This window comes from Heterodontus francisci, chromosome 40, assembly GCF_036365525.1.
Source record: "Heterodontus francisci isolate sHetFra1 chromosome 40, sHetFra1.hap1, whole genome shotgun sequence".
NCBI lineage: Eukaryota > Metazoa > Chordata > Chondrichthyes > Heterodontiformes > Heterodontidae > Heterodontus > Heterodontus francisci.
The window spans coordinates 3,766,910-4,009,380 of NC_090410.1; the positions used below are offsets into that span (position 1 = coordinate 3,766,910).

Below are 242,471 nucleotides of genomic sequence, written 5' to 3' on the forward strand. Positions count from 1 at the left end.
GTTCTGTATAACTCTATGGACTCGATGGCTCTGTGGAGCAACAGTTCCCTCTGCTGGTACATACACTACTGCAGAGCAAGAAAACCTCTCAATCATAGATTCACATAGCATAGAAGGAGGCCATCCAGTTTATTGTACCTGGCCCAACTCTTTGAAAGAACTAGACAATTAATCTCACTTCCCTTTCCCCAAAACTCTGCAACATCCTCCTTTTCAATTATTCAGTTCCCCTTTTGAAAGTAACTTTTGAATCTGCTTCAACCAGTTCAGGCAGCACGTTCTAGATCAACACCTTGCCGCATAATTTCTTTCCCTCGTCTCGTTCTTTTGCCAATCAGCCGACATCAGTGGTCTCTGGTTACCGGCCCACCTGCTACTTTTATCAAAATCCTGCATGATTTTGAACACCTCTATTACATCAACCCTTTGTCTTCTCTGCTGTAAGGAGAACCATCCCAACTTCTCCAGTCTCTCCACATAACTGAAGTAAAGCCTGGCTCGGGTATAAAATTAAAACTCCACCCAGGGCCCCGAGTCCTTTAATTTTTTTAAATGCCCAACCCGACCCGAGAAAAACAGACCTATTAATGAAAGAGAAAAAAATTGTAGATTGAAATGAAAAGAATATAAAACAAAACAGTACATTCCAGCCTGACCCGACCCAAGCAAGAATGCTGGACGCAGAATACAGACCCGACCCGACCCCGACACGTTTGGTCAGGTTCGGGTCAGGAAGCCAGACTTTAAACTGAAGTCCCTCATCCCTGAAACCATTCTAGTAAATCACTGCCCCCTCTCTAAGGCTTTGAAATCCTTCCTAAAGTCTGGTGCTCAGAAATGGACGCAATACTCCATCTGGGGCCAAACCGGTGTTTTTTGACTGTTTAGCATAACTTCCTTGCTTTTGTGCTCAATGCCTGTACTTACAAAGCCAAAGATCCCCTATGCCTTTTTAACACCTTTCTCAACTTGTCCTGTCATCTTGAAAGATTTGTGCACGTACATGCCTTTTAGAAAGACGAAGATTAATCAAAGACAGTCAGCGTGGATTTGTTGAGGGAAGGTTATGTCTGATTGACATGATTGAATTTTTTGAGGTGGTAATGAAGGTCACTGAGGGTAGTGCATTTCATGTAGTCTACATGGAGTTTAGCAAGGCTTTTAATAAGGTCCCACGTGGCTGACTAGTCACAAAAGTAAAAGCCCAAGGCAAAGTGGCAAGTTGGATCCTAAATTGGTTCAGACACAGGAAGCAAAAGGTAATGGTCGATGGATGTTTTTGTGTCTGTAAGACTGTTTGCAGTATTCTGCAGGGCTTGGTACTAAGTCCCCTTGCTTTTGATATATATCAATATTTGGGCTTGAGTTTAGTGGGGGGTGGTGATTAAGAAGTTTGCAGATGATATAAATTGACCCTGTGGTTGATAAAGAAGAAGAAAGCCGTAGACTGCAGGAAGATATCTGCGGACTAGTCAGGTGGGTGGAACAGTGGCAAATGGAGTTCAATCCAGTGTGAGGTAATGCATTTGGGGAAGGCTAACTAAGCAAGGGAATACACAATAAATGATAGAATACTGAAAGGTGTAGAGGAACCTTGGAGTGCACGTCCACAGATCCCTGAAGGCGGCATAGGTAGATAAGGTGGTCAAGAAGGCATACAGGACACCTGCCTTTATTAGCTGAGGCACAGAATATAAGAGTTGGGAGGTTAGTCTGGAACTGTATAAAACACTGGTTCAACCATAGCCAGAATACTGCGTGCAGTTCTGGTAGCCGTACTATATGAAAGATGTGATCGCACTAGAGCGGGTACAGAGGAGATTGATGATGATTTTGCCTGGACTGGAGAATTTTACACATGAGGAAAGATTGGAGAGACTCGAGTTGTTTGCTTTGGAACAGAGGAGGTTGAGGGGAGACCTAGTTGTATAAAATTATGAGGGTCTAGATAGAGTGGATAGGTAGGCCCTATTCCCCTTGGTTGAGGGATCCATAACCAGAGGGCATAGATTTAAGGTAGGAGGTTTAGAGAGGATTAGAGGGAAACATTTTTCACCCAGAGAGTGGTGAGGATTTGGAACTCAATGCCTGAAAGGGTGGTAGAGGCAGAAACCCTCATAACATTTAAAAAGTACTTGGATATGCACTTGAAGTGCCATAATCTACAATGCTACGGATCAAGAGCTGGAAAGTGGGATAGGGCTGGATGCCTACTTGTCGGCTGTCGTGAACACAATGAACTGAATGGCCTCCTTCGTGCTGTAAATTTCTGTGATTCTGATTCTCTGTTCCTGCACGCCTTTAAAATTGTACCATTTAGTTATATTGCCTCTCTTGATTCTTCCTACCATAATGAATCAGTTTGCACTTCTCTGTTGAATTTCATCTGCCTGCCCATTTCACCAATATATGTCCTCCTGCAGAGTGTTACTATTCTTATCACTTTTTGCAAATAATGTGAAACTTGGAAATGTGCTGAACAATGAAATTATGCCCTGTACACCCAATTCTAGATCATTAAATATACCAAAAAGAGCTGTTAGCCTAACACCAATCCCTGGGATTATCACTGCATAATTCCCTGCACTCTGTGTAAAAAAAAAAAACAACCTTTCCCCCACACACTCTGCTTTCTGTCTCTCAGCCAATTCTGTATCCGTGCAGTCACTGCCCCTTTAATCCCGTGAGTCTCAATTTTGCTAACCAGACTCTTATTTTGTATTTTGTCAACTGCCTTTTGAAAGTCCATACACACATCAACCATTACCATCCTCATCAACCCTCTCCATTACTTCATCCAAGAACTGTCATATTTGACTTCTCAATTTGTGTTTACACTTGAGTGAGACATCGAGGCGAGTGTTTTTTCACAGCATCTGTGCTTTCATTAGTTTAAACCTGAATTCCAAAACAAATGCTGTTTACATAGAGATTTCATTTTACACTTGTATCAGTTATTTTACAAAACCACACCCCTTCCCAATGGATACAAGTCCCATAAGTGCCCCCCCCCCCCCTCCCCGCCTGTCCCCACCCATGAACATGGTAGCATCATCTCCACTCCTCTTATCAAACAGCAATAATTTGTATTTATATAGCACCTTTAATATAAAACTTGCCAAGGTGCTTCACAGGAGCATTATCAAACAAAATGTGACACCGAGCCATATAAAGAAATATTAGGACAGCAACCCAAAAGCTTGGTCAAAGAGATACATTTTAAGGAACGTCTTAAAGGCAGCTGAGGCACAACTGCCAATGGTGGAGTGATGGAACTGAGGGGAGGGAGGGGGGGGGGGGTGGTGGGGGTGTGTGCAAGAGACCAGAATTAAAGGAGCACAGCGATCTCGGAGGGTTGTGGGGCTGGAGGGGGTTGCAGAGATGGGGAGAGACGAGGCCATGGAAGAATTTGAAAACCTCAACATGTTACAAGAGTGACTCCATTTCAGTATTTCATTGGCTATAAAGTGCTTTGGGATATCCCAGGATGTGAAAGGCCCTAAATTCTTTATATTTTGCCCCCAATAACATATCCTTCAACCTACATAAGCCTTGACCTGGGAAGCGTGTGTATCTACTTAAAAGAGAATGAAAGGCTGTAATTTCATGTGGCCTTCTGAATCAAAGCCAGGAACAGTATATCAATTAGCCTCTGATTTACTTTAGGATTAGCAGCAATTAAATGTTATAGTGTTAATGGGGCAAATTAAATGCGGCTGGAATTTACAGAAGTGACATAGTGATGTGCACCTATTATAAACCATCAATCCCTCTGATTTAGCATAAGCAGCACCACAGAGGTTCTGAGAATCTGCTACTTTGCTTATTCGAGATTTGAGCAGGAAGACTGCATTGAGTGAAGGTTGCTGGATGATTCAATCCAATTGTAAAACTGTTTCTGTTTCCTGGTGATGCCTTTGATGAGGCAAAAATGTGTTGGAGGAAACAAAATCAAAATATATCAGTAATGCAGAGAAATTTTACAAAACAGGCTATTTGGCCAACCTAATTGGTGGTTGCAGGAACACAGTCGCTGTCTCTGTTTCAGATACTGAAATTTATTTCATTCCAGGCCCTCACACCCCTTTGGAAAAAACAAATTCTTCTCTGCCCTAAATCTCTTGCATTTAATCTCATTTCCTTCTGCCTTTGGTCTGGACTCCTTGATCACTGAAAACAGTCTGTATCTATCCGTGCTCCAACATCCCTTTGTTATTTTCAACAGCTCTATTACCAGTAATATTGATTCACTGCCGATTCAATAGTAACACTTAAAAAGGGAATTGGATAAATATTTGAAGGGGAGAAATTTTGCATGTCTGAAGGAGAAAGTGCAGTGGAGAGTGGACTAATTCGATAGCTCTTTCAAAGAGCCAGCACAGGCATGATGGGCTGAATGGCCTCATTTTGTGCTGTATCATTTTATGAAATCAAGGTAACACGAGGGCCCAGGAGCCTGAATCAGTCTGAGATCCTGAATTTCAGATGAGATTTTAAACCAGTTCGTCTGTTCCAGGGATCCAGGTGAACTTTAACAGTCACATGGCAGTATTTGAGGAAGAGCAAGGAATTTCATCCTTCGAACAACACCAGTTGGATGGTTATTAATCTTATTACTGGTCGTGGGATTTTGCTGCTTGGAAAATGTCTGTCAGGTCAGTCTACAAGATAGCACTATTTATCAAGAAAGACTTGCATTTATATGGCACTTTCATGACCTTAGAACATCCCAAAGCACTTTACAGCCAATGAAGTACTTTTTGAAGTGTAGTCACTATTGTAGGAAACACAGCAGCCAATTTGTACACAGCAAGATCCCACAAACAATAATAAGAGAATGATCAGATAATCTGATTTTAGTGATTTTGGTTGAGGGATAAATATTGGCCAGGGCACCGCCGAGAACTCCCCTGCTCTTCTTTGAAATAATGCCATGGGATCTTTTACATCCGCCCGAGAGAGCAGTTGGGGCCTTGGTTTAACGTTTCATCAGAAAGACGGCACCTCCAGCAGTGCAGCACTTCCTCAATACCGCACTGTGCCCAAGTCTCTGGAGTGGGATGTGAACCCACAACTATCTGACTCAGAGGTGAGAGTGCCCGAAGCCCTGTATCAATCCCAAACGAATCACACTGCCCTGCTCTCCCCATAGCCCTGAATCAATCCCCAAACTAAACCCACTGCCCTGCTCTCCCCATAGCCCTGAATCAATCCCCAAACTAAACCCACTGCCCCACTCTCTCCCCATAGCCCTGTATCAATCCCAAACTAATCTCACTGTCCCACTCTCTCCCCATAGCCCTGAATCAATCCCCAAACTAAACCCACTGCCCTGCTCTCCCCATAGCCCTGTATCAATCCCAAACTAATCTCACTGTCCCACTCTCTCCCCATAGCCCTGAATCAATCCCCAAACTAAACCCACTGCCCTGCTCTCCCCATAGCCCTGAATCAATCCCCAAACTAAACCCACTGCCCCACTCTCTCCCCATAGCCCTGTATCAATCCCAAACTAATCTCACTGTCCCACTCTCTCCCCATAGCCCTGAATCAATCCCCAAACTAAACCCACTGCCCTGCTCTCCCCATAGCCCTGTATCAATCCCAAACTAATCTCACTGTCCCACTCTCTCCCCATAGCCCTGAATCAATCCCCAAACTAAACCCACTGCCCTGCTCTCCCCATAGCCCTGAATCAATCCCCAAACTAAACCCACTGCCCTGCTCTCCCCATAGCCCTGTATCAATCCCAAACGAATCACACTGCCCTGCTCTCCCCATAGCCCTGAATCAATCCCCAAACTAAACCCACTGCCCTGCTCTCCCCATAGCCCTGAATCAATCCCCAAACTAAACCCACTGCCCCACTCTCTCCCCATAGCCCTGTATCAATCCCAAACTAATCTCACTGTCCCACTCTCTCCCCATAGCCCTGAATCAATCCCCAAACTAAACCCACTGCCCTGCTCTCCCCATAGCCCTGTATCAATCCCAAACGAATCACACTGCCCTGCTCTCCCCATAGCCCTGAATCAATCCCCAAACTAAACCCACTGCCCTGCTCTCCCCATAGCCCTGTATCAATCCCAAACGAATCACACTGCCCTGCTCTCCCCATAGCCCTGAATCAATCCCCAAACTAAACCCACTGCCCCACTCTCTCCCCATAGCCCTGTATCAATCCCAAACTAATCTCACTGCCCCACTCTCTCCCCATAGCCCTGAATCAATCCCCAAACTAATCCCACTGCCCTGCTCTCTCCCCATAGCCCTGTATCAATCCCAAACTAATCCCACTGCCCCACTCTCTCCCCATAGCCCTGTATCAATCCCAAACTAACCCCACTGCCCCACTCTCTCCCCATAGCCCTGTATCAATCCCAAACTAATCTCACTGCCCCACTCTCTCCCCATAGCCCTGTATCAATCCCAAACTAAACCCACTGCCCTGCTCTCCCCATAGCCTTGAATCAATCCCCAAACTAATCTCACTGTCCCATTCTCTCCTCATAGCCTTGTATGTTCAGCTGCTCCAATATTTATCACACTCTTCCTGGTAACAGTGCCTGCTCCCAACAGTCCTCTGCAGAAGCAAATTTCTCTTAGTGACAATTTTAAATGGATGAATTCCTCAGTCACTCTATCAAAACCCTTCATAGTTTAAAAATATCAATTTTCTCGTCACTTTCCCCACTCTAGTCAAAATATCTCAGTTTCTCACCTGGAAAGTTAGCGCCTGTGATACTTTATAATGTTCGGCTGTGGGCGTTTAATTTCACGTTCCCTGGAGTTTTTACTCCATGAATACATGTAGTTTTTAAAAATGTTGGGAAAAAATGTAATTGTAGTCTTATCTTTCCTTCAGTAAATTAGATCACTTCATAAACAATGAGTTGTTGTGATCTGGAACGCGCTGTCTGAAAGGGCGGTGGAAGCAGATTCAATAGTAACTTTCAAAAGGGAATTGGATAAATACTGGAAAAGGAAAAAAAAATGCAGATCGGGAGAGGAAAGGGGGGGCGGAGGTGAGGGGCTGATTGGATGCTCTTTCAAAGAGCTGGCATGGGAAGGACGGGCCGAATAGCCTTCTCCTGTTGTGTATCGTTTTCCATAATTCTGTAAAGAGGGTTAAATATGAAGAAATATTGGGCGCCAGATGGCGCCAAGCTAGGTATTCCATTCGTTATTTGAGAATATTTGTTGGATATTTTGTGTGGGAATGGGAGGGAGGGGGTTTATTATAATAATTAGGGAGTGTTTTCTGCACAAGTTTGATTGTGTGCTGCAGCACCAGGCAGGGTTACCACTGACCTGATCCCAGGTTTCCCCCCAAACTCCAAGAAATTGTTTTGGAGAACTTCTGAAAAACTTTTTTTTTTAAAAAGGACAAAAGTTACAGGGCAACTTTTAAAACCGTTTGGATCGAGAGAGGGAGAGAGAAAGAAAAACCCGTGAACGAAAAGATTTTTGTCTGAATTTTCAAGAAAGATTTTTCTCCCCACGGGAAAATATATTTTAAAAGGAGAAAAAAATGTTTAGCTGGATGAAAAAACAAGCCAAGAAGAACCCCGAGGTGATTCACACAGTGACAGAGGGCTTGAAAAGTTTGTACAAAGACAAACTTTTGCCTTTGGAAGAGTTTTACAGGTTTCACGATTTCCACTCGCCTTCCCTGGAAGATGCTGATTTCGATAACAAGCCGATGATCCTGGTGGTCGGACAATATTCCACTGGCAAAACCACTTTTATCCAGTACCTTTTGGAAGAGGATTTCCCCGGGAGCAGAGTGGGACCCGAACCCACCACCGATTCCTTCATCGCTGTGATGCATGGAGATGTGGAAAGTGTCATCCCAGGAAACGCCTTAATTGTCGATCCCAACAAACCTTTCCGAAAACTGAACCCCTTTGGGAATTCCTTCCTCAACAGGTAAATTGATCCGCCTTTTAAGAGTTTCATTTTAGTTCAACCGTAACTTCCAAAAGGGAATCGATCACACACTTGAAAAGGGGAAACAAAATGTGCAGGGCTGTGGGGTTAATTCCCTAGCTCTTCCAACTGAGCCAGCACAACACAATGGACCGAATGGCCTCCCTCTGTGCTGTGATTCCAGTTCACCAGGATACAGTACCTGGTTAGACCTGGTCTGTCCCGAATCAACTTATCTTGCTTAGAGTCTGTTAGCCTCAGTACCTCCTTCTGGGAGGAGGGAAGCCAGAGTTGTCAATCCTGGACCTGTGACACTGCAGGAAAATGCATCCATGTGGAATATGGGGCATAGACATCACTTGGCAGTGCCATGATTCCTCCCAAGGTCAAATAGCCTAACCCCCCCACCATTCGCTGCCCAGTCACACACTTGGAAAATGACCCTTTGGCCGAGATACTGAAGGAAGCCGAGAGTACAGTATCCCAGTCTTGAAACCTGACTGATAATTCTCTCCTCTGGCTGGGACCAATACTTCACAGAGACTCAAACCAGCATTTCAATTGGGTTTTAGTCAACCATTTACAGTATAGCATGAAACAGCACAGAAGGAGGCCATTCGGCCCAGCCTGTGTGCTGCCTCTTTGAAAGAACTTTCTAATTATTCCCACTCCCCTGCTCTTTCCCCGCAGCACTGCAAATTTTTCCTCGTCAGGTATTTATCCAATTCCCTTTTGAAAGTTACTATTGGATCTGCTTCCACCGCCCTTTCAGGCAGCGCGTTCCAGATCACAACAACTCACTGCCTAAGAAAACTTCTCTTCATCTCCCCCTCTGGTTCTTTTGCAAACTAACCTTAAATCTGTGTCCTCTGGTTACCGATCCTGCTGCCAGAGGGAACAGTTTCTCCCTTTCTACTCAATCAAAACCCCTAATAATTTTGAAGACCTCTAATAAATCTCTCCAAGCCTACTGTGCGGGCAAACTCCCTCACAGGTATACATTTGGTTAGTTGTAGAAGTAATGATGTTGACTGTGGCAGCCTCAGGCTATAGATTGTGTGACCAGGTAAGGAATTATTCCATTGAAAGCAGGACTAGGAGGAGAGCAGGAATGGAAAACTGAGAATGATTCAATTTCTAGCCAATTAAGGAGCGTCATTGCAGATCATGAGTTTGAGGTCACTGTCCATATGGTCAATAATTTCCAGAATCCAACAGATGTTTCTTTGTTCACCTCTCCCTGTACCTCAGTCTAGCTCTGAAACACTACCACAGAGTGTGAGCTGATTCTAACTTCCAACTTAAACTCTGTGCACACGAACCAGACCAGAAATCCCCCAAAAAAGGGCTTTCAACATTTCGATTTCCTTTATACTTTTCCTGTGCTTGCTCCACTGTACATGGAAACCTCTCGATGATGTTAATGTTGAAATAGATAGTCTGTAATAGCATTAATTTTGTGTTTTCGCCCTATGATCTGTTCCTTCACCAAAACCACCTACTTACAGGGCTTGACAGGGGGGATGCAGGAAGGATGTTTCCCCTGGGGAGTCTAGAACCAGGATCAGAATAAGGAGCAAGCCAATTAGGACTGAAGTGAGGAGGAATTTCTTCACTCAGAGGGTGATGAATCTTTGGAATTCTCTACTCCAGAGGGCTGTGGAGGCTCAGTCAATATGTTCAAGACTGAGATCGATAGATTTCTAGATCTTAAAGGCATCAAGCGATATGGGGACAGCGTGGGAAAATGGTGTTGAGTTAGAAGATCAGCCGTGATCTAGTTGAATGGGGGAGCAAATTTGAGGGGCCGAATGGCCTACTCCTGCTCCTATTTCCTATGTTCCATTTCTGTAATATTGACCATCGTTGTCCCTGCCTCAGCTCAGCCAATAACTGAATATCCTTCCCTTTACCATTTTTTAAACAGAGAGACCAAACTAGTTCTTCCAGATGGGTCTCACCAGAGCTCTGAGGACAATTATGGTGCCTGTGTTTCTCTTGTGGCTTATGTTTGGCACCAGGGTATCAGACCTGGCATGTGTCTGATCTGTATAGCTCAGTTTCACATGGCACAGTTCACAACTGATTGATGGACTGAAGCTCTGAATTGTTGTCACCTTACCCGCCTTGAATCCTGTTGGGGGAGATAGCTTCTCACGGGAATGCAGCAGGAGCCAAGTCTGTGGCACCACAGGTGGCTCAGCTGCACAGGAGGGGAGTAAAAAGAGTGGGAGAGCTATAGTGATAGGGGATTCTATCATTAGGGGTACAGATAGGTGTTTCTGTGGCTGCAAACATGACTCCAGGATGGTATGTTGCCTCCCTGGTGCTAGGGTCAAGGATGTCACGGAGCGGCTGCAGGACATTCTGAAGGGGGAGGATGAACAGTCAGACGTCGTGGTACACATTGGTACCAACGACAGAGGTAGAAAGAGGGATGAGGTCCTGAAACAAGAATTTAGGGAGCTATGTAGCAGATTAAAAAGCAGGACCTCAAAGGTTGTAATCTCTGGATTACTCCCGGTCCCACGTGCTAGTGAGTAGAGGAATAGGAGGATAGAGCAGATGAATGCGTGGCTGAGGAGATGGTGCAGGAGGGAGGGCTTTAGTTTCCTGGATCACTGGGTCTGTTTCTGGCGAAGATGGGACCTGTACAAGTCGGATGGGTTGCACCTGAACCGGAATGGGACCAACATCCTTGCTAGGAGGTTTGCTCGTGCTGTTGGGGGGGGGGGGGTTTAAACTAATTTGGCAAGGGGATGGGATACAGAGTGGAGGTACAGTAGGGGGTGATGCACAGCCAAATATAGAAGAGAAACTCAGTCAGTCTGGAAGGCAGAGCAAATATAGACCTGTTAAGGCACAAGTGAATAATGCAAGGCTGGATTGCATCTATTTTAACGCAAGGAGTCTTACAAGTAAGGCAGATGAATTGAGGGAGTTGATTAACACCTGGGAATATGATATTATTGCTATAACAGAGACATGGTTGAGGGAGGGAAGGGCAGGACTGGCAACCCAATATCCCAGGATATAGAATCTTCAGACGTGATAGGGGAAGGTGTAAAAGAGGAGGTGGCATTGCACTGTTGATCAAGGTGTCAATTACTGCAGTAAGGAGGGATGATATCTTAGAAGGTTCCTCAAATGAGGCCATATGGGTAGAACTTAAAAACAAAAAGAGGGCAATCACTTGGCTGGGAGTGTACTACAGGCCTCCAAATAGTCAGGGAGACTTAGAGGAGCAGATATGTAGGCAAATCTCAGAGAGGTGTAAAAATAATAGGGTACTAATAGTAGGGGATTTCAACTTCCCCGATATTAACTGGGATAGTCTTAGTGCAAAAGGCTTAAAGGGAACGGAATTCTTAAAGTGCATCCAGGAGAGCTTTTTGAGCCAGAACATAGAAAGTCCTACAAGAGAAGGGGCAGTACTGGACCTAATCTTAGGGACTGAAGCTGGACAAGTGGTGGAAGTGACAGTGGGGGAGCATTTCAGGGATAGTGACCATAACTCTGTAAGATTTAAGGTAGTTATGGAAAAGGACAAAGATGGACGGGAAATAAAGGTACTGAATTGGGGGAAGGCCAATTTCAATATGATAAAACAGGATCTGGCCAAAGTGGACTGGGAACAGCTACTTGTAGGAAAGTCTACATCAGACCAGTGGGAGTCATTCAAAAAGGAAATAGTGAGAGTTCAGGACCAACATGTTCCTGTAAAGGTGAAGGGTAGGACCAACAAGTCCAGGAAACCCTGGATGTCAAGGGATATAGAGGATTGGATAAGGAAGGCTTATGCAGATTCAGAAGGCTGAAAACAGCAGAGGCTCTAGAGGAGTATAGAAAGTGTAGGGGGTACTTAAGAAAAAGTAATTAGGAAAGTGAAGAGGGGGCATGAAAAAACACTGGTGGGCAAGATAAAGGAAAATCCCAAGGCATTTTATAAGTATATTAAGGACAAGAGGATAACCAGGGAAAGAGTAGGGCCCATTAAGGTCAAAAGTGGCAATCTGTGTGTTGAGCCGGAGGACGTAGGTGAGGTTTTAAATGATTACTTTTCATCTGTGTTCACTATGGAGAAGGACGATGTAGGTGTAGAGATCAGGGAGGGGGATTGTGATATACTTGAACAAATCAGCATTGAAAGGGAAGCGATATTAGCTGTTTTAGCGGGCTTAAAAGGGGATAAATCCCCAGGCCCAGATGAGATGTATCCCAGGCTGTTATGTGAGTCAAGGGAGGAGATTGCAGGGGCTCTGACACAAATTTTCAAATCCTCTCTGGCCACAGGAGAGGTACCAGAGGACTGGAGGACAGCGAATGTGGTGCCATTATTCAAGAAGGGTAGCAGGGATAAACCAGGTAATTACAGGCCAGTGAGTCTAACATCAGTGGTAGGGAAACTATTGGAAAAAATTCTGTGGGACAGGATTAATCTCCACTTGGGAGGCAGGGATTAATCAGGGATAGTCAGCATGGCTTTATCAGGGGGAGATCATGTCTAACAAATTTGATTGAATTTTTCAAGGAGGTGACTAGATGTGTAGATGAGGGTAAAGCAGTTGATGTAGTCTACATGGACTGCAGTAAGGCTTTTGATAAGGTCCCGCATGGGAGATTGGTTAAGAAGTTAAGAGCCCATGGGATCCAGGGCAATTTGGCAAATTGGATCCAAAATTGGCTTAGTGACAGGAGGTAGAGGGTGATGGTCAAGGGTTGTTTTTACGATTAGAAACCTGTGACCAGTGGGGTACCACAGGGATCGGTGCTGGGACCCTTGCTGTTGTTGTGTGCATTAATGATTTAGACGTGAATATCGGAGGTACGATCAGTAAGTTCACAAATGACACGCAAATTGGTGGTGTCGTAAGTAGTGAGGAGGAAAGCCTTAGATTACAGGACAATATAGATGGACTGGTAAGATGAGCAGAGCAGTGGCAAATGGAATTTAATCCTGAGAAGTGTGAGGTGATGCATTTTGGAAGGACTAACAAGGCAAGGGTATATACAATGGATGGTAGGACCCTAGGAGGTACAGAGGGTCAGAGGGACTTTGGTGTACTTGTCCATAGATCACTGAAGGCAGCAGCACAGGTAGATAAGGTGGTTAGGAAAGCATATGGGATACTTGCCTTTATTAGCCGAGGGATAGAATATAAGAGCAGGGAGGTTATGATGGAGCTGTATAAAACGCTAGTTTAGGCCACAGCTGGAGTACTGTGTACAGTTCTGGGCACCACACTATAGGAAGGATGTGATTGCACTGGAGAGGGTGCAGAGGAGATTCACTAGGATGTTGCCTGGGCTGGAGCATTTCAGCTATGAAGAGAGACTGAAAAGGTAGGGTTGTTTTCCTTGGAGCAGAGAAGGCTAAGGGGGACCTGATTGAGGTATATAAAATTATGAGGAGTGTAGATAGAGTAGATAGGAAGAAACCTTTTCCCTTAGCGGAGGTGTCAATAACCAGGGGGCATAGATTTAAGGTAAGGGGCTGGAGGTTTAGAGGGGAGTTGAGGGGGAAAAAAATCACCTAGAGGGTGGTTGGAATCTGGAACACACTGCCCGAAGAGGTGGTAGAGACAGGAACCCTCACAACATTTAAGAAGTATTTAGATGAGCACTTGAAACACCATAGCATACAAGGCTACGGGCCAAGTGCTGGAAAAGGGGATTAGAATAGTTAGTGCTTGATGTCCAGCACAGACACAGTGGGCTGAAGGGCCTGTTACTGTGCTGTATAACTCTATAACTACCCCGGCTGCCATTTGCATTTCCTTGAACCATGTAAATTCCAAAGCTGAAAGGCTGAATGCCACTGGCCAAGCCTGATTGGTGACATCTTTCCAGATATTGCCCCTTTTTCCTTGTGGAGAATTGCCAGCCTCTGACTGACATTCCCTCATGCTCCACCATTGGCAGCCTGCTTTTAGCTGTCTGGGCTCTCAGCTTTGGAATTCCCTCCCTAAACCTCTCCGTCTCTCTCTCTCTCTCACTGTCCTCCTTTAAGACACTCCTTAAAACCTACCTCTTTGACTAAGATTTTGGTCACCTATCTTAATAACGCCTCGAGTGGTTCCTTCCCACTCCTGTGAAGTGCCTTTGGGACGTTTTATTACACTGAAGGCACTTTATAAATGCAAGTATTTGTTGTTGGTATGGTTGAGACTGGGGTCTTGACTGTGTTGGGCAACTGTCGCCAGCAGCCATCTCAATGGTTATGGTAGTAACCAGAAATCCAGAGAACATGGGGTCATTTCCCGTCATGGCAGTTTGAGAATTTGATTTTTAAATTAATAATCTGGAAATAAATTAATAGTTGTTGTGAGTAAAAGTGACCCACGAAGCTGTCGGACTGTTGTAAAAACCCAACTGGTTCACTAATGTCCTTTTAGGGAAGGAAACCTGCTGTCCTTACCCGGTTTGGGCCTATAGGTGACTCCAGTCCCAAATCAACGTGGTTGACTTTTAACCGACCTCTGAAGTGGCCAAGAGAACCACTCAGTTTCAGGGCAACTAGTGATGGACAATAAATGTCAGCATCACCCACATCTCTAGAATGAACTAGCTGAAAATTAACTGTAGGCATTTGTTAAAAGCTTCTGAGACTCCTTGACTTGCCAGTTATAAGTCTACGAGTAAAGCAAAGAATGTTGAAAGAAAATGGAGCCAGGAAATCTGTCAATCCCCTGTTAGGGAAAGAGATTACCTTATTTGTCGAGAATCCAGAATGAGTCTAGTATCAAAACATTTGCAGTCTCTGCTATGCCAAGTATGTTCTCCTGGCAAGTGTTGCAATCGGAGTTCGAGTTCACTGGGTCTGAGAGATAGTAATTGTGGGAATCGTAGTCACAAAGCTCCAACATTACACACAGATGGTGAAGGAATATTGTCATCCAGGGACTGAGGCAGTTCAGATTCAGGGGGGTGAGGGCCTTCCCTCTTCGCCACTTCTCCGAACACAGTGACCCACCCTCCACCCTCCCGGTAACTCACCCAGGCCATATGCTTCATCTGCGAACCCGGGCAGAAGAGTCAGATCGCAGCTGACCCATCTGCACACCTCGAATAATATAAAGACTTGCATTTCTATAGCGCCTCTCACAACCTCAGGATATCCCAACATGCTTTATAGCCGATGAAGTACTTTTCGAAGTGCGGTCCCTGTTGAAAGGTGGCAACCAATTTGCACACAGCAAGATCCCACAGCAATGTGACCATGATCAGGTAATCTGTTCCTGTGATGTTGGTTAAGGGCTAAATATTGTCAGGACACCAGAGAGAACTCCCCTCTGCTTTCCTTTCAAATGATGGCTGTGGGATCTTTAAGGTGTAGCTGAGAGGGCAGACAGCACCTCCAACATTGCAGCACTCCCTCAGTACTACACTGGGAATGTCAGTGTCTGGAGTGAGACTTGAACCCAGAACCTTCTGACTGTGAGGCGTGAGTGCTGAACAGGACTGACTCTGTGTGCTCTGTTGCAGTGAGACATGACACTGATGATGTGAACCATGGATCCCTAATCTACTGTAAATGTGCATCAATTCCTTTGTTACCTCTGGACCTGACTATTCCAATGCACTCCTGGCCAGCCTCTCACATTCTACTCTCCGTAAACTTGAGGTCACCCCATGTTCATACTCACACCAGATCATGTTCACCCATCACCCCTGTGCTCGCTGACCTACACAGGTTCTCAGTCAAGCAAAGCCTCGATTTTAAAATTCTCATCCATGTTTTAAAATTCCTCCATGGCCTCACCCCTCCCTTTCTCTGTAATCTCCTCCAGCCCCACAACATTCCAAGATCCTGCAGTCCTCTAACATTCCCAATTTTAATTGCTCCACCACTGGCGGCCGTGCCTTCGGCTGCCTGGGCCCTGGAATTCCCTACCTAATCTCTCTCTCTCTCTCTCTCTCTCTCTCTCTCTCTCTCTCTCCTTTAAGACACTCCTTAAAACCGACCTCTTTGACCAAGCTTTTGGTCACCTGTCCTAATATCTCCTTATGTGGCGACAGGTCAATTTTATTTTATAACGTTCTTGTGAAGCACCTTGGGATGTATTACTGCATTATAGAACATAGAACATACAGCACAGAACAGGCCCTTCGGCCCACAATGTTGTGCCGATCCTTTGTCCTCTGTCAAGGACAATTTAATCTATACCCCATCATTCTCCTTTATCCATATACCTATCCAAAAGCCTTTTGAAAGTCCCTAAAGTTTCTGACTCAACAACTTCCCCGGGCAAGGCATTCCATGCCTCGACCACTCTCTGGGTAAAGAACCTTCCCCTGACATCCCCCTTATATCTCCCACCCTTCACCTTAAATTTATGACCCCTTGTAACGCTTTGCTCCACCCGGGGAAAAAGTTTCTGACTGTCTACCCTATCTATTCCCCTGATCATCTTATAAACCTCTATCATGTCACCCCTCATCCTTCTCCTTTCTAATGAGAAGAGGCCTAGAATGTTCAGCCTTTCCTCGTAAGACTTATTCTCCATTCCAGGCAACATCCTGGTAAATCTCCTCTGCACCCTCTCCAAGGCTTCCACATCCTTCCTAAAATGAGGCGACCAGAACTGCACACAGTACTCCAAATGAGGCCTTACCAAGGTCCTGTACAGCTGCATCATCACCTCACGGCTCTTAAATTCAATCCCTCTGCTAATGAACGCTAACACCCCATATGCCTTCTTCACAGCCCTATCCACTTGAGTTGCAACTTTCAATGATCTATGCACATAGACCCCAAGGTCTCTCTGCTCCTCCACATGCCCAAGAACCCTACCGTTAACCCAGTATTTTGCATTCATGTTTGTCCTTCCAAAATGGACGACCTCACACTTTTCAGGGTTAAACTCCATCTGCCACTTTTCAGCCCAGCACTGCAACCTATCCAAGTCCCTTTGCAGACGACAATAGCCCTCCTCGGTATCCACAACTCCACCAACCTTTGTATCATCTGCAAATTTACTGACCCACCCTTCGACTTCCTCATCCAAGTCGTTAATAAAAATCACAAACAGGAGAGGACCCAGAACTGATCCCTGCGGCACGCCACTGGTAACTGGGCTCCAGGCTGAGTATTTACCATCTAAGACCACTCTCTGCCTTCTATCAGTTAGCCAATTCTTAATCCAACTGGCCACATTCCCCACTATCCCATGCCTCCTGACTTTCTCCATAAGTCTACCATGGGGGACCTTATCAAATGCCTTACTAAAATCCATGTACACCACATCCACTGGTTTACCCTCATCCACTTGCTTGGTCACCTGCTCAAAGAATTCAATCAGGCTTGTGAGGCAAGACCTACCCCTCACAAAACCGTGCTGACTGTCCCGAATCAAGCAGTGTCTTTCCAGATGCTCAGAAATCCTATCCCTCAGCACCTTTTCCATCAACTTGCCTACCACCGAAGTAAGACTAACTGGCCTGTAATTCCCAGGGTTGTTCCTATTCCCTTTCTTGAACAGGGGCACAACATTTGCCACCCTCCAATCACCTGGTACCACCCCCGTCAGCAGAGAAGATGAAAAGATCATTGCCAGCGGCTCTGCAATTTCATCCCTTGCTTCCCATAACATCCTTGGATATACCCCGTCAGGCCCGGGAGACTTGTCTATCTTCAAGTTATTCAAAAACCCCAACACATCTTCCCTCCTAACGAGCACTTCCTCGAGCTTACCAGTCTGCTTCCCACCGTCCTCTTCAGTAATACACCCCTTCTCATTCGTAAATACCGAAGAGAAGTACTCATTCAAAACCTCACTTATCTCTTCCGGCTCAACACACAGTCTCCCGCTATTGTCCTTGACCGGACCTATGGTCCCCCTAGTCATCCTCATATTTCTGACATACGCGTAAAAGGCCTTGGGGTTTTCTTTTATCCTACCCGCCAAGCATTTTTCATGCCCTCTCTTAGCTCTCCTAATCCCTTTCTTCAGATCCTTCCTGGCCATCTTGTATCCCTCCAGAGCTATGCCTGTGCCCTTTTTCCTCAACTTTATATACGCATCCTTCTTCTTCCTAACAAGACTCTCAACCTCTCTTGTCAACCACGGTTCCCTCACATGACCATCCCTTCCCTGTCTGACAGGGACATGCTTATCAATGGCCCCTACTATCTGCTCCTTGAAAAAGTTCCACATTTCGACCGTGCCCTTCCCTGCCAGCATATGCTCCCAACTTATGCTCCTCAGTTCCTGCCTGACAGCATCATATCTACCCTTCCCCCAATTGTAAACCTTGCCCTGTTGCACATACCTATCCTTCTCCATTACCACAGTGAATGCTACAGAATTGTGATCACTATCTCCAAAGTGCTCGCCCACCAACAGCTCTATCACTTGCCCTGGTTCATTACCTAGTACCAAATCCAATATTGCCTCCCCTCTGGTCGGGCAGTCTACATACTGAGTCAGAAAAGCTTCCTGGACATACTGCACAAACACTACCCCATCCAAACTATTCGATCTAAAGAGTTGCCAATCAATATTTGGGAAGTTGAAATCCCCCATAATTACTACCCTGTGACTTCTGCTCCTTTCCAAAATCTGTTTCCCAATCTGCTCTTCCACCTCCCTGCTGCTATTGGGGGGCCTATAGAAAACTCCCATCAAGGTGACTGCTCCTTTCCTGTTCCTGACCTCAACCCACAGTGCCTCAGTCGGCAGATCCTCCTCGAAAATTCTTTCAGCAGTTGTTACACTATTTCTAACTAACAATGCCACCCCCCCACCTCTTTTACCACCATTCCTAATCTTATGAAAACATCTATAACCAGGTACCTCCAAAAACCATTCCTCCCCCTCACCTATCCACGTTTCAGTGATGGCCACAACATCGTAGTCCCAAGTGCCCATCCACGCCTTCAATTCACTCACCTTATTCCTGATGCTTCTTGCGTTGAAGTATACGCACTTTAACCCTTCTCCGTGCCCATCTGTCCTCTGTGACAGTGCTACCTTCCCCAATACCTCACTACACTCTTTGTCTTTCTGAGTGGACCCACTGGTCCCTGGATTACAAGTCCGGTTCCCATCCCCCTCCCAAACTAGTTTAAACCCTCCCGAACAGTACTAGCAAACCTCCCTCCCAGGATATTGGTGCCCCTCTGGTTCAGATGCAGCCCGTCCTGTTTGAACAGGTCCCATCTTCCCCAGAATGCAGTCCAATTATCCAAGAACTGGAAGCCCTCCCTCCTACACCATTCCTGCAGCCACGTGTTCAGCTGTGCTCTCTCCCTATTCCTAGCCTCACTATCACGTGGCGCCGGCAACAAACCAGAGATAACAACTCTGTCCGTCCGAGCTTTCAGCTTCCAGCCTAACTCCCTAAACTCACTTCTAACATCTGTGCCACCCTTCCTTCCTACGTCGTTGGTGCCAATGTGCACCACGACCTCTGGCTGCTCCCCCTCCCCTTTAAGGATCCTGAAGACGCGATCACAAACATCACGGACCCTGGCACCAGGGAGGCAACAAACCATCCGTGCGTCTCGCCTGCGCCCACAGAACCGCCTGTCCGTACTCCTCACCATCGAGTCCCCGATGACTAGTGCTCTCCCATTCTCTCTCCTTCCCTTCTGAGCCACAGTGCAGGACCCCGTGCCAGAGGCCCGGTCACTGCAGCCTGCCCCCGATAGGCCGTCCCCCCCAACAGTATCTAAAACTGTATACTTGTTGTTGAGGGGAACGACCACAGGAGATCCCTGCACTGACCTCTTCCCACCTCTAACTGTTACCCAGCTGCCTTTGATTTGTGGAGTAACGACCTCCGTGTAGCTTCTATCTATCAACCCCTCAGCTTCCCGAATGATCCTCAGTTCATCCAGCTCCAGCTCCAATTCCCTAACACGGTCTGATAGGAGCTGGAGACGGATGCACTTCCAGCAGGTGAAGTCGGCAGGGTCACCGGAGGTTTCCCCCACCTCGAACATTCTGCAGGAGGAGCAATACACTACACTGGCTGCCATTTCTTTTATTCAATTACCCCTTAGTTAAGTACAACTCTAGATATTAACAAAAATAGTAAATAGCTTACCTGCTCAGTCCTTTTTGGTTAGAGGAGGAGGGTAAAAAGGGTCTTATTATTAGGTTAGAGGAGGAGGATGGGTGGGAGACACTACATGCGTAGGGGCTCGGGTTTACTCAGCTCCGCACCTTTAAGGAAAATACCTACCCAGGAGTCCTCGCTGCCGACCAGCTTCCGGTTCCTCCGGCGCCAAAGACAAGGAAAACAGTAAGTAAAACAGTAAGTACTTACTTTTAAAACACAGCTCCTGATGCCTTCACTCACCCACCGAAGAGTCGCTACCTTCTCCTGCTGCTCCGCCGGGAAATGAGGCCGAGTCCACGGAGCTCCGCACCTTTAAGGAAAATACCTACCCAGGAGTCCTCGCTGCCGACCAGCTTCCGGTTCCTCCGGCGCCAAAGACAAGGAAAACAGTAAGTAAAACAGTAAGTATAGGTGCTATATAAATGCAAGTTGTTATTACTAATCAACTCCTGACACTGGGCAGCATATTGCTTGTGAGGAATAATTCCTGCTGTCACTATAAGTTGTACCACTGCTTCCAGACATCATCCCCATACACCTCCTTCCTCACTAAGACGTCTGACTGGCCCAGTGTTGTAGGGATTGTGTTGTTTTTACGATGCATTAAGATTGCGCTTTTCTCCTGCAGGTTAACATGTGCCCAGTTGCCAAACAAAGTACTGGGAAGCCTCAGCATTATTGACACCCCAGGGATTCTGTCAGGAGCCAAGCAAAGAGTGACCAGAGGTAAGAAAGTTTAAAATTCCAGATCCTGCAAACTCTTAGCTCTGCTCAATCTGCTCCACCAGCACCTTCTTATCAGCTTGTACAGACTGGAATTTTTGTGACTTGAAATGTTTTTTCTTGTGTTGATCCAGACGAGGGGAGTTAATGCCAGGGACTAGTGCTTATCGTCAGTGTTAGCACAGTAAACGTAGAGTAAAGCTCCTTCCACACTAATGATAACATACCTTAGTTTCAACCTCAAAGAGGGACCTCTACTGCCCCAATGTGAGTTTTCTTTCCCTAATATGGCCCCAATAATTGAGCTGCTAAGTTGGTGTTATTTCAATGCAGTGTGTGGAGGGGATTCCCACATTCATTTCATGTAGGGAAGAAAAGAAAGACTTGCATTTCTATAGCGCCCTTTACTTTAGGGGAGGCAGTGGTGTACTGGTATTATCACTGGACTAGTAACCCAGAGACCCGGGTATTGATCTGGGGACATGGGTTCGAATCCCACCACAGCAGAAGGTGGAATTTGAATGTAATTAATAAATCTGGAATTAAAAAGCTAGTCTAATTATGGCCATGAAACCATTGTCGATTGTTGTAAAAACCCATCTGGTTCACTAATGTCCTTTAGGGAAGGAAATCTACTGTCCTTACCTGGTCTGGCCTACATGTGACTCCAGACCCACAGCAATGTGGTTAACTCTTACATGCCCTCTGAAATGGCCTAGCAAGCCACTCAGTTGTACCTAACCGCTACGAAGTCAATAAAAAGGAATGAAACTGGACGGACCACCCAGCATCGACCTAGGCACCGGAAACGACAACGGCAAACCCAGCCCTGTCGATTGCCGTTCCTTCACTGTCGCTGGGTCAAAATCCTGGAATTCCCTTCCTAACAGCACTGGGGGTGTACCTACCTCACATGGACTGCAGCGGTTCAAGAAGGCAGCTCACCACCACCTTCTCAAGGGCAATTAGGGATGGGCAATAAATGCTGTCCTAGCCAGTGACGCCCACATCCCATGAATGAATTTTAAAAAACGGCCTCGGGATATCCCAAAGCGCTTTTAGTCAATGAAGTACTTTTGGAGTATAGTCACTGTCGTAATGTCGGGAGCCAAAAATAGTTCATAGAATAGCAAGCTAGCCAAGAATCTATAGAAGAGCTGTTCCTATGCATTGAACTGAATGATCAGCCATATTGAATGGCGGGGCAGGTTTGATGGGCTGAATGGCCTACTCTTGCTCCTATGTTCCGATGCATTCCTAATAGCAAGCTATCCAAGAATTTATAGATTAGAAAAATTGATACTACAGAGAGAAGGCCAAGAATCTTGAGAATGAAAGCTAATTCGAAATGAAGAGTCAGAGCTTGTCAAGAATCAGGAGACAGATATGGAGCAAGCTCAGAAACAACAGACAGAGAGTTGGCTGGATTCACTGTGCAGTTTAAATGAGAACACTGTGGGCAGTTCTGGACATGTTGGAAAATATTATAATCTGTCTGAGCTCAGATTGGTTGCTCGGTTTCATCTCTGTCAGGAGTTGTAGATTTTCACTGAACCGCACAGTTTCACACAGCAGTGAATTGTGTTTTTCATCCAGCTGTTTGCAAAGTGCTGTACGTTATTTATCACACACTGCTCAGACCACACAAGGAAAACTCAGGCCAATTCAGGGCATCCAGCTGCAACAAGCATACTCACTCACACTCACACATTCGCATCAAACATCAACATCCTAGGGGCTACCATTGACCAGAAACTGAACTGGAGTAGCCATATAAATACCATGGCTACAAGAGCAGGTCAGAGGCTAAGTATCCTACGGCGAGTAACTCACCTCCTGACTCCCCAAAGCCTGTCCACCATCTACAAGGCACAAGTCAGGAGTGTGATGGAATACTCTCCACTTGCCTGGAAGGGTGCAGCTCCAACAACACTCAAGAAGCTCGACACCATCCAGGACAAAGCAGCCCGCTTGATTGGCACCCCATCTACAAACATTCACTCCCTCCACCACCAACGCACAGTGGCAGCAGTGTGTACCATCTACAAGATGCACTGCAGCAATGCACCAAGAATCCTTAGACAGCACCTTCCAAACCCGTGACCTCTACCACCTCGAAGGACAAGAGCAGCAAATGCATGGGAACATCACCACCTGCAAGTTCCCGTTCAAGTCACACACCATCCTGACTTGGAACTATATCGCCGTTCCTTCACTGTCACTGGGTCAAAATCCTGGAACTCCCTTCCTAACAGCACTGTGGGTCTACCTAACCCAAATGGACTGCAGCGGTTCAAGAAGGCAGCTCACCACCACCTTCTCAAGGGCAATTAGGGATGGGCAATAAATGCTGGCCTGGCCAGTGATGCCCACATCCCATAAATGAATAAAAAAAAAAATTTTTTAAATACAGTTACAGCACAGGGTTAGATACAGTGTAAAGCACCCTCTACACTGTCCCCATCAAACACTCCCAGGACAGGTACAGCATGGGGTTAGATACAGTGTAAAGCTCCCTCTACACTGTCCCCATCAAACACTCCCAGGACAGGTACAGCATGGGGTTAGATACAGTGTAAAGCTCCCTCTACACTGTCCCCATCAAACACTCCCAGGACAGGTACAGCATGGCGGTTAAATACAGAGTAAAGCTCCCTCTACACTGTCCCCAGCAAAAACTCCCAGGACAGATACAGCACGGGGGTTAGATACAGAGTAAAGCTCTCTCTACACTGTCCCCATCAAACACTCCCAGGACAGATACAGCACGGGGGTTAGATACAGAGTAAAGCCCCCTCTACACTGTCCCTTCAAAAAGAAAAAAAAAGTTACTCAGCACAGAGTGAAACTCCTTCTACAGTATCCCATTAAACACACAACAGCCAATATTGAGCAGGGCTCAGGGGCTTTGGTTACTAGGAACTGCATTGATGTCATAAAGCAGTGTCATTCTGACCAGCTGGTCCACTCCTTGTCCCTTTTAAAGGGGGTGAGTTTGTGTCATGCACACATTTTGAAATTGTGTGCTGTACACCAAAGTCAAGGGGAAAAAACGGGGTTAGATACAGAGTAAAGCTCCTTCTACACTGTGTCATCAAACACTCCCAGGACAGATACAGCATAGGGTTAGATACAGAGTAAAGCTCCCTCGACACTGTCCCCATCAATCACTCCCAGGACAGGTACAGCATGGGGTTAGATACAGAGTAAAGCTCCCTCTACACTGTCCCCAGCAAAAACTCCCAGGACAGATACAGCACGGGGGTTAGATACAGAGTAAAGCCCCCTCTACACTGTCCCTTCAAAAAGAAAAAAAAAGTTACTCAGCACAGAGTGAAACTCCTTCTACAGTATCCCATTAAACACACAACAGCCAATATTGAGCAGGGCTCAGGGGCTTTGGTTACTAGGAACTGCATTGATGTCATAAAGCAGTGTCATTTTGACCAGCTGGTCCACTCCTTGTCCCTTTTAAAGGGGGTGAGTTTGTGCCATGCACACATTTTGAAATTGTGTGCTGTACACCAAAGTCAAGGGGAAAAAACGGGGTTAGATACAGAGTAAAGCTCCTTCTACACTGTGCCATCAAACACTCCCAGGACAGGTACAGCATAGGGTTAGATACAGAGTAAAGCTCCCTCGACACTGTCCCCATCAATCACTCCCAGGACAGGTACAGCACAGGGGGTTAGATATAGAGTAAAGCTCCCTCTACGCTGTCCCCATCAATCACTCCCAGGACAGGTACAGCACAGGGTTAGATACAGAGTAAAGCTCCCTCTACACTGTCCCCATCAATCACTCCCAAGACAGGTACAGCACGGGGGTTAGATACAGAGTAAAGCTCCCTCTACACTGTCCCCATCAATCACTCCCAAGACAGGTACAGCACGGGGGTTAGATACAGAGTAAAGCTCCCTCGACACCTTCCCCATTAAACACTCCCAGGACAGGTACAGCACGGGAGTTATATACAAAGTAAAGCTTTAAGTACACTAGCTGTCTGTGACCTGGGAGTATTTGATGCTGACCCACAAAGCAAAGAGTGAAAAATGCTAAGTTTTCCATTCGTCACTGAGTGGGGTGATGGGCTTAGTCCAAAGTTCTTTTCATCAGCTTTTGAGTTACCAAACTCTCACTGGATGGGACCCAACAGTTGAAATTATAAACCTCAAAGAGCAACATTGCAAATCTGGCCATCTCTGTTTTGGATCAAGTGAGTGAAAGTGAGTCGTTGATCCCAGTGGAAGGTTGGAAGTATTTCTTGGATAATTCGATTGGTGAAATAACCTTCAGTACAACCAACTCCTCTCAGGACACAAAATAACAGTGCACATTTCTGAACACTGAGGGAAATATCAACGGAATTGGAGAATTAATGGGCAAGAGGTGCTCCATCTATAAGGACACCGCTGTGAGGAAGGAAGATCCCACACTCAATGTCTGGACACTGCTGAGTTACTTGATCTCAGAACTAGAAGCCATCGATATAAGATAGTCACTAATTAAATCCAGTAGGGAATTCAGGAGAAATTCTTTCCCCAGAGAGTGGTGAGAATGGGAAGCTGGATGAACACATTTTGGAGAAAAGAATAGAAGGTTATGCTGATAGAGCGAAATAAGGAAGAATGGGAGGAGGCTCGTGTGGAGCATAAACACCAACCATGACTGGTTGGGCCGAATGGCCTGCTTCTATATTCTATGTAATCTCAGCTGGGCTGATGGTGGGGAAACTGCAGTTGAACCCTGGGCTAAGGAGGGGAAAGTAAAGAGGAAGGATTCTCGTTTGAGGGTTCTGCCTGCAAATTGAGGATAGGATGGGTCTGGATGTGATAACTCCTGTGGTCAAATAGCCACCCGAGGCCAGCCTCCATTTGTAATCTTTCAGTGCTCGAACACAAGGACCTCCAGGGCTACCCTTCCAATTCCTGATGACTTTCCTCATCCAAATCTGATTGACTGCAGGAATCGCAAAGAATACTGAGTGCAGAACACGTGTGTACACACAGAATGAGTTTAGAAAATTTGTGTTTGCGCAGAACACGTGTAGAAAAAGTATGTACATGCAGAACACGTGCATTTATATATAGAACGTGCTATATGCAGAACACATGTATTTGGCAGAAAAAGTTTGTGCACTTGTGTATTTGTACACAGCAGGAAAAGTTGATGCATTTTACGATTATATTTCTTCCAGCAAGTCGCTTTGTCAGGACCAGACAACTGGGGGAGAGAACAGGCTGGGGATGTGAGCTGTGTGTGCTTTATTAATGGTTTAATTAAATTACAACCTTGCAACAACTCAACTATTACTCTGTACTTTCCTCTTGTTTTCCACTCGCTGCACCCTGCCTCCATCAGCTTTAGTACAGGATATTTGAATAAGCCTAAAATCTGCTGATCTGAGGTCTATTCCAATTAAACTGAGGCCCTGACCTCCCCCCTCCCCCCCCCCTCAGCCCTTTCCATCCCCCCAGAAACACTGCTGAGTTGATGGGTTAGAAAAGTAGTTGAAATCTGCCTGATGAAGCAGCCATTGCTGGAACCACAAGCAACGTGTCAGAGCACAAGATGTTGCTTCGAGTCTGCAAATAATCAAGACTTCGAGCTGATTCACTGAATTTTCCATATTAGCAGCTGGGGTGGAATCTGCAGCCAGTGAGTTGGAGAGGCAACCTTTACAAAGTGATACAACCAGGAGGGTACAACAGAGTGCATGTCACAGAGTACAGCAGAGGCTGCGGCTCACTCGCACACACTTTCACACACTTCCACGCTCCCACACTCCCATACTCGCACAGTCCCGCACACTCCCACACTCATACATTCACATACACACTCGCACACTCACATGCACACAAATACTCTCACACATGCACACACACACGCACACATACTTGCACACTCGCGCACACACATACTCTCGCACGTGCACACATACTTGCACACTCACACTCTTGCACATGCACACTCACAAATGTACATCCACACACACAGTCACACTTGCACATTCCCACACTAATGCAGTCACACACACACACACTCGCGCGCACACACACAAACTCGCACATATGCACACAAACACACACACGTACACACAGCAGTGTCCTTGGAAAGGATGTGTAGTGGTCGAGAGGCCACAATACAACAAAAGGGAAATAGGTGAGCGGGAAGGAAGACATCTTGCCTTGGGCCACAGTCAGTGCTCCCATCCTGTCCCTTTTAGTATCCCACCCAGACTGATCCCACCATCCTGCTCACTCCCCACTTACATATTTCTCATTTTCAAGAATTTTAAAAGAGTTGATGAATTCACTTCAACGTCGGTTTCCCAAAGTGATGTGTTTCTAAATGGCAATTTACTCAAATTGCTTCAGTTCAAGCAATTTATACAATTAACAGATTCCTCTTCAAAAAAGGGAAAACAAAGTGATGTTTGAAATCTCAGTGGAGTCACAAAACTCTTTCTTACCCAGAGTTTTCTCAGCAGTGACTGTCCCTATTGAACCCCCACTCACAGGGACAGACAGCCTCCTCCCACACTCTTTCACAGACACATCCCTCTGCGATCAATGTACCACTCTCCTTCTGCTCCATAACAGCATAAGAAGTAGGAGCAGGAGCAGGCCATTCAGCCCCTTGAGCCTGCTCCACCATTCAATAAGATCACGGTTGATCCTCGACCTCAACTCCTCCTTCCTGCCTGATCTGTGAGCTGGTTAAGCTGGGTTCCTTTGGGCTCAGATTGTAAATGGGTTGCCAGTGCTCGTTACACAGAATCAAACCCCTCTTTATGGCCGTAGTTGGATGATCAGCCATGATCATAATGAATGGCGGAGCAGGCTCGAAAGGCCAAATGGCCTACTCCTGCTCCTATTTTCTATGTTTCATAGGTTTGTAGAGCCACAGACGGTGGGCCTCTGGTTTTAAGCTAATCCATTACACAATAGAGTGTGTTCCCATCCTAAAGCATCGCAGAGCCCTTGGGCACTGTAATGGGGAATCATAGGGGAGGGGGTGGTGCTGGTGTGGGGGGCATGGGTTTTACTGGTCAGACAGGCTACGATGGGTTGAATGACCTCCCTCATTCTGTATTCACCTTACGTAACATTGTGACAGAAATCTGATGATGTCAAATGTAGAGCTCGTTAGATTCTAGATGAGGGGATAATTTTGGAGGAGCCAATTTGAAGATCCGACCAGTCCTTTGATTCACTTCTTGGCTGAAAGTGAGAGATAATTTCATAAATAGAATCACAAGGTTCAATCCACTGCCAAAAAACACAAATGAAATTAAAATTGCCAAAGCCAACTGCAGTCATTCGCCTTTAATTATTAGTAGTGTAAAATGTCAATCTTTTCTCTCCAATTTTCCTCCATCCTCCTCGGCCACTGAACTAGACCAATTATACATCAGAATCACATCAAACAATGAGGAAATTCACCTCCAGATGTTTTGCATGATGAACATGGCTGCAGTGAGACGCTGCGCCGTGCGATGAGACGCTGCGCCGTGCGGTGAAATGCTGTGCCACGTGGTGAGACGCTGCACCACATGGTGAGACTTCACCGTGCGGTGAGACACTGTGCCACATGGTGAGACGCTGTGCTGTGCGGTAAGACACTGTGCCACGTGGTGAGACTTCGTGCGGTGAGACACTGTGCCACGTGGTGAGACTTCACCGTGCGGTGAGACGCTGTGCCATGCGGTGAGACGCTGCTCCACATGGTGAGATGCTGTGCCGTGCGGTGAGACACTGCGCCACATGGTGAGACTTCACCATGCGGTGAGACACTGCGCCGTGCGGTGAGATGCTGTGCCACATGGTGAGACGCTGTGCTGTGCAGTAAGACACTGTGCCACATGGTGAGACTTCACCGTGCGGTGAGACACTGTGCCACATGGTGAGATGCTGTGCCATGCGGTGAGACACTGCGCCACATGGTGAGACTTCACCGTGCGGTGAGACACTGTGCCACATGGTGAGACGCTGTGCTGTGCAGTAAGACACTGTGCCACATGGTGAGACTTCACCGTGCGGTGAGACGCTGTGCCACGTGGTGAGACACTGTGCCATGTGGTGAGACGCTGCACCACATGGTGAGACTTCACCGTGCGGTGAGACACTGCACTATGTGGTGAGATGCTGCACCACATGGTGAGACTTCACCATGCGGTGAGACACTGCGCCGTGCAGTGAGTGGGTCCCAGCTTCATTGCCTGCTCTGTCCAGTGTTAGCCGATCTCGGTTGGGAAGCTACAATTGATATGAGAATTCAGGTTAAGGAGGTGGAAAATCAGACACATTTTCCAGCTCCTGCTTGATCTCCAGTCACCTTGGTCGGAGTTTGAGTGTGGACAGGGTGAGGTCTGGTTTGTCTGTGGTATCCGCCACTGGTTGAATAGCTTGTTGATTCCCAATGACTGGGATAGCATAGGGAGAGTGGCCTCTTGGGCAAAGGTCAATCTTTGACACACGGATAAATCTTAGGAAAGAAGTCAAGCTTTGATGTTAGCCAATCACAACTTCTGGAAAGGGTAAGAAGCTGCACCTTGAACCTTCTTAGTGAAGAACACGTTCTTTCGAGACTATTGACTGTAAGACCTTTGTCTACTGTCTACAGATGGTATTTTGATAAACGTTTGCTGGGAGCCAGGTGATGGGAGGAGTACGTGAAACCCTGAGGCTGTCTCAAACTTGGAAGTTTGCTTTCGGAATTGTTAACTGAGAGCTTTGTTAAGTGTATCCTGTAAACAGCGGAAAGGCTTTTTGGAGCGAGTGGAATAATGTCACTGGAAGGTTCTAATCTCATGTTGAGTGCTTGTGTTTTCCACTGCTTTGTGTTTCTGTGTCTGGCTGCTCTTTAATGATATGATTCATCTTTCAATGTTCAATGTGGTTGGCTTTTCCCCCATCATCCCTTTTCACCACTACACCCTGACGGGTGTTAATTGATACCCAGTGTCTAGAACTTTGATCTTAAAAGCAGCACAGCACACAGTTAGTGAGAGAGAGAGAGAGAGAGACATTGTTGAGACTTGTACTGAGGAATTTGAGGAGAGTTGGTGCTTTGTGAGAACAGAACTGAACTTGAGCTGAGGCAGAGGTGGATGTTCTGCTGCAACTTTGAGAGGCTGGACTGAGAGCTTGTGGATTTGTTCCAGAGATTTCCCAAGTTCACAACCCTACCTGTGACCTTTAACCGTCTGTCATGAGCAGAGCTCAAATTCATGCACAAAGGAAGGGCAGAGTGTTGGAAAGGGAGTTACCTGTATATTTGAATCTTTGGCCATTTGGCTTTCGTGATGACACTGATGATAATATATGTGTCAAAGCATACCCAGAGTGAGAAGGGCAGCACTGGGGTCAGAGGACATCACATGAGTCACTGGGTATAAATGGATAGAGAATGGATAAGGAGGGAAGAATAGAGTCAAGAAATGAAGATACTAGTTCAGTGTGGCAGGTCCAGGCTCTCAGGATGGGGTATTTTGGGAGGAGGTGGAAGTGAGTCGTACAGGTTTGGTGAACTGTGAGGCTGAATCTGGGGATACGATGCTACGTTGTTCAGTAATGAGATCAGAGAAAGAGGAACCAGATCATCAATGATCAGGAACAGCGATGCAGCAGTGCATCCATTATCACCAATTAATACGATGTCAGGATTGGGAGAGAGAGAAGGGATGGCTGCAATGTAAGAGGGAAATGGAAATGAGTGGGTAAAGGGAAGGGTCAGAGAGATGGATGACTGGGAAATGGCCGAGAGCCCAATTACTGTCCCACCTGACAGTTTGTGAGTAAGTGACCACGCACCATAAAGGTTAGTTTAGGAATTGCCAACGCTGCAGGATTGCCCTGGAGTCTCGGTGGGCCGAAGGGTCTGTTTCAGTGCTGTATCACTCTATGACTCTAAGTTCATTTCCAGGATGCTGCGAGAAGCAAAACCCAGGAGAAAAATCACAGGAACATTAAACAAATTACATGCTTTTAATCTCTAAAAACACTTTCGTTTAACTGCTGCTTTTAACGGACAGTCAAGAATCATCCAATCGGGTAGAAAAAGATCTGTTAGCGGGAAGGCAGGGAGATTGACATGTCGGCTGACCAATAGCTGGGTAGTGGAGGCGGGGTAGTTGGAGGCAGGAGGCCATGTGACAAAGCCTCCAGGAATCCATCCAATCACCTTTGGCACCCCAGGGTTAGTTGCGTGGTGGACATTGCATTGGGCTGTGAGTCTGACAATTAGTTAACAGGAGTTCCAGTTTGAATTAGCAGCGACAAAGTACTGCACCCTGGGGGTGTAGTTTAGACTCGGGAAGGACAGAGCATTTAGTATGTAGGCTGAGTCAGAGGGCACCTGTTAATGTGTGCAGACATAGAGAAGGTGTTTCCACTAGTGGAACTAGGGGGCATAAATGTAAGACAGTCACTAATAAATCCAACAGGGAATTCAGGAGAAACTTCTTTACCCGGTGAGTGGTGAGAATGTGGGACTCACTACCACAGGGAGTGGTTGAGGTGAATAGTATCGAGACATTTAAGGGGAAGCTGGATAAACACATGAGGGAGAAAGGAATAGAAGGAGATGGTGATAGTGTGAATAGGGTGGGAAAGGTTTGTGTGAGGCATAAACACTAACATGGACCAGTTGGGCCAACTGGCCTATTTCTGAGCTGTAAATTCTATGTAATGCTCGGTATATTTTGCCCATCTGCTTGATATATTACCACGCTGGCTAACCTCCACCTTGGCTGACACTTCCCTGGCTTGTTACACTTCTTCCTTATCTGCTTCCAGCTTGTTTGAAGTTTTGAAGGATGTATTCACCCTCTCCTCCTGCCAAGCAGCCAACAAACCTCTCCCGTGTCGATTCGCACAGGACCAACCTCCTTTGCTGCATTTATTGGATCAGGAGAATGAAGCAACTCATTTGTCTCCTGATGACAACTTAAGAAATAGGAGCAGGAGTAGGCCATTTGGCCCCTTGAGCCTGCTCCAATATTCAGTAAGATCATGGCTGATCGTCCACATCAACTCCACTTCCCTGCCCTGTCCCCATATCCCTTGATTCCCTTAGAATCCAAAAATCTATCGATCTCTGTCTTGAATATACACAAAGAATGAACATCCACAGCCCCCTGGACGGAGAAATTTCTCCTCATCTCAGTCCTAAATGGCTGAGCCCAGATTCTCGATTCTCCAGGTAGGGGAACCGGCCTCTGCACAGCAACGGTTAATCAACTCCATTAACTGGTGACCTCGGCTATTCAGAAGCCACAGTGAGTTGGGGAGGCGAGGTTGGTGGGATCTTTCTCTGCCGATCTGAAAATTCCTTGAGGTTATCGAAGTTAGGTTTCAGCAAGTGTGGTATTGGCCATTGTTTTGTCATGGCGCCTGACTCCGCCCTTGCCTCTGCCCATCTGCTGCTGAAACCCTCGTCCAAGCCTTTGTCCACTCCAGATTCCGACTATTCCAAAACTCTCCTGGCTGAGCTCCCATTTTCCACCCATTGTAAACTTCAGACGATCCAAAACTTTGTTCCCATAGCCTAACTCACACCAAGTCCTGTTCTCCCATTACCCATGACTTACATTGACTCCCAGTCCAGCAACACCTCAATTTTAAAATCCTCATCTTGCTTTCAAATCCCTCCATGGCCACTCCCCTCCCTATCTCTGTAACCTCCTCCAGCCCCACTCCCCTCCCTATCTCTGTAACCTCCTCCAGCCCCACTCCCCTCCCTATCTCTGTAACCTCCTCCAGCCCCACTCCCCTCCCTATCTCTGTAACCTCCTCCAGCCCCACTCCCCTCCCTATCTCTGTAACCTCCTCCAGCCCCACTCCCCTCCCTATCTCTGTAACCTCCTCCAGCCCCACTCCCCTCCCTATCTCTGTAACCTCCTCCAGCCCCACTCCCCTCCCTATCTCTGTAACCTCCTCCGGCCCCACTCCCCTCGCTATCTCTGTAACTTCCTCCGGCCCCACTCCCCTCCCTATCTCTGTAACCTCCTCCGGCCTCACTCCCCTCCCTATCTCTGTAACCTCCTCCAGCCCCACAACCCTCCGAGATCTCTGCACACCTGCTCCAATCCAACTCCCCTCGCTATCTCTGTAACCTCCTCCAGCCCCACTCCCCTCCCTATCTCTGTAACCTCCTCCGGCCCCACTCCCTTCCCTATCTCTGTAACCTCCTCCAGCCCCACTCCCCTCCGAGATCTCTGCACACCTCCAATTCTGGCCTCTTGCACATCCCCAATGTTAATCACTCCACCATTGGCGGCCGTGCCCTCAGCTGCCTGGGCCTTAAGCTCTGGAATTCTCTCCCTCTCTGCCTCTATCTCCTCCTTTAAGACATTCCTTAAAACCAACTCTTTGACCAAGCTTTTAGTCACCTGCCCTAATATCTCCTTATGCGTTCAGTGTCAAATTCTGTTCGATAACGCTCCTCTGAAGCATCTGGGAGTGTCCTACTACATTAAAGGCAAATTGTTGTTGTTGTATTGTGGTGCTGTTTTTTTTGGCCCAAAGCAGAGGATTCTGACTAATGGAGAATTGCAGTTGATCTATTGTCCGCCCTGAATTCCTTAGACTGTTAACTCGCTGCAAATTAGTTGCAGCTCCTACATTCAGTAACTGTAGAAACTGCAACCATTAAGCAGCTTTTCTTTGGCCGAGTTGCAAACTTTTCTTGATTAAAGCTGCTGAAGATGTTTGAAAGTGTTTCTCCTGTGCTGTGCATTCTGTGGCTGTGGCTCCGCAGGGCCAGCTGAACACAGAACAGGGCTCACATCTCTTAACCAGTCATTTCCCATTGAGCTTGCAGCTGCCTTTTATGGAATTTCTTTGCTGCCAGGAATATGACTGGCTGCCAAGGGGCAGGGTAGTTTTCCTGGATACAGCTTAGTTCAGTTTACTGGGACTGAGATTCCGTGTGTACTGAAGCTCAGCGATCCCGTCGGGTAATGAGATGCATTTTTGCTGCTTTGGAGTCCAAACTGGATCAAGCTTCATGAAAGACTTGCATTTTAGTAGCGCCTTTCACAACCTCAGGGCACCCCAAATCGCCAAAGCAGTACTTTTTTGGAGTGTAGTCACTGTGGTAATGTAGGAGACACAGCAGCCAATTTGAGCACAGCAAGATCCCACAAACAGCAGTAAGATAATTTGTTAAGATGTTGGTTGAAGGGCAAATATTAGTGAGGCCACTGGGGAGAACTCCCCTGCTCTTCTTCAAAATGGTGCCATGGGATCTTCTACATCCACACGAGAGGGTCGATGGGGCCTCAGGTTAGCACCTCATCTGAAAGGCAGCACCTCTGCCAGTGTAGCACTCCCCCAGTACTGCACTGGGAGGGTCAGCCTGGATTTTGTGCTTAAGTTGCTATTGTGGGACTTGAACTCACAACCAGTTGCCAACAAAGTGAGAGTGTTACCCACTGAGACACAGATAACACCTAAATCTACCCCCCCAAAAAATCTCAGTTGGTGCTGCAATCCAATATGAGAGGGGCTGCATCAATGTCAGGTGAATGAAGGTGAGAAACTGCTCACTACCACTAGTGTCTGGGCCCTAAGTTCTGGAATTTGCTCCGTAAACTTCTCCGTCTCTCCACCTCTCTTGCTGTTTCTCGCTCTCTCTCTCCTCCTTTAAGATGCTGATTAAAACCTCGCTCTTTGGCCAAGCTTTTAGTCACCTGTCCTAATATCGCCTAATGTGATTCAGTGTCAAATTTTATTTGCTAACGCTCCTGTAAAGCACCTTGGGACGTTTCTACTAGGAACACGTACTATATAAATGCAAGCTGTTGGAGTGAGTGAATATGTTATGGAGCTTAGGGTTTAAACCGTCCTAGCGAGTTAGCCCAGGGTAATGCAGATTTAGTCAGACTCCCTGAACTCTGACACACAATACAATCCACAGTATAAACCTCAAAGCAGTGACCCTGTCTAAAAGCTCTCTAAGGAAGAGCAGCTCCTCAGCTAGGGCCATTCAGAGAGGCTGCTGTACAGGCTAATATTGGAGAGTTTTAATGAGCTCAGAAAGGAACCTTCCTTCTAAAGAATGTTGTACAATTTACAGCACAGAAACAGGCCATTCAGCCCAACTAGTACGTGCTGGTGTTTATGCTCCACATGAGCCTCCTCCCTCTTCTTCTCACCCGATCAGTTATTTCCTTCTATCTCTTTTTCCCTCATGTGTTTATCCAGCTTCCCCTTAAATGTATTGATACTATTCACCTCAACCATTCCCTGTGGGAAAAGAAGTTTTTCCTGAATTCCTGATTGGATTTATTAGTCACCATCTTATGTTGTTGGCCCCAGTTCTGGTCTCCCCCCCCCCCCCCCCCCCACCCACCACAAGTAAAAACATCTTCGCTATACTGATCCTATCAAGCCCCTTCATAATTGTAAAGACCTCTATCAGGTCACCCCTCAGTCTGTTTAAATCTTTCCTGACTCCTTCTAAAGACTTGTTCTGCCTTTCAGGTTATGACTTTGCTGCCGTACTGCAGTGGTTTGCTGAGCGAGTGGACCGAATCATTCTCCTGTTCGACGCTCACAAGCTGGAGATTTCGGATGAGTTCTCGGAAGCTATCAGGGCTCTGAAGGGCAATGAAGACAAGATCCGAGTGGTGCTAAACAAGGCGGATCAGGTGGACACTCAGCAGCTGATGAGAGTCTATGGGGCCCTGATGTGGTCTCTCGGCAAAGTCATCAACACCCCCGAGGTCATGCGCGTCTACATCGGCTCCTTCTGGTCTGAGCCACTGCTGATCTCGGATAACCGGAAGCTGTTTGAGTTGGAGGAGCAGGATCTATTCCAGGATCTTCAGAACTTGCCCAGGAATGCTGCCTTGAGGAAGCTCAATGACCTTGTAAAAAGAGCAAGGCTTGTGAGGGTGAGAGGACATGACATTGCTTACTGTGATACTGGGGGGAGCAGAGTCGAAATTAACCTAACTCGCCAGTCAGGGAACTGGAGGGATTGGTGCAATGCTGGATTTACACTCCACTCAATTCTAATCTTCATTGAAGTCAGCGAGGAGCAATATTGGGCAGGGTATAAATCCAGCATTCAATCCTGAACTATTCTCCGTCGGTGAGACAGGTTAAAATTATCCTCCATTGGAGACAGTTTTAGATTTCGGAGTTCTGGAAACTAGCCTGGTCTTCCAATTCCAGAGCAGTGCCCCATTAGAATGGGCAAACTAAGGGATGCCCGTGTCTGAAGGCTTGACCTTTCAATGTGGAAAATGTGTTTGTTTATAATTTGTGACTCAAGATTGTTTAAAAGTCTTGAAGAATTTCTGCACTGAAAATGAATTGGTACCGAGGACAATGTTACAAGCACCCGCCAACGCAATGTGATAATGACCCGATCATCTGTTTCAGTGATGTTGATTGAAAGATAAATATTGGCCAGAACACGGAGGACTATTCCCCTGCTCTTTGTCAGGGTATTTTACATCCCACCTGGGATGTGGAGTGTGTAAACTGCAGGGTGGGGATAGGAACAGGCTTCACTCTGAAGCCCACGCTAGTTGAATAGCCAGCTGGCGTTGGCAGGTTACCCCCCAGCACCTTCAGAAAAAAGGCCCCTGGAGGGACCCTTGAAAACAATACTGCTTTTAAAACTAATGCTTGACTTTTTGACCCATGATATTTGTGTTTCTACGTGACGTGCATCCTTTCTCATCTCACATTGAGTGGCACCATCAAGGCTCAGGTCAGGCATGGGTCAGATGAGAATCAGTCAGTCTCCCAGTGTCAGCCTCTGTGTCTCCCTCCCAGCAACAGAAAACCAGCCTCAGTCCTCTGTCCTTCATGACATTTCTATTTCCACTGGGCAGGGCTCCCAGTCCAGTTTCCCAAAGGTTTCCCAAAAACTACCACCTTTTAACCATCGGTGTATCCAACGGAAGCTGCCACCGAATCACTGCATTCTGATTCCATCCCCCTCCTCCCTCAACCCTTTAACACTCCAATCCCCCTCCTCCCTCAACCCTTTAACACTCCAATCCCCCTCCTCCCTCAACCCTTTAACACTCCAATCCCCCTCCTCCCTCAACCCTTTAACACTCCAATCCCCCTCCTCCCTCAACCCTTTAACACTCCAATCCCCCTCCTCCCTCAACCCTTTAACACTCCAATCCCCCTCCTCCCTCGGCCCTTTAACACTCCAATCTCCCTCCTCCCTCGGCTCTTTAACACTCCAATCCCCCTCCTCGCTCGGCCCTTTAACACTCCAATCTCCCTCCTCCCTCGGCTCTTTAACACTCCAATCCCCCTCCTCCCTCGGCCCTTTAACACTCCAATCTCCCTCCTCGCTCGGCTCTTTAACACTCCAATCCCCCTCCTCGCTCGGCCCTTTAACACTCCAATCTCCCTCCTCCCTCGGCCCTTTAACACTCCAATCCCCCTCCTCCCTCGACCCTTTAACACTCCAATCCCCCTCCTCCCTCGGCCCTTTAACACTCCAATCCCCCTCGGCCCTTTAACACTCCAATCCCCCTCCTCCCTCGGCTCTTTAACACTCCAATCCCCCTCCTCCCTCGGCCCTTTAACACTCCAATCTCCCTCCTCCCTCAGCCCTTTAACACTCCAATCCCCCTCCTTTTTCAACCCTTTAACACTCCAATCCCCCTCCTCCCTCGGCCCTTTAACACTCCAATCCCCCTCCTCCCTCAGCCCTCTAACACTCTGATCCCTGGAAGTTCCTCTTCCAGGTTTCTCCATGTTTTTAAAAAGCAGGAAGAGTAAAGTTAAGGAATGGTGAGATTTTGCTGCTATGGGAGTTCAAAATGAACAAATCTAATAGCTGCCCTGTCCGATAACGGGGGTATCTCATTCACTAAACACAGGACCCTGGGCTGGGGAATGCTGTCCAGATACATCTAACAAGCAATGTCCAAATCTGCCTGAACCGTTTTGCATCACTTTCTCACTCTGTTCAAGCTCTTCATGGGAATATGGGAAGATTCCGGCCGGAAAAAGCCATTGATTTCCATCCAACGGGTCTAGGAAATGACATGACCGATGACACCTCTCACACCCCTCCAGGAACTGATCCAGACGTTTTAAATTGCCGATACAATTATCTGCCACGTTCTCCCCCTGCCCATAACATTCACCACCCTCTCTCTCTCTAAAGCAGTTAAATTTAGTTTTTTTAATCTCTCTCTACAAACACTCACTCTCCCCTCTGCAGTTGAGATTAGATGCTTCATTCTGCAGGTTCAGACTGATGTCCAGAATGACTGTGAACAATGGAATCCCTGGGGCTTGTGCCTTCAAATATCTGAGTGGTGTTTGAGATGCTATTATCCGCTGTGGACACACACCCACTGTCCTGAAGTGCCGAGGCCTGATAAACCTCAGCCATGCATTGTTTGCAGTTGCCGGGTACGCGCCGTGCTTGTGTTACTGCCGGTGTCGGTGCTGTGGTGCTTACTGTGCTGACAGCAGCCGTGGCAAAATCTGGCAGCTCCAGCAGCCACAGAGACCCAGATCAAAAACAATAACAACTTGTATTGATATAGCACCTTTAACATAGGGGGAGATGGTGGCACAGTGATAGTTATCTAGGGCCCCAGGCTAATGCCCTGGAGACACGGGTTCAAACCCCACCACGGCAGCTGGTGGAATTTAAAATTCAATTAATTAAAACATTTGAAATTGAAAGCTAGTCTCTGGTTCACTGATGTCCTTTAGGGAAGGAAATCTGCTGTCCTTACCTGGTCTGGCCTACATGTGACTCCAGACCCACAGCAATGTGGTTGACTCTTAACTGCCCTCTGAAATGTTCCTAGCAAGGCCACTTGGTTCAAGGACAATTAGGGAATGGGCAACAACTGCTGGCCTTGCCAGTGACGCCCACATCCCATGAAAGAATTTTTTTAAAATCCCAAGGCGCTTCACAGGAGCATTATAAAACAAAATTACATTCGAAGATATTAGGGCAGGTGACCAAAAACTTAGTCAAAGAGGTAGGTTTTAAGGAGCATCTTAAAGGAGGAGAGAGAGGTGGAGAGGTTCAGGGAGGGAATTCCAGATCTTGGGGCCCAGGCAGCTGAAGGCACGGCCGCCAATGATGGAGCGATGGGAATCGGGGGATGCTCAAGATGCCAGAATTAGAGGAGGACAGAGAATCTCAGAGGGTTCTGGAGCTGGAGGAGATTACAGAGATAGGGAGAGGCGAGAGGCTTGGAGGAGATTACAGAGATAGGGAGAGGCGAGAGGCTGGAGGAGATTACAGAGATAGGGAGAGGCGAGAGGCTGGAGGAGATTACAGAGATAGGGAGAGGCGAGAGGCTGGAGGAGATTACAGAGATAGGGAGAGGCGAGGAGCTGGAGGAGATTACAGAGATAGGGAGAGGCGAGAGGCTGGAGGAGATTACAGAGATAGGGAGAGGCGAGGAGCTGGAGGAGATTACAGAGATAGGGAGAGGCGAGAGGCTGGAGGAGATTACAGAGATAGGGAGAGGCGAGAGGCTGGAGGAGATTACAGAGATAGGGAGAGGCGAGGAGCTGGAGGAGATTACAGAGATAGGGAGAGGCGAGAGGCTGGAGGAGATTACAGAGATAGGGAGAGGCGAGGCGCTGGAGGAGATTACAGAGATAGGGAGAGGCGAGAAGCTGGAGGGGATTACAGAGATAGAGAGAGACAGGGACCTGGAGGAGATTACAGAGATAGGGAGAGGCAGGGAGCGAGAGGAGATTACAGAGATAGGGAGAGGCGAGGAGCTGGAGGAGATTACAGAGATAGGGAGAGGCGAGGAGCTGGAGGAGATTACAGAGATAGGGAGAGGCGAGAGGCTGGAGGAGATTACAGAGATAGGGAGAGGCGAGAGGCTGGAGGAGATTACAGAGATAGGGAGAGGCGAGGAGCTGGAGGAGATTACAGAGATAGGGAGGGGCGAGGAGCTGGAGGAGATTACAGAGATAGGGAGGGGCATTGCCATGGAGCAATTTGCAAATACAAGGATGAGAATTTTAGAATCGAGGCTTTGCTTAACTGGGAGCCAATGTAGGTTGTCGAGTCATTATCACATTACTCTTTGTGGGAGCTTGCTGTGCACAAAGTGGCTGCCCTGTTCCTTACATAACAACAATGACTGCACTTCCAAAAGTGCTTCTTTGGCTGTGAAGTGCTTTGGGACATCCCGAGGACATGAAAGGCGCTATAGAAATGCAAGTTCTTTCTTTTCTTTCAGTTGACTGTCATCAGTCAGCAACCTTCCTCCCTTAACGGCCCCAAGCCTCCCTCCCTCGGTTTGCTGCTCACGTGTATTCTCACTCATCAAGCTCCTGGCCACAGCAGGACCCAGAAGGAGACTGACTTTCCCTCCAATTGCTTCGAATCAGCTGTTTATTAAAGACAGATGGAAAGACCTGCATTTATATAGCGCAGCTCATGACTCAGGATGTCCCAAAGCGCTTTCCAGCCAATTAGATGCTCCTTTTGAAGTGTAGTCACCGTTGTAATATAGGAAATGCAGGAGCCAATTTGTGCCACAAACAGAAATCACAATCAAGATAACCTATTGGTTGAGGGGTAAATATTGGCGAGGACACTGGGGAGAACCCCCTACTCCTTGACATTGTGCTTTGGGATCTTTTGCGTTCACACAGTCTTGGTTTAATGTCTCATCTGGCAGACGGCACCTCCAACAGTACAGCACTCCCTCAGTACTGGCAGCCTCGATTTAAATGCTGCCAATAAGAAGCCTCCATTATTTACAGAAGCCCGAGCCTGCTTCTCGAGGGACACAGCACATTCATTCAACAAACCAGTTCACCTCTGTCAGACCCTTAAATGGCCTTTGTCTTATCTGTGACCCACAGACTTTTGTATACACTGTCTGTAAATAGCATAGATCCTGCTTACAGTCAGAATCTCCTCTGCGCAAGTGAGAAGCCAACACAAACATATCTTTATCCTGATTAACCTCAGTCCTGTTTATTTGTGTTAAACACTGAGATCTGTCCCCTCATGTTTTAGTTAGCTACTGCACAATATTATTTTAATCCTCAGGAACTCTGTCTGTCCAGGAACTGCAGTTAATGAGGTTTCTTTCTAACAGACGGTGTACATTGTAATTCAGCAACAAATACTGTTGCCTCGATAAGATCAAGAATTGCTTGTGAACAAATCCAACTGAGATCCTGTTTATCCAAGTTGAACTCAAGCTGTATGGGTTTAAAGAGGGAGTCGCACTATCAGGGCTCCTTTTAAAAAAAAAATGTTTTCAAGGATGACATTTAAGATCCTTTTGTTTTTCCATTTTCATCCCTCTGAATCCTGCAAACAATGACTCCCTTTGGGAGTAACGCAGTCCCGGCCCACCTGTCACCCACTCCCCCGGTACCTCACCTGAGGGCACGACCATGGGGGGAGTGCGTTGCACAGCCCAGCTTGATCCTGTCCACATGCACAGACACACGTGCACACACACACTCCTACCAATGGCCACTGCACAGCAATGGACAGAATGAATCTTAGCTGATAATTCCTAGGGTATAACAAGGTCAGCTTGCAGTCTGTTATGTCCATTTACACTGCTCTTTCCAATCAGACATGGGGTGCTGGATGTGTCGGCATTTCCAGAGAGAGCAGGGAGCAGGGCAGTACTTACAGGGTCCTGGAGTTGGGTCGATATTTGTAGGGTCCCTAGAGCTCTGTCACTATTCACAGGAATCCCGGAGAGTGCGTCAATATATTCAGGGGGGTTCCAGAGAGTTTGTCAGCATTTATGGAGGGGCGGGGGCCAACTGGGAATGTATCAGTATTTGCAGCGGGACTTGGGAGTGTGTCAGTATTTACAGGGGGTCCTGGGGAGTGTGTCAGTATTTACAGGGGGTCCTGGAAAGTGTGTCAGTATTTACAGGGGGTCCTGGGGAGTGTGTCAGTATTTACAGGGGGTCCTGGAAAGTGTGTCAGTATTTACAGGGGGTCCTGGAAAGTGTGTCAGTATTTACAGGGGGTCCTGGGGAGTGTGTCAGTATTTACAGGGGGTCCTGGAAAGTGTGTGAGTATTTACAGGGGGTCCTGGGGAGTGTGTCAGTATTTACAGGGGGTCCCCGGTGAGTGTGTCAGTATTTACAGGGGGTCCCTGGGAGTGTGTCAGTATTTACAGAGGGTCCCTGGGAGTGTGTCAGTATTTACAGGGGGTCCCTGGGAGTGTGTCAGTATTTACAGGGGTCTCCGGGAGTGTGTCAGTATTTACAGTGGGTCCCTGGGGAGTGTTTCACTATTTACAGGGGGGTCCCCTGGACTGTATCAGTATTTACAGGGGGTCCCTGGGGAGTGTGTCAGTATTTACAGGGGGCCCCTGGGAGTGTGTCAGTATTTACAGAGGGTCCCTGGGAGTTTGTCAGTATTTACAGGGGGTCCCTGGGAGTATGTCAGTATTTACAGGGGGTCCCCGGGGAGTGTGTCAGTATTTACAGGAGGTCCTCGGGGAGTGTTTCACTATTTACCGGGGGGGTCCCTTGGAGTGTGTCACTATTTACAGGGGGTCCCTGGGACTGTGTCAGTATTTACAGGGGGTCCCTGGGGAGTGTTTCACTATTTACAGGGGGTCCCTGGGACAGTGTCAGTACTAACAGGGGGGGTCCCAGAATGTGTGTCAGTATTTACAGGGGGTCCCCGGGGAGTGTGTCAGTATTTACAGGGAGTCCCTGGGATTGTGTCAGTATTTACAGGGGGTCCCTGGGAGTGTGTCCGTATTTACAGGGGGTCCGGGAGTGTGTCAGTGTTTACAGGGGGTCCCTGGAAGTGAGTCAGTATTTGCAGGTGGTCCCGGGGAGTGTGTCAGTATTTACAGGGGGGTCCCCGGGGAGTGTGTCAGTTTTTACAGGGGATCACTGGTGAGTGTGTCAGTATTTACAGGGGGTCCCCGGGGAGCATGTAGGTATTTACAGGGGGTCCCCGGGGAGTGTGTCAGTATTTACAGGGGGTCCTGGGGAGTATGTCAGTATTTACAGGGGGCCCTGGGGGAGTGTTTCAGCATTTACAGGGGTTCCTGGGGAGTATGTCAGTATTTACAGGGGGCCCTGGGGAGTGTGTCAGTATTTACAGGGGGTCCTGGGGAGTATGTCAGTATTTACAGGGGGTCCCTGGGGAGTGTGTCAGCATTTACAGAGGGTCCCCGGGGAGTGTGTCTGTATTTACAGGGAATCCCTGGGGAATGTGTCAGTATTTACAGGAGGTCCCCAGGGAGTGTATTAGTATTTACAGGGGATCACTGGTGAGTGTGTCAGTATTTACAGGGGGTCCCCGGGGAGCGCGTTGGTATTTACAGGGTGTCCCCGGGGAGTGTGTCAGCATTTACAGAGGGTCCCCGGGGAGTGTGTCTGTATTTACAGGGAATCCCTGGGGAATGTGTCAGTATTTACAGGGGGGTCCCTGGTGAGTGTGTCAGTATTTACAGAGGGTCCCCGGGGAGTGTGTCTGTATTTACAGGGAATCCCTGGGGAATGTGTCAGTATTTACAGGGGGTCCCTGGTGAGTGTGTCAGTATTTACAGGAGGTCCCCGGGGAGTGTATTAGTATTTACAGGGGACCCCTGGTGAGTGTGGATGTATTTACAGGGGGTCCCGGGGAGTGTGTCCATATTTACTGGGGGCCCTGGGGAGTGTTTCAGCATTTACAGGGGGTCCTGGGGAGTATGTCAGTATTTACAGGGGGCCCTGGGGAGTGTGTCAGTATTTACAGGGGGTCCTGGGGAGTATGTCAGTATTTACAGGGGGTCCTGGGGAGTGTGTCAGTATCTTCAGGGGGTCATGGGGAGTATTTCAGCATTTACAGGGGGTCCTGGGGAGTATGTCAGTATTTACAGGGGGCCCTGGGGAGTGTGTCAGTATTTACAGGGGACCCCTGGTGAGTGTGGATGTATTTACAGGGGGTCCCCGGGGAATGTATCAGTATTTACAGGGGGTCCTGGGGAGTGTGTCAGTATCTTCAGGGGGTCATGGGGAGTATTTCAGCATTTACAGGGGGCCCTGGGGAGTGTATCAGTATTTACAGGGGGTCCTGGGGAGTATGTCAGTATTTACAGGGGGTCCTGGGGAGTGTGTCAGTATCTTCAGGGGGTCATGGGGAGTATTTCAGCATTTACAGGGGGTCCCCGGGGAATGTATCAGTATTTACAGGGGGGTCCCCGGGGAGTGTGTCAGTATTTACAGGGGGTCCCCGGGGAGTGTGTCAGTATTTACAGGGGGGTCCCCGGGGAATGTGTCAGTATTTACAGGGGGGTCCCCGGGGAATGTGTCTGTATTTACAGGGTCAGTTTTTACAGGGGTGGTCCCCGGGAGTGTGTCAGTATTTACAGGGGCTCCCTGAGAGCATGTCAGTATTTACAGGAGGTCGCTGGGATTGTGTCAGTATTTACAGAGGGTCCCCGGGCAGTGTGTCAGTATTTACAGGGGGTACCTGGGAGTGTGTCCGTATTTACAGGGCGTCCCTGGAAGTGTGTCAGTATTTACAGGGGGTCCCTGGAAGTGTGTCAGTATTTACAGGGGGTCCCCGGGGAGTGTGTCAGTATTTACAGGGGGGTCCCCGGGGAATGTGTCTGTATTTACAGGGTCAGTTTTTACAGGGGGGGTCCCCGGGAGTGTGTCAGTATTTACAGGGGGTCCCTGAGAGCATATCAGTATTTACAGGAGGTCGCTGGGATTGTGTCAGTATTTACAGAGGGTCCCCGGGCAGTGTGTCAGTATTTACAGGGGGTCCCCGGGGAGTGTGTCAGTATTTACAGGGGGTCAACGGGGAGTGTGTCAGTATTTACAGGGGGTTCCTGGGAGCGTGTCAGTATTTCCAGGGGGTCAACGGGGAGTGTGTCCGTATTTACAGGGCGTCCCTGGAAGTGTGTCAGTATTTACAGGGGGTCCCCGGGGAGTGTGTCAGTATTTACAGGGGGTTCCTGGGAGTGTGTCAGTATTTACAGGGGGTCAATGGGGAGTGTGTCAGTATTTACAGGGGGTCAACGGATAGTGTGTCAGTATTTACAGGGGGGTCCCTGGGTGTGTGTTAGTATTTACAAGGGGTCCCCGGGGAATGTTTCAGTATTTACATGGGGTCGCTGGGAAATGTGTCAGTATTTACAGGGGCTCTTGGGGAGCAGGTCAATATTTACAGGGGGTCCCCGGGTAATGTTGTCTGTATTTACAGGGTCAGTTTTTACAGGGGGCGTCCCCCGGGAGCGTGTCAGTATTTACAGGAGGTCGCTGGGATTGTGTCAGTACTAACAGGGGGGGTCCCAGAATGTGTGTCAGTATTTACAGGGGGTCCCTGGGAGTGTTTCAGTATTTACAGGGGGTCCCTGGGAGTGTGTCCGTATTTACAGGGGGTCCGGGAGTGTGTCAGTATTTACAGGGGGTCCCTGGAAGTGAGTCAGTATTTGCAGGTGGTCCCGGGGAGTGTGTCAGTATTTACAGGGGGGTCCCCGGGGAGTGTGTCAGTATTTACAGGGGGTCCCTGGAAGTGAGTCAGTATTTGCAGGTGGTCCCGGGGAGTGTGTCAGTATTTACAGGGGGGTCCCCGGGGAGTGTGTCAGTTTTTACAGGGGATCACTGGTGAGTGTGTCAGTATTTACAGGGGTCCACGGGGAGTGTGTCAGTATTTACAGGGGGCCCTGGGGAGTGTGTCAGTATTTACAGGGGGGTCCCCGGGGAGTGTGTCAGTATTTACAGGGGGTCCCTGGAAGTGAGTCAGTATTTGCAGGTGGTCCCGGGGAGTGTGTCAGTATTTACAGGGGGGTCCCCGGGGAGTGTGTCAGTTTTTACAGGGGGTCCCTGGTGAGTGTGTCAGTATTTACAGGGGTCCACGGGGAGTGTGTCAGTATTTACATGGAGTCCCTGGGGAATGTGTCAGCATTTACAGGGGATACCCGGGGAGTGTGTCAGTATTTACAGGGGATCACTGGTGAGTGTGTCAGTATTTACAGGGGGCCCTGGGGAGTGTATCAGTATTTACAGGAGGTCCTGGGGAGTGTGTCAGTATTTACAGGGGGCCCTGGGGAGTGTGTCAGTATTTACAGGGGGCCCTGGAGAGTGTGTCATTATTTACAGGGGGGGGGGGGGTTCCCTGTGAGTGTGTCAGTATTTACAGGGGGCCCTGGGGAGTGTGTCAGCATTTACAGGGGGTCCCCGGGGAGTGTGTCAGTATTTACAGGGGGTCCCCGGGGAGTGTGTCAGTATTTACAGGGGGGTCCCCGGGGAGTGTGTCAGTATTTACAGGGGGTCCCTGGGAGTGTGTCATTATTTACAGGGGGGGGGGGGTTCCCTGTGAGTGTGTCAGTATTTACAGGGGGCCCTGGGGAGTGTGTCAGCATTTACAGGGGGGTCCCCGGGGAGTGTGTCAGTATTTACAGGGGGTCCCTGGGAGTGTGTCCGTATTTACAGGGGGTCCGGGAGTGTGTCAGTATTTACAGGGGCTACTGGGAGTGTGTCATTATTTACAGGGGATCCTGGGGAGTATGTCAGTATTTACAGGGGCTACTGGGAGTGTGTCATTATTTACAGGGGGGGGGGGGTCCCTGTGAGTGTGTCAGTATTTACAGGGGGTCCCTGGGAGTGTGTCCGTATTTACAGGGGGTCCGGGAGTGTGTCAGTATTTACAGGGGTCCACGGGGAATGTGTCAGCATTTACAGGGGATACCCGGGGAGTGTGTCAGTATTTACAGGGGATCACTGGTGAGTGTGTCAGTATTTACAGGGGGTCCCCGGGGAGCATGTCAGTATTTACAGGGGGTCCCCGGGGAGCATGTCAGTATTTACAGGGGGTACCTGGGAGTGTGTCCGTATTTACAGGGCGTCCCTGGAAGTGTGTCAGTATTTACAGGGGGTCCCTGGAAGTGTGTCAGTATTTACAGGGGGTCCCCGGGGAGTGTGTCAGTATTTACAGGGGGTCCCCGGGGAGTGTGTCAGTATTTACAGGGGGGTCCCGGGGAGCGTGTCAGTATTTACAGGGGGTCCCTGGGAGTGTGTCAGTATGTACAGGGGGTTCCTGGGAGTGTGTCAGTATTTCCAGGGGGTCAACGGGGAGTGTGTCCGTATTTACAGGGCGTCCCTGGAAGTGTGTCAGTATTTACAGGTGGTCCCCGGGGAGTGTGTCAGTATTTACAGGGGGTTCCTGGGAGTGTGTCAGTATTTCCAGGGGGTCAACGGGGAGTGTGTCAGTATTTACAGGGGGTCAACGGATAGTGTGTCAGTATTTACAGGGGGGTACCTGGGAGTGTTTCAGTATTTACAGGAGGTCCCTGGGTGTGTGTTAGTATTTACAGGGCGTCCCCGGGGAATGTTTCAGTATTTACATGGGGTCGCTGGGAAATGTGTCAGTATTTACAGGGGCTCTTGGGGAGCAGGTCAATATTTACAGGGGGTCCCCGGGGAATGTTGTCTGTATTTACAGGGTCAGTTTTTACAGGGGGCGTCCCCCGGGAGCGTGTCAGTATTTACAGGAGGTCGCTGGGATTGTGTCAGTACTAACAGGGGGGGTCCCAGAATGTGTGTCAGTATTTACAGGGGGTCCCCGGGGAGTGTGTCAGTATTTACAGGGGGTCCCTGGGAGTGTTTCAGTATTTACAGGGGGTCCCTGGGAGTGTGTCCGTATTTACAGGGGGTCCGGGAGTGTGTCAGTATTTACAGGGGGTCCCTGGAAGTGAGTCAGTATTTGCTGGTGGTCCCGTGGAGTGTGTCAGTATTTACAGGGGGGTCCCCGGGGAGTGTGTCAGTTTTTACAGGGGATCACTGGTGAGTGTGTCAGTATTTACAGGGGGTCCCCGGGGAGCATGTCGGTATTTACAGGGGGGTCCCCGGGGAGTGTGTCAGTATTTACAGGAGGTCCTGGGGAGTATGTCAGTATTTACAGGGGGGTCCCCGGGGAGTGTGTCAGTATTTACAGGGGGCCCTGGGGGAGTGTTTCAGCATTTACAGGGGGTCCTGGGGAGTATGTCAGTATTTACAGGGGGCCCTGGGGAGTGTGTCAGTATTTACAGGGGGTCCTGGGGAGTATGTCAGTATTTACAGGGGCTACTGGGAGTGTGTCATTATTTACAGGAGGGGGGGGGGTTCCCTGTGAGTGTGTCAGTATTTACAGGGGGTCCTGGGGAGTATGTCAGTATTTACAGGGGGCCCTGGGGAGTGTGTCAGTATTTACAGGGGGGTCCCCGGGGAGTGTGTCAGTATTTACAGGAGGCCCTGGGGAGTGTTTCAGCATTTACAGGGGGTCCTGGGGAGTATGTCAGTATTTACAGGGGTCCCCGGGGAGTGTGTCAGTATTTACAGGGGGCCCTGGAGAGTGTTTCAGCATTTACAGGGGGTCCCCGGGGAGTGTGTCAGTATTTACAGGGGGTCCCCGGGGAGCGTGTCAGTATTTACAGGGGGGTCCCGGGGAGCATGTCAGTATTTACAGGGGGTCCCTGGGAGTGTGTCAGTATTTCCAGGGGGTCAACGGGGAGTGTGTCAGTATTTACAGGGGGTCCTGGGGAGTATGTCAGTATTTACAGGGGGTCCCCGGGGAGCGTGTCAGTATTTACAGGGGGGTCCCGGGGAGCATGTCAGTATTTACAGGGGGTCCCTGGGAGTGTGTCAGTATTTACAGGGGGTTCCTGGGAGTGTGTCAGTATTTACAGGGGGTTCCTGGGAGTGTGTCAGTATTTCCAGGGGGTCCCCGGGGAGTGTGTCAGTATTTCCAGGGGGTCAACGGGGAGTGTGTCAGTATTTACAGGGGGTCCTGGGGAGTATGTCAGTATTTACAGGGGTCCCCGGGGAGTGTGTCAGTATTTACAGGGGGTCCTGGGGAGTATGTCAGTATTTACAGGGGGTCCCCGGGGAGTGTGTCAGTATTTACAGGGGGGTCCCGGGGAGCGTGTCAGTATTTACAGGGGGTTCCTGGGAGTGTGTCAGTATTTACAGGGGGTCAACGGGGAGTGTGTCAGTATTTACAGGGGGTTCCTGGGAGTGTGTCAGTATTTCCAGGGGGTCAACGGGGAGTGTGTCCGTATTTACAGGGCGTCCCTGGAAGTGTGTCAGTATTTACAGGTGGTCCCCGGGGAGTGTGTCAGTATTTACAGGGGGGTCCCGGGGAGTGTGTCAGTATTTACAGGGGGTTCCTGGGAGTGTGTCAGTATTTCCAGGGGGTCAACGGGGAGTGTGTCAGTATTTACAGGGGGTCAACGGATAGTGTGTCAGTATTTACAGGGGGGTCCCTGGGAGTGTTTCAGTATTTACAGGAGGTCCCTGGGTGTGTGTTAGTATTTACAGGGGGTCCTCGGGGAATGTTTCAGTATTTACATGGGGTCGCTGGGAAATGTGTCAGTATTTACAGGGGCTCTTGGGGAGCAGGTCAATATTTACAGGGGGTCCCCGGTGAATGTTGTCTGTACTTACAGGGTCAGTTTTTACAGGGGGCGTCCCCCGGGAGCGTGTCAGTATTTACAGCAGGTCGCAGGGATTGTGTCAGTACTAACAGGGGGGGTCCCAGAATGTGTGTCAGTATTTACAGGGGGTCCCCGGGGTGTGTGTCAGTATTTACAGGGGGTCCCTGGGAGTGTTTCAGTATTTACAGGGGGTCCCTGGGAGTGTGTCCGTATTTACAGGGGGTCCGGGAGTGTGTCAGTATTTACAGGGGGTCCCTGGAAGTGAGTCAGTATTTGCAGGTGGTCCCGGGGAGTGTGTCAGTATTTACAGGGGGGGTCCCCGGGGAGTGTGTCAGTTTTTACAGGGGATCACTGGTGAGTGTGTCAGTATTTACAGGGGTCCACGGGGAGTGTGTCAGTATTTACAGGGGTCCACGGGGAGTGTGTCAGTATTTACATGGAGTCCCTGGGGAGTATGTCAGTATTTACAGGGGGGTCCCGGGGAGCGTGTCAGTATTTACAGGGGGTCCCTGGGAGTGTGTCAGTATTTACAGGGGGTTCCTGGGAGTGTGTCAGTATTTCCAGGGGGTCAACGGGGAGTGTGTCAGTATTTACAGGGGGTCCTGGGGAGTATGTCAGTATTTACAGGGGGGTCCCCGGGGAGTGTGTCGGTATTTACAGGGGGCCCTGGGGGAGTGTTTCAGCATTTGCAGGGGTCCCCGGGGAGTGTGTCAGTATTTACAGGGGGCCCTGGAGAGTGTTTCAGCATTTACAGGGGGTCCCCGGGGAGTGTGTCAGTATTTACAGGGGGTCCCCGGGGAGTGTGTCAGTATTTACAGGGGGGTCCCGGGGAGCGTGTCAGTATTTACAGGGGGTCCCTGGGAGTGTGTCAGTATTTACAGGGGGTTCCTGGGAGTGTGTCAGTATTTCCAGGGGGTCAACGGATAGTGTGTCAGTATTTACAGGGGGGTCCCTGGGAGTGTTTCAGTATTTACAGGAGGTCCCTGGGTGTGTGTTAGTATTTACAGGGGGTCCCCGGGGAATGTTTCAGTATTTACATGGGGTCGCTGGGAAATGTGTCAGTATTTACAGGGGGTCCCTGGGAGTGTGTCCGTATTTACAGGGGGTCCGGGAGTGTGTCAGTATTTACAGGGGGTCCCTGGAAGTGAGTCAGTATTTGCAGGTGGTCCCGGGGAGTGTTTCAGCATTTACAGGGGGTCCTGGGGAGTATGTCAGTATTTACAGGGGTCCCCGGGGAGTGTGTCAGTATTTACAGGGGGCCCTGGGGAGTGTTTCAGCATTTACAGGGGATACCCGGGGAGTGTGTCAGTATTTACAGGGGATCACTGGTGAGTGTGTCAGTATTTACAGGGGTCCACGGGGAGTGTGTCAGTATTTACATGGAGTCCCTGGGGAATGTGTCAGCATTTACAGGGGATACCCGGGGAGTGTGTCAGTATTTACAGGGGATCACTGGTGAGTGTGTCAGTATTTACAGGGGTCCACGGGGAGTGTGTCAGCATTTACAGGGGATCACTGGTGAGTGTGTCAGTATTTACAGGAGGTCCTGGGGAGTATGTCAGTATTTACAGGGGGGTCCCGGGGAGCGTGTCAGTATTTACAGGGGGGTCCCGGGGAGCGTGTCAGTATTTACAGGGGGTCCCTGGGAGTGTGTCAGTATTTACAGGGGGTTCCTGGGAGTGTGTCAGTATTTACAGGGGGGTCCCGGGGAGCGTGTCAGTATTTACAGGGGGGTCCCCGGGGAGTGTGTCAGTATTTACAGGGGGGTCCCGGGGAGCGTGTCAGTATTTACAGGGGGTCCCTGGGAGTGTGTCAGTATTTACAGGGGGTTCCTGGGAGTGTGTCAGTATTTCCAGGGGGTCAACGGGGAGTGTGTCAGTATTTACAGGGGGTCCTGGGGAGTATGTCAGTATTTACAGGGGGGTCCCCGGGGAGTGTGTCGGTATTTACAGGGGGCCCTGGGGGAGTGTTTCAGCATTTGCAGGGGTCCCCGGGGAGTGTGTCAGTATTTACAGGGGGCCCTGGAGAGTGTTTCAGCATTTACAGGGGGTCCCCGGGGAGTGTGTCAGTATTTACAGGGGGTCCCCGGGGAGTGTGTCAGTATTTACAGGGGGGTCCCGGGGAGCGTGTCAGTATTTACAGGGGGTCCCTGGGAGTGTGTCAGTATTTACAGGGGGTTCCTGGGAGTGTGTCAGTATTTCCAGGGGGTCAACGGATAGTGTGTCAGTATTTACAGGGGGTCCCTGGGAGTGTGTCAGTATTTACAGGGGGTTCCTGGGAGTGTGTCAGTATTTCCAGGGGGTCAACGGATAGTGTGTCAGTATTTACAGGGGGGTCCCTGGGAGTGTTTCAGTATTTACAGGAGGTCCCTGGGTGTGTGTTAGTATTTACAGGGGGTCCCCGGGGAATGTTTCAGTATTTACATGGGGTCGCTGGGAAATGTGTCAGTATTTACAGGGGGTCCCTGGGAGTGTGTCCGTATTTACAGGGGGTCCGGGAGTGTGTCAGTATTTACAGGGGGTCCCTGGAAGTGAGTCAGTATTTGCAGGTGGTCCCGGGGAGTGTTTCAGCATTTACAGGGGGTCCTGGGGAGTATGTCAGTATTTACAGGGGTCCCCGGGGAGTGTGTCAGTATTTACAGGGGGCCCTGGGGAGTGTTTCAGCATTTACAGGGGGTCCTGGGGAGTATGTTAGTATTTACAGGGGGCCCTGGGGAGTGTGTCAGTATTTACAGGGGGTCCTGGGGAGTATGTCAGTATTTACAGGGGCTACTGGGAGTGTGTCATTATTTACAGGGGGGGGGTCCCTGTGAGTGTGTCAGTATTTACAGGGGGCCCTGGGGAGTGTTTCAGCATTTACAGGGGGTCCTGGGGAGTATGTTAGTATTTACAGGGGGCCCTGGGGAGTGTGTCAGTATTTACAGGGGGTCCTGGGGAGTATGTCAGTATTTACAGGGGCTACTGGGAGTGTGTCATTATTTACAGGGGGGGGTCCCTGTGAGTGTGTCAGTATTTACAGGGGGTCCCTGGGAGTGTGTCCGTATTTACAGGGGGTCCGGGAGTGTGTCAGTATTTACAGGGGGTCCCTGGAAGTGAGTCAGTATTTGCAGGTGGTCCCGGGGAGTGTGTCAGTATTTACAGGGGGGTCCCCGGGGAGTGTGTCAGTTTTTACAGGGGATCACTGGTGAGTGTGTCAGTATTTACATGGAGTCCCTGGGGAATGTGTCAGCATTTACAGGGGATACCCGGGGAGTGTGTCAGTATTTACAGGGGATCACTGGTGAGTGTGTCAGTATTTACAGGAGGTCCTGGGGAGTATGTCAGTATTTACAGGGGGGTCCCCGGGGAGTGTGTCAGTATTTACAGGGGGGTCCCGGGGAGCGTGTCAGTATTTACAGGGGATCACTGGTGAGTGTGTCAGTATTTACAGGAGGTCCTGGGGAGTATGTCAGTATTTACAGGGGGGTCCCCGGGGAGTGTGTCAGTATTTACAGGGGGGTCCCCGGGGAGTGTGTCAGTATTTACAGGGGTCCACGGGGAGTGTGTCAGTATTTACATGGAGTCCCTGGGGAATGTGTCAGCATTTACAGGGGATACCCGGGGAGTGTGTCAGTATTTACAGGGGATCACTGGTGAGTGTGTCAGTATTTACAGGAGGTCCTGGGGAGTATGTCAGTATTTACAGGGGGGTCCCCGGGGAGTGTGTCAGTATTTACAGGGGGGTCCCGGGGAGCGTGTCAGTATTTACAGGGGGTCCCTGGGAGTGTGTCAGTATTTACAGGGGGTTCCTGGGAGTGTGTCAGTATTTCCAGGGGGTCAACGGGGAGTGTGTCAGTATTTACAGGGGGTCCTGGGGAGTATGTCAGTATTTACAGGGGGGTCCCCGGGGAGTGTGTCGGTATTTACAGGGGGCCCTGGGGGAGTGTTTCAGCATTTACAGGGGGTCCTGGGGAGTATGTCAGTATTTACAGGGGTCCCCGGGGAGTGTGTCAGTATTTACAGGGGGCCCTGGAGAGTGTTTCAGCATTTACAGGGGGTCCCCGGGGAGTGTGTCAGTATTTACAGGGGGTCCCCGGGGAGTGTGTCAGTATTTACAGGGGGGTCCCGGGGAGCGTGTCAGTATTTACAGGGGGTCCCGGGGAGCGTGTCAGTATTTACAGGGGGTCCCTGGGAGTGTTTCAGTATTTACAGGGGGTCCCTGGGAGTGTGTCAGTATTTACAGGGGGTCCCGGGGAGCGTGTCAGTATTTACAGGGGGTCCCTGGGAGTGTGTCCGTATTTACAGGGGGTCCAGGAGTGTGTCAGTATTTACATGGGGTCCCTGGAAGTGAGTCAGTATTTGCAGGTGGTCCCAGGGAGTGTGTCAGTATTTACAGGGGGGTCCCCGGGGAGTGTGTCAGTTTTTACAGGGGATCACTGGTGAGTGTGTCAGTATTTACAGGGGTCCACGGGGAGCATGTCAGTATTTACATGGAGTCCATGGGGAATGTGTCAGCATTTACAGGGGATACCCGGGGAGTGTGTCAGTATTTACAGGGGATCACTGGTGAGTGTGTCAGTATTTACAGGGGGTCCCCGCGGAGCATGTCGGTATTTACAGGGGGTCCCCGGGGAGTGTTTCAGTATTTACAGGGGGCCCTGGGGAGTGTATCAGTATTTACAGGAGGTCCTGGGGAGTATGTCAGTATTTACAGGTGGGTCCCCGGGGAGTGTGTCAGTATTTACAGGGGGCCCTGGGGGAGTGTTTCAGCATTTACAGGGGGTCCTGGGGAGTATGTCAGTATTTACAGGGGCTACTGGGAGTGTGTCATTATTTACAGGGGGGGGTCCCTGTGAGTGTGTCAGTATTTACAGGGGGTCCCTGGGAGTGTGTCCGTATTTACAGGGGGTCCGGGAGTGTGTCAGTATTTACAGGGGGTCCCTGGAAGTGAGTCAGTATTTGCAGGTGGTCCCGGGGAGTGTGTCAGTATTTACAGGGGGGTCCCCGGGGAGTGTGTCAGTTTTTACAGGGGATCACTGGTGAGTGTGTCAGTATTTACAGGGGTCCACGGGGAGTGTGTCAGTATTTACAGGGGTCCACGGGGAGTGTGTCAGTATTTACATGGAGTCCCTGGGGAGTGTGTCAGTATTTACAGGGGGGTCCCCGGGGAGTGTGTCAGTATTTACAGGGGGCCCTGGGGAGTGTTTCAGCATTTACAGGGGGTCCTGGGGAGTATGTCAGTATTTACAGGGGCTACTGGGAGTGTGTCAGTATTTACAGGGGAACGGATAGTGTGTCAGTATTTACAGGGGTTCCCTGGGAGTGTTTCAGTATTTACAGGAGGTCCCTGGGTGTGTGTTAGTATTTACAGGGGGTCCCCGGGGAATGTTTCAGTATTTACATGGGGTCGCTGGGAAATGTGTCAGTATTTACAGGGTCAGTTTTTACAGGGGGCGTCCCCGGGAGCATGTCAGTATTTACAGGGGGTCCCTGGGAGTGTGTCACTATTTACAGGAGGTCGCTGGGATTGTGTCAGTACTAACAGGGGGGGTCCCAGAATTTGTGTCAGTGTTTACAGGGGGTCCCCGGGGAGTGTGTCAGTATTTACAGGGGGTCCCTGGGAGTGTGTCCGTATTTACAGGGGGTCCGGGAGTGTGTCAGTATTTACAGGGGGTCCCTGGAAGTGAGTCAGTATTTGCAGGTGGTCCCGGGGAGTGTGTCAGTATTTACAGGGGGGTCCCCGGGGAGTGTGTCAGTTTTTACAGGGGATCACTGGTGAGTGTGTCAGTATTTACAGGGGTCCACGGGGAGTGTGTCAGTATTTACATGGTGTCCCTGGGGAGTGTGTCAGTATTTACAGGGGATACCCGGGGAGTGTGTCAGTATTTACAGGGGATCACTGGTGAGTGTGTCAGTATTTACAGGGGGTCCCCGGGGAGTGTGTCAGTATTTACAGGGGGCCCTGGGGAGTGTGTCAGTATTTGCAGGGGGTCCTGGGGAGTATGTCAGTATTTACAGGGGGTCCCCGGGGAGTGTGTCAGTATTTACAGGGGGCCCTGGGGAGTGTTTCAGCATTTACAGGGGGTCCTGGGGAGTATGTCAGTATTTACAGGGGCTACTGGGAGTGTGTCAGTATTGACAGGGGGGGGGGTTCCCTGTGAGTGTGTCAGTGTTTACAGGGGGCCCTGGGGAGTGTGTCAGCATTTACAGGGGGTCCTGGGGAGTGTTTCAGCATTTACAGGGGGTCCTGGGGAGTATGTCAGTATTTACAGGGGGCCCTGGGGAGTGTGTCAGTATTTACAGTGGGTCCTGGGGCGTATGTCAGTATTTACAGGGGCTACTGGGAGTGTCAGTATTTACAGGGGGGGGGGGTTCCCTGTGAGTGTGTCAGTATTTACTGGGGGCCCTGGGGAGTATGTCAGTATTTACAGGGGGTCCTGGGGAGTGTGTCAGTATTTTCAGGGGGTCATGGGGAGTGTGTCAATTTTTACAGGGGCTCACCGGGGAGTGTGTCAGTTTTTACAGGGGGTCCCCGGGGAGCGTGTTGGTATTTACAGGGTGTCCCCGGGGAGTGTGTCAGTATTTACAGGGGGTCCTGGGGAGTATGTCAGTATTTACAGGGGGTCCTGGGGAGTGTGTCAGCATTTACAGGGGGTCCTGGGGAGTATGTCAGTATTTACAGGGGGTCCTGGGGAGTGTGTCAGTATCTTCAGGGGGTCATGGGGAGTGTTTCAGCATTTACAGGGGGTCCTGGGGAGTATGTCAGTATTTACAGGGGGCCCTGGGGAGTGTGTCAGTGTTTACAGGGGGCCCTGGGGAGTGTGTCAGCATTTACAGGGGGTCCTGGGGAGTATGTCAGTATTTACAGGGGGTCCTGGGGAGTGTGTCAGTATCTTCAGGGGGTCATGGGGAGTGTTTCAGCATTTACAGGGGGTCCTGGGGAGTATGTCAGTATTTACAGGGGGCCCTGGGGAGTGTGTCAGTGTTTACAGGGGGCCCTGGGGAGTGTGTCAGCATTTACAGGGGGTCCTGGGGAGTATGTCAGTATTTACAGGGGGTCCTGGGGAGTGTGTCAGTATCTTCAGGGGGTCATGGGGAGTGTTTCAGCATTTACAGGGGGTCCTGGGGAGTATGTCAGTATTTACAGGGGGCCCTGGGGAGTGTGTCAGTATTTACTGGGGGCCCTGGGGAGTATGTCAGTATTTACAGGGGGTCCTGGGGAGTGTGTCAGTATTTTCAGGGGGTCATGGGGAGTGTGTCAATTTTTACAGGGGCTCACCGGGGAGTGTGTCAGTTTTTACAGGGGGTCCCCGGGGAGCGTGTTGGTATTTACAGGGTGTCCCCGGGGAGTGTGTCAGTATTTACAGAGGGTCCCCGGGGAATGTGTCAGTACTTACAGGGGGTCCCTGGTGAGTGTGTCAGTATTTCCAGGGGGTCCCCGGGGAGTGTGTCTGTATTTGCAGGGAGTCCCTGGGGAATGTGTCAGTATTTACAGGGGGTCCCTGGTGAGTGTGTCAGTATTTACTGGAGGTCCCCGGGGAGTGTATCAGTATTTACAGGGGGTTCCTGGGAGTGTGTCAGTATTTACAGGGGGTCCATGAGGAGTGCGTCAGTATTTACAGGGGGTCCATGGGGAGTGTATTAGTATTTACAGGAGGTCCCTGGGTGTGTGTCAGTATTGACAGGGGGTTCCCGGGGACATGGTCAGTATTTACAGGGGGTCCATGAGGACTGTGTCAGTATTTACAGGGGATCAACGGGTAGTGTGTCAGTATTTACAGGTGGTCCCCGGTGAGTGTGTCAGTATTTACAGGGGGTTCCTGGGAGTGTGTCAGTATTTACAGGTGGTCCCCGGTGAGTGTGTCAGTATTTACAGGGGGTTCCTGGGAGTGTGTCAGTATTTACAGGGGGTCCATGAGGAGTGTGTCAGTATTTACAGGGGGTTCCTGGGAGTGTGTCAGTATTTACAGGGGGTCCATGAGGAGTGTGTCAGTATTTACAGGAGGTCCATGAGGAGTGTGTCAGTATTTATAGGGGGTCCACGGTGAGTGTGTCAGTATTTACAGGGGGTTTCTGGGAAGGTGTTAGTATTTACAGGGGGTTTCTGGGAAGGTGTTAGTATTTACAGGGGGTCCCTGGGAGTGTGTCAGTATTTACAGGGGGTTTCTGGGAAGGTGTTAGTATTTACAGGGGGTTTCTGGGAAGGTGTTAGTATTTACAGGGGGTCCCTGGGAGTGTGTCAGTATTTACAGGGAGTTAACGGGCAGTGTGTCAGTATTTACTGGTGGTCCCTGGTGAGTGTGTCAGTATTTACAGGGGGTTTCTGGGAAGGGGTTAGTATTTACAGGGGGTCCCTGGGAGTGTGTCAGTATTTACAGGGGGTCCATGGGGAGTGTGTCAGTATTTACAGGAGGTCCCTGGTGTGTGTCAGTATTGACAGGGGGTTCCCGGGGACCGTGTCAGTATTTACAGCGGGTCCCCGGTGAGTGTGTCAGTATTTACAGGGGGTTCCTGGGAGTGTGTCAGTATTTACAGGGGGTCCCAGGGGAGTGTGTCAGTATTGAGAGGGGTTTCCTGGGGAGCGTGTCAGTATTTACAGCGGGTCCCCGGTGAGTGTGTCAGTATTTACAGGGGGTTCCTGGGAGTGTGTCAGTATTTACAGGGGGTCCATGAGGAGTGTGTCAGTATTTACAGGGGGTCAACGGGTAGTGTGTCAGTATTTACAGGTGGTCCCTGGGGAGTGTGTCAGTATTTACAGGAGGTCCCTGGGTGCGTGTCAGTATTGACAGGGGGTTCCCGGGGAGCGTGTCAGTATTTTCAGCGGGTCCCCGGTGAGTGTGTCAGTATTTACAAGGGCTTCCTGGGAGTGTGTCAGTATTTACAGTGGGTCCATGGGGAGTGTGTCAGTATTTACAGGAGGTCCCTGGGTGTGTCAGTATTGACAGGGGGTTCCCGGGGAGCGTGTCAGTATTGACAGGGGGTCCATGGGGAGTGTGTCAGTATTTACAGGAGGTCCCTGGGTGTGTGTCAGTATTTACAGGGGGTTCCTGGGAGTGTGTCAGTATTTACAGGAGGTCCCTGGGTGTGTGTCAGTATTTACAGGGGGTTCCTGGGAGTGTGTCAGTATTTACAGGTGGTCCCCGGTGAGTGTGTCAGTATTTACAGGGGGTTCTTGGGAGTGTGTCAGTATTTACGGGGGGTCCATGAGGAGTGTGTCAGTATTTACAGGGGGTCAACGGGGTAGTGTGTCAGTATTTACAGGTGGTCCCCGGTGAGTGTGTCAGTATTTACAGGGGGTTCCTGGGAGTGTGTCAGTATTTACAGGGGGTCCCCGGGGAATGTGTCTGTATTTACAGTGTCTGTTTTTACAGGGGGTGTCCCCGGGAGCATGTCAGTATTTACAGCGGGACCCTGGGAGTGTCTCAGTATTTACAGGGGGTGCATGGGGAGTGTGTCAGTATTTACAGGGGGTCAGCGGGTAGTGTGTCAGTATTTACAGGGGGCTCCCGGGGAGCGTGTCAGTATTTACAGGTGGTCCCGGGGAGCGTGTCAGTATTTACAGGTGGTCCCGGGGAGTGTGTCGGTATTTACAGGGGGGTCCCGGGGAGTGTCAGTATTTACAGGGGGTCCCGTGGTGTGTGTCAGTATTTACAGGGGGATCCCGGGGAGCTTGTCAGTATTTACAGGGGGGTCCCGGGGAGTGTGTCAGTATTGACAGGGGGTCCACGGGGACTGTGTCAGTATTTACAGGGGGTCAACGGGGAGTGGGTCAGTATTTACAGGGGGTCCACGTGGAGTGTGTCAGTATTTACAGGGGGTCCACGGGGACTGTGTCAGTATTTACAGGGGGTCAACGGGGAGTGGGTCAGTATTTACAGGGGGTTCACGTGGAGTGTGTCAGTATTTACAGGGGGTCCACGGGGACTGTGTCAGTATTTACAGGGGGTCCCCGGGGACTGTGTCAGTATTTACAGGGGGTCCACGGGGACTGTGTCAGTATTTACAGGGGGTCCACGGGGACTGTGTCAGTATTTACAGGGGGTCAACGGGGAGTGTGTCAGTATTTACAGGGGGTCCCGTGGTGTGTGTCAGTATTTACAGTGGGGTCACGGGGGGCGTGTCAGTATTTACAGCGGGTCCCCGGTGAGTGTGTCATTATTTACAGGGGGGCCCTGGGAGTGTGTCAGTATTTACAGGAGGTCCCTGGGTATGTGTCAGTATTTACAGGACGTCCCTGGGGAATGTATCAGTGTTTACATGAGGTCCCTGGGAAATGTGTCAGTATTTACAGGGGCTCCTGGGGAGCAGGTCAATATTTACAGGGGGTCCCCAGGGAATGTGTCTGTATTTGCAGGGTCAGTATTTACAGGGGGTCCCTGGGAGTGTGTCAGTATTTACAGGGGGTCCCTGGAAGTGAGTCAGTATTTGCAGGTGGTCCCGGGGAGCGTGTCAGTATTTACAGGTGGTCCCGGGGAGTGTGTCGGTATTTACAGGGGGGTCCCGGGGAGTGTCAGTATTTACAGGGGGTCCCGTGGTGTGTGTCAGTATTTACAGGGGGATCCCGGGGAGCTTGTCAGTATTTACAGGGGGGTCCCGGGGAGTGTGTCAGTATTGACAGGGGGTCCACGGGGACTGTGTCAGTATTTACAGGGGGTCAACGGGGAGTGGGTCAGTATTTACAGGGGGTCCACGTGGAGTGTGTCAGTATTTACAGGGGGTCCACGGGGACTGTGTCAGTATGTACAGGGGGTCAACGGGGAGTGGGTCAGTATTTACAGGGGGTCCACGTGGAGTGTGTCAGTATTTACAGGGGGTCCACGGGGACTGTGTCAGTATTTACAGGGGGTCCCCGGGGACTGTGTCAGTATTTACAGGGGGTCCACGGGGACTGTGTCAGTATTTACAGGGGGTCCCCGGGGACTGTGTCAGTATTTACAGGGGGTCCCGGGGACTGTGTCAGTATTTACAGGGGGTCCACGGGGACTGTGTCAGTATTTACAGGGGGTCAACGGGGAGTGTGTCAGTATTTACAGGGGGTCCCGTGGTGTGTGTCAGTATTTACAGTGGGGTCACGGGGGGCGTGTCAGTATTTACAGCGGGTCCCCGGTGAGTGTGTCATTATTTACAGGGGGTCCCTGGGAGTGTGTCAGTATTTACAGGAGGTCCCTGGGTATGTGTCAGTATTTACAGGACGTCCCTGGGGAATGTATCAGTGTTTACATGAGGTCCCTGGGAAATGTGTCAGTATTTACAGGGGCTCCTGGGGAGCAGGTCAATATTTACAGGGGGTCCCCAGGGAATGTGTCTGTATTTGCAGGGTCAGTATTTACAGGGGGTCCCTGGGAGTGTGTCAGTATTTACAGGGGGTCCCTGGAAGTGAGTCAGTATTTGCAGGTGGTCCCGGGGAGTGTGTCAGTATTTGCAGGGGGTCCCAAGGGAGTGTATCAGTATTTACATGGATTCCCGGGGAATGTGTCAGTATTGACAGGGGGTCCCAGGGGAGTGTGTCAGTATTTACAGGAGATCGCTGGGATTGTGTCAGTACTAACAGGCGGGGTCCCAGGGTGTGTGTCAGTATTTTCAGGGGGTCTCCGGGGAGTGTGTTAATATTTACAAGGGGTCCCTGGGAGTGTGTCAGTATTTACAGGGGGTCCCTGGGGAGTGTGTCAGTATTTACGGGGGGGTCCCGGGGAGTGTGTCAGTATTTACAGGGGGTCCCTGGGAGTGTGTCAGTCTTTACAGGGCGTCCCTGGAAGTGTGTCAGTATTTACAGGGGGTCCCCGGGGAGCGTGTCAGTATTTACAGGGGGTCAACGGGTAGTGTGTCAGTATTTACAGGTGGTCCCGGGGAGTGTGTCGGTATTTACAGGGGGGTCCCGGGGAGTGGGTCAGTATTTACAGGGGGTCCACGGGGACTGTGTCAGTATTTACAGGGGGTCAACGGGGAGTGTGTCACTATTTACAGGGGGTCCCGTGGTGTGTGTCAGTATTTACAGGGGGATCCCGGGGAGCTTGTCAGTATTTACAGGGGGGTCCCGGGGAGCGTGTCAGTATTTACAGGTGGTCCCGGGGAGTGTGTCGGTATTTACAGGGGGGTCCCGGGGAGTGGGTCAGTATTTACAGGGGGTCCACGGGGACTGTGTCAGCATTTACAGGGGGTCAACGGGGAGTGTGTCACTATTTACAGGGGGTCCCGTGGTGTGTGTCAGTATTTACAGGGGGATCCCGGGGAGCTTGTCTGTATTTACAGGGGGTCCACGTGGAATGTGTCAGTATTTACAGGGGGTCCACGGGGACTGTGTCGGTATTTACAGGGGGTCCCGTGGTGTGTGTCTGTATTTACAGGGGGTCCACGGGGAGTGTGTCTGTATTTACAGGGGGTCCACGGGGAGTGTGTCAGTATTTACAGGGGGTCCACGGGGACTGTGTCAGTATTTACAGGGGGTCCACGGGGACTGTGTCGGTATTTACAGGGGGTCCCGTGGTGTGTGTCAGTATTTACAAGGGGGTCACGGGGGGCGTGTCAATATTTACAGGGGGGTCCCGTGGTGTGTGTCAGTATTTACAAGGGGGTCCCGTGGTGTGTGTCACTATTTACAGGGGGTCCCGTGGTGTGTGTCAGTATTTACAAGGGGGTCACGGGGGGCGTGTCAGTATTTACAGCGGGTCCCCGGTGAGTGTGTCATTATTTACAGGGGGTCCCTGGGAGTGTGTCAGTATTTACATGAGGTCCCTGGGAAATGTGTCAGTATTTACAGGGGCTCCTGGGGAGCAGGTCAATATTTACAGGGGGTCCCCAGGGAATGTGTCTGTATTTGCAGGGTCAGTATTTACAGGGGGTCCCTGGGTATGTGTCAGTATTTACAGGACGTCCCTGGGAAATGTATCAGTGTTTACATGAGGTCCCTGGGAAATGTGTCAGTATTTACAGGGGCTCCTGGGGAGCAGGTCAATATTTACAGGGGGTCCCCAGGGAATGTGTCTGTATTTGCAGGGTCAGTATTTACAGGGGGTCCCTGGGTATGTGTTAGTATTTACAGGACGTCCCTGGGGAATGTATCAGTGTTTACATGAGGTCCCTGGGAAATGTGTCAGTATTTACAGGGGCTCCTGGGGAGCAGGTCAATATTTACAGGGGGTCCCCAGGGAATGTGTCTGTATTTGCAGGGTCAGTATTTACAGGGGGTCCCTGGGTATGTGTCAGTATTTACAGGACGTCCCTGGGAAATGTGTCAGTATTTACAGGGGCTCCTGGGGAGCAGGTCAATATTTACAGGGGGTCCCCAGGGAATGTGTCTGTATTTGCAGGGTCAGTATTTACAGGGGGTCCCTGGGAGTGTGTCAGTATTTACAGGGGGTCCCTGGAAGTGAGTCAGTATTTGCAGGTGGTCCCGGGGAGTGTGTCAGTATTTGCAGGGGGTCCCAAGGGAGTGTATCAGTATTTACATGGATTCCCGGGGAATGTGTCAGTATTGACAGGGGGTCCCAGGGGAGTGTGTCAGTATTTACAGGAGATCGCTGGGATTGTGTCAGTACTAACAGGCGGGGTCCCAGGGTGTGTGTCAGTATTTTCAGGGGGTCTCCGGGGAGTGTGTTAATATTTACAAGGGGTCCCTGGGAGTGTGTCAGTATTTACAGGGGGTCCCTGGGGAGTGTGTCAGTATTTACGGGGGGGTCCCGGGGAGTGTGTCAGTATTTACAGGGTGTCCCTGGGAGTGTGTCCGTATTTACAGGGTGTCCCTGGGTGTGTGTCAGTATTTACAGGGGGTCCCCGGGGAGTGTGTCAGTATTTACAGGGGGTCAACGGGTAGTGTGTCAGTATTTACAGGGGGTCCCAGGGGAGTGTGTCAGTATTGACAGGGTGTTCCCGGGGAGCGTGTCAGTATTTACAGCGTGTCACCGGTGAGTGTGTCAGTATTTACAGGGGGTCCCTGGGAGTGTGTCAGTCTTTACAGGGCGTCCCTGGAAGTGTGTCAGTATTTACAGGGGGTCCCCGGGGAGCGTGTCAGTATTTACAGGGGGTCAACGGGTAGTGTGTCAGTATTTACAGGTGGTCCCGGGGAGTGTGTCGGTATTTACAGGGGGGTCCCGGGGAGTGGGTCAGTATTTACAGGGGGTCCACGGGGACTGTGTCAGTATTTACAGGGGGTCAACGGGGAGTGTGTCACTATTTACAGGGGGTCCCGTGGTGTGTGTCAGTATTTACAGGGGGATCCCGGGGAGCTTGTCAGTATTTACAGGGGGGTCCCGGGGAGCGTGTCAGTATTTACAGGTGGTCCCGGGGAGTGTGTCGGTATTTACAGGGGCTACTGGGAGTGTGTCAGTATTGACAGGGGGGGGGGTTCCCTGTGAGTGTGTCAGTGTTTACAGGGGGCCCTGGGGAGTGTGTCAGTATTTACAGGGGGTCCTGGGGAGTATGTCAGTATTTACAGGGGGTCCTGGGGAGTGTGTCAGTATCTTCAGGGGGTCATGGGGAGTATTTCAGCATTTACAGGGGGTCCTGGGGAGTATGTCAGTATTTACAGGGGGCCCTGGGGAGTGTTTCAGCATTTACAGGGGGTCCTGGGGAGTATGTCAGTATTTACAGGGGGCCCTGGGGAGTGTGTCAGTATTTACAGGGGGTCCTGGGGAGTATGTCAGTATTTACAGGGGCTACTGGGAGTGTGTCAGTATTGACAGGGGGGGGGTTCCCTGTGAGTGTGTCAGTGTTTACAGGGGGCCCTGGGGAGTGTGTCAGCATTTACAGGGGGTCCCCGGGGAGTGTGTCAGTATTTACAGGGGCTACTGGGAGTGTCAGTATTTACAGGGGGGCGGGGTTCCCTGTGAGTGTGTCAGTATTTACTGGGGGCCCTGGGGAGTGTGTCAGTATTTTCAGGGGGTCATGGGGAGTGTGTCAATTTTTACAGGGGCTCACCGGGGAGTGTGTCAGTTTTTACAGGGGGTCCCCGGGGAGCGTGTTGGTATTTACAGGGTGTCCCCGGGGAGTGTGTCAGTATTTACAGAGGGTCCCCGGGGAATGTGTCAGTATTTACAGAGGGTCCCCGGGGAATGTGTCTGTATTTACAGGGGTGTCCCCGGGGAGTGTGTCAGTATTTACAGGGGGTCCCTGGTGAGTGTGTCAGTATTTCCAGGGGGTCCCCGGGGAGTGTGTCTGTATTTGCAGGGAGTCCCTGGGGAATGTGTCAGTATTTACAGGGGGTCCCTGGTGAGTGTGTCAGTATTTACTGGAGGTCCCCGGGGAGTGTATCAGTATTTACAGGGGGTTCCTGGGAGTGTGTCAGTATTTACAGGGGGTCCATGAGGAGTGCGTCAGTATTTACAGGGGGTCCATGGGGAGTGTGTTAGTATTTACAGGAGGTCCCTGGGTGTGTGTCAGTATTGACAGGGGGTTCCCGGGGAGTGTGTCAGTATTTACAGGGTGTCCCTGGGACTGTGTCAGTATTTACAGGGGATCAACGGGTAGTGTGTCAGTATTTACAGGTGGTCCCCGGTGAGTGTGTCAGTATTTACAGGGGGTTCCTGGGGACATGGTCAGTATTTACAGGGGGTCCATGAGGAGTGTGTCAGTATTTACAGGGGATCAACGGGTAGTGTGTCAGTATTTACAGGTGGTCCCCGGTGAGTGTGTCAGTATTTACAGGGGGTTCCTGGGAGTGTGTCAGTATTTACAGGTGGTCCCCGGTGAGTGTGTCAGTATTTACAGGGGGTTCCTGGGAGTGTGTCAGTATTTACAGGTGGTCCCCGGTGAGTGTGTCAGTATTTACAGGGGGTTCCTGGGAGTGTGTCAGTATTTACAGGGGGTCCATGAGGAGTGTGTCAGTATTTACAGGGGGTTCCTGGGAGTGTGTCAGTATTTACAGGGGGTCCATGAGGAGTGTGTCAGTATTTACAGGAGGTCCATGAGGAGTGTGTCAGTATTTATAGGGGGTCCACGGTGAGTGTGTCAGTATTTACAGGTGGTCCACGGTGAGTGTGTCAGTATTTACAGGGGGTTTCTGGGAAGGTGTTAGTATTTAGAGGGAGTTAACGGGCAGTGTGTCAGTATTTACTGGTGGTCCCTGGTGAGTGTGTCAGTATTTACAGGGGGTTTCTGGGAAGGGGTTAGTATTTACAGGGGGTCCCTGGGAGTGTGTCAGTATTTACAGGGGGTCCATGGGGAGTGTGTCAGTATTTACAGGGGGTCCCTGGGAGTGTGTCAGTATTTACAGGGGGTCCATGGGGTGTGTGTCAGTATTGACAGGGGGTTCCCGGGGACCGTGTCAGTATTTACAGCGGGTCCCCGGTGAGTGTGTCAGTATTTACAGGGGGTTCCTGGGAGTGTGTCAGTATTTACAGGGGGTCCCAGGGGAGTGTGTCAGTATTGAGAGGGGTTTCCTGGGGAGCGTGTCAGTATTTACAGCGGGTCCCCGGTGAGTGTGTCAGTATTTACAGGGGGTTCCTGGGAGTGTGTCAGTATTTACAGGGGGTCCATGAGGAGTGTGTCAGTATTTACAGGGGGTCAACGGGTAGTGTGTCAGTATTTACAGGTGGTCCCTGGGGAGTGTGTCAGTATTTACAGGAGGTCCCTGGGTGCGTGTCAGTATTGACAGGGGGTTCCCGGGGAGCGTGTCAGTATTTTCAGCGGGTCCCCGGTGAGTGTGTCAGTATTTACAGGAGGTCCCTGGGTGTGTCAGTATTGACAGGGGGTTCCCGGGGAGCGTGTCAGTATTGACAGGGGGTCCATGGGGAGTGTGTCAGTATTTACAGGAGGTCCCTGGGTGTGTGTCAGTATTTACAGGGGGTTCCTGGGAGTGTGTCAGTATTTACAGTGGGTCCATGGGGAGTGTGTCAGTATTTACAGGAGGTCCCTGGGTGTGTCAGTATTGACAGGGGGTTCCCGGGGAGCGTGTCAGTATTGACAGGGGGTCCATGGGGAGTGTGTCAGTATTTACAGGAGGTCCCTGGGTGTGTGTCAGTATTTACAGGGGGTTCCTGGGAGTGTGTCAGTATTTACAGGAGGTCAACGGGTAGTGTGTCAGTATTTACAGGTGGTCCCCGGTGAGTGTGTCAGTATTTACAGGGGGTTCTTGGGAGTGTGTCAGTATTTACGGGGGGTCCATGAGGAGTGTGTCAGTATTTACAGGGGGTCAACGGGGTAGTGTGTCAGTATTTACAGGTGGTCCCCGGTGAGTGTGTCAGTATTTACAGGGGGTTCCTGGGAGTGTGTCAGTATTTACAGGGGGTCCCCGGGGAATGTGTCTGTATTTACAGTGTCTGTTTTTACAGGGGGTGTCCCCGGGAGCATGTCAGTATTTACAGCGGGACCCTGGGAGTGTCTCAGTATTTACAGGGGGTGCATGGGGAGTGTGTCAGTATTTACAGGGGGTCAGCGGGTAGTGTGTCAGTATTTACAAGGGGCTCCCGGGGAGCGTGTCAGTATTTACAGGTGGTCCCGGGGAGCGTGTCAGTATTTACAGGTGGTCCCGGGGAGTGTGTCGGTATTTACAGGGGGGTCCCGGGGAGTGTCAGTATTTACAGGGGGTCCCGTGGTGTGTGTCAGTATTTACAGGACGTCCCTGGGGAATGTATCAGTGTTTACATGAGGTCCCTGGGAAATGTGTCAGTATTTACAGGGGCTCCTGGGGAGCAGGTCAATATTTACAGGGGGTCCCCAGGGAATGTGTCTGTATTTGCAGGGTCAGTATTTACAGGGGGTCCCTGGGAGTGTGTCAGTATTTACAGGGGGTCCCTGGAAGTGAGTCAGTATTTGCAGGTGGTCCCGGGGAGCGTGTCAGTATTTACAGGTGGTCCCGGGGAGTGTGTCGGTATTTACAGGGGGGTCCCGGGGAGTGTCAGTATTTACAGGGGGTCCCGTGGTGTGTGTCAGTATTTACAGGGGGATCCCGGGGAGCTTGTCAGTATTTACAGGGGGGTCCCGGGGAGTGTGTCAGTATTGACAGGGGGTCCACGGGGACTGTGTCAGTATTTACAGGGGGTCAACGGGGAGTGGGTCAGTATTTACAGGGGGTCCACGTGGAGTGTGTCAGTATTTACAGGGGGTCCACGGGGACTGTGTCAGTATTTACAGGGGGTCAACGGGGAGTGGGTCAGTATTTACAGGGGGTCCACGTGGAGTGTGTCAGTATTTACAGGGGGTCCACGGGGACTGTGTCAGTATTTACAGGGGGTCCCCGGGGACTGTGTCAGTATTTACAGGGGGTCCACGGGGACTGTGTCAGTATTTACAGGGGGTCCACGGGGACTGTGTCAGTATTTACAGGGGGTCAACGGGGAGTGTGTCAGTATTTACAGGGGGTCCCGTGGTGTGTGTCAGTATTTACAGTGGGGTCACGGGGGGCGTGTCAGTATTTACAGCGGGTCCCCGGTGAGTGTGTCATTATTTACAGGGGGTCCCTGGGAGTGTGTCAGTATTTACAGGAGGTCCCTGGGTATGTGTCAGTATTTACAGGACGTCCCTGGGGAATGTATCAGTGTTTACATGAGGTCCCTGGGAAATGTGTCAGTATTTACAGGGGCTCCTGGGGAGCAGGTCAATATTTACAGGGGGTCCCCAGGGAATGTGTCTGTATTTGCAGGGTCAGTATTTACAGGGGGTCCCTGGGAGTGTGTCAGTATTTACAGGGGGTCCCTGGAAGTGAGTCAGTATTTGCAGGTGGTCCCGGGGAGTGTGTCAGTATTTGCAGGGGGTCCCAAGGGAGTGTATCAGTATTTACATGGATTCCCGGGGAATGTGTCAGTATTGACAGGGGGTCCCAGGGGAGTGTGTCAGTATTTACAGGAGATCGCTGGGATTGTGTCAGTACTAACAGGCGGGGTCCCAGGGTGTGTGTCAGTATTTTCAGGGGGTCTCCGGGGAGTGTGTTAATATTTACAAGGGGTCCCTGGGAGTGTGTCAGTATTTACAGGGGGTCCCTGGGGAGTGTGTCAGTATTTACGGGGGGGTCCCGGGGAGTGTGTCAGTATTTACAGGGTGTCCCTGGGAGTGTGTCCGTATTTACAGGGTGTCCCTGGGTGTGTGTCAGTATTTACAGGGGGTCCCCGGGGAGTGTGTCAGTATTTACAGGGGGTCAACGGGTAGTGTGTCAGTATTTACAGGGGGTCAACGGGTAGTGTGTCAGTATTTACAGGGGGTCCCAGGGGAGTGTGTCAGTATTGACAGGGTGTTCCCGGGGAGCGTGTCAGTATTTACAGCGTGTCACCGGTGAGTGTGTCAGTATTTACAGGGGGTCCCTGGGAGTGTGTCAGTCTTTACAGGGCGTCCCTGGAAGTGTGTCAGTATTTACAGGGGGTCCCCGGGGAGCGTGTCAGTATTTACAGGGGGTCAACGGGTAGTGTGTCAGTATTTACAGGTGGTCCCGGGGAGTGTGTCGGTATTTACAGGGGGGTCCCGGGGAGTGGGTCAGTATTTACAGGGGGTCCACGGGGACTGTGTCAGTATTTACAGGGGGTCAACGGGGAGTGTGTCACTATTTACAGGGGGTCCCGTGGTGTGTGTCAGTATTTACAGGGGGATCCCGGGGAGCTTGTCAGTATTTACAGGGGGGTCCCGGGGAGCGTGTCAGTATTTACAGGTGGTCCCGGGGAGTGTGTCGGTATTTACAGGGGGGTCCCGGGGAGTGGGTCAGTATTTACAGGGGGTCCACGGGGACTGTGTCAGTATTTACAGGGGGTCAACGGGGAGTGTGTCACTATTTACAGGGGGTCCCGTGGTGTGTGTCAGTATTTACAGGGGGATCCCGGGGAGCTTGTCTGTATTTACAGGGGGTCCACGTGGAATGTGTCAGTATTTACAGGGGGTCCACGGGGACTGTGTCGGTATTTACAGGGGGTCCCGTGGTGTGTGTCTGTATTTACAGGGGGTCCACGGGGAGTGTGTCTGTATTTACAGGGGGTCCACGGGGAGTGTGTCAGTATTTACAGGGGGTCCACGGGGACTGTGTCAGTATTTACAGGGGGTCCACGGGGACTGTGTCGGTATTTACAGGGGGTCCCGTGGTGTGTGTCAGTATTTACAAGGGGGTCACGGGGGGCGTGTCAGTATTTACAGGGGGGTCCCGTGGTGTGTGTCAGTATTTACAAGGGGGTCCCGTGGTGTGTGTCACTATTTACAGGGGGTCCCGTGGTGTGTGTCAGTATTTACAAGGGGGTCACGGGGGGCGTGTCAGTATTTACAGCGGGTCCCCGGTGAGTGTGTCATTATTTACAGGGGGTCCCTGGGAGTGTGTCAGTATTTACATGAGGTCCCTGGGAAATGTGTCAGTATTTACAGGGGCTCCTGGGGAGCAGGTCAATATTTACAGGGGGTCCCCAGGGAATGTGTCTGTATTTGCAGGGTCAGTATTTACAGGGGGTCCCTGGGTATGTGTCAGTATTTACAGGACGTCCTTGGGAAATGTATCAGTGTTTACATGAGGTCCCTGGGAAATGTGTCAGTATTTACAGGGGCTCCTGGGGAGCAGGTCAATATTTACAGGGGGTCCCCAGGGAATGTGTCTGTATTTGCAGGGTCAGTATTTACAGGGGGTCCCTGGGTATGTGTCAGTATTTACAGGACGTCCCTGGGAAATGTGTCAGTATTTACAGGGGCTCCTGGGGAGCAGGTCAATATTTACAGGGGGTCCCCAGGGAATGTGTCTGTATTTGCAGGGTCAGTATTTACAGGGGGTCCCTGGGAGTGTGTCAGTATTTACAGGGGGTCCCTGGAAGTGAGTCAGTATTTGCAGGTGGTCCCGGGGAGTGTGTCAGTATTTGCAGGGGGTCCCAAGGGAGTGTATCAGTATTTACATGGATTCCCGGGGAATGTGTCAGTATTGACAGGGGGTCCCAGGGGAGTGTGTCAGTATTTACAGGAGATCGCTGGGATTGTGTCAGTACTAACAGGCGGGGTCCCAGGGTGTGTGTCAGTATTTTCAGGGGGTCTCCGGGGAGTGTGTTAATATTTACAAGGGGTCCCTGGGAGTGTGTCAGTATTTACAGGGGGTCCCTGGGGAGTGTGTCAGTATTTACGGGGGGGTCCCGGGGAGTGTGTCAGTATTTACAGGGTGTCCCTGGGAGTGTGTCCGTATTTACAGGGTGTCCCTGGGTGTGTGTCAGTATTTACAGGGGGTCCCCGGGGAGTGTGTCAGTATTTACAGGGGGTCAACGGGTAGTGTGTCAGTATTTACAGGGGGTCCCAGGGGAGTGTGTCAGTATTGACAGGGTGTTCCCGGGGAGCGTGTCAGTATTTACAGCGTGTCACCGGTGAGTGTGTCAGTATTTACAGGGGGTCCCTGGGAGTGTGTCAGTCTTTACAGGGCGTCCCTGGAAGTGTGTCAGTATTTACAGGGGGTCCCCGGGGAGCGTGTCAGTATTTACAGGGGGTCAACGGGTAGTGTGTCAGTATTTACAGGTGGTCCCGGGGAGTGTGTCGGTATTTACAGGGGGGTCCCGGGGAGTGGGTCAGTATTTACAGGGGGTCCACGGGGACTGTGTCAGTATTTACAGGGGGTCAACGGGGAGTGTGTCACTATTTACAGGGGGTCCCGTGGTGTGTGTCAGTATTTACAGGGGGATCCCGGGGAGCTTGTCAGTATTTACAGGGGGGTCCCGGGGAGCGTGTCAGTATTTACAGGTGGTCCCGGGGAGTGTGTCGGTATTTACAGGGGGGTCCCGGGGAGCGTGTCAGTATTTACAGGTGGTCCCGGGGAGTGTGTCGGTATTTACAGGGGGGTCCCGGGGAGTGGGTCAGTATTTACAGGGGGTCCACGGGGACTGTGTCAGTATTTACAGGGGGTCAACGGGGAGTGTGTCACTATTTACAGGGGGTCCCGTGGTGTGTGTCAGTATTTACAGGGGGATCCCGGGGAGCTTGTCTGTATTTACAGGGGGTCCACGTGGAATGTGTCAGTATTTACAGGGGGTCCACGGGGACTGTGTCGGTATTTACAGGGGGTCCCGTGGTGTGTGTCTGTATTTACAGGGGGTCCACGGGGAGTGTGTCTGTATTTACAGGGGGTCCACGGGGAGTGTGTCAGTATTTACAGGGGGTCCACGGGGACTGTGTCAGTATTTACAGGGGGTCCACGGGGACTGTGTCGGTATTTACAGGGGGTCCCGTGGTGTGTGTCAGTATTTACAAGGGGGTCACGGGGGGCGTGTCAGTATTTACAGGGGGGTCCCGTGGTGTGTGTCAGTATTTACAAGGGGGTCCCGTGGTGTGTGTCACTATTTACAGGGGGTCCCGTGGTGTGTGTCAGTATTTACAAGGGGGTCACGGGGGGCGTGTCAGTATTTACAGCGGGTCCCCGGTGAGTGTGTCATTATTTACAGGGGGTCCCTGGGAGTGTGTCAGTATTTACATGAGGTCCCTGGGAAATGTGTCAGTATTTACAGGGGCTCCTGGGGAGCAGGTCAATATTTACAGGGGGTCCCCAGGGAATGTGTCTGTATTTGCAGGGTCAGTATTTACAGGGGGTCCCTGGGTATGTGTCAGTATTTACAGGACGTCCCTGGGAAATGTATCAGTGTTTACATGAGGTCCCTGGGAAATGTGTCAGTATTTACAGGGGCTCCTGGGGAGCAGGTCAATATTTACAGGGGGTCCCCAGGGAATGTGTCTGTATTTGCAGGGTCAGTATTTACAGGGGGTCCCTGGGTATGTGTTAGTATTTACAGGACGTCCCTGGGGAATGTATCAGTGTTTACATGAGGTCCCTGGGAAATGTGTCAGTATTTACAGGGGCTCCTGGGGAGCAGGTCAATATTTACAGGGGGTCCCCAGGGAATGTGTCTGTATTTGCAGGGTCAGTATTTACAGGGGGTCCCTGGGTATGTGTCAGTATTTACAGGACGTCCCTGGGAAATGTGTCAGTATTTACAGGGGCTCCTGGGGAGCAGGTCAATATTTACAGGGGGTCCCCAGGGAATGTGTCTGTATTTGCAGGGTCAGTATTTACAGGGGGTCCCTGGGAGTGTGTCAGTATTTACAGGGGGTCCCTGGAAGTGAGTCAGTATTTGCAGGTGGTCCCGGGGAGTGTGTCAGTATTTGCAGGGGGTCCCAAGGGAGTGTATCAGTATTTACATGAATTCCCGGGGAATGTGTCAGTATTGACAGGGGGTCCCAGGGGAGTGTGTCAGTATTTACAGGAGATCGCTGGGATTGTGTCAGTATTAACAGGCGGGGTCCCAGGGTGTGTGTCAGTATTTTCAGGGGGTCTCCGGGGAGTGTGTTAATATTTACAGGGGGTCCCTGGGAGTGTGTCAGTATTTACAGGGGGTCCCCGGGGAGTGTGTCAGTATTTACGGGGGGGTCCCAGGGAGTGTGTCATTATTTACAGGGTGTCCCTGGGAGTGTGTCCGTATTTACAGGGTGTCCCTGGGTGTGTGTCAGTATTTACAGGGGGTCCCCGGGGAGTGTGTCAGTATTTACAGGGGGTCAACGGGTAGTGTGTCAGTATTTACAGGGGGTCCCAGGGGAGTGTGTCAGTATTGACAGGGTGTTCCCGGGGAGCGTGTCAGTATTTACAGCGGGTCCCCGGTGAGTGTGTCAGTATTTACAGGGGGTCCCTGGGAGTGTGTCAGTATTTACAGGGCGTCCCTGGAAGTGTGTCAGTATTTACAGGGGGTCCCCGGGGAGCGTGTCAGTATTTACAGGGGGGTCCCGGGGAGTGGGTCAGTATTTACAGGGGGGTCCACGGGGAGTGTGTCACTATTTACAGGGCGTCCCTGGAAGTGTGTCAGTATTTACAGGGGGTCCCCGGGGAGTGTGTCAGTATTTACAGGGGGTCCCCGGGGAGTGTGTCAGTATTTACAGGGGGTCAACGGGTAGTGTGTCAGTATTTACAGGGGGTCCCAGGGGAGTGTGTCAGTATTGACAGGGTGTTCCCGGGGAGCGTGTCAGTATTTACAGCGGGTCCCCGGTGAGTGTGTCAGTATTTACAGGGGGTCCCTGGGAGTGTGTCAGTATTTACAGGGCGTCCCTGGAAGTGTGTCAGTATTTACAGGGGGATCCCGGGGAGCTTGTCAGTATTTACAGGGGGGTCCCGGGGAGTGTGTCAGTATTTACAGGGTGTCCCTGGGAGTGTGTCCGTATTTACAGGGGGTCCCCGGGGAGTGTGTCAGTATTTACAGGGGGTCAACGGGTAGTGTGTCAGTATTTACAGGGGGTCCCAGGGGAGTGTGTCAGTATTGACAGGGGGTCCCCGGGGAGCGTGTCAGTATTTACAGGTGGTCCCGGGGAGTGTGTCGGTATTTACAGGGGGTCCACGGGGAGTGGGTCAGTATTTACAGGGGGTCAACGGGGAATGTGTCAGTATTTACAGGGGCTCCTGGAAGTGAGTCAGTATTTGCAGGTGGTCCCGGGGAGTGTGTCAGTATTTGCAGGGGGTCCCGAGGGAGTGTATCAGTATTTACAGGAGATCGCTGGGATTGTGTCAGTACTAACAGGGGGGGTCCCCGGGGTGTGTGTCAGTATTTACAGGGGGTTCCTGGGAGTGTGTCAGTATTTACAGGGGGTCCATGAGGAGTGTGTCAGTATTTACAGGGGGTCCCCGGGGAGCGTGTTGGTATTTACAGGGTGTCCCCGGGGAGTGTGTCTGTATTTACAGGGGGTCCCTGGTGAGTGTGTCAGTATTTCCAGGGGGTCCCCGGGGAGTGTGTCTGTATTTACAGGGAGTCCCTGGGGAATGTGTCAGTATTTACAGGGGGTCCCTGGTGAGTGTGTCAGTATTTACAGGAGGTCCCCGGGGAGTGTATTAGTATTTACAGGGGGTTCCTGGGAGTGTGTCAGTATTTACAGGGGGTCCATGGGGAGTGTGTCAGTATTTACAGGAGGTCCCTGGGTGTGTGTCAGTATTGACAGGGGGTCCATGAGGAGTATGTCAGTATTTACAGGGGGTTCCCGGGGAGTGTGTCAGTATTTACAGCGGGTCCCCGGTGAGTGTGTCAGTATTTACAGGGGGTTCCTGGGAGTGTGTCAGTATTTACAGGGGGTCCATGAGGAGTATGTCAGTATTTACAGGGGGTTCCCGGGGAGTGTGTCAGTATTTACAGCGGGTCCCCGGTGAGTGTGTCAGTATTTACAGGAGGTCCCTGGGTGTGTGTCAGTATTGACAGGGTGTTCCCGGGGAGCGTGTCAGTATTTACAGCGGGTCCCCGGTGAGTGTGTCAGTATTTACAGGGGGTCCCTGGGAGTGTGTCAGTATTTACAGGGGGTCCCTGGGAGTGTGTCAGTATTTACAGGGGGTCCCTGGGAGTGTGTCAGTATTTACAGGGGGTCCATGGGGAGTGTGTCAGTATTTACAGGGGGTCAACGGGTCGTGTGTCAGTATTTGCAGGAGGTCCCTGGGGTGTGTGTCAGTATTCACAGGGGGTCCCAGGGGTGTGTGTCAGTATTTACAGCGGGTCCCCGGTGAGTGTTTCAATATTTACAGGAGGTTCCTGGGAGTGTGTCAGTATTTACAGGGGGTCCATGGGGAGTGTGTCAGTATTTACAGGAGGTCCCTGGGTGTGTGTCAGTATTTACAGCGGGTTCCCGGGGACCGTGTCAGTATTTACAGCGGGTCCCCGGTGAGTGTGTCAGTATTTACAGGGGGTTCCTGGGAGTGTGTCAGTATTTACAAGGGGTCCATGAGGAGTGTGTCAGTATTTACAGGGGGTCAACGGGGTAGTGTGTCAGTATTTACAGGGGGTCCACGTGGAGTGTGTCTGTATTTACAGGGGGGTCCACGTGGAGTGTGTCTGTATTTACAGGGGGGTCCCGGGGAGTGTGTCAGTATTTACAGGGGGTCCCACCAAGTGGTTTGTATTTTTGAACATTCTGTGAACTGCTTTTGTTACATTATCTGTTTTCTGGCTGATACATTTAGGATCAGCTCAGTCTGGCCCAGACCCTCAGCTGGTAATAAATATTCTACCGATTGACAGTCTGACACTGATCTCCACGCCAACGACCTGTAGCCTCATCATGATTGAGAAATACTGTCTGCTTTGTCAACCACACAGAATTTATCTTTTGAGGAAATAAAAGGGAATCTCGGCCGATGCCCAATTGGTTCAAGTCCATCACCTTCGCAGCCACCAGCAGCACGGTGTAAGGAGAGAGACTGCAAACGAGCAGGAGATAAAGAGAGGAAAAGACAGTGGGAGGAGTAGAAAGAGTGACAGCAGTGGGCGTGTGGCAGGGCTTGCTAGATGGGATTTATGATAAAGAGGGAAGAGCAGGGATAGAGAGATAATGATAAGGGAGGGGGGACAAAGAACAATGGGGAAGATTGGGGTGAGAGACAGAGGATTAACTAATTTGTAGTTTGATGCATGAAGACTTGGGAAGGGAGCGGAAGGATATTGTACTGGTAACGTTGCCCATTCCAGCACGAAGCTGAGCCTGGAGTTGAGGAAAACCAAAGCACAAATTGCCAATAAGCTTCCAGAAGTTGTTAAACTCACCTGAGATGTTCCTGCTTTCAATATTCAGTGATACCTTTGCTGAGACACAGCAGCTGTGAGAATAACTCAAGTGATTGTTTTTTCTAATATAACAGGGACCCCTCTCTCTCTCCCTCTCTCCCTCCATAGACACCAGTGTGGGGGAGGTTGGAGGGAGCATCTGTTGTGCAGTTTACATCAGGCCAGTTCTCCCGCCTCGCTAATGCACACATTCATTTATGGAAACAATTGTGATTTAAGTTCCCTTTGTTTACTTTCCCACTTGTATCCTGTGTGAATAGGAGACTGGGTGTGACTGTTTAAATCATTATCCCAATCCGGAAGACCTCTCCTTGATAGCTGCAATTACCTTCATTTTCCAGATTGCCTTCTGTTGCTGTGCCTCTAAGTTCTTGATTCTAATTTACTCCCCACAGTTTTTTTAAAAAAGAACTTGCATTTCGATAGTGCCTTTCACAACCTCAGGACGTCCCAAAGTGCTTTACAGCCAATGAGGTTCTTTATTGAAGTGCAGTTCTTGCTGCAATATAGGGAATATGGCAGCCAATTTGCGCACAGCAAGCTCCCAGAAACAGCAATGAGATAACAAGTTTTAATAATGTTGGTTGAGGGATAAATATTGTTCAGGACACTGGGACAAACTCCCCGCCTTTCTTCACATAGCAGCCGTAGGATCTTTTACGTCCACCAGAGAGGGTAGGCAGTGCCTCATTTAATGATTCATCTAAAAAACGGCACCTCTGACAGTGCAGCTCTCCCTCAGTACTGCACTAGGAGGGTCAGTCTAGATTTTGTGCTCAAACCTCTGGAGTGGGACCTGAATCTGTGACCTTCTGATTTGAGGCAAGAGTGCTACACTGAGCTCCAGCTGATGCTTTGGAGAGGAACATTATTTCATTGTGGCACACCATGTATTATTCTGCTGCTAAAGTATAGGTGTGTATCGTGTTAAAGCTCCAAAGCCTAATTGCTGTTAAGTAAACACTAGCTGAATTGGTTAAGCGACTGCAGTATTTGCTGCTATTTTGCACTCCTGGAAAGTCTTTCTGTTGTTCTAAAGAAGTGTGACACAAAATTGGAGTGACAGGGAAATGTGACAGACAGGAAATTCTAGCCGTGTCCTTTGTATAATTTATAGATACAGACAGATAAATGCTGCGGGCACGTCTCTTTGCAAAACATTTTTGGTCACTTGTCAATGGAGCACAGGTGAGTTGTGTGAAAAATCCTGTCTGGAAAGAGCCTCCTTATATTTCACCTCTGGAACATTTCACGGGAGTGAAAGCTTTGTCAACTCCCTGACAATTCTCTCTCTATAGAAACAAAGACAACTTTGCTGTTTTGAGATGCGGGTCTCAGACCCTTGGCTCTGCCATGCTTCCTGACCAGGTGTGTGAGAGAGAGGCATTAGAAAGGGCCGTCCACACAGATACGGAAACCGGATTCAAGTCGGGGATGGACTTGGGATATATTGGGAGTCACGGAAGGAGGAGTACTTGGCACGAGACAGGAAGCTGAGCTGCTGACGATAGCATTAGTGAGGGAGGAGATTGGAATCTCACTCGGGATCAGAGGAGATATTTATAGGTACCAACGTTGAGGAATGACAGGGAGAAGGACAGGAGAATGTCACTGCCCATAGCCTGCGGAATCCCTCAGTGCATCTGTGCAAACACCCAGTTACAAAACAGACAATTACTGATCCCTTTGGTAAGAAGCTGGAGTGAGAATTAATCTTTGACCCTCCTGAGCTGACATGAAATGGAAACTGTAGAAGTTTATTTGTACAATAAATAAATGCGTTTCCTCACAACCTGCAACATCTAGCATATAAAAGGAAAAATGTTATCAATGAATGCTCGGCAAAACTTTTTTCTTTCCTTGTCAAACACATAAATATTTAACGTATGTTAAGAGTATCACATCGCTATTGTGGGGAAGGCTCCTGTTTTTGTTTCCTCCTGTTTAAAGACAAAGGCACTGCCCCTTTTAACAATTTATTTTTCACTGCTGCAGTTCCTTCCCCTGTTTTAGTGTAGGTTGCCCTTCCTCTCTCGAAAGAGTGATCTGAAGAGGAAGCTGTTCAGCTCATCTTGCCCATGCCAGTCTTGTGCCAAGGTTCAATTCCGTGGGTACGAGCTGCCTATGGTACCTGACCAAAGTGACCATGCATTGTACCTGTGAAAAGCTCCACTAATTTTAAAATACCCATCCTTGTTTTCAAATTCCTGCACGGCCTGGCACCTCACTGTCTCCAGCCCCTCGCATCTCACTGTCTCCAGCCCCTCGCACCTCACTGTCTCCAGCCCCTCGCACCTCACTGTCTCCAGCCCCTCGCACCTCACTGTCTCCAGCCCCTCGCACCTCACTGTCTCCAGCCCCTCGCACCTCACGGTCTCCAGCCCCTCGCACCTCACGGTCTCCAGCCCCTCGCACCTCACTGTCTCCAGCCCCTCGCACCTCACTGTCTCCAGCCCTACAACCCTCTGAGATCTTTGCGTTCCTGCAATTCTGGCTTCTTGCCCATCCCCGATTTTAATTGCTGCACCATTGGCGGCCTCACCTTCAGCTGCCTAAACCTCTCCGGCTCTCTCTCCTCCTTTAAGATGCTCCTTAAAACCTACCCCTTTGACCGAGCTTTGGGTTGCCTGCCCTAATATCTCCTTATGTAGCTCGGTGTCAAATTGTGTCTGATAACATTTCAGTGGAGCACCTTGAGAAGTTTTGCTCCATTAATGCGCGATATAAATACAGGTTTTTGTTGTAGTTTTGGTTATACCACACAAGCTCCATAGATAGGGTGAAGCATCGAACAAATGTCAACAACATTGCAGCTTTAACAGAAAGAGTCTCTCCTCTCTCCCACCAATTACCATGGCAGCAGCTATAAAGAGCAGTTTACAGTTTCTTAGAACTCCCACATGTTTGTTCACTTGCCAAGTATATTCTCCAAGGCATGTTTGGACTTCTCTTCGAGTGGGTCTACTTTAACTGACAGATCACAAACAAGTTAGGGCTTTGCTAACAGAAACCTGGTAAACAGTGATTAGTCAAAGGTGGGGGTGGGTGCGGCAGCTGTGACTCAGAGGGTATCACTCACTTCTCACTCAAAAGCTCATGGGTTCAAGCCCCACAAAGGCAGGAACCATATATCTAGTCTGACATTCCACTGCAGTACTGAGGGAGTGCTGCACTGTCAGAGGGTCAGTACTGAGGGAGTGCTGCACTGTCGGAGGGTCAGTACTGAGGGAGTGCTGCACTGTCGGAGGGTCAGTACTGAGGGAGTGCTGCACTGTCGGAGGGTCAGTACTGAGGGAGTGCTGCACTGTCGGAGGGTCAGTACTGAGGGAGTGCTGCACTGTCGGAGGGTCAGTACTGAGGGAGTGCTGCACTGTCGGAGGGTCAGTACTGAGGGAATGCTGCACTGTCGGAGGGTCAGTACTGAGGGAGTGCTGCACTGTCGGAGGGTCAGTACTGAGGGAGTGCTGCAGTGTCGGAGGGTCAGTACTGAGGGAGTGCTACACTGTCGGAGGGTCAGTACTGAGGGAGTGCTGCACTGTCGGAGGGTCAGTACTGAGGGAGTGCTGCAGTGTCGGAGGGTCAATGCTGAGGGAGTGCTGCACTGTCAGAGGGAGTGCTCTTTAGGTGAGATGTTATAGCAAATTTCTGGAGCATGTTAAAGCGCACAGATATATAAACAGTCATACACACAATTTCTCATATTTTCCTTTCTACACCCCTAGAGGCACTGGGGCCACTCCTGGTCAGTAGGGTGTGAGCTGCTGGTCAGTAGGTTTTGAGCTGCTGGTCATTAAGGGTGTGGGCTGCTGGTCAGTAGGGGTGTGAGCTGCTGGTTAGTAGGTTTTGAGCTCCTGGCCAGTAGGGGTGTGAGCTGCTGGTCAGAAGGTTTTGAGCTGCTGGTCATTAGGGGTGTGGGCTGCTGGTCAGTAGGTTTTGAGCTGCTGGTCAGTAGGGGTGTGGGCTGCTGGTCAGTAGGGGTGTGAGCTGCTGGTCAGTAGGTTTTGAGCTCCTGGCCAGTAGGGGTGTGAGCTGCTGGTCAGTAGGTTTTGAGCTGCTGGTCATTAGGGGTGTGGGCTGCTGGTCAGTAGGTTTTGAGCTGCTGGTCAGTAGGGGTGTGGGCTGCTGGTCAGTAGGGGTGTGAGCTACTGGTCAGTAGGTTTTGAGCTGCTGGTCAGTAGGGGTGTGGGCTGCTGGTCAGTAGGTTTTGAGCTGCTGGTCAGTAGGGGTGTGGGCTGCTGGTCAGTAGGGGTGTGAGCTACTGGTCAATAGGTTTTGAGCTGCTGGTCAGTAGGGGTGTGGGCTGCTGGTCAGTAGGGGTGTGAGCTGCTGGTCAGTAGGTTTTGAGCTGCTGGTCAGTAGGGCTGTGGGCTGCTGGTCAGTAGGGGTGTGAGCTGCTGGTCAGTAGGGGTGTGAGCTGCTGGTCAGTAGATTTTGTGCTGCTGGTCAGTAGGGGTGTGGGCTGCTGGTCAGTAGATTTTGAGCTGCTGGTCAGTAGGGGTGTGAGTTGCTGGTCAGTAGGTTTTGAGCTGCTGGTCAGTAGGGGTGTGAGCTGCTGGTCAGTAGATTTTGAGCTGCTGGTCAGTAGGGGTGTGAGTTGCTGGTCAGTAGGTTTTGAGCTGCTGGTCAGTAGGGGTGTGAGCTGCTGGTCAGTAGATTTTGAGCTGCTGGTCAGTAGGGGTGTGAGTTGCTGGTCAGTAGGTTTTGAGCTGCTGGTCATTAAGGGTGTGGGCTGCTGGTCAGTAGGGGTGTGGGCTGCTGGTCAGTAGGGGTGTGAGCTGCTAGTCAGTAGGTTTTGAGCTCCTGGTCAGTAGGGGTGTGAGCTGCTGGTCAGTAGGTTTTGAGCTGCTGGTCATTAAGGGTGTGGGCTGCTGGTCAGTAGGGGTGTGAGCTGCTGGTTAGTAGGTTTTGAGCTCCTGGTCAGTAGGGGTGTGGGCTGCTGGTCAGTAGGGGTGTGAGCTGCTGGTCAGTAGGTTTTGAGCTGCTGGTCATTAGGGGTGTGAGCTGCTGGTCAGTAGGTTTTGAGCTGCTGGTCAGTAGGGGTGTGGGCTGCTGGTCAGTAGGGGTGTGAGCTGCTGGTCAGTAGGTTTTGAGCTGCTGGTCAGTAGGGCTGTGGGCTGCTGGTCAGTAGGGGTGTGAGCTGCTGGTCAGTAGGGGTGTGAGCTGCTGGTCAGTAGATTTTGTGCTGCTGGTCAGTAGGGGTGTGGGCTGCTGGTCAGTAGATTTTGAGCTGCTGGTCAGTAGGGGTGTGAGCTGCTGGTCAGTAGATTTTGAGCTGCTGGTCAGTAGGGGTGTGAGTTGCTGGTCAGTAGGGGTGTGGGCTGCTGGTCAGTAGGGGTGTGGGCTGCTGGTCAGTAGGGGTGTGAGCTGCTGGTCAGTAGGTTTTGAGCTGCTGGTCAGTAGGGCTGTGGGCTGCTGGTCAGTAGGGGTGTGAGCTGCTGGTCAGTAGGGGTGTGAGCTGCTGGTCAGTAGATTTTGAGCTGCTGGTCAGTAGGGGTGTGAGTTGCTGGTCAGTAGGGGTGTGGGCTGCTGGTCAGTAGGGGTGTGGGCTGCTGGTCAGTAGATTTTGAGCTGCTGGTCAGTAGGGGTGTGAGCTGCTGGTCAGTAGATTTTGAGCTGCTGGTCAGTAGGGGTGTGAGTTGCTGGTCAGTAGGGGTGTGAGCTGCTGGTCAGTAGGGGTGTGGGCTGCTGGTCAGTAGATTTTGAGCTGCTGGTCAGTAGGGGTGTGAGCTGCTGGTCAGTAGATTTTGAGCTGCTGGTCAGTAGGGGTGTGAGTTGCTGGTCAGTAGGGGTGTGGGCTGCTGGTCAGTAGGGGTGTGGGCTGCTGGTCAGTAGATTTTGAGCTGCTGGTCAGTAGGGGTGTGAGCTGCTGGTCAGTAGATTTTGAGTTGCTGGTCAGTAGGGGTGTGGGCTGCTGGTCAGTAGGGGTGTGGGCTGCTGGTCAGTAGGGGTGTGAGCTGCTGGTCAGTAGATTTTGTGCTGCTGGTCAGTAGGGGTGTGGGCTGCTGGTCAGTAGATTTTGAGCTGCTGGTCAGTAGATTTTGAGCTGCTGGTCAGTAGGGGTGTGAGTTGCTGGTCAGTAGGGGTGTGGGCTGCTGGTCAGTAGGGGTGTGAGCTGCTGGTCAGTAGATTTTGAGCTGCTGGTCAGTAGGGGTGTGAGTTGCTGGCCAGTAGGGGTGTGGGCTGCTGGCCAGTAGGGGTGTGAGCTGCTGGTCAGTAGATTTTGAGCTGCTGGTCAGTAGGGGTGTGAGTTGCTGGTCAGTAGGGGTGTGAGTTGCTGGTCAGTAGGGGTGTGGGCTGCTGGTCAGTAGGGGTGTGGGCTGCTGGTCAGTAGGGGTGTGGGCTGCTGGTCAGTAGGGGTGTGAGTTGCTGGTCAGTAGGGGTGTGGGCTGCTGGTCAGTAGGGGTGTGAGCTGCTGGTCAGTAGATTTTGAGCTGCTGGTCAGTAGGGGTGTGAGTTGCTGGTCAGTAGGGGTGTGGGCTGCTGGTCAGTAGGGGTGTGAGTTGCTGGTCAGTAGGGGTGTGAGTTGCTGGTCAGTAGGGGTGTGGGCTGCTGGTCAGTAGGGGTGTGGAGGAAGGGGGACAGACACTGTGTGATGTTACTTGTCATTGTTTCTCTGATGCTATTTCAGAAGTGGCCCAAGGGAGCGGCATTATTAAATGATCATTGTGAAGTGTTTCAAAAACAAATGGCCAGAGGAGGGTGTTTCCTTATTATGGACCTGGATGTTTTGAAGAAAGCAGCATAAATATATTTGGGATCTCTCTCGAGCCCTGATTTACATCACTGCACTGCCTGTGACGTCCTGACCTCTGAGAAAGCTCCTGATATGTCGATGCCTTGCTGCCAACATCCTGAAGCGATTAGTGTTCACCATCTCTGCTGCGATTGATTTTATTTGACTTTCACACTTCACGTGTTAGTCCTTCAACAAACTCTTGGACTCCTGGATTCTGGACCTTTTTTGTGCTAGGTTTCTATGCTGTGTTATGACTAAACCTCAATATTAGTACAATCACACAGCACAGAAACAGGCCATTCAGCCCATCTGGTCCATGCTGGTGTTTATGCTCCACACGAGCCTCCTCCCACCCCTCTTCACCTCACCCTATCCTTCTATTCCTTTCTCCCTCCTGTTTATCCAGCTTCCCCTTAAATGTATATACACTATTCACCTCAACCACTTCCTGTGGTAGTGAGTTCCACATTCCCGCCACCCTCTGGGTAAAGAGGTTTCTCCTGAATTCCCCATTGGATTTATTAGTGACTGTCTTATATTGATGGTCCCCAGTTCCGGTCTCGTTTGCAAGTGGAAACATTTTCCTATTGAACCCATTCTTAATGTTAAAGACCTCTATCAGGTCACCCCTCAGTCTTCTCATTTCTAGAGAAAAGCATCCCAGCTGGTTTAGTCTTTCCAGATAGGTATGAACTCTCAGTTATGATTTCTGTCTGATTGGCTCAATTCCAAATGATCTTCTCCGCTATATATTGCCTGGAGTTGTTGCTGTGATGAGTTGGGACGAGTGCATTGCCCTGTTAAGTTTTATATACAGCCGAGCTTTACACTGGGAACAGCAGCATCAAGATTCATATCAAAACCAATGCACAGGAAAAGATCCACTAGTTCATTCAACCTGTCCCACACAAATGTGATGCCTTGTGCGTCATTCTACACATACTCCCCATCCCACTTGGAGCTCCGGGAGTGTCTTAAAGGAGGAGAGAGAGGTTTAGGGAGGGAATTGCGGAGCTTTGGCCCCAGGCAGCTGAAGGCACGGCCACCAGTGGCAGAGTGAAGGAAACTGGGGATCACAATGTCAAAGGATATGGAGCTAAGGCAGGTACAGGCTCAGTGCAGATCAGCCATGATCCAGGATCTCATTGAATGGTGGAGCAGGCTTCAGGGGCCAAATGGCCCCCTCGTGTTCCCAGGTTCCTTCTCTAATTAAGTCTAGAACGTGTCCGCTCCGCACTCTGTCATCTGGAATGAAATGACAACAACATTGTCACCATGACGATGCTGGTATTGTGACCTGGGGAGAATGGAATAGTCAGCTCAGATACCTAGTGAATGATCTCCTTAGGGGCATTGAGGCACTGTGTAAATTACCAGCAGCTGAAACACAGACAGCTTCCAAGCTGGAAACGTGCAGGGGAAAGTTCCAGATGACGACAGGAATAAGCCAGGAACAAATCAGTTCCTTAGGTGGAGGTGTAGCTGTTTGTTCAATCTCCTCATCTCAGATCTGAGTGGGTAGTGATTTAATGTTTTACAAATGTGAGAGTCATAGGAGATCACAGAAAAACCAGGTTCCCTCTGTCAATTCCACACTGGCACAACCCCCTATCCGATTGGTTCAATTTCACACTGCTGATCCCACTGTCTGGCTTATTTGCAGTCTGATTGGCTCAAATTAACACTGGGATCCCTCTGATTGGCTCAATTCTATATGTAACCACTATCTGATTGGCTCAATTCCACACTGATGATCCTAATGTCTATTGGCTCAATTTAACACTGATGATCCCTCTGGTTGGCTCAATTCCAGATAGGTGGATTCTGCTGTCTGATTGGCGCAAATTAATGCTGGGATCCCTCCGATTGGCTCAGTTCCAGATGGGTGGATCCTGTTGGCTGATTGACTCATTTCCACAGACTCTATCACTCCGTCTGTCTGTCTCAGTCTCATCGTGCACAGCAGGAGTTGCTGGTCAGCCTTTATTTGAATGTGATATTGTTGTCTTTCACTCTAGGTCCATGCGTACATCATGAGCTACTTGAAGAAAGAAATGCCTTCAGTGTTCGGGAAGGAAAATAAGAAGAGGCAGCTGATTTCAAAACTAGGAGAAATATTCACCAAGATCCAACTGGAGCATCACATTTCTCCCGGAGACTTCCCAGAGTGCAGTAAGATGCAGGTCAGCCCTGCTTTACTTCACACATGAGGAGGGTCAAAGGTCACACACATCGTTCATGAAAATAACCTCAACATTCCTTTGCCCCTCATATATCCATAATCCTGAATCTCCTCTGCAATGACAAAACTCCCGTTCTGTCCGATTGTGTTCAGTTTTGGTGATGATTTCTTTTTGCCTTCTGCAGGTAGTGTGTCATGTTGGGGAACAATTGCACAGGTGCTGCTCCTTCATTTGGTACCTAGCCCAGGGCAAGTGGCCATCACATTCTCAGGATTATTAGTCCAGCAATGTAATCACTGTACTACCATATCTAACCCTGGCGCAGCCCAACAATCTGGGGCTTGGACCTATATCTGGGTTTGTCAAAAAATAACAATAAAACAACTTTTATCCCCTTACGCACCCACCTCAATGAATTTCGCACTCGGCATGGTGTTCAGCTCTTCTTCCTTCACCTCCGGGCTCACTTCTTTGACCAGGAGTCCTCCCCCCGACCAGCAGACCCATTCATCCGCCTCCAGCATTCTTCCTCCACCTGGACCCCTCCCTCTGGCCTCTTACTGGTCTTGATATTTTCATTGAAAACTGTAGGCGATACATCAGCCGTCTCAATTTCTCTGCCCCCCTCACTCACTCTAACCTGTCTCCCTCTGAACTTGCCGCACTCCATTCTCTCAGGTCTAACCCCGACATTATCATCAAATCTGCAGACAATTGTTGTCTGGCGTACTGACCTCTACCTTGCAGAGGCTGAGCACCAACTCTCAGACACTTCTTCCTACCTCCCCCTGGACCATGATCCCACCACCGAACATCAAACGACTGTCCACGGGACTGTCACTGACCTCATCTCCTCTGGAGATCTTCCCTCTACAGCTTCCAACCTCATAGTCCCGCAACCCCGGACAGCCCGCTTCTACCTTCTTCCTAAAATCCACAAACAGGACTGTCCCGGCAGACCCATTGTGTCAGCCTGTTCCTGCCCCACTGAACTTAATTCTTCCAATCTTGACTCTATCTTTTCTCCACTGGTCCAGTCTCTTCACACCAACGTCCGTGACTCTTCTGACGCCCTACGTCATTTTGACAATTTCCAGTTTCCTGGCTCTAACCGCCTCCTCTTCACTATGCATGTCCAAACTCTCTACACCTCCATCCCCCACCAGGACGGTTTGAGGGCTCTCCGCTTCTTCCTTGAACAGAGGCCCAACCAGTCCCCATCCACCACCACCCTCCTCCGCCTGGCTGAACTTGTTCTCACATTGAACAACTTCTCCGTCAACTCTAAAATAAAATCAAAATACTACAGATGTCACGGAGAGAACGATCCCTTCGGAATGCTGACAGGGGAAGGGAGGGGAAGATTTTATTTCATCTTAGTTTGTTCAGTTTGCTTACCCACTTTTTTTTCATGTTTGTATTTGCTGCTGTTCAATATTCAGTCCGTTAACACCCTATCTGTACTAATGCTTTGTCTTTCAACACGCCATTAACATATTGTTTTCCTTTGCTCCATGACCTTCTGGTCAGCTATTCTGTGACCTTGTCCTATCTGCACCTTCTCCTTTGTTATCTCTTGCCACACCCCCGCTTTACTTGCTTATAACCTTTCACATTTCTAATATTTGCCAGTTCTGAAGAAGGGTCACTGACCTGAAACGTTAACTCTGCTTCTCTCTCCACAGATGCTGCCAGACCTGCTGAGTATTTCCAGCATTTCTTGTTTTTATTTCTCCTTCAACTCCACTCACTTCCTTCAAATAAAAGGTGTTGCTATGGGTACCCACATGGGTCCTAGTTATGCCTGTCTTTTTGTGGGATATGTCAAACATTCCTTGTTCCAGTCCTACACAGGCCCCCTCCCCCAACTCTTTTTCTGGTACATTGATGACTATATCGGTGCCGTTTCCTGCTCCCACCCCGAACTGGAAAACTTTATCAACTTTGCTTCCAATTTCTCTCACCTTTACATGGTCCATCTCCAACACTTCCCTTCCTTTCCTCGATTTCTCTGTCTCCATCTCTGGGGATAGGCTGTCTACTAATATTCATTATAAGCTCACCGACTCCCACAGCTACCTCGACTACACTTCTTCCCACCCTGCCTCCTGTAAGGACTCCATTCCATTCTCCCAGTTTCTCCGTCTCTGATGCATCTGCTCTGATGATGCTACCTTCCATGACAGTGTTTCTGATATGTCTTCCTTTTTCCTCAACTGAGGATTCCCCCTCACTGTGGTTGCCAGGGCCTTCAACCATGTCTGGCCCATTTCCCACAACTCTACCCTCACCCCTTCCCCTCCCTCCCAGAGGCACGACAGTGTTCCCCCTGTTCTCACTTTCCACCCCACTAGCCTTCACATCCAAAGGATCATCCTCCACCATTTCTGTCACCTCCAGTGTGATGCCACGACCAAACACATCTTCCCCTTCCCTGTCAGTATTCCGAAGGGATCATTCCCTCTGCGACACCCTAGTCCACTCCTCCATCACCCCCCCCAACATCTCGTCCCCTTCCCACGGCACCTTCCCCTGCAATCACAGGAGGTGTAATACCTGCCCCTTTACCTCCTCTCTCCTCACTATGCAAGGCCCCAAACACTCCTTTCAGATTTACTTGTACTTCTTTCAATGTAGTATACTGTATTCGCTGCTCACAGTGTGGTCTCCTCTACACTGGGGAGACCAAACGCAGACTGGGTGAATGCTTTGCAGAACACCTCTGCTCAGTCCGAAAGCATGACCCTGAGCTTCCGGTTGCTTGTCATTTCAACACCACCACGCCCCCCCCCCCCCACCCCCCCTGCTTTCATGCTCACATCTCTGTCCTGGGATTGCTGCAGTGTTCCAGTGAACATCAACGCAAGCTCGAGGAACAGCATCTCATCTACCGATTAGGCACACTACAGCCTGCCGGACTGAACATTGAATTCAATAATTTCAGAGCATGACTGCCCCCCCACTTTTATTTTTAGTTATTTTTTTCTTTTTTATTATTTATTATTTTGTAATTGTTTATTTCAGTTTGTTTCATCATTCATTTTTTTACCATGTGCCTATCCACTTTTTTTTCATGTTTGTGCTTTGGGCCAGGGCTGTTCATTTTTCTATCAATTATCACCCTCCCTGCACTAACGCGTTGTCTTTCAGCGCACCATTAACTTACCGTCTGTCTTTGCTCCATGACCTTCTGGTCAGTTATTCTCTTTGACCCTCTGTCCTATCAACACCTTCTCTTTTGTTATTTCTTGCCCCACCCCTGCTTTATTTGCCTTTTACATTTCTAACCTTTGCCAGTTCTGATGAAAGGGTCACTGACCTGAAACGTTAACTCTGCTTCTCTCTCCACAGATCCTGCCAGACCTGCTGAGTATTTTCCAGCATTTCTTGTTTTTATTTCAGACTTCCAGCATCTGCAGTATTTTGCTTTTATGATAAAACAACTTATATTTATATAGCACCTTTAAAGTAGTAAAATACCACAAAGTGCTTCAGAGGGGCATTATAAAACAAAATCAGACACTGAGCCACATAAGGCGATATTAGGGAAGATGGCTACAAGCTTTGTCAAAGGAGTAGCTTTTAATGATCGTCTTTAAGAAAGAGAGGTAGAGATTTGGAGAGGTTTAGGGAGGGAATTCCAGAGCTTAGGACCCAGGCAGCTGAAGGTACGTCTGCCAATGGCAGAGCGATTAAAAGCAGGTTGCTTAAAAGTCCAGAACTGGAGGAGCGCCGATATCTCAGAGGGGAGTGGGGCCGGAGGAGGTTACAGAGATAGGGAGGGGAGTGGGGCCGGAGGAGGTTACAGAGATAGGGAGGGGAGTGGGGCCGGAGGAGGTTACAGAGATAGGGAGGGGAGTGGGGCCGGAGGAGGTTACAGGGATGGGGAGGGGAGTGGGGCCGGAGGAGGTTACAGAGATAGGGAGGGGAGTGGGGCCGGAGGAGGTTACAGAGATGGGGAGGGGAGTGGGGCCGGAGGAGGTTACAGAGATGGGGAGGGGAGTGGGGCCGGAGGAGGTTACAGAGATGGGGAGGGGAGTGGGGCCGGAGGAGGTTACAGAGATGGGGAGGGGAGTGGGGCCGGAGGAGGTTACAGAGATGGGGAGGGGAGTGGGGCCGGAGGAGGTTACAGAGATGGGGAGGGGAGTGGGGCCGGAGGAGGTTACAGAGATGGGGAGGGGAGTGGGGCCGGAGGAGGTTACAGAGATGGGGAGGGGAGTGGGGCCGGAGGAGGTTACAGAGATGGGGAGGGGAGTGGGGCCGGAGGAGGTTACAGAGATGGGGAGGGGAGTGGGGCCGGAGGAGGTTACAGAGATGGGGAGGGGAGTGGGGCCGGAGGAGGTTACAGAGATGGGGAGGGGAGTGGGGCCGGAAGAGGTTACAGAGATGGGGAGGGGAGTGGGGCCGGAGGAGGTTACAGAGATGGGGAGGGGAGTGGGGCCGGAGGAGGTTACAGAGTTGGGGAGGGGAGTGGGGCCGGAGGAGGTTACAGAGATGGGGAGGGGAGTGGGGCCGGAGGAGGTTACAGAGATGGGGAGGGGAGTGGGGCCGGAGGAGGTTACAGAGATGGGGAGGGGAGTGGGCCCGGAGGAGGTTACAGAGATAGGGAGGAGTCAGGCCATGAAGGGATTTGAAAACAAGGATGAGAATTTTAAAATCGAAATGTTACTTGACTGGAGCCAGTGTAGCTCACCGCGCACAGGGATGATGGGAGAACAGGACTTGTTGCAAGTTAAGACATTGGCAGCAGAATTTTGAATGACGTTAAGTTTACACAGGGTTGAATGTGGGAGAGCAGCCAGGAGTTGCATTGGAATAGTCAAGTCTGGAGGTAACAAAGACATGGATGTGGGTTTCAGTAGCAGATGAGCTGAGACAGGGGCGAAGTCGGGTGAATGTAACATCTCATTGCATGCTGCAGTGTGGTAAAAGTCATATTTAAGTGATATTACTTTGGGGGAGGGATGTTGAGTGAGGCTGACACTAACCCAAATGAATCTGTGCCTTCTGTACAGAAACAACTCATGGTCCATGACTTCACAAAGTTCCCCAGTCTCAAACCCAAGATGATGGAGGCATTGGATGATATGCTTACGTTTGATATCGCTAAGCTGATGCCTTTGGTGAGACAGGAGGAGATGGAGATGCCAGAACAGATGGTCCATGGTGGTGCATTTGATGGGACCTCCAATGGGCCATTCATTGAAGGCATCAGCGACGGAACCTATGAGGCAGCGGATGGTGATGAATGGGTTGTCACAAAGGACAAGCCAAAGTACGATGAAATTTTCTACAACCTGTCACCAACAGATGGGAAGATCAACGGGGTCAAGGCCAAGAACTGGATGATCACAACCAAGCTACCAAACTCCGTCCTCGGGAAGATCTGGAAACTCTCAGATGTTGATAAGGATGGAATGCTGGATGATGAGGAATTTGCCTTGGCAAGTCACCTCATTGAGGTTAAGCTGGATGGCCATGGGCTTCCCAGTGAGTTACCAGGTTACCTTGTCCCTCCTTCGAAGAGGAGGCAGGTGGGGTCTGCTGAGTAATGGGCTGGAGCGAAGCACAGAGTTCGTCCTTGGGGCCAATAACTTCAATTCTGAGTTTGACAATCCTATTGATTGCAGCAGACTGTGTTCTGGAGACAGGAGGGAGCGGTGGGGGGAGGGGGGGGGGGGGGTTGTGGGGGGAAGAGATAGAGGGGCAATGCCTGGTAATTGCTAAGCCAAACTGTTAGGGGAACTATGGCTGCAGAAACAGTTAATTTGGCTTTGATTTATTCAGAATTGATGCTGATCCCACTGTCTCCAGGGTCATAGACTCAGCATCTTCTTTTGCAAAGTTATACACTGTTGTTGCTTAAACCCCTTCACCAGTTGGATTGAAATGTAAAGCTTTTATAATGCAAGGCCAGTGTTCCAGGGAGTGAAACTGCCCTTTCCCCCGCAACACAATTTTCCATAGTTTCACCCGCCCATTCTTCCTGCTGTCCATTTTAACTGTAATAAACAGGTATTGTGCTAAGAGCATCCGTGACACCAAACATCTGTCACACTTTTCCAAATGCCTCAGAATTCCTAGGAAATAATCAGAAAGCACTTTAATGGATATCAGTTCCGGAACCTCTAAAACCTTCCCTTCTGCAAAGGATAGGTCCACGCTAAGTGTATCCCCCATTGCAGCATCTAATGGGCCCCAAGCAAACCTAAAGACTTTACCTTTGGAACCCAATGAAAGACCATTCCAAATATCGATCATCTTTGTGACATGAACCCTAATAATTCCTTCCCTGTGGCCTTGTTCCAATATCTTGACTTTGCCTTGAAGTAGCGACCAAGATTAGCTGTTTAATAACTTGCTGACTCCTATAACTTAGATACTTCTGTCATTCGCCTCCTCCCAAAGCTGAGGAACCTGGTTTCTCGAACTCAGTCCTCTATTGCCAAGGATCGGTCTCTTCAGTCTTCTCAACACTGTCTGCCCACTTTGAATATCTTCCTCGTGTAGATGGTGCAAAGTATGTTTCTTCCAGGCAACTAGCTTTAAAGAGGCAGAAGATGTTGATGTATATAAAGCGTATTATGGAAATGTTATGCAGTTAAACTTTTTATATATATATATATATATATTATATATATGTGTGTGTGCGTAGATTTTATGAATTCACACTGCTGCCTCTGGGGGGTGGGGTCAGGAGCACAGATTGTGATTCTGGGTGTGACATTCACCCTCAATGTTAACGCAGCAATTCCTGCAGGACTTCTGTCATCTTACACCTCAACTCCAAAAGTGCAAATTCATAAAATCTGCCCCTCTTGCGTGTGGGTAAAAATGACGTTTGCAGCTCATGCTTGAACGAACTGATGGTCTGAGTGTATCTGCTCACTGCCTTTACCTACCCAGAGCTTTAATTCTGCTCTTTGTTTTGAGGGGGGTGGTGGGTTCTGCCTTCCCTCCTCTCCCCGTGCCCCCCCCCCCCAGTTTAACCCCTTCCCTCCCCCTGCTTGAACCTCTTCCCCACCTCCCCCCCCCACTTTAACTCCTTCCCTCCCCCCACTTTAACCCCTTCCCCACCTCCCTTCCACCTCCGCTTTAACCCCTTCCCCACCTCCCCCCCCCCCCAACCCCCGCTTTAACCCCTAACCCCTTCACCACCTGCTTCCCAACCTTATGATTGCCTGGGAATGCCTGTTTTCAGGAAGTTGTCTACGGGAACACCCTACAACCATGGATTAGGGTTACTGACTCTGGTTGGATGCACTCCTGGAGGTTTCACTACATGATGTCCCTCCCCCATCCCCCGGCATTGGTCACCTGACACGTCTATCCCAGCAGCATCCTGACTTCCCAATTGGAAAGTGAACGGGCTCTTCATAAACCAGATTACATGAGTCTTGTTTTTGCTGTTTCCTTTCTCCTTGGCCTCCAATATTTTTATAATTAATAAGAAAAAGTATTCAAAGAAAATAGAAGAAAGTCAAGTCGGAGAGCACTGCAGATTACTGAAGATCTGTAACAGACCAGAGGGATGAGAAGTAAAGACTTCTTTGGAATAAGAATGCCTGTTAGACCCCAGCAAACCCATCCCTGTCCGATTGTTTCAATCGCAGACTCCTGCCATCTCACCACATCCTTCAGTCCCTCACTCTCCAGCAATGGATGTAATTTGGCCAAAAACCTCTCAGTAATTTTACCTCGAGGGTTAAATGTACTGCACGGAGCAATAATAACTAAATTGTCTGAAGATAATTGAGGTGAAGAGGAACATCCCTCTAATTTTTTTCGGAGCCGGTGGGTGATTTGTTTAAGTGCGCAGCCCCTTTAATTAGTTTTTGCGCAACTGTGCATGCAGAGTAACTTAAAGGGGCCGACTTGGACACAGCCTGCCTGGGGACTTTCAGGCTGTTGTGTGAATGTGCAGCTTGTAAAGAAGCAATATCTTCTATCACAATAGAGTCTTTGCTCTGTCTACATTCAGAGGGTGCAAGATAATTGTACTTCTGACTCCTGAGAGACTCATACAGGACAGAATATTGACCGTCTGGGATACTGTGAAGGAATATTGATCCTTTAGGAAGTGAATTCTGTCATTTCTATAACGAATAAATAAAGCGTTGAAAGAAATTTTTGAAAAATGCTTCAGTGATTTTTCTCCGGAGTTTGCTTCGAGCAGTATCCTGGAGATTTATCTCAATTCACGGAGACTCCCTGACAATCCTTCTGTAGGGAAGGACGGAAGGATAGAAAGAAACACAGGTGCAGTTTCAAGTGATTTTATTTAATCTATAACTTGCAGGATGACCACCCAGGCAATCTGTTGGGGAGCCCAGGTGGGTTTACCTTATACTCTGTTCATTAAAATACATTATCAGCAATATAATGGTTCATGTTTCAGTCACTGTACACAGACTAACAAACACTGTAGATCTGTCATTATTTTATGTGATTTTATTCACCATTTGCCCTGTCTGATCAGATGTCTCGTTTTATTTCAGTATATGAGATCTCATGTGTAACTGTGATTCTTAATTAAAGCAAGCAGTAAATCAGCCACTCCTGTCTTACATTAATTTATTTGTTCTCCTCTGAAACCTTCTCTTTTGTCTCTTCTGGGTTTTTCTCCTGAAGGTCCTGAGCTCCAGTTTCCGGCAGCATCCTGTTCTACTGTGGGAGCATCACAGCTCCCGTGGCTGTCCTCAGTTGACACCTGCATTTTCCATCAGGGGTCACTGCGTAGTCATCAGGAGCAGGAACAGCGGCTGATTTCCCCCCTCCTTAACTCGGGGGACCCTGAGGCCCATTGCAGTGGCCCAGCGGGTATCCCAGTTGAGAAGCTGAACCCAGCAGAGACAGGGGAGAGGAGCTAATGCCTGCCTGATCTGTGTGGGTCAGTCCCAAAGCCGGACTGTTCTGTTGGAGGTGCGATCTTTTAGAAGAGACATTAAAATGAGGGCCTCTCAGGTGAACGTTTCCATGGCACTATTTCAAAGAAGAGCTGTGGCCAATATTTATCCCTCAGCAACACTGTTAAAAGACCAGATTATCTGGTTATTATTCCGATTCTAGCCTCTTGTGCATCCCTGATTTTAATCGATCTGTCATTGGCAGCCGTGCCTTCAAGTGCTTGGGCCCTAAGCTCTGACTGTGGCTCAGTGGGTAGCACCCTCACCTCTGAGTCAGAAGGTTGTGGGTTCAATCCCCACTCCAGAGAAGGGAGCATAAAAATCCAGTCTGGTACTCCCAATGCAGTACTCCGGCAGGTGCTGTCTTTCGGATGAGACGTTAAACCGAGGATCTGCCTGCTCCATAAAAGATCCCACAGCCACCATTCAAAGAAGAGCAGAGGAGTCCTTCCTGGGGACAATATTTATCCCTCAATTAACATCTGTTTAAAAAAAAAACGATCTGGTCATTATCACATTGCTGTTTGTGGGATCTTGCTGTGCACAAATGGTTGCTGCGTTTCCTACATTACAACAGTGACTACGCTTCAAAAGTACTTCATTGGCTGTAAAGTCCTTTGGAACATCCGGAGGTTGTGAAAGGTGCTATATAAAGGCAAGTCTTTCTTTCGAATCTTTACTAAAGTAAGTGTGAAGGATCAGTTTGTGATGTTTTTAGTTCGAGCATGAGCAGCAGCAGATTATATCACAGCAGAAAACAGTAAGTGAATTAATCCATTAGTCCAGTTTCCTCCCATTGTTCCTCACATTCCTTTCCAATCACAACATGGGCTTTATTCTCAGTGATAAGGATTCCAGCTTTAAAGGGGCATTGTCACCGTAAGTAGGAGCTCTGTTGGAACAGGTCAGAAACAGCCTGGAAAAACACAGCCTACAAACTCTGGCATTCCGACTGTTGAATACACTGATCAGCAGAGAGAATGTAAACTTTTCCCCTTACAATTTACTAGCCTTTAAATACCCCAAATGTTAGAACCACCTCATTCACTAATTTACCTCACCTTTTAGGAACATTGGAACAGGAGGAGGCCATTCAGCCCCTCGAGCCTGTCCTGCCATTTAATGAAGTCGTGGTTGATCTGTATCTTAACGCCATCTACCTACCTTGGTTCTGTGACCCATAATCCCATTACCCAACAAAAATCTATCAATCTCACTTTAAAATGATTAATTGACCCCCAGCCTCAACAGATTTTTAGCGGGGAGAGTTCTAGATTTCCACTCCCCTTTGTGTGAAGAAGTGCTTCCTGACATCACCCCTGAACGGCCTGGCTTGAATTTTAAGGCTTTTAAAACCCTGCAGTGATAGAGGCAGAAATTGAACATTAATTGTCCCTCATTATCATCCTTTTATGGGGTTTAAACCAAGTCTCAGCATCAAGTTCTAAAGGGGGTGCAGGAGCAGAGGGACCTGGGGGTATTTGTGCACAAACTGCTGAAGGTGACGGGGCAGGTTGAGAAAGTGATTAATAAAGCATACTGGGTTTTATAATTAGGGCCAGAGTACAAAAGCAAGGAAGTTCTGATGAGCCTGTATAAAACACTGGTTCAGCCTCTACTGGAGTATTGTGTCCAATTCTTGGCACCACGCTTTGGGAAGGATGTGAAGGCTTTGGAGAGGGTGCAGAAAAGATTCATGAGAATGGTTCCAGGGATGAGGAACTTCAGTTTAGGTTGGAGAAGCTGAAGCTGTTCTCCTTGGAGAAGAGGAGATTTGATAAAGGTTTTCAAAATTATGAGGGGTCTGGACAGAGTAGAGAGAAGGGTTGAGAACCAGAAGACACCGATTTAAGGTGATTGGCAAGAGAAGCAATGGTGACAGGAGGAATAACATTTTTTTACGCAGCGAGTGGTTAGAATCCGAATGCACTGCCTGAGAGTGTGGTCGAGGCAGATTCAATCAAGGCTTTCAAAAGAGAATTGGATAATTATCTGAACCCAAAAAAATTGCAGGGCTGTGAAGCAAAGGCGGGAGAGTGGGACTAGATGAGTTGTTCTTGCAGAGAGCCAGCACAGACATGACGGGCCGAATGGTCTCCTTCTGTGCTGAACCATTCTATGATTCTAAGTAAGGGAAAGGCTATGAGACTATGAGAGGAGGCTGGAGGACCCATTTTATCAATTACCTTAGCCTGAGAAAAGCAAAGATTCTTGTACCAAATGTCACAGAACCCAGGTGTTATTAGCGTTTAAAGTCTAAGGTTTAATCCCCTCTGAATGGGGTTTGGTTCCCTCAGTCTGGAGACTCTCCTCATCCACAGAACTAATCTTCACACTGGTCAGATAATGGGCATCTGACATGAGGGGAATGGAGATTATTCCTGCTCAGACTCTCCGTCACCGTGAGTGCCAACTCACATCCAGGGATGTCAGGGATTATTGTTCTTTAGGAAGTTCAGCGACAAGGTTGGGAGAGAAGTCAAAACCAAACAGGAGATGGTGACACCAAGCTTGAAAGTGCAGCTGGAAAGGAAGTACTGAGGTGGGGGTGGCACGCGGGGGGTGCTGAGGATTCCCATCGTCTGTGATCCTGGGAAAGGTTTAGAGAAGGAGGAGAGGATCAGTCTCGATTTCAATGCAGCGAGGATCCAGGATGGAGTGAGAAGTTGTCAGCCAATGAAATCCAGGAGGAACATGAGGGAAGCATTGCAGAAATACAGAGAAAATAGAGAGACAAATACCGGGTGTGAGACAGTGAGAAAGGATGGGGTTTGGAGATGAGAGAGAAATCAGCAGCAGCGGCACAGTGGCGCAGTGGTTAGCACCGCAGCCTCACAGCTCCAGGGACCCGGGTTCGATTCTGGGTACTGCCTGTGTGGAGTTTGCAAGTTCTCCCTGTGTCTGCGTGGGTTTTCTCCTGGTGCTCCGGTTTCCTCCCACAAGCCAAAAGACTTGCAGGTTGGTAGGTAAATTGGCCATTATAAATTGCCCCTAGTATAGGTAGGTGGTAGGGAAATATAGGGACAGGTGGGGATGTGGTAGGAATATGGGATTAGCGTAGGATTAGTAAAAATGGGTGGTTGATGGTCGGCACAGACTCGGTGGGCTGAAGGGCCTGTTTCAGTGCTGTATCTCTAAAAAAAAAGTATTTGTTTAAATACATTGGTTTTAACTCCCACAGCTTTGATTGAGAGACAAAGTGAGATAAAGGCTGGCTTTACCCACTCCCTCCCATTGCACACATTTTCCTAATAACATTCCTGAGAATGGGACTGACAGCAGTTTGGAACATGCACTCAAATGGATGAACTGACTCAGAGACTGACTCACAGCAGCTAATGTCCAGACGGTCCCTTGCTTCTCGCCAGAATCCGAGATCTTCAGTTGTTACATTACAGAGCTCAATGACTAAAGCCTCCCACACCCCACACCCCCCACCCCCTCTCCCACCCGCTTCCTCCCCCAACCCCCCACCCCCCACACACAACACGGCCCGTGCCTCCAAGGCCCTGCTCCCTGCTTTAATTAACAGCAGGCAGTTGCTGTACACGTAGCAGTCAGAAAGGGGATTGTTCTTTGGCACAAAGTGAAGCTGCTGTTGCCAACCATCAAACACCGGGACAAATTGCTGTTACATCTGGCAAGACACCAGCGTGGAATTCCATCCCACTGAAAGCAGGAGTGGCTGTGAGACGCAAAAACTGTTAATGTTTCATGTCCTGAGCTTCTGTTGTACTAGAAACAGGGTGAGTTTCTCATAAAGCTCTGATATACCCCACACCCCTCACTGTCACACTCTGATATACCCCACACCTCTCACTGTAACACTCTGATATACCCCACACCCCTCACTGTCACACTCTGATATACCCCACACCTCTCACTGTAACACTCTGATATACCCCACACCCCTCACTGTAACACTCTGATATACCCCACACCTCTCACTGTAACACTCTGATATACCCCACACCCCTCACTGTCACACTCTGATATATCCCACACCCCTCACTGTAACACTCTGATATACCCCACACCCCTCACTGTCACACTCTGATATATCCCACACCCCTCACTGTAACACTCTGATATACCCCACACCTCTCACTGTAACACTCTGATATACCCCACACCCCTCACTGTAACACTCTGATATACCCCACACCCCTCACTGTCACACTCTGATATACCCCACACCCCTCACTGTAACACTCTGATATACCCCACACCTCTCACTGTAACACTCTGATATACCCCACACCCCTCACTGTCACACTCTGATATATCCCACACCCCTCACTGTAACACTCTGATATACCCCACACCTCTCACTGTAACACTCTGATATACCCCACACCCCTCACTGTAACACTCTGATATACCCCACACCCCTCACTGTCACACTCTGATATACCCCACACCTCTCACTGTAACACTCTGATATACCCCACACCCCTCACTGTCACACTCTGATATACCCCACACCTCTCACTGTAACACTCTGATATACCCCACACCCCTCACTGTAACACTCTGATATACCCCACACCTCTCACTGTAACACTCTGATATACCCCACACCCCTCACTGTAACACTCTGATATACCCCACACCCCTCACTGTAACACTCTGATATATCCCACACCCCTCACTGTAACACTCTGATATACCCCACACCCCTCACTGTAACACTCTGATATACCCCACACCTCTCACCCTCACTGTAACACTCTGATATACCCCACACCCCTCACTGTAACACTCTGATATATCCCACACCCCTCACTGTAACACTCTGATATACCCCACACCTCTCACTGTAACACTCTGATATACCCCACACCCCTCACTGTAACACTCTGATATATCCCACACCCCTCACTGTAACACTCTGATATATCCCACACCCCTCACTGTAACACTCTGATATACCCCACACCTCTCACTGTAACACTCTGATATACCCCACACCCCTCACTGTAACACTCTGATATACCCCACACCCCTCACTGTAACACTCTGATATATCCCACACCCCTCACTGTAACACGCCGATATACCCCACACCCCTCACTGTAACACTCTGATATATCCCACACCCCTCACTGTAACACTCTGATATACCCCACACCCCTCACTGTAACACTCTGATATATCCCACACCCCTCACTGTAACACTGTGATATATCCCACACCCCTCACTGTAACACTCTGATATACCCCACACCCCTCACTGTAACACTCTGATATACCCCACACCCCTCACTGTAACACTCTGATATATCCCACACCCCTCACTGTAACACTCTGATACACCCCACACCCCTCACTGTAACACTCTGATATACCCCACACCCCTCACTGTAACACTCTGATATATCCCACACCCCTCACTGTAACACTCTGATATACCCCACACCCCTCACTGTTACACTCTGATATACCCCACACCCCTCACTGTAACACTCTGATATATCCCACACCCCTCACTGTAACACTCTGATATACCCCACACCCCTCACTGTAACACTCTGATATATCCCACACCCCTCACTGTAACACTCTGATATACCCCACACCCCTCACTGTAACATTCTGATATATCCCACACCCCTCACTGTAACACTCTGATATATCCCACACTCCTCACTGTAACACACTGATATACCCCACACCCCTCACTGTAACACACTGATATACCCCACACCCCTCACTGTAACACACTGATATATCCCACACTCCTCACTGTAACACACTGATATACCCCACACCCCTCACTGTAACACTCTGATATACCCCACACCCCTCACCGTAACACTCTGATATACCCCACACCCCTCACCGTAACACTCTGATATATCCCACACCCCTCACTGTAACACTCTGATATACCCCACACCTCTCACTGTAACACTCTGATATACCCCACACCCCTCACTGTAACACTCTGATATACCCCACACCCCTCACTGTAACACTCTGATGTACCCCACACCCCTCACTGTAACACTCTGATATACCCCACACCCCTCACTGTAACACTCTGATATACCCCACACCCCTCACTGTAACACTCTGATATACCCCACACCCCTCACTGTAACACACTGATATACCCCACACCCCTCACTGTAACACTCTGATATACCCCACACCCCTCACTGTAACACTCTGATATACCCCACACCCCTCACTGTAACACTCTGATATACCCCACACCCCTCACTGTAACACTCTGATGTACCCCACACCCCTCACTGTAACACTCTGATATACCCCACACCCCTCACTGTAACACTCTGATATACCCCACACCCCTCACTGTAACACTCTGATATACCCCACACCCCTCACTGTAACACACTGATATACCCCACACCCCTCACTGTAACTCTGATATATCCCCCACCCCTCACTGTTACACTCTGATATACCCCACACCCCTCACTGTAACACTCTGATATATCCCACACCCCTCACTGTAACACTCTGATATACCCCACACCTCTCACTGTAACACTCTGATATACCCCACACCCCTCACTGTAACACTCTGATATACCCCACACTCATTCTGTAATATCGAAGTGAGTGCTGCGGCAGAGCGCGGAGCAGTGGGATTAGTTTGTATTTGTTCTGGTGAAAACAGACACGATGGGCCATATAGCCACTTTCCATATTGTTTGATGTAATGCTTCGTTACCTCTGCACTTATTCTGTGGGTTGAGGAGTAGGATTGGAATGTGAGAATGTAGTTCAGTTGCCCTGACAAGCTCAGTAAAACAGCTATCACAGACCCTCCCTTTTGGACTTTCCTCCCCCTCCCCCTCCCCCTCCCCCTGCCTCTGGTCAAAATTTGGTTGATCTCCCACTTTTTGCCATTTCGAATACAAGTTCACCGCCCTGGATCGTTCATTGTATTCCTCCCTCTCCTGAGCTGAGTGGCTCCAGCCAGGGCTGCGGCTGCGGCTGCGGGAGGACCGAGCGGCCGCCCTACAGGCGGCGCTGGTTTGGGAGGCTGGGTCCGCCAGTCGAAAGTGCTGTTATTAATATTAAACTGTGCTGTCTGTGACGAGCTGCCTGGTGCTTTAAATATAAAGAATTATTTTATTGAGAAAGCTGCTGGGTTCTACCCCCGGGAAGAGTATTGTTGTTGTTGGTGATGAATGTGCGGCCGCTGGCCACACGCGTTCTCTCTCTCTCGCTGTCATGGCGGCGGCAGCGGAGGCTTCGGCTTTCCTCACCCTCAACCCGGCCTCAGGCTCGGCGTTGCCCCGCCACAAGCAGCGCCGCACGCGGCTCAACAAGAACAAGAAGAAGAACTGGAGCAAACACAGCGACGTAACTGAGGTGGAGGCGTTTCTGGAGGATGTGCGGCTGCAGGAGCGGACGGTCGGGTCAGTGCGGGATGGGGGAGAGGGAGACTCCCCTCAGCACAGAAACTCCCCCCCCTCTTCTCCCCCCCTCTCTCCCATCTCCCCCCCCCCCCCGTCCATCTCCCCCCCCGTCCCCCATCCATCTCCCCCCCCATGTCCCCCATCCATCTCCCCCCCCGTCCCCCATCCATCTCCCCCCCCGTCCCCCATCCATCTCCCCCCCCGTCCCCCATCCATCTCCCCCCCCGTCCCCCATCCATCTCCCCCCCCGTCCCCCATCCATCTCCCCCCCCGTCCCCCATCCATCTCCCCCCCGTCCCCCATCCATCTCCCCCCCCGTCCCCCATCCATCTCCCCCCCCCCATCCATCTCCCCCCCCCCCGTCCCCCATCCATCTCTCTCCCCCCCCCCCCGTCCCCCATCCATCTCTCTCCCCCCCCCCCCCGTCCCCCATCCATCTCCCCCCCCCGTCCCCCATCCATCTCCCCCCCCCGTCCCCCATCCATCTCCCCCCCCCGTCCCCCATCCATCTCCCCCCCCCCCCCGTCCCCCATCCATCTCCCCCCCCGTCCCCCATCCATCTCCCCCCCCGTCCCCCATCCATCTCCCCCCCCGTCCCCCATCCATCTCCCCCCCCCCATCCATCTCCCCCCCCCCCCCCGTCCCCCATCCATCTCTCTCCCCCCCCCCGTCCCCCATCCATCTCTCTCCCCCCCCCCCGTCCCCCATCCATCTCCCCCACCCCCGTCCCCCATCCATCTCCCCCCCCCGTCCCCCATTCATCTCCCCCCCCCCCCCGTCCCCCGTCCCCCATCCATCTCCCCCCCCGTCCCCCATCCATCTCCCCGTCCCCCATCCATCTCCCCCCCCCCCCCGTCCCCCATCCATCTCCCCCCCCCCCCGTCCCCCATCCATCTCCCCCCCCCCCCGTCCCCCATCCATCTCCCCCCCCCCCCGTCCCCCATCCATCTCCCCCCCCCCCGTCCCCCATCCATCTCCCCCCCCCCCCCGTCCCCCATCCATCTCCCCCCCCCCCGTCCCCCATCCATCTCCCCCCCCCCCCGTCCCCCATCCATCTCCCCCCCCCCCGTCCCCCATCCATCTCCCCCCCCCCCCCGTCCCCCATCCATCTCCCCCCCCGTCCCCCATCCATCTCCCCCCCCGTCCCCCATCCATCTCCCCCCCCGTCCCCCATCCATCTCCCCCCCCCGTCCCCCATCCATCTCCCCCCCCCGTCCCCCATCCATCTCCCCCCCCCGTCCCCCATCCATCTCCCCCCCCCGTCCCCCATCCATCTCCCCCCCCGTCCCCCATCCATCTCCCCCCCCGTCCCCCATCCATCTCCCCCCCGTCCCCCATCCATCTCCCCCCCCGTCCCCCATCCATCTCCCCCCCCATCCCCCATCCATCTCCCCCCCCCCCCCCGTCCCCCATCCATCTCCCCCCCCCGGTCCCCCATCCATCTCCCCCCCCCCGTCCCCCATCCATCTCCCCCCCCCCCGTCCCCCATCCATCTCCCCCCCCCCGTCCCCCATCCATCTCCCCCCCCCCGTCCCCCATCCATCTCCCCCCCCCATCCCCCATCCATCTCCCCCCCCGTCCCCCATCCATCTCCCCCCCCCGTCCCCCATCCATCTCCCCCCCCATCCATCTCCCTCATATCCCCCGTCTCCCATCCATCTCCCTCATATCCCCCCTCCCCCATCCATCTCCCTCATATCCCCCCTCCCCCATCCATCTCCCTCATATCCCCCCTCCCCCATCCATCTCCCTCATATCCCCCCTCCCCCATCTCCCCCCCCCCCCCCCCTATCCCCTCCCCCCTCCGTCTCTGTGTAACACTGGGGTACAGGTCTGTCCCTGTAAAACACACTGGGGTACAGTACTGGTCGGTACAGCCAATTACTAAATATATTGACTGTGATGCATAAGTTGAAGTTATTCTATTAAAGCTGGGAACTGGCATTCTTTGGGTGGAATGAGGAGGACTTGACTGTGGCGTTCTGTGAGGTATGACTTGAGTCCATTGTTGGGATTGTGGCCCTCAGCAAATGGTTGGTAACACTGCAGGAGGATAGTTAAATGGAGAATTTTTTGGCTCTAGGGTGTTAAATGTTTCTGTGCTGGTCTAAATGTGAATTGTCTCATAAATCTGTTCTTATTTTCAGTGGTCTTGTGTGTGAAAAGACCGACGACAGCCTGTTCTTCGTTGACACAGGAGACGAAAAGAAAGGTGAGAAACTGTTCTGTCTGATGGAAGTTTCCCAGATATCTTCACGGATTCTCACAGCTGCGATTACATAGACTCATTACCATTGACTCTGTGGCTCAGTGGGAGGCATTCTTGCCTCCTGAGTCCGAAGATGGTGGGTTTAAGTCCCACTCCAGACACTTGAGCACATAATCTAGGCTGGTATTCCTGGTGCAGGACTGAGGAAGAGCTGCACCGTCAGAAAATGCTGTTAAAACAAACTCTATCTGCCCTCTCAGATTGATATAAAAAATCCTGCAGTTAGTATTTGAGGAAGAGCAGGGGAACTCTTCCCAGTGTCCTGGGCCAGTGTTCATCCCTCAACCAGCATCACTAAATCAAATGGTGTGCTCATTATCACGTTGCTGTTTGTGGGATCTTGCTGTGTGTAAATTAGCTGCCGTGTTTCCTGCACTTCAAAAGTACTTAATTGGCTGTGAAGTGCTTTGGGATGTCCTGAGGTTGTGAAAGGCACTATAGAAATGCAATTCTTTGGGGTGGGATTTGAACCCACAACTTTTTGGCAAAGTGGGAGTGCTACCTACAGGATCCTAGGACTCAGTTTATGAATGAGTTGTGAAGGCAAAGCGAATTCCAAAAGCTTTTTTAATCATCAGTGTAAGGTGCCAGGGAAAGTCAATCAGATGGAATAGTGTAATGTTTATGCTACTGGACTTGGAATCTAGACAATTTAACCTCAAACTCCATCATGGCAGTTCAAGAATTTGAATTCAGTTTTCCAAAAGCTGGTATCAATAGATGTGACCATGAAGTTATTGGGATTATTGTACGAACCTAAAATGGAACCTCCTGTTCTTACAAAGTCTGGCCTATTTGTAACTCCAGCCCCTCTTGAATGTTAACTACCCTCTGAAGTGGCCTAGTGAGCTACTCAGTTGTATCAAATCACCGCCACCTTCTCAGGGCATCTGGGTAAATGACAGCTTTGCTTCTTTATCCTGAAAATGACGAAAACTAGAAAATGCAGGAAATACATCAGGGAGTGTGTCCCTTCTCCAGATTTTTAAATTCTTTCCTGGTGAATGGAGATAATTTTTTTTTTCCGTAGATCTGATCCAAAATAAAGGAAAATTGAAGCCTCTGCGAATCGACCTAATTCTACAGTCAGACTCCAAGGTGGCAGCTCCCAAAGAGTGAGTGTCTGACAGCATTTGTATTGGATTTCACTTTGTGAATAACTGAGAGATTTTCTTTATTGCAGATATGATATAAAAAACCCTCACAGAGCTGGAGGTTTTCAATATATATATGTTTGTATATAACTCTGGGGTATAGTAGTGGTGGGTACAGGTCTGACCCTAAATAACATTGGGGTACAATAGTGGTGGGGACAGGTCTGTCACTGTATAAAACTAGGGTACATACTGGTGGGTGCAGGTCTGTCACTGTATAACACTGAGAAACACTACTGGGAGGGGGGGGTTCAGGTCTGTCACTGTATAACACTGAGGTATAGTACTTGTGGGTACAGGTCTGTCACTGTATAACACTAGTACAGTACCAGTGGGGAGAGGTCTGTCACTATATAACACGGTTACAGAACTGGTGGGGAGAGGTCTGTCACTGTATAACACTGGGGTACAGTACTGGTAGACACAGGTCTGTCACTGTGTAACACTGGGGTACAGTACTGGGAAGTTCAGGTTTGTCCCTGTATAACACTGGAGTACAGTACTGGTGGGGACAAGTCTGTCCCTAAGTAACATTGGGGTACAATGGTGGTGGGGACAGGTCTGTCACTGTATAACACTGGGGTACAGTACTGGTGGGTACAGGTCTGTCACTGTATAACACTGGGGTACAGTACTGGTGGGTACAGGTCTGTCACTGTATAACACGGGTACAGTACTGGTGGGGACAAGTCTGTCACTGATTAACGCTGGGGTACAGTGCTGATGGGGACAGGTCTGTCACTGTATAACACGGGTACAGTACTGGTGGGGACAAGTCTGTCACTGATTAACGCTGGGGTACAGTGCTGATGGGGACAGGTCTGTCACTGTATAACACTGGGTACGGTACTGGTGGGGACAGGTCTGTCACTTCATAACACGTGGGTACAGTACTGGTGGGTACAGGTCTGTCACTGTATAACACGGGTACAGTACTGGTGGGGACAAGTCTGTCACTGATTAACGCTGGGGTACAGTGCTGATGGGGGCAGGTCTGTCACTGTATAACACTGGGTACGGTACTGGTGGGGACAGGTCTGTCACTTCATAACACGTGGGTACAGTGCTGATGGGGACAGGTCTGTCACTGTATAACACGGGTACAGTACTGGTGGGGACAAGTCTGTCACTGATTAACGCTGGGGTACAGTGCTGATGGGGACAGGTCTGTCACTGTATAACACTGGGTACGGTACTGGTGGGGACAGGTCTGTCACTTCATAACACGTGGGTACAGTACTGGTGGGTACAGGTCTGTCACTGTATAACACGGGTACAGTACTGGTGGGGACAAGTCTGTCACTGATTAACGCTGGGGTACAGTGCTGATGGGGGCAGGTCTGTCACTGTATAACACTGGGTACGGTACTGGTGGGGACAGGTCTGTCACTTCATAACACGTGGGTACAGTACTGGTGGGGACAAGTCTGTCACTGTATAACTGGGCTACGGTACTGGTAACTGGAGCAATATCTGTGGTGGCTTTTGAGCATCCCTAAGGAAGGGTTATATATAATCTTTTTCTGTGGACTGTTGGTATCTGTGGGTTATGTACATTTAGTGCTAACAGAGGTTGTACCAGTACTTAAAAGTTTAGAAACAGGAAAAGTAATGACCTAGCACACATCCCTGTTTTTCTCAGCTAATTACTGGGCTTCTACACCATTTGAACGTATATGAATAGAATTAGCAGCTTTGGAGAGATGGAATGGGAAGGTGCCCTGTGCCAAATTTTTTTTAGGCCTGAGGGTGTGTTTGTACATTCTAATTGAACAGTTGAACCTGTGGACCATTTACTGTCCTGAGAATTTATCAGGAACTGGGAGGTGCTTTTCACCTCTGACCCCTCACTTTAAATCCAAATCAGAAAGCTGGGATAAACGACTTTTCCAACTTGTTACTTTTGCAAGGATCAAGATTTTTTTTTGGAAACTAGTATTTTATCATAATCTTCTACCTAGATTTCTTTTAAAAGTAAGAGATTTTTTTTTTAATAACTCTATTTTCTCCAGTATTTTAGCACATCAAATTCCCAACAGCCGGAAGCTGAGAAGGAAAGCAGAAAGGGAGAAGCGTTTCGGAATTGTCCCCCGGAAACAGCGGCTGCTCTACGCTAGGCTTCAGAAACCCGTGGTGAAGACCAAACCCATTCCTAACAACAATCCCGACAGAGACTTCTACAATCTGTGGTCAAACACAAGTAAGATTGGAGCCCAGCGTCTTTATACCATGCACCTGGACTGTGCTTCGCCTCGAATGCCTGTGTTGCAATTTCCCTCTTATCATCGGGAGGTGCGGCCTCGCAACGGGGTCAGTTCCACCCACACAGGCCACTGATACTTTCGCCAAATGGACTCTCTTCAGGTGCGAGCTCGGCAGGGAATGTTGGCAAGCTGTTTTCCAATGGGGGGGGAACTGTCCCAACCTAATCCCAATGCTGCCCTGGTTTTCTAGAATGAGATCAGGAAACGGAAAATGTGGAAAACACTCCAGGTCAGGCAACACTTGCAGAGAGAGAAACCGTGTTCATGTTTCAGGTCAATGAACTTTCATCAGAGCTGAAAAGAATCGGGTCATTGACCTGAAACATTAACTGTGTTTCTGTCACCACAGTTATTGCTTGTCCTGCTAAGTGTTTCCAGTATTTTTTTTTTTATTCTTTCATGTGATGTGAGTGTTGCTGGCTAGGCCACCATTTGTTGCCCATCCTTAATTGCCTTTGAGAAGGTGTTGGTGAGCTGCCTTCTTGAACCACTGCGGTCTTTATGGTGTTGGCTTACCCACAGTGCTGTTAGGAAGGGAGTTCCAGGATTTTGACCCAGTGACAGTGAAGGAACGGCGATATAGTTCCAAGTCAGGATGGTGTGTGACTTGGGGAACTTGCAGGTGGTGGGGTTCCCATGCTTCTGCTGCCCTTGTCCTTCTAGGTGGTAGAGGCCATGGGTTTGGAAGGTGCTGTTGAAGAAGCTTTGGCGAATTGCTGCAGAGCATCTTGTATGTGGTACACACTGCTGCCACTGTGCGCGGTGGTAGATGGTGTGCCAATCATGCGGGCTGTTTTGTCCTGGATGGTGTTGAGTTTCTTGAGTGTTGTTGGAGCCTCACTCATCCAGACAAGTGGAGAGTATTCCATCACACTCCTGACGTGCATTGTAGATGTTGGATAGGCTTTGGGGAGTCAGGAGGTGCGTTGCTCGCTGCAGAATTCCCAGCCTCTGATCTGCTCTTGTAGTCACAATACTTATATGGCTGGTCCAGTTCAGTTTCTGGTTAATGGTAATCCCCAGGATGTTGATGGTGGGGGAATTCAGCGATGGTAATACCATTGAATGTCAAGGGGAGGTGGTTAGATTCTCTCTGATTGGAGATCATCAGTGCCTGACACTTGTGTGGCACAAATGCTACTTGCTGCTTATCAGCCCAAGCCTGAATGTTGCCCAGGTCTTGCTGCTTGTGGACAGTATCTGAGGAGTTTTATTTCAGATTTCCAGTATCTTTAGTATTTTGCTGTAAAGGCCTGCTCAGGTTGCGAAAAAGAACACGACCCAAACCTGACCGATCCAAAGCAGACCCGAGCCTGACCCCGGCCCGTGTCCCTCCAATTTTGCCCCGCACCCGACCCGAGCTTGACCCCGACTCAACCAACCCGACCATCCCTTTACTTACCTTCAGACTTGGAACCTCCAGGAAGCTGCAGCGCATGCGTGAGACATCACTTGCTCACTGCGCAGACTCAGTTTCGTCCCTGACTCCCAGCTCAGGTAAGTTTTTTTATTTTTAATACTTACTGGCAGAACACTTACCGTGTGTGTCCGGCCCCACACAGACCTGACCCGGTCCGACCTGAACCCAAAAGCCGGACTCAGAAGCGGGGCTCGACCCGACCCGAACCCGACACATGTCGTCGGGTCCTGTCGGGTTCGGGTCAGGCAGCAGGCCTTTATTTTGCTCTTGGCAGAAAGAGATTGGGCACAGATTTCTTTTCCAGTTGCCCAGCCCAGAAACCTCTAGGGTTCACTGCAGCATTCCTTGTTGCTCCTCTGGTTGCTGAGAAATCAGACCAAAGTGCTTACAGTCAGTGTGGCTCACATTCGCACTGATGATTGTCCTTGCTCAGTGACCTTTGGAATACCAAGTGAGGGATGTATAGTGGGAATTGCAATGTTATCAGGAAGCTGTTTAAGCTTCACTCTATATTATGCACATTCTCTACTCATCCATGTTTGTCTGTCGTTGCTGAACCTTTTAGTGCTGATCAGCTGTTTCTTTTGAGGTCCCCTAGACAAGGAGCTAGAAGGCAAAGACACATGGTTCCTGGAACAGACCAAGAAGAAAAGGATTAAGGTTAGTGTCTGAGAGTTGCAAACCTGCTGTAATTAGGTAAGGTTTTTCAGCAGTGACTGAGTGAGGTATACCTACAGTGATAGGAGTAAGTCAGCACAGCAACACATCATTCACTCCCTCTATCACTGCAGGATTGAGACACTACGTGAACAGAAGGAGGCCATTTAGCACCTTTTCCTCCTTTCAGTTAGATCATGGCTGATCTGTTCCCTCACCTCCAATTGTCCGCCTTTGACCTTGTCTATGTGCACTTGCTGCTGTGTAACAGAATAGCGCCTGCACACTTTTATTGCTGCATACATTGCTGCACAGAGAGGCACTTCTGCTGGGACAGTTTTCTGCAGGACTGCAATCGTGGAACCATCTGAGAAGCTGTTTTTGTTCAGAAAGGTTCCTGTTGTCACAGTGGCAGCCTCTGTGTGTCTGCAAAAATAGAGACAGAAACTCGTGGTTCTGTTTGGAGTTGTGGCACAGTGTCCCCGGGGGTTGGGATTGAGAGGAGAAAACAAATCAGTAAGGAGCTGCCTCTCTTTCTGAGACTATCACATCTTCAGCTGCCTGGGCCCTAAGCTCTCTAGCCTCTCCACCTGTCCTCCATTAAGGCCCTCCTTAAAATATGTCCGTTTAACCAATCTTCCCATCACATGTCCTACTATCTCCTTATATGTCTCGGTGTCGAATTATGTCTGATAAAGCTCCGTGAACTGTTTTGGGACATTTCGCTATGTTAAAGGTGTTATATAAAGGCAAGTTGTTGTTAGAGACTTTAAACTAAGAATATTGCACATGCAATGTCTTAGGACAACAATTAGAGTGCAGTGGCTTGGTGCAGTTTCAATATTAAACAAGCTGGTGCCCACACAGTGAGCAAGGGGGAGATTTCTTCAGCTTTAGTAAAATATGAAATGTGCTTTCAATTTCGTTACGACTCCCCCACAAAGGAAACCGATTTTTTTTTTTGTACTTAGGGATGAAGGGTGCTGTTACCTTCAAACTGTGTTTATTTTAAATAGCGCCCACAGAAGCTGAACCAAAAACCATCCCAGGTATCGGCGATAGAAGTGATTGCACCGGGCGGCTCGTATAATCCCACGTTTGAATCTCATCAGGTACGTGGCTTATTCCAACATTTATTTCCTTCCTGGTTGCAAATGTATCGTCTCAGATGGCGACAGAATTACAACTGCACAAAGCTAGAAATAGAAAACAGAGGTTGCTGGAAACAAATCTTAGAGCACAGAGGAGGCCATTCAGCCCTTCGTATCTGTGCCAGCTCTTTCAAACAAACTTTGTCAGACTGTATATTTGTAGCAGTTAGAGTCATAGATTGCTGCTTCATGCCTCATATATCTCAATGAGAAGAGGCTTCTCGGTCAGTTTAAGGGCTTAGGAGTTTAATTAAAGTAAAGGTGGGGCTTTTATTATAAAGGATCCTCCTGGTGAAAGATGATTATTGCTTTAACACTTCGGATAAATATACTTTTATCAGATGTAAATACATTCGCATAATTTTCACTTGAGAACTAAATTTACTGGTTTTACAGCCAATGAGAGTGATTTGCTATTGAATTATTGTTGCACATTTATATATTTGTAAAACTTGTCACCACAGGCCCTGCTACGTGAAGCTCATGAAGTTGAAGTTAAGAAGCTAAGAACTGAGGAGAAGATTAATCGACAAGTGGCCTTTCCATCCCCAGATGAGCTCCCAACAGAGGTAGGAGTTTTTTTCTACCTTCTCCTTTCCGGGACACGGTTCCACGGGAATTTGAAAAACTAGTTCAGATGAGTTCCTGCTTTTTTTCTTCTTTTATTCCTCACCAAAATCTGTTGTGGTTCTGGCTGGTTGTTGGTGACTCAGTGCTGGTGCAGGAATCTGGTCCAATTCTGACTGGCTGCTCCTCTTGTGCTTGCAGGAAACGGTATTCCAGGAACTGTGCCAAGGTCTATTGGTGGATTCGGATGGTGAAGAGCAAGGAGAACGTCCCAAACCTGACGTGGAGGCTGAAGGCGGACCAGTGTGGAATGCCGTTAGTTGCGAGAAGAAAACTGAAAAGGAACGGAAAAAAGAAAAAAGAATCAAAAAACTGGTGGGTGTGGAACATAGAAACAGGAGGAGTTAATTCAACCCCTCGAGCCTGTTCCACCATTCAATGAGATCATGGCTGATCTGTGTCTTAACTCAATCCACCTGCCTTGATTCAGTAACCCTTAATACCTTTACATTAATCTCAGCTTTGAAAGTTTCAACTGACTCCCAGCCTTAACAGCTTTTTGTGGGAGAGAGGTTCCAGAAATGCTTCCTGACATCACCCCTGAATGGCCTAGCTCGAATTTTAAGGTTATGCTCCCTGTTTCTGGGCTACCTGTCCCTCCCCCCTCCCCCCCCCCCCCCCACCCGAGGAAATAGTTACTCTCTCTCTCTCTCTATATCAAATCCTTTTTAATTATCCTAAAAAGAAAAATCTGTCTGCATTTAAGGTAAGGGGCAGGAGGTTTAGAGGGGATTTGAGGTAAAAAGAAATTCACTCAGAGGGTGGTTGGAATCTGGAACGCACCACCTGAAGAGGTGGTAGAGGCAGGAACCCTCGCAACATCTAAAAAGTATTTAGATGAGCACTTGAAACGCCATAGAATACTAGGCTACAGGCCAAGTGCTGGAAAATGGGATTAGAATAGTTAGGTGCTTGATGGCCGGCACAGACACGATGGGCTAAAGGGCCTGTTTCTGTGCTGTATAACTCTATGACTCTATCCTTTGAGCAGCCATCAGAGAACATCTTTTACTGACATGGATAAGCATGGTAAAGATAAGTGTAGCGTAGAGCGCTCTCTCTTTGCCCGTTCAATGTGCCACACTTATAACCTCAGAAGACTCCAGCCTGCTGCTGCAGTCTGACATTTCCAGGTTCTACTCCGCAGCCTCTGGGAAATGCTGCTAGCTGGATGCTGATATGCCACCATTAACTCTGACCCAACAATGTTAATATAGGGGCAATGTTTTAACTGCTTCTTCACCCCTTTTTACTCATCTCTCTCCCCCTTCCCCAAATTAATACTCTTTCATTATATATCATTATAATTTTATATAAATTGCCATTTTCGAGAAGTGATGTGCATACAGCATGTAACTGGAGGACCTGCAATCGGTGAAGATCTGAAAGTTTTCTTTTACTTATGTTTGGTGCCCGAAATGTAAAATGTTTCCCAGCGCTAACATGCCTCATCTTGGTTAGGGCAAAATGCATTAAAAAAAAAGCGTATTATTTTCCTGCCTGATGATGAGAGACATCCTTGCGCAGAAAGAATTCCTGGGATCGTCTGTCTGGGAATGTGAGGATAATATAGAGATTCCTAGGCTCTGCCAAGTGGGCTGGCATGGGAACTGAAGGCAGAGGAAATAATCGGATTTAGTTTAATGTCGTAATGAGCGTTGGGCAGCACTTTAGTTTTCTTTTTATTCTTTCATGTGATGTGGGCATGGCTGGCAAGGCCAGCATTGTTGTCCATCCTTAATTGCCCTTGACAACTAAGTGGCTTGTTAGACCATTTCAGAGGGCAGTTAAAAGGCAACCACATTGCTGTGGGTCTGGAGTCACATGTAGGCCAGACCAGGTAAGGACAGCAGATTTCCTTCCCTAAAGGACATTCGTGAACCAGATGGGTTTTTATGCCAATTGATAGTCTCAGTAATGGTGCCATGAAACTAACTTTCAATTCCAAGTTTTTTAAATTAATTAATTGAATTTAAATTCCACCAGCTGCTGTGGTGGGATTTGAACCTGTGAGCCAGGTCATTAGCCTGGGTCTCTGGATTACTAATGAAAACAGAGGGTGCTAGAATTAGTCAGCAGGTCTGGCAGCATCTGTGGAGAAACACAGGTAACGTTTCAGGTCTGTGAATTTTGAGAGAAGGGTGGGAGTGAGCTTATGTGTTTAATGCTGTCTCATTCGGATGTGCTGTAAGGAATCTTGGAGATTAGATGCATTGTCTAGGAGAACGAGCAAGGGGAGATGGATGAGAATGGAGAGGATATTGTACCATCGTTGAAAGACCATCAAATACTTTGGTTAGCCTTAGAGGTGGTGCTAGTAACTGCTTTCAGATTTACACTGCCAATGTTGTGTACCTGTCCATGCTGTGTGAGGCTGATTCTCTCAAAGTGCCTTCCGTACCTTTAGGAGCACAGACTAAAGGAGCAAAAGGAGGCTCGGCAGAAACAGCAGGATCTGTTCCGACTTCGATCCATCAAGGGTGAAGTGAAGGAGCTGGAGCTTAAGCTGGCAGAGAAGAAAGTCAAGCGTGCAGAGAAGCGGAAAGCAGAGGCCAACAAGCCTCGACGCCTGGGCCGGTTAAAGTAAGCGTTCTCAAAATGTTGTTTGGGGTGGAAAGGAATCTGGTTATCGCCTGCCTCACAGGCTGCTGGTGGGCGTGCGGATGGGCTGGGTGGAGCAAACTGCAACTATTCTGCCTGTTCCGCGGAATACACTCACACTGACCACTCTGTCCAGCTCCAGTGTCGCTTGGGCTGCTAACTTGCTTTGGAAACCAGACATGAAACTTAGTTCTCTTTTTGGACAGCACTTTAGGAAAACAGTCATTGATGTCTGTGTTGGTAATTCACTCTGTGCCGGTGGATGTGCTGGCGGGAGGGGACCATATGATGCATTGGCTTTGGGTGGGGGTGGTCATATAATGTGCCTGCTGGGGGAGAGGGTGTTGCGTTCTAGCGGGAAGGGTCACATGGCCATGAGCTAGAAACTATTGCGGGAAAATAGATGCCATGTAATAAATGGAGCTATTCTTGTTTGAATGAAAAGCGTAACACTGATTTAGAGAGAGCAGGGGAAATTTGACTCCGTGCCCAGTCCTGTCCCCTGTCTGATTTTGTACTGCTTCAGATGGGCATGACAGCCTGGGTCAGTAAGGCTCAGTGTTAGATGCTGTTACCCCCAGCTGATTCAGGGAAGAGGCGACTGGTGCAGAGGTCGATCCCGTAGCATTTCAACAGTTTTGAAGGTATATTAAACTAACCTAGAAAATAGAGTTTTATCTTGAGATGAATCCGGGTGCAGGTTCACTCTGGCAGCTGTTAGATTGTGCGAAGCAGTATTTTTAAATGTCTGTGTGCTGTTGGTGGAGGATTGTGCTGACTGAGTGTGTTTGTTTCCCTTGTTAGATATGAAGACCCTGACCTCGAAGTAAAGCTGAGTGATGAACTTGCTGGTACACTGCGGGCTCTAAAGGTTGGTGTTGCTGCGATGTTTATTTTAATCTGTCTGGAAGTTGGTGATTTGCACCCCCATAAATTCCCTCCCTCCCTCCTCTCCGCCCTCTCTCCCCCTTTGCTTTCTTTCCTTCCTCTGTGCTCTTTTTCCTGTAGGTGGTGATTATGAACCTCTCTGGGCTACAGGCTGAACGTGACAAGTTAGGGAACCGGAGGGGAAGGTTGAGATCTGTCTGGCCAGCCCCAATGTCTGCAGATTCCCTACACATTACTCTACCACTCTCGTAATCTCAGTTTTTTTCTGTGCCAAGTACCTATGCATTTCCCTCCAGAATCTGCCTCCTCCTGAAAGCTGCAGTATATTTCAAGCTACAGATTAACCTTGTCCACCCTGCCCAGTGACGAGAGCCATCCTTGCGCACAAAGTATTCCTGTTCATGGATGGGAATGTGAAGATAGCTCAGGGTTTCCCAGGCACTGCCGAGTGGGCTTTGCACTGGGAGCTGAGGGCAGAGGTGATTATCCGTAACTTTCTCTTCCATTAGCCACTCTCAACCTTCTGATCTGCACAAATTTAGAGAACATTGGCCCAGCTTTCAAGCTGAGTTCAGCATAGTCATTACATTTCGGTCTATGCGAAGCCAGGTATATCACATGCCATGAACATAGTGTTTCAGATTCTCTATCCGTTGTCTTACTAGTCTTTTAATCCTCCCTGCTGCCACAAGTAAGTGTTTTGCTTTGCGTACCTGATGCTGTCTGATGGAAGTTGGACAGGGAGTCCCTGGGAGTGGGTCAGCGTTTGGCGGAGAGATTTGCTGAGAGTGATGTATTTTGGGAGGGTTTGTGGGGAGTGTGATGGTATTTTGGGAGGGTTTGTGGGGAGTGTGATGGTATTTTGGGAGGGTTTGTGGGGAATGTGATGGTATTTTGGGAGGGTTTGTGGGGAATGTGATGGTATTTTGGGAGGGTTTGTGGGGAGTGTGATGGTATTTTGGGAGGGTTTGTGGGGAGTGTGATGGTATTTTGGGAGGGTTTGTAGGGAGTGTGATGGTATTTTGGGAGGGTTTGTGGGGAGTGTGATGGTATTTTGGGAGGGTTTGTGGGGAGTGTGTTGGTATTTTGGGAGGGTTTGTGGGGAGTGTGATGGTATTTTGGAAATTTATGGGAGTGTGTTGGTATTTTGGGAGGGGTTTGTGGGGAGTGTGTTGGTATCTTGAGGGCGGTTGCTGGGAGTATGTTGGTATTTCAGCAGGTTTGCTGGGAGTATGTTGGTATTTCAGCGGGTTTGCTGGGAGTCTGTTGGTATTTCAGCGGGTTTGCTGGGAGTCTGTTGGTATTTCAGCGGGTTTGCTGGGGGTCTGTTGGTATTTCAGCGGGTTTGCTGGGGGTCTGTTGGTATTTCAGCGGGTTTGCTGGGAGTATGTTGGTATTTCAGCGGGTTTGCTGGGAGTCTGTTGGTATTTCAGCGGGTTTGCTGGGAGTCTGTTGGTATTTCAGCGGGTTTGCTGGGAGTCTGTTGGTATTTCAGCGGGTTTGCTGGGAGTCTGTTGGTATTTCAGCGGGTTTGCTGGGAGTCTGTTGGTATTTCCGCGGGTTTGCTGGGAGTCTGTTGGTATTTCAGCGGGTTTGCTGGGAGTCTGTTGGTATTTCAGCGGGTTTGCTGGGCGTCTGTTGGTAATTCAGCGGGTTTGCTGGGAGTCTGTTGGTAATTCAGCGGGTTTGCTGGGAGTCTGTTGGTATTTCAGCGGGTTTGCTGGGAGTCTGTTGGTATTCCTTGAGGATCTCAGAGGTTTGCTGTATCTGCTGGGATCCTAGAAGCATCAGCAAGGGGATCGACCCAAAGCAAAGCTTGGAAGCTAAGAGCTGAGGTGATTTAAGTAGATGTGCAGCCAGGCTTTTCACACACGTTACTTGGACTCGACGCTAGGGAGCTGTCTCCCTGGGTGCTAACTGTCTCTTCCTTTTCCCAAAATGGCAGATTCTGACCAGAGCAAGATCACTGTCATTGCCACCAAAAGATTGTTTATCTAAACTGGCTGTAATTTTGAAATTGGAGTGGGGTTTAATGAGTTTTGACTGCTAAAGGTCGTCGGATTAATATTCATAACTTGTGTTAACAGTGGTGGTCGTGCCCCTGTGCCCGTGGTTTCTTTGTAACATCTTATGTAATTTTTGTTTTGCTCTGCTCAGCCTGAGGGCAGTATCCTCGCTGACCGATTTAAGAGCTTACAGAAGAGAAACCTGATCGAACCAAGACTGAGAGCGAAGTAAGTGGATGTGACTCGTGTAAAATTGTTGTTTTTTTTTTAAAAAGCTGCATGTTGTTAGGCAGGACAGAACCGCCCAGCCCTGGTCCCCGTCTGTCCACGTTTAACACATCTTGGGTGGAGCAGTAATGGGGCTTTTACCAATTAGACTTGGTGCCTTGGGCTCGGCAATAGAGTAAAATTAACCAGCACCTGATTGCTGTCCAGTGATTTCCATTGGAAAATGCCCGTTTCTGTGAGGAAAAGATGGAATTAATTCTAGCAGTGATGCCTTCTGTTGTTAAATAGCTTGCTAACGTTCATTGCCTGGACCCTTGTATGTAGAAAGAACTTGCATTCATATAATGCCTTTCACAGGTTCAGGATGTCCCAATGCACTGTGCAGCCAATGAAATGCTTTTGAAGTGTAGTCACTATTGTATTGTAGGAAACGTGGCAGCAAATTTACACGCAGTAAGATCCCACAAACAGCAGTGATAAATGACCAGATGATCTTTTTGTGTGATGATGGATAAAAATGGGCCAGGACACTGGGGAGAAAGCCCCTGCTCCTCTTCGAATAGTACCATGGGATCTTTTATGTCTATCTGAGAGGACAGACGGGGCCTTGGTTTTGCGAGAAGATTCTGTGTGGTTTTTTTTTAGTAAATAGTTTTGGCAATAGTCTCAGTTCATTGTTTTCCTTTCTTAGGTTCAAGAGGAAGCACAAGCTAAAATACGTTGAGAAGAGAGCATTCAGAGAAATAACGTAAGTCTCCAACCTCTACTCTCAGGCCAGCTTCCAAGCTAGTTATTTACTAATCCCGCAGTGTCTAACTGAGGCTGCTGTCAAATTTCTGTATCCCAAGATATGAAGTCTCATGCTATTGCACTGTATGAGATTTTAAAGACTAGCATTGGCCTGAGTTCACTTTACTGATGGCCTTGTCACATCCAGGTCTACAAAATTCCCACTGATCCACAACAGTCTGCCTAGCTCTATGTCAGACTCAGGACGTGACTGTAACCACAGACCTTGTCAAACATTACTCATTTATACAGTTATGTGTTCCTGTTGGGCCCTGTGCTGAAACAAACCTGAATGTTTGTCCACATCTGGTTATTGTATGTCTCTGAGTTAGCTGCTGCACACTTACGCCAGGTAAAATTGCTTGTGTCCAGCAAACTGTTCTTGGCCAGTTCCTGTACATTACAACATCCAGACGCCCAGGCTAATGCCCTGGGGACACGGGTTCAAACCCCACCATGGCAGCTGGTGGAATTTAAATTCAATTAATTAAAAAATCTGGAATTGGAAGTTAGTCTCAGTAATGGTACCATGAAACCATTGTCGATTGTTGTAAAAACTTATTTGGTTCACTAATTTCCTTTAGGGAAGGAAATCTGCTGTCCTTACCTGGTCTGGCCTACATGTGACTCCAGACCCACAGCAATGTGGTTGACTCTTAACTGCCCTCTGAAATGGCCTAGCAAGTCACTCTGTTGTCAAGGGCAATTAGGGATGGGCAACAAATGCTGGCCTTGCCAGCGACGCCCACATCCCATGAAAGAAATAAAACACGGCTAAAAGGCTTTGTGAATATCACATATTGTTTGTGGCTCCACAAAACTCACCTTTTTGGCAATTCAGTGCCCACACCTGTCTTGGGCTCTCTCTTCTTGTTTCTGGAATGTTTTCTATGAAAGGAGCTATGTAAATATCATACTGAGTATGTACTCTATCTCCTTACCCTGTGACATGGCACCAGTCTGCACTGATTAGATTGCGAGGTGAGAAATACTGAAGTACACACTGGTTCAGGCTGCACTCACTCTGTCACATTAATCTGTCCGTGAGCCTTGGCATGTACGGAATCTCACCACTTTGCAAAAGAAAAAACAAGACTTGCATTTATATAGCACCTTTCATGACTGCAGGTCATCCCAAAGCACTTTACAGCCAATTAAGTACCTTTTGAAATGCAGTCACTGTTGTAATGTAGCAGCCAATTTGCGCACAGCAAGCTCCCACAAACAGCAATGTGATCATGACAAGATAATCTGTTTTAGTGCTGTTGATTGAGGGATAAATATTAGCGCCAGACATCGGGGAGAACTCCCCTGCACTTTGAAATGGTGCTAAGGAATCTTTTATGTCCATCTTGGAAAGCAGCCGGGGCCTCGGTTTAATGCCTCATCCGGAAAATGGCATTTCGGACAGTGTAGGACTCCATCAGTGCTGCACTGCGAGGGTCAGCCTAGATTTTATGCTCAAATCGCTGGAGTGGGACTTGAACCCACAACCATGTGACTTAGGCAAGTGTGACACCCACTGAGCCACAGCTGACTCAGACATCACAGATCGTTGCACTCACTGAGGCAGCACTGCACATGAATAATATTGAGCTCTCTCCTTGGCTGATGTTTACAGATATCAAACTCCCCGTGGGCATGTCTCACACCAGTTTAGTAGCAAAGCTACAGCTCCAAATGAGCTGCGTTGAGCCTCTCCCAAACTTCACAAATCTTTTGTCGAAGTGTGTGGTAAAACTGATTTTTGTAGAACTTTGAATTTTCCAGCTAAATGTGCAGTGTTGGTCTGTACTGATTTATTGTTTCAAAATCTGTTGTAATCAATCATTTTTAAAACTCAATCCTGCGAGGCGTCTAGAGGTGAAGAGCAGGGTCTGGGAGTAACGTCATTAAAAATACTGCACTGTAAACGTGGAACAGCTGTTCAGGCTTCTGTTGCAGACCCTCCAGTTTGTTGATAACAGTTTTATCCAAACTTTTGGCTTTTGTTTTATTTGATTATAAATCTGCCCTCTTCAGTTTCTGTACTGAAAGCAGGGGGATGTGAGCTGCCCTCCTTCCTTGCTGGCTCTTAGTTATGTACACCAAAAGTCCTGCAGCAACGTGGCAAAACCAATTCGTTCCCTCAGCAAGGTCCCAACATCTGGAAGAAATTAGGATCATTTCTTTCCACTCGCTCCATAAATTCTGGAAATAACTATTTCACTGGTAGGAGGTTCTTTTCACATCCCAGCCTCCTCTCTGTGTTTCCGATTCGAACCTCCCACCCACAACACCCCTTATCCTTTTGTGATCTTTCCCCTTGCTTTCAGCTTCTTTCCTCCTTCCCCCCCCCCCCCCCCCCCGTCATTTATTTACTATTACGTAATGCTACTTTGAATGAACCTCTTGTTTTCCCCCTACCTTTCAGATCTCACTCCCTGCTCTCATTGAGTCCAAACAGGATCTTCAATACATTCAGGACCTCAAGTGCAAAACATTTCACAGTGTTTCCTCCCTCTTAGAATCTAGCCCTTATAAACCCTGCATGGTCCCTCTGAACCACCGCTGCTTTGTTTACCTTGCAATCTCTCCCATTCTCATCAATCTTGCTGTTCTGGTCCTTTGCCAAAGGGTCTTAAGTTAAATAAATTGGGAGGGTATTTGGCTGAATTTGCAGATCTGTATGTGATTCCAGTACTTGCCATGAGGTGGCAGTGTGATGTTGGGCACCTGAACTGCACTGGAAATAGTCACAAACCTGGAATTTATCTGAAATTGGAACACGGCCTGTTTTGGATTTGTGTTTGAAGTTAGGAAGGTTTGCACTTCTTTACATTTAAATAAATTTCAGTGCTGCTTAACATGGGTTTCTGCAACAAGACTACAGAGCTTCCAGCTTAAGCTACAGACTCAAAGGGATCCCATTTATTTATCTGATGTGTTGAGGGAAAGTTTGAGATTGAAGACTTGTCCAAATGCCAGTGCTAGTCTCTGCTAATTGGTACTGTCATGTTAACTGCCCTCTTTGGAGGGCAGGATCTGTCCGAGGAGTGAAAGCACCTTGAGTATTGTCACTAGGTCTTTGAGCACATCGGTTTGAATGCTTCAGGATAACCTGCCGTTTAGCTCACACATTTTTATATGTGATGCACTGCTTCCACCATGCTCCTAAATCATCTTTTCAAGTTTATCCCCTTTGCTGCCATCAGTACTGCATTGTACAATGATGCACCCACACCGTAATCCCCATACAGCATCATAACTCTCTTTAAAAACCCTGTTACTCCTGTCCTGCCATAATTTTCTTGGGTGTTTCCCAGATTTTGATATTAAAATACCTTTTTAAAACTTTATTTTTCAGGTTGTAGCCTCTGTGCTTGGAAGAAGAGGAGAATCTCATGGCTGAAATTGATGTTTAAAATATTTTTCTTGGTGTACCAATAAAATGTCTGAAGCATTTAATGTACAGATGGCGTTTTTGATAACTCGCTGTTTCTGTAATCATCTTTGGCTGGTTCATGAAGGTTCTTTGTTTTCTGTTAGGGTGTGTGTAAAACACAAACTGCAGTCTCAGAAAATTTATCCTATGGGATTGTTTGTCAAACCCATCCATCCATCCAAACTTTTACGACGTATCTCCAGTTTTGTAATGAAGGTGCTGAATGCAGACTCTACAGACACCCCTCACCCGCTGGGACCTTGATCAGTGGGAGCACAGCAAGGCCCCACAGACAGCAATGTGATAATGATCAGTTAATTTTTCTTTTTGTGATGTTAATTGAGGGATAAATATTGGCCCGGGACACCAGGGAAAACTCCCCTGCTCTTCTGAGAGATCTTTTACATCCACCTGAACAAAGTGCTGGAAATACTCAGCATGGGTCTGACAGTGTCTGTGGAGAGAGAAACAGAGTTAACGTTTCAGGTCTGTGACCTTTCATTTCCCCCACCACCCTCCAGGGGGACTATTATGTTGTTTCCATAAAACCAGTTCCAGCGATAGATCCTTGCTCTGTCTGTGGCTAACCCTTGCAGATTGAGCAAAAGTTAGTCCTGGTGCAGCGGATTTCTGAGATCCTGTTCCTTACTGCTTCCAGCCTGTTGTGAGGTCATTCAGAGTCGTGTTTGAATGGCAGACCCTCGCCTGATGGTTACTAGAATAAAGATCAGAAGCTGGGCTGTGTAACCACCAGTTGCAGGCTCCAGTCCTAAAATCCAGACCATATCGGTCCTCTCATTACATTTAACTAGCACCTTAGTCTCGAGTAGTATAAAAATCAGTGAATTACTTTGCAAATGTAGTAACAATTTACAGAAATGCAACAGCCCTCAAACACTAGTGAGGCAAATGATTAATCTCAGTGTTGTTTTTGGTGTCGTATTTGACCCTGAGATGATCTGACTGTATCCGTGCCATTGCTAAGACCGCCCACTTGCACCTCCAGAACATCACCCAATTCCACCCCTCCCTCAGCTCATTTGCTGCTGAAATCCTCATCTTTGTTACCTCCAAACTTGATTATTCCAATGTACGCCTGGCTGGCCTCCCACGTTCGACCCTCCGCAGGGCAAGAATTATAGCTGGGGGAAAGGAAATTATGATGCGATTAGGCAAGATTTGGGATGCGTAGGATGGGGAAGGAAACTGCAGGGGATGGGCACAATCGAAATGTGGAGCTTATTCAAGGAGCAGCTACTGCGTGTCCTTGATAAGTATGTACCTGTCAGGCAGGGAGGAAGTTGTCGAGCGAGGGAGCCGTGGTTTACTAAAGAAGTTGAAGCGCCTGTCAAGAGGAAGAAGAAGGCTTATGTTAGGATGAGACGTGAAGGCTCAGTTAGGGCACTTGAGAGTTACAAGCTAGCCAGGAAGGATCTAAAGGGAGAGCTAAGAAGAGCAAGGAGAGGACACGAGAAGTCATTGGCGGATAGGATCAAGGAAAACCCTAAGGCTTTCTATAGGTATATCAGGAATAAAAGAATGACTAGAGTTAGATTAGGGCCAATCAAGGATAGTAGTGGGAAGTTGTGTGTGGAATCAGAGGAGATAGGGGAAGCGTTAAATGAATATTTTTCGTCAGTATTTACAGTAGACAAAGAAAATGTTGTCGAGGAGAATACTGAGATTCAGACTACTAGGCTAGATGGGATTGAGGTTCACAAGGAGGAGGTGTTAGCAATTTTGGAAAGTGTGAAAATAGATAAGTCCCCTGGGCCAGATGGGATTTATCCTAGGATTCTCTGGGAAGCTAGGGAGGAGATTGCAGAGCCTTTGTCCTTGATCTTTATGTCGTCATTGTCGACAGGAATAGTGCCGGAAGACTGGAGGATAGCAAATGTTGTCCCCTTGTTCAAGAAGGGGAGTAGAGACAGCCCTGGTAATTATAGACCTGTGAGCCTTACTTCGGTTGTGGGTAAAATGTTGGAAAAGGTTATAAGAGACAGGATTTATAATCATCTTGAAAAGAATAAGTTCATTAGCGATAGTCAGCACGGTTTTGTGAAGGGTAAGTCGTGCCTCACAAACCTTATTGAGTTTTTCAAGAAGGTGACCAAACAGGTGGATGAGGGTAAAGCAGTGGATGTGGTGTATATGGATTTCAGTAAGGGGTTTGATAAGGTTCCCCACGGTAGGCTATTGCAGAAAATACGGAAGTATGGGGTTGAAGGTGATTTAGAGCTTTGGATCAGAAATTGGCTAGCTGAAAGAAGACAGAGGGTGGTGGTTGATGGCAAATGTTCATCCTGGAGTTTAGTTACTAGTGGTGTACCGCAAGGATCGTTTTGGGGCCACTGCTGTTTGTCATTTTTATAAATGAGCTGGAAGAGGGTGTAGAAGGGTGGGTTAGTAAATTTGCGGATGACACGAAGGTCGGTGGAGTTGTGGATAGTGCCGAAGGATGTTGTAGGGTACAGAGGGACATAGGCTGCAGAGCTGGGCTGAGAAATGGCAAATGGAGTTTAATGCGGGAAAGTGTGAGGTGATTCACTTTGGAAGGAGTAACAGGAATGCAGAGTACTGGGCTAATGGGAAGATTCTTGGTAGTGTAGATGAACAGAGAGATCTTGGTGTCCAGATACATAAATCCCTGAAAGTTGCTACCCAGGTTAATAGGGCTGTTAAGAAGGCATATGGTGTGTTAGCTTTTATTAGTAGGGGGATCGAGTTTCGGAGCCATGAGGTCATGCTGCAGCTGTACAAAACTCTGGTGAGACCGCACCTGGAGTATTGCGTGCAGTTCTGGTCACCGCATTATAGGAAGGATGTGGAAGCTTTGGAAAGGGTGCAGAGGAGATTTACTAGGATGTTGCCTGGTATGGAGGGAAGGTCTTACGAGGAAAGGCTGAGGGACTTGAGGTTGTTTTCGTTGGAGAGAAGGAGGAGGAGAGGTGACTTAATAGAGACATATAAGATAATCAGAGGGTTAGATAGGGTGGATAGTGAGTCTTTTTCCTCGGATAGTGATGGCAAACACGAGGGGACATAGCTTTAAGTTGAGGGGTGATAGATATAGGACAGATGTTAGAGGTAGTTTCTTTACTCAGAGTAGTAGGGGCGTGGAACGCCCTGCCTGCAACAGTAGTAGACTCTCCAACTTTAAGGGCATTTAAGTGGTCATTGGATAGACATATGGATGAAAATGGAATATTGTAGGTCAGATGGTTTCACAGGTCGGCGCAACATCGAGGGCCAAAGGGCCTGTACTGCGCTGTAATATTCTAATTCTAAACTTGAGGTCATCCAAAACTGCTACCATCACCAAATCCCATTCACGCATCACCCCCTGCACTGGTGGACTCCAGTCTGGCAACACCCCGATTTTAAAAATCTTGACCTTGATTTCAAATCCCTCTGTGGTCTCACCCCCTCCCTATCTCTATATGCTGCCCCAGCTGAGATCTCTGTGCTCCTCCAATTCTGGCCCCTTGTGCTTCTATTTTAATCGTTCCACCATTGGTGGCCATGCCTTCAGTTACCGAGGCCCTGATCTCTGGAATTCCATCCCTAAACCTCTCCGCGCCCCTCTCCTCCTTTAAGATGCTCCTTAAAATCTACCTCTTTGACCAAGCTTTAGGTCACCTGTCCTAATATCTCCTTATGTGGATCAGTGTCACATTCAGTTTCATGTGAAGCGCCCTAGATGTTTTACAATTGCCCATCCCTATTTGCCCTTGCGAAGGTGGTGGTGAGCCACTGCTTTGAACCACTGCAGTCCTTGGGGTGTAGGTACACTCACGGTGCTGTTAGGGGCAAGAGTTCCAGGATTTTGACCCAGCGACAGTGAAGGAATGGCGATATAGTTCCAAGTTAGGATGGTGTGTGACTTGGAGGGGAATTTGCAGGTGGTGGTGTTCCCGTGCATCTGCTGCCCTTGTCCTTCTAGGTGGTAGAGGTTGCGGGTTTGGAAGGTGCTTTCGAAAAGCTATTTGAAGAGTAATGTAACAGGTACTCTTCGTGCTGTTTGTGGGAGATCGCTGGCACAGATCAGCTACTGTATTTGTTGACATTGCACATTTCATTGTACGAGGCACTTCAACACTTAACAGTTAAGTTCCAGGTAGTTGGATTGTTAGGCTTTCGCCACAGTCTGCCTGCTTCAATGGGTGCTTGGAGCTCAGGGTCATTGCCCGAAAGGTGGACTGATACACCGCACCAAACAACATGAAAAAAGGAAAGAAGGTACCAGCCCTTCGCTTTGCAAGCTGGAACGTCAGAACTATGTGTCCTGGCCTGTCGGAAGACCTTACACAAATCAACGATTCTCGGAAGACCGCCATCATTAACAACGAGCTCAGTAGACTCAATGTGGACATTGCAGCACTTCAGGAGACTCGCCTCCCCGCGAGTGGCTCTCTAGCAGAGCAAGACTACACCTTCTTCTGGCAGGGCAGGGATCCTGAAGAACCAAGACAGCATGGAGTGGGCTTCGCCATCAGAAACTCCTTGCTCAGCATGATAGAGCCTCCCTCAAATGGCTCGGAACGCATACTGTCCATCCGACTGCTCACCACCTCTGGTCCAGTACACCTACTCAGCATCTATGCTCCAACACTCTGTTCCGCACCTGAAGCTAAAGACCAGTTCTATGAACAACTCCATAACATCATTAGCAGCATCCCCAACACCGAACACCTATTCCTGCTGGGGGACTTTAATGCCAGGGTTGGGGCCGACCATGACTCATGGCCCTCCTGCCTTGGGCGCTATGGCGTTGGAAGGATGAATGAGAACGGGCAGAGACTGCTTGAGTTGTGTACCTATCATAACCTCTGCATCACCAACTCGTTCTTTCACACTAAACCCTGTCACCAGGTTTCATGGAGGCACCCAAGATCACGTCGTTGGCACCAGCTAGACCTCATTGTCACAAGGCGAGCCGCCTTAAACAGTGTTCAAATCACACGCAGCTTCCACAGTGCGGACTGCGACACCGACCACTCCCTGGTGTGCAGCAAGGTTAGACTCAGACCAAAGAAGTTGCATCATTCCAAGCAGAAGGGCCACCCGCGCATCAACACGAGCAGAATTTCTCACCCACAGCTGTTACAAAAATTTCTAAATTCACTTGTAACAGCCCTTCAAAACACTCCCACAGGGGATGCTGAGACCAAGTGGGCCCACATCAGAGACGCCATCTATGAGTCAGCTTTGACCACCTACGGCAAACGTGCGAAGAGAAATGCAGACTGGTTTCAATCTCATAATGAAGAGCTGGAACCTGTCATAGCCGCTAAGCGCATTGCACTTTTGAACTACAAGAAAGCCCCCAGCGATTTAACATCCGCAGCACTTAAAGCAGCCAGAAGTACTGCACAAAGAACAGCTAGGCGTTGCGCAAACGACTACTGGCAACACCTATGCAGTCATATTCAGCTGGCCTCAGACACCGGAAACATCAGAGGAATGTATGATGGCATGAAGAGAGCTCTTGGGCCAACCATCAAGAAGATCACCCCCCTCAAATCTAAATCGGGGGACATAATCACTGACCAACGCAAACAGATGGACCGCTGGGTTGAGCACTACCTAGAACTGTACTCCAGGGAGAATGCTGTCACTGAGACTGCCCTCAATGCAGCCCAGCCTCTACCAGTCATGGATGAGCTGGACATACAGCCAACCAAATCGGAACTCAGTGATGCCATTGATTCCCTAGCCAGCGGAAAAGCCCCTGGGAAGGACAGCATTACCCCTGAAATAATCAAGAGTGCCAAGCCTGCTATACTCTCAGCACTACATGAACTGCTATGCCTGTGCTGGGACGAGGGAGCAGTACCCCAGGACATGCGCGATGCCAACATCATCACCCTCTATAAAAACAAAGGTGACCGCGGTGACTGCAACAACTACCGTGGAATCTCCCTGCTCAGCATAGTGGGGAAAGTCTTTGCTCGAGTCGCTCTGAACAGGCTCCAGAAGCTGGCCGAGCGCGTCTACCCTGAGGCACAGTGTGGCTTTCGTGCAGAGAGATCGACTATTGACATGCTGTTCTCCCTTCGTCAGATACAGGAGAAATGCCGTGAACAACAGATGCCCCTCTACATTGCTTTCATTGATCTCACCAAAGCCTTTGACCTCGTCAGCAGACGTGGTCTCTTCAGACTACTAGAAAAGATCGGATGTCCACCAAAGCTACTAAGTATCATCACCTCATTCCATGACAATATGAAAGGCACAATTCAACATGGTGGCTCCTCATCAGAGCCCTTTCCTATCCTGAGTGGTGTGAAACAGGGCTGTGTTCTCGCACCCACACTTTTTGGGATTTTCTTCTCCCTGCTGCTTTCACATGCGTTCAAATCCTCTGAAGAAGGAATTTTCCTCCACACAAGATCAGGGGGAAGGTTGTTCAACCTTGCCCGTCTAAGAGCGAAGTCCAAAGTACGGAAAGTCCTCATCAGAGAACTCCTCTTTGCTGACGATGCTGCTTTAACATCTCACACTGAAGAATGCCTGCAGAGTCTCATCGACAGGTTTGCGTCTGCCTGCAATGAATTTGGCCTAACCATCAGCCTCAAGAAAACGAACATCATGGGGCAGGATGTCAGAAATGCTCCATCCATCAATATTGGCGACCACGCTCTGGAAGTGGTTCAAGAGTTCACCTACCTAGGCTCAACTATCACCAGTAACCTGTCTCTAGATGCAGAAATCAACAAGCGCATGGGTAAGGCTTCCACTGCTATGTCCAGACTGGCCAAGAGAGTGTGGGAAAATGGCGCACTGACACGGAACACAAAAGTCCGAGTGTATCAGGCCTGTGTCCTCAGTACCTTGCTCTACGGCAGCGAGGCCTGGACAACGTATGCCAGCCAAGAGCGACGTCTCAATTCATTCCATCTTCGCTGCCTTCGGAGAATACTTGGCATCAGGTGGCAGGACTATATCTCCAACACAGAAGTCCTTGAAGCGGCCAACACCCCCAGCTTATACACACTACTGAGTCAGCGGCGCTTGAGATGGCTTGGCCATGTGAGCCGCATGGAAGATGGCAGGATCCCCAAAGACACATTGTACAGCGAGCTCGCCACTGGTATCAGACCCACCGGCCGTCCATGTCTCCGTTATAAAGACGTCTGCAAACGCGACATGAAATCGTGTGACATTGATCACAAGTCGTGGGAGTCAGTTGCCAGCATTCGCCAGAGCTGGCGGGCAGCCATAAAGACAGGGCTAAATTGTGGCGAGTCGAAGAGACTTAGTAGTTGGCAGGAAAAAAGACAGAGGCGCAAGGGGAGAGCCTACTGTGCAACAGCCCCAACAAACAAATTTCTCTGCAGCACCTGTGGAAGAGCCTGTCACTCCAGAATTGGCCTTTATAGCCACTCCAGGCGCTGCTTCACAAACCACTGACCACCTCCAGGCGCGTATCCATTGTCTCTCGAGATAAGGAGGCCCAAAAGAAAGAAGTTGGATTGTAGTTTGTCACTGAGAAGGTGACTTTTAGCGACCAGAAACTTCTGCATATTGAAGGCAGCAGAATGTGAGATGCCAAACTGCCAGATACTGCTCTTGGGGAACTTGCTGCTGGACATTGAGTGAGAGGGAGTGACAGAGGTCGAGGAGTAGGTTACAGGCTGACTCTCTGAATTAGGCTATAGTGTCCTGGTGAAGCATTAATAAAACAAGGAGTGGGACTGACTGGGTAGCTCCATGGAGAGCCGGCATGGACTCGATGGGCCGAATGGTGGCCTCCTGTGCCGTAAATGACTAAAGGACCAACAGAATGCAAGTTACTGGGGTCTGTATGGCTGATTTTAGACATCGACATCACCAACTAAGCCACAGGGGGAGCTATTGCACTGCTTTCTGAGAGATTTCAAAGCCTCGGACAGACACGGTCTCTGCCACAGATTGTGATGTGATTGTGGGACTGGCTGTAGAAAAATTCAGTGTCTTTAAAAAAAAAGTAAGGTAATAAATGGACTCAGGAATAGACTATTCCAACATGATCCCTGGACTCCACCGCAGGGACCCTCACCGCCCTACTGTACCCCTCAGTCCCAGTATAATTCCTATCCTTCCTTAATTCTTCATTCCGCTCTGAGGTTTTGTCAGGTCCACAAGATATAAAGACCCTGGGGCGAGCTCTGGATGCTTCAGATTCCGTGTAATGTTGCTTAGTTAATTGTTATGCAGGATGTACTGAGGGAAACATGCAGGACACTGTCGCAAAAACCTGGTCTCACCTTGCTTAACATTACCAGCAACCTTAAAGGCAAAGTTCTAAATTTCTTTTGGTTCTGTGCCCGATCACTGTCCAGTAACCCCTGTTAGAGAGAGGGGGAAATCAGCCAGGGTTGATGATGGAGGCAGAAGGGAGAGGACAAGCGAGGGAGCTGGGGCAGTGGAGCCAGTGGCCTGAGAGAATAGTTTGCCTGAACCTGTCTAACCTGTTTTAGCAGAGTTTGGAATGATGTTTGCCTTGCAGTAAAATTGTTAGCTGTGCTCAGGTCAAATCGCTAGCGACTGGCCTCAAAATGTGCAGCAGGTCCTGTATTGTTTAGAAAATGACGAAATCTGTGAAGGGTTAAAGCCCCTCATACAGGCCTCGAAGAAGAAAAGTTTTGTCCCGGACTCCCAGCTCAGGTAAGTGTCAGTGCAAATACATGCAATGATGACGAGCTTGCATTTAAAGGCCTTTACATTAAAGAGCAGATTGAGGAGTTCCACAGAATGATTTTTTAAAATTCTTTTGTGGAATGTGGGTGTGGCTGGCTAGGTCAACATTTATTGCCCATCCCTACTTGCCCTTCAGAAGGTGGTGGTGAGCTGCCTTCTTGAACCGCTGCAGTCCTTGGGGTAGGTATACCCACAGTGCTGTTAGGAAGGGAGTTCCAGGATTTTGACCCAGCGACAGTGAAGGAACGTTGATATATTTCCAAGTCAGGATGGTGTGTGACTTGGAGGTAGAGGCCTGCTTTATGTCGGGAAAAAGAACCGGACTGAACCACAGCGGGCCTGAGCCCGCCCCGCCCCGAACCCACCACTAGTCGGCCCGACCCAACCATCCCTTTACTTACGTTCCTGACATTGAACCTGTAAGAAGCTGCAGCGCAGGCGCGAGACTTCATAGTGACGTCACTCGCTCACTGTGCAGACTCAGCTTCGTCCCGGACTCCCAGCTCAGGTAAGTTTTTTTTTAATACTTACCAGCAGAGCACTTACCATGTGTCCGACCCAACCCGAGCCCGACACACGTCGTCAGTTTCAGGTCGGATAGCAGGCCTCTACTTGGAGGGGAACTTACACTTATGTTCCTATGCATTTGCTGCCCTTGTCCTTCTAGGTGGAGGTTGCGGGTTTGGAAGGTGCTGTTGAAGGAGTCTTGGCGAGTTGCTGCAGTGCATCTTGTAGATGGTACATGCTGCCACTGTGCATCAGTGGTGAAGGGAGTAAATCTTGAAGGTGCTGGATGGGGTGCCAATCAAGCGGGCTGCTTTGTCTTGGATGGTGTCGAGCTTCTTGAGTGTTGCTGGAGCTGCACTCGTCCAGGCAAGTGGAGAGTATTTCATCACACTCCTGACTTGTGCCTTGTCGATGATGGACAGGCATCGGGGAGTCAGGAAGTGAGTTGCTCGCTACCCAGCCTCTAACCTGCTCTTGTAGCCACAGTATTTATGTGGCTGGTCCAGTTCAGTTTCTGGTCAATGGTAACCACCAGGATGTTGATAGTGGGGGATTCAGCGATGGTAATGCCATTGACTGTCAATGAGTTAGCGTATTATATGTTACAGTGGCTCATTGGGTAGCACTCACTCTCTCTGAGTCAGAAGATTGTGGGTCCGAGTGCCACACCAGAGACATGAACACATAAGCCAGGCTGACATATCGAGCAGTAATTGTGAGGATATTTATCCAGTTAGTGCTGAGCTAAGTACTGGGGTGTTTGGGAGGCAAGAGGCACTGCATCAGGTCACTTCCTGCTATTACTGGTGCCCATTCCATATTTACATATTCCTCCTGTGCCTCCATTTATGACTCTCAGAGGTGCTATCCTTTGAATGAGTTGTTAAGCAGAGCCCCTGACTGTTCTCTCTGGTGCATGCAAAATAAATTCCATGGCCACTGTTCTGAAGAGGAATAGGGGAGTTCTCCCCAGTGTCCTGGGGCCAATACTTATCCCTCAACCAACATCACTAAAACAGTTTATCTGGTCATTGTCACGTTGTTGTTTGTGGAAGCTTGCTGTGTACAAATTGGCTGCCACGTTTTCTACATTAAAACAGTTACTGCACTTCATAATGTACTTCATTGGTTGTAAAGCACTTTGGGATGTCTGGAGGTGGTGAAAGGGGCTATAGAAATGCAAGTCTTTAATATCCTGTGATCTTACTGCAAAGTTCGCTTCTTTCAAACAATGAATGAGGGATCCAGAAGCAGGCATTGATGTCAGTCAAGACACAAGCTACAGAACCAGTACTGAAAGCTCTTTATTTTCCAGAACAACAAAATTCTGTTTACAGTTTTGAAAGATAAACATTTAATTATGGTGACATCAGAGATTATATTCTCACTAATCATTGTATAATTGTAGAACAAGAAACTATCCAGGTTTGATCAAATCAAAAAACCTCTGGTAGCAGAAGCCCTGAATCAACGTTCACTAAAGAATTGTGGGGAGTGGGGAACTCCCATTTACCAGAACTGGTGGCAGGAAGCTCCCAATGACAATTAGTTCACCCCATGCGCAGTATGGAGTCAACTAACGTGTACAATGCTGGTTGTGTCATTACTATTGGCAAAACATTGGATGGGTGAGCCAGGCTGTGCCTGTCTCCAGTAGAGTTGGCAACTCTTTCATCTCGTGACTTGTGCCTCCAACTGCCCCGCCCCCACACTCCTGCCATTGGTCGCCTGTCATGCCCATCCTCGCAGCATTCCACCTTCCTACACCAATCACAAAGCAAGCAGATTGTTCCTTACCCGATTGGATGATTCTTGACTGTCAGTCAAACCACCCACCTATTTTCCCAGCTCCAAAATTCCTAAAACAAAAACTTTCAAATAAAATGAAAATAAAAACATTTTTTTAATGCCACAATGATTTTTCTCCCTGGCTTCGCGCGCGGGATATGAATCTTTAATTCCTGCAGAATCCAGGACAAGCCTGGAGGGTTGGCAACCCAAGTCTTTAGCACCATTGCAAATTGCCAGAGATTGCACCAGTAATTTTTCACCATAGTAAATGGTTATACGTCTTTTACAATGTAGCAGTCTGCTACTTTTTCTCTTCTGTTTACCAAGTGGCAGAGGGATTAGCAAACAGACGAGAGGGGGATGTGTGATTATGACCCAGATCTGGGGACCTGCTGGGGAGGCGGTGGCGTAGTGGTATTATCACTGGACTAGTAACCCAGAGACCCAGGGTATTGCTCTGGGGACATGGGTTCAAATCCCACCACAGCAGAAGGTGGAATTTGAATTCAATTAATAAATCTGGAATTAAAAAGCTAGTCTAATGATGGCCATGAACTCATTGTCGATTTGTTGTAAAAAACCCATCTGATTCACTAATGTCTTTTAGGGAAGGAAATCTGCTGTCCTTACCTGGTCTGGCCTACATGTGACTCCAGACCCACAGCAATGTGGTTAACTCTTACATGCCCTCTGAAATGGCCTAGCAAGCCACTCAGTTAGGGCAATTAGAGATGGGTAATAAATGCTGGCCTGGCCAGTGACGCCCACATCCCATGAATGAATAAAAGCAGTATGGGTGAGTCAGTGTTGAGCCAAGTATTGAGGAGTTTGGGAGGGAACAGGCACTGCATTATGTCACTTACTGCTATTTTTTCTTTATTATTCTTTCATGGGATGTGAGCGACACTGGCAAGGCTAGCGTTTATTGAACATCCCTGATTGCTCTGGACAACTGAGTGGCTTGCTAGACCATTTCAGAGGGCAGTTAAGAGTCAGCCACATTGCTGTGGGTCTGGAGTCACATGTAGGCCAGACCAGGTAAGGACGGCAGATTCCCTTCCCCAAAGGGGAACCAGATGGGTTTTTACGACAATCGATGATGGTTTCATGACTCCGTTACTGAGCGTAGCTTTCAATTCCAGATTATTAATTAAATTTAAATTCCACCAGCTGCCGTGATGGGATTTGAACCCATGTCCCCAGGTTATTAGCCTGGGCCTCTAGATTACCAGCTTAGTGACATAATGCCACCATCTCCCCTTGGTGCCCCCTCATATTTATATATTCCCTCCCCCGGCACCTCCATTTACGACTCTGAGTGATGTGTATTGCTCCCTGATTGAGAGACAGCCAGTGGTCACTGAAAGGTGAACTTTATCCTGTTGTCACTGAGTCTCATTTCCTCTCCCTCAGAGTGTTTCCTGCTTGATTCCACCCTCATGGGGATTGTAGGGATGTATAACCATTTCTATTTATCTGCCACCTTAAACACAGTAAAATGTCCCAACGGGCTTCACAGACATTATCAAAGTTTGACACTGAATCACAAAGGGTGATATTAGGTCAGGTGACCAAAAGCTTGGTCAAAGAGGTAGGTTTTTAGGGGGGGGGGGGGGGGGGAGAGAGAGACGGAGAGATTTCAAGAGGGAATTCCAGAGATTAGTGCCCAGGAAGTTGAAGACAGGATAGTCTTGGAGGTGGAGGGTAGCTCCTTATTGATTTGCTTTCTTCTCTCAGTCTCGATTCCCCTGGCTTAAAACAGAACCATGAGTTTCTGTCTCTACTTTTGCAGACACATAGGGACTGCCACTGTGACACAGGAAACTTCTGAACAAAAGAGCTTCTCAGATGGTTCCACAAGTGCAGTCCTGCAGAAAAAGTGTTGCTCTGTGCAGAGTTGTGTGCAGGAACACACGTGTGACTGCACCATCCTCTTGCATAGCAGCAAGTTCACAGAGACCGTTGTGTTCCACAGTGACAAGAGAACAAATGAATTGATTCCACACTGTAAAACTGATTTAATTCTCACGTTAAAATGCAAACTGTTCAGTATGAAAATCCCCGATCTCTGATTAGCTTTCTTTTAATGAGGAGGATTTCTCTAAATGAATTGCTGCCATATCTGGGCTCAGCCAGGTTTCCCGGGCTCACCTGCAATATAACTAGGCTTTTCCAAAGAACTGCATGTTCCTGGTCTCTTCCTTCCCACAGTTAGGAGCTGCAGTTACGTTGGTGTTTACTCCCAACGCAGATGTGTAGACATAGGAAAGAGGCAGAGACAGACAGAGAGATAGGTAGATAAAGATGCAGAGTCAGAGAGAGAGATGGAGATCTTCACAAGGCTTTCAGCAAAGCGGAATTATTCAATGAATCCTGGACTAAACAGTCACCTTGGAGGTTGGCCAGGAGCAGAGGCTGGGAATGTTGGGGAAGCTGCTGAACTGTAGTGATAAGAACTAAAACTCCTGTGTATTCCTCAGTCTAAAGCACATTCATGGCCCTGTAGTTGGGGGGTATGAGCAAACTGGGGGAGGGGCTGTTGGGGGGCAGCGAGGGAACAGCTGATCTACCTTGGGGTGGGGTGGGGAACAACTGATCAACCAGGTGGTTTTTCATTTTATTTCTAGTAAATAGAGGTTGGGTTTTAGTGAGTGCGAAAAAGCTTCCAGCTCCAGCTATCCCTCAGCCAATCTCGGAACGTTCTGCTTTGTTTATTCAGGGATGGTGACTGTTTAATCAAGGTGCAGCATTGTCTGGGCCCCGAGGATCAGTGCAGAGTCCATAAGGATTTCCAATGGTGAAAAGGGTTTGTTAGGAGAGGAGGCCTTAGGAGACCTGATCCAGAGCTTTCAGTAACTCCACTCCCTGTAGGAGGTGATGCTTGCCTGGTAACGGAGCGTTAACCTGACCGTCGTAACGAGTCAGCTCCGGGGGCCCAGATATCTCCGTTCCAAGCAGTTGCATGGTCAGCGCTGCAGAGAGAGGAGAGAACATTAAGCTGCATTAAACACTCAGCATATGTACTTTTTTTTTTAAATAGTGTCAACTCAGTTGGTTGCACTCTCGCCTCTGAGTCAGAGATTGTGGGTTCAAGTTTCACACCAGAGACTTGAGCACAAAATCTAGGCAGACACTCCAGTCCAGTACTGCGGGAGTGCTGTAGTGTCAGAGGTCTTTTGGATGAGGCGGTAAACCGAAGCCCCCCCTCTGCCCTCTCAGGTGGTTGTAAAAGGTCCCAAGGCTACTATTTTGAAGAAGAGTAGGAGCATTCTTCCTGGTCAATATTTATCCCTCAATGGGCGGCGCAGTGGTTAGCACCGCAGCCTCACGGCTCCAGCGACCCAGGTTCAATTCTGGGTACTGCCTGTGTGGAGTTTGCAAGTTCTCCCTGTGTCTGCGTGGGTTTTCTCCGGGTGCTCCGGTTTCCTCCCACAAGCCAAAAGACTTGCAGGTTGGTAGGTAAATTGGCCATTATAAATTGCCCCTAGTATAGGTAGGTGGTAGGGAAATATAGGGACAGGTGGGGATGTGGTAGGAATATGGGATTAGTGTAGGATTAGTATAAATGGGTGGTTGATGGTTGGCATAGACTCGGTGGGCCAAAGGGCCTGTTTCAGTGCTGTATCTCTAATCTAAAAAAAAAACATAATTCATTGCAGAATATCTGGTCATTATCACATTGCTGCTAGTGGGAGCTTGCTGTGCACAAATTGGCTGTTCTGAGGTTGTGAAAGGTGCTATAGAAATGAATGTTGTCCCTTTAGAGTATCTTATGACATTGAAATGCCTCACATACAATGAGTGCAGCAACTCTTGTTATGTGGGTGTTCAATTCTGTCTGATTAACGATCATCTAAAGCACCTTGGGACATCTTTAACTACGCTAAAGGAGCTATGTAAATGCAAGTTACTGCTGTTGTTGTCGATATAGGCAGGAACATCTCTGGACCAGCAAAGCCCCACATGCATGACCAGTTAATCTGTTTTTATTGGTGCTGGTTGTGAGGACACAGGGAGAGCTCCCCTGCTCTCCTTTCAATTGTGGCATGGGATCTTTACCATTCATTAGAACTGCCTGATTGGGACCTCAGTGTAACGTCACACCCAAAGCAAGCTACAGTCGAAGTTCCGTACCAGGTCACACACCATCCTGACTTGGAAATGTATCACAGTTCCTTCACTGTCGCTGGGTCAAAATCCTGGAACTACCTCCCTAACAGCACTGTGGGTGTACCTACCCCACAGGGACTGCAGCGGTTCAAGGAGGCAGCTCACCACCACCTTCTCAAGGGCAGTTAGCGATGGGCAATAAATGCTGGCCTGGCCAGCGATGTCCACATCCAGTGAACGAGGTAGAGAAAAAACATTCCCTCGGTTATCCCAGGTTGGGTTTTTTTCCAGTCCAGGACTGGGCAAGAGCAAAGCTCCCTGTTAAAATGATGATTTCATTTGTCTTCCTCTCTGTGCCTATTCAGTGGGCTCCCCCAGTGGGTCGATGTACCACTCAATGTGGTAATGAGATATACAGACTGGAAAGTGCCAGGTTTAACCCCCCAGTCTATTGAGGATCTTGAGGAGTTGCCCTTCAGTGTCCAAGTTAGACCAGCCAGCATTCCCATTCCCTTTCACTACCCTGCAGCTGCAGTTAGAGTAACTGGATTGCCATTGGCTGAGGATGGAATCAGACAGTGTGTGATGCCTCCTAAGGTCAAATAACCTGTCAATATGAAAAAGATGACCAGCATTGTGAACTGTACTCCAGCAAAACCAGCACCGTCTGTGGTGGGGGGGTGGGGGGTGTGCGGGGAGAGAATAGACTATAGTAATGACATTTTTAACTTGTTTCTGGAAAGACTGCCGTTAATTTCCATCCCTTGTTGCCCTGAGGGGGAGTAAGAGTCTGGAGTCACATGGAGGCCAGACCTGGAATGGGTGGTAGGTTCCATCGCCTGGGTTTCATGGTCAGAAATGACCTGAATTACTGAACTCAGTTTCACAACTTGCCCTGGTGCAATTCTGAACTCATTGACTTTTCTAAATTACTAATCCATGAGGCTACCATTCTCATTCTGAGGTAAACCACACTGCAAATAGACAATGTTGCACCTGGCACAGGATAAGCAAAATCAGGAGTGTTGGAAAACTAAAATTAAAGACAAATAGAAAGTGATCTTACTCATTGGGGACGTCAGCGCGAGAGATTCTGTCTCCAGTCCAGTCTTGCTACTCTCAATTTTTTTCAGTCGCTTTGCCGTGACTCGGACAATGTCTGCAACACTTGAAACATCCACGACAGAATCCTGTGTAGCAAATTAAATCAAAATGTTTAACAACAGACTCAAAATAAATAACATACATTTAACTAATGGAAATTTAACCAGCTACCCAACTAGTTAACTAATTATGCAATCATCCAACCAATGAAGCAACCAGATATTCAAACCAGCCCACTAACGAAACAGGCCCACTAACCAATCAGCTAACTAACTAGATCACTAATAAGCCAAGTAATCACCCATTTTACCAATCTACTGACCATCTGAGCAGTCTGCCAATTGACCAGTCCCTGACCAACCTACCAGCCAATTAAATGCTGCCCAAACAATCTGTCACTCAGAGAGCCAAGTAAATAGTTAACCAGCCAACCACTGTTTAGTCAACTTGTCACCAACTAACTATGCAACTAGTTGACTAACTAACCAGGCCGTCAACCATACAAGCTGGGCTGTCCCAGCCAACAGATAGTTCTGAGTGTGTTGATAATTCAGCCCATACCTGTAAGTTCCCATTCTGTAGAGAGTGTTTGCGTTTCAAGTTACGAAGGGGGCCGAATTCCTCCTGGTCTTTCCCAGCCCACACGTCCAGTGGCCTATAGAGTGCGAGGAAATCAATATATTTACACCCTGGGTAGCAGTGACTCCGTTAACAGTGCAATTTTTATTTTCAGACAACACAGTGAGTCACTTTTTCTCTCAATCTTCCCAAAGACAATTAACAGGCAATTAACGTTTAGTTTAAAATTGAGGCAAATTTTGCAAACATCAAAGAGTTAAAATGCTCCCTCGAGTCACTCAGTAACAAGGTGATCCCACCAGGTGGGGGCGACCTGGAGCAGCTCCTCACCATTACAAGAGCTGCTCCATATATCCTCCAATTGGATCTGTTCTTTGCCAACCCACATCCTTCCTGCCCTGAAGGTGCTGACCTGTGTTGGGATACAGTTCCATGGGTCCTGACCTATGTTGGGGTACAGTTACATGGGTCTTGGCCTGTGTTGGGATACAGTTCCATGGGTCCTGACCTGTGTTGGGATACAGTTCCATGGGTCCTGACCTATGTTGGGGTACAGTTACATGGGTCTTGGCCTGTGTTGGGATACAGTTCCATGGGTGCTGACCCGTGTTGGGATACAGTTCCGTGGGTCCTGACCTGTGTTGGGATACAGTTCCATGGGTCCTGACCTGTGTTGGGGTACAGTTCCATGGGTCCTGACCTGTGTTGGGGTACAGTTCCATGGGTCCTGACCTGTGTTGGGATACAGTTCCATGGGTCCTGACCTGTGTTGGGATACAGTTCCATGGGTGCTGACCTGTGTTGGGATACAGTTCCATGGGTCCTGACCTGTGTTGGGTTACAGTTCCATGGGTGCTGACCTGTGTTGGGATACAGTTCCATGGGTGCTGACCCGTGTTGGGATACAGTTCCATGGGTCCTGACCCGTGTTGGGATACAGTTCCATGGGTGCTGACCCGTGTTGGGATACAGTTCCATGGGTGCTGACCCATGTTGGGATACAGTTCCATGGGTGCTGACCTGTGTTGGGATACAGTTCCATGGGTGCTGACCCGTGTTGGGATACAGTTCCATGGGTGCTGACCCGTGTTGGGATACAGTTCCATGGGTGCTGACCCGTGTTGGGATACAGTTCCATGGGTGCTGACCTGTGTTGGGGTACAGTTCCATGGGTGCTGACCTGTGTTGGGGTACAGTCACCCCTCATGCTTCTGTTTTCTAGAGAAAAGAGCCGCAGCCTTTCCTAATAAGTGTATCCTTTCAGTTCTGATATCAACTTTACAAATCCGTTCCACACCCTCTCCAGTGCCTCTGTATCCTTTTTACAATATGGAGACCAGAACTGTGCACAATTATCCACTGTTCGTAACATGTGTAAAATAAAGTGACAGTAATACCTCTGTTTGGATGGCGAGTGCTGGCTGGGTTCTGCTGGAGTTGCACTCTCTGTCCCAGCAGTGTCCAGTTGGTCACTAGGCTTAAGCCCCATTAGAGCCTTTAAAGATGCTGCATCCTGACCATTGCTGCTGGCTGACTGGCTGATTTGGACTCCAGTCTCAGGGGGATTGACCGCAGTCTGGGGCTGGAATAAAGCCAGCAGAACATTCTCGACGGCTACAGTGAATGCTGGCCCTCCGAAAGCTATTGACTTGTTGCCGAGACTCAGCGCTGGAGTCTCACTGAGGTCGGTCATGCTGTTGGAACGTTGCATTGCGGCAGGGCCTCCCGGAGGATGAAGGATGTCTCTCAAGCTGCCACAGCGCGTCTGGCTCTCAGTGCTGTCTGGCTCGCTCAGGTAGGCAGTGTGGAAGCTGCTGGATCTGGGGCAGATGTTGGCAGTGTCTGCAGCCTCTGTGTCAATCAGTGTCTCAGACAAACTGCAAGCGTCATCGCATGTGGTGGGCTGGTTGTTGGGATCTGTGTCTTGCTTCTCGTCAGAACAGACCTGTCCATCCTTTTCCTCAGGTGACTCGTAGCTGCTTAGCTGAAAGTCCTCTTCCATGGAGATGTACGGTGCCAACATCTCCAGATCCAGCTCTGCGGATCCCTGCAAGCATCAAACCGCTAATCAGCCCTCTTGCTTATTAATAACAGTCTGTTTTCTCCAATCCACAACCCACCTCCATCCTACTCTACAGCCACCTTCCATTCCTTCATCTTTGAGCCTCGATGTCCCACTTGATCTTGAACTCAATTCCTACACCATGTCTGCTCTATCATCAAAAAGTCTACTTCCACCTTCATAACATCGCCCGACTCCACTCCTGCCTCAGCTCATCTGCTGCTGAAACCCTCACCCATGCTTTTGTCACCTCCAGACCTGACTATTCCAGTGCTCTCCTGTCCGCCCTCCCAGCTTTCACCCTCCATAAACTTGAGCTCATCCAAAACTCTGCTGCCTGTATTTTAACACCCCTGTACTCGCTGACTGACACTGGCTCCCGGTCTGGCAGCACCTCAGTTTTAAGATTCTCATCCTTGTTTTCAAATCCCTCTGTGGCCTCGCCCCCTCCCTATCTCTGTAACCTCCTCCAGCTCTGCAAACCCCGAGATTCCTGCATTCCTACAATTCTAGCCTCTTGCACATCCCCGATTTGCAACACTCCACCATTGGCGGCCGTGCCATCAGCTGTCTGGGCCCTAAACTCTGGAATACAGGCCTGCTCGGGTATAAAATTGAAACCCAACCCGGCCCCGAGTCCTTTAATTTTTTTTTGTGCCCGACCCGACCCGAATATCGCAATAAATGTAATGATATCAAACATGTTATTGTGCTCTACCTTATCCAAATGGTAATACTAGTGGTCCTGTTCATCCGTTCCGGCTGCAGGCTATTCCTGCAGATGGAGTTGTGGGGAATCATGTGTAAGCCTGATCCCGTGAATTCCCGGAGGCAGCACTGTCCTGTCCAGCCCGATCCGACCCGAGCCCGAATGCTGGACTCAGAATATAGACCCGACCTGACCCGAACTGACATGTGAAGTCGGGTTCGGGTCGGGTAGCCAGGCTTTACTCTGGAATTCCTTCCCTAAGCCTCTTCCCCTCACTTTCCTCCTTTAAGACCTCTTTGATCAAGATTTTGATCACCTGTCCTAATATCTCCTTAAGTGGCTCGGTATCAAATTTTATTTGATAACGTTCCTATTGAAGCACCTTGGGGCATTCTACTACATTATAGGTGCTATATTAACACAGTTATTATATAGAATTACATAGAATATAAAGCACAAACAGGCCATTCGGCCCACTCAGACTATGCTGTTGGTTTACACAAATCTCCTCTCATTCCCTCTACCTAATCTCAGCCTTTCAGCTTATCTTTCTATTCCCTTTTCTCTCTTGTACTCTTCTAGTTTCCTTTTGAAAGCATCTAAGCTATTTGCCTCAACCACTTCCTGTGATAGCGAGTTCCACATTCTCACCACTCTCTGGGTAAAGACATTTCTCCTTATTTCCCTGTTGGATTTATTAGTGTCTGTCCTGTATTTATGGCCCCTCAGTTCTGGATTCTCCCACAAATGAAAACATTCCATAACTACCTCCAGCAGATCTCCTCAAAGTCTCCTCTTTTTTTTTTCCTGTCAGTTCTTGTACTATCCTTGTGGATTTTTTTGCACTTTCCCCAGTGCTTCTGTGTCCTTCCTCATGCAACGAGTGGTAGAAGTTTGGAACTCTCTTCCGCCAACGGCAATTGATGCCATATCAATGGCTAATTTAAAATCTGAGATTGATAGGTTTTTGTTAACTAAAGGTATTAAGGGATTTGGGGCAAAGGTGGTAATATGGAGTTAGATCACGGATCAGTCATGATCTCACTGAATGGCAGAACAGGCTCGAGGGGCTGAATGGCCTCCTCCTGTTCCTGTGCCTACGTTCCTATGTTGCTTTTTATCTGGATAGTGAATGTCAGGCAGCTATTTGAGCCTGAGGAATCGTAGCCATGTCTGATCTTTCCTCGCCCAGTGTTGCCTCACTAAAATGAGAGTAATCAGGAGCGGGGGTCCCAGCTGGTTTTGCTATCATCTCTAATCTAGAAGCAGCAAGGTTTTGTGTGCACCATCTTCAGGAGATCCCAAAACCTTGTGCATTCAGAGACATGCAATTCAGAGCAGGAGAACTGGAGAGGTTAATGCTGTGGGGAAGAGACTGACCTGGCTTGTCTCAGTCTGCTGAGCTTTCTTATTGATTGCAGTCAGATTTTGCACAACCTCCGAGTTGATGCAGAAACTCTCGATATCACAGCTCTGTAAAAGGGCAAAATTCAAACTTCAGGAGACCGAAAACGTCGCCACAATTTCCCAGCTCTCCCAACAACCCCCTCGATCCCAAGCACCCCAAACTTCTCCCAGAACTGGCCTCATTCGCCATCCCTCCACTAGTCACACTTTCTCCTGTAAAGATGATGTTTATTCTCTTATCGTGACACTGTAATAAACTCGCTCCTCTGAATTCTTCACTCCTGTTTGTTGTATGTCAGAAGTACTCAAGGCCATGCACTCAGGAACTGTCCCCCACTGAGAGACAGCTTCAGGAACTGTCCCCCACTGACAGTCAGCGCCTTCAGGAACTGTATCCCAGTGAGAGTCAGCACCTTCAGGAACTGTATCCCAGTGAGAGTCAGCACCTTCAGGAACTGTATCCCAGTGAGAGTCAGCACCTTCAGGAACTGTATCCCGGTGAGAGTCAGCGCCTTCAGGAACTGAATCCCGGTGAGAGTCTGCACCTTCAGGAACTGTATCCCAGTGAGAGTCAGCACCTTCAGGAACTGTATCCCGGTGAGAGTCAGCACCTTCAGGAACTGTATCCCGGTGAGAGTCAGCACCTTCAGGATCTGTATCCCGGTGAGAGTCAGCGCCTTCAGGAACTGTATCCCGGTGAGAGTCAGCGCCTTCAGGAACTGTATCCCAGTGAGAGTCAGCGCCTTCAGGAACTCTATCCCAGTGAGAGTCAGCACCTTCAGGAACTGTATCCCAGTGAGAGTCAGCACCTTCAGGAACTGTATCCCAGTGAGAGTCAGCTCCTTAAGGAACTGTATCCCAGTGAGAGTCAGCACCTTCAGGGGAGGATAGGAGAGCTATAGAAAAAACATAAGAGCATTGTTCAGTGGAATCAGGACCAGAAACAAATCATCCTGTCCTGGCATCAGTGTGATGCAGAAGCGTGTGTTAGCACTGCCACAACATTATCATTTCCCTAAAGCAACTCCTGCCCCTCACTGCTGAATAACCCCATACTCACTGCGCCAGAACTTATGTAGCTTTCCGGATTGGGAACTGCAGCTTCTGATGTCGTGGCCTCCTCACTCTGCAGCTCATGTGCCTTGTTCAGTGGCCCTGGCTCCTCCCTTCTGTCGTCATTGGATCTCATCTCCTCTGGATGGTTAAAGATGGGCGATAGAAGTTTGCAGAGTTCAGGGGTACAGAACTCCTCGGGTAACAAGGACCCCGGGCTGTCATCAGGGAGTGTTCTGGTGAAGTGGAACGCTTTCGAATCCAGTCGATCTAAACACACAAAGGAAGTGTAATTAGTGAAAAGGATGCGGAATGCAGTCCTCAAGCTGTCATGATGTGTGGCTCAGTGGGAAGCACTTTGGTTCTGAGTTAGAGGGTTTTGGTTCAAGTTTCACTCCAGAGACTTGAGCACAAAATCCAGGCTGATACTCCCAGTGCAGTAGTGAGGGAGTGTCCCATCACCAGACGTACTGTCTTTTAGAGGAGACATTAAACCGAGGCACCATCTGCCCTCTCAGGTGGTTGCAAAAAATCCCAAAGCACTATTGGAAGAAGAGCAGGGAGTTCTCCCTGGTGCCCTGGACAATATTTATCCCTCAACCAACATCACTAAAACAAATTATCTGCTCATTATCACTTCCTGTTTCTGGAATCTTGCTGTGCATAAATTCACTGCCACGTTTCCTACATTACAACAATGACTGCAGTTCTGGAAGTACTTCATTGGCTGTAAAGCACTTTGTCAAAAACTCTGTAGATGCACTAAAAATAATGACCAGTAAATTAAGCCTGTCTCCAGTCTGACTCCAAGACCCCTGTGTACCCCCATGCCTCAGTTTTCAGAAACTTCTCTCCTGTTCTCCTATGCCCTGTGGGTCCCCGTGTCTGCAGGTACCTGTGAAGTCTAGGGGTACAATGACATCTCCAGGGGTTGGTGCCAGCTCATCCAGTTTCTCAAGATTCTCGTTGCACTGGGTGAAGGGGTCCTGATCTTTCTTGGGATCAGTGGCAGGTTCCTGGAGGCTCTGGGTCTGCTCCAAGGCGAGGTCGACCGTGTCCTCAATCACTGCACTGCAGGGAGAGAGCAGAGGGGCTGTCAAACATGAGAGGCACAACTGACATCATCAAACAGATAGCATTAAGTAGAGACATTACTGTGGAAATGCATCTCACCAGCACGAGATTGGAGCAGCAAAGACATCACTGTGTCCCTGGTATGGACCAATTTAATATTTCACTCTTTGTCCTCTTCCTCAAGCTCCAAATCCCTCAACCTACAAACCCTTGCACCTTCCTCCATCCTCACTGTGTTGTATGTACCAGGGTTAAAAGGATTACATTTTGAAGACTGGTTAGATAGAGTTTAGCTCTGGGTAGATTCCATCTGAAGTAACTGTGTTCAGTTCTGGGCACCGCAACTCAAGAAGGATAGATTGGCTTTGGAGTAAAGCTTGGCTACCCAACCTGAACCCGATGGGGCCCGATGACGTGTCGGGTTCGGGTCGCACTTCTGGGTCAGGCATTCGGGCTTGGGTCAGGCCGGGTCGGACATGCTCTATCACAGGTAAGTGGCTCCAAAGTTAATGTAATTTTTGGACTAGAAAGGTGGTTTTGTTACAGTTATTTTAAGCTTGCGCAGATCAGCAACAAAGTGAAAAACGGAAGGTAAGTTCACAATGGTCGGGTCGGGTAGGGTGGGGAAAAATGAAAGGACTCGGGTCGGGCTCGGGGTCGGATGTGGTTCTGTCGGGTCGGGTTGGGTTTCATTTGCAGACGCGAGCCAGCCTTTACTTTGGAGAGGGTGCTGCACAGATTCACCAGAATGATACCGGGGCTAAAAGGGTTAAATTATGAGGACAGGTTACACAGACAGACTGGGCTTGTATTCCCTCGAGTTCAGAAGATTAAGGGGTGATCTAATTGAGGTGTTTACGATGATTAAAGAATTTGATAGGGACGATAGAGAGAAACTATTTTCTCTGGTGGGTGAGTCCAGAACAAGGCGGGAGTTGTTCTTAAAATTCGAGCCAGGCCATTCAGGGGTGATGTCAGGAAGCACTACTTCACACAAAGGGGAGTGGATATCTGGAACTCTCTCCCCCGAAAAGCTGGGGGGGGTTGGGGATCAATTGGAAATTTCTAAACTGAGATTGATAGATTTTTGTTGGATAAAGATTACAGAACCAAGGTAACCAAATGGAGTTCGGATACAGATCAACCAGGAGCTAACTGAATGGCAAAACAGGCTCGAGGGGCTGAATGGCCTCCTGTTTCTGAAATTGAGACTCAACCTCTTGCTCTAACTCGTTCTTCTTCAGGACTTCAGACTGTTCCCTCCCTTAGTCGGCCTGCGTCCAACACTCCAAGTTTGACATTACCCAGTCACCAACTCAGTCTCTCCCCTTGACCTCAACTCCTGCATTGTTTCTTTGCTCATTTTATCAAACCTTTCTGTATGAACATTCGTCATTTTCATCTATAAATTGTAAGAGGTGGGGGCTGTTTCCAAGGGGCTTCACATCCTCAGAGGAGGATCTCAGCAATGAGAGGCACAGGACCCCGTTCTATTGTCCCTGGTGCTGGAAACATGATCACAATCTCTATGACAGGTTTGGGAGAAGTTCTATAGAGTTTACAGGAGACGCACTATCAGATTTTCTTTAATCAACTGCTTTCTGCTTCCCTCAACAACAACAACTTGCACTTAAATAAGCACCTTTAATGTAGTAAAATGTCCCAAGGTGCTTCACAGAGGCGTAATCAAACAAAATTTAACACAGAATCACATAAGGAGATATTAGGGACAGGTGACCAAAAGCTTGATGTAAGAGGTCAGTTTTAAGGACCATCTTAAAGGAGGAGAGAGAGAGGCTGGGAGGTTTATGGAGGGAATTCTAGAGCTTAGGGCCCAGGCAGCTGAATGCACAGCCACCAATGGTGGAGCTATTAAAATCAGGGATGTGCAAGAGGCCAGAGTTGAAGGAGCGCAGAGATCTCGGAGGGTTGTGGGGCTGGATGAGGTTGCAGAGAGAGGGAGGGGTGAGGCGATGGAGGGATGGAACATGAATGAGAACTTTTAAAATGATGCACTCTGTGCAGTGTACGCCCTGACCCCATTCCCCAAGGTTTCTCCTCACCATTCTCTTCCCCCTACACATTGCCCTCCGGTATCTTGTCCAAAGAGCTATCTTCACGGGTGAATGGATGGTGGTAACTCGCCTGAGCACAAAGTTGATGCAGACGATGCATTGAGGCCATGAGTTCTTGCTGTTGTAGATTGCGGTGGCTTGTGTCCTGAGCCAAACATAACCACCATTCTTGGCGAGAAACCGGTACTGACCAGAGGTGACCTGTCCCTTACTCAGCACTGTGAGGGAGAGAGGAGAGGGTATGATTAGTCTGCTGAAATAGCCAAGGCAGTCAGTCTGCAAGGGGGGCATCACTCTGCGAGAGGGCGTCACTCTGCGAGAGGGCGTCACTCTGCGAGAGGGCGTCACTCTGCGAGGGAGCGTCACTCTGCGAGAGAGCATCACCCTGTGAGGGAACGTCACTCTGCGAGGGAGCGTCACTCTGCGAGATAGCATCACTCTGTGAGGGAGTGTCACTCTGCATCCAGGGAACCTATAGACAGCCTCTTTGTCCTGGTACCTCTACCCTTTGACGGCACCACTTTCATCAGCACATGGCAGGCAGAAGCTGTGCAATTGTTCCCAGTGCCTTCTGGAGGGAGGGGCGGAAATTGGGATGTTAAAGTCCAGGTGTCAGTCCAGTGGGCTTCCTGTCAGAAAATTCTGTGTCTCTTAGAGTTCCCTGAAGGACAGGAATTCTACAGAATGGCCTCAGATCCCAACAACAACTTATATTTAGTCAGTTCCTTTAACACAGCACCAGGTCCCCAGCAGCATGAGGAGGAAATAGAGGAAGAAGGAGATATGAGGAGGGGGACAGGCCATGTGAGAGCTTGACCATAGAGGCAAGAGAGGAGGTAGAGAAGCAGAGGGAATCAGAGAGTGGCTGAAGGTGGAGCTGCCAGTGCTAGGTGAAGGGAAGGTGCTTGAAATCAGACAGAGGGAGGGGTGCGGGGGGTTTGCTGGAGGAAATTACAGAGGCAAGAAGAGGTAAGACCGTGAAGGCATTTCACCAGGAGAACTGGACACCGTGGGTCAGCTAGTGTTGTGGTCATTTCGGGGTTCAGTGTAATGATCTGCTCTCGTAATGACCCCAGCTGGATGCTGGCACGATCTTGATTTTAAAATTCTCACTGTGTGCTCAAATCCCTCCGTGGCCTCATCCCTCCCTCTCTCTCTGCAACCTCATCCAACCCTACAACCCTCCGAGATCTCTGCGCTCCTCCAATTCTGGCCCCTTGAACATCCCCGACTTTAATCGCTCCATCATTGGCGGCTGTGCCTTCAGCTGCCTGGGACACAAGCTCTAGAATTCCCTCCCTAAACCTCTCCGCCTCTCCTCCTTTAAACCTACGTCTTTGACCAATCTTTTGATCACCTGTTCTAATATCTGCTCATGTAGCTCAGTGTCTGATAACACTCCAGTGAAGCATCTTGGGACGTTTTACTACGTTAAAGATTTTAAGGTGCTATATAAATGTAAATAGTTGTTGTAGTATTGGCTCAGTGCACGGAATCTCTGGGCTATATATAGAGCACTATTATTGACAGCTTTTTCACAGGGAGATCTTCAGCTGTTTCCCTGAGTAAACATGAGGATTGAATAACAGCCAACAGATGCATCCATCTGACAACGATCCAAATGAAACAGTGTCCTCAGGTGCCCCAACACAGGCTCCAGTCAGGGAGCTGTAACAGGCCTGAAGAGACTGCTGTCTTCTCCCAACAGCCAGCGCCTCTGATTGAGGAGCCACAGAGTAGGACAGCAAGTTTGAAAAGAGTCAGAAAGTGAGGGGCTTCAGGAAGCAGCGACACCAAGTTTAGGTTTGAGAAAGTCTATAGATTGGGGGAGAGGAGGGTAGACTGAGGGAGGGGAGATTGTGGGAGGGTGAGACAGGGAGGGGAGACTGAGGGAGGGAAGATTGTGGGAGGGTGAGACTGAAGGAGGGGAGACTGAGGGAGGGAAGATTGTGGGAGGGTGAGACTGAAGGAGGGAGGACTGAGGGAGGGGAGATTGTGGAAGGAGAGACTGAGGGAGGGGAGACTGAGGGTGATGAGATTGAGAGAAGGGGACAGAGGGAGGGTGAATGAGGGAGGGAAGGGAAGAATGGGTATTAATAAGAGATGGGCAATGAGTCTTGAGCTCAGCTGAGTGAAGCTGGAAGGAAGCGGGAAGACCAGGGAGGGAATTGGCATCTGGGAGGAAGGAGAGAGGAATATTCAGGGGACATGAAGACCGAAGTGAACCCCACCAAACATTCAGTCCATGCTTCTTTGAAGCTTAAAGCCCTGTGGGTTTTGGTTTATTTTTTTCACCCTGTCCTGAAAGAGCTGACGTGAGGAGTGATTAACTGGTGGATCTGAGCTTCAATGTAAACATTCTTTTCTTCAGATGGAATGTATGAAATAGGAAAGTGTGTGATGTCCTGCAGCGAAATACCAGGATCCCTTCACCATCTCTGGATAACAGAGTAAAGCTCCCTCTACACTGTCCCCATCAAACACTCCCAGGGCAGGTACAGCACAGGATTAGATACAGAGTAAATGTCCATCTATGTATGCCACCCTCACTCTTATTGTCTCCCCATCTCTAACTACCTGTAGCACCATGTCTCTGTCTCTCTTTCTCCCTCTCCCCATCTGGAGATCAAGAGGGAGAGATTGGAATAGAGAGGATACAGAGGGAGGAAGAGATGGAGAGAGAAAAGGGGAAAGATGAACAGAGAAAATAAAAAAAACGGGGTTAGATTTAGAGTAAAGCTCCCTCTATACTGTCCCCATTCGAAATACTCCTGCACCCTAACCTTGGCAGTTGGTGATGCTGACTCTGGAACTGTCATTCATGAATCCAATGAGTAGAAATTGTACAAAATGAATGTATAATTCTCTGCTGTTGATCACTGCAGCCGAGTTGACTCTGATATCCGATCTACTATCTGTGCTTGTGCTTCCTCTCAATTTTGCAAAGTAATGGTTAAGGATTCTTACTTCATATCTGCAGCACGGAAAAGACGTTTTAAAAAAAATCAACAAAGACCGAGGCTGTGATCACTTCATATTCACTGGGAGGAAAATAATGAAACCTGCTTCTCTTGTAGTTCATTATTTTTGTAGAAGGAGCAAAACCGCCAATAGCTCCCACTTCTGCTCTGTGGCCTGGAGTAGGACCTGTGTCAGCAGCAGCAAAGCAACTATCTCTTTTTAAAAAACGGGTTAGATACAGTGAAGCTCGGTCTGCACTGACTCTTAACATGTCCCACTCCTAACCTAAGATGTGAGCTTCCTTCTGCCCATGTGACCTCTCCCTCTGCAGCCACCCTGTGACCTCTCTAAGCTCCCTCTACGCTGCTAGTGTTGACACATCATGCCCTGCCTCAGTTCGGTCACTACCAAGACCAATGGTTGGACAGACCCATGGACAGTTACAGAATGGGAAATACTTACAGATACGGTGTGTCTTGGTCATGTGATCAGAGTCCAGTGAATGGTAGAACTTGTAGGAGGTGTGTCCAAGCATTACCTTCGGGTGATATCCAATCAGCTCTGTGATTCTGCAGAGAGGGGAAGAGTGAAGTCGGGCAGCAGTAACTGGGCATCATTAGTATTTGTATCACAATGTTGGTGGTTTCCATTACTGGCCCTGCCCATCCTGTTCCACCCTGTCCAGTCCTGTCCTACCCTGTCCAGTCCTATCCTGTCTCTTGTCTGCCCCGAGTAGGATAATAAATTTCTCAATGCTTTTCCCTCTTTTACTGCCCCTCCCCCATGTGTTGGCATGATGCCACATGTATCATTCTGGCCCTGTGTGTGTTGGCATGGTGTCTTGTGTTATGATACCATGGGTCATGGTGTTTACTACATGCCTTGGCTCTGCGACCAGCGATCGTGACTGTTAAGGAGAGTTTGCAAATGTCCTTCCCTCACTCAGTCTGGAACATTACCAGTGAACAAATAGTTCTAATGTGCAGTGAAAGCTCCGGGGCAGAATTTAACCCACAAAGCTCAGAGTTCATGTTATTTTGTTATTGTTAATGTTTCTGATTAATCTAAAGACCAAGGAAAAACAGGACGAGGACTGCAGCAAGTCACCAGAGTTACTGCAGCAGTGCCTACCTCCGTCATGACCTCCACTGTCTAGAAGGACAGGGGTAGCAAGTACATGGGAATGCCAGCAGTTCCATGTTCCCATTCCAAGCCACAAATGCTATCTCATTTTGGACATGTATCGCCATTCCTTCATGGTTTCTGGGTCAATGTCTTGGAACTTGACACAAAAGCTCATCATCGGACAACAGCGATTCAAGGAACCACCCTCTCAGGGCTACAAGCTTGATTATGAACAAACCACTGACCTCTCGTACCCTCCACCTGCCTACAATTGGCAAAGCTCAGTCTCAATCTGAACTGAGATCGATCTGATGGGAGGTTAGAATCATAGAATGATTACATCACAGAAGGAGGCCATTTGGCCCATCGAGCCCATGGTGGTTCTCTGCAAGAGTAATTTAGCTGGTTCCACTCCCCCACCTTTCCCAAAGCCCTGCAACATTTTGCTCTTCAGGTACTTATCCAATTCCCTTTTGAAAGCACGATTGAATCTGTGTCTGCCACCCTTTCAGGCCGTGCATTCCAGATCCTAACCACTTGTTGCATTTTACCTCATGTTGATTTTTTTTTTTTGCCAATCACCTTAAATCAGTGTCCTCTGGTTCTCGACCCTTCCACCAATGGGAACAGTTTCTCACTATCTACTCTGTCCAGACACCTGATGAATTTGAACACCTCTATCAAATTTCCTCTCAACCTTCCCTTCTCTAAGAAGAACAGCCACAACTTCTCCAATCTATCTATGTAACTGAAGTCCCTCATCCCTGGAATCATTCTCATTAATCTTTTGTGGACCCTCTCTAAAGCCTTCATATTCTTCCTGACGTGAGGTGCCCAGAATTGGACACAAGACTCTAGTTGAGGTTGACTTTGATGCCTTGGCCCTTCCTCATGTGACCAGTAATGTTCATGAATGTTTCTGACACCATTGACCCTATATCCTTACTTCTGGTCGCAGTAGGTGAACTTCATGTCCATGCTGTGGCGACTCAAGAAGGTTTTACTGTCCAACACAATCTCGATACTGGAGGGGTGTGGAATTGGTTCACAGATCATCACCAGGAAGGACATTGGGCGCTCCGGGAATCCGCAGTTGGGAAGTTTGCTGCTCACCTCACAGCTCTTCATGTGTCCTGTGCAGTGCAGCACCTGGTACAGGCAGCAAGTTGGAAACATCAGTAAAAGGTGTCTGCTCGATACACCCTTGGGATCCCCATCCCTGAATTATCCCTTCTCCCTTGTCTCAGCCTGAACTGAATGCTCAGCGATGAACTCGAAGGAATGCTGAGATCTTGCATACGCAACAGTCACCTATACCCCAACACAGATCAATACGCATTGAACTATACATGGGCCAGTGCCCATTGAACTGTACCCCAACATGGGCCAGTGCCCAATGAACTGTACCCCAACACAGATCAATACGCATTGAACTGTACCTCAACATGGGTCAACATCCATTGAACTGTACCCCAACATAGATCAACATGCATTGAACTGTACCCCAACACGGGTCAACACCCATAGAACTGTATCCCAACATTGGTCAGTGCCCAATGAACTGTACCCCAACATGGGTCAACACCCATAGAACTGTATCCCAACATTGGTCAGTGCCCATTGAACTGTACCCCAACACAGATCAATACGCATTGAACTGTACCTCAACATGGGTCAACACCCATAGAACTGTATCCCAACATTGGTCAGTGCCCAATGAACTGTACCTCAACATGGGTCAACACCCATAGAACTGTATCCCAACATGGGCCAGTGCCCAATGAACTGTACCCCAACATGGGTCAACACCCATAGAACTGTATCCCAACATTGGTCAGTGCCCATTGAACTGTACCCCAACACAGATCAATACGCATTGAACTGTACCTCAACATGGGTCAACATCCATTGAACTGTACCCCAACATAGATCAACATGCATTGAACTGTACCCCAACACAGATCAATACGCATTGAACTGTACCTCAACATGGGTCAACATCCATTGAACTGTACCCCAACATAGATCAACATGCATTGAACTGTACCCCAACACAGATCAATACGCATTGAACTGTACCTCAACATGGGTCAACATCCATTGAACTGTACCCCAACATAGATCAACATGCATTGAACTGTACCCCAACACGGGTCAACACACATTGAACTGTACCCCAACACGAGTCAACATCTATTGAATTGTACCCCAACACGGGTCAACATCCATTGAACTGTACCCCAACACGAGTCAACATCCATTGAATTGTACCCCAACACGGGTCAACATCCATTGAACTGTACCCCAACACGAGTCAACATCCATTGAATTGTACCCCAATACGAGTCAACACCCATTGAATTGTACCCCAACACGAGTCAACATCCATTGAATTGTACCCCAACACGAGTCAACACCCATTGAATTGTACCCCAACATAGATCAACATCCATTGAACTGTACCCCAACACAGGTCAACATCCATTGAATTGTACCCCAACACGAGTCAACATCCATTGAACTGTACCCCAACACGAGTCAACACCCATTGAATTGTACCCCAACACGAGTCAACATCCATTGAATTGTACCCCAACACGAGTCAACACCCATTGAATTGTACCCCAACACGAGTCAACATCCATTGAACTGTACCCCAACACAGGTCAACATCCATTGAATTGTACCCCAACACGAGTCAACATCCATTGAACTGTACCCCAACACAGGTCAACATCCATTGAACTGTACCCCAACACGAGTCAACATCCATTGAACTGTACCCCAACACGAGTCAACACCCATTGAACTGTACCCCAACACGAGTCAACATCCATTGAACTGTACCCCAACACAGGTCAACATCCATTGAATTGTACCCCAACACGAGTCAACATCCATTGAACTGTACCCCAACACGAGTCAACATCCATTGAACTGTACCCCAACACAGGTCAACATCCATTGAATTGTACCCCAACACGAGTCAACATCCATTGAACTGTACCCCAACACAGGTCAACATCCATTGAATTGTACCCCAACACGAGTCAACATCCATTGAATTGTACCCCAACACGAGTCAACACCCATTGAATTGTACCCCAACACGAGTCAACATCCATTGAATTGTACCCCAACACGAGTCAACACCCATTGAATTGTACCCCAACATAGATCAACATCCATTGAACTGTACCCCAACACAGGTCAACATCCATTGAATTGTACCCCAACACGAGTCAACATCCATTGAACTGTACCCCAACACGAGTCAACACCCATTGAATTGTACCCCAACACGAGTCAACATCCATTGAATTGTACCCCAACACGAGTCAACACCCATTGAATTGTACCCCAACACGAGTCAACATCCATTGAACTGTACCCCAACACAGGTCAACATCCATTGAATTGTACCCCAACACGAGTCAACATCCATTGAACTGTACCCCAACACAGGTCAACATCCATTGAACTGTACCCCAACACGAGTCAACATCCATTGAACTGTACCCCAACACGAGTCAACACCCATTGAACTGTACCCCAACACGAGTCAACATCCATTGAACTGTACCCCAACACAGGTCAACATCCATTGAATTGTACCCCAACACGAGTCAACATCCATTGAACTGTACCCCAACACGAGTCAACATCCATTGAACTGTACCCCAACACAGGTCAACATCCATTGAATTGTACCCCAACACGAGTCAACATCCATTGAACTGTACCCCAACACAGGTCAACATCCATTGAATTGTACCCCAACACGAGTCAACATCCATTGAATTGTACCCCAACACGAGTCAACACCCATTGAATTGTACCCCAACACGAGTCAACATCCATTGAATTGTACCCCAACACGAGTCAACATCCATTGAATTGTACCCCAACACAGGTCAACATCCATTGAACTGTACCCCAACACAGGTCAACATCCATTGAATTGTACCCCAACACGAGTCAACATCCATTGAATTGTACCCCAACACGAGTCAACACCCATTGAATTGTACCCCAACACGAGTCAACACCCATTGAATTGTACCCCAACACGAGTCAACATCCATTGAATTGTACCCCAACATGAGTCAACATCCATTGAATTGTACCCCAACACGGGTCAACATGCATTGAACTGTACCCCAACACGGGTCAATACGCATTGAACTGTACCCCAAAACGGGTCAACATGCATTGAACTGTACCCCAACACGGGTCAATACGCATTGAACTGTACCCCAAAACGGGTCAACATGCATTGAACTGTACCCCAACACAGGTCAACATCCATTGAATTGTACCCCAACACGAGTCAACATCCATTGAATTGTACTCCAACACGGGTCAACATGCATTGAACTGTACCCCAAAACGGGTCAATACGCATTGAACTGTACCCCAAAACGGGTCAACATGCATTGAACTGTACCCCAACACGGGTCAATACGCATTGAACTGTACCCCGAGACGGGTCAACATGCATTGAACTGTACCCCAACACGGGTCAATACGCATTGAACTGTACCCCAAAACGGGTCAACATGCATTGAACTGTACCCCAAGACGGGTCAACATGCATTGAACTGTACCCCAAAACGGGTCAATACGCATTGAACTGTACCCCAAAACGGGTCAACATCCATTGAATTGTACCCCAACACGAGTCAACATCCATTGAATTGTACCCCAACACGGGTCAACATGCATTGCACTGTACCCCAAAACGGGTCAACATGCATTGAACTGTACCCCAAGACGGGTCAACACAGATTGAACTGTACCCCAAAACGGGTCAACACACATCGAACTGTACCCCAACACGGGTCAACACGCATTGAACTGTACCCCAACACTGCTGGAATCCCCCACCCCAGCATAAGTCAATGATTTAGGACAGGAATGTAGAAAACTCTAGTGTACGCCCATGGTTAGGGGTTGTTATGGTGATTGGCGGTATCTGTCACCCTCTCACTGTGTTAGTGCATTACTTACTTTCCACGTTGCTGACTTGATTGCAACTGTGCGTCCCTTGCTGGTCAGAGTGGATTTCATCCTCATGAAGAAGTCTCTCTCCAAGTGAACTTCCTGTTTTACCGGGAGACCTGTCATCGGAAGAATAAACGGAGTCAGTGAACTGCTTCATTGGCAGCCTGGAGAATTGATTCTGCCACTGAGTCAGTCAGTGAGTTAGTCAGTGTCAATCAGTCGGTGAGTCAGTGTCGGTCAGTCAGTGAGTCAGTGTCGGTCAGTCAGTGAGTTAGTTAATCAGTGTTGGTCAATCGGTGAGTTATTCAGTCAGTGTCGGTCAGTCAGTGAGTCAGTGTCGGTCAGTCAGTGAGTCAGTGTCGGTCAGTCAGTGAGGTAGTCAGTGTCAATCAGTCGGTGAGTCAGTGTTGGTCAGTCGGTGAGTCAGTGTCAGTCTGTCAGTGAGTTAGTGTTGGTCAGTCGGTGAGTCAGTGTTGGTCAGTTGGTGAGTCAGTGTCGGTGAGTCAGTGTTGGTGAGTCAGTGAGTCCGTGTCGGTCAGTCGGTGAGTCAGTGTCGGTCAGTCAGTGAGTTAGTCAGTGTCAATCAGTCGGTGAGTCAGTGTTGGTCAGTTGGTGAGTCAGTGTTGGTGAGTCAGTGAGTCCGTGTCGGTCAGTCAGTGAGTTAGTCAGTGTCAATCAGGCGGTGAGTCAGTGTCAGTCAGTCAGTGAGTTAGTTAATCAGTGTTGGTCAATCGGTGAGTTAGTCAGTCAGTGTCGGTCAGTCGGTGAGTCAGTGTCGGTCAGTCAGTGAGTTAGTCAGTGTCAATCAGTCGGTGAGTCAGTGTCGGTCAGTCAGTGAGTTAGTCAGTGTCAATCAGTCGGTAAGTCAGTGTCGGTCAGTCGGTGAGTCAGTGTCGGTCAGTCAGTGAGTTAGTGTCAGTCAGTCGGTGAGTTAGTGTTGGTCAGTTGATGAGTCAGTGTCGGTCAGTTGGTGAGTCAGTGTCGGTCAGTCGGTGAGTCAGTGTCGGTCAGTCAGTGTTGGTCAGTCGGTGAGTCAGTGTCGGTCAGTCAGTGAGTTAGTTAATCAGTGTTGGTCAATCGGTGAGTTATTCAGTCAGTGTCGGTCAGTCAGTGAGTCAGTGTCGGTCAGTCAGTGAGTCAGTGTCGGTCAGTCAGTGAGGTAGTCAGTGTCAATCAGTCGGTGAGTCAGTGTTGGTCAGTCGGTGAGTCAGTGTCAGTCTGTCAGTGAGTTAGTGTTGGTCAGTCGATGAGTCAGTGTCGGTCAGTTGGTGAGTCAGTGTCGGTCAGTCGGTGAGTCAGTGTCGGTCAGTCAGTGTTGGTCAGTCGGTGAGTCAGTGTCGGTCAGTCAGTGAGTTAGTTAATCAGTGTTGGTCAATCGGTGAGTTATTCAGTCAGTGTCGGTCAGTCAGTGAAGTAGTCAGTGTCAATCAGTCGGTGAGTCAGTGTTGGTCAGTCGGTGAGTCAGTGTTGGTCAGTTGGTGAGTCAGTGTCGGTGAGTCAGTGTTGGTGAGTCAGTGAGTCCGTGTCGGTCAGTCGGTGAGTCAGTGTCGGTCAGTCGGTGAGTTAGTCAGTGTCAATCAGTCGGTGAGTCAGTGTTGGTCAGTTGGTGAGTCAGTGTCGGTGAGTCAGTGTTGGTGAGTCAGTGAGTCCGTGTCGGTCAGTCGGTGAGTCAGTGTCGGTCAGTCAGTGAGTTAGTCAGTGTCAATCAGGCGGTGAGTCAGTGTCAGTCAGTCAGTGAGTTAGTTAATCAGTGTTGGTCAATCGGTGAGTTAGTCAGTCAGTGTCGGTCAGTCGGTGAGTCAGTGTCGGTCAGTCAGTGAGTTAGTCAGTGTCAATCAGTCGGTAAGTCAGTGTCGGTCAGTCGGTGAGTCAGTGTCGGTCAGTCAGTGAGTTAGTGTCAGTCAGTCGGTGAGTTAGTGTCGGTCAGTTGATGAGTCAGTGTCGGTCAGTTGGTGAGTCAGTGTCGGTCAGTCGGTGAGTCAGTGTCGGTCAGTCAGTGTTGGTCAGTCGGTGAGTCAGTGTCGGTCAGTCAGTGAGTTAGTTAATCAGTGTTGGTCAATCGATGAGTTATTCAGTCAGTGTCGGTCAGTCAGTGAGTCAGTGTCGGTCAGTCAGTGAGTCAGTGTCGGTCAGTCAGTGAGGTAGTCAGTGTCAATCAGTCGGTGAGTCAGTGTTGGTCAGTCGGTGAGTCAGTGTCAGTCTGTCAGTGAGTTAGTGTTGGTCAGTCGGTGAGTCAGTGTTGGTCAGTTGGTGAGTCAGTGTCGGTGAGTCAGTGTTGGTGAGTCAGTGAGTCCGTGTCGGTCAGTCGGTGAGTCAGTGTCGGTCAGTCAGTGAGTTAGTCAGTGTCAATCAGTCGGTGAGTCAGTGTTGGTCAGTTGGTGAGTCAGTGTCGGTGAGTCAGTGTTGGTGAGTCAGTGAGTCCGTGTCGGTCAGTCGGTGAGTCAGTGTCGGTCAGTCAGTGAGTTAGTCAGTGTCAATCAGGCGGTGAGTCAGTGTCAGTCAGTCAGTGAGTTAGTTAATCAGTGTTGGTCAATCGGTGAGTTAGTCAGTCAGTGTCGGTCAGTCGGTGAGTCAGTGTCGGTCAGTCAGTGAGTTATTCAGTGTCAATCAGTCGGTGAGTCAGTGTCGGTCAGTCAGTGAGTTAGTCAGTGTCAATCAGTCGGTAAGTCAGTGTCGGTCAGTCGGTGAGTCAGTGTCGGTCAGTCAGTGAGTTAGTGTCAGTCAGTCGGTGAGTTAGTGTTGGTCAGTCGATGAGTCAGTGTCGGTCAGTTGGTGAGTCAGTGTCGGTCAGTCGGTCAGTCAGTGTTGGTCAGTCGGTGAGTCAGTGTCGGTCAGTCAGTGAGTTAGTTAATCAGTGTTGGTCAATCGGTGAGTTAGTTAGTCAGTGTCGGTCAGTCGGTGAGTCAGTGTCGGTGAGTCAATGTCAGTTTGTCACAGTCAGGTAATTGTTATTCCAGTTTGATAATCACTCCTGCCAGGTCGCTCCCGAGTCCCAGTTCAGGGTGTGTGTGATGTTGATGGGAGTCTCTCCAACTTCACTGCTCCTTCCCCCTGTCTCAGGGTCTGGGGGAAATCACAGCTCTGGGGGACCACCTGTTCCAGGCTCAAGAACACCTCCCAATGCTTCAGCCAGGATTTCAGAATCGCTTCTTACAAACTCATATTCATTTCCCCAGGTTCAGTACTTCCACTTGCACTCCCCAGACCTTGCGCTCTTCCCTCACTCTACAGCCCCTATTCCGATTCCCCCCTCACCATCACTCCCCCCCCCTCACCCCCACTCCCACTCGCCCCACTCCCCAGTCCCTGCAATCTTCTCTCACTCTACTCCCCCTGCTCCCACTACCCCCTTTCCCCCTCCCAGTGGGTAGTAATGGATGGGTGAGCAGGGAAATCTTTACCGTGCTGCGATGTCACTAAATCCTTCAGTTCCTCCTCATCGCAGGGATGCACAAATTCGAAGACACTGTGTCCAATCAAATCCAACTGTTAGACCAGGAAACCAAGAAACCAGAGTTAGCTTAAAATCAAACTGTTCAAACTCAACTGGAAATTTACACCCAGACCCCCAATATTACACTCTCGAGACCCCCAATAATACAGCTCAACTCCCCTTATTACAGTCCAGAGACCCAATATTACAGGCCAGTGATCCCATATTAGAACCAAGAGACACCAATATTACAGCCTCGGACCCCCAAATACTACAACCCAGACTATCACAGTATCTGCTGTTTTACATCAGGCCGCTGCTGGCTATTAACCCTTTCAGGTGCTGTTTCCCGTACCTGGGTCAGTCCAAGATATCTGTTGACGTTCTCTGACAGATAAACAATGTCTCCTTCCTCTGTCAGCACCATGACGAAACCTTCGAGCGCTCTGAGGTAAAACCTGTCCAACTGCACGTCCAAACCAGCCCTCGCTGGCTTTTCTGGCTCTGTGTGTGAGAGAGAAACCCAGTCAGTGCCCGCAGACTCTGTGTGTGAGAGAGAGAGGGAGACACCCAGTCAGTGCCCGCAGACACTGTGTGTGAGAGAGGGAGACACCCAGTCAGTGCCCGCAGACTCTGTGTGTGAGAGAGAGAGGGAGACACCCAGTCAGTGCCCGCAGACTCTGTGTGTGAGAGAGAGAGGGAGACACCCAGTCAGTGCCCGCAGACTCTGTGTGTGAGAGAAACCCAGCCAGTGCCCGCAGACTCTGTGTGTGAGAGAGAGACACCAGTCAGTGCCCGCAGACTCTGTGTGTGAGAGAGAGAGAGGGAGACACCCAGTCAGTGCCCGCAGACTCTGTGTGTGAGAGAGAGAGGGAGACACCAAGTCAGTGCCCGCAGACTCTGTGTGTGAGAGAGAGAGGGAGACACCCAGTCAGTGCCCGCAGACTCTGTGTGTGAGAGAGAGAGGGAGACACCCAGTCAGTGCCCGCAGACTCTGTGTGTGAGAGAAATCCAGTCAGTGCCCGCAGACTGTGTGTGAGAGAGAGAGGGAGACACCCAGTCAGTGCCCGCAGACTCTGTGTGTGAGCGAGAGACACCAGTCAGTGCCCGCAGACTCTGTGTGTGAGAGAGAGAGAGGGAGACACCAAGTCAGTGCCCGCAGACTCTGTGTGTGTGAGAGAGAGAGGGACACCAAGTCAGTGCCCGCAGACTCTGTGTGTGAGAGAAACCCAGTCAGTGCCCGCAGACTCTGTGTGAGAGAGAGAGAGGGAGACACCCAGTCGGTGCCCGCTGACTCTGTGTGTGAGAGAGAGAGGGAGACACCAAGTCAGTGCCCGCAGACTCTGTGTGTGTGAGAGAGAGAGGGAGACACCCAGTCAGTGCCCGCAGACTCTGTGTGTGAGAGAAAGAGGGAGACACCCAGTCAGTGCCCGCTGATTCTGTGTGTGTGAAAGAGACACCAGTCAGTGCCCGCAGACTGTGTGTGAGAGAGAGAGGGAGACACCAGTCAGTGCCCGCAGACTGTGTGTGAGAGAGAGAGGGAGACACCCAGTCAGTGCCCGCAGACTCTGTGTGTGAGAGAGAGAGGGAGACACCCAGTCAGTGCCCGCTGACTCTGTGTGTGAGAGAGAAACCCAGTCAGTGCCCGCTGACTCTGTGTGTGAGAGAAATCCAGTCAGTGCCCGCTGATTCTGTGTGTGTGAAAGAGACACCAGTCAGTGCCCGCAGACTGTGTGTGAGAGAGAGAGGGAGACACCCAGTCAGTGCCCGCAGTCTCTGTGTGTGAGAGAGAGAGGGAGACACCCAGTCAGTGCCGGCAGACTCTGTGTGTGAGAGAGAGGGAGACACCCAGTCAGTGCCCGCAGACTCTGTGTGTGAGAGAAACCCAGTTAGTGCCCACAGACTCTGTGTGTGAGAGAGAGACACCCAGTCAGTGCCCGCAGACTCTGTGTGTGAGAGAGAGAGGGAGACACCCAGTCAGTGCCCGCAGACTCTGTGTGTGAGAGAGAGAGGGAGACACCCAGTCAGTGCCCGCTGACTCTGTGTGTGAGAGAGAAACCCAGTCAGTGCCCGCAGACTGTGTGTGAGAGAGAGAGGGAGACACCCAGTCAGTGCCCGCAGACTCTGTGTGTGAGAGAGAGAGGGAGACACCCAGTCAGTGCCCGCTGACTCTGTGTGTGAGAGAGAAACCCAGTCAGTGCCCGCTGACTCTGTGTGTGAGAGAAATCCAGTCAGTGCCCGCTGATTCTGTGTGTGTGAAAGAGACACCAGTCAGTGCCCGCAGACTGTGTGTGAGAGAGAGAGGGAGACACCCAGTCAGTGCCCGCAGTCTCTGTGTGTGAGAGAGAGAGGGAGACACCCAGTCAGTGCCGGCAGACTCTGTGTGTGAGAGAGAGGGAGACACCCAGTCAGTGCCCGCAGACTCTGTGTGTGAGAGAAACCCAGTTAGTGCCCACAGACTCTGTGTGTGAGAGAGAGACACCCAGTCAGTGCCCGCAGACTCTGTGTGTGAGAGAGAGATGGAGACACCCAGTCAGTGCCCGCTGACTCTGTGTGTGAGAGAGACAACCCCAGTCAGTGCCCGCTGACGCTGTGCCTGAGACAGAGAAACCCAGTCAGTGCCCGCTGACGCTGTGTGTGAGACAGAGACACCCAGTCAGTGCCCGCAGACTCTGTGTGTGAGAGAGAGAGACACCCAGTCAGTGCCCGCTGACTCTGTGTGTGAGAGAGAGGGGGAGACACCCAGTCAATGCCCGCAGACACTGTGTGTGAGAGAAACCCAGTCAGTGCCCGCAGACTCTGTGTGTGAGAGAAACCCAGTCAGTGCCCGCTGACTCTGTGTGTGAGAGAGAGAGGGAGACACCCAGTCAGTGCCCGCTGACTCTGTGTGAGAGACACCAGTCAGTGCCCGCTGACTCTGTGTGTGAGAGAAACCCAGTCAGTGCCCGCTGATTCTGTGTGTGTGAGAGAGACACCAGTCAGTGCCCGCAGACTCTGTGTGTGAGAGAAACCCAGTCAGTGCCCGTAGACTCTGTGTGTGAGAGAGAGGGAGACACCCAGTCAGTGCCCGCAGACTCTGTGTGTGAGAGAGAGAGGGAGACACCCAGTCAGTGCCCGCTGACTCTGTGTGAGACAGAGACACCAGTCAGTGCCCGCTGACTCTGTGTGTGAGAAGAAACCCAGTCAGTGCCCGCAGACTCTGTGTGTGAGAGAGAGGGAGACACCCAGTCAGTGCCCGCAGACTCTGTCTGTGAGAGAGAGAGGGAGACACCCAGTCAGTGCCCGCTGACTCTGTGTGTGAGAGGGAGAGGGAGACACCCAGTCAGTGCCCGCTGACTCTGTGTGTGAGAGAGAGAAACCCAGTCAGTGCCCGCTGACGCTGTGTGTGAGACAGAGAAACCCAGTCAGTGCCCGCAGACTCTGTGTGTGAGAGAGAGAAACCCAGTCAGTGCCCGCTGACGCTGTGTGTGAGAAAGAGACACCAGTCAGTGCCCGCTGACTCTGTGTGTGAGAGAGAGAGGGAGACACCCAGTCAGTGCCCGCAGACTCTGTGTGTGAGAGAGAGAGGGAGACACCCAGTTAGTGCCCGCTGACTCTGTGTGTGAGAGAGAGGGAGACACCCAGTCAGTGCCCGCTGACGCTGTGTGTGAGAGAGAGAAACCCAGTCAGTGCCCGCTGACGCTGTGTGTGAGACAGAGAAATCCAGTCAGTGCCTGCAGACTCTGTGTGTGAGAGAGAGAAACCCAGTCAGTGCCCGCTGACGCTGTGTGAGAGAGAGACACCCCGTCAGTGCCCGCTGACTCTGTGTGTGAGAGAGAGAGGGAGACACCCAGTCAGTGCCCGCAGACTCTGTGTGTGAGAGAGAGGGAGACACCCAGTCAGTGCCCGCTGACTCTGTGTGTGAGAGAGAGAGGGAGACACCCAGTCAGTGCCCGCTGACTCTGTGTGTGAGAGAGAGACACCAGTCAGTGCCCGCTGACTCTGTGTGTGAGAGAAACCCAGTCAGTGCCCGCTGATTCTGTGTGTGTGAGAGAGACACCAGTCAGTGCCCGCAGACTGTGTGTGAGAGAGAGAGGGAGACACCCAGTTAGTGCCCGCTGGCTCTGTGTGTGAGAGAAACCCAGTCAGTGCCCGCTGACTCTGTGTGTGAGAGAGAGATACCCAGTCAGTGCCCGCTGGCTCTGTGTGTGTAAGAGAGACACCAGTCAGTGCCCGCTGACTCTGTGTGTGAGATAGAGAAACCCAGTCAGTGCCCGCTGGCTCTGTGTGTGTGAGAGAGACACCAGTCAGTGCCCGCTGGCTCTGTGTGAGAGAGAGATACCCAGTCAGTGCCCGCTGGCTCTGTGTGTGTGAGAGAGACACCCAGTTAGTGCCCGCTGGCTCTGTGTGTGTGAGCGAGACACCAGTCAGTGCCCGCAGACTCTGTGTGTGAGAGAGAGACACCAGTCAGTGCCCGCTGGCTCTGTGTGTGTGAGGGAGACACCAGTCAGTGCCCGCAGACTCTGTGTGTGAGAGAGAGACACCAGTCCGTGCCCGCAGACTCTGTGTGTGAGAGAGAGACACCAGTCAGTGCCAGCAGACTGTGTGTGAGAGAGAGAGGGAGACACCCAGTCAGTGCCCTGTGAGACATTCACACGGTGATAGATTGACAGTTAGCCTTGGGCAGATTCTGGATCATTTTCCTCAGCCCCTTCAACTAGGCTTCTCAACATTCAAAAAGCAGATCTTTATCACAACTTTATCAGATCTTTATTACAACTCTGGTTCATTGCAGCTATGAAAATAGAATACTACTTCCTGTACAAAAAGTGGAGAAAGTGCAAAAAAATTCCCAAAGATGATGCCAGAACTGAGAGATTTATAACTATCAGGAAAGACTGAATTGGCTGGGGTTCTGTTCTCTATAAAAGAGAAGACTGAGGTTTAACCTGATACAGGTTTCAAGATAAGGGTTTCATAGGGTCAGTGTAGAGAAGATGTTTCCACTTGTGGGGAGAGACCAGAACTAGGGGGCCATCAATATAAGACAGTCAGTAATAAATCCAATCAGGAATTCAGGAGAAACCTCTTTACCCAGAGAGTGGTGAGAATGTGGAACTCGCTACCACAGAGAGTGATTGAGGTGAATAGTATCGATACGTTTAAGGGGAAACTGGATAAACACTTGAGGGAGAAAGGAATAGAAAGGAATATCTGTGCTGATAGGGTGAGATGAAGAGGGGGAAGGCTGGTGTGGAACGTAAAGACCAGCACAGACCAGTTGGGCCGAATGGCCTGTTTCTGTGCAGTAAATTCGATGAAATTCTTGTGACGACTGAGGCGGGAGGAGTGCACTGTTTATTCTAGTTCCAGTTTTCCACGGGTCATAACATATATTTAAATTTTCCCGCTTACCGATACGGTCAATCATAGACTTAATTTTTCCCAGAATAAAACATACCAACCAGGTTTCTTCAATAAACAGCAAAATTATCAGTTTATTATAAAACAAGTCTTAACCAGTAATGAAATAAAGCATAAACACACAGGTTGAAATATTAAAGTTCCCTTTTTACTTTAGCCCCTCACACTCACACAGACACCAGTTAACTAGAAAAATAAAGAAATTTTTGTTTTTAAGAGCTTTATTACAGACAAAAAAACACTTGGGCTGAAGACTTGGTCATTCTTGAAGAAACAGTATATTGTGTTCCAAAACCGGCATACAGTTTGGCCTCCGAGTACACGTAGACTGGTCATTGGGATCTTTTAGAACAGTTCTTTTCAGGCAGTGTTGAGATTTAATTTAGCAGGCTTTTCTTCAAAGACAGGAAATGAGATGCGTTGATACAGTGGACTTCTCAGGGTCTTTTAGGGAGGTGCTGGAAAGCTGAGCTGGGCTGTGGTCTTCTCTCCTTCCTTGGAAATTCTCTTCTGTCCTTGCAAGTTCTCTTCCTTTTACTGCAGGATTTTAAAGAGATGGAACAGGCTGGGCTGAGCTAGGTTTCTGTCTTTCAGTTTTTAAAAAAAAACTCCAACCCCTTTTAAACAGTTCATTCCCAACTCCAAACAATTCAAAAGTGAAGCCGGAAACAGAAAGTCCATCTTCTGACCTGTCACTTCTCTGCACACATCTTCCACAGTTACCAGGGCTTCTGTTCTATTTTTAACTTGAGTCATGTGACAACCAGGAACTGTTGTTGTCAAACAAGTCCTTTCAGCGTCCTCTGGATGACTCTTTTGGAAAAAAAACTGGTCCAGCATTTCTTCAGTTTGGCTATGAATTCCTCAAAAATATATTTTTAACAAAAACAGAAGCACTTTTGCAACATTCTTTAGAAGGAAGGTTCCTTTCTGAGCTCATTAAAACTCTCCAATATTAGCCTGTACAGCAGCCTCTCTGAATGGCCCTAGCTGAGGAGCTGCTCTTCCTTAGAGAGCTTTTAGACAGGGTCACTGCTTTGAGGTTTATACTGTGGATTGTATTGTGTGTCAGAGTTCAGGGAGTCTGACTAAATCTGCATTACCCTGGGCTAACTCGCTAGGACGGTTTAAAGAGCGACTACCCTGAGCTCTATAACATATTCTCTCACTCCAACAACAACTTGCATTTATACAGCACTTGTAACTAGCAAAAACATCCAAGGTGCTTCACAGGAGTGTTAGCAAACCAAATTTGACACTGAATCACATTAGAAGATATTAGGACAGGTAACCAAACGCTTAGAGTTATAGAGTTATACAGCACAGAAACAGGCCCTTCGGCCCACCGTGTCCACGCCAGCCATCAAACCTATCTATTCTAATCCCATTTTCCAGCACTTGGCCCATAGCCTTGTATGCTATGGCGTTTCAAGTGCTCATCTAAATACTTCTTAAATGTTGTGAGGGTTCCTGCCTCTACCACCTCTTCAGGCAGTGTGTTCCAGATTCCGACCACCCTCTGGGTGAAAATATTTTTCCTCAAATCCCCTCTAAACCTCCTGCCCCTTACCTTAAATCTATGCTACCTGGTTATTGATACCTCCGCTAAGAGAAAACGTTTCTTCCTATCTACCCTATCTGTGCCCCTCATAATTTTGTATACCTCAATCAGGTCTCCCCTCAGCCTTCTCTGCTCTAAGGAAAACAACCCTAGCCTATCCAGTGTCACTTCATAGCTGAAATGCTCCAGCCCAGGCAACATCCTGGTGAATCTCCTCTGCATCCTCTCCAGTGCAATCACATCCTTCCTATAGTGTGGTGACCAGAACTGTACACAGTACTCCAGCTGTGGCCTAACTAGCGTTTTATACAGCTCCATCATAACCTCCCTGCTCTTATATTCTATGCCTCAGCTAATAAAGGCAAGTTTCCCATATGCCTTCCTAACCACCTTATCTATCTCTGCTGCTGCCTTCTATGGACAAGTATATCAAGGTCCTTCTGACCCTCTGTACTTCCTAGGGTCCTACCATCCATTGTATATTCCCTTGCCTTGTTAATCCTCCCAAAATGCATCACCTCACACTTCTTATGATTAAATTCCATTTGCCACTGCTTTGCCCATCTTACCAGCCCATCTATATCGTCCTGTAATCTAAGGCTTTCCTCCTCTCTATTTATGACACCACCAATCTGTGAATTTACTGATCATACCTCCTATATTCATATCTAAATCATTAATGTACACTACAAACAGTAAGGGTCCCAGCACCGATCCCTGTGGTACACCACTGGTCACAGGCTTCCAATCGTAAAAACAACCCTCGACCATCACCCTCTGCCTCCTGCCACGAAGCCAATTTTGGATCCAATTTGCCAAATTGCCCTGGATCCCATGGGCTTTTACCTTCTTAACCAATCTCCCATGCGGGACCTTATCAAAAGCCTTACTGAAGTCCATGTCGACTACATCAACTGCTTATCCTCATCTACACATCTATTCACCGCCTCGAAAAATTCAATCAAGTTTGTTAGACATGATCTCCCCCTGACAAAGCCGTGCTGACTATCCCTGATTAATCCCTGCCTCTCCAAGAGGAGATTAATCCAGTCTCTCAGAATTTTTTCCAATAGTTTCCCTACCACTGATATTAGACTCACTGGCCTGTAATTACCTGGTTTATTCCTACTACCCTTCTTGAATAATGGTACCACATTCGCTGTTATCCAATCCTCTGGTACCTCTCCTGTGGCCAGAGAGGATTTGAAAATTTGTGTCAGAGCCCCTGCAATCTCCTTCCTTGCCTCACATAACAGCCTGGGATACATCTCATCTGGGCCTCGGGATTTATCCACTTTTAAGCCCGCTAAAACTGGTCATACCCTCCTCCCTTTTAATGCTAATTTGTTCGCGTATATCATAATCCCCCCTCCCTGATCTCTACACCTACATCGTCCTTCTCCATAGTGAACACCGATGAAAAGTAATCATTTAAAACCTCACCTACGTCCTCCGGCTCCACGCACAGATTGCCACTTTGGTCCTTAATGGTCCCTACTCTTTCCCTGGTTATCCTCTTGACCTTAATATACTTATAAAACACCTTGGGATTTTCCTTTATCTTGGCCGTCAGTGTTTTTTCATGTCCCCTCTTCGCTCTCTTAATTACTTTTTTTAAGTACCCCCCTACACTTTCTATACTCCTCTAGGGCCTCTGCTGTTTTCAGCCCCCTGAATCTGCCATAAGCCTCCTGTTTTTTCCTTATCCAATCTTCTATAGCCCTTGACATCCAGGGTTCCCTGGACTTGTTTGTCCTACCCTTCACCTTTACTGACCCTGAACTCTCACTATTTCCTCTTTGAATGACTCCCACTGGTCTGATGTAGACTTTCCTACAACTAGCTGTTCCCAGTCCACTTTGGCCAGATCCTGTTTTATCATATTGAAATCGGCCTTCCTCCAATTCAGTACCTTTATTTCCCGTCCATCTTTGTCCTTTTCCGTAACTACCTTAAATCTTACAGAGTTATGGTCACTATCCCCGAAATGCTCCCCCACTGACACCTCTACCACTTGTCCAGCTTCATTCCCTAAGATTAGGTCCAGTACTGCCCCCTTCTCTTGTAGGACTTTCTATGTGCTGGCTCAAAAAGCTCTCCTGTATGCACTTTAAGAATTCCGCCCCCTTTAAGCCTTTTGCACTAAGACTATCCCAGTTAATATCGGGGAAGTTGAAATCCCCTACTATCATTACCCTATTATTTTTACACCTCTCTGAGATTTGCCTACATATCTGCTCCTCTATCTCTCCCTGACTGTTGGAGGCCTGTAGTACACACCCAGCCAAGTGACTGCCCCCTTTTTGTTTTTAAGTTCTACCCATTTGGCCTCATTTGAGGAACCTTCTAAGATATCATCCCTCCTTACTGCAGTAATTGACTCCTTGATCAACAATGCAATGCCACCTCCTCTTTTACACCCCCGCCACCCGTCACACCTGAAGATTCTATATCCTGGAATATTCAGCTGCCAGTTGTGCCCTTCCCTCAACCTTGTCTCTGTGATAGCAATAATATCATATTCCCATGTGTTAATCAACACCTTGGTTAATCACAGCCTTGGTTCAAATATGGACAAAAGAGCTGAACTCAAGAGGTGAGGTGAGAGTGACTGCCCTTGAAATCAAGGCAGCATTTGACCGAGTATGGCATCAAGGAGCCCTAGCAAAACTGAGGTCAATGGGAATCAGGGGGGAAACCCTCCACTGGCTGGAGTCATACCTAGCGCAAAGGAAGATGGTTGTGGTTGTTGGAGGTCAATCATCTGAGCTCCAGGACATCACTGCAGGGGTTCCTCAGGGTATGTCCTAGGCCCAACCATCTTCAGCTGCTTCATCAATGACCTTCCTTCAATCATAAGGTCAGAAGTAGGGATGCTCGCTGATGATTGCACAATGTTCAGCACCATTCGTGACTCTTCAGATACTGAAGCAGTCCGTGTAGAAATGCAGCAAGACCTGGACAATATCCAGGCTTGGGCTGATAAGTGGCAAGTAACATTCGCGCCACACAAGTGCCAGGCAATGACCATCTCCAACAAGAGAGAATTTAACCATTCAACGGCATTACCATCACTGAATCTCCCACTATCAACATCCTTGGGGCTACCATTGACCAGAAACTGAACTGGAGTAGCCATATAAATACCGTGGCTGCAAGAGCAGGTCAGAGGCTAGGAATCCTGCGGTGAGTAACTCACCTCCTGACTCCCCAAAGTCTGTCCACCATCTACAAGGCACAAGTCAGAAATGTGATGGAATACTCTCCACTTGCCTGGATGGGTGCAGCTCCAACAACACTCAAGAATCTCGACACCATCTAGGACAAAGCAGCCCGCTTGATTGGCAACCCATCCACAAACATTCACTCCCTCCACCACCGACGCACAGTAGCAGCAGTGTGTAGCATCTACAAGATGCACTGCAGCAATGCACCAAGGCTCCTTAGACAGCACCTTCCAAACCCGCGACCTCTACCAACTATAAGGACAAGGGCAGCAAATACATGGGAACACCACCACCTGCAAGTTCCCCTCCAAGTCACACACCATCCTGACTTGGAACTATATCGCCGTTCCTTCACTGTCGCTGGGTCAAAATCCTGGAACTCCCTTCCTAACAGCACTGTGGGTATACCTACCCCAAATGGACTGCAGCAGTTCAAGAAGGCAGCTCACCACCACCTTCTCAAGGGCAATTAGGGATGGGCAATAAATGCTGGCATAGCCAGTGATGCCCACATTCCATGAATGAATAAAAAAATAAAATTCATCTGCCTTACTCGTAAGACTACTTGTGTTAAAATAGATGCAATCCAGCCTTGCCTTATTCGCTTGTGCCTTAACAGGTCTATATTTGATCTGCCTTCCAGTCTGACTTAATTTCCCTTCTATATTTAGCTGTGCATAACTCCCTACTGTACCCCCACTCTGTATCTCATCCCCCTGCCAAATTAGTTTAAACCCCCTCAAACAGCACTAGCAAACCTCCCAGCAAGGATGTTGGTCCCGTTCCGGTTCAGGTGCAACCTGTCCAACTTGTACAGGTCCCACCTTTGCCAGAAACAGACCCAGCGATCCAGAAAACTAAAGCCCTCCCTCCTGCACCATCTCCTCAGCCACACATTCATCTGCTTTATCCTCCTATTCCGATACTCACTCGCACGTGGCACCGGGAGTAATCCAGAGATTACAACCTTTGAGGTCCTGCTTTTTAATCTGCTACCTAGCTCCCTAAATTCTTGCTGCAGGACCTCATCCCTCTTTCTACCTATGTTGTTGGTACCAATGTGTACCACGACCTCTGACTGTTCACCCTTCCCCTTCAGAATGTCCTGCAGTCACTCCATGACATCCTTGACCCGAGCACCAGGGAGCTTGGTCAAGGACGGAGGTTTTAAGGAGCGTCTTTTAGGAGGATAGAGAGATAGAGACGTTTGAAAAGATAGGAAGACTTGCATTTCTGTAGCACCTTTCATAACCTCGGGACGTCCCAAAGTGTTTTACAGCCAATGAAGTAGTTATGAAGTGTAGTTACTGTTGTAATGTAGGAAACACAAAAGCCAATTTGCGCACAGCAAGCTCCCACAAACAGCAATGTGATAATGACCAGATAATCTGATTTTTGTGATGTTGATTGAGAGATAAATATTGGCCCTGGGATCTTTCACATCCACCTGGGAGGGCAGACAGGGCCTTGGTTTAATGTCTCATCTGAAAGACGGCACCTCCGACAGTGCAGCACTCACTCAACATGGCACTGGAGTGTCTGCTTTGTTTTTTGTGCTCAATTCCTGGAGAGGGACTGTGGACCCATGACGTAACTCAGAAGCGAAAGTGCTACTGACTGAACCATGCCTGACATACTTGGGGAGGAAGCTGCAAAGCTCATGGCTATGCCAACTGAAGTGCAGGAGTTGCTGCCGAAACAGTTCATGAGTGGTAATGAGTAGTTGTTAATCTCCATTCACCTGACATTGGTGCAGCCCTTCCTATATTGGATGGACTGAGGGTTTCTCTTTGGCTTGATACTGGTGTCAGCTGTGGCTCAGTGATTAACACCTGCACAGACCCGACCGATTGGCTGGTGTGTGCACTGTAAATTCAATGTATCTTTTGTTAGGCAAGAGTTTTAAGGGATTTGCAGCCAAGGTGGCTAAATGGAGTTAAGATAAGGATCAGCCATGATCTAATTGAATGGTGGGACAGACTCGAGGGGCTGAATGGCCTCCTCCTGTCCCTTGGAGCAGATTAAACTGAAATGGGGGTGGGTGGGTTTGGGGTAGGACAGATCCCGCTAGCGAGTGCTCACACGGACGCAGCACACTGAGATTACCTGCCTCGAGGACCCTCCTCAGGCGCAAGTAGCTGATGGTGACTCGCATGATGGAAGCCTTGTCCAAGTGGGAGATGACACTGCGGGGGAGGGGCAGCTGCTGCCCCAGCTCATACAGCACCTCCGTCTCTTTACCCCGCCGACTCCTGGCCGCATCTCGCGACCGCTCCTTCCTCTGATCGGCTGCTCGGAACGGGGGAGCTCGGACCTCAGCAGCCATGTCCCGGGGGCTCCCTCGTCCCGGGAAGTGGGGGTCAGGGGTGATAGAAAAGGCGACCCCCGAACTCACTGGAGACTCGGGGTGAGTTAAAGGGTCACTCGATGCACTGTGACCTTCTCCAACCCCAGTCGGTCGTTGCCAAAGCACAGGTTCTGATCCAGGAAGGCTGATTGTCTAGGCCGCGTGTTTGCACAGTGTGGAACTTAAGTATTCCTGGGACAAAGGGTGTCCTGTCCAATCCCACTCCAGAAGCTGCCTCTAACTCAGCCGCCTGTTCTCCGCAGAACTATTAGATCTGCTCCGTCAGATTAAACACTCAACAGTTTGAGTCCAAAACTGAGTCCTAGACAGCCCTAGGAGAATTCGGTTTTGTATCTCTTCAAAGTTAAGCAATGGTGACAGGAGATTAGAAAGACTGGCTACAAATTACAAGATTTCTTTCTGCTCTCAAAGTCTCGAAACCCAATCTCCAGCCAGTCCGAAAAGCAGTACAGCTCTCTCCTGCTCTCTCTGTATTCGTGTGTGCATTGGGACTCCACCTCCTGTTTGTGTAGAAGCTGCACTGCGAGTATTTGGCAGACAGCCACACATCTAACCAACAGCCCTGAGAACATTCTGTTCAAATTTCACTGTCTGCCACGCAGTATCTGTGAACCAATGTGCTCTGGTTGGGTAAATAACTGTCTGCTTCCTTAAACCTCCCAGCCATTGTTAACCCTTCACTATGAAACAGGAGATCATTTTCAGCAGCCTCGTTGCAGCCCTCAAGCATTCCTGCTCCTTGTCTCGATTTTAAAATTCACATCCTTGTTTTCAAATCCCTCCAAGACCTCCACCTCCCTCTCTATCACCTCCTCCAGCCCCACTCCCCTCCCTATCTCTATCACCTCCTCCAGCCCCATTCCCCTCCCTATCTCTATCACCTCCTCCAGCCACACTCCCCTCCCTATCTCTATCACCTCCTCCAGCCACACTCCCCTCCCTATCTCTATCACCTCCTCCAACCACACTCCCCTCCCTATCTCTATCACCTCCTCCAGCCACACTCCCCTCCCTATCTCTATCACCTCCTCCAGCCACACTCCCCTCCCTATCTCTATCACCTCCTCCAGCCACACTCCCCTCCCTATCTCTATCACCTCCTCCAGCCCCACTCCCCTCCCTATCTCTATCACCTCCTCCAGCCCCACTCCCCTCCCTATCTCTATCCTCCTCCAGCCACACTCCCCTCCCTATCTCTATCACCTCCTCCAGCCACACTCCCCTCCCTATCTCTATCACCTCCTCCAGCCCCACAACCCTCCCTATCTCGATCACCTCTTCCAGCCCCACTCCCCTCCCTATCTCTATCACCTCCTCCAGCCACACTCCCCTCCCTATCTCTATCACCTCCTCCAGCCCCACTCCCCTCCCTATCTCGATCACCTCCTCCAGCCCCACTCCCCTCCCTATCTCGATCACCTCCTCCAGCCCCACTCCCCTCCCTATCTCGATCACCACCTCCAGCCCCACTCCCCTCCCTATCTCGATCACCTCCTCCAGCCCCACTCCCCTCCCTATCTCTATCACCACCTCCAGCCCCACAACCCCCTGAGATCTCTGCACTTCTCTAATTCTGGCCTGTGTTTCAAACTTGTCTGCATCAGAATGTAAAGGGTTAAATTCAGCTATTTCCTCAGTTATCTTAAACTACCCCTCCCCCAACCAGCAGTATAAAGAGCGAATAGCGTCACTGAAGCCGGTTTGAACTGGTACTGTGTACAGACAGAGACTGGAATGTTCTATGAGTAGAATAATTGTTCACAGGAATCAGCACACGCTGTACCGACACCCTAATTACACACAACAACTCTGCTTTTACACAAACAAACTTTACATCTGTCCTCTCGTGGTCAAAAACAGCAGATTTTTCACTTTATTTTGGGAGGAGATGCATTTATTTACTTACTGTACTGTGGGATGTTCTTATTTCAAAAATAGCAGAGTAAAGCTCCCTCTACACTGTCCCCATCAAACACTCCCAGGAAAAAGAATAATAAATAAAAAGGGTTAGATACAGAGTAAAGCTCCCTCTACACTGTCCCCATCAAACACTCCCAGGAAAAAGAATAATAAATAAAAAGGAAATAAAAGCAAAATACTGCGGATGCTGGAAATCTGAAATAAAAACAAGAAATGCTGGAGTCACTCAGCAGGTCTGGCAGCATCTGTGGAAAGAGAAGCAGAGTTAACGTTTCGGGTCAGTGACCCTTCCAGGAAAAAGAATAATAAATAAAAAGGGTTAGATACAGAATAAAGCTCCCTCTACACTGTCCCCATCAAACACTCCTAAGGCAGGTATGGCACGGGGCCGGGAGGAGGATCTCCTTGTCGGTCTGCTCTTGGGCCTGGCCAAGGTGGTAATTCACAGGTCCAGGCTGCGGGCCGTCGGGGGGTCCGTCCTCCCCAATTGCCTGCCCCTCTTCCGTGGTTACGTTCGTGCCCGGGTGTCCCTGGAGAAGGAGCATGCGGTGTCCGCCGGTACGCTTGAGGCCTTCCGCGACCGGTGGGCACCGCAGGGACTGGAGTGCATCGTTGACACCGAGAATGGCATTTTAATTTGTGTTTTTGGTTTATTTATCTGTTTTTAATAAAGTTATTTTAAAAATATGTATATAAAGGAGACTGAGGAATAAAGGCCCCCTCGACATAAAATATATAAAAGGGGCCTGGGGTATAAAGGCACCTTATATAAAAGGAAAAAAAAGAAAAAAAATGGAGTTGGATACAGAGTAAAGCTCCCTCTACACTGTCCCCCATCAAACACTCTCAGGACAGGTACAGCACAGGGTTAGATACAGAGTAAAGCTCCCTCTACACTGTCCCCCATCAAACACTCCCAGGACAGGTACAGCACTGGGCCCAACTGCACGAGACCACTGATTCAGGACTCCAGAGTGGGGGGCTGTTACATCGGACAGAAACATACTCGGTGTAAACGTGACCCAGGGAGATGAAACTGAGGTTAAAACTGGCTGAATAAAGAGAGCAGAGAGCTGCATCGAAAAAAAAAAACTGGGTTAGATACAGAGTAAAGCTCCCTCTACACTGTCCCCATCAAACACTCCCAGGACAGGTACAGCAGGGTCTGAGGCTGCAGCTGAAACATGAGAGATGGTCAAATCCAATGGACAGAGGACAAATAACATTCAAACTTCGCCCTGCAGCTTGGAAAACCTCATCGATGATCTTGTCCGTTAACATACAGTACAGGCCATGTCCTCCTACAATACCCTTCAGCAGGGACTTTCCACACATTGACTATCGAGGGCTTTCCTCATGAACGTGCTGCGAAAACCCATGTGGCCGGCTCACCAAAACAAGCTATTGCACAGCTCCAGTCTCATCAGGACTACTCTTCAAAACCTGGAGGAGGTGGAGAACTGTGTGTTTATAAATACTGCAATGTATTTCACTGTGTCTAACAGTGTGAGACCTCCTCTGGTCAGTCAGCTCTGTGTGTATAAATAATAAAAAAAAAACAGGGTTAGATACAGAGTAAAGCTCCCTCTACACTGTCCCCACCAAACACTCCCAGGACAGGTACTGCACAGGCCGGGCTGACCCCCGCTCGGCCGGAACTGCTCGTCGGACCCAGGCCCCGAAACCCTCCTCGGGAGCCGGTCCCGCACAACCCGAGCCGCCTCTCGGAAATGCCCTCCGTGCCATTCCAATCGGCGCGGAGGGGTTTCCTGTACGGGCTGCTCCTGCACACTCTCCACTTCCTCGCCCTCGTCAGCCGGCCGGACACGCCCTGGCGGTCCACGTTGCCATCTGGCGGCGAGGGGAAACCCCGATGGAGGTCTCTCTACGCGGGAGTCTTCCCCCTTTACATTGGGGAACTGGGGTGGAGGGTGCTGCACAGAGCAGTCCCGTGCAATAGGCTTTTAAGTAGGTTCACGGACTCCCAGGCCACCTGTACTTTCTGCGGCCTGGACGAGTCCGTGTTCCACATTTATACGGAGTGTGCGAGGTTGCAGCCCCTATTTGAGTATCTGAAGGGGCTGCTCCTCAAATTCTGGCTGCACTTCAGTCCCACGCTCCTGATCTTTGGGCACCCAGTGCGGAGGGGCTTGGGCCGGGAGGAGGATCTCCTCGTCGGTCTGCTCCTGGGCCTGACCAAGGTGGCAATTCACAGGTCCAGGTTGCGGGCCGTCGGGGGGTCCGTCCTCCCCGATTGCCTGCCCCTCTTCCGCGGTTACGTTCGCGCCCGGGTGTCCCTGGAAAAGGAGCATGCGGTGTCCGCCGGTACGCTTGAGGCCTTCCGCGACCGGTGGGCACCGCAGGGACTGGAGTGCATTGTCGACGCCGAAAATGGCATTTTAATTTGAGTTTTTGTTTATTTATCTGGTTTTAATAAAGTTATTTTAAAAATATAAGTGTGTATATAAAGGGGGCCTGAGGAATAAAGGCCCCCTCAACATAAAAAAAATATATAAAAGGGGCCTGGGGTATAAAGGTCACCTTAAAAAAGAAAAAAAAAAAACGGGGGTTAGATAGAGAGTAAAGCTAAAAAAAATTAAAAAATAAAAAAAAAAACAGGGTTAGATACAGAGTAAAGCTCCCTCTACACTGTCCCCCATCAAACACTCTCAGGACAGGTACAGCACAGGGTTAGATACAGCCTTTTCAGCTGTGACTGCGCCGCAAGTGGAGTCTGTGGCTGATCCGGTCCGTGCCCTCCTGACTCGACGGATAAGTCGGTCAGGAAGTTACCATGGCATTTAAAGATCCTGGCAAAGCACCTGTGGAACAGGAGGTTGCAATCCACCGCATTAGAATTACCTTGACCAGCCGGAATGTAAAATCACTTGAGAAAGTTTGTGCTGATCTAATTCGTGGTGCCAAAGAGAAGAATCTGAAGGTCAAGGGACCTGTTCGTATGCCCACCAAGACTCTGCGTATCACAACAAGAAAGACTCCTTGTGGTGAAGGTTCCAAAACCTGGGATCGTTTCCAAATGAGGATCCACAAATAGATTTACATAGCCCATCTGAAATTGTGAAACAGATCACCTCCATCAGTATCGAGCCTGGTGTTGAAGTAGAAGTTACAATTGCTGATGCTTAAATGTCTGTGGAGATGCATACAATAAAAGTTTAAAACCCTAAAAAAAAAACAGGGTTAGATACAGAGTAAAGCTCCCTCTACACTGTCCCCATCAAACACTCCCAGGACAGGTACAGCACTGGGATTGGCTGCTCTCTGATTTGGGATCCTGAGTGCATCAACGAGGTGCAGCTGACTGTGGCTGTGTGCACAGGTTGGAGGCTGCAGGCTGTGTGACTGTTGCAAGAGGGAGACTCAAACTGAAACAAAAGTTTTTTCCAAATTTCAACAAAGGAAGGAAGGCAGAGAACTGGAAGCTCTTTTGTGAGTTTGTTTTATCCTGAAGTCTTTTTCATTGATTGTTGGGGGTGGGGAAAGAAGAGACCTGAAGACCTTGGGTGGGGCTGCATTGTTCAATAGGGAGCTCCTGTGTTTAACATCTTTGGATAGGGAGCTCCCTCCCCACCCCAACTACTAAGCCTGGGACAGCTGGAGCTGCCCAGGTGAAGAGACTTCTCTTATCTGAACATTGAAGGAGGCGTGTGCCTTGGCAGCTTACAGCTGACCCAGGTGAAAACATCACCCCACCCTCCCAACTGGAAGACCAGCTACAAGACTTCTTTAAAATACCAACAAAGACTGATTCCTCCTGGCCTTCCTCTCCCTCAGCCTCTTCCCCTGTGCTACATCCTTTAAGTGTTGCTTTTTTGATTTATTGTATTTGCTCTTTTTTTTTTCTCTCAACAAAGTGCCTGTAACTCTTCTACCCCATGACTTCTCAGTCCTCTCTGGTGGCGGGGCCCTCCTGTGCTGCAGCAGCTGCGACAGCTGCTCCTGTGGCCCCGTCACCATTTAAAATCTTAACATCAAAGCATGGGGTGAAGCGTTACACCCATCCTAATATGACTATTGAGGCTTGTGTTAAGGCAATGGCCGTGTTTGTCGGCCCCTCGGCCATTGTTGCAGCCTCAAAGATGTATGGGAAGGCTGTGTTCTTCCTGAAGACCGAGCTGGCTGTGTCCCTCGCCCTAAGTACGGGGCTCACAGTGGGTGGGATTTTCCTGCCAGTGGACCCTCTGGGGGCCACTGCGCATTGGGTAATCTTGTCGAACGTCCCACCCTTCATTCCTGATGAGCTCCTCCTCCCCCACCTACACCATCTGGGGGAGGTGAGGTCAGGGATCACCCCAGTCCCGCTCGGTCTTCGGGAGCACAGCCTCCGACATGTGTACTCCTTCCGCCGCCAGCTATTCATGCAGCTAGCGCGGGAGGAGGTCTTGGAGGGCCACTTCGGTATAGAGTTTCAGGGGACGGCCGACAGCGTCTTCTGGACCTCGGATGGGGCGCGGTGCCGCGTCTGCAAGGGGGTGGGGCATGTGCGTAAGAACTGCCCCAACCTCCAGGCCGCCAGCTCCATCTCGGCAGCCCAGAGTGGTTCCACAGCACCTCCTCCCACTCCCCCCACACATCCAATAGACACCGCTCAGTTGGTTCTGGAGGCTGTGGTTTTCACAGCCTCCGGCGGGGAGGGGAGCGTCCGAGCGGAAGGAAGACGCGGGGAAAAAAGAAACATCATGAGGCGCGTCCCCTGGACACTTTGACTCAACCCGAGCCTGAGCTCAGCCCAAAGCCCATTCCCATGGAATCCACCTGTCCCAGGGCTGGGCTCAGGCCCAGGGTGACTAAAAAGGAAAAAAAGGGTGCGGAGGCCTCTGATGACATGGAGGTCTCTGAGCCTCCGCGCCCTAGTGGGAAAAAGAGGAGAAAGCACCCCTCCACAGAAATAACACAGGGCCCTGAGGTGCAGGGCCCATCTGTTGGAGGGGAGCTGCCTCCTGTTTCGGGTCCTCAGGTTCCCCCTACCGCCACCACCAAGGCTACAAAGTCTGGGCAGGAGCTCCCTATTCCTCAGGATGGAGGGGAGGGGAAGGCCCCGGTACATGAGGCCCCTCCTGAAGGAGTAAGTGGGGCCCTGCTTGTGGTGGGGGAGCCTGGGGATGCCACCCATTCCGCCACTGCTACTGGGTCGGGTGCCCTGAATGAAGGGGAGGGCGACGTCCCAGAGGGTCAGCCCTCCCAGCCGGAGTCCACCACCAAGCAGGAGACACCCGACCCGGTCAAGACTGAGAATGCTGCCCCATCTGCTGGACCTGTGGGTGCTGGCGGAGCGGGAGATGGCCTCCTCTCTCCGCCTCCGGTCTCGGCTCCGGCTGGATTTCTGGGGCCGGGATCTTATGTCTCCCCTGGACCACTCATTGGCCTGGGGACGGAGGTGGAGGGGGGTCCTGGGCTGCTGGCGCCCACAGGCTCCAGTTTTACAATAGAACCCAGAGAGGACTCCTCCGCCATCGATCCTGGGGGTGGGATCGTGATGGAGGCGGGACCAGCTGGCGCGGCTGGGACGTCTGCCCCACAGTGTGTGGTGGATGTGTCGGCCACTGGCGGTGACGACCCGGAGGAGGATGGGGATTCGGTGTGGGCCACAGAGGATGATCTTCATTCCATCGCCAGTGAGGTGGTGGAGTCCCTCGTGCCTCCCACCGAATCTCCTCTCATCCCCACGGCGGAACTCCGGGATTTCCTCGCGGCTTGCAGGGGTTGCCGCGATAAAGTTCAGCTGGCCCTCGGCCGTTGGTCGAATCTGGCGCTGATCATCCAGTCCGTCCGTGCCGCCCTGAAGAAAGCGGGCAAGCGCATGGGCGTGAAACTGGTTGAGAGGCGCCGGTTTAATGTGTTCCTCAATGGGTTGCTGGGGGAGTGGAAGGCCAGGTGCACTTCCACTCCCTCCTCACAAGTGAGCTGTTGGTGACGGGTTTTAATTACCTTTGACATGAAGATAACCATAGCCAGCCTCAACATCGACGGCAGCAGGGGGTCTCACCGCAGATTTCACAATCTCTCAGTCCTCGGGGAAGGGAGATACGCGGTGAGCTTTCTGCAGGAAACCCACACCGTTCCGGGAGACGAAGCCACCTGGCTCCTGGAGTGGCAGGGTGGGGTCTACATGAGTCACCTCACCCCTATTTCTAGTGGGGTGGCTATCTTGTTGGCCCCGACTTTTCAGCTGGAGATCTTGGGGGTCAAGGCGCTAGTGCCGGGCCGCTTGCTCCACCTCGCCGTTCGCCTGGGTAGCGTGCTGCTCCAATTTGTGAACGTGTACGCGCCCAGGCCCGGCACGTTGCAAGCGCGCTTCTTTGAAGAAGTGTCCGCTCTCTTGAGCTCCATCGATAGCGGCGAGTGCATCATCCTCGGGGGGGATGTGAACTGTACCCTCGAGGTGGGGGATCGCTCCGGTCCCCAGCGCGGCCAAGCGTTGGTGGAGAAGTTGAGGGGACTGATCAGCTCCCTCAACTTGGTGGACGTCTGGCGGAATCTCCATCCCGACTCCAGCGCCTTCACGTGGAGGTCTGGAGGGGGAGGGTCCCGAATTGACCGCCTCTACTTTTCGCAGGCGTACGTCTCCCGCGTCTCGGCGGTCTCCATGTGGCTGGTGCCGTGCTTGGACCACCACCTGGTGTTGGCGGAGTTCACTCCGTTCTGCACGTGGGCGGGGTCCGCGTACTGGCACTTTAACAACCGGCTGCTGGAGGACTTGTTCCGTCGATTCTGGGCTGACTAGAGAGGCTGTGGTGGGATGTGGGCAAGACTCACATCCGTGTCTTCTGTCAGGAGTACGTGAAGGGGTCGACCAAGAGGTGGAAAGCCGAGATCGGGCGTCTAGAGAGAGAGGTGCTCGACTTGGAATCCCGCCTCGGTCATGCCGTCGCAGACCCGGCCCTGTGGCAGGCGTACAAAGAGAAGAAGGGCGTGCTGAGAGACCTGCAGCTCATAGGGTCCCGAGGCGCGTACGTGAGGTCGCGGATCCAGATCCTGGAAGATTTGGACCGCGCCTCACCCTTCTTCTACTCGCTGGAAAAATGGCGGGGGGTCCGTAAGCAGCTCGTTGAGCTGCTGGCCGACGACGGATCCTCCATCACGGATCCGGAGGGAATGGGCCTCCTGGTCCGGACTTATTACAGTGCGTTGTTCTCTCCGGATCCGTCCAGCGAGGATGCGCGCAGAGTTTTGTGGGAGGACCTGCTGCAGGTCAGCCCGGAGGGCGCCGAAGGATTGGAGGCTCTGCTCACGTTGGCGGAGGTGACCGGCGCCCTCCACCAGCTCTCGAGGGGCAAATCCCGGGGTTGGATGGGCTGACCGTGGAGTTCCTCAGGGTGTTCTGGGACGTCCTGGGGGACGATTACGCGTGGGTTGTGGGGGAACGCCTGGCGACTGGGGAGATGTCCCTCTTGTAGCGCAGGGCGGTCATCGTCCTGCTGGTGAAGAGGGGCGATCTCCGCCTGCTTAAAAACTGGCGTCCGGTCTCCCTCCTCAGCACGGATTATAAGATCTTTTCCCGGGCTATGTCTACCCGCCTGGGTTTCGTGCTGGCCCACATGATCCACCCCGACCAGTCCTACACGGTCCCGAGCCGGCCCATCCAGGACAACATCCGCCTGGTCCGGGACCTGATCCATATTCCCAATGGACTGGTCAGTCGGTCGCCTTTCTCTCCCTCGATCAGGAGAAGGCGTTTGACAGGGTCGATCACGATTATCTTTTCGGGACTCTGCGCGCTTTCGGACTCGGGCCACATTTTGTGGCCCGGGTCCGACTTTTATACGCCGCCGCAGAGTGTCTAGTCAAAGTTAACGGGTCCTTGACGGTGCCCCTTCGCTTTGGGAGAGGAGTGCATCAGGGATGCCCCATGTCCGGCCAATTGTATACCATCTGCGTGGAGCCCTTCCTGTGCCTGCTTCGCAGGAGGTTGACGGGATTGGTTCTGCGCGAGCTGGCCATGTGGGTCGTCCTCTCGGCTTACGCCGACGACGTGCTCCTCGCAATCACAGATCCCGTTGACTTGCGGAGGATGCGCGAATGCCAGCAGACCTTTACTGCCGCGTCCTCCGCGAGGATCAATTGGGAGAAATGTTCCGGTCTCCTGGTGGGTCAGTGGCGGGTGGACTCCCTGCCGGAGGAGATGACACCTTTTGCGTGGAGCACCACGCACCTCCTCTATCTGGGAGTTCACCTTAGACCCGCTGAGGAAGCCTGGCCGGCAAACTGGCAGGAGTTGGAGGCGAAAGTCACCGCTCGGCTGGGGCGCTGGACAGGACTGCTCAGAGTGCTTTCCTACAGGGGCCGAGCGCTGGTCATAAACCAACTGGTGGCCTCCATGCTGTGGTACTGGTTGGTCACTTTGGCCCCGCCCCCTGCATTCGCCACCAAGATCCAGAAGAAACTCGTCGATTTCTTCTGGGGCAAGAGGAAACACTGGGTCTCTGCCGCGGTCCTGAGTCTCCCGATTGAGGAGGGCGGTCAGTCGCTGGTGTGCGTCCGCACGCAGGCTGCGACTCTCCGCCTTCGGACCCTGCAGAGATACCTGTACGTCGAGCGTCCTCCCAGACGGTGTGCGCTGGCGACGTATTTTTTCCGCCAGTGTCACTGCCTTCAAGACGACACGCAGCTCCCGGTGGAGTCAGTTAGCCGCGCCTCTCTGAGGGAGTTGCCTGTCTTTTACCGGGATCTATTCCGAGTCTGGAGCATGGTCGCCTCCAGTCAGGGCGCTCCCCCGCCGGCGGAGGAGAGCGCCTCGGCTGTCCGGGCGGCCGACTCCGGGGATGGTCCGGCGGGCGGAGGAGTAGCCGAAACCCCCGGGACGCCCCTCACTGCGGGTGGCGAGGGGGCTCGGGAGTGCGGAGCGATCCCGGCGGAGCTGACCCCCGCTCGGCCGGAACTGCTCATCGGACCCAGGCCCCGAAACCCTCCTCGGGAGCCGGTCCCGCACAACCCGAGCCGCCTCTCGGAAATGCCCTCCGTGCCATTCCAATCGGTGCGGAGGGGTTTCCTGTACGGGCTGCTCCTGCACACTCTCCACTTCCTTGCCCTCGTCAGCCGGCCGGACACGCCCTGGCGGTCCGCGTTGCCATCTGGCGGCGAGGGGAAACCCCATTGGAGGTCTCTCTATGCGGGAGTCTTCCCCCTTTACATCGGGGACCTGGGGTGGAGGGTGCTGCACAGAGCAGTCCCGTGCAATAGACTTTTAAGTAGGTTCACGGACTCCCAGGCCGCCTGTACTTTCTGCGGCCTGGACGAGTCCGTGTTCCATGTTTATACGGAGTGTGCGAGGTTGCAGCCCCTCTTTGAGTATCTGAAGGGGCTGCTCCTCAAATTCTGGCTGCACTTCAGTCCCACGCTCCTGATCTTTGGGCACCCAGTGCGGAGGGGCTTGGGCCGGGAGGAGGATCTCCTCGTCGGTCTGCTCCTGGGCCTGGCCAAGGTGGCAATTCACAGGTCCAGGTTGCGGGCCGTCGGGGGGTCCGTCCTCCCTGATTGCCTGCCCCTCTTCCGCGGTTACATTCGCGCCCGGGTGTCCCTGGAGAAGGAGCATGCGGTGTCCGCCGGTACGCTTGAGGCCTTCCGCGACCGGTGGGCACCGCAGGGACTGGAGTGCATCGTCGACGCCGAAAATGGCATTTTAATTTGAGTTTTTGTTTATTTCTGTTTTTAATAAAGTTATTTTAAAAATATAAGTGTATATAAAGGGGGCCTGAGGAATAAAGGCCCCCTCGACATGAAATATATAAAAGGGGCCTGGGGTATAAAGGCCACCTTGGAAAAAAAAACTGGGATCGGCTGGGCAATTTGTGAAGCACTTCCTGCCTGCAATCAGGGAGAGCAGAGTGGAGTAACTGCAGAGGGGTGACTGTAGAGTGGAGACAGCTGCATTTATAAAAAGAAACAAAAAAAAATGGGGTTAGATGCAGAGTAAAGCTCCCTGTGTGTAAGTGGCCAGTGTTTGAGTGAGAATGTTGAGTAAAGTGAAGTCAGTTTGCCAACAGGCAAATGATATAAACTGTCTGATGGACAACTGCCCTTACTCCACATCCCAGTGACAGGCAGGAGATACCGGTGGCTTCACTGAGACCCTGGCTGCTGTTTCAGGGGACAGTCTGATCAGCTGCTCTCACTGGTCTGGCTTTCTGACAGACACCTGCTTCACTCAGAGCCTGATCTCCGATTACCTCACCCTGATGGGTTGCCAACTCTGTTTGGACCTATTCCTGGAGGCTTCATCACATGACCTCCAATCCCCTACCCCAACACTGGGACAAAGGTAAACTATCCCTACTCCTCCTCCTTTGACACGGTTGACCACAATATTCTGCTCCACCTCCTCTGCACTGTTGTCCAGTTGGGTGCACGTTCCATTCATATCGATCCAGCCGTAGCCAGAGATTCACCTGCTCTCTTCCTACTCCTGCACCATTACCTCTGGTGTGCCCCACAAGGATCTCTCCATGGATCCCTCCTGTTTCTCATCTACATGTTGCCCCTCGATAACATGATCCGAAGTCACAGTCACCTGCTTCCTCTCTCTGCTCCTCCGCTATGTCTAAATTGTCAGACTGGATGAGCAGAAAATTCCTCCAATTAAAATATTGGGACGATCAAAGCCGTTGTCTTCGGTCCCGTCATGAACTCCGTTCCCGAGCTAGCGACTCCATTCCTCTCCCTGGCGACAGTCTGAGGCTGAACCAGGGTCGGTGTTATGTTTGACCCTGAGATGACCTTCTGATCACATCAGCACCATCAGTAAGACTGCCTAATTCCACCTCCCGGGAGTTCTCAATGTTCTGGGACCAGTATTTATCCCTCATCCAGCACCACTGAAAAACAAATTATCTGGTCATTATGTCATTGCTGTGCAGATATCGACTGATCATTTTCTGCATCACAACAGTGCTTAACTGGCCAAAAAGAGCTTTCGGACACCCTGAGGTTGCGAAAGGTGCTATATAAATGCAAGTCTTTCTTTTACTTAGTTTCCTGCTTTTCGCATTCGCTGTGAGCCTGTTTCCCTGTATCCCTTAGAAATTAATGCTTTGGCTGTGAACTATTTTGGGATTTCATGAATGAAAATTCCTTCTCTCCAATGGTTTCCCCTCTTAAACCCATGGAGAGTGAGGCGTGACTGCCCCCTGCTGGAGAAGGCAGCAACTGGTTTCAGTCTGGTGCAGGTGACATCGGGAACTGAAGCTGATTCACTCATTTTCCCAGGAAAGAACCCGAGACAGAATTCTTTTCGCTAATTGATCTCAAGATCTCTCCCTCCCGCAAGTCCTGTTCCAGGTGATGAGCAGCTTCGTTGGGGAGGTTAAAGGGGAAGTGACAAAGCGAGCATTGAAGATCTGAAATTAAAGCAAGGTTCTGTTTCAGGTGGGACCAGCTGCAGACTGTGTCCCTCGCCACCAGGAGGTGCAGCTGCTCCCGGTTGCTGGAAAGTTGTGAACATTACAATAAACTAGACTAGACCCGCAAAACATTTGCAGGCAAATTAGTATCTTTATTGCAACAGTACCTCTTTAAATGCAGGATTTCTAGATATTCTTTCACCAAAAACTTTAACAGAATCAAAATGTCTCACTCTGGAAAAAGCTATATCAAGCTGTCCATGTGTAAAAAGATGCCTAGGAATATAAATACACATTTTGTCAAGAGTCTGGCTTTGTGCCATGTTTATAGTCATGGAATATGAAGTCTCATTGGGAACTGTTTTCTTCTGAGTTGATGGGCTTAATATTATTCAAGGACTAATATGGAGGAGGTGATGGCACAGTGGTAATGTCACGAGATCAGTAATCCTGATGCTTAGGGTAATGCTCTGGGGACATGGCGTCAAATCCAATCCCAGCAGGGCAAATGGTGAAATTTGAATGCAATTAATAAATTTGGAATTAAAAGCTAGTCTAATGGTGGCCGTAGGACTCCAGAACCCACAACAATGTGGTTGACCAGTACGTGTAAGAAAAGGAATGAAACTGGATGGATCACCCAGCATTGATGTAGACACTGGAAATGACAATGGCAAACATAGCCCTGTTGACCCCTGTAAAGTCCTCCTTGTTAACATCTGTGGGCTTGTGATCTGGAAGGACAAGGGTAGCAGATGCATGGGAACACCATCACCTGCAAGCCACACATCCTGACTTGGAACTACATCACTGTTCCTTCACTGGTTCAAAATCCTGGAACTCCCTCCCTAACAGCACATGGACTGCAGCAGTTCAAGAAGGCAGCTCACCACCACCTTCTCAAGGGCAATTAAGGATACAAACCTATGAATTAGGAGCAGGAGTAGGCCACTCAGCCCTTCAAGCCTGCACCGCCATTCAATAAGGTCATGGCTGAACTGATTACTCCACATTTCCACCTACCCCCGATAACCTTCCACCCCCTCGCCTCTGAAGAATCTATCTACCTCTGCCTTAAAAATATTCAAAGACTCTGCTTCCACAACCTTTTGAGGAAGAGAATTCCAAAGACTCACGACCCTCTGAGAGAAAAAATTTCTCCTCATCTCTGTCTTAAATGGGCGACCCCTTATTTTTAAACAGTGACCCCTAGTTCTAGATTCTCCCACAAGGGGAAACATCCTTTCCACATCCACCCTGTCAAGACCCCTCACAATCTTATATGTTTCAATCAGGTCACCTCTTATTCATCTAAATTCTAGCGGATACAAGCCTAGCCTGTCCAGGCTAATATATGAAGCTGCATATATTAATACACAGGGCCCTGTTCTTTGCAGACACAAAGAACATGTACACACAATGCGCCTGTTTCAGCTAAATAAAATAAGTGAAAATAAATTTCAAAGCTTGGTAGTTAACTGTCAGTGACCACAAACTGGTGCATTCTCTATGGAAAAATAAAATAAATAATTTTAAAAATAAATTAATTAATGCTGGCCTAGCCAGTGATGCCCACCCCGAATTAATAAAAAAAATTGAAGGAATTAAAAAAAATACTGTTTCCTTGAAATCTGCCTGTTATAATTTCAGGATCTTCATCAAAGAAAACAGCTTCCTAACTACCAATCTATGACAAAGTCTTTGTCTAGGATTCAAATTTCATAGCAACATTACAACTGCTCCTTCCTTGAGGCTACGCTTGTGTATTGGCGTCAGACTGTGTAGAAACTCTGGAGGGTACAGACTGTTCACATCATCTTTATATAGAATCAATGCTGATGTAGTCCTTTAATTCATCTTGCAGCTTTTGAATAATAAGTTGTATCAAGTAATTGTCCCTGTCATTTTGCCACACTTAATGAATTCCCTCATCTTATCCACCCATCCCATGCCATTCCCATCAATCCCACCCCTTCCCTCATGTAAACAATCTCTCCAACCAGGGTAACTTTGTTGTTCGGCTCCCCTTACCTTCCGCTGTTGTTGTTCTTCACTGACCCCTGCCCCTTTCCTGCCATTGCCACCACCAACCGTTGGCGGTCACACTTGCGTCACGCCCTCCGGTCCTCTGCACGCATCAGGCACTGCCCACCAAATAAACCCATCAACAGACAACCCCCTTAAACTGAGCAATCAGAACAGTCTGGCAGACAGAAAACTGAGTAGCCATGTTAGAATGTTTATTGGTCAGTTTGTCGGATTCGATTGTGATATTGGGGTAAGAGGGGGACAATGAGGGAGGTGAGGGGGGAGGGGGTAAGGGGGGGATCTCTCTGAGCCGGTGTCCATCAGTCATGAATTTAACATGAGAGATTTATCTGTTAATTGTGAGGGGAGTGGGGGAGGGGCGGTGGGAAATGGGCGGGGGTGGGGGGATGTGGGGGAGGGAGAGAGTAGGGGGAGGGGCTGAAGACTCACAACCTCTGATGGTTTCTGTGTTGATCAGTTTCAGTCATGTTCACCAGATACAGAGTCTCAACATCTTTACTTTCACCACTGGCAGTAGTCACTCAGTTTCTTCATCACCCAAGAGTCAATATCGGTCAATCTATGAAGCCAAGGTTAAAATTAACCTCAGTGCATGTGTGTCTGTGTGTCTATGTGTGTGTCTAGGTCTGTGTCTGCATGTATTCATGTGTGTGTATGTGTCTGGGTGTGTGTTGGAGTGAGGACAGAATTAGTCTCAAATTCTTCTGTGCTGCCTTCCCTGGTGGAATATGCTGCCGACACTCACTGGGCTCAGTCTGGTGGGTAACTGAACGTGAGCAACAGTGTCTCAGGTCACTAGATGAACTGAATGAGACAGGAGCACAGGCTGATTGAACTCTCTCTGTCTCCCCAATTCTCTGAAAGGCTGAAAGTTACCCTGACTGATGGTGGTCATTGCTGGGAAGCCTCGAATTTGTGACGGAGATTCTCTTGCTTTGAATAGTTCACAACCTCCAACCAGACCTGCCTGATGGATTTAATTCCACTTTTAATATTTGACCCAAACTTTTAATATTTTGACTGAATTACCGCACACTGGGAGGAAAGCACTTAACACAAAGGCCTGGGGGTTTCGATGTTGATTATTTTTTGGGTTAACAAAAAATTCTTTGTTATGAATTCAATGCCTGTGAAATGGGACATTCAGGCTCAGTGCCATCCTTTATCCTGTCAGGTAGTTGGTGAGATGGAGCAGCCCTTCTTGCAAGCAGTACTGACCTGTTAAACAGGATCTGATTTCTGACTCTATTCACCCAGAGCAATTTAGAACAGATGTTCCAAAGGCCCCAGATGGGCGAGAGAGAGGGAAGGAAATATAATCCTGCGAGCTGCTGGCTTTTGTCACTGGGTAACTGGAGATTGGGACTGTGTGCAGCTGCACACGGTTCCGGTTACACTTTGGGATTACTTTTAACCCAGTTGCCATGGCACTGCACGGAGATAGACATCACCTCAAAACCAGGCTGCCACGCAAAAGATCAAGAAGGTCAAACCACAAGAACTGAGAAGGTGGAACTCCAACGAAGATTAGAAAACCGAGGGTCAGAAGCATAGGGAGCCGAGGAGAGAGGGTTACAATAATCACAGAATCTCACAGCACAGATAGAGGCCATTCGGCCCATCGCCCATGTGCTGGTTCTTTGAAAGAGTTATCCAATTAGTCCCACTCCTGCCTGGTCTTTCCCTGTAGCCCTGCAAATTTTTTCCCTTCAAGTATTTATCCAATTCCCTTTGAAAGTTACTATTGAATCTGCTTCCACCACCCTTTCAGGCAGTGCGTTCCAGATCAAAACAACTCACTGTGTAAAAAAAATTTTCCTCATCTCCCCTTTTACCAATTATCTTAAATCTGTGTCCCTCTGGTTACCGACCCTCCTGCCACTGGAAACAGTTTCTCCTTATTTACTCTATCAAAACTCTTCATAATTTTGAACACCTCTATTAAATCTCCCCTTAACCTTCTATGCCCTAAACAGAATGAACCCAGCTTCTCCCAGTCTCTCCACCTAACTAAATAAACACAATTTCAATAAATAGAAGTGCAGTGAAAAACAGCATTCCTCACAAGCACCGATAATATTTCTTTGAGATGTTTAATATTCCATCCCAACAATCCGTCCCTGGGTCTTGCCCCAGGCCAAACCTGGCGGATGGAGGTACAATGGGGAAAGTGCATCAAAATGCATCTCACTCAAACCAGCACTTATGTCAATCTTACCAACGCCCTGAGTTAAACTCCCAGAGAATATACTCACTGCTCTGTGTTCTTTCCCAGACTACGAGTGTTAAGAGAAAGGGAACAGTGAAGATTCACTAGATTGAGAGCTTACAGTTATAATCTACCACAGTACCATCGTCCACCGTAAACATTCACTCCCTCCATCACCAACGCACAGTGGCAGCAGTGTGTACCATCTACAAGATGCACTGCAGCAACTCACCAAGCCTCCTTCGACAGCACCTTCCAAACCAGTGACCTCTACCAACTAGAAGGACAAGGGCAACAAATGCATGGTAACACCACCACCTGCAAGTTCCCCTCCAAGCAACACACCATCCTGACTTGGAACTATATCGCCGTTCCTTCACTGTTGCTGGGTCAAAATCCTGGAACTTCCTAACAGCACTGTGGGTCTACCTACCCCACATGGACTGCAGCGGTTCAAGAAGGCAGCTCACCACCACCTTCTCCAGGGCAATTAGGGATGGGCAATAAATGCTGGCCTAGCCAGCGACACCCACATCCCATGAAAAATAATAAAAAGAGAGGCTAGAAAACATCATTTAAAAGGAAATTGGAGAGATATTGGAAAAGGAAGAATGTAAAAGGACACAGGGAAAAAGCAGAGAAATGGGATTAGGACAGACAGATTCCATTGAAATGCTAGCTACAACACAGCACCGATGGACTGAATGGCCTCCCTTTTTGTGTGATAAATTCTATGGTTCTATACTGAGATTATCACAGACACCCTCAAACCCTGTCTGCACTCTGGCTCCACAGAGATCCAACTCCAACTGAATTGAGATTAGCAGTAAAACTCAACTACCTCTGTCAGAGAGGTGGAGACCCATTGTAATATCAAGGATCAGCCCAGATGGGGGGGTCAGTGGGGGGAGGGGGATGAAACTTGGGATCTTCCTGCTTTTTATGCATTTATCTACTCAGCTCCCAGATTCATTCATTCATTCATTCAGCCCTTCGAGCCTGTTCCATCGTTCAATTCCATCATGGTTGATCTGTATTTGAACTCCATCTCCCCAGTGTTGGTTCCCCATCTCTTAATCCCCTTACCCAACAATCTCAGTTTTGAAATTTTCAGTTGATCCCCAGCCCCAGCAGCTTTTCGGGGGAGAGAGTTCCAGATTTCCGCTCCCCTTTGTCTGAAGAAGTTCTTCCTGACATCACCCCTGAACCGCCTGGCTCGAATTTTAAGGTTCTGGACTCCCCCACCAGATGAAATAGTTTCTCTCCATCGACCCTATCAAATTCTTTAAACATCTTAAACACCTCAATTAGATCGTCCCTTAGCCTACTATACTCCAGTGAATGCAACCTGTCCTCATAAGTTAACCGTTTGAGCCCTGGTATCATTCTGGTGAATCTGTGCTGCACCCTCTCCAACACTGATAGATCCTCCCAGAGGTGCAGTGTAGAACTAAAGTCCTTATTCAGGGTAGGATCTAATCAGATCTTTCTAGAAGTGAAGGATAGCTTCCAAACTAAAGATACTTTATTGTTCAAGACAGGAAGAAATTGGGGAAGAGTTGTTTGCAGGATTTGGATCTGAACACACAAGCCCTGAACTTCATATGTAGGCCCAGGCTTCGGTTGCCATGGCAACGCCTCCCTCTCGCACCCATCCAATTGTGCTGTACAAAGGTAATTTTATCCGAACAATTTCAATCTGCTCTATTGAAAGGTGGAAATTTGAGGAAGCTGTTTGCATTCACTACCTGAGTGCTTGCTAACCTGCTCTGTAGGATATGTTTATCGTCCGTCCTAGCAACCAACACGTAACCCAACACTTGCACAACGTCCTAGAGATGAACATGTCCCCTTGTTTTCTTGTGCAGCCTTGCACAATAATAATCATTCATAGAGGTGAATCTCCAACAATTTCTATTTATATAGCGCCTTTAATGTAGTAAAACATCCTGAGGTGCTTCACAGGAGTGTTCGCAAACAAAATTTGACACTGAGCCACAGAGGGAGATATTAGAACAGGTGACCAAAAGCTTAGTCAAAGAGGTAGGTTTTAAGGAGTGGCTAAAGGAGGAGAGAGAGAAGCGAAGAGGTTTAGGGAGTGAAGTCTGGAGCTGAGGGCCCAGGCAGCTGAAGGCATGGCCGCCAATGATGGAGCCAATAAAACCGGGGACGCTCAACAGGCCAGAATTTGCACAGTGGAGATCTCGGAGGGTAGTGGGGCTGGAGGAGGTTACAGAGATGGGGAGGAGTTGATTTCATTGAGGAATTTGAAACCAAGGATGAGAATTTTAAAGTTGAGGCATTGCTGGACTGGGAGCCAGTGTAGGTCATCGGGCACAGTGGGTGATGGGTGAACAGAACTTGGTGAGAGTTAAGAGTGGAGTTTTGGAGTTTCTTCCTCGCCTGAAGGTTTTGGCTTTTGCTCCATTTGCTCTTTTAACAGAGCAGGCTTCAAGTGACAGCGAGTATCTGCTGGCTGTTCAAACATGGGAGGAATCACATACAGGCTGTGCACACCCAACGTCCACCCTGGCACACATCCCGGGATGGGACAGTGATCAGGAGAGGGAATCCCAGCGAATTTGCCCCTTCGTAGCCCAGTAGCACAAAGGCCAGTTGTCAGTCTAAATGCAGCAAAGTGAGCACAGAGCACAGATAAAACTTTTGCTGTTCATGGTCTGTGTGTCTCCGTATCAAACCAGTTAGTGCCTGGCGGTGAGTTAAAATAATTTCTAATTTATTCACCAGTGTCTACACTTAAAGTGATAAAGCACGGACTTGCATTTACATAGCGTCTTTCACAGCCTCAGGACATCCCAGAGAGCTTCACAGCCAATCAATGAAGTGCAGTCACTGTTGTAATGTAGGAAACGCAGCAGCCAATTTTGGCACAGCAAGATCCCACAAACAGCAATGTGATAATGACCAGCTAATCTGTTTTAGCAATGTTGGTTGAGGGATAAATATTGACCAGGGCACTGGGGAGAACTCCCCCGCTCTCCTTTGAAATATTGACTGTGGGATGTTTTACATATACCTGAGAGAGCAGGTGAGGCCTCGGTTTTAGGTGTCGGACTGTGTATTTCATCTGCTTGTTCAGCAGGGTGAGAGTTAACTCCAAGACTAGGTCAAACAGAATCCTAGTGTTACCTGCAAAATCTCTTAGCAACAAGGTCTGGGAGAGAACGCTCTTCAAATGCGAAAGTCCATGTGTTTAATTTGTAGGGACGCGTTTGGCAGCAGAACCAGTTCTGGAAACTTCTACTGTGAGATGTTCAACTTTAAACAATGTCTCCTCTCCACGGGAAACAGTGAAGGAAACATGTACATAAAAACAGAGAGACAAGAAAAGGCCAGGATTGTCGAGGACAGGGTCTGTTCCAGTGGGATAGTCGAGGGCAGGGTCTGGTCCAGTGGGATAGTCTAGGGCCACTCTGGCCTGTCCACAAACTGATGCCGGAATCTCTCTGATCCTGATCACTAACTGGTTCAAGAAGGGGACTGGGATCCAATCCAGAACTAACGACAAATGTTATGAATGCAGTCCGGACCCAGAACTTTAGGGAAGGTTTCTAAAACATTTACCTCCAAGTTCTGTGTGTCTCTTCCTCCTCCTTACCTTGGGGTTCTGTCACCCCCACTCCCAACCCACCAGTGCTTCAACTTTCCTCTCCTTCCCTTGCCCTTCCCCGGGTATTGCTGATCTCCCCTCTCCCCACTTCACCCAAAATTCCTCTCAGTCACTCTTTGCAGAGTTTGGAAATTTTTATTTACAAATAAATTGTTGCCCTTTATTTTTTTTCAAGTGAGTTTTGTTTTTTTCTGTAATACTGAATCGAGCTGAGGTGCCATCTGCAAACCACCCAAGTGGTCGTGGAAAAGGATGGTGAAGATTCTCTCGAGCAACATCAGGAACGAGAGGGTAAAGTCAGAACGAAAGTCTATAAAAACAGGTCCTTTCTCACTGGATCAGAGACGGTTCAGGGGCTAGCAGCCAGCTTTCAAAATAATAACAGATTTTCCGGGGAAATTTGGTTCCACTAGTTTTTCCAACTTTTTTTAGATTTTCAGTGTGTGCAATTTTTTTATGGTGTTTTTTTTTAATTGGACAAGATCTTATAGCCCAGAAATTGCTGGAAAAATAACAGAGAGTTCACAGCATTATTATTAGTCCACCAATTCATCAATTTGCGTTTGGGAAGGGATACACCATGAGTTCTGAATGGCCACAAATGGCTGAACAATTTGCACAGCGAATGTGTCTTGAAATTGGGATTAAAATCTGGGATGTTCAAGAGGCCACAATTGGAGGAATGCAGAGATCTCAGAGTGTTGGAGGAGGTTACAGAGGTAGGGAGGGGATGAGGGGCCAAGGGGAGATTTGAACAACAGGATTTCCTATTATACAGAGTGAAAAAGAACTTGTATTTATCCAGCACATTTCACAACTTCAGGAAGTCCAAAAGCTCTTAAATATAATCATGGTTGTAATTTAGGCAGCCAATTTGTGCATGGTAAGATCCCACCAACAGCAACGAGGTAATTCACCAGGTAATCGGTTTAGTTCATGGTTGTGAGTGGTAAATATTAACAACACTGGGGAGAGCTCCCCTGCTCTTTGAATAGTTCCATGTGATATTTTATATCTGGTTTAACACCTCATTCCAAAGATGGCACCTCTGACAGTGCAGCACTGCCTCAGGCGTGCCAGTCTAGATTTTGTGCTCAAGTCTCTGGAGTGGGGCTTGAACCCACAAACCTTCTGATTCAGAGGCAGGGGAGTGCTGCCCACTGAGGTACTATATCCTTCAGTGGGTCTCCTTGTCTCTTGGTGTGGTCTGTCTGCTCACTGTATCCACTGCAGGCAGGAAGAGGTGGGAATGACCAGTGTTCCAGATAATGAGTGATTAAGTTGAGCTGAAGTCAGTTGGCCCCAACAGTCCCTGTACCCGTTGCCGGACAATAGCTTCCAGTCCGGCAATGCCTTGAGTTTAAATTTCTCATCCTTCTTTGAAATCCCTCCATGGCCTCGTCCCTCCCTATCTTTATAACCTCCTCCAGCCCTACAATCCTCCGAGATCTCTGTACTTCTCTAATTCTGGCCTCTTGCCTATCCCTGATTTTAATTGTTGCACCATTGGAAGCTGTGCCTTTAGCTGCCTGGGGCCCTAAGCTCTGGAATTCCCTCCCTAAACCTCTCCGCCTCTCTCTCCCCTCCTTTAGACGTTCGTTAAAACTGACCTCTTTGACCAAGATTTTGGTCCCCTGTCCTAATATCTCCTATGTGGCTCAGCGTCATTTCTTTTGGTTGTACTCCTATGAAGCACCTTGGAATGTTTTACTGTTTGAAAGCTGCTATGTAAATACAAGTTGTTGTTAATTCCAAGCACAGCCTTCACTTTCCAGCCTGAAACATGTTTAACAGCCGTCTTGCTGGAGAATGCTTGGCTTTAGGTGGGATTGGGTTTCCATTACTGACACGGTCTTTGTGGTGAATTATTAAGAAAATGTGATCCTGTTCCCTGCCCCCAAGCGACTGGTGAACAGCCAATAGCTGTTGGGAAAGGATTGGGGTTGTAGCTGGAGATGTGCAGAGAGGGATTTGCAGACTGGCCCTAGTGACAAGTGCAGAAGGAGCTGAGTTGTTGTAACTCTCTGTTTGCAGCCTGGTCTGGGCAACCCTCCCTGCAAATATGGCAATGTTGACTTCCTTTGGTTTCACAGAGGAGCAGGTGGCCTGTGTGTGTGAGGTTTTACAACAGGGAGGCAGCATGGAGAGGCTGGGCAGGTTCCTGTGGTCGCTGCCAGCCTGTGAACACCTCCATAAGAACGAGAGCGTCCTCAAAGCCAAAGCAGCGGTGGCTTTTCACCGGGGCAATTTCCGTGAGTTGTACCGGATCCTGGAGAGCTGCCAGTTCTCGGTGCAGAGTCACCCCAAACTGCAGCAGTTCTGGCTGAAGGCTCATTACATCCAGGCTGAGAAGCTGAGGGGGAGACCCCTGGGGGCAGTGGGAAAGTACCGGGTCCGCAGGAAGTTCCCGCTGCCCAGGACCATCTGGGATGGAGAGGAGACCAGTTACTGCTTCAAGGTGGGTCCGTAATCCCGCCGCGATTCCCGCCGCGATTCCGCTGTGTGTGTGCGGACATCCCGCAACTTCCCCAGAGAAACTCCGCTGGCTGTGAAACCCCCAATGTAGGGGCGGGAGGGGAAGGGGTGCGCGGGGGGTGGGGGTGGGGGTTCGCAAATGCTCCAACATTTCCACCCGATTCCACTAAGCAGAAAGTTGGGAACAGGAAACATGGTCCTGGAACCCAGGCTGGAACCGGGAACTGAGGACAAATTCCAGTGGGGTTGGGGGAGGGGTCAGTGTTTGGGCAGGGGTCAGTATATGGGGAGAGGTCAGTATATCGGGAGGAGTCATGTTTGGGGAGGGGTCAGTGTTTGGGGAGGGGTCAGTGTTTGGGGAGGGTCATGTTTGAGCAGGCTTTAGTGTTTGGGGAGGGGTCAGTATATGGGGATGGGCCGGTATTTGGGGAGGTGTCAGTGTTTGGGCAGGGGTTATTGTTTGGGGAGGGGTCAGTACTTGTGGAGGGGTCAGTGCTGGGGAGGAGTCAGTGTTTGGGGAAGGGTCAGTGTTTCGGTAGGGGCCAGTATTTCGGGAGGGGTCAGTGTTAGGGCAGGGTTCAGTGTTTGGGGAGGGGTCATTGTTTGGGGAGGGGTTCTGTGTTTGGGGAGGGGTCAGAGTTTGGACAGGGGTCAGTGTTTGTGCAGGGGTTCAGTATTAGGTGCGGGGTCAGCGTTTGGGGAGGAGTCATTCTTTGGGGAGGTGTCATTCTTTGGGGAGGGGTTCAATGTATGGGGAGGGGTCAATGTTTGGGGAGGGGTTCCATGTTTGGGGAGGGGTCAGTGTTTGGACAGGGGTCAGTGTTTGGGCAGGGGTCAGTGTTTGGGGAGGGGTTCAGTATTTGGGGAGGGGTCAGTGCTTGGGCAGGGATCAGTGTTTGGGGAGGAGTCAGTTTGTGGGGCGTGGTTCAGTATTTGGGGAGGGGTCCGTATTTTGGAGGGGTCCGTGTTTTGGAGGGGTCAGTGTTTTGGGAGGGGTTCAGTGTTTGGGGAAGGGTCAGTGTTTGGGGCGGAGTCAGTTTTTGGGGATGGTCAGTATTTGGGGAGGGGTTCAGTATTTGGGGAGGGGGTCAGTGTTTGGGAGAGGTTCAGTATGTGGGGAGGGGGTCAGTGTTTGGGGAGGGGTCAGTGATTGGGGAGTGGTCAGTGTTTGGGGAGGGTTACAGTATTTGGGGAGGGGTCATTGCTTGGTGCGGGGTCAATGTTTGGGGAGGGGTTCAGTATCTGGGGAGGGGTCAGTTTGGGAAGGGGTCAGTGTTTGGGGAGGGGTCATTGTTTGCAGAGGGGTACCATGTTTGGGGAGGGGTCAGTGTTTGGGTAGGGATTCAGTATTTGGGGAGGGGTCAGCGTTTGGGGAGGAGGCATTCTTTGGGGAGGGGTCAGTGTTTGGGGAGGGGTCAATGTTTGGAGAGGGGTTCCATGTTTGGGGAGGGGTCAGTGTTTGGGCAGGGGACAGTGTTTGGGGAGGGGTTCAGTATTTGGGGAGGGGTCAGTGCTTGGGCAGGGATCAGTGTTTGGGGAGGAGTCAGTTTGTGGGGCGTGGTTCAGTATTTGGGGTGGGGTCTGTGTTTGGGAGGGGTCAGTGTTTTGGTAGGGGTTCAGTGTTTGGGGAATGGTCAGTATTTGGGGAGGGGTTCTGTATTTGGGGAGGTGTTCAGTGTTTGGGGAGGGGTCAGTTTTTGGGGAGTAGTCAATGTTAGGCAGGAGTTCAGTATTTGGGGAGGGGTCAGTGTTTGGGGAGGGGTCAGTGTTTGGGCAGGGATTAGTGTTTGGGGAGGGGTTCGGTATTTGGGGAGTGGCAGTGTTGGGGAGGGGTCAGTGGGGAGGGGTCAGTGTTTGAGGCTGGGTCAATGTTTGGGGAGGGGGGTCAGTGTTTGGGGAAGGGATCAGTGTTTGGGGAGGGGTTCATGTTTGGGGAGGAGTCACTGTTTGGGGACGGGGTCAGTATTTGGGGAAGGGTCAGTGTTTGGGGGGGAGTCAGTGTTTGGGGAGGGGTCAGTGTTTGGGAAGGGGTCAGTGATTGGGCATGGTTCAGTATATGGGTAAGGGGTCAGTGATTGGGGAGGGGTCAGTGATTGGGGAGGGGTCAGTCTTTGGGGAGGGGTCATTGTTTGGGGCGGGGTCAATGTTTGGGGAGGGGTTCCGTATCTGGGGAGGGGTCATTGTTTGGGGAGGGGTTCCGTGTTTGGGGAGGGGTCAGTGTTTGGACAGGGACCAGTGTTTGGGCAGGGGTTCAGTATTTGGGGAGGGGTCAACATTTGGGGAGGAGTCATTCTTTGGGGAGGGGTCAGTGTTTGGGGAGGGGTCAGTGTTTGGGGAGGGGTCAATGTTTGGGGAGGGGTTCCATGTTTGGACAGGGGTCAGTGTTTGGGCAGGGGTCAGGGTTTGGGGAGGGGGTTCAGTATTTGTGGAGGGGTCAGTGCTTGGGAGGGGTCAGTGTTTTGGGAGGGGATCAGTGTTTGGGGAAGGGTCAGTGTTTGGGGAGGGGTCAATGTTTGGGGAGGGGTTCAGTATCTGGGGAGGGGTCAGTGTTTGGGGAGGGGTCATTGTTTGGGGTGGGGTTCCGTGTTTGGGGAGGGGTCAGAGTTTGGACAGGGATCAGTGTTTGGGCAGGGGTTCAATATTTGGGGAGGGGTCAGCATTTGGGGAGGAGTCATTCTTTGGGGAGGGGTCAGTGTTTGGGGAGGAGTCAGTTTGTGGGGCGTGGTTCAGTATTTGGGGAGGGGTCTGTGTTTGGGAGGGGTCAGTGGTTTGGTAGGGGTTCAGTGTTTTGGGAAGGGTCAGTGTTTGGGGCGGGGTCAGTGTTTGGGGAATGGTCAGTATTTGGGAGGGGTTCTGTATTTGGGGAGGGGTCAGTGTTTGGGAGGGGTCAGTGTTTGGGCAGGGATTAGTGTTTGGGGAGGGGTTCGGTATTTGGGGAGTGGCAGTGTTGGGGAGGGGTCAGTGGGGAGGGGTCAGTGTTTGGGGAGGGGTCATTGTTTGAGGCTGGGTCAATGTTTGGGAAGGGGGTCAGTGTTTGGGGAAGGGATCAGTGTTTGGGGAGGGGTTTATGTTTGGGGAGGAGTCAGTGTTTGGGGACGGGGTCAGTATTTGGGGAGGGGTCAGTGTTTGGGGAGGGGTTCAGTATATGGGGAGGGGTTCAGTATTTGGGGAGGGGATCAGTGTTTGGGGAGGGGTCAGTGTTTGGGGAGGAGTCAGTGTTTGGGGAGGGGTCAGTGTTTGTGGAGGGGTTCAGTATTTGTGGAGGGGTTCAGTATTTGCGGAGGGGTTTATAGGGGAAGGGTCAGTGTTTGGGGAGGGGTCAGTGTTTGGGGAGTGGTCAGTGTTTGGGGAGGGATTCAGTGTTTGGGGAGGGGTTCAGTATTTGGGGAGTGGTTCAGTGGGGAGGGGTCAGTGTTTGGGCAGGGATCAGTATTTGGGGAGGGGTTCAATATTTGGTGAAGGGTCAGTGTTTGTGCAGGGTTCAGTGTTTGGGGTGGGTCAGTGCTTGGGCAGTGATCAGATTTGGGGATGGGTCAGTGTTTTGGGATGGGTCAGTGTTTTGGAGGGGTCAGTGTTTTGAGAGGGGGTATGTGTTTGGGGAGGGGTCATTGTTTTGGGATGGGTCAGTGTTTGGCGAGGTGTCAGTCTTTGGGGAGGGGTCAGTGTTTTGGAGGGGTCAGTGTTTGGGAAGGGGTCAGTGTTTTGGAGGGGTCAGTGTTTGGGGAGGGGTCATTGTTTTGGAGGGGTCATTGTTTGTGGCGGGGCAGTGTTTTGGAGGGGTCATTGTTTTGGGATGGGTCAGTGTTTTGAGAGGGGGTAAGTGTTTGGGGAGGGGTCAGTGTTTTGGAGGGGTCATTGTTTTGGGAGGGGTCAGTGTTTGGGGAGGGGTCAGTGTTTGGGGATGGGTCAGTGTTTTGGAGGGGTCAGTGTTTGGGAAGGGGTCAGTGTTTTGGAGGGGTCAGTGTTTGGGGAGGGGTCAGTGTTTGTGGTGGGGTCAGTGTTTGGGGAAGGGTCAGTGTTTTGGAGGGGTCAGTGCTTGGTGCGGGGTCAATGTTTTGGGAGCGGTTCAGTATCTGGGGAGGGGTCAGTGTTTGGGGAGAGGTCATTGTTTGAGGAGGGGTACCATGTTTGGGGAGGGGTCAGTGTTTGTGGAGGGATTCAGAATTTGGGGAGGGGTCAGCGTTTGGGGAGGAGTCATTCTTTGGGGAGGAGTCATTCTTTGGGGAGGGGTTCATTGGGGAAGGGTCAGTGTTTGGGGAGGGGTCAGTGTTTGGGGAGTGGTCAGTGTTTGGGGAGGGGTTCAGTATTTGGGGAGGGGTTCAGTATTTGGGGAGGCGTTCAGTGGGGAGGGGTCAGTGTTTGGGCAGGGATCAGTATTTGGGGAGGGGTTCAATATTTGGTGAAGGGTCAGTGTTTGTGCAGGGTTCAGTGTTTGGGGGGGCGTCAGTGCTTGGGCAGTGATCAGAGTTTGGGGATGGGTCAGTGTTTTGGGATGGGTCAGTGTTTTGGAGGGGACAGTGTTTTGAGAGGGGGTAAGTGTTTGGGGAGGGGTCAGTGTTTTGGGATGGGTCATTGTTTTGTGAGGGGTCAGTGTTTGGGGAGGGGTCAGTGTTTTGGAGGGGTCAGTGTTTGGGGAGGGGTCAGTGTTTTGGAGGGGTCAGTGTTAGGGGTGGGGTCAGTGTTTGGGGAAGGGTCAGTGTTTTGGAGGGGTCAGTGTTTGGGGAGGGGTCAGTGTTTTGGAGGGGTCAGTGTTTGGGGAGGGGTCAGTGTTTTGGAGGGGTCAGTGTTTGGGGAGGGGTCAGTGTTTTGGAGGGGTCAGTGTTTGGGGTGGGGTCAGTGTTTTGGGAGGGGTTCAGTATCTGGGGAGGGGTCAGTGTTTGGGGAGGGGTCAGTGTTTGGGGAGGGGTCATTGTTTGCGGAGGGGTACCATGTTTGGGGAGGGGTCAGTGTTTGGGGAGGGGGGTCAGTGTTTGGGAGAGGTTCAGTATGTGGGGAGGGGGTCAGTGATTGGGGAGTGGTCAGTGTTTGGGGAGGGTTACAGTATTTGGGGAGGGGTCAGTGCTTGGTGCGGGGTCAATGTTTGGGGAGGGGTTCAGTATCTGGAGAGGGGTCAGTGTTTGGGGAGGGGTCAGTGTTTGGGGAGGGGTCATTGTTTGCAGAGGGGTACCATGTTTGGGGAGGGGTCAGTGTTTGGGTAGGGATTCAGTATTTGGGGAGGGGTCAGCATTTGGGGAGGAGGCATTCTTTGGGGAGGGGTCAGTGTTTGGGGAGGGGTCAATGTTTGGGGAGGGGTCAATGTTTGGGGAGGGGTTCCATGTTTGGGGAGGGGTCAGTGTTTGGGCAGGGGACAGTTTGGGGAGGGGTTCAGTATTTGGGGAGGGGTCAGTGCTTGGGCAGAGATCAGTATTTGGGGAGGAGTCAGTTTGTGGGGCGTGGTTCAGTATTTGGGGTGGGGTCTGTGTTTGGGAGGGGTCAGTGTTTTGGTAGGGGTTCAGTGTTTGGGGAAGGGTCAGTGTTTGGGGCGGGGTCAGTGTTTGGGGAATGGTCAGTATTTGGGGAGGGGTTCTGTATTTGGGGAGGTGTTCAGTGTTTGGGGAGGGGTCAGTTTTTGGGGAGTAGTCAATGTTAGGCAGGAGTTCAGTATTTGGGGAGGGGTCAGTGTTTGGGCAGGGATTAGTGTTTGGGGAGGGGTTCGGTATTTGGGGAGTGGCAGTGTTGGGGAGGGGTCAGTGGGGAGGGGTCAGTGTTTGAGGCTGGGTCAATGTTTGGGGAGGGGGGTCAGTGTTTGGGGAGGAGTCAGTGTTTGGGGACGGGGTCAGTATTTGGGGAAGGGTCAGTGTTTGGGGAGGAGTCAGTGTTTGGGGAGGTGTCAGTGTTTGGGGAGGGGTCAGTCTTTGGGGAGGGGTCAGTCTTTGGGGAGGGGTCATTGTTTGGGGCGGGGTCAATGTTTGGGGAGGGGTTCCGTATCTGGGGCGGGGTCAGTGTTTGGGGAGGGGTCATTGTTTGGGGAGGGGTTCCGTGTTTGGGGAGGGGTCAGAGTTTGGACAGGGACCAGTGTTTGGGCAGGGGTTCAGTATTTGGGGAGGGGTCAACATTTGGGGAGGGGTCAGTGTTTGGGGAGGGGTCAATGTTTGGGGAGGGGTCAATGTTTGGGTAGGGGTTCCATGTTTGGACAGGGGTCAGTGTTTGGGCAGGGGTCAGTGTTTGGGGAGGGGGTTCAGTATTTGTGGAGGGGTCAGTGCTTGGGAGGGGTCAGTGTTTTGGGAGGGGTTCAGTGTTTGGGGAAGGGTCAGTGTTTGGGGAGGGGTTCAGTATCTGGGGAGGGGTCAGTGTTTGGGGAGGGGTCATTGTTTGGGGTGTGGTTCCGTGTTTGGGGAGGGGACAGAGTTTGGACAGGGATCAGTGTTTGGGCAGGGGTTCAGTATTTGGGGAGGGGTCAGCATTTGGGGAGGAGTCATTCTTTGTGGAGGGGTCAGTGTTTGGGGAGGAGTCAGTTTGTGGGGCGTGGTTCAGTATTTGGGGAGGGGTCTGTGTTTGGGAGGGGTCAGTGTTTGGGGAATGGTCAGTATTTGGGAGGGGTTCTGTATTTGGGGAGGTGTTCAGTGTTTGGGGAGGGGTCAGTTTTTGGGGAGTAGTCAATGTTAGGTAGGGGTTCAGTATTTGGGGAGGGGTCAGTGTTTGGGAGGGGTCAGTGTTTGGGCAGGGATTAGTGTTTGGGGAGGGGTTCGGTATTTGGGGAGTGGCAGTGTTGGGGAGGGGTCAGTGGTGAGGGGTCAGTGTTTGGGGAGGGGTCATTGTTTGAGGCTGGGTCAATGTTTGGGGAGGGGGTCAGTGTTTGGGGAAGGGATCAGTGTTTGGGGAGGGGTTTATGTTTGGGGAGGAGTCAGTGTTTGGGGACGGGGTCAGTATTTGGGGAGGGTTCAGTGTTTGGGGAGGGGTTCAGTATATGGGGAGGGGTTCAGTATTTGGGGAGGGGATCAGTGTTTGGGGAGGGATCAGTGTTTGGGGAGGGGTTCAGTATTTGGGGAGGAGTCAGTGTTTGGGGAGGTGTCAGTGTTTGTGGAGGGGTTCAGTATTTGTGGAGGGGTTCAGTATTTGCGGAGGGGTTTATAGGGGAAGGGTCAGTGTTTGGGGAGGGGTCAGTGTTTGGGGAGTGGTCAGTGTTTGGGGAGGGGTTCAGTGTTTGGGGAGGGGTTCAGTATTTGGGGAGTGGTTCAATGGGGAGGGGTCAGTGTTTGGGCAGGGATCAGTATTTGGGGAGGGGTTCAAAATTTGGTGAAGGGTCAGTGTTTGTGCAGGGTTCAGTGTTTGGGGCGGGGTCAGTGCTTGGGCAGTGATCAGAGTTTGGGGATGGGTCAGTGTTTTGGGATGGGTCAGTGTTTTGGAGGGGTCAGTGTTTTGAGAGGGGGTAAGTGTTTGGGGAGGGGTCAGTGTTTTGGAGGGGTCATTGTTTTGGGATGGGTCAGTGTTTGGCGAGGTGTCAGTGTTTGGGGAGGGGTCAGTGTTTTGGAGGGGTCAGTGTTTTGGAGGGGTCAGTGTTTTGGAGGGGTCAGTGTTTGGGGTGGGGTCAGTGTTTGGGGAAGGGTCAGTGTTTTGGAGGGGTCAGTGTTTTGGAGGGGTCAGTGTTTGGGGAGGGGTCAGTGTTTTGGAGGGGTCAGTGTTTGGGGAGGGGTCAGTGTTTTGGAGGGGTCAGTGTTTGGGGTGGGGTCAGTGTTTTGGGAGGGGTTCAGTATCTGGGGAGGGGTCAGTGTTTGGGGAGGGGTCAGTGTTTGGGGAGGGGTCATTGTTTGGGGAGGGGTCAGTGTTTGGGGAGGGGGGTCAGTGTTTGGGAGAGGTTCAGTATGTGGGGAGGGGGTCAGTGTTTGGGGAGTGGTCAGTGATTGGGGAGTGGTCAGTGTTTGGGGAGGGATACAGTATTTGGGGAGGGGTCAGTGCTTGGTGCGGGGTCAATGTTTGGGGAGGGGTTCAGTATCTGGAGAGGGGTCAGTGTTTGGGGAGGGGTCAGTGTTTGGGGAGGGGTCATTGTTTGCAGAGGGGTACCATGTTTGGGGAGGGGTCAGTGTTTGGGTAGGGATTCAGTATTTGGGGAGGGGTCAGCATTTGGGGAGGAGGCATTCTTTGGGGAGGGGTCAGTGTTTGGGGAGGGGTCAATGTTTGGGGAGGGGTCAATGTTTGGGGAGGGGTTCCATGTTTGGGGAGGGGTCAGTGTTTGGGCAGGGGACAGTTTGGGGAGGGGTTCAGTATTTGGGGAGGGGTCAGTGCTTGGGCAGAGATCAGTATTTGGGGAGGAGTCAGTTTGTGGGGCGTGGTTCAGTATTTGGGGTGGGGTCTGTGTTTGGGAGGGGTCAGTGTTTTGGTAGGGGTTCAGTGTTTGGGGAAGGGTCAGTGTTTGGGGCGGGGTCAGTGTTTGGGGAATGGTCAGTATTTGGGGAGGGGTTCTGTATTTGGGGAGGTGTTCAGTGTTTGGGGAGGGGTCAGTTTTTGGGGAGTAGTCAATGTTAGGCAGGAGTTCAGTATTTGGGGAGGGGTCAGTGTTTGGGGAGGGGTCAGTGTTTGGGCAGGGATTAGTGTTTGGGGAGGGGTTCGGTATTTGGGGAGTGGCAGTGTTGGGGAGGGGTCAGTGGGGAGGGGTCAGTGTTTGAGGCTGGGTCAATGTTTGGGGAGGGGTGTCAGTGTTTGGGGAAGGCATCTGTGTTTGGGGAGGAGTCAGTGTTTGGGGACGGGGTCAGTATTTGGGGAAGGGTCAGTGTTTGGGGAGGAGTCAGTGTTTGGGGAGGGGTCAGTGTTTGGGGAGGGGTCAGTGTTTGGGAAGGGGTCAGTGATTGGGGAGGGGTCAGTCTTTGGGGAGGGGTCATTGTTTGGGGCGGGGTCAATGTTTGGGGAGGGGTTCCGTATCTGGGGCGGGGTCAGTGTTTGGGGAGGGGTCATTGTTTGGGGAGGGGTTCCGTGTTTGGGGAGGGGTCAGAGTTTGGACAGGGACCAGTGTTTGGGCAGGGGTTCAGTATTTGGGGAGGGGTCAACATTTGTGGAGGAGTCATTCTTTGGGGAGGGGTCAGTGTTTGGGGAGGGGTCAATGTTTGGGTAGGGGTTCCATGTTTGGACAGGGGTCAGTGTTTGGGCAGGGGTCAGTGTTTGGGGAGGGGGTTCAGTATTTGTGGAGGGGTCAGTGCTTGGGAGGGGTCAGTGTTTTGGGAGGGGTTCAGTGTTTGGGGAAGGGTCAGTGTTTGGGGAGGGGTCAATGTTTGGGGAGGGGTTCAGTATCTGGGGAGGGGTCAGTGTTTGGGGAGGGGTCATTGTTTGGGGTGTGGTTCTGTGTTTGGGGAGGGGACAGAGTTTGGACAGGGATCAGTGTTTGGGCAGGGGTTCAGTATTTGGGGAGGGGTCAGCATTTGGGGAGGAGTCATTCTTTGTGGAGGGGTCAGTGTTTGGGGAGGAGTCAGTTTGTGGGGCGTGGTTCAGTATTTGGGGGGGGTCTGTGTTTGGGAGGGGTCAGTGGTTTGGTAGGGGTTCAGTGTTTGGGGAAGGGTCAGTGTTTGTGGTGGGGTCAGTGTTTGGGTAATGGTCAGTGTTTGGGGAGGGGTCAGTTTTTGGGGAGTAGTCAATGTTAGGTAGGGGTTCAGTATTTGGGGAGGGGTCAGTGTTTGGGAGGGGTCAGTGTTTGGGCAGGGATTAGTGTTTGGGGAGGGGTTCGGTATTTGGGGAGTGGCAGTGTTGGGGAGGGGTCAGTGGGGAGGGGTCAGTGTTTGGGGAGGGGTCATTGTTTGAGGCTGGGTCAATGTTTGGGGAGGGGGTCAGTGTTTGGGGAAGGGATCAGTGTTTGGGGAGGGGTTTATGTTTGGGGAGGAGTCAGTGTTTGGGGACGGGGTCAGTATTTGGGGAGGGTTCAGTGTTTGGGGAGGGGTTCAGTATATGGGGAGGGGTTCAGTATTTGGGGAGGGGATCAGTGTTTGGGGAGGGATCAGTGTTTGGGGAGGGGTTCAGTGTTTGGGGAGGGGTTCAGTATTTGGGGAGGAGTCAGTGTTTGGGGAGGGGTCAGTGTTTGTGGAGGGGTTCAGTATTTGTGGAGGGGTTCAGTATTTGCGGAGGGGTTTATAGGGGAAGGGTCAGTGTTTGGGGAGGGGTCAGTGTTTGGGGAGGGGTTCAGTGTTTGGGGAGGGGTTCAGTATTTGGGGAGTGGTTCAATGGGGAGGGGTCAGTGTTTGGGCAGGGATCAGTATTTGGGGAGGGGTTCAAAATTTGGTGAAGGGTCAGTGTTTGTGCAGGGTTCAGTGTTTGGGGCGGGGTCAGTGCTTGGGCAGTGATCAGAGTTTGGGGATGGGTCAGTGTTTTGGGATGGGTCAGTGTTTTGGAGGGGTCAGTGTTTTGAGAGGGGGTAAGTGTTTGGGGAGGGGTCATTGTTTTGGAGGGGTCATTGTTTTGGGATGGGTCAGTGTTTGGCGAGGTGTCAGTGTTTGGGGAGGGGTCAGTGTTTTGGAGGGGTCAGTGTTTGGGAAGGGGTCAGTGTTTTGGAGGGGTCAGTGTTTGGGGAGGGGTCATTGTTTTGGAGGGGTCATTGTTTGTGGAGGGGCAGTGTTTTGGAGGGGTCATTGTTTTGGGATGGGTCAGTGTTTTGAGAGGGGGTAAGTGTTTGGGGAGGGGTCAGTGTTTTGGAGCGGTCAGTGATTTGGAGGGGTCAGTGTTTGGGAAGGGGTCAGTGTTTTGGAGGGGTCAGTGTTTGGGGAGGGGTCAGTGTTTTGGAGGGGTCAGTGTTTGGGGTGGGGTCAGTGTTTGGGGAAGGGTCAGTGTTTTGGAGGGGTCAGTGCTTGGTGCGGGGTCAATGTTTTGGGAGCGGTTCAGTATCTGGGGAGGGGTCAGTGTTTGGGGAGAGGTCATTGTTTGAGGAGGGGTACCATGTTTGGGGAGGGGTCAGTGTTTGTGTAGGGATTCAGAATTTGGGGAGGAGTCATTCTTTGGGGAGGAGTCATTCTTTGGCGAGGGGTTCATTGGGGAAGGGTCAGTGTTTGGGGAGGGGTCAGTGTTTGGGGAGTGGTCAGTGTTTGGGGAGGGGTTTAGTGTTTGGGGAGGGGTTCAGTATTTGGGGAGGCGTTCAGTGGGGAGGGGTCAGTGTTTGGGCAGGGATCAGTATTTGGGGAGGGGTTCAATATTTGGTGAAGGGTCAGTGTTTGTGCAGGGTTCAGTGTTTGGGGGGGGGTCAGTGCTTGGGCAGTGATCAGAGTTTGGGGATGGGTCAGTGTTTTGGGATGGGTCAGTGTTTTGGAGGGGTTAGTGTTTTGGGATGGGTCAGTGTTTGGGGAGGGGTCAGTGTTTTGGAGGGGTCAGTGTTTTGGAGGGGTCAGTGTTTGGGGAGGGGTCAGTGTTTGGGGTGGGGTCAGTGTTTGGGGTGGGGTCAGTGTTTGGGGAGGGGTCAGTGTTTGGGGAGGGGTCATTGTTTGCGGAGGGGTACCATGTTTGGGGAGGGGTCAGTGTTTGGGTAGGGATACAGTATTTGGGGAGGGGTCAGTGTTTGGGGAGGAGTCATTCTTTGGGGAGGAGTCATTCTTTGGGGAGGTGTCAGTGTTTGGGGAGGGGTCAATGTTTGGGGAGGGTTTCCATGTTTGGGGAGGGGTCAGTGTTTGGGCAGGGGTCAGTGTTTGGGCAGGGGTCAGTGTTTGGGCAGGGGACAGTGTTTGGGGAGGGGTTCAGTGTTTGGGGAGGGGTCAGTGCTTGGGCAGAGATCAGTGTTTGGGGAGGAGTCAGTTTGTGGGGCGTGGTTCAGTATTTGGGGTGGGGTCTGTGTTTGGGAGGGGTCAGTGTTTTGGGAGGGGTTCAGTGTTTGGGGAAGGGTCAGTGTTTGGGGAGGGATCAGTTTTTGGGGAGTAGTCAATGTTAGGCAGGGGTTCAGTATTTGGGGATGGATCAGTGTTTGGGGAGGGGTCAGTGTTTGGGCAGGGATTAGTGTTTGGGGAGGGGTTTGGTATTTGGGGAGTGTCAGTGTTGGGGAGGGGTCAGTGTTGGGGAGGGGTCAGTGTTGGGGAGGGGTCAGTGTTTGGGGAGGGGTTCAGTATTTGGGGAGGGGTCAGTGCTTGGGGAGGGGTTCAGTGTTTGCGGAGGGGTTCATTGTTTGGGTAAGGGTCAGTGTTTTGGGAGGGGTCAGTGTTTGGGGAGGAGCCAGTGTTTGGGAGGGGTCAGTATTTGAGGAGGGGTTCAGTATATGGGGAGGGGTCAGTGTTTGGGGAGGGGTTCAGTATTTGGGGAGGGGTTCAGTATTTGGGGAGGGGAACAGTGTTTGGGGAAGGGTCAGTGTTTGGGGAGGGGTTCAGTATTTGGGGAGGGGTTCAGTGTTTGGGGAGGGGTTCAGTGTTTGGGGAGGGGTCAGTGTTTGTGGAGGGGTTCAGTATTTGGGGAGGGGTTTAGTGTTTGGGGAGGGGTTCAGTATTTGGGGAGGGGTTCATTGGGGAAGGGTCAGTGTTTGGGGAGGGGTCAGTGTTTGGGGAGGGGTCAGTGTTTGGGGAGTGGTCAGTGTTTGGGGAGGGGTTTAGTGTTTGGGGAGGGGTTCAGTATTTGGGGAGGGGTTCAGTGGGGAGGGGTCAGTGTTTGTGCAGGGTTCAGTGTTTGGGGGGGGTGGTCAGTGCTTGGGCAGTGTTCAGAGTTTGGGGATGGGTCAGTGTTTTGGGATGGGTCAGTGTTTTGGAGGGGTCATTGTTTTGGGATGGGTCAGTGTTTGGGGAGGGGTCATTGTTTGGGGAGGGGTCATTGTTTGGGGAGGGGTCTGTGTTTGGGGAGGGGTCAGTGTTTTGGAGGGGTCAGAGTTTGGGGAGGGGTCAGTGTTTTGGAGGGGTCAGTGTTTTGGAGGGGTCAGTGTTTGGGGAGGGGTCAGTGTTTTGGAGGGGTCAGTGTTTGGGGTGGGGTCACTGTTTTGGAGGGGTCAGTGTTTGGGGATGGGTCAGTGTTTTGGAGGGGTCAGTGTTTGGGGTGGGGTCAGTGTTTGGGGAAGGGTCAGTGTTTTGGAGGGGTCAGTGTTTGGGGTGGGGTCAGAGTTTTGGAGGGGTCAGTGTTTGGGGAGGGGTCAGTGTTTTGGAGGGGTCATTGTTTTGGGATGGGTCAGTGTTTGGGGAGGCGTCATTGTTTGGGGAGGGGTCAGTGTTTTGGAGGGGTCATTGTTTTGGGATGGGTCATTGTTTTGGGATGGGTCAGTGTTTGGGGAGGCGTCATTGTTTGGGGAGGGGTCAGTGTTTGGGGAGGGGTCAGTGTTTTGGAGGGGTCAGTGTTTGGGGAGGGGTCAGTGTTTGGGGAGGGGTCAGTGTTTGGGGAGGGGTCAGTGTTTTGGAGGGGTCAGTGTTTGGGGTGGGTTCAATGTTTGGGGAGGGTCAGTGTTTGGGGAGGGGTCAGTGTTTTGGAGGGGTCAGTGTTTGGGGAGGGGTCAGTATTTGGGGAGGGGTCAGTGCTTGGGGAGGGGTTCAGTGTTTGCGGAGGGGTTCATTGTTTGGGTAAGGGTCAGTGTTTTGGGAGGGGTCAGTGTTTGGGGAGGAGCCAGTGTTTGGGAGGGGTCAGTATTTGAGGAGGGGTTCAGTATATGGGGAGGGGTCAGTGTTTGGGGAGGGGTCAGTGTTTGGGGAGGGGTTCAGTATTTGGGGAGGGGATCAGTGTTTGGGGAAGGGTCAGTGTTTGGGGAGGGGTTCAGTATTTGGGGAGGGGTTCAGTATTTGGGGAGGGGTTCAGTGTTTGGGGAGGGGTTCAGTGTTTGGGGAGGGGTCAGTGTTTGTGGAGGGGTTCAGTATTTGGGGAGGGGTTTAGTGTTTGGGGAGGGGTTCAGTATTTGGGGAGGGGTTCATTGGGGAAGGGTCAGTGTTTGGAGAGGGGTCAGTGTTTGGGGAGTGGTCAGTGTTTGGGGAGGGGTTTAGTGTTTGGGGAGGGGTTCAGTATTTGGGGAGGGGTTCAGTGGGGAGGGGTCAGTGTTTGTGCACGGTTCAGTGTTTGGGGGGGGTGGTCAGTGCTTGGGCAGTGTTCAGAGTTTGGGGATGGGTCAGTGTTTTGGGATGGGTCAGTGTTTTGGAGGGGTCATTGTTTTGGGATGGGTCAGTGTTTGGGGAGGGGTCATTGTTTGGGGAGGGGTCATTGTTTGGGGAGGGGTCTGTGTTTGGGGAGGGGTCAGTGTTTTGGAGGGGTCAGAGTTTGGGGAGGGGTCAGAGTTTGGGGAGGGGTCAGTGTTTTGGAGGGGTCAGTGTTTGGGGAGGGGTCAGTGTTTTGGAGGGGTCAGTGTTTGGGGTGGGGTCACTGTTTTGGAGGGGTCAGTGTTTGGGGATGGGTCAGTGTTTTGGAGGGGTCAGTGTTTGGGGTGGGGTCAGTGTTTGGGGTGGGGTCAGTGTTTGGGGTGGGGTCAGTGTTTGGGGAAGGGTCAGTGTTTTGGGGTGGGGTCAGAGTTTTGGAGGGGTCAGTGTTTGGGGAGGGGTCAGTGTTTTGGAGGGGTCATTGTTTTGGGATGGGTCAGTGTTTGGGGAGGCGTCATTGTTTGGGGAGGGGTCAGTGTTTTGGAGGGGTCATTGTTTTGGGATGGGTCAGTGTTTGGGGAGGCGTCATTGTTTGGGGAGGGGTCAGTGTTTGGGGAGGGGTCAGTGTTTGGGGAGGGGTCAGTGTTTTGGAGGGGTCAGTGTTTGGGGAGGGGTCAGTGTTTGGGGAGGGGTCAGTGTTTGGGGAGGGGTCAGTGTTTTGGAGGGGTCAGTGTTTGGGGTGGGTTCAATGTTTGGGGAGGGTCAGTGTTTGGGGAGGGGTCAGTGTTTGGGGAGGGGTCAGTGTTTGGGGAGGGGTCAGTGTTTGGGGAAGGGTCAGTGTTTTGGAGGGGTCAGTGTTTGGGGAGGGGTCAGTGTTTGGGGAGGGGTCAGTGTTTTGGAGGGGTCAGTGTTTGGGGTGGGTTCAATGTTTGGGGAGGGTCAGTGTTTGGGGTGGGGTCTGTGTTTGGGGTGGGGTCTGTGTTTGGGGTGGGGTCTGTGTTTGGGGAGGGGTCAGTGTTTGGGGAGGGGTCAGTGTTTTGGAGGGGTTATTGTTTGGGGAGGGGTCAGTGTTTGGGGAGGGGTCAGTGTTTTGGAGGGGTCAGTGTTTGGGGTGGGTTCAATGTTTGGGGAGGGTCAGTGTTTGGGGAGGGGTCAGTGTTTGGGGAGGGGTCAGTGTTTGGGGAAGGGTCAGTGTTTTGGAGGGGTCAGTGTTTGGGGAGGGGTCAGTGTTTGGGGAGGGGTCAGTGTTTTGGAGGGGTCAGTGTTTGGGGTGGGTTCAATGTTTGGGGAGGGTCAGTGTTTGGGGTGGGGTCAGTGTTTGGGGTGGGGTCTGTGTTTAGGGAGGGGTCAGTGTTTGGGGAGGGGTTAGTGTTTGGGGAGGGGTTAGTGTTTGGGGAGGGGTCAGTGTTTGGGGAGGGGTCAGTGTTTTGGAGGGGTCAGTGTTTGGGGTGGGTTCAATGTTTGGGGAGGGGTCAGTGTTTTGGAGGGGTCAGTGTTTGGGGAGGGGTCAGTGTTTGGGGAGGGGTCAGTGTTTTGGAGGGGTCAGTGTTTTGGAGGGGTCAGTGTTTGGGGAGGGGTCAGTGTTTTGGAGGGGTCAGTGTTTGGGGAGGGGTCAGTGTTTGGGGAAGGGTCAGTGTTTGGGGAGGGGTCAGTGTTTGGGGAGGGGTCACTGTTTTGGAGGGGTCAGTGTTTGGGGTGGGTTCAATGTTTGGGGAGGGTCAGTGTTTGGGGTGGGGTCTGTGTTTGGGGAGGGGTCAGTGTTTGGGGAGGGGTCAGTGTTTGGGGAGGGGTCAGTGTTTTGGAGGGGTCAGTGTTTGGGGAGGGGTCAGTGTTTGGGGAGGGGTCAGTGTTTTGGAGGGGTCAGTGTTTGGGGAGGGGTCAGTGTTTGGGGAGGGGTGCGTTTGATTCCTGATATTAGAAATTGAAACTGCACTTTTGCATTTTAAATGCTGATTTCTAATGGATTCAAAATGTATTTCATTCACTGACATCAATCGAATATATTTGGTATTTTCTCAATGTTTGATTTGAGCTGAAGCTTTCATTTTTATTCCTGCTTCCCGTCCGCTTCACTTTTCCGTCTGATGCTTCGATTCTTTGCTGCTCTTCAGGAGAAATCCCGGGGTACTTTGCGGGAATGGTATTTGCACAATCCATACCCCTCTCCCCGGGAGAAGAGGGAACTGGCTGAAGCCACTGGACTGACCACCACACAGGTCAGCAACTGGTTCAAGAACCGAAGACAGAGAGACAGAGCAGCTGAGACCAAAGACAGGTAAAGACAGATTGGAGTAACGCAGAATGAGAAGGAGATAGGAAGTAATCCAGGAACAGTACGGATCTGGAATAGGGAATGATTCAGGAGTGGGAAGGGAAGCGGACAGGGAGTAATTTGCCAATGGTACCGAACTTGGAGGTGTGGCAGACAGTGAGAATGATACCAGTCACTTGCTACAGGACATAGATGGGCTAGCAGAATGGGCAGACGAGTGGCAGATGGAATTTAATACAGAGAAGTGTGAGGTGATGCATTATGGCAAAAGGGATGGAGAGAGTCCATGTGGACTTAATAGCACAGTTCTAAAGAGTGTGCAGGGACAGAGGGACCTGGGGGGTGCATGTGCATCGATCTTTAAAGGTGGCAGGACATATTGAGAAAGTGGTTAGTAAAGCATATGGGATCTTGGGCTTCATAAATAGAGGCATTGAATCAAAAGGAGGAAGTTATGCTGAACCTTTATAAAGCTCTGGTTAGGCCCCAACTAGAGTATTGCGTCTAGTTCTGGTCACCACACTTTAGGAAGGATGTGAGTGTCCTTGAGAGGGTGCAGACGAGATTTACCAGAATGTTTCCAGGGATGAGGGAGTTTAGTTACAAGGTTAGGTTGGAGATGCTGGGGTTGTTCTCCTTGGAGCAAAGGAGACTGAGGGGATATTTGATAGAGGTGTACAAGATTCTGACAGGTTTAGATAAGATAGACAAAGCAAAACTGATCCCATTAGCTGATGGTACAAGGACGAGGGGACACACATTGAAGGTTTTGGGCAAGAGATGTTGGGGGGAATGTGAGGAAGAACTTTTTTACACAGCGAGTGTTAATGACCTGGAACTCACTGCCCACGAGGATGGTGGGAGCCGAGACAATGATTTCAAAAGGAAATTGGGTGGTCATTCTCAGTCGATAAACCTGCAGGGCTACGGGGATCGAGCAGGGGAGTGGGACTGACTGGATAGCTCTAGAGAAAGCCATCATGGACTTGATGGGCCAAATGGCCTCCTTCTGTGTCATTATGTCTCTATGACTCTAATGCAGGAGTGGGAATAGGGAGTAATTCAGGAATGGGAAAAGCCGGGCTGGCACTCAGTGCCAAGGATGCTGGACATAATGCCAGTCTCTAAGTTTGGGCACATTACAACTATTGATCTAATGGATAGGTTATTGATCAGATTGACAGAGGCCATTATTGGTCTCACTGATACTTTGAATTAATGACTTTTCTTCTATTCAGAGAGAACACGGAGAATTCAAACCCTCATTACAAACAGCCCCAGAAGCAGCTGTCCGAGGCGAAAATCCTCCTGAGCAGCTCTGATGAAGAGGAGGGCTCTCCGGACCAGAGCCCTGACCCTCGTCCTGGGACCCCAGGACTTCTGTATCCAGGAAACCTGCACTCTCAGTCAATAAACTCTGTCCTCCCTCTGACCAGTGCTGCCCTTCAGCATCCAGATCTCATGCACTCTCACATGTTGGAAGAATCCATCCTTGGACCTTTCACTTCTGGCCTGGTGGATCTGGGTTCGTGAGCGGCTGAAAATGATTCGGGGCCGGTTGGGGGGGTGGGGGAGGGGGGTGGGAGGCCCGGGGAGGGGAGAGTGGTGTTGGTGGGCGAGAAAGAAACAAAAACTGGGTTTGGACAATGAACGGAAAATCACCCAGTAGTGGGATCGAATGTTAGCACTTAAAATTTTAATAAATTGTAAAAAGACGGTTAGGACTAAAGTTTACAAATATAGTTTAAACTTATGAGAAGCTACTGAACTAGTTAGCGTAAATTTATTTCACTAACAAGTAGGCAAGGTGAGCGGGTGAGACCACATAAGGTACAGACACTGGCTGTTCTGTGCATGGAGGTGCCAAGGGTTATAGCGTGTGAAATTTCCAGGACATTGCGGAGTCTCCACAGCCTGGGGATGGACTTAACCCCCTGCCCACCTCTCCTCCCCCGACCTCTTTCATCTTCTGAGTCCTGCAAAGTTTGGATGAGATGCAATAATTGTGAAAGTTTCTGATGAAAGTGTATTTTCTAATAAAGTTACCAAAATAGCAGAAGGGAGGCTGAGTGTTTGAGTAGGAGGGGAATGGGGGTTTGGAGGTGTGGGGTGGGTGATAGGTGGATGGGGAAGGGGGTATTGAGGTGGGGGGGGAGTAAGGTGGGGTGAAGATCGAGGGGAAAGTTGAGCTTTGTACATCAGAAAGAAACAAAAGTTTTGGGTAAAGTTTGTGCGGGTCGAATGGGAATTCAGTAAATAAACAATCGAATCTGTTCTGGTATATTTAACCATGATCACCCAGTCTAATTCTGCTCGACCTCCCACTCCCCACACCCCATTAATATCCCACCCCGTCAAATCCCACTGTCCCCCTCCCTGTACCATTTAATATCCCACCCAGTCTAAGCCCAGAGAGATCAGGCTACTGAGGAGAGAATTGAGAAATGAAGGGCTCCTCATTGGAGGTGACAGCATCTCAGTGAGCAGGAGGGGGATTAGACCGGGTGGGGGATTACGGTTTGGGGGAGTACAGGATTGTGGCTGTGTGGGAAACAAACCCAAAGGTCATGGGTTCATAATCCCAGTTCAGAGATTTGAGTTTGAAATCCAGGCTGATACTGCAGTATGGTGCTGAGGGAATGCTACACTCTCAGAGGTGCTGAGTCTCGCATAAGATGTTAAACTGAGGCCCTGTATGGCCTCTCAGTTGGAGGTAAAGATCCCTTAGGTGCTATTTCAAAGAGTCAGGGAATTCTCCCTGGTCTCCAGACCAATATTTATCCCTCAATCAAAATCACAAAAACAGACTATCTGGTCATTATCACATCGCTGTTTGTGGGATCTTGCTGTGTGCAAATTGGCTGCTGTGTTTCCTACATTACAACAGTGACTACACTTCAAAAAGTATTTCATTGGCTGTATAACACTTTGGGACATCCCAAGGTTGTGAAAGGCGCTATAGAAATGCAAGTCTGTTAAATTCTACACTTTGAGCCAAGTTCCCCTCAGTAACTCGAACCTGCTACAATAAACAATTTGCAGCAGAGAAAGACTTTGCAATTACAGGAATTTATGTTAAATCGAGCCTGGGAATGAATGTTGTGATAATGGTGTGAGCTGGATCAGTAACTGTGCAGACAGCACTCCCCAGTGACTGATCACAGCTATCACCTCACATTCCACTTCCTGTACCAGTGCCACTGCAACTAATCCCCGCTGTGTTAAATTGGTAAATAACATCACATACACAAATATATTGTTCACCTGCTTCTAGTGTCACTGGTTCAGCCTCAGCCTTAACCTCAAAACCTGAAGATACCCCTCCACCCCTCCCCTTCCCCTCACCCACCTCCTTCCTGTATCCTTCTCCCTCCCCTCCCTGAACCCACTCTCCCTCACTGCACCCTTCCCCCTCCCCTTCCCTCCCCCCTTCCCTAAATCTTTCCTCATTCCTACCTGGATCCTTTGTCTCCCTTCCACACCCACCCCCCCGCATCCCCAGATCGCTCTCCAAACCCTCTGTCTCTCCTATAAAAACCTTCCTGTTTGACTGACCTTTGCTTTTGCCGTTTCTAATCTCTCCTTGATTTTGCTCCTGTTTTTTTTTTTGCCCCACTTTGTGAAGCCACTTCAGTTGTTTCCTGTGTCAAACACCCTCGACGAATGCAGCATGTATTTGATCAGTCTCAATATTGTCACCAGTTTAATACAAACATCTTGTCCAATACGTTCCTTCTGATACAAACTATTACCAACAATTACAAAACATAAAACAGTTCAAATATTTAAAAAATTCTCCATTTTGCCTCTAGGTTTTCCTGCATTGTGATTCCCCCAATCACCGTCCCTGTTCTCCTCTGCCGACAGACCGCTCTATCACCCCCTCCCCATCCTCACACAGCTGCTTCCACACTCCGTGCCGCTGCACGAATCCTTCGAGCCATGCTTCCCTATGGAAGCACCTTCCCTCCAGTGGCTGCATTTAACACCACTGGACAGGACAGATGGAGTCGGGACTGAGGTGGATCGGAATAAGGGGTAACCCAGGGGTGCTGACCCATTAATCCTGGGTGCAGAGAGCTGGGCCACTGTCAGCACTGGGAGTCAGCACTAGATTGTGCACACCATTCCATCTAGTATCTCCCAGCCCCACCTGGGGTACTGAGTCCAATTTTGATGCCAAGGCCTCGGCGAAGAAGGGGATTTACTGGAATGGTCCCAGGGATGAGGGACCTCAGTTAATGTGGCGAGACTGGAGACGCTGGGATTGTTCTCCTTAGAGCAGAGACGGTTAAAGGGAGATTTAATAGAGGTGTTCAAAATCATGTGAGGTTTTGATAGAGCAGATAGGGACAAACTGTTTCCAGGGTAGGAGGGGCGGTAACCAGAGGGACACAGATTGAAGATAATTGGTAAAAGATCCAAAGGGGGAGATGAGGGGAATTCTTTTTACACAGTGAGTTGTTGTGCAGGAAAAAAGACAGAGGCGCAAGGGAAGAGCCAACTGTGTAACAGCCCCGACAATCAAATTTTTCTGCAGCACCTGTGGAAGAGCCGGTCACTCTAGAATTGGCCTTTATAGCCACTCCAGGCGCTGCTCCACAAACCACTGACCACCTCCAGGCGCGTATCCATTGTCTCTCGAGATAAGGAGGCCAAAGACTGTTGTGATCTGGAACGCGCTGCCTGAAAGGGCGGTGGAAGCAGATTCAATAGTAACTTTCAAAAGGGAATTGGATAAATACTTAAAAAGGAGAAATTTGCAGGCCGATTGGGGAAAGAGCAGGGGAGAGTTGGGACTAATTAGATAGCACTTTCAAAGAGCTGGCACATGGGCGATGGGCCAAATGGCCTCCTTCTGTGCTGTATCATTCTATGATCCTCTACGATTACACAATGGGCAAGATTTGAACTCACTCAAAACTCATTCACTTTAAGTTAAAACCAGGCCCATTAACGATTGGCGTTTCCCAACACAAACATACGAGACCCCCCAATCACAAAATACAAAATGCTGCAAACACGCAGAAAGTGAGAGGCCCCTCCCAAAAAAAAACAAGGACAAAAAAACTCCCTCACACAAAATTAGAGAATTCCCACTCAGAAAGAATTGCCCCTCCCTCCCCTCACCCACTCCCAAGACCTCCTCACCCCCTCTCATTCCCCCTCCAATGTTTGAAACTTTGGACACTTTCACTTTTTCAAATTCCCGGGTTGCAAGCTTTGGTAAAGGGACACTGTGAACAGAAAGGCCATTCTGCCCCTCAAGCTTGTTCCCCTAGTTAATGCGATTCAGGCCACTCCCTGATTGGTCAAAATGCCCCCAGAGTCAGCAGCCCAGGAACTTAAAATGGCCAAATTCCCAGCCTGGAACTGGCCAGAGTTTCCCAGGATGGGTCAGCGTGTCTCAGACACAAACAGAAACAGCTGACCGATTGCCCCACATCCTCACTGGACAGGGCAATGAGTTACACAAGGGGGGGAGGGGGCGAGGTTTACAGTCACTCAAATATTCTGACTAGACATAACTTCTGGATAGATTCAGATTTAAATGGATTTTGAAGTATTGAACTGGAATGTTGTATCCATGAATCGGGCGGTTAATGGCTTTCGTCTGAATCCCTGGAATTCTGCAATAAAAGAGGGAAAAATGATTGAGATTCTGCACTTTAGGCTTGCGTACTGCTCTAAATTTAAAACCCAGCTGGGGTTGCCAAAAGGCAGGGAACATTCAAGTGCCAGGTAATGACCATCTCTCACGAGATGAAGCCCAGCTAAATGCCCTGACCACCATCTAGTCTCCCACTGTCAACATTTTGGAGGTTACCATTGACTAGAAGCGTAACAGATCAGTTATATCACCACTACAGTTACAGGGCAGAGGCTGGCTATTCCACTATGAGTGGCACTGCTCCTGACCCTCCAAAGCCCCTCCTCCCTCTGCAATACTCACACCAAGAGTGTGACGGAATAAGCATGATGCAGCCACAGTAACAACAACTTACATCTATATAGTGCCTTGAATGTAGCAAGATGTCCCAGGAGCTTTAAAAAAATTGGCACTGAGCCAAAGGAGATTAAAAGCTCGGTCAAAAATGTAGGTTTTTAAGGAACATCGTATAGGGAGAGAGAGAGGGGCGGAGAGGTTTAAAGATGGAATTCCAGGGTTTAGGGCCTCGGCAGCTGAAGGCACGGCCGCCAATGGTTTAATGAAGGAAGTGGGGGATGTGCAAAGGGCCAGAATTGGAGGATAAGGATTGGTATTGATCCTTTCCGAGCTCACTCATCAAAGGAAACGCTTAAATTAACTTTGGGTATTCACCCCATCTGTTCCCTACGTTGATTTATGTTTGTGTGAAGAGTTGTGAAGAGATACCAAACGTAAACTGGGTCTTCACCAGTTTGAACCTGTGTCCCTGAGCAAACATGCGGAAATCCCCCTTTCGCTCACCATCGCCTTGTATTCATCCTTCAGCCTCTTGTAAACATTGATGATCAAGTCCCTCCTGAAACACAAAGTAAAAGGGAACTTGAGTCACAATCAGTTCAAAAACACAGCTCAATAAACGTTACAAACACCCCTCGATTTGCTTCAATTTCCCCTTTTCTCGTGATATTGCCGACTCTCCCTGGGGATGCTGGGAACAGGGTCTTTGGAACCTCACCAAAGTGCGTACTGCTCCGACAGAGTATTGGGGGAATATTCAACTGTGAAGGGCATCACATCTGAGCTGATCCTCTGCTCACTGGCAATCCACACAGGGGTCCCTGGAGAAGTCTTTTGGATGAGGCGTTAAACTGCAGCTCCGCCTGCCATCTCAGGTGGACGTATAAGATCCCACAGCCACTATTTTGAAGAAGAGCAAGGGAGTTCTCCCCAACGTGCCAGCCAATATTTACCCCTCAACCAACGTCACGAAAACAGGTGATCTAGTTGCTTAGCCCCTGTTCTGTGCAGCTGGTGCCACTTACTTGCTGGCCAGCCCTCCTCCTGGTGGAAGGTTTGGAATTTCCTCCAAGACTAAGTTTTGCATCACGTAGAACAGGTTGGGATCTCCTTCCTCGAGCTGCTGCTTAAAGCTCTCTGCAAGAGAGTCAGATTGTCAGGGTCAGGCAGGGTGTGACTGCAGGCGAGACAGATCATAATCAAACTAACATTATTCATTTTGTACAATGTGCAGGGGGTGCAGGAACAGAGAGAGCTCAGGGTGCAGGAAAACAAATCGTTGAAGGTGGCATGACCTGTTAAAAAAGTATACAGGATCCTGGGCTTTATAAATAGAGGCATAAGCTACAAAGGGAAGGAAGTTATACTAAACCTTTATCAAACACTGGTTAGGCCTCAACTAGAGTGTGTCCAGTTCTGGGCACCACATTTTAGGAAGATGTTTACAAAAATGATCCCAGGGGTGAGGGACTTCACTGAAGTGGAAAGACTGGAAAAGCTGAGCTTGTTCCCCATAGAGCAGAGACCATTCATAGAATCATAGAAATTTACAGCACAGAAGGAGGCTATTCGGCCCCTCGTGTTCGTGATGGTTGAGCGTGATCCAGCCCAATCCCACCTTCCGGCTGTTGGTCCGTAGCAGCGTAGGTTACGGCACTTCAAGTGCATATCCGAGTAATTTTTAAATGTGATGCAGGTTTCTGCCCCGAGCACCCTTTCAGGCAGTGAGTTCCAGACCCCCAACACCCTCTGGGTGAAAACAATTACTCCTCAACTCCCCTCTAATCCTTCGACAAATTACTTTAAATCTCCATCCCCTGGTTATTACCCTCTCTGACAGAAATAGGTTCTTCCTATCCACTCTATCCAGGTCCCTCATAATTTTATACTCCTCAATTAACTGTCCCCTCAGCCCCTGTTCTCAGTCAGATGCTGACTGCTCTGCTGGGTGTCTCCGACATGTTTGGCCTTTATTACAAAGTCCCAACACACGCCCATCTCAGGAAATCCGCAGACTCAATCTCCCCATCAGCTCTGAATAGGATGTCACTAATGTGTGAGTGGGGGGGTGCGGGTATAGAGGGGAGTCGGGGGAGGGGGAGGGTGTGGAGGGGGGAAGGGGAGGGGGTGACAGGGGGAGGGTGTGGAGGGGGAGGGGAGGGGAGGGTGTGGACGGGGGAGGGGAGAATGTGGAGGGGGAAAGGAGGGTGTAGAGGGTCAGGGGGAGGGTGTGGAGGTGGAGGGGAGGGTGTGGAGGGGGAGGGGAGGGGTCGGGGGTGTGTGGAGGGGGTGGGAGAGGGGAGGGTGTGGAGGAAGTGGGGGAGGGGGAGGGGAGGAGAGAGTATGGAGGGGGGAGGGGAGGGTGTGGAGGAAGTGGGGGAGGGGGAGGGGAGGGGAGAGTATTGAGGGGGGAGGGGAGGGTGTGGAGGGAGTGGGGGAGGGGGAGGGGAGGGGAGAGTATGGAGGGGGGAGGGGAGGGTGTGGAGGAAGTGGGGGAGGGGGAGGGGAGGGGAGCGTATGGAGGGGGGAGGGGAGGGTGTGGAGGAAGTGGGGGAGGGGGAGGGGAGGGGAGAGTATGGAGGGGGGAGGGGAGGGTGTGGAGGGGGTGGGGGAGGGGGTGGGGAGGGGAGAGTATGGAGGGGGGAGGGGGAGGGGAGGGGAGTATGGAGGGGGAGGGGAGGGTGTGGGGGAGGGGGAGGGGGTGTGGAGGGGAGAGTATGGAAGGGGGAGTGGAGGGTGTGGAGTGGGGGAGGGGGAGGGGAGGGTGTGGAGGGAGTGGGAGAGGGGAGGGGAGAGTATGGAGGGGGGAGGGGAGGGTGTGGGAGGGGAAGGTGTGGAGGGGAGAGTATGGAAGGGGGAGGGGAGGGTGTGGAGGGAGTGGGGGAGGGGGAGGGGAGAGTGTGGAGGGAGTGGGGGAGGGGGAGGGGAGAGTATGGAGGGGGGAGGGGAGGGTGTGGAGGCAGTGGGGGAGGGGGAGGGGAGGGGAGAGTATGGTGGGGGGAGGGGAGGGTGTGGGGGAGGGGAGAGTATGGAGGGGGGAGGGGAGGGTGTGGAGGGAGTGGGGGAGGGGGAGGGGAGGGGAGAGTATGGAGGGGGGAGGGGAGGGTGTGGAGGAAGTGGGGGAGGGGGAGGGGAGAGTATGGAGGGGGGAGGGGAGGGTGTGGGGGAGGGGGAGGGGAAGGAGGGGAGGGGAGAGTATGGAGGGGGGAGGGGAGGGTGTGGAGGAAGTGGGGGAGGGGGAGGGGAGAGTATGGAGGGGGGAGGGGAGGGTGTGGGGGAGGGGGAGGGGAGGGTGTGGGGGAGGGGGAGGGGAAGGTGTGGAGGGGAGAGTATGGAGGGGGGAGGGGAGGGTGTGGAGGAAGTGGGGGAGGGGGAGGGGAGAGTATGGAGGGGGGAGGGGAGGGGGGGGGAGGGGGTCGGGCGGAGGGTGTTTCTGAGGGTCTTTCCTACCCTTCACTTTTTCCTCGATGTAGGCATCCAGCTCGGCCTCTCTCCGAATCGCTTCCTGCGATATTTTGGGTGCATTTGGGAAGCAGATCAGGATGATGCTCATATTATCCCGACTTCCCTGTTTAACAGAGAAAAACAACATTGTCCGTGAGACATCAGATTTATAACGTGTGACGCGTTGCTGGCCATGTGGAAGATAGGATCAGGAGTAGGCCATTCAGCCCATCGAGCCTGTCCTGCCATTCAATGAGATCATGTCTGATCTGCATTTCAACTTGATATTCCCACCTAAGAGAGGGTGCAGCGGAGAATCACCAGAATGATACCGGGGCTAGAAGGGTTAAATTATGAGGACAGACAGACTGGACTTGTAATTCCCTCGAGTTTACCAGGTTAAGGGGTGATCTAACTGAGGTGTTTACAATGATTAAAGAATTTGATAGGGTCGATAGAAACTATTTCCTCTGGTGGGGGAAGTCCAGAACCTTCAAATCAGAGCCAGGCCGTTCAGGGGTGATGTCAGGAAACACTTCTTCACAGAAAGGGGAGTGGGAATCTGGAACCTCCCCCAAAAAGCTGCTGAAGCCGGGGGTCAATTGGGAAATTTCAAAGCTGAGATTGATAGATTTTTAATGAGGGAGGGATTAAGAGTTACAGAACCAAGGCAGGTAAATAGAGTTAAGATATAGATCAGCCATGATCTCACTGAATGACAGAACAGGCTCGAGGGGCTGAATGGCCTCCTCCTGTTCCTGTGGACACTGTTCAAACTAGAAAGTGGAAAACTTAGGGCTGATCTTCCTCACATGAAGACTGATCAAAACTTGGGAAAGGTTCCCTGGATAGATTGGCAAAAGCAGAATTCCTGGAACCAGTTGGAAGCTGGATGTGGTCAAAATGCCGAGGAAGATCTTCCTCCTCTTCAATAGTGATCCTCACAGGTGAAGAGGGATCTATTTGAGAGTGACAGTCAGTGGCGGAACTGTACTCTTAACAAGTCAGTGTTTTCAGGGAGAAAACACACAGAAAGAATACCCTGTATAAAGGAAGGAAGAGAAGGATGCAAAGACCAGGGATAAAAAACTCGGTCCAGAAAATAAATTTACATTATCCCAGGGTGACTGGACAACGATCAGGAGCAGGACCCTGGCTGATTTCCCCTCTCTCTCTAACCCAGGGGTCACTGGACAGTGATCAGGAGCAGGAACCCTGGCTGATTTCCCCCTCTCTCTCTAACCCAGGGGTCACTGGACAGTGATCAGGAGCAGGAACCCTGGCTGATTTCCCCCTCTCTCTCTAACCCAGGGGTCACTGGACAGTGATCAGGAGCAGGAACCCTGGCTGATTTCCCCCTCTCTCTCTCTAACCCAGGGGTCACTGGACAGTGATCAGGAGCAGGAACCCTGGCTGATTTCCCCCTCTCTCTCTAACCCAGGGGTCACTGGACAGTGATCAGGAGCAGGAACCCTGGCTGACCCTGACTGTAGCTCAGGCGTGACGTTTACCTAAGACCAGCTGACTAAGTGGAATGTCCTGAGCTGAGTATCACATTACAAGGAAAGTGCATTGAGTTGCTGCTTATTCTGGGATGGAATCCGTTGCTATGGAACGCTTTCACTCAAAGGCAGTTTGACATTAATCCTGTAATGGGTCATCATGGGTGATTATTTCAGAGAATTAGTCTCAGGACAATTTCACAGATAAACACTCTGTTGTGACACAGATATTTAATTAATTTTTGAATATGCATGAGGAAGCCTAACACAGTCCAGAGAATTTTACGCAGACATTGGTTCAAGATTATGCAGCCTGGCCCCAACCCAGGAATACAGTCACGAGGGGCCCTGTGAGAGGCACCCCGGCAAATTAAACAGGCTGAATTCATTCAGACCCAGCAGCACATCTGGTAACAGGGCAGAACAGAGAGCCAGGAGTGAGTTACAGACCAAAATCTAATCAAGACGTTCAGGGTTTTTTAAATATAGAATAGCAGATACCCGGGAGTGAGTTATGTACATACGAATTAGGAGCAGGAGTAGGCCACTCGACCCCTCAAGCCTGCTCCACCATTCAATAAGTTCACAGTTCAACAGATTACTCCACATTCCCGCCTACCCCCGATAACCTTCCACCCCCTTGCTTATCAAGAATCTAACTACCTCTGCCTTAAAAATATTCAAAGACTCTGCTTCCACCGCCTTTTGAGGAAGAGAATTCCAAAGACTCACGACCCTCTGAGAGAAAACATTTCTCCTCATCTCTGTCTTAAATGGGTGACCCCTTATTTTTAAACAGTGACCCCTAGTTCTAGATTCTCCCACAAGGGGAAACATCCTTTCCACATCCACCCTGTCAAGACCCCTCAGGATCTTATATGTTTCAATCAAGTCGCCTCTTACTCTTCTAAATTCCAGTGGATACAAGCCTAGCCTGTCCAATCTTTCCTCATAAGACAGCCCGCCCATTCCAGGTATTAATCTAGTAAATCTTCTCTGTACTGCCTCCAACACATTTACATCCTTCCTTAAATAAGGAGACCAGTACTGTACACAATACTCCAGATGTGGTTTCACCAATGCCCTGTATAGCTGAAGCATAACCTCCCCACTTTTGTATTCAATTTCCCTCACGATAAACAATAACATTCTATTAGCTTTCCTAATTACATTCTGTATCTGCATATTAACCTTTTGCGATTCATGCACTAGGACACCCAGATCCCTCTGCATCTCAGAGCTCTGCAATCTCTCACCATTTAGATATTATGCTTCTTTTTTATTCTTCCTGCCAAAGTGGACAATTTCACCCTTTCCCTCATTATATTGCATTTGCCAGGTCTTTGCCCACTCACTTTTTTTAAAATTCATTCATGGGATGTGGGCTTCACTGGCTATGCCAGCATTTATTGCCCATCCCTAATTGCCCTTGAGAAGGTGGTGGTGAGCTGCCTTCTTGAACCGCTGCAGTCCATTTGGGGTAGGTATACCCACAGTGCTGTTAGGAAGGGAGTTCCAGGATTTTGACCCAGCGGCAGTGAAGGAACGGCGATATAGTTCCAAGTCAGGATTGTGTGTGACTTGGAGGGGAACTTGCAGGTGGTGGTGTTCCCATGCATTTGCTGCCCTTGTCCTTCTAGTTGGTAGAGGTCGCGGGTTTGGAAGGTGCTGTCTAAGGAGCCTTGGTGCATTGCTGCAGTGCATCTTGTAGATGGTACACACTGCTGCCACTGTGCGTCGGTGGTGGAGGGAGTGAATGTTTGTAGATTGGGTGCCTTTCAAGCAGGCTGCTTTGTTCTGGATGGTGTTGAGCTTCTTGAGTGTTGTTGGAGCTGCACCCATCCAGGCAAGTGGAGAGTATTCCATCACACTCCTGACTTGTGCCTTGTAGATGGTGCACAGGCTTTGGGGAGTCAGGAGGTGAGTTACTCGCCTCAGGATTCCTAGCCTCTGACCTGCTCTTGTAGCCATGGTATTTACATGGCTACTCCAGTTCAGTTTCTGGTCAATGGTAGCCCCTAGGATGTTGATAATGGGGGATTCAGCGATGGTAATGCCATTGAATGTCAAGGAGAGATGGTTAGATTCTCTCTTGTTGGAGATGGTCATTGCCTGGCACTTGTGTGGCACGAATGTTACTTGCCACTTATCAGCCCAAGCCTGGATATTGTCCAGGTCTTGCTGCATTTCTACACGGACTGCTTCAGTATCTGAGGAGTCACGAATGGTGCTGAACATTGTGCAATCGTCAGCGAACATCCCCACTTCTGACCTTATGATTGAAGGAAGGTCATTGATGAAGCAGCTGAAGATGGCTGGGCCTAGGACACTACCCTGAGGAACTCCTGCAGTGATGTCCTGGAGCTCAGATGATTGACCTCCAACAACCACAACCATCTTCCTTTGCACTAGGTATGACTCCACCAGCAGAGGGTTTTCTCCCTGATTCCCATTGACCTCAGTTCTGCTAGGGCTCCTTGATGCCATACTCGGTCAAATGCTGCCTTGATATCAAGGGCAGTCACTCTCACCTCACCTCTTGAGTTCAGCTCTTTTGTCCATGTTTGAACCAAGGCTGTAATGAGGTCAGGAGCTGAGTGGTCCCTGGCAGAACCCAAACTGAGCGTCACTGAGCAGGTTATTGCTAAACAAATGCCACTTTATGGCACTGTCAATGACACCTTCCAACACTTTACTGATGATTGAGAGTAGGCTGATGGGGCGGTAATTGGCCGGGTTGGACTTGTCCTGCTTTTTGTGCACAGGACATACCTGGGCAATTTTCCATATTGCAGGCTAGATGCCAGTGTTGTAGCTGTACTGGAACAGCTTGGCTAGGGGTGCGGCAAGTTCTGCAGCACAGGTCTTCAGTACTATTGCCGGAATATTGTCAGGGCCCATAGCTTTTGCAGTATCCAGTGCCTTCAGTCGTGTTTTGATATCACGCGGAGTGAACTGAATTGGCTGAAGTCTGGCATCTGTGATGCTGGGGACTTCAGGAGGAGGCCGAGATGGATCATCAACTCGGCACTTCTGGCTGAAGATTGTTGCAAATGCTTCAGCCTTATCTTTCGCACTGATGTTCTGGGCTCCCCCATCATTGAGGATGGGGATATTTGTGGAGTCACCTCCTCCAGTTAGTTGTTTAATTGTCCACCACCATTCACGGCTGGATGTGGCAGGACTGCAGAGCTTAGATCTGATCCATTGCTTATGGGATCGCTTAGCTCTGTCTATCGCATGCTGCTTATGCAGTTTGGCATGCAAGTAGTCCTGGGTTGTAGCTTCACCAGGTTGACACCTCATTTTGAGGTATGTTTGGTGCTGCTCCTGGCATGCCCTCCTGCACTCTTCATTGAACCAGGGTTGGTCTCCTGGCTTGATGGTAATGGTAGAGTGGGGGATATGCCGGGCCATGAGGTTACAGATTGTAGTTGAGTACAATTCTGCTGCTGCTGCTGGCCCACAGCGCCTCATGGATGCCAAGTTTTGCATTTCTAGATCTGTTCGAAATCTATCCCATTTAGCACGGTGATAGTGCCACACAACACAATGGACGGCATCCTCAATATGAAGGCGGGACTTCGTCTCCACAAGGACTGTGCGGTGGTCACTCCTACCAATAATGTCATGGACAGATGCATCTGCGGCAGGCAGATTGGTGAGGACGAGGTCAAGTATGTTTTCCCCTCTTGTTGGTTCCCTCACCACCTGCCGCAGACCCAGTCTAGCAGCTATGTCCGTTAGTACGGTCAGTAGTGGTGCTACCGAGCCGCTCTTGGTGATGGACGTTGAAGTCCCCCACCCAGAGTACATTCTGTGCCCTTGCCACCCTCAGTGCTTCCTCCAAGTGGTGTTCAACATGGAGGAGTACTGAGTCATCAGCTGAGGGAGGGCGGTAGGTGATAATCAGCAGGAGGTTTCCTTGTCCATGTTTGATCTGATCCCATGAGACTTCATGGGGTCCAGAGTTGATGTTGAGGACTCCCAGGGCAATTCCCTCCCTACTGTATACCACTGTCCCGCCACCTCTGCTGGGTCTGTCCTGCCGGTGGGACAGGACATACCCGGGGATGGTGATGGCAGTGTCTGGGACATTGTCTGTTAGGTATGATTCCGTGAGTATGACTATGTCAGGCTGTTGCTTGACTCTGTGGGCCAGCTCTCCCAACTTTGGCACAAGCCCCCAGATGTTAGTAGGGTGGACTTTGCAGGGTCGACAGGGCTGGGTTTGCCGTTGTCGTTTCCGGTGCCTAGGTCAATGCTGGGTGGTCCGTCCAGTTTCATTCCTTTTTATTGGCTTCGTAGCGGTTAGGTACAACTGAGTGGCTTGCTAGGCCATTTCAGAGGGCATGTAAGAGTCAACCACATTGCTGTGGGTCTGGAGTCACATGTAGGCCAGACCAGGTAAGGACAGCAGATTTCCTTCCCGAAAAGACATTAGTGAACCAGATGGGTTTTTACAACAATCGACAATGGTTTCATGCTCGCTTTTTAATTCCAGATTTATTAATTGAATTCAAATTCCACCTTCTGCTGTGATGGGATTTGAACCCATGTCCCCAGAGAAATACCCTGGGTCTCTGGGTTACTAGTCCAGTGACAATACCACTATGCCAACGCCTCCCCTCATTCTCTATATCCCTTTGTAACCTCCTTATGTCCTGTTCACAAGTTACGGACAGGAATCTAATTGAGGGGTTCGGGGGTTTTATATGGAGAATAACCCATACCCTGGCACTATTTTGAAGCAAAACAGGGAGAGTTTTCCCCAATTTCCTGTCCATTATTTATCCACCAACCAACAACACTAAAATAACAGATTATCTGGTCATTATCACTTTGCTGTTTGTGGGATCTTGCTGTGTGCAAATTGGCTGCCCCATTTCCCACTTTACAACAGTGACTACATTTCAAAAGTGCTTCATTGGCTGTAAAGTGTTTTGGAACGTGCTGAGATGTTAAAAGGTGCTATATAAATACACATTTTTTTTTGTACCTTGTACAGACACATGTTGATGATTTGGCTGCACACTTCCTCCAGGTTGTCAGTCAGTTGGAGCCTCGAGCAGACAAAGTGGCACAAATCCTCATTACTGATGATGTCCCAGATTCCATCGCAGGCCAGGATGATGAACTGGTCCTTGTCGGAGCGATCCATTTCATAGACCTCGGGTTCCGGAGAGACTAGCTGCTCTGTCTGCCCTCTCCACTCTGCTGCCTTGAAGTCAAAGTCCCCCAGGGCCCTGGAAACTGCCAGTGAGCCATTGACCCGCTGGAGCGTCACTGTGCCTCCTGCATTCCGGATACGCTCGTGCTCCCGAGGGAGGAAGGGCTTGTGGTCCTCGGTGTAGAAGCAGCTGCTGCCACTGCGGCAGAGCACGGCTCGCGAGTCACCACAGTTGATGAAGTAGATGTGTGTGGGCGACACCATAACTGCCACGACCGTGGAACCGCTACAGCCCCAGCTAGAGAACCGCCACAGCCTCTGCATACGGCTATCAATCTGCAGGAACCCTGTCCGGATCCCGCTAGTCACCCTCTCCACCGATAGCTGCCCCCCCTCGGAGAAATCCCAGTTGCTCATCACATGGTGCAACAGGTGCTCTGAGCAGTAGCGGGCGACTTTCGATCCCCCGTGCCCGTCGAAGACCGCAAAGAAGGACCAGGAGTCCAGTCCGGCGGGCATGCTTGGCACAACGGTGTGGGCATCTTCCATCTCGACCCTCCATCCCTGCATTGTGCCCAGGCCATACCTCAGTCCATTCCCACCCCCATGATTCTGCTCAATCACGGTCACAGGATTCTCCAGGTGAGTGGCGACTTCGCCCATCTCATTGCCCTTGAAGAAGTAGGAGATCATGCGTTCGGTCTCCTTGACAACCTGTCTCATGAACGCTGTCATCAACGTCAGGGGCTCGGAGATGTCTGAGTTCTTCATCTCCTGAAGGGAGACTTTCTCAATGAAACACGAGAGATCTAGGAGCGAGTGTATATGAGGCAGAAGATGTCTGAATGAACCCCGTGCCTCAGCAGATCTGCTCTCACTGTTCACACTATGTTCATCGGGAGCTACTTTTAGCCCCGTAATCCCTCAGCAGATAATCTGATGCAGGCTAATGCTGTGCTAAGAGACTTTACTCATTCTACCTTTATAAAGAAGTAATCACCATTCAGGAAAACACAAGCCAGCTGCTTACGGCAACGCACGTGATGGGTCCTGTTCATTTGGGGTCACAATCTTCTCTGTCCTGCTAATTTTAATCGCTCCACCATAGGCGGCCGTGTCTTCAGCTGCCAAGGGCCTAAAGTCTGGAATTCCCTCCCTAAACTTCTCTGCCTCGCTACCTCTCTCTCTCGTTCCTTCTTTAAGATGCTTCTTAAAAGCTTCCTCTTTAACCAAAGCTTTTGGCCATCTGCTCTAATCTTGCCTTCTGTGGCTCGCTGTCAAATTTTGTTTTATTCTGCTCCTGTGACGTGCCCTGGGATGTTTTATTACATTAATGGTGCTATCTAAATCTAAGTTGTTGTTACATGGGACCTCTGCCCTCTCAGGTGGATGTAAAAGATCCCATGGCCACTGTTTTGAAGAAGGGGAGTTCCCAGCCAATATATATCCCTTAACCAACAGCACAAAAACAGATGATCTGCTCCTTATTGCATTGGTGTTTGTGGGATCTTGCTGTGTGCAAATTAGGCTGCTGTGTTTCCTACATAACAACAGTGACTACATTTCAAAAAGTACTTAATTGTCTGTAAAGCACTTTGGGACATCCTGAGGTTGTGAAAGGCGCTATAGAAATGCAAGTTGTTTACGTTTTTGCCCAGCTTCTATGGATGCAGTTCCTGACACAGCCAGCAGAAGGTGTGAGAGAGCTGCTTTCAATGTCAGAGAGCAGCTTGAAATTCTTTTTAAGTCTGAATTTTGAGATGTGGTTTTGTTTTATTGCACTGAATTAACAACCAAGAAGTTTTATTTTTTATTAAGTCTTGGGGTGCCGTTGGAAAAGGTGGGAGGCATAGAGGAGAAGGTGATTTTGTGACTATCAGTTTGTCTCTATGTTCAGACACTCAACACACACAGCCCTGTCACAGTGACAGAAATCCTGAATACTGACAGCAAATGAAATCTGGTGAGTTACAGAGCTCCGGAATGAGATAGCGAGAGAAAGAGAGAAAGACACAGAGGGAAATAAAGGTAGAAAAGAGATACAGTGAGACTGAGATTAAAAGACTAAGATAGAGAAAGAGAGAGAGAGAATTACACACAAACATCAAAAGATGAACTCTTTGAGTTTTGGGAGGGGAGAGGGAGGACAGGGTACCCTGCACGGGGATTGTAATGAGGAATAATCAGCCCAGAAATATTCGACATGTTGGACTGTAGAGAAGTGGGTTGTGGGATTAATGAGTTACATCCTCCTGAACGAGCTGGAACTAGAATATGTCATAAGTATTTACAAGAAAGCAGAACAATTATTGAATTTTCTGACAATTGGATGTAGAGGGAAGGATTCAATAAAACTACAGGCTCAAACACTACAGAACAAACACAGACAAATACACCAAATAAACACAGGCAAATACACAGAATAAACACAGGCAAATACACTGAATAAACACAGGCAAATACACCGAATAAACACAGACAATAAACAGAATAAACACAGATTAATGCACCGAATAAGCACAGGCAAATACACTGAATAAACACAGACAATGAACGGAATAAACACAGATTAATACACCGAATAAACACAGGCAAATACACCGAATAAACACAGACAATGAACGGAATAAACACAGACAAATACACCGAATAAACACAGGCAAATACACTGAATAAACACAGGCAAATACACTGAATAAACACAGACAAATACACCGAATAAACACAGGCAAATACACAGAATAAACACAGGCAAATACACTGAATAAACACAGGCAAATACACCGAATAAACACAGACAATAAACAGAATAAACACAGATTAATGCACTGAATAAGCACAGGCAAATACACTGAATAAACACAGACAATGAACGGAATAAACACAGATTAATGCACCGAATAAGCACAGGCAAATACACTGAATAAACACAGACAATGAACGGAATAAACACAGATTAATACACCGAATAAACACAGGCAAATACACCGAATAAACACAGACAATGAACGGAATAAACACAGACAAATACACCGAATAAACACAGGCAAATACACTGAATAAACACAGGCAAATACACCGAATAAACACAGACAAATACACCGAATAAACACAGGCAAATACACCGAATAAGCACAGGCAAATACACCGAATAAGCACAGGCAAATACACCGAATAAACACAGACAATGAACGGAATAAACACAGATTAATACACCGAATAAACACAGGCAAATACACCGAATAAACACAGGCAAATACACCGAATAAACACAGACAATGAACGGAATAAACACAGACAAATACACCGAATAAACACAGGCAAATACACTGAATAAACACAGGCAAATACACCGAATAAACACAGACAAATACACCGAATAAACACAGGCAAATACACAGAATAAACACAGGCAAATACACTGAATAAACACAGGCAAATACACCGAGTAAACACAGACAATAAACGGAATAAACACAGATTAATACACCGAATAAACACAGACAAATACACCGAATAAACACAGGCATATACACTGAATAAACACAGACAAATACACCGAATAAACACAGACAATAAACGGAATAAACACAGATTAATACACTGAATAAACACAGACAAATACACTGAATAAACACAGACAAATACACCGAATAAACACAGACAATAAACGGAATAAACACAGATTAATACACTGAATAAACACAGACAAATACACTGAATAAACACAGACAAATACACCGAATAAACACAGACAATAAACGGAATAAACACAGATTAATACACAGAATAAACACAGACAAATACACCGAATAAACACAGGCAAATACACCGAATAAACACAGGCAAATACACAGAATAAACACAGGCAAATACACTGAATAAACACAGGCAAATACACCGAATAAACACAGACAATAAACGGAATAAACACAGATTAATACACCGAATAAACATAGACAAATACACCGAATAAACACAGGCAAATACACTGAATAAACACAGACATTTACACTGAATAAACACAGACAATAAACGGAATAAACACAGATTAATACACAGAATAAACACAGACAAATACACTGAATAAACACAGGCAAATACACAATAAACACAGGCAAATACACAGAATAAACACAGGCAAATACACTGAATAAACACAGGCAAATACACCGAATAAACACAGGCAAATACACTGAATAAACACAGGCAAATACACCGAATAAACACAGGCAAATACACTGAATAAACACAGGCAAATACACCGAATAAGCACAGGCAAATACACCGAATAAACACAGGCAAATACACAGAATAAACACAGGCAAATACACTGAACAAACACAGACAAATATACTGAATAAACATAGACAAATACACTGAACAAATGCAGGCATATATACCGAACAAACACAGGCAAATATACTGAACACGTTTCTGTAGAAATTTTGTCTGTGTTTGTTCAGTGCATTTGCCGTGTCTGTTCAGTATATTTGTCTGTGTTTGTTCGGTGTATTTGTCTGTGTCTGTTCAGTGTATTTGTCTGTGTTTGATCGGTGTATTTGTCTGTGTCTGTTCAGTGTATTTGTCTGTGTTTGTTCGGTGTATTTGTCTGTGTCTGTTCAGTGTATTTGTCTGTGTTTGTTCGGTGTATTTGTCTGTGTCTGTTCAGTGTATTTGTCTGTGTCTCTTCAGTATATTTGTCTGTGTTTGTTCGGTGTATTTGTCTGTGTCTGTTCAATGTATTTGTCTGTGTCTGTTCAGTATATTTGTCTGTGTTTGTTCGGTGTATTTGTCTGTGTTTGTTCGGTGTATTTGTCTGTGTCTGTTCAGTATATTTGTCTGTGTCTGTTCAATGTATTTGTCTGTGTCTGTTCAGTATATTTGTCTGTGTTTGTTCGGTGTATTTGTCTGTGTCGGTTCAGTATATTTGTCTGTGTTTGTTCCGTGTATTTGTCTGTGTTTGTTCAGTGTATTTGTCTGTGGCTGTTCAGTATATTTGTCTGTGTCTGTTCAGTATATTTGTCTGTGTTTGTTCGGTGTATTTGTCTGTGTTTGTTCAGTGTATTTGTCTGTGTCTGTTCAGTATATTTGTCTGTGTTTGTTCGGTGTATTTGTCTGTGTTTGTTCGGTGTATTTGTCTGTGTTTGTTCAGTGTATTTGTCTGTGTCTGTTCAGTATATTTGTCTGTGTCTGTTCAGTATATTTGTCTGTGTTTGTTCGGTGTATTTGTCTGTGTTTGTTCGGTGTATTTGTCTGTGTCTGTTCAGTATATTTGTCTGTGTCTGTTCAGTGTATTTGTCTGTGTTTGTTCAGTATATTTGTCTGTGTTTGTTCGGTGTATTTATCTGTGTCTGTTCAGTGTATTTGTCTGTGTTTGTTCGGTGTATTTGTCTGTGTTTGTTCGGTGTATTTATCTGTGTCTGTTCAGTGTATTTGTCTGTGTTTGTTCGGTGTATTTGTCTGTGTTTGTTCAGTATATTTGTCTGTGTTTGTTCGGTGTATTTATCTGTGTCTGTTCAGTGTATTTGTCTGTGTTTGTTCGGTGTATTTGTCTGTGTCTGTTCAGTATATTTGTCTGTGTCTGTTCAGTGTATTTGTCTGTGTTTGTTCAGTATATTTGTCTGTGTTTGTTCGGTGTATTTATCTGTGTCTGTTCAGTGTATTTGTCTGTGTTTGTTCGGTGTATTTGTCTGTGTCTGTTCAGTATATTTGTCTGTGCTTGTTCGGTGTATTTGTCTGTGTTTGTTCAGTATATTTGTCTGTGTTTGTTCGGTGTATTTGTCTGTGTCTGTTCAGTATATTTGTCTGTGTTTGTTCAGTATATTTGTCTGTGTTTGTTCGGTGTATTTGTCTGTGTCTGTTCAGTATATTTGTCTGTGTTTGTTCGGTGTATTTGTCTGTGTTTGTTCAGTATATTTGTCTGTGTTTGTTCGGTGTATTTGTCTGTGTCTGTTCAGTATATTTGTCTGTGTTTGTTCGGTGTATTTGTCTGTGTTTGTTCAGTGTATTTGTCTGTGTTTGTTCGGTGTATTTGTCTGTGTTTGTTCAGTGTATTTGTCTGTGTTTGTTCGGTGTATTTGTCTGTGTCTGTTCAGTATATTTGTCTGTGTTTGTTCAGTATATTTGTCTGTGTTTGTTCGGTGTATTTGTCTGTGTCTGTTCAGTATATTTGTCTGTGTTTGTTCGGTGTATTTGTCTGTGTTTGTTCAGTGTATTTGTCTGTGTTTGTTCGGTGTATTTGTCTGTGTTTGTTCGGTGTATTTGTCTGTGTTTGTTCGGTGTATTTGTCTGTGTCTGTTCAGTATATTTGTCTGTGTTTGTTGACAGATTTGGGGTATGAAATATGGATGCGGAAAGTTGACATCAAAGTGCGACCAAAATGTGACAAGACTTTGTATGCAGATGTTTCCTGGAACAGAACGTCTTTGGTGTGTTATTGGCGAGTGTAGAGATGGTCTTCATCGAGGAACGTTTAACATTTCATAAAGCGAGGATAAAACCTGCTGCAAACATTCCCAACACTTTGATCAATTAAGAAGCGATTGTGCAGTTCTCTTGCTGTCTAGTTTTCATTTGAAGAAGAGGACATCTGTGATATTGGCACTCCGAGCAGCTATGCACAGTACTGAACCTGCTGGGAATGTGTCCCTCATGGCCATGAATATGGAGCCTTTCTAGACAAGAGACATAACCTGCAGGAGATGAATTATTAATTGAGAGTCAACAATCAGGCTTTAGCTATTCTGCAGTCCGAGGGAGTCTCAGTCTGTATTCTGCGATGGACTGAGAATTGTACAAGATCAGGGCGATAATCTCCAGCCCTGGTCCCGGCCAATTTCTTAGCGAGAGCCTCAAACACAAACACAAAGACCATGAGGTCTGTTCAGAGCTTGACACTGCACCAAGTTATTCTGATGAAGGGTCATCGACCTGAAACGTTAACTCTGTTTCTCTCTCCACGAATGCTGCCTGACCTGCTGAGTGTTTCCAGAATGTTCTGTCTTTATTACCAAGATTTCTTGTTTGTTTCCAACTGGGAATCTGTGTCTGCTTCCTGTTCAAGAGACTTGTATTTCTCTAGCGCTTGTCCCAGTTGGGATGTCACAAAGTGCTTTACAGCCAATGAAGCACTTTTTAAAGTGTAGTCACTGTTGTAATGTAGGAAAGGTGGCAGCCAATTTACGCACAGCAAGATCCCACAATTTTTTTTTTATTTCCAAAATATACTTTATTCATAAAAATCTGTAAAAATTACATTCCCAAACAGTTTAAAACAGCATCAAGTCAAAAAATACAAACAGTGCAAAGGTTTCCTTCTATACAATCATGAGTTGCCTCACAACTCTTCCATTTCATTGTCATGCCATATAGATTTTTACATTTACAGCACACAAAATTTTCCCGATACAGTTCGAGGGGTTTCCCATGGATCCAGCCCCTCAGTCCAGCTTGGTGGGGGAACCTTACACTGTGGTCTTTCCCCATTGAGCCTTTGCTGCGGCTGCCCCAAGCTTTAGTGCGTCCCTCAGCACGTAGTCCTGGACCTTGGAATGTGCCAGTCTGCAACATTCGGTGGTGGACAACTCTATGCGCTGGAAGACCAGCAGGTTTCGGGCAGACCAAAGGGCGTCTTTCACCGAATTGATAGTCCTCCGCAGCAGTTGATGTTTGTCTCAGTGTGCGTCCCTGGGAACAGCCCGTAGAGCACAGACTCCTGTGTTACAGAGCTGCTTGGGATGAACCTCGACAAAAACCACTGCATCTCTTTCCACACCTGCTTTGCAAAGGCACATTCCAGGAGGAGGTGGGCGACCGTCTCTTCCCCACCACAGCCACCGCGGGGGCACTGTGCGGAGGGGGCGAGACTCTGGGTGTGCAGGAAGGATCTGACGGGGAGGGCTCTTCTCACCACCAGCCAAGCTACGTCTTGGTGCTTGTTTGAAAGTTCTGGTGATGAGGCATTCCGCCAAATGACTTTGACGGTCTGCTCGGGGAACCATCCGACAGGATCCACCGTCTCCTTTTCCCATAGGGCCTTGAGGACATTCCGTGCAGACCACTGCCTGATGGACCGGTGGTCAAAGGTGTTTTTCCGCAGAAACTTTCCCACAAAGGATAGGTGGTACAGCACGGTCCAACTGGATGGAGCGTTCCGCGGCAATGTGACCAGACTCATCCTTCGCAACACCGGGGACAGATAGAACCTCAGCACGTAGTGACACTTGGTGTTTGCCTACTGGAGGTCTACACACAGCTTGATGCAGCCGCACACGAAGGTGGTCATCAGGATGAGGGCCACATTGGGTACATTTTTCCGGCCCTTATCCAGAGATTTGAACATCGTGTCCCTCCGGACCCGGTCCATTTTAGATCCCCAGATGAAGCGGAAAATGGCTCGGGTGACTGTCACGGCGCAGGAGTGGGGTATGGGCCAGACCTGCGCCACGTACAGCAACAACGTGAGCGCCTCGCACCTGATGACCAGGTTCTTACCCACAATGGAGAGAGATCGCTGCCCCCACATGCCCAACTTTTGTCGTACCTTGGCTACTCTCTCCTCCCATGTTTTGGTGCACGCCCCGGCCCTTCCGAACCATATCCCCAGCACCTTCAGGTAATCTGACCTGACGGTAAAGGGGACAAAGGATCGGTCAGCCCAGTTCCCAAAGAACATGGCCTCGCTCTTGCCGTGGTTAACTTTAGCTCCTGAGGCCAGTTCAAACTGGTCGCAGATGCTCATCTGTCTGCGCACGGACAGCGGGTCCGAACAGAAGACAGCGACGTTGTCCATGTACAGGGAGGTTTTGACCTGAGTACCTCTGCCGCCTGGGATTGTCACCCCTCTTATGCTCGCATCCTTCCTAATAGACTCAGCAAAGGGTTCAATACAGCAAACAAACAAGACCGGGGAGAGGGGACAGCCCTGTCTGACTCCAGATTGGATCGGGAAACTTTCTGATTTCCACCTATTGATTGAGACTGCGCTACTGATGTTTGTGTAGAGCAGTTTGATCCAATTGCAGATTCCCTCCCCAAACCCCATTTTGGAAAGCACGTCCATCATGTAGGTGTGCGATATCCTGTCAAAAGTCTTCTCCTGGTCCAGGCTGATGAGGCAGGTGTCCACCCTCCTGTCCCGTACGTAGGCAATCGTATCCCTGAGTAGCGCGAGACTATCAGAGATCTTCCTGCCGGGTACAGTACAGGTCTGATTGGGGTGAATCACCAACTCCAGAGCAGAATTGATCCGACTGGCTATGACTTTGGACAGAATCTTGTAATCAACATTAAGCAGTGAGATGGGCCGCCAATTTCTGATTTCTACCCTCTCCCCCTTCCGCTTGTAAATGAGGGTGATGATGCCTTTCCTCATGGATTCTGACATGCTGCCGGCCAGGAGCATACTCTCGTATACTTCCAGCAGGTCCGGGCCGACCCAGTCCCACAGGGCCGAGTACAACTCGACCGGTAAGCCGAGTTTTACTCGTCTCGAAGGACTCGACGGCCTTTGTCAGCTCGTCCAGAGTTAGCGGCTTGTCCAGTCCCTCCCTCCTGCTGTCATCTAAGACCTCTGTGATAGATGACAGGAAGGACTGGGAGGCTCTGCTGTCTGTGGGCTTCGCGTCATACAGCCCAGCATAAAAGGATTTGCTGATCCTTAGTATGTCGGACTGCGAAGATGTTACCGAGCCATCCTCTTTCTTCAGGCTGCTGATAACAGAGCTCTCTCTCTGTACCTTTTGGAAGAAGTAACGTGAGCACGTCTCATCCTGCTCGATGGAGCGGACTCTGGACCGGAAGATGATCTTGGAGGCCTCCTTGGCAAAGAGTGAAGCCTGCTGGCTCTTCACCTCTTGGAGATCCTCCTTGACCTCGACCCCCATCGTCTGCAGCCGGAGCAGATTTTGCATAATTTTCTGGAGTCGGGACAGTTCCCTCTGTCTCTCTCTCGCCCTCTGAACACCTTTGAAGATAAAGAACCTCTTGATGTTCTCCTTGATCACCTCCCACCAGTGAACTGGAGACTCAAAGAGAGGTTTCACGGTTCTACAACCTTTGTAATCCCTTTTTAGTTCCTCAACATTCTGTGGGGTTAGCAGTGTCGCATTGAGCTTCCATGTCTCCCTGCCAACCAGCTGGTCATCCTGTAAGTGACAGTCAGTCAGTAAGAGGCAGTGGTCGGAGAAGAACACCGGCTTGACGTCGGTGGATCCGACCGTGACAGCACGGGACACAAACAGGAAGTCAATCCTGGAACGGGCAGACCCGTCCGATCTTGACCATGTGTATCTGCGCTGCGCTCCGTCTGCAGGTTTGCTGAAGACGTCGTGCAGTTTGGCATCTTTAACTGTTTCCATTAGGAATCTGGACGTAGCGTCCAGTTTGCTGTCGTCACTGCCGGATTGTCCAGCCGCATCGATGATGCAGTTGAAGTCACCGCCTAGGATGACCGGCCTGGACGTCACCAGCAGCAGTGGGAGCTGCTGGAAGACGGTCAGCCGCTCGCTGCGTTGTACCGGGGCGTACACGTTGATCAACCGGAGCGGAGCGTTGTTGTACATCACGTCTGCTACGAGGAGGCGGCCGCCCACCACCTCCTTAACTTCGGAGATGGTGAAGTTACCTCCCCGCAGCAGAATACCCAGGCCGGAGGAACGGCAGTCATTACCCCCTGACCAGATCGATGGCCCGTGGGATCACCATCGCGACCACTGCCTGTAGGTGCTGAGGTGTGGTATTCCACACTCCTGCAGAAACAGTAGGTCAGCTTTGACCTTGGCAAGGTAATCCAAGGTTAAAACACATCGCGTAGTGGATTTTATGCTACGCACATTAATGGAAGCAATTCTTACACCCATTTTTTAAAGTTAGTTGTTGCTTCCCATACCATTTGTCCTTGTTAGTCCCAGTCCTTCGGGATGTTCCTGCATACCCATGGTGTGAGCAAGCTGTTTCACGTTGGTTGGGCTCAGAAACCCCTCCTGGTTTTTCATGCAGAGGTCGTTCCGCTGGGGTGACATCAGGGGGTCTTGTAGACAGCAAGGTTTGGGTTGTCCTCTGCTGCTTCCCTCTGTTCCTCCTCGAAAACATCACTGCTCCCGGCTTCCCGGAGCTGAGGTGCGCCAGACGTGTCTTTGCTCTCGGTGTCCCGGAGCTGGGATGCGTTGGCTGTGTCGTTACGTGTGGCGCTTTGGGGTTGGGGCACGCCGGGCCCATCACAGCTTCCATTGCCCGGGGGCTGGGATGCTTTATCTTCCATCTCCTTGGAGTTCTGCCGCCTCTCTTGAAGGGGCCGTCGTTCCAGCATTTCCCCATCCAGTGAAGAGGAACTGTTGCAGTCTGTCTCAGACGGTAGCCTCCTCTTGCCACTGGTTTGGGTGGTGGCCTGTTCCGTTTTGGGGTGTTTTTTCTTTGTGGTTTTCCTCTGGACCACTTGCCATTTGTCCATCTGCTGCCTCCTCCTCCATTGATTCTGTCTGTGGAGGAGGGGTTTCCGGGCGCTGGGTAGGTGCTGGGTCGTTGGTTTCAGCTGCCTCCCCTTTCTTCTCCTTCTCAGGTTGAAGTTCCTCACTGTGGAGAAGGTTGCTGGTCTCCTTTCGAACAGTGGACGCCTTCGTCGAACCTTCTCCCAGCCTTTCCTTGGACCTTGCCGCCTGAGCATAGCTGAGGCAACGTTTGGGGCAGGTCTTGTAGAGATGGCCTGCCGCACCGCACAAGTTGCAACACTTAGTCTGCTTACAGTCCTTGGTCTGATGGCCTTCCTCCTTGCAGTTCTTGCAAACCACCGTGCTGCAGTTGGCTGCCATGTGACCAGATTTGCCACAGGTGCGGCAAACTCTGGGCTGCCCAGCGTAGACCAAGAAGCCTCGACTTCCCCCGATAGCGAAGCTGGAGGGAGGGTGGATGATGGCTCCACTGGGATCTACCTTCAAGGTCACCTTGACCTGCCGCTTGCTGGTCCAGATCCCAAAGGGGTCCTTGACATCAGTGCTGCTGCCGGCCACCTCGACGTACCTGGCGAGAAAGGTGAGTACATCCACCACCGGAACATGGGGGTTGTAGAGGTGAATCGTCACCACCCGGTCCCGTTGTGACGGAAGCGTGAAGAGCAGCTCCGCTGTGAGGATCGACAGTGGCGCCCGGTCCCCTTTCTCCTTGAACGCCTTCAGGAACTTGATGCATCCCGCCACGTTCCGGAACGTCACGTCGAAGTATCCACTGCTGGGGAAATCCTGCAGGCAGAAGACGTCCATCGCTTGAAATCCGCAGCAATCGAAGAGAATTTTCTTGATGAAGAAGGTGCGATCGACCGGTGCATCTCCTTCCTTGTCCTTCACGGCCACCCGAACGGTGTTGCGCACTCCCTGGCCCGAAGCTCGAAAATTGGTTATAGCCATTTTACTCAAAGCCGACCCAGGATCAAAAGGCAATGATCATGGTCTCTTCTCAATCAAATAAGCACTGATAAGAACAGATACTACACTTGATCTTAGCCAAAAGGCCGAGAAGCAAGATCCCACAATGTGACGACAACCAGATAATCTATTTTAATGATGCTGGCTGAGAGAAAAAAGTTTAGGCCAGGACACCGGGAGAATTCCCCTGCACTTCTTTGAAATAGTGGCCACGGGATCTTTTTCCTCCACCTGAGAGGCTAGACAGGGCCTTGGTTTAAACATTGCATCCAAAAGACAGCACCACTGACAGTGCAGCACTCCCTCAGTACTGACCCTCCAACAATGCAACACTCCCTCAGTACTGACCCTCTGACTGTGCAGTGCTCCTTCAGTACTGACCCTCTGACAGTGCAGCACTCCCTCAGGACTGACCCTCCGACAGTGCAGCACTCCCTCAATACTGACCCTCCGACAGTGCAGCACTCCCTCAATACTGACCCTCTGACAGTGCAGCACTCCCTCAGTACTGATCCTCCAACAGTGCAGCACTCCTTCAGTACTGACCCTTCAACAGTGCAGCACTCCCTCAGTACTGATCCTCCAACAGTGCAGCACTCCTTCAGAACTGACCCTCCAACAATGCAACACTCCCTCAGTACTGACCCTCTGACAGTGCAGCGCTCCTTCAGTACTGACTCTCAGACAGTGCAGCGCTCCCTCACTACTGACCCTCCGACAGTGCAGCACTCCCTCAGTACTGACCCTCCGACCGTGCAGCACTCCTCACTACTGACCATCCGACATTGCAGCACTCCCTCAGTACTGATCATCCAACAGTGCAGCACTCCTTCAGTACTGACCCTTCAACAGTGCAGCACTCCCTCAGTACTGATCCTCCAACAGTGCAGCACTCCTTCAGAACTGACCCTCCAACAGTACAGCACTCCTTCAGTACTGACCCTCCAACAGTGCAGCACTACCTCAGTACTGCCCCTCTGACAGTGCAGTGCTCCTTCAGTACTGACCCTCAGACAGTGCAGCACTCCCTCACTACTGACCCTCCGACAGTGCAGCACTCCCTCAGTACTGACCCTCCGACCGTGCAGCATTCCTCACTACTGACCATCCGACATTGCAGCACTCCCTCAGTACTGACCCTCCAACAGTGCAGCACTACCTCAGTACTGCCCCTCTGACAGTGCAGCACTCCTTCAGTACTGACCCTCCAACAATGCAGCACTCCCTCACTACTGACCCTCCGACAGTGCAGCATTCCCTCAATACTGACCCTCCAACAGTGCAGCACTCCCTCAGTACTGACCCTCTGACAGTGCAGCACTCCCTCAGTACTGACCCTCCGACAGTGCAGCATTCCCTCAGTACTGCCCCTCTGACAGTGCAGCGCTCCCTCAATACTGACCCTCCGACAGTGCAGCATTCCCTGAGTAGTGACCCTCCAACAATGCAGCGCTCCCTCAGTACTGACCCTCCGACCGTGCAGCACTCCTCAGTACTGACCATCCGACATTGCAGCACTCCCTCAGTACTGATCCTCCAACAGTGCAGCACTCCCTCAGTACTGACCCTCCAACAGTGCAGCGCTCCCTCAGTACTGACCCTCCGACAGTGCAGCGCTCCCTCAATACTGACCCTCCAACAGTGCAGCATTCCCTCAGTAGTGACCCTCCAAAAATGCAGCGCTCCCTCAGTACTGACCCTCTGACAGTGCAGCGCTCCCTCAGTACTGACCCTCTGACCATGCAGCACTCCTCAGTACTGACCCTCCGACAGTGCCGCACTCCCTCAATACTGACCCTCTGACAGTTCAGCACTCCCTCAGTACTGACCCTCCGATAGTGCAGCACTCCCTCACTACTGACCCTCCAACAGTGCAGCACTCCCTCAGTACTGACCCTCCAACAGTGCAGCGCTCCCACAGTACTGACCCTCTGACAGTGCAGCACTCCCTCAGTGCTGACCCTCTGACAGTGCAGCGCTCCCTCAGTACTGACCCTCCGACAGTGCAGCGCTCCCTCAGTACTGACCCTCCAACAGTGCAGCACTCCCTCACTACTGACCCTCCAACAGTGCAGCGCTCCCTCAGTACTGACCCTCCAACAGTGCAGCACTCCCTCAGTACTGACCCTCCGACAGTGCAGCACTCCCTCAGTACTGACCCTCCGACAGTGCAGCACTCCGTCAGTACTGACCCTCAGACAGTGCAGCGCTCCCTCAGTACTGACCCTCCAACAGTGCAGCGCTCCCTCAGTACTGACCCTCCAACAGTGCAGCACTCCCTCAATACTGACCCTCCGACAGTGCAGCGCTCCCTCAGTACTGACCCTCCGACAGTGCAGCACTCCGTCAGTACTGACCCTCCGACAGTGCAGCACTCCCTCAATACTGACCCTCCGACAGTGCAGCGCTCCCTCAGTACTGACCCTCCGACAGTGCAGCGCTCCCTCAGTACTGACCCTCCGACAGTGCAGCGCTCCCTCAGTACTGACCCTCCGACAGTGCAGCACTCCCTCATTACTGCAGTGTGTGTGTGTCAGTCTGGATGTTTTACGCAAGAGAGAGTGTGAGTTACTCAGTGAGCTGCAGCAGCAATAAAATTGATCCTGTGCAACAAAATATATCTGTTCTGTGCTGAGTTGTTTTGCTGCAAGAAGTCACTGTAAAAATCTGAGAACTTAATTGGTAACCAGAGCTAGTTTTATTGAACAACCATCTGTAATCTGGTGGTGTAGTCTCTGGGGTTCAGTGAATGCAATGTGCTTACACTTAAATAGATTATAATCTGCAAGGTTGGAGAATGAGTATCATTTACAAAACTTTAAAATAAAGCAAACTTCAAAGATATGAGAGAAAAGCAAAGAGAAATTATTGGGAACTACGGTTGATGACAAATGAAACACTTCAAATTATAATATTTACTGTGCACATTAAGTATACACCAAGTAAAATACATGAAGCTAATGAGGTCCCCAGGACATGATGAATAAGGCAATTACATAGAGGAACAGATTGGACAAAGATTTCAAGGAAATAGGAGGCCGAGAATTTTTGGGAGGAGGAATTTTCTGAAACAGGTTCAAAAAGAAATTCATAACTGCACAAAGAGCGAATAAGATACGAATAGCAAATGCGGTTTGCAAAACATTCTTAAATTAAAGGGACTAACGGGTGACATTATCCTGCAGCTGCTGCCAAGTCCTGTATTATTTCCAAGCACCAAACCATTCAACTCTCCCGAATTGACTGCGAGGGATGCGACGTCTTGGTAAAATTATGCCTCTCTCACCATCGACTGTGGATAAGAGGGAGGCCTGGGGAAGAGAGGGGCAGAGAGTGTGGCCTGTCAGCAGCATGAGAGACCTCGGCAGCGGCAGTGGCTCTTCAAGTCAGTGAGATGTGGGGGTGAGGGAGTTGTGGTGACATGTGTGCGACCAGTGTCTGTGTCTTGGCCTGACATGGTGAGTTGCTAATGGCTTATTCAGCTGTGTAAGCCAGGAAGGCCCCTGACTCTGCCCCTGTGCTGGCTCCAGACAGGCAATGCAAGAGGTCCTGCTTGTCCTCATTGTCCAATAAGCTATGGAGAGGAAAGGGCCTCCATTGCTGTCTAGTGACCTCGACTTGGAAGTGCAGAGAGGTTGAGCTTTATGTGT

The 242,471-nt window shown here is 49.8% G+C and overlaps 6 protein-coding genes and 1 pseudogene across 8 annotated transcripts; 4 read left to right on the top strand and 3 right to left on the bottom strand.

The window, feature by feature from the left end:
* The first annotated feature begins 7,248 nt into the window (after positions 1–7,248).
* Positions 7,249–92,993, top strand: LOC137352982 (EH domain-containing protein 2-like). Its single transcript, XM_068018828.1, has 5 exons — positions 7,249–7,929; positions 20,624–20,721; positions 35,208–35,620; positions 84,279–84,443; positions 89,459–92,993. The coding sequence occupies exons 1-5, from the start codon at positions 7,532–7,534 to the stop codon at positions 89,993–89,995; spliced, it is 1,611 nt and encodes a 536-aa protein (XP_067874929.1). The 5' UTR covers positions 7,249–7,531; the 3' UTR covers positions 89,996–92,993.
* Positions 92,994–100,525: 7,532 nt separating this feature from the next.
* On the top strand, positions 100,526–120,251 carry nop53 (NOP53 ribosome biogenesis factor). The gene is made up of 13 exons (XM_068018832.1): positions 100,526–100,746; positions 102,894–102,958; positions 104,046–104,130; positions 106,182–106,369; positions 108,443–108,513; positions 109,527–109,622; positions 110,126–110,230; positions 110,430–110,603; positions 112,696–112,871; positions 113,694–113,760; positions 115,935–116,011; positions 116,703–116,759; positions 120,147–120,251. The coding sequence occupies exons 1-13, from the start codon at positions 100,559–100,561 to the stop codon at positions 120,151–120,153; spliced, it is 1,356 nt and encodes a 451-aa protein (XP_067874933.1). The 5' UTR covers positions 100,526–100,558; the 3' UTR covers positions 120,154–120,251.
* LOC137352984 (hypoxia-inducible factor 1-alpha-like) lies at positions 120,244–171,049 on the bottom strand. Of its 3 annotated transcripts, none has more exons than XM_068018830.1 (14): positions 170,198–171,048; positions 158,256–158,404; positions 157,869–157,953; positions 154,474–154,583; positions 150,410–150,612; positions 148,801–148,907; positions 145,448–145,595; positions 143,124–143,299; positions 142,236–142,498; positions 141,149–141,241; positions 138,395–139,044; positions 136,980–137,073; positions 136,381–136,504; positions 120,244–120,678 (listed from the first exon to the last, which is right to left on the bottom strand). In XM_068018830.1, the coding sequence occupies exons 1-14, from the start codon at positions 170,415–170,417 to the stop codon at positions 120,626–120,628; spliced, it is 2,475 nt and encodes an 824-aa protein (XP_067874931.1). In that variant the 5' UTR covers positions 170,418–171,048; the 3' UTR covers positions 120,244–120,625. The 3 variants fall into 3 exon arrangements, with proteins under 3 accessions (XP_067874931.1, XP_067874930.1, XP_067874932.1); XM_068018829.1 differs by lacking the exon at positions 120,244–120,678 and adding an exon at positions 130,694–134,176; XM_068018831.1 differs by lacking the exons at positions 120,244–120,678; positions 141,149–141,241 and adding an exon at positions 130,694–134,176 and having other exon boundaries at positions 170,198–171,049.
* Positions 171,050–175,147: 4,098 nt separating this feature from the next.
* On the top strand, positions 175,148–175,575 carry LOC137353199 (small ribosomal subunit protein uS10-like). Its single transcript, XM_068019252.1, is given in 2 exon segments — positions 175,148–175,429; positions 175,432–175,575. Coding segments are annotated over 2 exon segments (351 nt in total). The 5' UTR covers positions 175,148–175,173; the 3' UTR covers positions 175,527–175,575.
* An 18,112-nt stretch (positions 175,576–193,687) lies between these two features.
* On the top strand, positions 193,688–211,886 carry LOC137353200 (homeobox protein SIX1-like). Its single transcript, XM_068019254.1, has 3 exons — positions 193,688–194,083; positions 210,179–210,342; positions 211,578–211,886. The coding sequence occupies exons 1-3, from the start codon at positions 193,688–193,690 to the stop codon at positions 211,870–211,872; spliced, it is 855 nt and encodes a 284-aa protein (XP_067875355.1). The 3' UTR covers positions 211,873–211,886.
* Positions 211,887–215,583: 3,697 nt separating this feature from the next.
* Positions 215,584–227,173, bottom strand: LOC137353147 (protein phosphatase 1B-like). The gene is made up of 5 exons (XM_068019193.1): positions 226,232–227,173; positions 219,737–219,854; positions 217,312–217,423; positions 216,791–216,845; positions 215,584–215,969 (listed from the first exon to the last, which is right to left on the bottom strand). Exons 1-5 carry the CDS (start codon positions 227,171–227,173, stop codon positions 215,940–215,942), a joined length of 1,257 nt encoding a protein of 418 aa, XP_067875294.1. The 3' UTR covers positions 215,584–215,939.
* An 11,615-nt stretch (positions 227,174–238,788) lies between these two features.
* Positions 238,789–238,919, bottom strand: LOC137353244 (U2 spliceosomal RNA; annotated as a pseudogene).
* Positions 238,920–242,471: the final 3,552 nt, after the last annotated feature.

Excerpts from the sequence above, each read along its gene's own strand:
- LOC137352982 (XM_068018828.1), top strand. The coding sequence starts at position 7,532 with ATGTTTAGCTGGATGAAAAAACAAGCCAAGAAGAACCCCGAGGTGATT. Across the intron at positions 20,722-35,207 it reads CAAGCAAAGAGTGACCAGAG|GTTATGACTTTGCTGCCGTA; the intron begins GTAAGAAAGTTT and ends TCTGCCTTTCAG. Across the intron at positions 84,444-89,458 it reads CAGAGTGCAGTAAGATGCAG|AAACAACTCATGGTCCATGA; the intron begins GTCAGCCCTGCT and ends CCTTCTGTACAG.
- nop53 (XM_068018832.1), top strand. The coding sequence starts at position 100,559 with ATGGCGGCGGCAGCGGAGGCTTCGGCTTTCCTCACCCTCAACCCGGCC. Across the intron at positions 109,623-110,125 it reads CCACGTTTGAATCTCATCAG|GCCCTGCTACGTGAAGCTCA; the intron begins GTACGTGGCTTA and ends TTGTCACCACAG. Across the intron at positions 116,012-116,702 it reads GAACCAAGACTGAGAGCGAA|GTTCAAGAGGAAGCACAAGC; the intron begins GTAAGTGGATGT and ends TTCCTTTCTTAG.
- LOC137352984 (XM_068018829.1), bottom strand. The coding sequence starts at position 170,417 with ATGGCTGCTGAGGTCCGAGCTCCCCCGTTCCGAGCAGCCGATCAGAGG. Across the intron at positions 141,242-142,235 it reads GCTACATAAGTTCTGGCGCA|AGCTGTGATATCGAGAGTTT; the intron begins GTGAGTATGGGG and ends GCCCTTTTACAG. Across the intron at positions 134,177-136,380 it reads CGCGCTGACGTCCCCAATGA|CGCTGACCATGCAACTGCTT; the intron begins GTAAGATCACTT and ends CTCTCTCTGCAG.
- LOC137353200 (XM_068019254.1), top strand. The coding sequence starts at position 193,688 with ATGGCAATGTTGACTTCCTTTGGTTTCACAGAGGAGCAGGTGGCCTGT. Across the intron at positions 194,084-210,178 it reads AGACCAGTTACTGCTTCAAG|GAGAAATCCCGGGGTACTTT; the intron begins GTGGGTCCGTAA and ends GCTGCTCTTCAG. Across the intron at positions 210,343-211,577 it reads GCAGCTGAGACCAAAGACAG|AGAGAACACGGAGAATTCAA; the intron begins GTAAAGACAGAT and ends TCTTCTATTCAG.
- LOC137353147 (XM_068019193.1), bottom strand. The coding sequence starts at position 227,173 with ATGAAGAACTCAGACATCTCCGAGCCCCTGACGTTGATGACAGCGTTC. Across the intron at positions 219,855-226,231 it reads TCAACATGTGTCTGTACAAG|GGAAGTCGGGATAATATGAG; the intron begins GTACAAAAAAAA and ends TCTGTTAAACAG. Across the intron at positions 215,970-216,790 it reads AGGATGAATACAAGGCGATG|AATTCCAGGGATTCAGACGA; the intron begins GTGAGCGAAAGG and ends CTTTTATTGCAG.